Source organism: Carassius auratus, chromosome 5 (assembly GCF_003368295.1).
Source record: "Carassius auratus strain Wakin chromosome 5, ASM336829v1, whole genome shotgun sequence".
In the NCBI taxonomy this organism is placed as follows: domain Eukaryota; kingdom Metazoa; phylum Chordata; class Actinopteri; order Cypriniformes; family Cyprinidae; genus Carassius; species Carassius auratus.
The window spans coordinates 6,110,725-6,399,082 of record NC_039247.1 but is presented as its reverse complement, the minus strand read 5'-3'; the positions used below and the strand labels follow the sequence as shown (position 1 = coordinate 6,399,082).

At 35.3% G+C, this 288,358-nt stretch overlaps 1 protein-coding gene and 2 long non-coding RNA genes across 4 annotated transcripts; 2 read left to right on the top strand and 1 right to left on the bottom strand.

Moving 5' to 3' along the window:
• The first annotated feature begins 53,524 nt into the window (after positions 1-53,524).
• Positions 53,525-64,043, top strand: LOC113072503 (uncharacterized). Its single transcript, XR_003280304.1, has 3 exons — positions 53,525-53,554; positions 53,670-53,746; positions 64,007-64,043. It is a non-coding gene; the product is annotated as an uncharacterized LOC113072503 (long non-coding RNA).
• Positions 64,044-91,743: 27,700 nt separating this feature from the next.
• LOC113072484 (uncharacterized) lies at positions 91,744-146,391 on the top strand. Of its 2 annotated transcripts, none has more exons than XR_003280301.1 (4): positions 91,744-92,083; positions 92,874-92,967; positions 95,292-95,379; positions 145,977-146,391. It is a non-coding gene; the product is annotated as an uncharacterized LOC113072484 (long non-coding RNA). The 2 variants fall into 2 exon arrangements; XR_003280300.1 differs by lacking the exon at positions 145,977-146,391 and adding an exon at positions 102,700-102,749.
• A 643-nt stretch (positions 146,392-147,034) lies between these two features.
• On the bottom strand, positions 147,035-232,735 carry rtn4r (reticulon 4 receptor). The gene is made up of 2 exons (XM_026245469.1): positions 232,276-232,735; positions 147,035-149,174 (listed from the first exon to the last, which is right to left on the bottom strand). The coding sequence occupies exons 1-2, from the start codon at positions 232,295-232,297 to the stop codon at positions 147,757-147,759; spliced, it is 1,440 nt and encodes a 479-aa protein (XP_026101254.1). The 5' UTR covers positions 232,298-232,735; the 3' UTR covers positions 147,035-147,756.
• Between the last annotated feature and the right edge of the window lie 55,623 nt (positions 232,736-288,358).

The following is a 288,358-nucleotide window of genomic DNA, read 5'->3' as shown; positions in this document are numbered from 1 at the left end:
GTCAAATGGACACTGGTGTGTGTCATAGAGGAGCTGCTGAACGTTTCTGTAGGTGTCTATTGGAGAATATTGTGATAGTGTTTTTTTTTTTTTCTCTTGTTTTGTTGAAAGTTGAAACCTTTGTCCCTCTACTGACCTGACAGGTGATGTGGCTAACAGAGGTCTGATTACCAGCCTTTTCACCTCTTGTTTTAAACATTTAGATTCTTATTATTGTAACATCAGCAACAATCAGTGTTACTGCTTTACATGGCATACATTATAAACCACATTTTTACTGTAGATCAGTGGATCTCAAACCTCTTCATAAAGTACCCCCAGCACTGCACATTTTGTATGTCTCCCTATATCTGACACACAGTGTTGAATCAGGGGTGATAACTAAGAGAGACATCCAAAATGTGCAGGGCTGGGGTTACTCCATGCAGGACAGGTTTGAGAACCACTGCTGTACATCATCTAATTCCATTTGGGAAGTGTCAGCTGGGGAACTTCTAATAGAGTATTATTTCTCTCAAACAAATTTGTTTCCATTTGATTTGTTTGCTACTTATATTTTAATCAAATGCTTTTATTCATGAGGCCCCTGATATAGATATTTTCCCAGTGTGCCTCCCTCAGCTGAAATGAAGTTTTAATTTAAAATAAATAAATGAATCCATAACACTGCACTAATTTTAAGTTTCCCAGCTTATTTCACCCCAGTTCAGACACTGGTTGTGATCACAGCATTAGGGAAACAGCTCCTACTGTGATTTGTGTCATTTTTGACATTTTAAATGGTTAAATGACATGCAATCTGAAATGAAGTTGCGTAATGTCTTTAATAAATTAATAATTTGTTAATTAAATGTAAGAAATGCATTTGAAGCAACACATTGGCCCTGTACTATAAACCCTTGAGCTGCTTAAACTGCAATCTGAGATGGCAGACAAAGTGAGAGGAAATTTGATTGCAAATAGAGGATGATGTACATCCAGCAAAATAATCACAAAAATATCAAACTATTTATTTGAGTTAAAATATTTGATTGGCTAATTAAATGCAAAACCTTTTGTTCTCTCAATTCAGAAATTATAGCCTACCGTTCAGAGTGTTTTTTTTTCTTTCTCAGCATTAGAAATTAAGAATTGCAACATATGAACTTGTGAGATATAAACAGAATATATAAAGTTGATATAAACGTGCAATTCAAAAAAAAAAAAAAAAAAAAAAAGTCAGAACAGAGCTTGTTTTATAAATTTTTCAAATCTAAACAAAATTTGACTAATGTGATATTTGTGAAGGCTGTGTGCATTTTCAATATTTTTTTTTTTTCAGGCATCACTGAGGTTTGACACCATATTGAATTCAACACCGATGAAAGCAAGGCTGCGAGGGAAAGATTTACAGTATTTATGTTGGCGCTCACTGAAGGTCCTAGATCATGTAATTTTCACAACCCAACTTTTGTATGGAGTTACTGTCTGCTGAAAGTAGTTTTTTTGTAAAGGCTTTCATCAGCTGAACACTTAAACCACAATACAATCCATTGAATGGAACTGTAATTCTATCTCTCTCAGCCTTGTTTTCATTCCTGTCTAAAATTCAATATGGTGCTATTTAAGGTCTAGAGCACTTTGTGTGAGGAACGCAATTTGGATGATTCACAGAGTCGTTGCCTATGTAAAGTGATCCAACTCATTCACATTTGAGGTTCAGTTCTGAAAGAATCTCATTGAAATTCAATTGATGTTGTTTTCATTTGAAACACTGCAGATACAATAAATCCTGTTAAGTGAACTGTCCGTAAAACTTGCTTTACCTCGAGTTCAAGTTCTGATATTTCTAAGTACAGTCATAATCCCATGAGGCTGAAGTGTCTTCGGACCGGTAAAGTGTTCAATTCAAGTTTTATTATAGGCGAGTTTATATTAGCATCAGGACAGTCAATACAATCACTCTCTTCTCATATGGCCATATCTCACTCTGCAAACTCAGTCAGACAGTGCGAGTCTTTTCATCTTCGGCGTCAGGATTTTTCATTTGACTTTCTGAAGGGGAATAATTTTCCTGTGTGAGAAGCAATAAAAGTGCAATCGCATTAGAAAGCCAGAGCAATCAATATATCATATTGACTGCTGAACTTGAAATCACAGGGCTGAACTATTGTGCTCTCCACTGTCACAATACAAGTATTGTTTGCCGTGAGGTTTACTATCGCTATTAAACATGTTTTAGACCATTAGCCAAATACATGCTTGTCTCTTGCAACTCTGGATTTTAACATACATAATTTAATATCAGTTTTAGAGCTCATCTGCATCACTCTTTTGCATTATTGATATAATATTATATGAAGCAAAATAAACATGGAAAACCACTCTTGATACAGTAATATGCACAAAAGACAACTGCACCCAAAAGTTTGTCATGTGTATGTGAACCGATAACTAGCATTAGAAGCAACGAAGCAACTCAATCCACTTCATTCAATTCATACAATCATGGATGCACATTAAAAAAGTTAACAGCTTAAGTCATTTGTGGATTAATGTGGATTGGATACGCGAACAGTTTAAAACGATTCAGTTCGATTTGGTGAACTGAATGATTCGTTCACGAACCAGATATCACAAACTGCTTTGTTTTGAACTCGCTCACAACAGACACGGAAGAGAAGACAATGCTGAATAAAGTCGTAGTTTTTGCTATTTTTGGAACAAAATGTATTTTCGATGCTTCAAAATATTCTAACTGACATAATTTTCATTTTTGGGTGAACCAACCCTTTAAGGTTTTATGCCGTGATTGCTGGTTCAGAAAGTATCCGTTAAAGTTGTTTAATGCTGTATTTTTACATACAGATTTTTATGTATTTATTAATTTATTTTTGACTATTACGTTTTGACCAAACACAATCAGCATTTAACTTTTAAGTGCGTAAAAAAATAAAATAAAATAAAATAATTGTGCTGATTTAATTGACCTATTTGACATTTTTTTAATGGACAAATAAATGCCACTGTACTATTTATTTCATTTTGTAAGTTTCATTAGCCATTGCTTAAATGTAATACAGAACACAATATCAGCAGTTTCCAGAGATGCAGCATGTATTCACTTTCTAGCACTACGCTGACACAGAAGCGTGCATTTTTGTAGTTCCACTTCTTGAGGAAACACCTGTGTACAAAGGAAAGGAAATATCTGTGAAAAATGCATGCATTATTCTGCCACTCTTGGGTTTATTCTTGTGTATTAGTCTTGCATTTTAAGTGGTAAGACAAGCACAAGTAAACATAAGAGCAGATATAGAGTATAGAGCATGAGGAAAAGAAATGATGAATGAAGTTACAAGGTTTTACCATTTTATTTCACCAGTAAATTCAGGTGATAAATTATATTTAAAGGAAGCAATTTAATAATTAGGGAAATCTTGCAATGAATGCCCTCCTATCTTGTTTTGCGCTTAACTCTACTGTGGAGAAATGAGTTCAATATGTACATTTGATATCAGATTATATGTTAATGTAAACTACAACAATGATAACTGGTCAGATACATGTTTGTGACCTGACTTTATATTTGTAGATGTTTCTCTTCCATAAACAACAGTGTTGAGGAGGAAGCTGCAGTAATTAAACTAATCAACTCTTTTAAAAAGTAGTGAACTACTAAAAAAGTGACTAACCTTTTTTTTAAGGGAGTTAAATCATGATCTGATATATTTTTTTTTTTACTGTACTTCAACACGGCTTCCCGTTAGCAAGCTGAAGGGGTTTCAATCCCCAGTTCAAGCTTTGAGGAGTCTTAAACGGGCAAAACAAACAGACACACAGACAGACAGGAGCCTCAATATGGCAGCGGTCGGATTTTTCTCTGCTCGAGCCCTGCAGGACATGCACATATCAAGTGTATCAGATCAGCAGCTGATAATTTGAATTTCAGATGCTCTCTGTCTTTGACATTGCGACCGATGGTGCGAATAAACCATTCCATGTGTGAAATTTGAATCTTTTCAGAAATGTGGTTCTGTCAAGGTGGTCTTATATGGGTGAATTTATTCCTGTTTTGGAAAAATGAAACTCAAAGCCAAAAGATTAGATCTGTTTTTGATAAGTGCGCTTTATAAACAATTTACATTAATGCCTCAAAATCTGACCTATGATTGAATTTAATGGAACTCTCATGTCGTTCCAGACTCATAGGACTTGCTTTCTTCTGTGGAACATGAAAGATGTTTTAAGGAATGTTCAATGCTATTTTCCCTTTGTCAAAAAAAAAAAGAAAAAAAAAAGACTCATATAACCCCCCCCCCCTCTCTCTCTCTCTCTCTCTCTCTCTCTCTCTCTCTCTCTCTCTCTCTCTCTCTCTCTCTCTCTCTCTCTCTCTCTATATATATATATATATATATATATATATTCAAAACATCTTAATTTAATGTTGAGAACAATATTTGACTTTAATTAATGCTGCCACTGTAAGTTATACAGATACTGAATTAATAATTCACAGGAATTTATATGGATATCAATTAGAGAGTTTGTCCTCTTGAAAACAAATATATGAAATTCAACATCAGTTGTCAGAGTATTTGAAAACTGCTGTGAAGGGGAAAATTTTCAGCCAAGTGACTTAAATTTCATTGCTCATACAAAGCTTATGCTATGATTCCAGGAGGCTAGGACTACAGTATATCACTTTGAAGCCTGTAGACATATTTTAACCTTACACTTTTTTATGATTATAGGGGAAAAACACTTTAAGTGTATTTTGACACCGATTCCTCTATATTATCAAATCTGTCATGCACACCATTTTTCACAGTCAAAGGCTTATGTATTTCAGCAGCACATAAATGTCCTGAGCACCGGGTATGAATCCCTCTGGTGCACATGGCCCTTTGTCTTCAAGAGGATACACTCTCTAGAGCAATAGACATCAATATATCAATGCTAAGAATTAATAAATATAGTATCTGTATAGCTTACAACGGAACCATAAGTTACAGTAGAGACATTTTCCCCTAGATTTAAGGGAAATATTTATTTTCATTAGATATTTATTAGATAAATATTTAATAAAACATTTAATTGGATGTTTCTATGAACTACTGCACTGTTGCCACTACAAAACATTACTACTTTACAGGTTCTATTTTTATTTAAACATGTTGTAAATGTATATAAAGCTGAGAAAATGGCTACACGTGTTTATTGGGCTTACAAATGTTGGCTATAGTGCATGGTAACGGGGCCCTGCAGAAGGTAAGATGTCTCTTTCTCTCTTTCTCTCCTTCTCTCCTTCTCTCCTCAGCCCGTCTGGCTCTAATACTGGCTCCCACCACTCAGGGGAGATGCTGACATTTAACAGCACAAGTCAGTCCGTTTCCATATGTCCTTGCTGTTGTTTGGGTTCTCGTGATGTTTTGTGAAAGCTTACAATCATACAGATATTAATAGATCAGAAACTAATTGGGTCTTATCACAAGAAATAAATATTTCTACTGTAATGTTTTACCTTCCTCAAAGCTTTCTTTCCAGTGGAATGATTTCTGAATGATCATGTGACACTGAAGACAGGGGTAATGGTGCTGAAAATTCAGCTTTGCATTGCAGGAATAAATTACATTTTAAAATATATTAAAAAAAGAAAACAGTTATTTTAAATTGTAATAAAAAATATGTCACTGTTGTTTTTACTGCATTTTTTAATTAATAAATATATATAATAAATTCAGCTTTTGTGAGCATGATAGACTTTTAAGACATTAAAATATTAAATCCAAACTCTTTATATGATGCCTTTAACATCAAGTCTGTTCAAATGCTGAATGCATCCAAGGGTCTGTCTTTTGTAACTTTCTTCTACAGTGTCTCCTTCTCTCTCCTTTACCTCCCCTATGGTTTTAGGCAGTACCGGTTGTTTGCTAATGATGCCTCTAGTATTGTTTCAGCAAGTTAATTCACAAATGCAGAGACATACTGCATATGAGAAACATTTTGTAAGGAAAAGAAGTGTGTGTTGTACAAAGTATAGGCACAAGGAACATTCAAATACACTTTTACCTACAGTACAGTTTGACATACAGATTTGAAATTACAGGCAAATACATAACTACAGGATATTCATTTCATTTGATTCTTTTAAATCATTTTATGCAATTCAAAAATGCAATATGAAATTATAAATATTAAAGGTGCCATAGAATGCACAAATAACCTTTATATGGTGTTTGAACTTAGTTGTGTGAGCGCAGTGTGTAAAAACAACTAGCCTATAATGGTAAAAATCCATTCACTCATTGTTTTATAATTCCTAAACAATCAGTTTCTCTACACAAGCAGTTCCAGACTATGACGACAGAGTCGGTGAAAGTCCCGCCCATTTGTGATGCTCTCTGCCTTATTAGCCTATTCACAGCCCTGAGTGAGAAGCTGCGGTCCACCATTACTGTTCTCTTGCTGTAGCTGCTGGAGATGCAATGTCAGCACCAAAGAGCCATTAAAAGTGACGTGTTGGGGATGCACCAACGAACATAGGAGTCTCCATTGACCGCTGAAGACACGTTAGTTATCTTTCATTTTTTCGAAGGAAATGTCCTGGGGAAAACCCCCCCGGAAAAGTCCTATTCTTTGTGCTTACATTTTACACAGGACTCACAAACAAGGGTCAGTTCAGTGTTGGAGTTGTGCAAAGATTGCTTCTGATAGAAGGATCGATACCAGCGCTTCATGCGCAAACATCCAGACTCCAGACAAAGTAAGCATCACGCATCATATTTTGTTTTCCAAAAGAGATCCTTGGCTCTCTGTAAGGCTAATGTTGCTAAAGCTACCATTGTCTCTTCCTGTTTTCAATAATGCTGCCTTCATGTGCTACCAGAATGATCGTAAATAGTAATGTTGTAGTTAAAAAATAGCAATTGGAAGCATTGTGTGAGGTCAGTAATGTGGTCATGTAACACCGTTAGGCCCGCAAGCATGAGCTCTTGAAGCTCTGCACTCTTCTGAGAAAGGAGCAGGGTTGCCAGGTTTTCGCAAACAAATCACTACCCCAGACATGAAAAGTAACCTGCGGCAGCACTGGACTTGGCAACACTGGAAGGGAGGCGGGAGCACCAGCTCATTTTCATTTAAAGGAGACATACACATAAACAGAGCGTTTTGGCTCATACCCCAAAAGTGGCAATTTCAAAAAGCTATAAAAATCATAGGGATCTGGGGACATCAGAGAACAATTTAAAATATTGTACAACAATTTGCATGCAGTGTCCACAAAATGTCTCCTATCTCCTACTCTCTACCCTAACAATGAAACAGCATCTATTGATTTTTTTTTTTAGCTCAAGGACAGAGAGTTCTGACATATGTCAACAATTTCTGTTTTCATGAGTAATTTTCCAACCAGCATTGCCCAGAAGTTCACAAGGCGACCTCGTTTTCTGAAGAGAAAAATTCTCCATATCTGAAGCAGCATACCTTGCCTTTCTTCCCCTCGATGTGATGTTGTGGTCCTGTTGTAAACTGTAAATAAAAATGCATTCTTGTGATGTTTTCCTCAAGGCAAGCCTTGTTGCTGCTGGCCTGCTGCAGAAGTTTGCAAAAAAAATTAATAAAAAAAAGCCCTTGACCGAAGATCTCCCTTTATGGGAAACCATGCTGTCAAGGTCTGTCTCTATTGAGAACACAATAAAAAGATCTCAATGAAGCAGGAAACGGTTCACATGCACTGCGATTGAGAATGGATGCTTTCAATAAATACCCAAATGTTGTTTTTTTCCAGTGTCAGTGGGTCAAATTATTGAAATGAATATGAATGAAAGCCATGGATTGGAGTCATATTTTATACTCATTGAATAAAACAACAGAAAAAATCTCAAAAGCATGATGTGAAGGAATAGACAGTGGTTTTTCCCTATGGGAGATAATTATGGACTTACAGTCTAACAAATGAGCTCCGGACGAATGCTCCCTGCAGACTCCGAAAAGCTCCAGGGGGAAAAAGTTACAACTAATAACATTAGCTAATAATAATAAAACGCAGCAGGGATTCTTAATATCACAGCATCTGCCAATCACTAATACAGACAGTGAGATGCAAACCGTGTCCAAGGATTAGGATTAGGATAATGTTATTTTTATATTTCCAAGAAGTGGATTTCATGGAAAGTCATTGTCTTTTTTTGCTATTTAAAAACAAAAACAATAAAACAATTATAAGATCTGATGGTGCTACGGCAAAAAAAAAAACTAACAAATTTAACAACAGCTGGACGGAAGAATAACATTTCTTATTGACTATATGTTTGCTGAGTCACTAAAAAGAACCTGTTCATAAGAGTCAATTGTTCATGAATCCACCCTGTATGCATATCTATTATGGCCCTGTCCCAAATGGAACACTTCATGTGCACTTGTGGCCTTACGGACTTACAATGGCTGCTACGTACGTGTGTCTGTCAAGTCCCATGAGAACGTAGGGTGTCCCATTTGTATTTTAGTGTTCAGAAGTGTGCTCCCAAGCGCCCCCTTTGCCGCCGTTATGATCCACCCGCACTGGTCACAATGTTCTTGATTCAGTGAAAAAAGAACTGACTCATAAAATCAGACCACATTGATCATGTCGTATATTTGCGTGGAGCTCCAACGTTTAGGATTTTTTATATTGTATCAAACTCAACAGACAGCAAACATACATTAAGAACTGAGATAAAATGTCATTTATTTTGCCGTGGTGTAGTCTAGGCAGCTACAGTACTTCTCAGAGGACATTCTGGCACAGCTATTGAGATTAATGGGAATGCTGGCTGTTGCTAATGAACACCAGTTGTGCATAACTTAATCCGTTTTTATAATGATTTTAATCTCTTTAACTATATAATTATCATAGCTAATGACGTTTTAATGACATACTTTAAAACAAACTTCAATGTAAATGCTTTTTAACGTTTACCTTTCAACTTTATTATAATACCATCAAACAAATTGACTGTATAACAACGACAGAAATAGTCAAACACTTTACTGTCAAATACATTTTGTGAGGAACAAGATTACACATTTAACAGACGTTTTCTGCACCTGTGAGAACATTCTGACAGCTTATTTTTGGTGCAAAGCATAATTTTTTTCTTCTTGAAATGAGCAACGTGTACATTTCTTCTATTCTTTTGGCTTAGGGATATTTTGTTAATTGAGAAAAGGAGTCTGTTGCTACGTGCTTCATTAAGGGAACTTCTTATTCTAATTCTTCTTATCTCAGCTCCTAATCAGTGACATAGTACTCTTATGTTGGTTATTGCATATGGAGATAATCCCCTCCAGACGATCAGGATAATTAGAGAGGCCAATTCTAATCACCAACTCATTACAGATATTAATTGCCACTGTACAGACCAGAACAAGTAAATTATGGTTGCTTAATTATCAATAGGCTGTAATGAGACAGGACCTGTATACAGCATCAGCTGGTTTGGAAATAGACATTGTCAAAGATGATGACAGAGAACACGAGTACAGTAGATGCATTTGTTTAGTATTTGGAGCACAGAAGATATAAATCTGAGGTACTAAACCAGTGTGGTTGTCAGTCAGCAGCAGAAGGTCCAGCAGTGTAAGACCAGACGGTCATCGTCTCATCGTCTCATTTGTCACTCCATATCTGGGTTCTTAGAAGCAATCGGTCTTCCATGCAGACGTGCGTCATCATGAGTTGGCAGGAGTTTTCATTGTTGCACTTGTTGTGTTCACGGCCACCTGCTGCGTTCATAAGTCAGGAGCTTGACTGGAAATATAGAGCCTTAATTAGAAATAAGCCTGTAATACTTTCCGTGACGTGCAAGGTAATTTTCAAGTCACTAATAAAAAGTATGTTGAGTTAGTTCCTAAATCTGCTTTCCAGTTAAATCATGTGCTTCTAAATCAAGTGTGCTTTTTATTGAAATTTTTTTATTTGTGTCTTGTGAGTATTTTGGCTCATTTGTTTGTTTTACACTCTCAGGAGGATACATTTACATGACAATGATATACTAAAACAGAAAAGTTTTTCCTTTGTGTTTCACATATGGAAGACAGTAATCTCAAAATGATCCCTGTTCACATGGAGCCATGAGAACAACTAAAATCTGATGTATTATTGACAAGCCAGTACTATGCCAGGCCAGGAGTTGGTGATTTCATTTTGTAAAGAAACACGCATCTGTGCACAAACACATTCCTGTAGATTGAACGCAAATCACACTTTTTTGGTTTACACAGAGAGGATAATGGCATTGTTTTCAAAAACTTGCACTTTGAAACCTGTTTTTAAAAGTTTCCATTTACTGGCCCCCAAAATGATGTAGTGTAAATAAACATCCAAAATACCCAATACATTTCAATTTTTAGTTGGAAACAGTGTTGTGTAACCTCAGAAAAAGGGTTCAAAGATGTCACTGAGACAGTATCCTAAATAGGGCTTTAAAATCGATTAATCGCAAATAATCACGATTATAAAATTTGTATATAAAATTACACACACATACATGTATATATTTAAGTTTTTTTTTTATTTTATAGTTTTATCTTTGACAAATATTGTCCCATCCTAACCATACATCAAAGAAAAGCTTATTTATTCAGCTTTCAGATGATATATAAATCTAAATTTTTAAGAAATTGGCCCTTATGACTTGTTTTGTGGTCTAGGGTCACACACACACACACACACACACACACACACACACACACACACACATATATATATATATATATGTATATATTATATGTAAATATATATGTAAAAAATTTAATAATGTGTGTGTATATATATATATATATATATATATATATATATATATATATATATATATATATATATATATATATATATATATATATATATATATATATATATATATAAATATACACAGTACACACACATGTATTATGTAAACACTTACTTTTAGTTTGGAAGCCATTCATTGATTTTACAACCTCGGTAGTAAGATATAAAAGCTAAAAGTACACCTTACTTAAGTACTTAGTACTGTACCTTACTTAACCCTGAATGTTACATACTATATCAACTACTTTACTTTATTTCAATACCTTTTATGAAGGCACCGGGTCAGTGACAGTTTTTGACTATTTTTTATTTACTAAAGCGCATGATTTTCACCACTGAACTTTAGCTTGCATTTCTTCATAATGCACATGCATAATGCAGCCTGAGTCAACTGAGCTGTGTGCTGTATTTGTGTTTTCATTTGGTCTGTCGCTGTTTGTCTATTCTGTTTCAATATTATTTTCTCATGCCTTGTTTGTTATCATTGCTTTTTTATTTGTATGTAAAGTGGACTGTATATTACTTTATCGGTTCCCCGTCACCTTTGAGGTACAAATAAAAAAATGGAAACTGCAAAATTGATGATGATGAAGCCCAGCTGTTGAGAGGACATTGTATCTGTATTTTAATGTGCTCTGTATGCTGTGGTATTTCATATCTAATCGCTGGAATGAAATGATGTTAGTCTATTTCAGAATGCACTTTTGTTAAGTAACTTATATTAAGCTGTACCTATGTTTTAATTAAACATTTTTTCTCTATCTAGTACTTGTATTTTGAATGTAGGACATAATTAGGGCGCCCATTTTGAGTCTCTTCCTGAGCTTTTCATTTTATTTTATGTTTTTGGTTCTTTACTGTGTGGTATATGGCCTACATAAAGAAATTCTGCTGTGAACTGCTGTACTGTGATATAAAGCAAAAGATTGGTCTGTTCATTTGGTCTGTTCCTCACACAATGCTATCATAGCTATCACAAGACTTGCAGTGCATGTATTATCATTTTTATGGTAATTTATGCAGATGTATTTTTTATTTTTTTAACCTTTATAATGGGGGGAAATAAATGAAAACCATTATTAATAATACAATGAGTAATACAATTAATAAAATAAATAATATAATAATGAAATACAAGACAACTGACAAACCATATTCACAAATTACCTGCTGGTTTTTACAAAATTATTTAATAAACAATTCTGCATTTTAAATTTAGCATGTAATGTTTATAATTTAGCATATATATTTGTAGTGTTCTTGGTTATATTAAGGTAAATACCTTATAATAAGGTCCTATTTGTTAACATTAGTAAATGTATTTGTTTATGCATTTTTTTTTAATAAAAGCATATATTTTCCTTACTTTGGTAATGTTGGAATATATATTAATTCATGTTAAACAACTTTTGATTTTACATCCATTTAATCACTAAGCTAAGTGGTCTAAATGGATTTATATGTATTTATATCTTCTGTGAATGTTGTAGGACCATAAAATGTTCGAGCAACATCTAAAGACTGTGATAGGCTGATCAACCTGCCTGTCAATGTCATCAGCATGTTCCATTACACTTTTGCAGACTAAGCGAGAATGGGAGGCATTTTTATTTTAATATTATCCGTTTGTACTGTAATGTTTTCTTTGTTGTTGTTTGGTTTTAATGGCATATTTACTTTTGCAGACAGTCTAGAATCTAAATCTAGGTTATAATGAACATTTCACGAGTTCACATCTACGTATATTAATATCGTAAGTTTATGCGTATTTGGCGTGCTGTCCGGGTGGAGGGCTCCGAGCTCGGGATGTGGCCCGAACCCAGAGTACTCTCCCCGGTTGTGGTAAGAGTAGATGGATCTATAAGTGAGGAGAAATGGGGTGGAGGAGGGATGCTGAAAACTGTCAATGAACAGAGGTAGGTTCTGCTGTTATTTATACCTTGTCATGAGTTGATTACTGATTGGTCTCCACTTGTGTTAACCAGGTTAATGAACTGCGACTGTTCCTCCCGAACTTTGTTATAAAACAGCATTTCTTGCTGGATGTTTTGAGTTAGTCACAGTGCATTCTGGGATTGATTGGAATGCATCTGTGATATATTGAAAGGCAGCTCAGTGTTTGGTACAAAGCCATTATTTCACTGCGTCGCTCTTGCTCTCTTTCATTAACCTAATATATTCAAAATGAATGGCAAAAAAAGAGAGTTGTCTGAGACAGACTGTGGCCTTGATGTGGCTAAATTCAGACGGTGTGACCTGGATCTCCATTCAGCCAAGATTCTCATCATTTGTATTCTCATGTGAGCATGAGAATCTAACACTGGAGTTTTAATACAACACTGAACAGAGGCCGCTGGAACCGGTAATAAAGGGTCCTTTATCAAAGACATGCTACCACTGCTTATCTTGTAACTGGGAGAAGAACACTAACCTGATTCATGAAGCATGTCTCTTGAATATAAATTTGCTGTGTCACACTTAATTGTTTTTAGGGCTTTTTCCATTTTATTAGAAAAATACCTTGCAACTCAAAAGAGATACTTCACCCCAAATTGAAAATGTTGTCATTAATCACTTACCCCCATGTGGTTCCAACCCGTAAAAGCTTTATTCATCTTCGGAACACAATTTTAGGTATTTTTAATGATATCCGGGAGGCTTGCGATTGTCCCATTGACTGGCAAGTAAATTGAACTATCAAGGTCCAGAGAAGCATGAAAGACATCTTCAGAATAGTCCATCTCCCATCAGTAGCTGTGTTTACATGGACCCTACTGCTCTGATTGTAATAGGACTAGAAGCAGAATCAGAATATAAAAGTCACACGTAAACAGGTAAATCAGATTGAATTGGCCAGATCCAACTAAAATTTCAATCGAATTGTAATGTGTGGTTTATTCCTTTTCTAATCCGAGTGAGAGGATATGGAAACACTTGACTGCGCATGTGCAGTGACGTAAATATAGCGTAATGGCGTATGACGCGCAGAACAAGTTGTTCTTCCTTGTGAATAATTAGTGTTTAATCATCATAAAACTCTTTCACTCTGGTTTTGGGTGCAGGAAGGGGTGCTTTTACTGTTTTATAAAGTAAGCAGTACGGCACAACAGTTCATGTGCTGGTCGTCACCTAATTAGAACAATCTCTTGGTGAATAAAGAAGATCTGTAAAGTTGCAAAGACTAAAGTCTCAAATCCGAAGAGATATTCTTTATAAAAGTTAACACTCGTCCACGCCCCCCTGAAATGGCTCATTCTAACATGCCCCCACATATCTATGTCAGTATGTGGGACAATTTGCATAACGCTGCACAGATGTTCACACAAAGAAAGAAGGCGTCCCTTTTATTCTCATTGTAGTATTGTTGTTGCCACCACCGCCATGTCATATAGACGCTGTGTGTTTCATTGTGAAAGCGAAATTACTTTGTTCGGCCTTCCAAAAGAGGATGATATCAGCTTCATCATGGCTGGAGATGATCCATGCTGGTCGCTGAGGAAATACATCAACTTTGCAATGTGGATCGCCGAATTGGCCGCGTCTCACTCTAGGCCTCCGGCCTCTGCTCACTCAAGGCTGGGGTGTCACATTGTCCTGTTGAGAAATCGAAACTACTTTGTTTTTGCCTTCCAAAAGAGAACACGACTAGAAATCATGTTTATATCACGTTTATAATGGGTTTTATGTTTTTGGCTCGTCACTCCGGCCGGACAAGTCTTCACATTATGTTAACTCTGCATATTAATGCAGTGTGCGCATATCAGAAGATAAAATCCAATCCGAAGCTTGTAAGATATAAATGCTTATATCAACCCGATGTCTTTATTTAGTGTTCATGTAAACACTATCTTTGGATTCGTCAATCAGAATGAATTCCTAGTGGTTCAATCTGAGTTTTATGAAGTGACTAGAATACTTTTTGTACGCGAAGAAGACTAAAATAATCGCTTTATTCAACAGTTTGTCTCCTCTGTTTCTGTCCACATCAGTGTAGCGCCATTTTGGAGAATATGAGCTGAATGGCGCTATAATAATAATAATAATAATAATAATAATAATAATAATAAATTGTGCTATAATAATAATATTAATAATATTAATATAATAATAATAATAATAATAATAATAATAATAATAATAATAATAATAATAATACATTGAAAAAATGAATAGATTATGAAAATTGAAACAATTATGTAATAAAATAAAATAAAACAATGCAATAAAAACAGTCAATAATGCCATCTCAGGGATGTCTTTTTGTGAATTTCTTGAAAACCATAAAGAATATGTTGAGATCACATTTCACTTTATAGATAGATAGATAACTGGCTGACTGACAACAGACTGATTCACAAGCACGACTGCAGAGGAAACACAAAAGCTTCACTGTTTAATAATTCAGGACATGAATGAATGCATTTAACCTGCAGTTACAAATATAGACATACTGTTTTGATATATAAGAGAAAAAAGTGTTGAATACTTTGTTAATAATAAAAAAAAATATCAAAAGATACTTTACATTTGAAATTAAAACTAGTCAGCAAGTCATTGTTAATAAGTGAGTAGGTGTGATTGAACTAAATCATTCAAACGGTTGATTCATTCAGGATCGAAACACTGTCTTTGCTCAGAGATGCAAAACTGTGCTCTGGTGGCTGTGTGTTTGGAATAATCTTTGTCAAAACAGAGTAATATAAATATATACATTTCTGCCCCTATATCTTAAAATGTTTGTGTTCATTCTAAATGCATTTTAACAGACTGAATCACACAGTGAAAGAACACACTCTAAATGCGGGCGCAGTCTAATCTACTAGACGGCACTCTGTAGTAGTGTTTTGTTTGTTTTTTGGCAAAATACTGATAATGTCAAATCGCACATTGTTAAAACAACAATTATGATAACATCGCAGACGATATATATCACACAACGTGCACCACTGTCTTTTTAGTAATTTGTGCAAAACCTTTTGATAAACTGTCAAAGCTTTTTTTAACCACCAATGCAACAATGCAGGTATTTAGCTTACCTCTACATTCTCGCCATGATTGATTTTGCTAGTATGGTTTCCCTAGGCGAACACAGCTTACACTGCATAATAGAGTATAAATATGGCCAGGGCTTTGCTCCCCTGCCTATTATTTACTGCAATAGTTTCCAGGGAGTGATTTTTTTATTAATGCGTTTTAAAATGTTGACTTCAAACTAGTCAAAATATACTAGTGCTGCAACAACGCGGCGACGTCATCGATTACGTCGACTACAAAAATACGTCAACGTACGTGAAATGCGTCGACGCGTCACACTGTTTGTTTACATCTCACGTAATGGCATACTGGGAATGGAGAAAGTTGCATTCTATCACAAAAACAGAGACCACTGTTATCAAAAGTATGGGAATACTTTAAACAGAGGACAAATAAAATGGCCCTTTGTTCCCTTTGCATAACCGATATGGTTTACCACGGCAGCACAACTGCGATGCGCGAGCACCTCAGAGGAAAACATCTTGGCGCTCACCGGTTACGGTTTAACTGGCTACCGTGTGATCTGGTGACCAACTTCCTGGTTCAGGTCTGATATTCTTGCGCTTGCGGCATTCTGAAAAGTTGAGATGTTTTTAACTCGATGCGGTGCGGACGCCCTTGGAAAAAAGAGTGCTAAAGAGAAGCTAAACCATAGCAGAACCCTGACTACATTTTATGGTTTGTGATGCTAAAGAACATTTCATGACGTCTCAGACTACTGTAAATTTATGGCTACTGTGGTTTAATTATAAACGCTATCATAAACTCATATTTACCATAGTAAAATCATTTTATTTGCCTCTTTATTATTTTATACTGTAAAAACTTCAACCACATTGGTTGAAAATGAATAAAGGTTAAATATTATATTAGAAGTTGTACTTATATTTTTTTCGTAAAGTTCTCCAAAGCACTCATTAGCTAATTAAAAAAAGAACATTAGATTAATTATTTATTGTAATAAAAATAATCGTTAGATTAGTCGACTAATCGAAAAAATAATCGTTAGATTAGTCGACAGAAAAAATAATCGTTAGTTGCAGCTCTAAAATATATTTAAAGTTAAAACTACAGATTTTAAAAAATACTTTAAAAAGTAGATGTACACAAAAAAGCTGCTCAATTAAAGTAACGGGAGTAAAGGTAATTAGTTACTTTGTACCTCTGCTTAACAATTGCTTAACAATTGTATTACTTTATTTCGTTTGTAGGCCACTGAAGAAATGGCTTATGTAAACTGTTGTTCTTCATCTCAGACTGTTTGTTAGTCTGGTATGTAGTCAAACTGAAGAGAATATTTGTAGGTGGCAGACTGACTATTGCAGTATGTTTTATGAAAGCATATGGAAATGTGCAAGGCCAGTGTGGTTTAGATAAGATGGACATCATTCTTGAATTATAAATTGTGAATAAAATAAGCTCTGTTCAATGGAAAAGCGTTCAAGAAATCCTCTGGAAAATATAGAAACAACATCCACTGCTCACATTTAATTCATGTTAGTACAAAATACAATGCAGAAGAGGAAATAATGCAGAACATATATAGAAAGACTGCATTTGCAATCTAATATGACTTGTATGACCTGTGTGTCTGTTTATTTTTTTTAATGAGTGGTTTGTAGCTCGTTCACAATAAAACACACATGGCATTTCTGTTGGTGTGGATTTGGTGCTCACTAGCATGATCTGGGCTCGATTTCTGGTGAGGGAATGTGCAATAATAAATTGCCCCTCTGGGGTCAAAAATATCAACTATAATGCCATTTGAGGCATGTCTTTGGTTGACATTCACAATAATAATTAAGAATAAATTATAATAAAGAATAGATATATAAAACTTAATACACAAAATAAAATACTGTATAATTAATATTTTATTTTTAGTATTTTAGATCAAGTAAAAACTTTCTAAGTCCATCTCAAAAAAAGGCAAAAATTAAATAGTTATTTTAGTGTTTTATTGTAATACAGGAAAAAGAGACTAATGCAGTAACTTGAAGCACTATTTGAATTTTAAAAATAATATATTAAATAGAAAATATCAAGGTGCTGTAATGAGAGTCACCAAAATGGAAATTAAATAATGTTGTTAATTGAAAGATGTCACAATGCAAATGATGCACAAAAGCACAACAATATTCTTCAGAATGATTATATATATATATATATATATATATATATATATATATATATATATATATATATATATATATATATATATATATATATATATTTTTTTTTTTTTTTTTTTTTCTTTAAAAGTGAAGAGCAGACTGAGAGAAATTGTCATATGGCAATGATTTCAGATGTATGGAGAGTTAATTGGCTAGCTGTTTGCTCTTTGTGGAAGCATGGCAGTCCTGTGGGAGATTACACATTACATGTTCAGCGTCTTATAATATTAGAAGCATGCAATTAAGTGGACAGAAAATATGTCAGCCAACATCAAGACACTTTTTGATTTGGAACATTGATTTGATGCAGAAAATGCAGCTTTGCTATGAAGACATAATTGCTTCTCAATAGACCTTAATTTTAAATCCTGACTTGTTCTTTGAATGTCTTTCAGCCTCTGCACCACTTCAAAGTCAGCATAAATTGGGTTATATTTGTCAGGGAGAGAATCCCTCCACTTCCAGGAAATGTATTCAAAGTAGGAGTACACACATTATTTCAAAAATTGAACCGTACACCCTTCAGGAATAGCAAGTTATTTTGTTTACAAAATCCTCGCCTGAATCTCAGGTCACCGGGACGACTTAATCTTTGCCTGCTTTATTGTTCATTTTAAACTCGCAGGCAGACGGCTGATACCAAGCATAGATCAAACCGAGAGAGATTATAAACGAAAATCTGCCAGCTGTTGGTTGCAGTGTCCTAAGGGACTACTTTCAGTCAGATGATATTATAGCTCCAGGAAGGCTTTGCATGGGTTGTGTAGATGTCAACCTGTGAGGTACATTGTGAAATAATAAACTGATTTTTCCCCCCTTCTGTGTTTAGCGTGTGATCCAGCACCAGTAATGTAAAACGATGCCTCCCATAGGAAATACAAATCCTGAATGAGCTTTCTTCTAGACAACATTTAGATTAAATGGAGAGCAAATGGAGAATTCCTCTTGCTTTGCAGATTTTTCACCGAAAACAAAAGAGATCTTAAAAATAAACCAGAAGTTTGCAGTCAATTAAGAGACCTTGGTTTGTACACTTCACATCACTTTTATCCAAAAGATCTCAACTGATACCCACATTATTTTTTATAGATTTATACTTTTAATGTTTGTCAAAAGCAAACATCCAGTCAGTTTTCACACTGTAAATAAAGCTATTAAAACTTTTCATGAAAATTGTAGATTCACACTGAAGGCATCCAAACTATGAATTAACACATGTGGAATTATATATGGAATTATATTCATAACAAAAAAGTGTGAAACAACTGAAAATATGTCATATTCTAGGTTCTTCAAAGTAGCCACCTTTTGCTTTGATTACTGCTTTGCACACTCTTGGCATTCTCTTGATGAGCTTCAAGAGGTATTCACCTGAAATGGTCTTCCAACAGTCTTGAAGGAGTTCCCCGAGAGATGCTTAGCACTTGTTGGCCCTTTTGCCTTCTGTCTGCGGTCCAGCTCACCCCTAAACCATCTGGATTGGGTTCAGGTCCGGTGACTGTGGAGGCCAGGTCATCTGGCGCAGCACCCCATCACTCTCCTTCTTGTTCAAATAGCCCTTGAAGCCTTCAGTGTGACTCTACAAGTTTCATAGTCATGAAAATAAAGAAAACTCTTTGAATGAGAAGGTGTGTCCAAACTTTTGGTCTGTACTGCATATATATATATATATATATATATATATATATATATATATATATATATATATATATATATATATATATATATATATATATATATATATATATATATATATATATATATACTACAGTGTAATAATATAGAAATAATACTAAAATAACACTGAATTTAAGCCCCATTAAGTCTCATGAATTTTCAGAATAAAAAAAATTACAAAATCACAATGGTTAAAATAATCAAGTAAAACTGCATTTATTCTGTATATACATAACTGATTTTTTTTTTTTTTTTTTAGATTTAATATTCAACAGTTCTTTTAACTTTTGGCCAAAAAACCTTTAGGAAAAGCATAACAAAGAAATAAGCGAGTGAAAAGTGTTCCTCGAATAGAAGTACCGCATGAGGACTTTCTCTTGTGATTCAATATTTACTTTGTATGCAAAGCTCGCAAACATTACTGAAACACCTGCTCAGAACTTTTGAACCTCCCTAGAGTGAGCGGAGCAATATTATTGACAAATGTATATAAGCAGAGCTCAGATGTAAGCGTAGTTGTGTTCAGATGGCTGCAGATGTAGTGTTGCTGGAGTCGCTAGGAGGTTTTTGTGGCCCTGTCGTTCAGCGACTGTAGGCTCTTTCCCTAGGTGCTGCACAAGTCAGCAAAGTAAATAATTCATCTTTCATGGCCCCTGTTCCTATTGCAAAAGATGAGACATCATGTATTCTGCTCCACAGGATGTGTTTTGAGATGGAAACAAATAGATGCTTGTGCAGTGGCATGCTTAAAGTATACTCAAGGCTAAGTGACAGTTGCATAGGACAGCGCTCCCTAATAGACTGCAGAGCTGACAATAACACAATGGGTCAGAATACTAAATGGGTATTGAGAGGGATAGTGCATTTTCAAAAATGTCTGTCATGATGCATCGCTAATAGATATAATTGTGTCGATAGAAGTTGCATGACAGTTGTTGAACTGTAGCAATTAAATTTCACCAAACATAAAATTCTGATATTTTCTTCTTATTTTCTAACATAAAGGAATAGTTCAAAGAAAAATGAACATTTGCTAAAAATGTACTCACCCTCAGGCCATGCACGTTGTAGATGAGTTTGGACTCTCATTATGAAGCGGTGGACTGGACTGGATGAAGAGGAGGACTGGCTGCTGTCAGACTCCTTGTGCATACAAAAATCTCACTGGATTATTACAATTTATGGAAAAAGTTATGTTTGGATATGTAAATTGATATTTCCTACTGGCACACTAAAGCAAAAGATAAAGAACTGTCTTTAAAACATTTTTTGGTTGGTGAAAATACCAATAGTCTACTGCACCAATAGTACTGTATGTCAACTTCTTTCTTAAGAAGATGTTCATGAAACTGGCCACAGAGCTGTAGTTCATTCAATCTTACCTCATGCAGTCTTTTCCCCGACTGACACCTGTCAAATAGAGGAGCTTGGACTCTCCAGTCTGGATGTGACTGTCCTTCATAGCAGAGCCAAAACTTGGTTACCCCCCATCTTTTGAGGAACATCATTGACATGATTACGAAGTCCAGAGTGTCTCCATAGAGTCCTGACCAGACCAAAAGAATAACCAGTGGTGGAAAAAGCAGAGGTGAAAAAAAGTCTGAATAATGAGAAAATCAGACTCCAGGGAGGGTGTTTTTGATGCAAGGTATTAAAATCGACAAATACCTGAAGTTTTCCCTTTTAGAAGTGTTCCATTAACAAAAAGATAGGGTGGAAACACCTCTGCAGTTTTACTCTATGACGAGACTTCATGCAACCGTAGAGGGGTCATAACCTTGATATGACCGATGAGTCGTGTACTTGTGCTTAGTCCACAGTGACTCCTCACAATTTATTTATTTATTTATTTTTTTACAAATCTCTTTCTTTCTTGTGGAAACACTGACACATTGTTTTCCAGGAATCTTCAATGAATTGAAAGTTGAATAGAATAGCATTTGTGTTGCGTAATGAAGTATTAAAGTCTGTGCTGAATAAACATGTTTTAAATAGTGTTTCTTATTGATTAAAAGTATTAATTTCATTTTAAAACTCAAAACTTCTTATTCAAATTTTAATAAATAAAAAAGAGCAAAAGGCTTTCTGAATCCAGTTCCCTGTAACATTCTGCATTATACTGTGACAGTTTCACAAATAATCAGAGCTGAATTGTGCTACTTAAGATGTTAAGATCAGGCTGAAATGATCTAAAATAAAGCCAGTTCTTTGTTTTTAATATTAAGATCCTTTGGAAGGAGCTACAGAGCACCAGGTGCCCCACAAAGCCAGAAAAAGCTCAAGGTTTGGCTGATTTCCCCCACTAGTTTTACTCTCATCATAAGTTCTGAAGATATCCATCCAGATTCCTCTGTATCACCTCAGCGTGACTGTATGGGCCAAGTTTCTGAACACCGTAAGCATCATTAACCTGTAAATGTGTTGATGCATTCACCTGCCTGTCCTCAGAAAGCTGCAGAATGAGTTCACACAAAGTTGTTTTTGAACAAGTTTCAATACATTTTCAACTGGAAATGACGTTTTGAGTTCTGAACATTAAAGCATGTTTTCATACTACAATAAATTTTCAAAAAGGTCAAGAAAATGTCCCCTTTTGAGTACTTTTTAAGGTCCTTCAGCTTTCAGTCTCCTGTCTGATAAACATCTATCATCCACCAAACTGGCTCTGAAGCTCAAGCCTTTACACATACCTTTATTTTTAGTCTGACGTTTTTGTGAACATACCTTGAAACCACTCCAAGCATGAATAGCCATCTGGATCACTGAATAACAGCTCTGGCTTTAAACACCCCATCTCGCCGTGTGGAAACGAACCTGCAGGGTTACGACTAAATCAAGGACTGTGTTACCTTTGATTCTTCACTTCTGTCTCGCGGTGACTGAGCAATATGAGAGACTGTGTTCAGAGAAGCTGTTGTTGTAATGAGAAAGAAATCACTCTGCCCTGCACAATTTGGAGCACAGCGTTTTAACAGACAACAGTCAATCAGTCAAACAGTCAATTCCCAATACATTGTTGGGAATGAAATGTATCTCGTGCAAAGATGTTAAACAAACTGCTCTTCACACCATTCCCTTTTACCTACTATTAATTATTGATCTGATAAAAAGGAGCACAAAGGGAATTGCGAGTCAATATTTAATCAAGAGCGCCTGAGATGGGTGCGGAGAAGGGCATCATTATAACACAAAGCAGTCCAGCATCTATGATGGGATTTCATCATACTGTTCCTTTGGTCAAACAACTTTTCAGCGTTGTACACGGGCAGCATTACAAATGGGTGTCCCCAACAGCATGTCCTCATTACTCACTCTGCCTTTTCATAATGAAGAAGGGGTGAACAAATTCTGAAATGAGATAAGGTCTTCCAGGATGGAAACTGTTGACCTTGTGTTGAATATGATTGGCTTCAGATGGCGTAATTTGGTACAATGTAGCCCCTATCTTCTGTGTAACAAGCTAGAAAAGAGACAAATAAATGTGATTCGGCCAAAGAATGAGATTGTTTTAAGGAAAGGTGGCAGAAACAACGGCTCACTAAGTGTGGAGTGCATGCTGCATACTTTCTATTATTCAAAGAATCATAAAAAAAAGTATCACGGTTGCCACAAATATATTAAGAATGTTTTCAAAATTGATAAAAATAGGTAATTTTTAATAACGATTTCTAAAAGATCACGTGATACTGAAGACTGAATAATGATGCTAAAAACTCTGCTTTGCATCACAGGAATAAATTACATTTTAAAATAAATTCAAATAAAAAACAGTTATTTTAAATTGTATTTCATAGTATTATTATTTTACTGACTTCTTGCTCGAACAAATTGGAGAATTGAGAATATGAGAAATAGGAATTGGAACTATTATCCATGTTTCTTTCTATTTTTTTTAGAATGATATAATTACAAATGTTATTGATGTGTGTACATTTCATAGTTAATTTTGCTAATTTAACCTTTGATTTTAAAGTAAGTATGATTATTAAAAGTTAAGATTTTTTGCTAATTGCTTTCAGTCTTTTTTCCCCCATAAATTATTATATTTTTACTGTTCCACTATATTTAATATTATATTATAAGTCTGTTTTGAGCTGTTGCTATCGTGCTACGATCATGAACCAAAATAAATAGCTTTTTAATGGGTGTTTATACCTTGTTCTCGTGATTTAAATTGCTTTATGACAGAGAAAGTAGAAAATTTCCACTCAATGAGTTTGTTTTCTTCTTAAATGATGGAGTTGTCCTACATATTGATTCTGGTAGTAATGTCAGCATAACAATTTTGGTGCTGGGCAAATTAAATGTGCTCATCATGCCAACTTTATGGAGAATAGCAACTGGATCATCAGCCTCAGTCTTCAGATCATTACATTAGTAATCAGCTGGCCAGGCATTCCAGTGAGCTTCCCAAATCATATTCTTCCAGAAAGCTGAAGTAAATGCTGTCCAGGTCTTGATCTAGGACAGAAACTGTGGTTAATCCTTAAACACAAATCAATACCAATACCTTCTGTGCTTCATTCATTCAGGGTATATTTTCAAAGTTGTAGTGTGAATTATTTAAGAATTGTGTTTTTTTGTAGATCGTCGATTAATGTTGCAAGCTGTTGAAGAAATGCTTCTCTCAAAAAACTGAAAATTTGATGAAAAACTATTTCTTTAAGCTTGAATATTCGTGAGCAATACATGGCAGCACCAAAATATTTGGCTTAATTACACTTAAAAATGTCTGAATCTCTTTGCATTGATTTAATAAACAATGGCATTCATACACTGAAAAATCATTGGTGTATGTACAATTTTCATTTAGAAATTGCTGGTACATTTAAAAAATAATTACAGAGAAACCAGACTTAACACATTTAATTAAACAAGAAATCTTGAAGTGGAAAGACTGAAATAAGATTTTCTTGTAAAACCTCCTCCAATAATATTTGATGTAAAGCTGTGAAAAATCATTTTTACAGTGCATTTTTAAATGTCCAGTGCCCTTTTTTGGGGCCACTGATTACATCAGTAAACAAGTAGAGTGAGTATAGATTCCCAACAGACTGAAAAAAGCACATCAACAACAGATAGACAAGATCAGAGAGACACAACAAAAGAGAATGTGGCCTATAACAGGAGTCCTAGAGAGAAAAACAGCTGCAGTTTTTTGTAGGCAGTCTCTCGCTGGGGTGGGAGCACGAAGGACAGTCAAATTCAGATGAGATGTCAGGATGAAAGAGTGCCGCAGGTGACGGGCCAAAAGGTTAGGAGAGTTGAGGAATAGGGAAATAATGCTAGGGGGTGCCAAGGCAAATGCCAAGTGCTGCAGGTGCAACAGCCATAACCACATCTGGCTCAGAGATAAAGAGAACAAGAGGAAGTAGCAGAAGAGCGGCGAGAGAAGTAGAGAGAGAGAGATCAGGGCAGATGAGGATACTGAAGGAGGACAGGGAAGGGCAGGGTCATCATTTCCTGATGTGAGGAAATATAATGCTGAACAAAACTTATTACACACATTACTATACCTGTGCAACTATACTGGCAAATAAAAGACGCTAGATGAGAAAAGATCAGATTCTTTCAGTCACCTGCATTGGTGGAAATGAATAACATAACACCTCAAATATCAAATGAAATTTCAGTAAAGGACCAGGTTATGCTGTGAACTGGAGATTTACCTTGTTGAAATAGATCTGCCTTGATGCAGATGCCAAGTGTGCAACAGCAACAACTTATATTACATTTTACATGGCAAGGTGTTCAGTTGATTAAAAAAGATCTAAAAGAAGTTAATCAAAAGTGACATTCATTAATAACTTAAAAAATAAAATAAAATAAAAATATCTTATTGAAATATATCTAATATATCTTTTTTTTTGTAGATGCGGTTTTGCAATGACAGATAACTTATAATAAATTAGTAAAAAAAAAAAAATTTTTTAGTAGATTATTCTTTTTCATTAATTTAAAACAGTTGTTTGTGTTGAAATACAGCATGAATTGACATCTTTAAACAATAAAAAAATGTGTGTGTGTATATATATATATATATATATATATATATATATATATATATATATATATATATATATATATATATATATATATATATATATATATATATATATTTGTTTCAATTAATTAAATCAATTGGGAAAAAAATGTATTCAATTAAACATTTAGAAAAATTATGCAAATAAAAAAAAATGTAATAAAAATACTATACTCGAACACTACATTGTAATAAAAAAGTAAGTAAAACAAAAATTATTGCAATACATTTTAAATACTGTTTCAGTCTTTCTAGTTCAAAATTAATATTTTTTTAAAGGCCTGATGTTTAAATTGACTGAATTTATATAGCGCTTTCAACAGACCACATGGCCATCCAAAGCGCTTTGTAGTAGTAGTATGTGTAGTAGCCTCACATTCACCCATTCACACACACATTCACACACCGACTGCGGTGTCAGCCAATCAAGGTGCCATCCAGCTCGTCAGGAGCAGCTGAGGTTAGGTGTCTTGCTCAAGGAAACCTCGACACTTGGTCAGGTGGAGCTGGGGATTGAACCACCAACCTACATAAACCACTGAGCTTATAATCTAATTGGAATGATAGTGATGGACTCATTCACACTTTCACACACTCTCAAAAAATAAAGTACATAATTGTACCTTTAGGCGTACAATGGTACAATGGCATAGGGTACAAATTTGTAGATTTGTACCTTAAGAGACCAGTTTTGTACCTGTGGTGACAATTTTATACCTTAATTTAACAGTACAAAAATTGACCCTTCAAAAAGGGTACAAAATTTACTTTGACAGGGTACAAATGTTGACTATGATGATATATATATATTACACACACACATGCTGAATTAAAATCTGAATTTATTAAATCCTTATCATTTTCACATTTTACAACATTTCATTTTAAACACAATGTCTAACTGTGACATATAAACTATCATTAACTGAGTAAGTGTCACTTGTCTGTAAGTCCATTTCATCTGGACATCGGTTCCTTCTATGCCTGCTTCTGATATTTATTGAAGGACCTCCACAGTTGAAAGCCCTGTAAGAACCATGAGTAACCTGCTATGACTTTGTCTCTGCCAAAAGAAAGACCACGAACTGGACGTTCTTTTAAATTGAGATTTAAGCAGCCAGTCAGGGCTGGCTTTACATATGTGACACATGGCATAGCAAAGGCTGTCTCTTGACATTGTACCTTAACCTTTAAAAGAAACGGTACATATATATACATTTTAATGCTTGGGAACATATATGTATCTTTTTGACACTCAAAAGGGTACATACATATACCTTGAGGTCCAATAATAAGCCCTATGTGGTGCGTTAGTGTAGATTGTACCTTGGGGGACAGAAATGGACTCCTACTGTACCCCTATTTCTGACAGTGTGTGTGTGTTTTGTCAGGATCAGGAAACAGTGAATTAAGTCAATTAAGCTTTTAGCAATTACACAAAATGTATGTCAGTTCCAAAACTTTTAGCCATGACTGAACAGAGACACACACAAGCTGTTTAACGGGATGTGTTTTTGCAAACGTTCTTTTACTCTTCCATTTGTCCTATTGTAGTCAGATGTTTTTGGTGCCTGGTTAAATAAACACTTTGTTTATAAGGAGACTGACATTTAAATCTATGAATCTTGTAGGAGGTACAAAAAACTCAAAAATGTGTTTTCTCATATCATTGACCCATTTGAAAGAAAATGTCCCACCAGAAAATTTATGAGTACCTTTTACAATTTTCCACAGAGCTTTAAAAAAAAAAATTTTATCGTATGTAACCACAGTGTAAGTACTGTATGCATTGGTACATAGTATCTACAGCTGTAATGTCTGTGTAACAACACACACGTACTGTTACAACCCACTGAATGGTATATGGAAGTACAAATGTGTAAAAGGACATTGGTAACAACACTTTTTGGTAATGAAATTACAAATGTGTAACAGGACTAACAGCACTTTTTGTTAAAGAAAATTTTACACTCTATATTAGATTTATCATGTAATTACTTTGATGTTACACAGCAGCGGCCAATAAGTTAGGCTTTACATACAAATTGGGGTTGGTGTCCAGAATGTTACACTTCATATTAAGTGGACAGTTCCTGAGGAGTTATCATGTAAGTACACTGGTATTACAGTGGTGCAACAACTCCAACTCGAAATACAACTCATCCAACTTTACATATCCCTAAACCTACCCATCTCCACCTCCTGGATCAAATGGTTCCAATTACTATAATACATATTGTTGGTAAAATAATTATTGTTACACGAAGTGGAAAAAAAAGTGAAGTGGAAAAAAGTGTTGTTTCCAAAATCTTGTTACACAACCGTCCTGAGGGTAGTTACATGTGTGTAGTTACATACTACATGCACATTCAGTTCCTATGTAAGTACACAGGTATTAGGGACACTTAATGCCAGGTTAAACCATAAGGGCCTGATTTGCACAGGCTGTAAGTGGTCACCTTAAACATGGCTCAGCTTGAATCTGTTAATATCACCAACAGACCCTAGAGAAAATCAAACATCTGTGCCTTACTATATTTAAACATACCACTAAAGCATCTCTTTACCACCAACAGACAAGGAAAGGATGAACAAGTGAGAATGAAAGTAGGACATTCACAACCCTACAGCATTTCTATTCCAGAAAGAAAGACGGCACGAGAAGAGAATGTTCTGGTGTTCATGTAAGATGCTCTCTCAACAGAACAAGCTGCTGATATCAGAAAGTGCTAAGTAGATACGATGGTTTTACCAACCGTGACATATCTAAAGCCAGTTTTTGGCAAATTTGCTCAGCTGAGACTACTTCTTTTGATAATCTTCATTTAAGGCCTTTTTCTACCAATATTATCAACACTGAATGTAATTAATAAAAAAAAAAAAAAAAACTGCTTAACAACCATTTCAACATTGAACTTTTTCCTAGCACACCTCAATAAATCAAGCACTTTCATACAGAATCCCCTCCAGCTAGTTGGAAAGTTTGTCAGCGTTGTTTTTGTTAATTAAAACTATTAAAAAACATGTTAAAAAATGTTGCCTAGAATGTCAGCAGAAATAAGTAATACATCAATTAATAAATAATGCTAATAAATAGGTTTAAGCTGAAGTACTTAAATTACTTAAAAAACTAAAACAAATAAATAAGAGTGAATGAAAATGTAAAAAAATAAACCTTTAAAAATAAATATTGCAAGAAAACGAAAACTAATAAAAATTACAAAAGCACATAAAATTACTAAAACTCAAACTTATTATTATTATTATTTTAAATATGTCTATATGTTTTTATATAAGTTAAGCTTTAGCATATAATTCTAGGTATTTTAGTACTTTAACTTAAACTAAATGAAAATGTTAAATATTTTTAATTTACATTTGTCATGTTTTTTTTTGTTTTTTTTTTGAATCCAGTAAAAGTTATATAAATTTATAATTTTATTTACATTTTTTCATTTTTGTATTTGGAGCATGACAGCTTATAGTGACTTGATGCCTTTATCGTAAAATAGTAGCGTAAAAAAATGCCTTATTTATGCGTTCCACAGAAGAGGTTTGGAACAACATTAGGGTGATTAAACTATAACACAATGTTCATTTTTGTGTAAACTAACCCTTTAAAGGTCACATTTTAAGAATAATGAACCATGCAAAGGCTGTAATAATGATCCACTAAAGACTGGCTCATTACACTGCCCTCGCTCTCCTTCTCCCTTACTTAAGTGGGCCTGAAGTGCCCATATTTAGCTTCATTAAACTTGTGCCACTGGACTGACTGCTTTGGACACTCTGTTATGCTATAACCTGCTTGACAAACTGACCCAGTGTGAATGGCATCCTTCACAGTTGCCATGACTTCAGCTGGGATTGATTTCTCAGTGTTGTCTCTGACAGCTTCGCTGAACATTGAAAAGGCAGAAGTGCTCGGACCTTCACCCTGTTTATGAGATGGCATATTCTTCACAGTTAAAGATGCTCTTTCGCTTGCTTATGCACTGAGGCTTAAACTATCTTCAGATTTGTGCTTTTGTGCTAAATCACTACCTGGAAACCTTGAGCAAGCAACTACAGAGCCGACAACCTCACTTTCATGGTTCTTTTACACCTCACAGAATGAGTGATATTTCTTCATTACAATTAGTTTCTTTAAAGAAATGGTTACTAAAAATTGGTCGCAATTGAAATCTATTTGATCCTTTATTCGCAATAAAAACCACTTCTATAATTCCACTATTTCATTCCACAGAAGTCACTTAGGTTTGGAATGACATAAGCTTGACAATTTTTCTTTCCTGGTTAAACTCTTTAAGTAGACCAATTTATTATTTTTTTATTAAAAATCAGAAATCACAAATTCGTCAAGGTAATTTGGTGATTCTTTTTATCCATTCAAGCTTTTCTCAATGAGAATGCTTCTAAAATTGAATGATTTTGTTCCAAAAAAGAAAGTTGAACAGGTTTGGAATGACAAGAGATTAAATCTCTTTAAGGGGACCAAATATGTTTTCAATACAATTAGAATTTATACACAAAAAATATTATTATATATATATATATATTTTTTTTTTTTTACAAATTTGCTAATACAGGACAGTCCATCAGCGGTTGTGTGCATGGCTATGATGTCATACTGCTCAGAAAATTAAAAAAGCTTGATTATTGATTTTCTTTGGTGATAATAAAAAGAGTGAATGGATTTTTATCATTGTATGTTGGTTGTGTTCACACACTGTTAAGACACATTTATATGCAAACACCATGTAAAAGTGAATTTTGCATTCAATGTCAAATTTAATCTCATTGAGAAACACTTATAAAGTTTGCCATACAGGTTTGGAACAACATGAGATTGAGGCTGTAGACCAAACTAGGACAGGCAGATAATGAAATTTTACACATGATAAACACACAGCTTACAACAGGAGATTGGGACAACATGTGCGGATGATGAGTCACTGAGAAAATGGCATGTTCAAACATATTAACTGCTAGCGCAGCTCCACTCCTGAACAGTAGGGGGCAGAGCAGGAGAGGCTGTCCCTTGGTTCTCTATTTCAGCATGTTGATTCGGTGGAGACTCTGGGGATTAGAGCTGAGACAAGGCTGAGAGTGGCTCAGTGCCTGCATTGTTTTTACTTTTTTCCCTTCCTTTCTTCCATCGCTTTACATATTTCTACCAAGAAACAGGGGAAGTTTTCGTGGAGAGGAAGCACGTTTAATTGCTCAGAGGAGTTCACATGCATAAATACATGTCTACATTGAGAAGATGAGTCCCAGATGCCTGTTTTTTCCTGTTTTAAGCCCCCTCTGCACCATTATGCTGTGATTCACTGTACATCTGATATAAATAATGTTGGTTAGAGCTTGTGAACCTGCCAAGATGGGCATCCCACATCGAGGCTTTTTTTGCCACTACTGGCAGTTTACCGATTCAATAGGAAGTGTTTAAACAACATGATGCTTTCTCATTTTCTCAGTTGTGTAACAGTGAGTCAGATTCCTTCGACGCCTGACCTCACTGCTCCTCCAACATCTTTTGGAAAGCCTGACCAGAAGTTTGGAGATGTTACAGCTCACTAATGCGGGGATTAAAGGGTTAGTTCACCCAAAAATGAAAATGATGTCATTAATGACTCACCCTCATGTCGTTCCAAACCCGTAAGGAACACAGTTTAAGATATTTTAGATTTAGTCTGAGAGCTTTCTGTCCCTCCATTGAAACTGTACGGTCTACTGTCCATGTCCAGAAAGGTAAGAAAAACATCATCAAAGTAGTCCATGTGACATCAGAGGGTCAGTTAGAATTTGTTGAAGCATCAAAAATACATTTTGGTCCAAAAATAACATAAATTAAGACTTTATTCAGCAAAAACTTTTGAACAAAAGTGTGTAATCATTGAAATTAATACTTAGCACCAGATTATCATATCAATTATGATAATTAACCATAACACTTGAGCATAGTGGTAGTAGAAATGTTGCTGAATTGCTCTCTGCTATCTTAAGATTTCTTAACGTGTATCTGTTTTTAATTAGGAACACATGACTGAGCGCACAGTTGTACTGGCTGAAACAATTGTTATTAACAAATGACATCATAGCTCAATCAAACAAAACAGACTTATCTATCCTTTGATAGCCAATGACAGTTAATTCATTAAAGCTAAAGGAATGCAAGTAGAAATCCCACTATGTCAATAAATGTCTATTGAAATCCGGGACGTTTTAAGGGTCAGGAAAAATGACAAGTTGACTAATCCCAAACACCAACATGAATTTTATTCATGACTTCACCGTGAGGTGTCTCTTGAGGATAGCAGGTGCCGAGGTTTCAGCGGGTATTAACCGCAGCCCTTCAGCTGCATCCAAGTTTAATTAATGCTGGGAAGCGGAGCGAAGAACCGGTGGCAGTGAGCGGCAGGAGGGCGTAAGGGTAGATAGCAGCCACTGTGTAGACAAGCCAAGTGCCCTCAGGTTAGTGCCACCTCCATTCCAGGGCTGAGGTTGGGCACGGTGCCACCTTGAAACAGCAGCTATGCTCGCTAGCCAGGAGTCTAAACACACAAAGCAGGACAAGAAACAGCTTTATAATCAAAGAGAACAGAAACACAATCTTGGTCTCACGATTAGCCAGTTTGCCATGAGGATATATACAGTTTAATTTGACTCCAGCATCAGATACAACAGACATCGATGTTGTTTTTGATGTTGGACTTCACAATGTTAGCCAAATGATTAACAATCTGGACCGTTAATGCAAATGTTGCCGGGATGGTCTCAATTACTCTGCACCTGCAAAGCCAATTATATTGATAAAACATAATGGAATAACACTTAATGGATAAAACTTAAAGAGATTGATTAAGTAATGTTCACTTTGTGTTTTGGTTTACATTTCAATTTAATTAATCATGTAATGTAATTAAAGTATGTCACTTAAAAAGACCTACAACATAGATATTGTGATGCATTTTTAATATGTATTTTGAACTATTTAGCCTTTTTGCTGGCCAGGTTTAAACCCCACTCTTGCCAAAAGCAAATTATTATTAAAGGTGCACTCAGCAATTTTAGTTTGATTCACTGGTTTTGGACTTTATCCTGACACATTCTGGCCTGGATGCATTATGTTTTGAGTAGTAGTAAAAACTTTAACACTTTCTAATTCAGGTAGTCTCACGCTAACATCTTTTTCATCATATCTGCCAAAAGTGCTATTAATTCTTAATGTACAAACCTCTATTTTCTTTTTCAGCTTGATGGTTTTAAGTTTTATCGGCTTTTATAGTTTGAAAAAAAAGACAGCTTGAATTCTTCAAAATATCTTCTTTTGTATTCTGCAGAAGAAAGTAAGTCTTGCAAGTTTTAAACAACTTTAGCTTGAGTAAATGGTTACCTAGTATTATTAGTCAAGTCACCTTTATTTATATAGCGCTTTAAACAAAACAGATTGTGTCAAAGCACCTGAACAACATTAATTACGAAAACAGTGTGTCAATAATGCAAAATTACAGTTAAAGGCAGTTCATCATTTAATTTAGTGATGTCATCTCAGTTCAATTTAAATAGTATCTGTGCAATAATTTACAATCAAGTCAACGATATCGCTGTAAATGAAGTGTCCCCAACTAAGCAAGCCAGAGGCGACAGCGGCAAGGAACCGAAACTCCATCGGTGACAGAATGGAGAAAAAAACCTTGGTAGAAACCAGGCTCAGTCGGGGGCCAGGTGTCCTCTGACCAGATGAAACCAGTAGTTCAATTCCAGGCTGTAGTCAAAGTCACATTGTGCAGAGGACTCAACTGATTCCTGTGGTCTTGTCCCAGTGGCCGTCTGAGACAAGGTCTGTACAGGGGATCTGTATCTGGGGCTCTAGTTGTCCTGGTCTCCGCTGTCTTTCAGGGCTGTAGATGTCAATTCTAGGTACTGAAAATGTATAAGTTCATGAAAGTGAGATTTGCTGCAAAGCACACTGGTAAAAGTATAGTAGAATTGCAGCCTACTGTTAACAGTTTGGCTTAATGAAGCCGTCACATGACCAGATCAACCGTGTGACTTTATCGACCTGCTGTCCTGTAAATGTGCACTAAAAAACTATATTACCAGAACAATGATGCGGCAAAATATGTGGAATAAAACAATGGTTTGAGGACCTTCGATCCCAGTGTTGTTAGAGAATGTCATTTTAGCTTGTGTTAATCACTGGTGGTCCTGAGGCGAGATCGTACATGTGGTGCACGGAAAAAAGTTAACCACTCGTTTGCAAATCATTTTCAATGAGGGTGGCAATGGAACAATGCGCAAGCGTGTTCCCTTGATAGTGCTGCAAATGAGTGAGGAGAAGTGCGCGTTGGAGAGCTGTGAGTGAGAATCCCTTTTCTAAAGTGAACCCTAAAATTACAATTTTGTCATTAATCACTTACCCCCATGTCGATCCAAACCCATAAAAGCTCAGTTCATCTTCGGAACACAATTTAAGATATTTTGGATGAAAACCTGGAGGCTTGAGACTGTTCCATAGACTGTCAAGTAAATAACAGTGTCAAGGTCAATAAAAGATATGAAAAGTCATCGTCACAATACTCCATCTGCCATTAGACGTGCAATCTGGGTTATATGAAGTGACGGGAACAGTTTTTTTTTTTTGTAAGTGTAAAAAACAAAAACAAACAAACAAACAAAAACGACTTAATTCAATAATTCCTTTGTCAACGGTCTCCTCTGTGTCACTCCATATCACTGTGCTGCTTATGCTCTTTTGTGTCCTCCGCAAAACAAAGAAGCAATTTTTTATTTCAAATCAAAGCTAAATAAACATAGAAACAGTGCATCCTTGTGGTGCGGATGACACAGAAGAGCACACGCAGCACGGTTATATGGATTGACACAGAGGAGAGGAATTGTTGACCAATTTCATGCATACTTGCTGAAAAAAAATATTGATTTCTTAAAAAAAAAAAAATGATCACAGACTTTAGAACAGTAGTGTAAATGGAAATTATTATAAATAAAATTATTAATATTATTAATAGAGAGACACGCACAAGCACCAAAAATGCATGAAAATGTGTAAATATTAATGATGTGTGCAGTATAAAAAGAATAAGAAAAAAGAAAAAATCCTGAGTTGCACCTTTAAAAATAATATGCTTTTAACCAGTAAGACAGTGGTTTAAATCTGGCCTGCAAAGGTAAAAAAATAAAATAAAATGTACAACATCAATAATATCATCAAATAAGCTGTTTCAATCACAATCTGTGTATGCCCCAAAATGATTGAAATCCGTGGCTTTATTAAACTTAGTGTAATGAATAAATGAGAGCTCTAGCTGTAAAATTAGCAAGTTCTCTTCTGGTGTAAAGGAACTGGGCCAAGTGATGTACCAGAAGCCAAATGCCTGGAGTATATTTCCTCCTGTACGGGTTTACACCCTTCCTAATTTAGCATCAGTGATCCACACCCCATCCCTCTAGCTGGCAAAAATAGTTTTACTTCAGCTGCAGAAGACAGCTAGAGATAGAAAGACAGAAATGTGTTCATACTCCTCCTTTCCTGTATAAAAGACAAGGCGAATATGCATAAAGTCTCAAATTATGAAAGACAGACTATATGTTTGGAATGTAATACTGGCAAACTGCCTCTGTGTACTACAAATTGTTGACTATTATGAAAAATAGCATGTTAAATCGAATACATTATGCAATAACAACATTTTCAACAGTATTGTGTGACATTGTTTGGCCACATCAATTGGGCAGTGGTTAAACGTCTTCTAGAATACAGAAATAATAATATAAATATATATTATATAAGTATTTCTTCTACTTCAAAATGTGATGTTTAATTCAAAGTCGACTTGTGAAATTTACTAAGAAAAAAACGTTTCTACACTAAATTTTTCTTTTACAAAAATGTCAATTTTGTCAGAAATAAACATCTACAAATGATCTCTCATTGAAAATGTGCCTTCAGAAATAGTAAGTGGGATGGTAGTATGAGATCCTGTAAATGGCTGTATAGTTTCTGGCACATATTGTCATGCTTGATCAAAGAGTTATTCTGAATCCAAAGCCCTGGGAATAATAATTGAATGCTGCTATAGATTCACAATTAAACACACTGTTATGTCCCAGAATGACCAATTACTCATTAACCAAACTGAAGCTTATTCTAATGTATTCACCAGATGCTCACATTATAATTGTAGTCTAACAATCTGATTTGAGCTTGTTAGCAAACTAATTCATCCATTACAATGGACCAGAGCGGACAGACGCCATATCTACAACCACAGCACACTACTTATTGATAGATTACATACAATAGACTGTCAGGGATTTAAGTACAAGCTCATACAGAGTAAAGAACAACGTTATGCATCTGTACAGATAAGATCACACCGACTCAACTTTGACATGAAAAGCAAAGTCGCCTGATGCTTTTAGCATATGCACTTAACAAATCTGTGGATACCACTCAGTTTAAAAGGTTCTTGTTATTTCCCAAGCCCTCCTTAAGTGCATGTCTGACAGGTCAGATGTTATCCTCCTATCTTCTCCTATAATACTTTTTTTTTCCTCAAACAAAACCTTTTCCTATTTATTATTTGTATTATATTGACAGACATCAAAGCTACGGATTCTATTTCATATCAAGGCTTTTTGAACATTTTCTACTCTTTTGGACTTTCTATTCATGAAAATTCATATTATGCACAACTGTTTTCAACACTGATAATAATCAGAAATGTTTCTTCAGCAGCAAATCAGCATATTAGAATGATTTCTGAATGGTTGTGATCCCGAAGACTGGATTAATGATGCTGTAAATTCAGCTTTAATCACAGAAATAAATTACAAACCAAAATATATTTAAATAGAAATAAGTCATTTGAAATACTAATAATAGTTCACAATGTTATTATTATTATTATTATTATTACACAGCCTTGATGATAAAGATTTCCTTAAGGAACAGAAATAAAAGTCCACTGACCCCACAGTTACAGAATTGCAGGGCAAAAAAAAAAAAAAAAAACATGATTAATTTGATTAGACCTTTTATATTTTCATTGATTCGATCATGAAAAATTGGGCAATACTTGCCAGAACTTGGGCGGTTGGGTTCATAGAGGAAAAATAAGAGAGCTTATATATATATATATATATATATATATATATATATATATATATATATATATATATATATATATTTTTTTTTTTTTTTTTTTTGAATAAGTGATTAATTTGTGACTTAAAAAAAGTACAGTTTACATAGTATGAATGCAATCCAGATGTATTACATCAACGTGTCCATTGTATATGCACGTACAAATCTTTATATTTTAAGTTATCCTGGCAATACAGTAAATATAGATATATATATGAAATATAAAAAAAAATTAAGCTTTACAAAAAATCCAAAAATACATATTTGTTAATCATCTAGTAGTAATCTCTAGTAGACTATTCTATCAACATTTACATTTAGCCTAAATGTAGGCTACTTTAAGATTAGAAATGGATTTTTCCACCGAAATACATTTTAAAATATATTTTGAATATGAAGGCTAAAAACAAAATGTATTTTCTATTTCAAACTCTTTATTTTGTTGAGCTTAACTGTTTAAACATATATTTTAAGCATATGTTTTAAATATATTTTTTCAACAAAAACATATTTTTTTTCATGCCGCATGGGGGTACATTTGCCTATAGTGTTTTAAGAATCCTGTGAATTCAGACACACAACTCTTTTCTCATATAGTTTTTTACCTTTATAGTAGGGAAATATTCAGTTTCAGAAGTTTTTGGCACTATTGAAACATTCATTATAACACTGGAACCCTCCTCCTCTCTGCCATTGGTCAAAACATGCATAATCCTGTCCCAAAATCATGCTATGTTGCCAGAAACATACTCACTTCCTTACTGCTGTCTCTTCCTGTTCAGCTAGTGTGAAAAAAAAATAAAAAATACAACACTTCAGCTTTACGATGAAATCTCTTTTTTGCTAAGAGCATAAATCTGAAAATAATTTCAAAAGCAAGGGTAATGTCCTTCACTTTCAGGGCTACTGCCATCCGCCACCACATGCTGTGCAGCCCTCAGCAGACCACGAGAAATGTTTTGAACAATATGGTGTCAAAAAGTATTCTGTTTCCCTCTACTGTCGGAATGAATATGAAATATGTGGGAAAAATAAATAACGTCTGCACAGTGCCAACCCAGGGCAGCACAAGAGAGTGATTGTGCTTCAAAGCCACAGTAATATACAGTATTAACAACAGTGATATTGCAACACCTCCATTACAGACCACATTACATGAATCATTACTGCCAGTGACTTTTGATTTTCCATAAAATCCATCACAGAAGATTCAGAGAATAAAAACGCATTGCATGAACATTCATAGTCAGGGGGCCGTTGCTTTACCCCTTGAGTTTCCTGGTGCTCCTTTAATCAAGCCTGACTTTCTACGCTGCCAAGGGGATGCAGGGGATTCAAAATGTCATTATTCTGCAGGGATATGCTCAACAAACCTTGTTGACCCAAGTTTGAGGCTACATAGTGCTGGGAAAGTATACGGTATACAGATAAGCTTTTAAAATAGAAAAGTTACCAGACAGTGGATGACTTTGAGATTTTGAATGCGCTCAATAGGTATTATCAGTTATGTCTGCTTTCGAGACAAGACGACTGCATTAAAGCCCTTGACTCCATCTGCTTCACTACCCTGTCTTTATTAGTTATTATAAAACCATCAGACATTTCTTATAATCGCACAAATGTGCATTTAATTTAAATGGCTGAACCAGAAATAAGGCTTATAAAGGAGTTACAATATGGAGGAGTCCAAGGTCAGATCTCTGCCTTCAGACGTCTGCCAAGGTTCTGCTGAATAGATTCGAAGGTCTTTGAAGTGACTTCTGGGTTGTTCAGGTTTCATGTCTCCGCTAAGGGCTTGTGAGCACATGCTGTCTGCGGCAAAAAAGCCTGTCTGGAGAAGTGAAAGAATGACACTGGCCTCTGCTTTGTATCTCAAAGTCTGTCTGTGCTGTTTAGAAACAACCGATGACCAACATGAAATCTTTTGAAATGCATGTTTGGAAAGGAAAATATTTGAGCAGAAGGGAACACATGTGGTTTTATAATATCATTCTGAAAAAAAATCCTGATAATTTACTCATTCCCATGTCATCCAAGATGTTCATGTCTTTCTTTAATCAGTCGCAAAGAAATTAAGGATTTTAAGGACTACATTCCAGGATTTTTCTCAATATAATGGACTTCAGTATTGGCCAATGGGCTGAATGTCCAAATTACAACTTCAAAGTGCTCGATATGAACCCAGCAAGGAATAGCAAGGAATAGGGATCTTATCTAGCAAAATGATTAATGGGGAAGAATTAGTTCATTATTAGACATTTTTGTGCTTTAAAGTTGTCATGAAATGGAGAATCAAAGTGTTCTTGATAGTTATATGTACACTGTTAGAGGTTACTCTACTAACTGCTGAGTGTAAAATATGATTTCCCCCCCCCTAACCTTCTGAAATGTCCAGTCACCCTCCACTTGATCCAAACCTGAATGATTTTCTGAGAGTCAATGATGACAGAATCATTGAAATACATGTGAAATAAAATACTGAATTAATATTTTCTTGCAAATGCACTCCAGTAATCTTTATATGTACAACTTCAAAAAATGTTTTACATTGTATGAACGTTATTAAAATACAAAATTTATTTTGTTCTGCAATTGCAAATTGGTGATATCTAGATCCGTTTGTAATAACTTCACTCACTTGTTTAGAACATGGTTGGTTTTGACCTAGTCATTGTTGTAACCAAAAACCATCTTGACCACCATAAGCTAGTATGACCAAGATGTTAGAAAGCAGTTAGGATGACCCAAAAATGTAAAACCAAAACCAACATGAGCCTATTTTTCCAGTAGAGACAAATCAGCATGCATTTAGCAGCATTTTAGTGCACTAAAGTACAAGTATGCATTGAAAATGAGCTATTGCATTAGTTCTGCTGCTGGGGGCTAACTAACAGTGCTCACCATAATAAGCTAACAAAATACCTTGTCTGGGATGTAAAAAATCATTTGAATTAAATTCTCATGATCTGTTGATATCAATTAATTAATTTTTTTTAGCTTTATTACCAGCTTTTTATTGACATGGGAAGAAACTACAAAAGGGTTCTTCGTACGTCGCTTATTACATCCAAGATGAAATGTCACATACAAGATGATATCTTTGCACTTATCTAGATCTGGCTAATTTCTGTTCTTCGAACGCACCTGTTGTTGATGATTATTATGGCTGGATTGAGTTACCTGAGATAATTTTGGGTTCACGGGTTGGTTTAAAAGGGGTTATGTATCGATACTTTAAACCACTCAGCAGTGCAGCAATTGGCTGGTGGCAAGACAGCAACATAATGACATCATATAATTAAAAAAGAAACCTAACGAAAAACTTGACACATTTCTGGACTTTTATAAAGAAACAACCAAAAGAACAAAACTACATACATTTATAATAGAAAAATGAAATGTGCACTGTTTTTATTTCATTGAAATTTTATGTAGTAGCATTTATGTAATTGGGATTTAGTCAAAATGGACTTGGGTAGTGTAGGCCTATGTTTTTGAGTTTTATAGCAGTCAAATTTCCTTGGTAAAACACACACACACACACACACACAAGCATGATGCAAGAAAATTCTTACCACTTCCATGCATCAATCCATGATTCACAGTCATGCTCACCATTCATTTTCATTGTATAGAAAAGCTAAGTTTTGACATTCTGCTATAAAGAACTCGATTTGTGTTCCTACAAAACAAAAATATAAACAAATATGACAGAATTTAAATTTTTGATTGAGCCATTCCCTTAAGAATAGAAAAATGCTCTTGTTTGACTTAATTTGCACTTGAGAAAAAAGTTATGTAAGCTTCAACAGTTTCTATAGACTCAGTTACTGTGTGATTGATTCTTACATTAGAGTGATGTGACAGCATTACCTGAGGAGGTCTTACACATCTGCAGTCTTATACAGCAGCTCACATCTACTGTAATTGTACTCACATACTCATAAATAATCTTGATTAGACAGCGATGGGGGCGTAAGGGCACCCCTAACAAATTCATTATGTGTGGATCGACAGGTAAGATGAAAACCCTATTTAGGACTAAAATGAATCAAGCAAATGCACAAAATTAAAACACGGTGATTACATTTTAGAAAAGAGAGAAAGACTAAATATGGATAACGTGCATGAAAATTGGTCTATGTGCTCCACTGGGAAGAATTATGTTCAATGACAGATGAAAGGAAAGCTTGAGAAGTTAAATTAGCTTGCTGGAAAATGGCTCAAAAGATGTAATAGTGATGATTTTGACTTCACAACTACAAGTTCTAGACATGGCTGAAATTTAACTAGACTAGTTTATAGACATAGCAGTATAAAAAGAGAAAAAAAAAACCTTTCTATTTGTTTGCATCTCAATGTTATCTCTCACTAATATTCAAACAGTGCAGTGTAGTTAGCACACATATGCTGGTCATAGACAGACTTGACAGGATTTATTGCTCATGATCTTAAAAACCTTTTGATCTAAACTCATTTTCTTAATACTTGAAATGAGTTTTGTGGACATGAATTGTGCACACATATGAAAAATGAAAAAAATCTTTTTTTATGGAAAAAAAAAATCTTTGCAAATTTTGCAATAAAAATGCTTAAAAAACTACACATTTTGAACAAAAAAGCAGTCAGTTAGTGCAAAGGTAATTTTTTAAGTCCTGTTGAAATGTTGAATATCTCCATTTCTAAATTCATGCTGCTTGCATTATTATCAACTCCGACAAAAATAAAAAAATAAAGTCACATCTCACTTATAGTTTGTCAGTCTGTACAGTTTGTGCTTTGTGAACGCAGAGCACTCCAGGTTCACCTTATTTCCACTTTTACTTAATTCTAGATACAGTATATGTTTATTTGGCTGCTATAGGTTACTATTTAAAACTGAGGGTCCCCTGTCTCAGCCTCCAGCCCTCGTGTCCCTGACTCCACCTAGGCCCTCCAACCCATTGGCTCTGCCTAGGCTCCTTGCTTCCTCATCTCCACCATGGTCCGTCATTCCGGGCTCCACCAAGCTCCCTCATCCCTCCGGCTCCACTTTGGCCTTCTGGACCTCGTGTTTCACTCTGACTCTCTGTATGCTTCAATCTAAAAAATGCTGGGTGGTTTCAACCCAACTTTGGGTCAAATATGGCCTAACCCAGCTGTTGGGTTAAATTTTGTAATCACATTTTTAACCCAAAAGTTGGGCTAGTCCATATTTGACCCAAAGTTTGGTTGAAACAACCCAGCATTTTTTAGAGTGTTGGCTCCACCTGAGTCTCCTCATCTGGTGGCTCCGTCTCTGTTGGTCGTCCCCAAGGTGTTGTCTGCCAAGTTTCCACCATGGTTCCTCCCTCCCTGAACTCCGCTCTTGGGCCTCATTCTGGTTGGTCTCTGGACCAACATTGGGCTCTTCCCACCCTCAACTAACATGTACTCATTTTTCAAACTTGCTTTGGTCTTGCTCCTCCCTTGCTCCACGCTCTCCTCCAGAGCCCCCACCCTCCCTCCTCACTTGGTCTATGTACGGCGTGAGACCTTCCCGGGAAGGGGCGCACTGCTGTATGCTATGTTTTCCCTGTGACTTTGTTTCCTTAGTTGTCTGATTAGTTATCCTGTTCACCCGATGCCTCCATAATAAACTCATCAGCTCCTTTGTTTGCTTTCTGTATTTATACCTTTATCTGTTATTTTGTCAATTTCCATTATCGTTGATTGTCATCTTATTGCAAATGTTTGGTATTTTTTCTTTGTTTGTTATTAAAATCTATTTCCAGTTTTATTATTCTTCGTTGTGCAAGTATTGTACTACTTACACATAAAATTAATTATATTTTATTTTAGGTTTAATCATTTTAGTGCCTAGTCAAATTGAATGAAAATGAGAAATGGTCCTTTAAGATTATATATATATATATATATATATATATATATATATATATATATATATATATATATATAATGTTTTTATGGTTTTAATTTTAGTTAATGATGATAACCTCACTGTAAAAAACAAACAAAAATACTTTTTTATACTGTACTAAGTGCGGTTTATGAATTTAAAATGTACTAATTAATCACATTTTTTCTTAAATTAATTTTGATTAATCCCACCTAACATTAACATTTTAAATATATTTGATCTTCAAATTAATATAAACAACTAAGACCATATGTTTTAACATTTATTTAATGGCATTTTTTTTATGAGTGGAGGTACTAATGTTACTACTGATGTCTCTTGGAATTTTCTATTTTATTAATTTTTGGTCCTAATATTTAATAATTGACTATAGCCATTAAACATTATAGTATAATTAAGAGCTATTAATTTGAACATGTATTATACTTTAAAAAATAATTAACTTCACAATCTTTACATAACCCTATAATAAATATCATATTTGGCTACCTGGGGCCTCCAGCAAGTAGGAAATATACAGAAATTGAAGTTATCATCCACTAAATTCTATATATAACGTATCCTTAAAGCTCAATTTCCTCATTTTTCTTTTGTTATTTGATTAACAGACATCACAGCAGCTGGTTATTAGCTCAGCTGAACATGATGCAAATCTGACACGCATCATATTTCATGACAACTCTTTTCATGGTAACTCACTTCAGGTCTTAAAATTAGTGTGTTAGATTAGGGAGACAGTGCTGCTCCAGGATAGTTTTGAAAACCACTGCATTCCATAGACATGTTCTTAAATGTGACTCTTTTATAACAAATACTCACATGCATGCATGTTTTAAATAATTTTATTTCATATTAAAGTGCGCACCACTGCATTTGTGTGTGCAATTCAAGAGCATGTGCTACGAGCACTATATAATGGCTGACAAGAAAGGAAAATAAATTTTTACTTACATGGCCTGACAACATGTGGCTTCCTTGTTACCTACCTTTTCCATGCTTTCCTATAACACCCAATATACTTGTAAGAAGTATGACATCTGTGCTAATATGAGTTTTGTTCTTATTCCAAGGTCACTGTAGCCACCCAGGTCCAGTCCTTATCCAGATCGATGGGTCAGTGCAGTCACCTGGATCCTGCAAAGGTGACTTGACTTTGACTAGCGCCTGCTGCTGAGGTGAAGCTCTGAAAAGTCCACCGTTTGATGAGGTCGTAAGAGAAAGAAAGAGAGACAGAAGCAGCAGTTGTGACTGGGGTGGCCAACACTAGCTGCGCCCATGCATTAATTGTATTAAATATTTTTAATGCATTAAACTGAAATATAATTATTGCCTTAATTTTGACAGCACTATATATGTATATATATATATATATATATATATATATATATATATATATATATATATATATATATATATATATATATATATATGTTTTTTTTTTTTTTTTTTTTTAATTTCTGTCTGTGTGAAGTAAATTTGAAAGGCAAATGCAAACATTACACAGTCAACCTTTGTTACTGATCTTTGCAGTGCCTTGGGATGAAACACAGAATGGAGAACATTTGTCTTCTGTTAAAAGGCTGTTACTGAGTAACTGTGAGGGTTCCAACTGTTGTCTTGGCAGGGTGGTACTGCAGCCCCTCTTAAAGATGCATCATATTGATGGATGGCAGGTCATTTGCAACAACAAAGGACGGACTGCGAAGGAGAGAGAAACTAGTTTACTCTATGCGGCTCGCAGATCATTCTAGAAGATCTGCCAAGAATACATGCGCTCCATCATTAGCTCAGGACGGATGAGAAGCGCAGATGGTAAAGCCGTGCTACCATATGTCCTTCCAGGGTACCCACCTGTCTGGACATACAGTGACACTGGGGCTTTAGATTACACTCAGATTAGCCATTTAGAGCATTTTCAGTTTCAGACAGAGGTCTATTGTGCATCAGTAATTGTGCTTTGTAATTTTATAAAGTATACTGAATTCATAATCCATCCTTTTGAATATGTAATCCAAGCTGTTATGTACCGAACTGTTTGTACAACAATAAAAATGTGATTACATTTGAATTTTAAATGGGATGCATTTTGCTGCAAAGACGGAAAGACAACAAAGAGAACAATAAAAGATGAACTCTGACAGGATTTTCCACATTATCACATAGATAGTATGTAGCTGTTTCACATTTGTAATTTATTTGCTTTTTAGCAGATGACAGGAATATAAAATGAAAACTATTAGCTCAAACAAAAGAAGAGAGGCTATATATATATATATATATATATATATATATATATATATATATATATATATATATATATATATATATATATATATATATATATATATATATATATATATATCAAGCAGTCACATTGGTGCAATCACTCTCATGCTTAAGAAATTGATTGTGTCCCACAAAGGATGTGAATAGATGTCTGAGCAATAGATGTCTGTAATGATACTGTCACAAATATATGCTCAATACACAGTAATCCTGCGGCGATTGATCGCACTGTTGCTTCGGTAATTGTAGACTCTGACTGCGCATTATCAAGTTTTCAGTCTTTTCGGCCTCAAACTGTCTGCACATTATTAAGTATTCAGTATTTTGCTCATGGAATTGCTATTATTATGCCGAATACTGCAATTATTTTCAGTGTAACTATTACGTGTGAGATTACAGTGCAGACACAAAGTAAAACTGTCCTTCCTCAGATTCTACATTTCATGATACAGCTTTCACAGCTCATTATCATTTCTCAGACAAACATACTGTTGAAAAGTTTGGGGTAGGCAAGAGTTTTTATCACTTTTGGAAAAAGAAAAAAAAAAAACCTTATGATGACCCATTATTTGATTATAAATACAGTAAAAGCAGTAATATTGTGAAATACAGTATTATTACAATTAAAACAACTGATTTATATTCTAGTATATTTGAAAATCAAACAAGAAACATTCCTATTATTATCATTATTGAAAACAGTTGTGCTGCTTCATATGTTTGTGAAAACTGATTTGCTTATTATTATTATTTTCAGGATTGCATGCATCCTTGCTGAATAAAAGTTTTGATTTATCATTCAATCAAACAATAAATCAATTTTACTGACCCTGTATAGGTACCAGAAATGAGAATATATCTAGTTGTTTCTTACTATTGGTCCTGTAAATGAAATTTGACTCACTATATTATTCCAAGCCAGCCAGGCTTTCTCTCTTCTGTGGAACCCAAAAAATAAGATATTTTGAAAACAGAACACAACAAAAGTGACCAATCAGAGTCAATCACAGCATGCATATCGTTTTAAACCCAAGCAGAATTTCCACTTAATGTTCTGCTTGTTTTGTAGATGTGCACTCAACTTTAAAAAAGTAAACTTTTGGGCATCCATCCAAACACAGTTTGTTTTTCTGAAATGTTCAAAATCACAACTCCAAACATCATTTTTAAAGTGATCGGGAGCCGTTTGGAGCCATTTAGAGATTTCTTTGTCATGTTTATTTATTTCTGCTTTCAATTGCACTTGAATTACTCCTTAAAGCTTGTGTACTACATCTGGGTCCTTCTCACACGGATGCAAGCTTAGCACCAAAGCCTCCACCACTTACTCTGGATCTGCAAAGATGACTAAATTGTCCCCTTAAAAAGGACTCTATAATACACTCAATCCCCTCTGACACATTCCTTTGCTGAAATGGAGTGACTTGTTTTCAAATTGACTGTCACTCTGACGTTCAGTGGATGGAGGTAATTGTTTCATTTGCTAGTTTCTATAAGCTACTAAATCTGCGGAACCTGTCTTCTCCATTTTCATGACTGCTCTTCTTCTGAGTTTGACAGGTGGAACTTTGCAGTGCCTTCTGTGCCAAGATTCAATTGAATCTTTGAAACACACTTTAAACCATGAAAATGTCATGCAATTTTCACAAAATATAGGCTCTGTTCTCAAACCTATGAGCTGCCTTACAACATCCTGACTCATAAGTAGCTGATTTGGAATTCTCTACATCAGCTCAGTCTGACTGAAAGATGGTGAAAACAATATTTGAATAAAGCAACTTTAAAAATTAGATGACATTCAGAGCAACATTATAGTTACTGGTGTAAAAAATAAATAAACTTGATTCAAAAGGAAAACTTGAACGTCCTGGAGAAGTTTAGCATCACTTACTCTTCATTGAATGGGTGCCATTAATAACAAGCTGATAACAACATCACAAAATCCACAAGTAATTCACACGATTCCAGTCCATTTTTGCCCTCTTTTTTCTAGAGTATAAACTCACTTGATTTCAACAAAGTTAACATAAAACAAGACTTGTCTTATGTAATTTTTGATTTGTAAATGTTTTGATTTAAGAATGTTAAAAATATTGCCAGAAAACACTTGTAAGGAAAGCAAAAAAGAAATCAACCTTCTATTTTTGTTAAATTAATAATAATGGACGGTATTTGAGACCTAATTGCCACATGGCTTCCAGGTGGATGAACATGTTTTCTTCACCAATATAATACCTGTGTTTGTCAAACCAATGTTGATTGCTGGATGTATGGCAGCAGAAGAAATTATTGTAGCCTTTCTGGGTTGGGGACTGTAAACATTAAAGCAGCTCTGTAATACATGAGTCAAATACACATCTGCGTATCGGTAAAATCAGACCAGTACCATTCATAAGCATATGCTAAGCTATATTAATGGTCACAGTGGAGGGGATTGGATAACATCAGTATCTCACTACCAGGGACATTTCTTTGGTCTATCCACTTATCCTTACTTCCATCCACACATCCATTAAATTATATACTATTCCCATGATGCGCATAAATCTAAATGATTCAACGGACATAAGGCCTGTGTATTAGCAGCCCATCTCGAGGTAGCAGATGAGTAGGCGCCATTTGCCTCAGCGGCTGTCTCTCTAGAGCCTCCTCTATAAAGCATTTTTTGAACATTTTTGATCACTCATCCATCTTGCAGGTGCAATGAGGACTAGTGATTTCACCATTGATTACCTCTGGGGTTAGGTTTGATTGCTTAATGTTGAGTAAATAGCATGTGCTGTCTGACAAGATTATAACTAACGGCTTTTCAGGACAATGTAAATAGAAGAATAATTACTATGGGGGAAGATATGAGCCAGAGCTACTGGAGCCAAAATAAACCTCTTAACTGCAAAAAAAGAAAAATAAATAAGAAATACGTGTTATTTATTTATTTATTTATTTATTTTTTGAGAAATGGTCTGCTCTAGAGACACTCAAGGTCACACATAACTCTAACATATTAAGGGTGACTGCATATGTCAATGTATAGATTTGAATAGAACCACAGCAGTGGTTTGGGAGTGATCTGAAAAGTTAAAATAGGAAAAAAATATTATGACATCATCTCTAGCCAAAGGACATTAGTCATTATCATACTGTAATTAATGTACATTTAATTTCTGAAATACAGTAGGTCACCTTATCTTTAATAGATCTAGAAAGGCTATTTTAAAATAGAGAAGACTGTGTATAACAAAGAAATAAAGTTTGAAAAGAAATAGGCTTTGCAAATCATCAGTCATCATTTAGATTTCACAGAAACCCCTTTAGATACCACATGACAACTTGACAGTGCTTGATGTAACGTTAAAGAATGTATAGAGGGCCCAATAATAAGCACAATTATTATAGGCAAAATGGACTACTTTTGATTCTAAATGTCTTTTGAATTTTCTTTGAAGTAAATAATTCCCTGCATAAAACACAGTGGTTGGCACAAACCATATTAATTCTTAAATATCCTCTCTATATATATGTACATACATATATATATATATACAGTATATATGCAATTGTATTACACTGTAAACCCAGCAGGGTTAGCAGAACTGAAACTAAACTGAGCTTAAAAAAAGATAGAGAAGTAAATGATTAAGTTAACAAACTCAACTATTACGTTATAAGATCTTTACATTTTGATTTTTCTTTACACGAGGATGTTAATTGCAATTAAATTGAAGCATTGATTAAGCTAATATATACAGTTTGATAGCATACATATCATATTAGCTCAAATATTCTGCTGTTAACTGCTAGCTAGCAATGGCACACTTGCATGGGCTAATATAACTAGCAGAAAGAGTGTCTTCCGCTATATTTACATGTTAGTCTTAAGGTTTATTTATTAAAGTTATTTTATTCTCCTTATATATGACACAGTACATGTCAGGAATTACAAATCTGCTGCTCATTTACTTTAAATTAAACATAAATACTGTTGAGTTTACGTAAATTTTGTCTATGAAGTACAATGCAGTTTCAATAAAATGAACTCATTTAGTTTATTAAATGTGAATGTTTGGTTCTACAGTTGAAACTATGTGTGATTACTATGGTTTGTTGCATTAAGAATTGTTTTGTCCATCCTATCAGAAAAGATTTGTAAACCATTTTTAGGTCACGACCCAGTTGAGAACCCGCTGATCCAACTCATCTTGTACATCCCACAGCGACAAAATAATCTGATTCAGCAGAAGTAATTTATTTAGTGTTTTTTTTTTTTCTTCAACAAAACGGCACATCTCATAATGACTCACCACTGCACATCGACACACTCTCACAACATCTCATTTCCCCCAGTGGGGATCCAAGGCCCATGCTAATAGCTGCTCCCCTCTCAAGGTTTCAGCTGTAGTGACAAGGCAACCGAAAGCCTGCTGGGCACAGGGCCTATACCCAATGTGTATCGCATCAGATTCCACGCGAACACAATACCAACAAGTTGTCAACAGGGGATATTTACACTTTCGCTCAAACATTATTCATATTCCGAAGTGTCCTTGGAGGCAAGATATCGTATCTTCAGAGGGGAAGGGAGTAGAGAGAGAGTAACTGAATTTGCCAGTGAAGAAAAAAGAAAGGGAACACACTGTCATCACACTGTAAAAAAAAAAAATAATAATAATAATAAAATCTGTGGCTTTTATAAAACAGTTTTGGTAGCTGTGGTTGCCAGAATCATTTTATAAAAAACTACAGAAAAAAAGTGTCAATTATACAGTATTAAACTATAATTTAAAAACAAGAAAAGAGTGTGAACTGGTCAATTCAACAATGCACACTGCTACAAAAGTATCTTTGTATCTTAAAAAAAACAACAACTGACAGACACCATAATAATGCAGGAGGTAAAAAACAAACAAAAACCTTCATCACAAGTAGCTTTTGCACAAACGATGGATAAATATATGAAATATGGCCTTTATTTTACAAAAGCTCAGTTTATTTTCATGTTTTATTCTACAACATTAAATACATCCGTAACACCCCCTTGTCAATTTTCCCTTCAAATGAATAATTCACACACAAAAAAAGAAAGAAATTCTGAATAGCATTTCATCACTTGCTCACCAATGGATCCTCTGCAGTGAATTTTGCCATCATAATGAGAGTAAAAACAAATTAAAAATATCACAAGGAATCCACATGACTCCAGTCCATCAATTAACATTTTGTAAAATGGAAAGTAATACAATTTCAGATTTATTCCTCTAAAACTTTTACTTGAGGCTGCTAACGTGTTTAAATGGGAAGGACATTCTGTCAACTCATCTACTCGGCTTTTACAGCCTAATTGCGTTTATTATAGCACTCTTGCAAACTGTTCTAACTCAAACTTTCAGGGAACACATTTAAAAAAAAAGAAGTATAGTGATAGTAACATCTTGCGACAGTCTATTTACTTTTTACTTCTGCTGATGGATATTTAGACTTAAAACATATATAAAATTTATACAAGTTTTCTTTAGTTGTGAAGATTATCATGATAACATTAGTAATAGAGCTAACAGACCTCATGGTCTGCAAAAATCCAAAAGGAAATCAATATTTCTATTGGGCTTTTGTCAAGAGAACCATTTGATATATTCCTGAAATATATTTTTCCAGAGGAAAAATAAGGTTTCAATGTGACAGCGAAGATCCAAAACACCCCAGTGTTTGTGTGAGTTCTCTTCCATATTAATGCAGACTTTAGCATCCTTGTGTGAAATAATGTTGAACATACAGCAAGAGATACAGCATTTTATAATATTTAAATATTTTTTTCTGGGTTATTTCCCAATTAAATGTCTTAATGCCACTTTCTATGGCATGTAGTTGATTAGCATAGACAATAACCCTGATTTCTCAGTGTGCAAACAAACACAAAACACATTTAAAGTAACACATTGCAATGAATCCCTAGCATGCAATGAAAAAAAAAAAGATGAAAAGAAGATGTCAAAGTACTGGAAATAATTATTTTAAAATAATCTTTGTTATTCAAGCTGTAAATTTGTCTGATTGTTCTTTAGAAATGGGAATATTTTTTTCAAGTGGAGGAACGTCTGGTTTTGAGTTGCTGATATAATTTCTATAGGTGGAGTGTAATAAGTGCTTTATTAGATCAGAGGATCTTTCTCAGGGCTGACAAATCTGTGGCTAAGTAACATGATGGGATCTTAACAGGGAGACTGGAGGCTGTTCTATATGATTAGAAGTCAATGGAGAAAATACCTTATTACCTTGAGTAAACTGCTTTTGTGTGCAGACAGTTTGTCACATAATAATTGATTGCCTTGCCTGTTAATCTACAGCATATTTGCCAAGACATGCTCATTTTGGAGTGAGCTTTTAAATGTCCATAAAAAACAACAACAACAACAACAACAACAACAATAATAATAATAATAATAAAAACAGCTTTTTGTAAGTTAAATAAATTCGTCATGAGTAAACAGTAAAGCAGGGCTATTCAATTACTTTTATTTGAGGGCTGGATTATCAAACTAAAAATTTGAAGGAGGCTAAGGCCAATTATTGTATAATTTATATATTTATAATATAAATAATAAAATTATATTGGTAACACTTTACAGTGAGGTTCATTAGTTAACATTAGTTAACTACTTTAGTTAACATGAACTAAGAATAAACAATACTTCTAGCATTTATTAATTCTAATAAAAGTTAATTTCAACATTTACTAATGTATTATTAAAATAAAATTAAAATTGTGCTTGTTAACATTAGTTAATGCACTGTGAACTAACTAACGTCAACTAACAATGAAAAAATGTGCTTTCATTAACTAACATTAACAAAGATTAATAAATAATGCAATAAATAAATTTTTCAGTCTGTGGACTTGAACCCTGGTCTCTTACACCAAAGGCATGTGTCTTATCCACTGTGCCAACACCACCCATATTACCTTCAGTATTAAAATTAACTAATATTACCAACCATATCATCATCTATGAAAGATAGGCTATACATTAGAGCTGGAAATTGATTAAAAAAAAACACATCCCCTAAACCCAATTACACACTTTTCTGTAATTAATTGTAAATTACTATAATTATATTGTCGTATTTTCACATTGAACATCCAAATTAATGTAGAAAAAACATAAACATATAGGCTATATTTTTAATATGTGTTTAATGGCATCTTTTTACTAGTAGCTTAATGAAGGCCAGTATTATTGATAGCAATACTGCTTCAGATGTCACTATTAAATGCATTTTCCCTCAATTTTAGCCATTAATTATAGCCATTTAACGTAACAGTATAGTAGCTATAAATTGAAACTCTCTGTACTGACTGCGTGTTCTGTAATATGTAAATATATTTATATGAAGAGTTCAGATGCAAAAGTGCCTCTGAGTGCCATCTGAAATTTTCATCTAAAATTAGGATTTTTTATCAATCTCCTATGCTTAGGTTGAGTCATTTTACTTTAATGGCAATGTGCAGGTCCTTTTCCTGACTATTAAAGTGAAATAACTGAACATAAATATAGGAGCCTGATAAAAATCCTACCTGTAGATGAAAATTTCAGATGGCACTTAGAGGCTTTTGCATCTGAACTCTTCATATATATATATATATATATATATATATATATATATATATATATATATATATATATATATATATATATATATATATATATATATATATATATATATATATTATGATACAATAATAATATTTCAATGTTTATTCAATATATATATTTTAAAACAGATATTTCTAAAAGCACAGACAAAAAAACAAAACAAAAAACAAGTGGCCTAGTAGTAAATCTCCACTTCAATAGCCCAGGGTCCAATCTCAGTATTTAATGCAAATCGCTGCCCTTTTCAAATAGTCAAAACTACCACCAATTTAGCAAATTCAGTCTACCATATACAGATAATTTTCTATCATATAAAAATGTCCACTTGACTGCACTGTAAAAAATAATTCAGTGGCTTAGTAAATTTCACAAAAATAAAGAGCTATATTAACTTAATAAAATCTTTTGAAATCATTTAAGTGATATTTTGAGTGGGTCAGGTTAAAAAGAATAATTAAAAATCCAACAAATAATTTCTCTAAAATTAACATATATTATTTAAGTTTATGAAATGAAAATAAATAAGTATTTAACTAACTAATTATATCTTTAATATACCCTCAATATTTCTGGTGAATTCTAATAGAAATATTTGATAATTATTTACTTGTACTGATCTGTTTTAGAAACTAAAATTATTAAGTATTTCCTATCAATTTTCCTAAATAAAGTTCCAGCTTAATAAATGACAGTTTAAATAAATTGAGTAAATTTCGCGGCTGAAGTGATCACGTGTGCAGCTCGGCAGGAAAAAAAAAAAATCTGCTTTCCTCAGCAGCGACGTCGACTAGCCATACTCCTCACAACTCCTGGTATGTAACGTTAGTCAGCTAATCCTACTTACGTTTGTAACACTTTATTAAAAAGTTAATAATTATTAAGCATTTCCTAACAATTGTCTTTGTATTTTACGTCATATTCAACAAGTTTCGTAGCTTAATCGAAGTCACCTGAAGGACGGCTTTCCTCAGCAACGGCAAAGCCCGCACTCCTCGCATATCCTGGTACGTTATGTAATTTAGCCAGCTAATACTAATTATGTTTGTAATGTTTAATTCAGAAGTTAATTAATAAGGATTTCCTAATGTAACGAGTATTTAACCCGTCTTGTAGGGGAAAATGTATTAGTGCTGCCACGGAAGACTGAATAACGAAAAGATCTTAGTCCCCGCTTCCAGTGCTTTTAATCTCATTACACACTAATTGTATGTATGTTGTGTCTACTTTATTGGAATGTACAGACCGACGAGGGTAGGCTTCAGCTTAAGTAATGTCACTGGCTTCCTGAAGTAAAAGTAGGGGTGTGAGAAAAATCTAATATCCTCCTGAGACCCAGCCCCTTGACTTATGTCCACTGTAGTGGACATTTGAGTTTCATCCCTCTCCTTGGAATCTTTTGTGCAAGTCTCTTAATTCCTGCTGTACTGTACAGAGGACATCCTGGGCTTTTCAGGGATATGTTATTTGATTGGCTGGGAGGCCGGGAACCCCCTCAAACTTTCAATCCAAAATGGCCGGCATAGGAATAAGCACATTTTATGGAAAGATAAAAGGTGAGTAAAATATTGTTTGTCTATGGTTTTGTTTCTATGATAATCATATATTTTCTTGTTCATTAAGGTGTTAGGAATCATATATTTAGTTCTGATAGCAAATACATTATGTATCTTTTGAAAAATTAGCAATTTTATGAATGTCAATTATAGAGGACATCAGGACTATCTTCATGTAAATAATGACTCCACATTGTTATAGGAAATAGAACTGAAGCAGAAAGAATTCTTTACAAAATAGTCGAGGGAGATTCAGATTTAGAGTTGTCAGATGACGAGAGAGATGAGGATGAGTTTCAACCAGTGAGAGAAGACAGTGATGAAGAAGAGGAAGATGATGCAGAAGGCTCAGGTGAAGGGACAGATGCAGACACAGACAGGGATGAGCAGGAAACTCAACGCCCTCTGTGGGCTCGGAGTAATATGTATGTTTTATGCAGTTCCACAATTTTAAATGCAGCTGCATTGAGTATTTAAACTGTTATTATTTATTATTTATCATTTATTATTCTTTTTTTCCTTCATATCAGATTTGCACGTGTAACCTGGGCTTCCAGTGTGTCAAGATGACCCTACAACACATGCAGACTGGAGTCCAATTGAATATTTTTGGATACCAAGCATGCAGAAAGATGCAGAAATAAGGGCTCCAAGAGCAAGACGTACATGAGATGTACCAAATGCAAGATGTTCCTCTGCATTACCAAAAAGAGAAATTGCTTCCTGGACTATCACAACTAACAAAAACATACTAAGAATAAAATGAAAAGTGAAGGAAAAACTAGATTGGATTCAGTTTGACAGAAGGAAAAAAAATCCCCCTCCAAAAGTTTCACATTAGTTCTATGTTCATTGTTCGAATAACACTAAAAGGATTCAAGGGGACCAATAAAAGGATACGGACATAACAAAGTGTTAAGCTCTAATAGTAAAGATATACTTGCAAAATGTAAGGAAAAGGATTCAAGAATGATAATTGTTTATATAATCAAAATGTCTGTATTGGATAATAATCAATTTAAAGCCCAAAATGTATTCTTAGTTAAAAAAAAAAAAGTATAATCTGGTAAAATTGTTATCTACCAAATGTGTTTGTTTTCGTACTAAAATGATCCTGTTGTCCACTACAGTGGACATGCTGTAAAACAAAAATAAAAAATAAAAATAAAAATGTCTAAATTGTAGGATGTTTTTTAAACCCTAAACAGGTATGGAATCACAAAAAAATAGGATTAGGGAAAAAAATATTTTCCTTGGTTCTCAGGAGGATATACTCCTCCCTCCTCTGGTCTAATAAAGTAGCTGAGATGCCCCTACTCCTTGACAGCTCTAAACAAAAAGAAATACAATGAGGTAAGTATGAAAATTAAACAATATTTATTATCTGTGTCTTTTCTTCTTTCTTGTAATCAAGTGTTAATTAAGGGTTACTAAAATAAAATAGAGTAAATAAAATAAAAATAAAAAAATGCATGGACTTTGTGTTTTCTTTCAAACTCACTACAACCCAGTCACTTTCAATGTAAAAACTCTAAACTTTTCACTTGTACAAAGATAAACCTCACTTCAAAATTAAATAAAAAAACACTTTTGTAAACACCACTTATGATGAATTTTAAGTTTTCAAAATGATCAACTTCAAATGATCAGACAATTACATTTGAGGAGAAAAAAACAACATCAATATATACGATGCAATTTCACATCTGGAAGAGCACTCACTCAGTTCACTTTAAGTTCTGTGATTCAACCGAACTCTCACAGTTCAAAGTTCCTCGGATCAAAAAAATATATATAAAAAAAAATAAGGAATTGAGATGAGCTGTCTTGACGTAGCGTGCGTTGAAATTATCTTGAGATTTCGTAGGAATGTCACCCAAGCTCAATGAAATGTCCCACAATAAAAAAAATTATAAAAAATGAGTCGAAAGCGAATGAATCAAACTGAGGTGAATCAAAATGAAATGAACCAACAGGGATGTATTAAACTGCGATACACCACTGAGATGTCAAACTAAGATGTCGTTGGATGGCAGGGTAACACAAAATAGTCTTAAACTCAAATCTTCTGAGGAAAAAACCCCCCGATGTTTAGCACCAACTGCAGACAGAAATTTGCATCTCACGTCCGATAACACGTACCGAACACTAAAATGCGCGTGACCAAACTTCCTGAAACGTTAGTTTGTACGAGCGTTTCATGATGGAAGAAGTCCAAAACTTTAACAAAAATGTGGAGAAAAAAATAAAATCTCTTCAATCGTCACTAATCAAGCTGAACTTGTGCTTTAAATACACTCACAGTTCTTATAGCCTTCACAAACATTACTGCGTCGCTCCAGCAGTCCAACGCAATGCGATTCACAGATCGAACTCACAAAAAAAACTACGTGACGCGAGGCACAGCTCACAAAAATTACTTGATGTTGTCCTTTATTCGATCTAAGCCCCGATTAACTTTCGTTTAAGTCACTTTATCGGACGAGCTTCTCAAATACAACACTCACTTTTTCTGTGCGTCACCATACAACCCCGTTCTTCCTCTCCTCTCTCACTCTCAACCCCCGAAAACCAATCCACCCTTCAAAATAAAAGTCCCCCAAAATTATAATGATTTTTTAGATAATATATACCCGTTACATTCCCCCCTGCTAAACCCTGCCATGCCATCGACATCTCCAGCAGGCTCATCTCTGAAACACAAAAAAACATATTAGGAAGACATCACATTGTACATGACTTTTTCTCCCATACTTTAAAAGTTACAGAACTTTCTAGACTCTTATTTCAGAATGTAATCATCCTTATACCTTGCAGGCAATCTACCCTGGGTTTCCCTCTTCGAACGTCTAAGATCGGGTACCCCACTAGTGTCAGCCTCTGAAATATCAGAGTCTTCAGATTCCCCATCTTGACCTGTGTCTACTCTCTCACTCCCAGCTACATTACCCTCTTCACATACCACTCCACCCTCAGCTTCCCCAGGTAAGCATGTGTTTGGTAAGTGTGTAGTATATGGGATGTAAACAATGTCTTGTGAGTCTGAGTCTGACAATTCTTTTTCTCTTCTTGCATGTGTAACCTGCCTTGTGGGTGAGGGGAAAGTACAGTGTCTCAACTGATCTCTGTGAACGACCTTTGTGGAACCTCCCTGCTCAGGACGTACAGTAAAGACTGGTAAACCTGCATGATTTTGCTGCATTACCAAATATGGTACAGACTCCCACTTATCTTGAATTTTGTTACGTCCTCTAAACTTGTGGTTACGCAACAATACTCTGTCACCAGGTCTAATGAGCGCTCCTGAGGCCTTGCGGTCATAGACCCTCTTCCTTCTCCTGGAAGCTTCTTGAGCAGTTACCTTCGCCGTCTCCACTGCAGTTCTCAGGCGTTCATGGTGATTCTTTACCCACTCATCAAGATCATCCGCCTCATCATCAGATAGGTCTTTTCCTCCGAGAACATCCATGGGCAGTCTTGCGTCCCGTCCGAACATTAAATAAAATGGGGAGTAACCGGTCGATGAATGAACATGGCTATTATAGGCCATCACAAGTTCAGGCAGGTGAGTTTTCCAATCCTTCTTCTTTTCCCCAGGTAATGTTCGCAGCATATCATGCATCGTGCGATTGAACCTTTCGCACTGCGCGTTCCCCTGCGGATGATAAGGACTGGTGCGACTCTTGCTGATTCCATACAATTTACAGAGCTCCTTTATTACGCTTGCCTCGAAACATCTGCCTTGATCCGAGTGCAATCGGGCAGGACACCCATAGCAGACAAACCAGTGTCGTACAAGGGCTTTGGCGGTGGTAAGTGCTGTCTGATTTTTCGTGGGGACTGCCACAGTAAATCTTGTAAACATGTCTGTAAGCACTAGAACATTCTCGTAACCCCCTGCTGATCTCTCCAGCACAGTGTAATCCATGGCAAGTACTTCAAGGGGTGCGGTTATGTTGGTGCAGGTCATAGGAGCACGAATCCTGGTGAATACATCCTTAGCTAGAGTACATCTTCGACACTGAGTTACCCATGTCTGTACGTCATTAGCCATTGTGGGCCAATAATAACTTTTTCGCATCTGCTCTAATGTACTCCTGCTGCCAAAATGTCCTCCATGTTCATGAACTCCTTTAAACACTTTCTCCCGTAAAGACTCAGGCACTACCAACTGCCAAATTTCTTCTCCGTCTCTTGGGTCCGTAATCACTCGGAACAGCACTTCATGTCTTAATTTCAAACGCTCCGACTGTCTAGCTAACTTCCTTTGCTGGGTTTCCATATCCCGGAAGGTACGTGTCATTATCCTCCTGTTCTCGAGTACAGCATTGTACACAGGTTCTATACAAGGATCCTTCCTCTGTTGCTCTTTAATGGATGGCCAGCTATAACCATCAACACCCTTCCTTATGGCCGCTTGTTTGGCAACTCGAACAACAGACTTGTCAACTCCTTCTTTTTTACTTGGCCACAGGCATGCCCGAACCTCGTCTGATGTCAGCCGAATGAAGTCTTTTCCATTGTCATCCTCCTCAGGTTCCATACTCCAGGGAATCCTCGAAAGAACGTCAGCATTGACGTTCTGTCTGCCGGGCTTGTAACACACCTCAAAGTTGAACTCTGCTAACTGTGCAGACCAACGCTGTTCCACTGCTCCGAGGTTTGCTGTCTCCAGGTAGCGAAGAGGGTTGTGATCAGTAATAACCTGAAATTTAGCAAATATCAGGTATTCCTTAAATTTCTCCGTTACTGCCCATTTAAGGGCAAGCAACTCCAACTTGAAGGCACTGTAATACCTGTCATTTCTTTCAGATCCCTTTAGACCTCTGCTCGCGTAAGCAATGACACGTTCAACGCCCCCCTGCTTTTGACTGAGTATTGCTCCAAGTCCATTGAGGCTCCCATCCGTCGTGAGTATGAACGGACACTGAAAATCAGGGTAAGCCAGAATCGGAGGCGACATGAGACAACTCTTTAGCTTGCTGAATGCGGACTGACACTCATCACTCCAGATAAACGGTTCTGCTGACTTGCCTTGGTGACCTTTTCCCACCAGGGCATGTAGGGGCTTTGCCAGCTGTGCGAATCTTGGGACAAACCGACGATAGTAACTCATAAATCCCAGCAGCTGTCTGACCTCTCTAACATTCTTCGGTGAAGGCCACGCATCCAAGCACTGAACCTTGTCCTTGTCCACTTGAACTCCTTTTGACGAAATGATGTGTCCCAAGAACCGGACCTCTGGTCTCAGAAGGAAACATTTACTTGGTTTCAGCTTCAGTCCGTGCTGACGCAACCTTGAAAACACAAGCTCCATCTTCTCACAATGGCTCTTGAAATCCACAGAGAACACAATAATATCGTCAAGATAGATCAAGAGAACGTCAAAGGCCAGATCACCTAATGCTGCACTCATTAATCGCTGAAAGGTGGCCGGAGCGTTGCATAAACCAAACGGCATCCGTGTCCACTCAAACAACCCGAACGGAGTTGTGACAGCAGTCTTCTCCCGATCTGATTCATTTACCGCCACTTGAAAATATCCTGCCGTGAGATCCAGTGTGGAAAACAACTGTGCATTCCCCAAAGCATCTAAGGATTCTTCCACACGCGGAAGGGGGTAGGCATCCTTAAATGTGACTTGGTTGAGTCTCCTGTAGTCGCAGCAGAAACGAACACCTCCGTCTTTTTTTATCACAATGACGGCAGGTGAGGCCCACGGACTGCGACTCTCGTTCAGTACACCTTGACTGACAAGATCCTGCACATGTCTCTTAAACTCTTGAAAAACGTGAGGTGGGACTCGTCGATGGCGTTGTTTTATTGGCTGAGCATCTCCAGTAGGTATGCTATGTGTCACTGTTGTTGTGTATCCATAATCTGTGTCAGTCTTGGAGAAAATATCACTGTAACGTCTCAGTAGGGCATTTAGCTCCTCCCGTTGCATCTCAGACAGTCCGTCCTGATTCATCTGAACTGGAATTGACAATTGTTCAGGCTGGCTCTCACTCTTAATGCTGCACTGTACATGTCGTTTAACGCGCAACTCATCATCATCCTCTTCAAATTCCACCATTTGCTTTGGAACTACTTTTTGAGGCCTAGACACAACTGCAATCCTGGATCTCGGCATTAACCTGACGGTTTCTTGACAGAGATTTAACACCCGCACCGGAACTTTCCCCTTTTCTGGGCTTGCAAGCACATTGGCTACTAACAATCCTTTTGGAAGGGTAACAGAGCCTGTGCACTCCACCAATACTTGATGCTTTACTTGATGAGGTATACTGCAGTGGCCTTCCACAATTTTCTCACTTAAGGGTGGGATTATCACAACTTGCTTCCCAGACACCTTAACGAATCCTATCCTTCCCTCTGGGCCCACGAGTCCTTCATCTTTCTTCACTTTGGCTATCACTCGTCTGACATTAGCATCTGCACGTTGGCTCACTTTGCTCTCCTTATCCAAATCCTTTCCAGACAGCAAAAGGGTTTTCAATTCACTAAGCACATTCATCCCCACAATTCCAGCCAATCCCTTCATCTCCTTCACTTCGGGGTTCGAGTCTGTTAGCACGAAAACACACTTCCCTGGAAGTAGCTTTCCCATGCACTCTATGTCTGCCTGTAGACATCCAAGGACAGGAATGTCTAATCCGTTTGCAGCAGTGAGGCGCACCCAGTTAGCAGATGCCAGCTGTATCTCTTGCCCTCCGAAATGATGTTTAAAGTGAGACTCTGAGATGGTGGTAACCTCTGAACCGGTGTCCAACAAGCATTTGGTGAGCACCCCTGCTATTTTCACATCCACTGTCAAACAGTCTCCAAAAGCGCTACCCCTTAGTGTTTCTGGCGCTATATCTGAATTCCAGTCAGCTGTATGGCTCCGGATTACGGAAGGCCCACTGGTGCTTGGATTGTCACCTGACGAAGCTCCTCTTAACACCTCAGATACTTCCGCCATTGATGATGACGCAGTGCCCCGGTTACCCAGCTCCTTAAACTGCCTACAACGTCGACTGGTGTGACCTGGTTGACCACATGTGTAACAGATATATTGCCCTTCACTGTTTCTCAGAGGCGGTCTTCTCATAACATCAGACTGGGGATCAACTCTCCCTTGACTATGGACAATTCTGTACAATTCTTCCTGTCGTGCAGCTATTTTCTCTATTGCCTCGTGCAACTTTTCTAGTGTCAGTGAGGATGGATTGTCACCAGTCGCAACTGTAGTGTGAACTGCTACTCTCGCACGCACAGGGGTCTTCAGGTTACCTTCAGATTGTGCTTCCTCTTCCTCAGACCATGTGATGGCGTCCTGCATCAGCTGTGCAAAAGTCAACCGTTGCTCTTCCTTGACCCTCCGTTTCATCTCTCTTCTCAGGAAATCATCTCTCAATCCAAGGACTAACTGCTCTTTCAAAACACTCTCTTCGTCTGGAACTCGTTTGGGCTCTCTGCGTTTCACTTTGTTGAGTTTTTCTCGTAAATCGTAAGCATAGGCACGTATGGTCTCATTCGGTGCTTGTTTTCGATCATAAAAGTCTTTCAACCTTGTGCCAATAGGTACCTTGTCTCCATAGGTTTCCTGAAGCAGCTGAAAAATGGACTCCACACAGTCATCCACTTCTTCCATCATGAACCTCACAGTATCTTTAGCCTCCCCCTTTAAGTGCTGCTTTATCAGCTCCACCTGATCTTCTTCTGGCACCTTCATGACTCGAAAGGCTGATTTCATAGAGACAATCCACTCTTCCACACTTCCTTCTCCAGGTTTTGTGGTTCCAGTGAAATCTGTAAGCTTATGATCTCTTGGAATATAGATCGTTGCTGGGGTTGCACGAGTGGATGCTTGCTGTTCCATTACTGCTCTGGCCAGTGACAAGGCTTCTCTTTGTTCCGTTCTGGCATGATCCAATGCCCCAGCTTGCTCCGCTAACCTCTTCTGCATTTCAGCAAACTCCTTCTTCAGTTCTTCCAGTTCTGCCATTTCCCTCTTGCTCACAGACCTGGGACAGAATACTACAACAACCACAAAAATTAGGCTAAGTATGGATCCTGTTCGTGACGCCACTTATGTAACGAGTATTTAACCCGTCTTGTAGGGGAAAATGTATTAGTGCTGCCACGGAAGACTGAATAACGAAAAGATCTTAGTCCCCGCTTCCAGTGCTTTTAATCTCATTACACACTAATTGTATGTATGTTGTGTCTACTTTATTGGAATGTACAGACCGACGAGGGTAGGCTTCAGCTTAAGTAATGTCACTGGCTTCCTGAAGTAAAAGTAGGGGTGTGAGAAAAATCTAATATACTCCTCCCTCCTCTGGTCTAATAAAGTAGCTGAGATGCCCCTACTCCTTGACAGCTCTAAACAAAAAGAAATACAATGAGGTAAGTATGAAAATTAAACAATATTTATTATCTGTGTCTTTTCTTCTTTCTTGTAATCAAGTGTTAATTAAGGGTTACTAAAATAAAATAGAGTAAATAAAATAAAAATAAAAAAATGCATGGACTTTGTGTTTTCTTTCAAACTCACTACAACCCAGTCACTTTCAATGTAAAAACTCTAAACTTTTCACTTGTACAAAGATAAACCTCACTTCAAAATTAAATAAAAAAACACTTTTGTAAACACCACTTATGATGAATTTTAAGTTTTCAAAATGATCAACTTCAAATGATCAGACAATTACATTTGAGGAGAAAAAAACAACATCAATATATACGATGCAATTTCACATCTGGAAGAGCACTCACTCAGTTCACTTTAAGTTCTGTGATTCAACCGAACTCTCACAGTTCAAAGTTCCTCGGATCAAAAAAATATATATATAAAAAAATAAGGAATTGAGATGAGCTGTCTTGACGTAGCGTGCGTTGAAATTATCTTGAGATTTCGTAGGAATGTCACCCAAGCTCAATGAAATGTCCCACAATAAAAAACATTATAAAAAATGAGTCGAAAGCGAATGAATCAAACTGAGGTGAATCAAAATGAAATGAACCAACAGGGATGTATTAAACTGCGATACACCACTGAGATGTCAAACTAAGATGTCGTTGGATGGCAGGGTAACACAAAATAGTCTTAAACTCAAATCTTCTGAGGAAAAAACCCCCCGATGTTTAGCACCAACTGCAGACAGAAATTTGCATCTCACGTCCGATAACACGTACCGAACACTAAAATGCGCGTGACCAAACTTCCTGAAACGTTAGTTTGTACGAGCGTTTCATGATGGAAGAAGTCCAAAACTTTAACAAAAATGTGGAGAAAAAAATAAAATCTCTTCAATCGTCACTAATCAAGCTGAACTTGTGCTTTAAATACACTCACAGTTCTTATAGCCTTCACAAACATTACTGCGTCGCTCCAGCAGTCCAACGCAATGCGATTCACAGATCGAACTCACAAAAAAAACTACGTGACGCGAGGCACAGCTCACAAAAATTACTTGATGTTGTCCTTTATTCGATCTAAGCCCCGATTAACTTTCGTTTAAGTCACTTTATCGGACGAGCTTCTCAAATACAACACTCACTTTTTCTGTGCGTCACCATACAACCCCGTTCTTCCTCTCCTCTCTCACTCTCAACCCCCGAAAACCAATCCACCCTTCAAAATAAAAGTCCCCCAAAATTATAATGATTTTTTAGATAATATATACCCGTTACATTAACAATTGTGTTTTGCGTCATCTTAAGAAGTTTAACAAGTTTCGCGGCTCAAGCAAGAGGCACCTGTCACTGAAGGACTGCTTTTCTCAGCAACGACGTGAACAGCATCACTCGAATTTCCTGTAAGTAACGTTAGTCATTTTATAACTATGTATATTTGCAATACTTTATTCAAAAGTTGATTAAACATTGACCGTGTGTACGTGTACATAACAGTGTAGTTTTCTAAGTTCGTTAGTGGGGCAGCCATATGTATGTAAGGTTTTTTTTTTTTTTTTTTTGGAGTGGGTTAACGTTCGTACTATTTGGATCACTGTTTATTTCAACCGCCATTTGAAAGTATAACGATAAGTGTAACCGTGGTCCAGCAACTATAACTATACATGCCCAATGGAAAACGATTTTGTACAGGTTCCCCTTTGGGGTCAGTGGCTTGTCAAAAGGGAACACATCATTTATGAACTTTCAAATGACATTCTGTCTTGTAAAAAGCTGTCATGTTTTTGTAAAACATCATAATTACTACATGAACTCAAGTATGAGCTCTTAAATCACCACTACAAATACGCCATGCAAAAGTATTTAAAATGGCGTGGACATAACATAGACTGGTGCGTTTTAATCAGCTCCCACTATAGGGAGTCGGCCGGTTTAAGGCCTGCTCCGTTGTAAAATCATTCTAGTGCACTATTATATCGCCAAACTGATATATATATATATATATTTTAAAGCTGAATTTTCATTCCATTACTCCAGTCACCGCAGCTGTTCTACAACAAATCCAGACCTGGTGGGTATTGAAGGACAGAGGAGGCTGGGGGAGGGGTACATTGTTTTAATTGAGTAAACTTACTAAATTTCTTAAGAGTGTTTAAATATATTCATTTTGATTTGAATTAAGTAATACTTTTGTTCCCTGAAACAGATCAGTTTAATTTACCATCCTTAAATAGTTTGATAGAAATTTCACAAATATATTATGTGTATTATAAATAAACAATTTGTTAGTCAAATACTAAATTGTTTTAGTAGAAAAAATAAAATAAAATATAACTGTACATTTTAGATAAAATTAACTGTTGTATTTTTAGTCAGTTAATATGTTTACATTTATGCATTTGGCAGACACTTTTATCCAAAGCAACTTACATTGCATTTCAGGGTACACATTTACAATCTTATAAATTTTTGCTAGCGTCGACGCTCTACTGTTTGAGCTACAGGAAAGCCATCTTTTGTATAATCAAGTAAACGATATTCGAGATTTTATTAAGTTAAGTTAAATATTACTGTAATATTTACTAAGCCACATAATTATTTAGAGGGTTAAGGGTTGAGTGTGAGGGTTAATGCAATGCATATTTTTTTTCAAGTAGTGCAATTAAACAAGTCATTTTACTTAAATATTAAACATGTTTATAAAGAAATTGGTTGAAATAATGCGGACCTCAATGAAAGCCTATAGCATTGATTTACAGCATAGAAGCTCGCAGTTGGTCTCTTTTCATTTTTCTTTTAGGTTTATTGTTAAAAATAAATGTCCCTATGTAGAAAATTAACCTGTCTTGTTGTTAAGAAGAATGCTGTTAATTTTTGCAACTCCTCCCCCTAGTAAACTTTGTTTGAGATTTTACCTATCATATGGTCCAACAGAATGTTTGCTTCTTCAGGTGCTAATTGTTTTGTGTATTTGTCACTTTCTTGTAACATTCAGGTTTGAATGTTAGCTCTAACCAGTTATCTTTAAAATATGCCTGTAGGGTTCAGCTGATCTACCCGTTTTCGTACAAGCAGAGTTGTCAGAAGAGGTCATAAAAATCGACATCCTTCGGAGCAACGATGGGGCAGTCAGCGATGTAATCTTGGGAATCTCAGCAGATTCTGCTGCTATCCTTTGGGAGTCACATTGGATTTGAGATATCCCAAGACCCACAAATACAGGTCCTTCTCAAAAAATTAGCATATTGTGATAGTTCATTATTTTCCATAATGTAATGATAAAAATGAAACTTTCATATATTTTTGATTCATTGCACACCAACTGAAATATTTCAGGTCTTTTATTGTTTTAATACTGATGATTTTGGCATACAGCTCATGAAAACCCAAAATTCCTGTCTCAAAAAATTAGCTTATTTCATCTGACCAATAAAAGAAAAGTGTTTTTAATACAAAAAAAGTCAACCTTCAAATAATTATGTTCAGTCATGCACTCAATACTTGTTCGGGAATCCTTTTGCAGAAATGCCTGCTTCAATGCAGCGTGGCATGGAGGCAATCAGCCTGTGGCACTGCTGAGGTGTTATGGAGGCCCAGGATGCTTCGATAGCGGTCTTGCGGCTCTCAACTTTCTCTTCACAATATCCCACAGATTCTCTATGGGGTTCAGGTCAGGAGAGTTGGCAGGCTAATTGAGCACAGTAATACCATGGTCAGTAAACCATTTACCAGTGGTTTTGGCACTGTGAGCAGGTGCCAGGTCGTGCTGAAAAACGAAATCTTCATCTCCATAAAGCTTTTCAGCAGATGGAAGCATGAAGTGCTCCAAAATCTCCTGATAACTAGCTGCATTGACCCTGCCCTTGATAAAACACAGTGGACCAACACCAGCAGCTGACATGGCACCCCAGACCATCACTGACTGTGGGTACTTGACACTGGACTTCAGGCATTTTGGCATTTCCTTCTCCCCAGTCTTCCTCCAGACTCTGGCACCTTGATTTCCGAATGACATGCAAAATTTGCTTTCATCCGAAAAAAGTACTTTGGACACTGAGCAACAGTCCAGTGCTGCTTCCCTGACGCCTGTGCACGGTGGCTCTGGATGTTTCTACTCCAGACTCAGTCCACTGCTTCCGCAGGTTCCCCAAGGTCTGGAATTGGTCCTTCTCCACAATCTTCCTCAGGGTCCGGTCACCTCTTCTCGTTGTGCAGCGTTTTTTGCCACACTTTTTCCTTCCCACAGACTTCCCACTGAGGTGGCTTGATACAGCACTCTGGGAACAGCCTATTCGTTCAGAAATTTCTTTCTGTGTCTTACCCTCTCGCTTGAGGGTGTCAATGATGGCCTTCTGGACAGCAGTCAGGTCGGCAGTCTTACCCATGATTGCGGTTTTGAGTAATGAACCAGGCTGGGAGTTTTTAAAAGCCTCAGGAATCTTTTGCAGGTGTTTAGAGTTAATTAGTTGATTCAGATGATTAGGTTAATAGCTCGTTTAGAGAACCTTTTCATGATATGCTAATTTTTTAGATAGGAATTTTGGGTTTTCATGAGCTGTATGCCAAAATCATCAGTATTAATACAATAAAAGACCTGAAATATTTCAGTTGGTGTGCAATGAATCTAAAATATATGAAAATTTAATTTTTATCATTACATTATGGAAAATAATGAACTTTATCACAATATGCTAATTTTTTGAGAAGGAACTGTACTCACTTGAGTTGTTCCAAAAACTGTTTCTTGAGCTGGATCCTCCAAAACTCTGTTAATGTAAAAAATTATCTTCTTGTATAGTAGTGGTTCATGATCATCCCACAGAATGGGTATTCCTGATGGAAGTGTCTCTGTTATCAGATTAATTCTGTTGAAGGGATAGTTCACCCAAAAACTTGATGTTGTCATAATGTACTCTCCCTCAATTTGTCCCAAACTTGTACGAGTTTCTTTCTTCTGTTGAACAAAAAAGATATTTTAAGTGAAGTGACGTAACATTCAGCCAAGTATTAAAGAGTGTTTGTTAATGCAGTTAAAGGTTGCCATTGACTTTGCATAGTATACTTTTTTTTTTTTTTTTCCTACCATGGAAGTCAATGGCAGCTTTCAACTATCTATTAACCAACATTCATTAAAATATCTTTTGTGTTCAACAGAAGAAAGAAACTCGTACAGATTTGGGACAACTTGAGGGCGAGTACATTATGACAACAACATCTTTTTGGGTGAACTATCCCTTTAATATTGAAGTGTTGCTTTTATTTTTTTTTATGGTTTAATGTTGAGTGTGACTGCAAATGGCTGGTATGCACCAGGAACAAAGTAAGATGTCATTTCTCTTACGGCTATCGTATTTTACATGTAATCAACTTGAATACTAAGATGGATGAAATGTTTCATAAGGTTTAATCATTTCCCTTATGGCTACTTTACAGCTTTTAATTTGTGCAATCTACTGGAATATTAAAATGGATAAAATGTTTCAAAGGTTGATTTTAGACTTTGTCTAATGTTTAATTGACAAATTTTCAATAAAAAATGTGTTTCTTTCTTTATTTGGTTTTATTATATTAATTATAAAGGGTAAATAGTGTAAAAAAAAAAAAAAAGTGAATGCAACATTTTGATAATTTATAGTCCAATATTAAGTTAAATTAACTTTTACATCTAGTAAACATAGCACATTTGTTTGGTTAAATTTCATCCAATATTTCAATTATATCTACTCAATATTTTTTGTTTATTTTACATAGAATTACAGTTGTGGTGTTTTATAATTTTGATTATATCTAATTAATTTTATTTCTCATATAAAGTAATTGAGTTATTCAGATTTACTTAATTTTTTTACTGACAATTACTCAATTTAAACCGTATATTTCATTGATTTCACAGCTTTAAAATTTACTCAATTTTTTTGAGTGTAAAAATGTTTCACCAAAAAAATTGAGTAAATAATAGTTAAACTTTTTACAGTGTGCCCTTTTCTTTATGTCCACATTATAATACAGGATGTTACGTTTGCTGTTAAGCTGACATTATCGCCCAGTGTCAAAGGAAGAGGTGAAATATGGGTCTTGTCGGTGATAACAGCCGTTATGTGAGATACTCTGTGACTCTCCAGTGACTTCGATTTTCACCTGTTTGTAAATCAGAGCTGTCACTTATGACAGGAGTCAGCTTGTGTGATAAGCTTCATTAACCTAACCACACAAAAGCTAAGTTTCGGGCACTATATTTAATTTGCCAAATGGGTGGTAAAAAACCTGGCGCCACATGGACAAGGACATGCAAAAAAAAAAAAAAAAAAAAAATAATAATAATAATTAAATAATAATAATAATATTAATTAAATAAATAAATCTCACAGATGTCAAACATGTACTAAAAAGTGAAAAGTAAAAAAAAAAAAAAAAAATGCTGATCTAATCTTTAAAAATCCCTTTGCTGTGTGAATTGTCATGTGCGAATCTGATTTAGTCACATTAAAGCATAGATGTATCCTTCACTGTCTTTGATATCCCACAATTCTGAGTTATGTTCCCTGATGGTTGAGCTAATAAAAAAAAAGATGGCATCTGAAGGTTGCGTTTGGTGTTCAGTTTGTGTGTAAATGTATATTTCTTACTAACATTTTTTACTTTATTCGCATAACTCAATTTTTGATAGTTTGGTTCAAAAACACTATAGCATTTACTATAGTACTATTTCATGTGGAAGGCGCCGGACGATTCCGTAGTTCTCACTTTCACACATTCAAATTTACTGCGTTGACGATAAAAAAACGTGAGGTTTGTGTTCCGTTTTTCTGTATCTGTACCACGGTATCAAACTTAAAGCATTCTATGACAGATTCAAATAGGTCATCTTGAGAGAGTTACAGCTTTTATTTCGGTATGTTTTTCACAAAGATCCATCTGTCTTCTGAAAATTGCTGGAATAATGATTTTATTTGCATTTTGGTAAGTATATTATAGGATTCAAATTTTTCATATTGATACTATTTTGATGACTTTTTGAACATTTATTTCGACATTGCATATTAATATAATCAAAATGGTGCATGTGTTTTGTGCCATACAGAGAAGTAGTAAAACTACTATATTAAGGTAACTGTTTGGCTACTATGTATTAATGATAATAACCTTTAAATAAATACTGTAGTTCTGCCAACAAGAAATATCCAATGTATCCAGTCAGAAATGTGTTTGACTTTAATTGGCAGTTTTAAATCTACCATATAAAGCATATTTTCACAATGTTCAATTCTGATGCGTAACCCGATTTATGTTTCACTTTATAAATGTTAAATGAATTGAGCAAAACAGGAAAGTGGAAGCTTTTGTCATTTGGGTTGATTGGACAAGGCTACATGAGTTAATGTGCATGACCTTTAATTTCTCACACATTAACATTTGGTGTCTTTTGAAATGTTTGTCTCCTCTTCGGTGTGTCTTATATTTTGTAGTCATTGTTGATTTTAATCACTACAAATGCCAAGTCTTCACAACAATCCTTCCAGCTCCGTAGAGGACACATTATACACCACTGAGCCACTCTAAACACCCCCTTTTTTACTTGCTTCTCATTTGTGGACTCTTGAAGGTGTCTGCTCAATGTTACCCGAGGAAGGAGTGGTCAGCCCTGGCAGACTAGCCTCAGGCCAAAACAAGGCCTGCTAGGGTGAGCGACTCACTCAGAATAGAATATGCTGCTCACTCAGCTTAATGCTTGCTCGCACCTGGACTTCTGAGCATTCCTCTTGGAACACAAGAGGAGTGAAATACAGATTCCATATGGAATAGTGTGTCTAAATTTAGCCTATGATTTTTCTGCTGGGAAAATTCACTATTTTGGCACATGGTGAAAATGATTTTTTTAGACTGTGGATATGCGTTAAAATGCAGCCTAATGCCTTTTAGAGAGGGCATGGAGTATTATCAGACAATCAAGATTATTCTAAGACATTATGAAACGATGCATTCGTTTAAATCAACAAAATAGATTGTATATTGCAGTGTAAGACATTACAGAGTTGCAATGGTCACAGAAAACTGGGAAATTAGATTTTCAGGCCGGAAGAAAGAGTAGAGATTATGAAACAGAAATGAAAAAGCCATTTAGACCAACATACATTTCACAGACTCGTATTTGCTAGTTACATTTTAAGTCTAACTGGTGAAGCAGCATTGTCAAGCATGCCCATTGAGACTTTTTAATAGAAATGTCAAGGAAATTTCTATACACTCAAAAAAAAAAATGCTAGATTAAAAACAACCCAAAACGTTTAAACCGGATTTGTTGGAAATTAACATTTATTTATAAGCTGAATAAATAGCATTTATTTATTTATTTATTTATTTATTTTTATTATTATATATAAATCTTCACCTTTTGATTATCGCTGACGCTTACAGCAATTTTGTGATGGATTTTTAATTTACAACCTATTTTTGGTTCATTTAAAGCAATCCGTATAAAACTACCCAGAAGGTTTGGTTAAACATTTAACCCAACCGCTGGGTCAAAAGAATCCAGTTGCTGGGTTTGTCCATATTTCACCCAGCATTTTTTGGAGCATATTCAATATTAATTTATGTAGTGGTTCGGTTATTTAACTGAATGGAAATTGCTTTCTGTGAAAAATCTCTGTTAAGGGATTTCTAAGAAATAATATCCATTAGTCAAGAAAACTCATGGAAATGAATGTGAAACCCTGTAGGTTGTCACATAAAATGTACTTTGGTAACCACAGTTAACAAAATGCCATATTACTGTTTCCTATTAATGTATTTCTTTTTTCTTTTCTTTTATTCCAGTGTAGCTATCACAGTGGTAATGCCTATACCAGTTTTCATAGTTTTATTTTATGAACAAAAACCATTTACTGTGGCATTTCTGTGGAAACTATGATACCATAGTAAATCTCTGCGAGAAGTAGCATTAGAAAGTCATCATTAATTGATTCTTATTTATTGCCTAAAATAAAGCCACTTATTGACATTTTAATAGGATTTGTGATGGTATCCTCATGCAGAATTTGCAGATGTTTGACCATATTGAAGATAAAAACCACATGTCTTGTGATTATTTATGAAAAGGAGAATGAGCCTTAATAACAATCTAAATACTCAATTAGTTATGCAAATTGATAACTTGATTGTTGAATAGAACTTAATAAGCCGCCAAAACAAAGAACTAATGAAAGTTCTCATTTCTCCAATATAAAGAAAGAATAAAGCCTTTCAGTGTCTATGAATGCAGTCAGTGAAAAAAAAAATGATTTAAACATAATTCTCTGAGACACCCATTATGTGTTTTTGAATTTCAAAGTCAGTAATGCCTTTCCAGTAAATTAACTATAATATAAAAATATATCATTCTGTATACAAAGAGACTGAAAGAAAGAAATAGCACAATTGTATTAAACTGAGATGTGCCAATTAGAAGAACAGAATTAAATTGATTTGGAATCATTAATAGACATAATTTCAAAGCTAATTATTGTAAATCATACACACTCAGTCAATCAAACAAATGAACTGTTGATTTGGAAATTGTCTGAATAATGTTCTGTCTCTACAGTTTACTGCTGAATAAAAGTCAGATAGAAAGCCAGATGTATCCAACGACATACATGCTTCTATTTCTATTTCTGCTTTTGTTTTAATAATTGATTATTGATTGCTATCATATTGAATACAGCCTGAATGATCTTTCTAATTATTGTAATTGACCCTTCGCTGGGAGTTTGGTTGACAGGTAATCAAACAAACATGTTCCAAGCAAACCAGACAGGAGAGTAGATTACCGTCGCTGGACTTGAACTTGAAAAATGGTGTATATTGTTGTCTTTCTGTGGTTGAAATAAGATACCTTCTGATGTTTAATAATCATATTTATTTCATGCTAGTAAAGAGTTAAAGATGATCGGTTTACGTGCCGCTTGAAATGTAAAAACACATTTAGGAGCCACAAAAACATATTTGTTGTTTGAATTTCTAAAAACCATTGCTCCACAATGTGTTTGTCACTGCGTGATAACATTAATACATTAAGTATTGCATGAGAGTGTCATGGCTTGTTGGACGTAGCAACAGTAACTAAGAGGTGTGGGTCTTTGTGAAGGGTCAATTGCTAAGGCATTTGCATTTGAACAACTCCCAAATATTAAACGTCTGTCTGTAACTCCACACCGGTTGTGCTACAGCTGTGAATGAGACCAAAATCATTGAGGAGATAGGCCTATGTACTTTCTAAGTGATCAGATAGACAGTACCGCCTCAAGGGTGATAAAACTGATTAGGAAATTGGTGGAACCAAAGTCATATAGACCAGCATATTATAGAAGTGGACTCTTTTAACTTGGGCCAATATGCAACCTCCAACATACTATGGCATTGTGTTGGCACACATAGCAAGCAGTCTAGTAAATATTATGTAATGCATCCTTATTATTGTGCCAGAGCTGCTATTGTTTTATTTGTTGCAATACACTCATGCTCATTCATGCATTTATACACTCACACTCATGCTAGGCGACTCACGGTTTTGTGTTCTGTGCTTGTGCTTCCTGTAGCCCTGTGGAGCCATCGCTGCACTACTCAGAGCTAGAGCAAGAAGGAGAATTATTTATTTAGCACACACCTCTCCTGTCATAGTTCATCTGCAGATAGCAACATAAGTACAGCCCAGAGGCCTTTGCATCTCTGCACATTAAGAACAACACTGGAACCCTCCCCAAAAGGCAGGACATTCACAATCATTGTATGCTGTGTTAGTGAAACTGTAGGCTTTTTCTTTAACTACTTATTTTTCATGACTTAATATAATATTTTATAGTGTGTGTTTTGGTTGTTTTTGCCACACAAAAATAAAATAAAAATAAAATAATCTTGCAGTTCTGCAGTTGACTTTTTTTTTTTCTTTCTTTTTTTCATTGTGGAATTCAAAAATGTACATCTCTCAATTCTTAACTTGTTTTCTCACAATTACAATTTCTGAGTTTATACTCTATTTCACAATTCCTTTTTTCTTTTCTTTTTTTTTGCAATTCTGAGAAAAAAAAATCTTTCAATTGTGAAATGTCATGTGTGTTTTTTTTTTAAATTCCATTGTAGAAACTAACTTCTTTATACACTGAGCATAACTATAAATGCAACACTTTTGTTTTTGCCCCCATTTTTCATGAGCTGAATTCAAAGATCTTAAAAAAAATTCTATTTACACAAAAGTCCTATTTCTCTCAAATATTATTCACAAATTTGTCTAAATCTGTGTTAGTGAGCACCTCCTTTGCCAAGATCATCCATCCACCTCACAGGTGTGGCATTACATCTAACCGGCCTCACTACCGCAGGCGTAGTAAGGTATAATAGTAAGGTCTATAAATATGAACGCAGCACATAGTACATTCAATATACTGCAACAATAGTGGTATGCTATTCTGAAAATAAACTATGAGTACTCACATTTTTCGGATTTCCAGATTAGCTTCCCCAGGTTGTAAGGAGTCAATTAACATCTGAATAATATGTATTCAATTTAATCAGGGTGCAATGGCATAGAGAAAGAGAGTCTTGTGTCTGTTTTTATGCAAATTAAATAAAAAATCTGTTCAAGCACATAAGATAATAAGAACTTCTATGGATCATTGCATTATGTCTGTTCATTAAAATAAAACAATCAATTATATTTGATCATTACATCTGGTGTTTTCTCAGGTAATGTTTTTTTAGTGTGTTGAACTCCTTTAGATCTTTGTCTGTATTTTAAAATATTTAAACTAAATTTTCTGGTCAAAAAGTAGTTTTCTGATTATTCTTATTTACACTACAATTCAAAAAGTCGGGGTCAGGAAATTATTATTTCCACACATGAATGTTAAATTGATCAAAAGTAAAAGACGTGTAATGTTACAAAATAAATGTTTTGCTTTGCATCACAGGAATAAATTACATAAAAAAATATATTGAAGAAGAAAGTTTCCACAATATTGCGTTTTTACTGTACTTTTGATCAAATAAATGCTGCCCCGGTGAGCATAATAAACTTCTTTCAAACATTAAACAACTTTATGTAATCAGAATCTTTTTAACTATACAGCATGTGTTTTCCCCTGCCATGTTCTAATGCACATAAACTTCTGGAATATTCTTAGGTGTGAAAACAAGTTTCTCCATGTGAGATTTTGTAATTTGTGTTATCAACTATGTCTATTAATACACTGCTTGACTTCTCAGATTTCCATCAAATTATGGAAGAAAATGTTAGTATTAACATCTAATTTTCCTAACTGGCAGGTACCCCCATATGTGTGTGAGATCTCAACAACCCAATTAGAGAACACATCTGTTCCATCAGAGAATCTAGACATCATCCATCAAATGTGTCATATTCATCTCACTTCCTCTTTCCACATACTCATGCTACATATTACGCTCAACAAGATTGGCAATTCGCTTCAACTATGTTTTAGTTCAGTCCCATTTTAGAGGAGGGTTGGAAATTGGAATTGAAAGGATTTATTCCTACCATCTCTGATACACACAAGTTATATGGACTACTTTATTTTATTTATTAATTATTTGTGTGTGTGTGATTTTTGGTCTCGATTTTGCCATGACAGTCCCTAATCCCCATCTACTTTGTTGTAAAGAAGCATCAAAAAAAAAAAAAAAAAAAAAAAATATATATATATATATTTTTTTATTTTTTATTTTTTTTTTGTTCAAATGAAAAGCACTCTGCACTTGACTGGGATGTATTTATATTTTGAAAGTTTGAATTAATAGACAAAGTTTTGTTCTCCCTTATGTAGACTACAATAGAACAAGTTAAATAGTTTAATTCCACACTACAAATGGTAATCCATTAGCATGCACCGTAAATGTTCATTTCACACATTTACGGAAATCGAAATTCCTAGCAAGACAAATTGTAAAGACTTCCATAAAGTGTTGAGGCCTGGCCTTTATAGTTCGGAGAAAGCACCTGATGGGATAAGTACTTGGCCGGAGTCAGCTGTCTGAAGACTACTTTCACAACCTTGAGGTCAGCTGATTATTCGCTTTCAACTTTGAGTGCCATTATGGAAAAGGCTGGTCTTACCGTATATCATTCTCTTACCAGAGGTTCATCTGCCGTGCTGTTTTACATTTCTTTACAGGAAGATGACTTCTAAAATAAAATGGTAAACCACACAAGAAACTTCCTTTATTACGAAATCAAAATAGCTCAATTTGGGAATGTTTATTTATTTATTTTTATTCTCTCTGTCTCTCTCTCTTTCTCTCTCTGATCAGTGGCTTTTTCATGACATTAACCCTCCTGTTACCCTAAAATCTGGCAACATCTTTTCCCTACTGGGGCCAATTTCAACATACAGGCAAAAAAAAAAAAAAAAAAAGTATAGCCTGAATGCATTGTAAGTCACTTTGGATAAAAGCGTAGTATAAATGTAAATTTGACCCCAGCAATTTTAACCTCCAGAATATGTTATTTTTTTACTTAAAGGTTTCTGTCGGGTAATGTATGTCTTTGTTGACTACTTAAATGCAATCAGATGCATGCAGCATGTTTGAGGGACGCTGGATTTTATCAAGATGTTTTCAGTGACCTCTATAATGAGCACATTCTTCATTGCATCAAGAAACATAAACGTAAATACTATATTTACAATGATGAATGTGCATAAAGTAGCAGTATTTTTTTATTTATTGTCATTTAGATGTTCCACACTCTTGCCACAGTGCAGTGTGCCAAAGAGTCATTGCCATTGCTATGTTTTTAAAAGGTAGGAGCAGCCACACCAGTGGTGAAAATATTCACATGGGTGTACAGTACTTGGCACACAATGGCCTTTTTAGACATGCTGAACTTTGTGACTGACTGGCGTCCACAGCTTTTAGCGGGGTTTGCAATTTCTGTGTTGGCTTGGTGATGGGTTCATACTAGCAGTAAAGTGATTTAACATTGATTTAACATTGTTTACAATTGGCTTTACCATAAACGATGTTTGATGAATACATACAGAGCAGTATACATTCTTATTTCAGTTTTAGTGTTAGAACTTTAAGAGCTTAAACTTATTTATTTCATTTACAGTTAGTATACCAATAAGTCTATACACAGGGTGACAGCCGACACAGTCTAAACTAGAGCCCGACCGATATATCGTTTTGCCGATATTATTGGCCGATATGAGCCTGTCGCCGTTTCGGCGAACATGCCACCGATATTAAAAATCTCTTTTACCAGAACATATAATGCAGATAAAATGCTTTAAATTATGTAATTACTTAGTCTGTCCAGCAAAGCGAGCTCCATTGTTTGCTACTGGCGAACTTTATAAAACGTTTTAAAGCTTAAGTCTATGGAAAACCATACAGCTTTATCTCTGTAATGGCTTGGCGAATCCGCACCTAATTTGGGGATCCCTTCAGCTCGAGGAACCATCTTGAACGTGAATAAAGTTTACATCTAAAGGCCTTCTTTTGAATGAGAAATGGTTAAATTCGCCGATCTTACTGATCTAGTGATTCAAGCATTGTCTCATTCGATCTTAAGTGGCCTGCGAAGTGGACTTAACATAAAATTCTGCCATAATTCCAGTTCCACAGGAATCTATATGTTACATTCAAAGGGCATTTTGTAAGTCGCTTTGGATAAAAGCCTCTGCTAAATGATTAAATGTAAATGTAATGTAAATATAGTATCCGTCAAATATTAGAACACACAAATGGGAAAGTGTCCAAACTTTTGACTGGTAGTTTACTATTATATACACAAATAATATCGGTTGATATATCGATATATCAGCATTTTTTTTTTTTACTCCCTAGTATCGATATCGGCCACAAAAATAGACTTTTGCAATGAGTGAACAGTTCAACGAAAACAATTAGCAAAGCATTGCGATAATTAAAGTTGCTCATTTTAAATTTGACATCTCATTTTACAAAACAGGTCCATAACATGAAGCCTTATGAAACTCAGGGACTTCACATCAGGCTTTTTCTGCATCTAAACACCCTATAATCTAGGCTTTAAAAGTATAAGAGATTTCAAATAAATGGTCACTCAACTTAATTCCATCTGAAGATAGGAACCGGTAAACACCAGCGATGGTTCAACCCTCTGTGTATTCTGTTTTGCTTGGGCAACTGTGCAACATGTTTAAATATAACACCACAGTTTCCTTCCATCCCCAAACTATGAGCAGCCTTTTCTCAACTACAGCACATGCCTAAAATCCAATGATTCACTTGAATGGCAACCAGGTTTTTTTTTTTTTTTTTTTTTTCAACACCTCTATGACTGCCCCTCCCCCCATTTTTGTTTCTTCTCTTTCTCTCTTTCACACATGCACAAACACTCATACACTGGAGCCTTTTTAGGACTTGATCTTTAAAGCTTGTCCAGATGAACTGAATGACTCAGTCCAAAACATGGCTTGCTTTATTGACTGCTTATCAACCGCTTTGGTGGGATTTCTCAACACTGAGCTTCTGTATCTTGATGACACTGCTGTTGATGTCAGAGACATTTCCAGTAAGTCCATAAGCAGTATTTTCCCTGCTGAGTGATGATCAGAGCACAGTAGTCAGTGTATCTCTGACAAATAGAGATGGGAATCATAGAGAATGAAGCTGGTTCTGACTCAGCTCTTGCTTTATGATGAGTTGGACACAGTAAAAGTGAAGATGGTGGCCAGTGTGATTCAGTAAGCAAGTCTAGAATACATTTTTGAGTCATTATATTCAAAGGGAAAACTGAAGAGAGCAAGAGATATTTGAACCTTAATTAAAAATTCTAATTCATTTATATAATATATTTAGGGCTGTCTATATTTAGGGCTAACTATTATTTTGGTAATCAAGTGTCTTTTGATTATTCTGATGGTTAACTGAGTAATCCAATATTTTTTTTTTTGTTTGTGTTTTAGTAAAAATAGACCCTAGCTAACAATAGACTTTTAGTTCAAATGTCCACTTAATCTTTGGCCAATTCTTTATGATAGAATTGCTACAGCCACTGTCATTTCTTGAACGAGATCATGTGGACATGAACACATACAAACTGTGCGAGTGTTTAAATTTATTTTGAAGTCAAGATGACTCAGTTAGCTTTTATAAATAAAAGTATTTATTTTCCTGTGTTGGTGAAGGTTTATAAATGATTTACTTTATAAATCTGATAGAACGATGCACATTGTTCCCAGATGAATGTTATAAACGACTCACAGCGTATGCAAAGATCGAGCTGAGACAATCCTGACAAACTGTTTGTGTGGAGCAACATTTACCATTCCTACGTAACCTACAGTACATGTATTGAAATAAAGAGCATATTAAAACTGTAGCACATATATTTATTTAATTGAATTACAGCCTTTGTGAATTCACAGTAGCTTTATTATGATTTTTAAATGGTTTTAACATTTTGTGCAGTTTTAGAAAACAGTCTAATGATGCTTTTCACAGATTTTCATCAATGGAATGTGCCACTTCCGGTATTTTGCTGGTAATTGATGCAGGGAAAATGCAATCAAGGATATTTTATAATTGAGTACTCAAATTTAATCAAGCAATTGTGACAGCGCTTAATTTCTTCATGCCTTATCACATTTCACAGATTAGAACCTCAACTATAAAGGCAATCAAGCCATTGGGATAAGTTGCATGTACTATATGTATTTATAGTGCTGTGCAGTGATATAGTTTATATATCACACTACATGAGTGTTCTGTATATATGTGGATATAAATGGATATGCTTATATATACAAATTTATATAGATAGCTCGGAGACAATATAATAAGTCATTTGTTCATGATTCATCAAATTGATTGAGTTGTGTTTGTTTAGCCGGGATGATGCAAAGAAAAGAAGTGTTTCTTTTTTTTTTCTGTCTCATCACATCAGTTCAAATTGCCGTGTGTGTAAACAAAAGAAAACACTCATCTTTTCAGTAATAAAACAAACCATCCATACTCAAGTCCTTTCATTATAATCTAAGCCAATTGCAAAATTGAAATTTCTAAATGATGTTCATCACGATGTAAACTGAAGAGACACAAAAATATCACTTGAGCAAGATTTCCAACGTCTTAATTAAGAAGCACACCTTATCAAGCATTTAACAATGTAACATAAAATATTGATCCAGAGTAGTGGATGTTTGCTTCAGTATGGCAAGGTCTCCTCTCCTTCTCCCAGCATTGTTTTAACAAGGATCCAGGCGAACGCAGCAGTCAGGCTTCAGGGACTAGAGAGACAGATAATATGCAGCGTGAATTCAAGATGAATTCAAATACGAAAGAGACCAGAAACCTGCAATGCGGTAGAAATCAAATCTCTCCTCCCTCAGTCTGTCCTCCGCTCTTGTCCGTCTTCCGTACGTGCAATAGGGAGTCAATAATTTACGGTGTTAGTATAATGAGCATACACAAATTTCTTCTTATACAAGGATGCATATACTCTGAGGTATTCCTGTCAGGTGGGATTATGGATGGGGCATCACAAGATGCCAAATACAAAGGTAATTAGGCCCTGCTTGCCGATATGAAGCAATTGTGGGCAATGAATATAGACAACAGATCAGATCAAAAAGGAAATGGAAAATTCTGATGAAATGGGTTCAAAGGTTTGCATTGTTGCCCAAGATGTATCTCTACCATGGGGCAATTATGTAAAGAGCCAACGTCGACTGAATTTCAGTTAAAAACATGCCACTACCAAGATAAGCTACGTGCAGAACTCCTTTTTAATGGACAGGTGCAAGCTAAAGGTTGATTTAGAAGCGCATGAACCATAATTGAGCTTTGTGCTTGTTCCGACAAGGGTATAAGGATGACATTCATCCACCCACTGAGGGTTGTTTTTTAATGTCTTTTCCACCATTGCAGAATCGGGTGTTATGAGTGCAATGATAATCCGCTTAATTCATGAATATGGAACACCTTAGTCATGACATTTCTGAAGTTGTTTGGGTTTTATGTCCTATCATGGCAAAGCTAATTTACATGTTATTTTGTGGGGAAATAGATTTAAATCAGGATTTGGTGTGCTCTAATAATTCTGCGTTGACAGGTACTGTGCTTGATGAAGTCAACTATGATTTTTATCCCCATAAGCCACACTGCCTCTAACTGGAGATTTGTTTTACTCTAATTTGTTCAAAGGGAAAAAAATAGTGTCTATCATTGAATCGAAAACAATCAAAACTCCGGAGAGAGAGCCAAACTGTTATGTTGAGTCATTCCTACGAGGCAGTACATTTTCATGTCCATCATTTTTCTTAATATATCAGATACAGTATTATAAGCAATGTTTAAATTGGATCACAATATAACTACTTGTAATATTTGAATACTTGTTGAGTTATCATTTTGTCATGTCTGAAGCTGTCTATTAGCATGAACATGTATGCATTGTGTTCCTGAGGTGGTAAAGCATTGTGTTGGCAGTGCAAAAGGTTGTGGGTTCAGTTCCCGGGGAACATGCATACAAAAAAAAAAAAAAAAAAAAAAACTTTTGGTTGTGATATTTTTCGTTTCTTAGTCCGTATCACATTAACAGTTGTTTTTAGGAAGCCAAACCATTTGGATATAATAATATAATAATCTAAAATAATAATCATTTTTATGACAAATATATTTATATTGTATTTCATCTGCACTGTAAAACAATGAATATTGTTAATTGTTCTATTTTACTTTTTTTTAGTAATATTACAATACTTTTGTCTTAATCTCCTCACTTGTAAGGGTTAAAACCCGGGACTTTTATTTTGGTGGTAAAACTGCACAAACACTTCTCATTAGAGATCCAGTTAAACTTACCTAATTAAATCACAGCCTTTTGCAATTAGACAAACACACTAACCTATATTATGATTTGGATTTTAATTCGATTGACAGGTACTTTGCCAAAGCAATGGTGCAAAACACAATGATAAAGATTTTTATGTTTTCATTAAGTTTTGCATTCCTTTTGTAAAATGTAAAAGCCTTTTACTTAATGACAGCGCCCTCTGGGAAATGACAGTTCACACATAAGTAAGTACTGGCACTTAATTTCCTTAATTACCTTAATTTAATTCTAAGGTGTTTGTTTTGTGGTACTAATTAGTTTGCTTTATGAATGAATCCACCATCCAATCAAACCATTCAGGATCCGGCTTTTCTCATATCACTAGGCCAGCTATAATTATGTCAGAAAAGAAATTCATTTGTCATTTGATGGTTTAATTCATTATCTGTATCTCAGCCTGTTCATTCATTCCACTTGATTCTGGAGGATTTCTTGTCTGTGTGCCCAAAAGGGAGGTATATTTACAGAATATGATCTAAAGCCCTCCATATTGTGTCACATATCAATGTGAGAATCATAGACAATGTTCAACTCATACATCAATTCTTTGTTTATGGCTTTGATTTCGAAGAATCCCTCTGCCAGAAGGCATTCAAAAATGAAGCATTGTTATTTTCCCCCCTGGCCAGATAAACAATGCACATCGCTTCTGCAATCATTCAAAATGCAGGGAGTTACATTAAATACATAAGCTTAAAACACTCGCTTGCTCACCAGCTACAATCACCACCTGTTAGCAGCGCTGCCAGATAAAGCCATTCAGGGTAACAACAAAGCACATCAATGTGTCATGGCACTGCTCCGGCTCAGAGCTAAAGCCATCTCCACCTGCAAAATGCTAATTTGACCCGGGTGAGTGTCCACACAGCGGGAATGCTGATGAGCTTACTCAATAACTGTCTGGCAAACAAAACCTATGTCTGAAAAGCAAGATTTTATTAATTTGTTTTACTCGTATGGCTCTCTCTGTGGTGAGTGTGGATATCAGATTATGAAGCACTTTGAGGCTTTATTAGTGACTTGATACTGCATGTAAACACAGAATATGGAAAATACATTCATAAACCTCAATGAGACACTTTTTAAATACATAACCAGTGGGAGTCACATGTGTTATGTAATCAGATTTTTAAAAGAAATGTGATGCAAAACTTGAATTAACACTGTAATAAAAATGTATATGCAACGAGTTACTTTTGAACTTTTCCAAACTATGTTTTTATTTTTATATATCATTATAGTTCAGTAATAGTAATATCAACTTGGAATGTTCATTTCACATATTTTCTCATTTAGCTGACCTTTGCCATCAACTAATGTTCACTTAAAGTTAATCCTGAAAAACACTTATAACTGAAATTTAAATTAAAATGTTGTTGTGGCACTAAAATTCGGAATTGAAAACCATTTTTTATTTTTATTTGTATTTATCTGTATAATTCAATATGTATTTTCCTTGATAATATTATATATATATATATATATATATATATATATATATATATATTGCACTTAATAAAATATGTAAATGCACTCAAGGATGTGATCATAAATGACCCATATTTCTACTTACTACATTGAACACTTTAACTTCAAAAGGGCAAAGACAATCCTGTTTTCCATGTTACAACCTCTCTGAACTGCAGAAGACATATTATGCAAGTGATTTGACGTCTGTTGAGACTGGAGTCGACATGGCACTCTGGGTTCTTCTCTGTCCCTATGATTAGCCCATCCAATCAAAAGAACTACAAGGACTATTGGCACAGGCCATTTCCTTGAAGCTCCCTTTAGAATTGGTGGGTTCTTATCAGCACTCTTATCCTGTGTAATTAGCATGCAGATCTGCCCTCCACTGTGATTAGGAGGTTGGAGTTAAATGAATTAATTTAAAAGTGCAGGCTGAAAATTAAATTCAGTAGTAGGATTACTCTCCATGACCTTATCCAGCACTGAGCACACATGCATCCTCCTCAGCTAAACCAACGAGCAGTGTCATGGGGCGGCAAGCACAAAGCTGAGGATTTTTGCTAATTGATGTGATTTTCACCATATCCCTCGTAGGGTTGAGAATGAGGGGCAGGATCCTGTAGCGGTATGGTGAGTAAGCAATCCCTGTGAAGTGTACAGATGGGTTAAAATGTGAGACCACAGCAGCAGCACTCTGCACATCAGGAGAAAGTACTCTGATACGCATACTGAAGACTAGAAACAATTCATGTTGGAAACATGTCAGCACTGGATCTATCTGTTCAAGTACCCACTTTTTGGTGAATTTTTTAAATCAATATAATGATATACACTACTGATAGATTTGATTAGATTACTTTTGTTACATTTTTCAAAATTGAGATTTATGCATCTGAAAGGTAAATAAATAAGCTTTCAATTGATGCATGGTTTATTGGGATCGGACAATATTTGTTGATACTGGGAAAATCGCCTTTCAAGTTGTCCAAATGAATTCTAAGCAATGCATATTACTAATCAAAAATTAAGTTTGGACATATTTACGGTAGGACATTTACAAAATATCTTTATTGCCCTTGAGCAAGGCACTGAACCCCCAGTTGCTCCCCGGGTGCTGGATATATAGCAGGTGTGTGTTCATGGTGTGTTCACTTCTCACTGCTGTGTGTGTGCACTTGGATGGGTTAAATGCAAAACACCAATTCCGAGTATGGGTTATTTTTAGTGGTTAGGGAGTATGACTCTAACCCTAAGGTTGTGGGTTTGAGTCTCGACCCAGCAATACCATGACTTAGGTGGCCCTGAGCAAGGCACCGAAGCCCCTACTGCTCCCCGGGGGTCGCAGCATAAATGGCACGAATTCTGAGTATGTGTCACCATACTTGGCTGTATGTCAAGTTACTTTCACTCATCTAGCTTAACAAGTAAGACTTGATCAAGAAGTTTCACAAAAAATACCATACTTTTCATTCTGAATGTCTCAATGATGTTCTTGTTATGCATATTTCATTGTCTTGCTTTTTTTTTCTGTATGCTTCAGAAGATTTATCATAAAGTGCATAGTTATATAGGTTAATTGTTTGGTGCTTTTTATCTTTTTTCTTTTGCCCTTTTTAGAGTTTGTCAGATGCAGTCACTTGTCATATGGAAAGAACAATACAAAAGATAAAAAGTTCTCCTTGTGTTTCATGGACAAAAGAAGGTCATACAAGTTCGGAACAACATGAGGGTGTGTAAATAATGACACAAATCATTTTTGGGTGAACAGTTCTCTGAAGTTTTGTTGGCTTTGTCGGACCACCATCTTGATTAGCACCGAATTAATGGAAATTAAATTCCTTTTAAGCAGAATTTGGATGACAGATGGCCTGGAAATACAGGAACAAAGGTTGAATTACCAGAATCCTATCTTTCCTCATGTCAGTGGCTCACTTTCATTATGCAAAATCAGATCCTGCCGTGTGTGTGTGTGTGTAGTGAAATTTAAATTTTTACAGAGGTTATCTGATACGGAAGACTCTGATTCTAACCATACCTGGTTAAACAAATCAATTTTCAGCATAAAAAAAACTGATTGTCAGATTGTCTGTTGCATGACTATGGGTGAAGTCCAACATTAATATCAACATTACACAGCTCTGTGCTCATTAAAATTCTTCCACGTTTGGAATTTATTCAACTATTTTCCCTGGCAGCTCAGCTCAGAACACAATGTCTAGACGCCGCTGTACAATTTGAGAAAAAAAAATCCAGGATTTGCTTTGCAGAAAATAATAAAAAAATATGGGGTGTCTTGACATTGTTATTTTGCAGCTCTGAGAATATTTATTCAGTTAGGGAGAAGGGAGATGGTGATATGTTTTTTAAGGCAGTTCATTTCTACGCTTCACTGCACAAAAACCAAGTGCCTCTTTTATTCAGGCATTCTGAAGTTGGTGGTGATCTACACATCCAAAACTAAATTTCATGACATTTCACTATCCCAGGGGAGAATTCTTTGATATAGGAAAACAACCCAATATTCCTTGCATTTATTTCTACTTGATGTTCTTTGCATTGCTCGATCAAAGGCCTCACGCAGTTCTCGATGCGCCGCCCAATCAACAGTGTTCTTTAGCAATTTTTCTCAAGGATAGCTCCATTTCCTGTTTTCGTGAGTACCTTGCTTTCAAAGCAGTTCTTACCTACCATCTATTAGCCTGTTCTCCTTGAACTAGAATGTCAGTCTTCTGAAGGATTCCTTTGTGTACGTACTAGAACATATTTTAGATTTACTAGACCTCACATCCAATTTCCAACCAGTCCATCCATTAATGTTGCATTATTATTATTATTATTATTTTTATTAAATAGGGTTTAAATCTGAATGATGATGGGTGTTGGCTAGGTGTCCTTGATATCTTGTTGGGGTTTCAATTTCTTAAATTATTTCAAATGTGAAGTTGTAAACACACATTGTATTGAAAGTACTGTGAAAGCTTGAAAGGTCATTGTCGGCTTTTCATATTCGTTCAGTTTTTGGGAGTTGGATACAGATGGCACGTCTAATAAATACAGCAAGAGTAATATTGTCAGCTTCTTGGCTGACATAAATGTTTATCACAGCACGTGAAATCATGAGAGCTTAATTATAAATTTAAAACAGAAATAGACCTCTATCAGTATGGGCCCAATTGAAATGGGAGCAAGTCATATGTAGTAAGCAGACTAAACATGAAACTCAGTGAGCTGAGAAAGACCCTGGGTAAAACCCAATGGGGATGAACATGCTCAATTATTCAAATGTTTTTAATTGCTTCAAATTATCAATGAGACAGTGTCTAAGGGAGAGAGTAAAATACAGCTCAGAAATGTTCAGAATTAAGAATGCCGTTTAAATTCTAGATTTTTTTTTTGTTTTGTTGTTTCTTTGTGAATGATACAAATATGTTTTGTCTTTATTTTCGACATCAATACTCCAGTCTTCAGTGTCACATGTTACTTCAGAAATCATTCTAATGTACAGATTTGCTGCTCAAGAAAGACTTCTGATTATTATCAGTGTTCAAAATCAGTTGTGCTGCTTTATAATTTTGCAATAAAATCTTATTTTCAGGATTCTGCAATTAAGATGGTTCAACAGAACAGCATGTATCTGAAACAGATAAATATATATATATATATTTAAATTACTTTTACATCACTTTTTTTAATCAATTTAATGCATGCTTGCTATATGGGGTGTTTAATGAAACATTAGATATTAATAATCAAATGTTTATAAAGCATTAGAAAGCATATAAATTAGTCTTTAATTAGTTTATATTTTAACAAATTAACCTTACTTTTATGAACCATTGTGGGAGAACACTTAATTTCCCAGAATACTCTAGTTTAATAAAGACCCGTGCACACCAAGAATTATATAATAATTACAATAAATCTAACTGTAACTGCATTAGCATACATACACATAACATTCTGTTTACTTTAAGGCATTGCTGCAGTTTTTTTCATCATTATAATTATTATTATTATTATATTTATTGTCCTTAGTGTGAACAGGCATTTTAAGGGATAGTTTACCCCTACAAATGAATATTCTGTCATCATTTTCTTATCAATAAATTTGTTGAGCACAAAAGAAGATATTTTGAAGAATGTAGGTAACCAAACAGTCGAATAGTATTCTGTGGAACTTATTGGCTGTCAGTCAACTCTTTGGTTACCTATATCCTTCTGATGATGGAATTTTCATTTTTGGGGAAACTATCCCTTTAATTCTTCAAAACGGAGCCAACGAATATCAAAGTTGTTTGAACACAATGCAGTGGACATTTTGTTGCACTGTATAGCAAAATCATCTTTTTTCTTTTTTTTTTTTAACAGTATTGAACCTTCAAGTCATTTTGAGTACTTTTGAACATAGCCGATGTTCCTTTTCTTAGGCAAGTTTTATACTGGAGACCAGTGTGTATGCAGAGTGACAGCAGCACACATCCATTGCACACTGGCAGCATTTCTAACTTCTGCTGAACTTGTAGTGCTCCTGTCACTGTCAGCCTGTCACATCCCTGCCATAGGCTGCCGAGATGTGACAGTTTCCCCTCCCACACACACACACACACCATATAACCATATTAGATATTGAACCATATAACATCCTGTGTAGTGTAGTGCTTTATATGGTGAATCTTCAGCTTATAGAGGATAGCTCCACAAAATATTTTGTCGTCATTTACTCACCCTCGAGTTGTTTCAAACCTGTATGACTTACTTTCTTCTGCTGAATAGAAAATTACTTTCATATAGTATGGGAATAATGTCTCTTATTGTCACCAAGGCTGTATAAATAATGTAAAGAGTAATATTAGTATTTAATCCATCTATTCCTGTGATGCAAAGCTGAATTTTCAGCATCATCTTCAGTGTCACATGATGCTTCAGAAATCATTCTAATATGCTGAATTGATGCTAAAGAAATGTGACCCTGGACCACAAAACCAGTCTTAACCCTCTGGCCCTCATTGGTAATATTTGAACGAAAACATTTGCAACATTTGCAATATGAACACAAGAAAATCATGGACATAATTTGTGTATGTTAAAATAAGAATAAAAAATAGTCACACTTGACTTCTTCGCGGTCAAAAATGACCGACATAGGAAATTAATGGGAAATACGTAAAATTTGAAAACTAAGGTAGGCTAATCTATCTTTTGGTGGTACAAACTACAAATCAGCCACTGGTCAGAAAAAAGTGTGCAGCAATCAAGGGTCGACTCTGTAGAATATCCAAAATAGACACTTAACCAAAATTATCTAAACCTTGACAAAATGTAGTCTTTTATAATGTCTAGATGTATATCTAAATGCAAAACCTTAAAATAAAGAAATGATGTCTAAAAAACAATGGCAATCTAACAGCTTCTGTATATATCTATTCATGGTGCTAATACAAGATGTTACACAACATTGCACAAGATTATATTTTTAATTTCTAAAAATAGGTATAATAAGTAAAAATAATAGCTGAATAAATTAACTTTCCATTGATGTGTGGTTTGTTAGGATAGGACAACATTTGGCTGAGATATATCTAGTTGAAAATCTGGAATCTGAGTGTGCAAAAAAGAGATATTGAGAAAATCCCTGTAATACTATTAAAACTCCATACTCATCGGGAAGGAGGCGGGAACCGGCGCACAATCAAAATGAAACTTTAATAATTCAAAATAAACACAAAACAGCGCACCAGCCCCTCACGGACGACTGGTGCGCACGAAATAAAAAGCAAACATAAAATATGGCCCAGGCCTGGTCCTCTCTCGTCCTTCACGGTCGTTGCTCCAGTTTTATATCCTTCCATCTCCTATGTGGGACTCGAGACAGGTGGTGGGAGGCAGGTGCAGCTCATCTCCAATCACTACACATGTTAAAGTTCAAAACGGTGCGCAACGTTTTGCTACGGTTTCCGTTCTGAACGTCACGTTTCCTGGAAACGGCGTGCACCGGTGTGCAACGGGGTTTGAGATGCGTTTTCTCTTGTTTGGTGGGTGTGTCAGAACTGCAGTCCAATCAGCAGCAACATGTATATAAAGCACGCGGTATTAAAGTGAACTGGCACAATGTCTTCAAGGAAAATAATGTAAAAATGTTGCAGCTCGGTATATGCAACAACTGAGGATGTTAGAAGACATGTTTGTCGTAAGTTTTATTGTAAAAATATAGGATATCAACATAATGATGTAGTTTATATTTTTAGCTTCATTGCAAGTGTATGACATTTGGTATAGAAATAAACAATGGTAATTAAGTGCTTTTCCTACAAATGAGAAAGAAAATACAGGGTATTAAAACCGTTTGAACTACAAATAAAGTCAGTATGTGAGGCTAAATAGATGGCTCCGAAAATTCTTCACAAAGAACACAAATAATGGCCTTCTCAGCTGCCATAGTTGCAACACTTGCGTCATCAGAACAGTGTGTTCAACGCATCACCGTTTCTGTTTATAAAATGTTGTGCAACGTTTTGTCGAGGCTGAACGCAGCCCAGGCCTCACTCCTTGTTCCCACGTCTCTCTGCCCCGCCCCACTCGTCACAACCCCCTTTAAAGTTGTCCAAATGAAGTTCTTAGCAAGTTCTTAGCAATGCATATTACTAACAAAAAATCAAGTTTTAATATATTTACAGTAGGGAATTTCCAAAAATCTTTCATGGAACATGATCTTTACTTAATATCCTAATAATTTTGGCATAAAAGAAAAATCGATAATTTTGACCAAAATAATGTTTTTTTTGGATATTGCTAAAAATCTACCCCAGCACCTTAAGACTGGTCTTGTGGTCCAGGGTCACAAATGTTTCTTATTTTCAGTGAAGAAAAGAGCTTATTTTTGGAAGCTGAGATGTAACAAGGAATCTTAAAGAGGTGGTTGCGATTTAACTTTTTTTAATGTTAGTTTATAATGTTGCTGTTTGAGCATAAACAATATCTGCAAAGTTGCAGCTCTTAAAGTTCAATGCACACAGAGAAATCCTTTAAAATTCTGTCAGTTCTAAACCTACAAAAACGGCTGGTAAGGGACTACAACGAGTGTCTTCCCGGGTCCGTTACGTCACCCAGATAAACGCCGCCCCCGGGGACACACAACAAAGGGAGCAAGGCCATGTTCTGCTGCTTTAGAGAAGAGGAAGAGAAAACTAGGGGTGCACGTAAGCCTGTTCATATATATTATCAATCACAATTCTGATTTCTAATGATTCTAATTGATTCACAAGTTTCAAAACCAATGTTCTAAAGCAGCTATTCTCAATCCTATCCCTCCCTTCACCCTGTTCTCTCTCTCTCTCTCTCTCTCTCTCTCTCTCAGATTGTCAGATCAACACCAACAAATAGTTCCATTTATACACTTATTTTCACATAGCAATGAGAAGCTTTATACATGTAGGGTTGCTGTGCTGCATTAAAGCTTTAATCAGAATAAAACAGTATATTAAAAACTAACAGAAGCAGAAGCATTTACAAACAACAGTGCATCTAAAAGTATGAGACAGCAACAAACAAAAATCCCATTAAGAGCCATGCTTGCACAGATTCTGTTCGATCCTCTTCATTAATATTCTCTGCGTCTCAATAGGGCTCAAATTGATAAACATTATAAAGGACATCATTGTTTACAATACAACCGGAGCACATTCTGAGCTTGAAGGGCGGGATGTTCATGCTCGAGGCGGTTTAACACACCGAGCCTGCTGACCAATCTCAGCCCATCACATATTTCTGTGGGAGGGGCTACATAATAACAGGAAACAAATTGAGCCTTTTCTCAGAGAAGGGACATTAGTGTGGAATAAAGGTAAATTATGTGAAATGTAATGCGTAAAAACAAAACAAAAACAAAAATAAAGTATAAACACGTTAGACTGCACCCCATAAACACAACCAAGCCTAGACAAAAAAGAAAGAAAGAAAGAAAAAAACAACATTCATCATTTATCAATATATGCCTTAAAAGTTAGGGTTAGGACACAAGCATATAGAAGAATGCAAATCTAAAACAAACTAAAAGCCACTAAACACCAGTGTTGGTTTAAAAATGTTTAGCCTCTTCTTCAATCAGAGTTGTCTTCAGAAGACTTTGAATGTAGCACAAAAAAATAATTAAATAAATAAATAGTTTTCATTTTCATTTTTGTTTGATCAATTCCTTTAACTGATATCTGAACCAGAAACAGCTTTGCAAAGATGTGTGTGTCTTTTTCTCAAACTAAATTAACAGTGAGCTGTGGTACCAATTATCTCACACATAACTATGTTGTGTCATAACATAATGATGTGCAAGATGGGTAATACAGAGCGCGCCATGATGTAACCTGCAAAAAAGTAACACACAGAGCTTATTTAATTGGATGGCTGGCAAAGTAGAATTCATTTTTTTTATTTGATTTTAGAAACTGATCTAACTTTTTTAACAGACTGTCATGTGCTTAAAAATCTGGCGGCAACTATAATTACAATACATAAAATGTTATTCATTTATTTGGGCTCAGGCAGCTGTAGATCATTTTGTTGACTAGTTAATGTAAAGGTTATAATATAACTTTTTTTTCATTATTCCTATTAGAATTACACTGCAATAATTGCTAACCTGCAATGGCTACATTAAAAGAGCTTTTTTTGTACCTGATTGTGGCAAGGTGGGCGTGGTTTAGCGAAGTCTGCAGCGGGAGAGAAAGACAGGAGATGAACGGTGAGTGAGTGTGTTAAACGAAATAACCAACACCTGTCTCTTGTTTCAGTAATTGGCGTGGAGAGAGTATATAATGCCAGGAGAAACAGGAACAGGTGAGAAAGTAGAACTCCTGACGGATGATTGGGCCTCGTAGAAGAAAACCCGGAAGCGATTGCGATATTGTGTTTATGTTGGTGTAGTTTTACACTGTGTGTGAGCCGTTAAAAGTGAATTATAGAAATAAAGTACTGTCAGTAATCAATCCATCCGACCCCTCCGTCCTGTTCCTTTCCACTCACGAACACATTACACTGATTTAACCAAAGTAAGTTTCAATAAGTTTTTTATGTGTGTGTGTGTGTGTGTGTGTGTGTGTGTGTGTATTGAAGTCTCTTATGGTCACAAAGGCTGAATTTAAAAGTAATTGTGAGATATTATTACAACTTAAAATAACCGTTTTCTGTTTGAATGTATTGGGGAAATGTATTCATGTGATGCCATTTTCAGCATCATTACCCCAGTCTTCTGTGTCACGTGATCCTTCAGAAATCATTCTTATATGCTTATTTGCTGCTTAAAACGTTTCTTATAATCAATGTTGAAAACCGCTTTTGCTGCTTAATAAGGAATACATCAAATTTCTAAATCTATTCAAATTCGAAAGTTACTTTTAAAATGCAGTAAATTCACAATCTTACATTTGATCAAATAAATGAAGCTTTGGTGAACATAAGAGTCTTTTAAAATAAAAATACCATAATTATTCCATTGATTCAGTGATGTATCATAATTTTGCTCAAAACCATTTAATATAGACGTTACCAAATTATTATTTTTTTACACCCACCCCTATCTGCTCTGACTCACTCACTGTATGCTGTTTCTTATTTGGTAAACAACGGAACCGTTTATAGGGACATCTGTCACACATCCTCAGTCTAAACCCCTGTTATTTATTTAGTTTCACAAACCATCCTAGCCATACAACAATACCCCATCTGCAAGCCTGTGGTTACTTAACACCTCCCCTGAGCGATAGCCCTTTTGGGAGAGACGAGAGTGTTAGTTTGTGCCATCTGCATTCTTACTACAAGGAAGATCTCTCCCTTTCACAGAAGCAGCCATTACCTCCAGGTGCCCTCCATTAGTGAAGAGTGAAGTCCGAGGTAGAGCAAACAGTTGGACTCTCTTCACCATGATGAAAGAAAGGTATGCCACAGACTCGGGGATGGAATAATAGCGGTGTTGTTCTAGAGAGGTTTTGGGGTCAGAAGAAGCCGAGGAGGAAGTGGTTCTAAAAAAGAGAATATTTGAATGTATAAGGAGGAAAACATCCTTGATGCACTCTGGATGTGTTTCAAATTGTGAAGCTGGAGATAAACGTGATTAATTTTAGAATCCAATTTAAATTAGAGCTGGGTATCAGTTTAAAGTTTAGAACTTTAAAAAAAGGGTTTAGTTATATTTGATACATATGGCTGATATACTATGATATAGTTAGAATATGGAGTTCCTACTCAGGTGAAAAAATACCTCAAATCTATGTGATTTGTTGCAGTTGATGATATTTGTCTGGCCAAAAAGAAAGATAAAATCCTGAGAGCTCGTACTATAAATCAATCAGATTTTTATAACATGACAGCAGTCTATTTGCATAAAATGCATTTAAATATCAGCGGTCACTCTATATCTGCCAATAATATGTCTTCGTGAGACGATATTTAAATTCTTAGTTTTATGATCAAAGCTCTGTAGTTTCTTAACATATAGTGTAATGTTGTGGAACAAATAAACATATCTCAAAATACTGATGATCGTATTTGATAATCCCAATTAAAAACATGATTTATCTCACATAAGCCTAGGTGCTTCAGTCCAGTAATTGTGCATCTTGAAAAACTACTAAAACATAAAGAGTAAAGATTTCAAAGACTTGTGAAGCACAGGCCCTATCAATATTTATGTATATAAAATATGATGCAGTTGAGTTACAGTAAAGGCTAAGCTTAAATGCCTGCTATATATATGTATATGTGTGTGTAATAAGTACTGTTAATAAATGGTTTTTCAGATTTATTTTCAATTAAAATAAGGGTTGACATCACAATTTCTGTGATTTTCTCACAACATATGATATAAGAATGTAGCAAAAACGAATCCCCGGGAAATTACCCCAGAAGGACGTGTATTTGAAACTAGTGAAAGATGTGTAGTAAGAAGTGCAGGTCAGTGAAGCTGACGCTCCGTGTGGTTGTGGCCGCTGGCATTGTGCCCAGTCGTGGCATGCAGGTGTGCTGGAGAGAGAACAGTGGAAAACACAGAGCAGGAGGAGGGATGGTCGTGGGATTGTGGGCTGCTTAGTTCATTTGCCCTCTGCACAAGCAGGGGAATGAAAAATTGGCATTAACTGTTCTCCTCTGGTTACTTTCCCATGCTAGCCTAGTAATAACTGAGACACTTGAGCTCATCACAATGAATAGCTTCAGTAGACATCCTTGTCTTTCATGATGCATATGCTAAAGAAAGGCCTAAATGTCCATCCATTTAGATTACACCGTTTTAACTAATACTAATAACTTCAATGTGATGCTTATTTATCAGTCATAAGTAAATAAAACGGGCACGATTTCTGTAATAGTGCTAATAAACAGAACACAAAATTACCTGGTTTATATATTTTTAATCAATAAATCCAATTTGTTTCAATCCCACACATCTTAAATAACTGAACACTGCTTGTTCCATAGCTAGCCATATTATTTTTACAATTAGCAAAATTGTTGATTCTAAGCATATCTGAATAAATGTATTTTTTTTTTTTTAATAAAATAGATCCAGATTGTGTGTGTGTGTGTCTGTCTTACAAAAATACATAATTTAACAACTTTGTGGATGGAAACATTATTTTTATTACACATTTTATTTGTATTTATCAATTCAAATACATAAATCTTAAATTTGGCATTTTGTATAGTGATCCATGTATTCTATGCATACAGAAAATGCATAATGTGCATTAAATACATATTGCTGATATTTGGTAGAATTTATACATATGTTATTCAGCTACACCAACAATTTCTTCAAAACTACTGCACAAATAAGCATGTAATTTAATAATCTGCCAGCTCTCTCTTTTACATTTTAATGAAATCATAATCAACATTGTTAGCAAAGCTTAGATTATCTGTGTAAACTTACATCTCAGTGGTGTAATAAAATTGAGAAGCACTGGGGTGAACAATTCCAGGATCCTCCACTTAAAAAGTTCAGGGATTTCTGTGGATGTCGTCTTACTGATGATGGGGGACAGGATTGGGGTTGTGACACTATTTAAAAGCTACTTACAAAGCTGTTAACATCCATAGCCCAATGGTTTTACCCTAATTCACATTCGTCCAGAGGAGACACAGAGCAAAATGGCACTTAACCTCTACATGGCTTTCTAATGCTGTCATCTCTTTATTTGAATACTTGGATCTAGCATTATCAGCTTGATCAATTGTTTGTCTCTCTTTCCTCCTTTCTTTCAGATCTCCCTCTCTACGTTGTGGATGAACCAGACACCATACAACATTCCCTCAAAGATGATGATGATCTAAAAATCTTCAGTCTAAACAGGTGTTTCTTTAGTTTTATTCTTATACTTTATACTAATTAGATTTAGTTTTATATTTTCAATTAGAAAAGATATATATATATATATATATATATATATATATATATATATATATATATATATATATTTTTTTCACTTCATTATTAAATATTTTTAAACAAAAGTCATTTACATTTTTCAGTTTATTTTCAAAAAAATATTTTCAAATAATTTGAAAAAAAAAAGTTGTTTTAATTGTCAGGTTTTTTTTTTTTCAATGGCTTGTGAAGGCAACATTTCATTTTAATTTAGTTTATCAAATCATATTTTAATTTTGATTCACATATTTATATATACACCCACGCAGAGAGAAATTCCAAATAAATGGTAAATCCTATATATATATATATATATATATATATATATGACATATAATATTAGACGTATAGAAAATGTCTTAAAGCACTTATTAAGTCTTTGCATGCCTACCATCAACCACAAGAGTTTCAGTTGAGAAATAAAAAGACCGGTCCACTGGACAATGCTGTGTGATGAATCCCTTAAAATGTAAATGTTAGAAGCTCACCAAGAGCGTAGACTTGAAATTTAAGTAGCACACCTTCCCTTTGTTTTGATGGGACCTGACAATGATTGCACAACAGGAGTCAGACTGTGATACTCTACCGGTGTGTTGCTTTAGGAAATCGATTGACACTCTGCATAAAGTTTACGGCAGCACCCGTTTCTTCCTCAGCATGAAATCAACAGCCGCGGCAAACTAATGCATCGGAGACCCAGTGTTTACTGCATGCCCCGCGGCTACTCGGAGTTACAAACGCACACATATACTAGCACACACACAATCAAACACATAAAGCAATTGCTGTTTATTGCAGAGGTGTGTTAGAGGCCAAAGAGCTAATTTCCCTCTACAATCCTTGCAGGTGAAATGCAGTTGAAATGAATTTGGTTCTTCATCAGATAAAAGAGGGCAACTACTCAAACTGTCTGAACTTCTAGAAAAAGTTTAAGAACAGGAGATGACAGGATACTAATGCCATGCTGAATTATGGATGATGGCCTTTTATCTTCCCATCATTAATTAGAGGAGCTACTTCACTTTCAAGTTCGTCTTTACATACCAGGCTGTTCATTTAACACACACAAACCACTAAGACGTCAATCCCGTCAACAAATTAATGCATATGCTTTAGGAAAAACTAAAAACACAAAGATGGCATAATAAATGCATATTTCATTAAAATCTAACACTAAATATAATATTAAAGACATATTACGGGGATAACCTTTTTTGGATAGCCTTTTTGTCTTTGATATTAAAGAGCCACACAGATGGGAAATCAGAAATTACCTGTATTACAGTGTATGATGTAGCTGTCCTTCAGTGTAAACAATGTGCAAAGTAATTTAACCAAAAAGTACACCATTTATAAAGTTATTGGCATCTAAAGCAAGGAGTCGACTCTGAATCGCTGAAACGAGTCGTTATAGATTTCAAATCTTTTGCCCATCTCTATGTACGTCACTAGGAACACTTTGCATAATAATCTCCGCCTACCGTGTTGGGAGAAACGGAACTCTGACCTGCCCCACCCCCCCCCACACACACAGACGCTGGTTGGTGTGATAGCATCATGTCGAGGAGACGGTGTTTTTTTTAATTGTAAAGGCAAGTTTGTTTTATTTTCACTGCCAAAGAATGAAGATCAGAAGAAACAATGGCTAAAATTCATTTTTACCACAATACCAGAGCAGTACAACAAATCCCTTTTAATGTGTTCACAACATTTCACTGATGACTGCTTTTCTAATCTTATCAGTATGTCGCGCTAGCACTATATGTTAATGCTAACGCATTGTTTACCGTGAAGCACAGTAGTTTTGCGAGATATTTCAAATGGTTGCGAGTGAATGTTCAAGTTTTGTGAGTGAACGCAACATTTCTTGGGGAGAAACAATAGTTTTGCAAGCGATCGCAAATGTTTTCTGTCTGAACGCAATGTTTCTTGGGGGAAAAATAGTTCCGCAAGATATTGCAAACGGTTGCAAGCAAATGTCAATGTTTTGTGAGTGAATTCAAAGTTTTTTGGGTGAGCTATGGGCGTTTCGTTTTACAACACGTACATGCGGAACAACCAATCAAAACTGACTATGTCAGTTGACCAATCAGAACACAGTATGCTACCGAAAGGTGGGGTTTAAGGAAACTGAATCTTTTGAACAGCTTCACGCGAACCGTTTGGGGATCTCCTGAGAATTGAGGTAATTTTAAAATGATATTTTGACAAAATGACTGTTTCTTTGTTTCTTTTTAACCTTGCATGGATTGTTGTACAGGACTTATAAACAGTGATAGGAAGCTTAGAATTTTCATCTTACTGGCTCTTTAAGATTATTTAAATTACATTTTATAATAGCAGATTGTTTGGGAACCTGCTTGAAAATATTAGTCACTAGTTTTGCAATTCCATTTGGTGTTGCTAGTGACACACACAAAATTTATGACACAGAGTGGTCATTGTTTGCATGTGACAACATCAAAAATTCTTCACCAGCATGGCTTGTATGGGAGGGTCACAAAAAAGCCAATCCTCAGAAAAGACCACAGATAGTCACTACTAAGCTTTGCCAAAACACACCTTGAAGATGAGACTAAAACTGAATTATCTGGCCGCAAAACCAAATTATATTTCTAGCAAAAATCCAAAACAGCAAAATATATAATATCAAAATAATAGTATTCCTACAGTAAAGCATGGAGGTGGTGAAATGCTGTTATAAGTTTCTCTGCAGCAGGGACTGGAGCACTTGTCGGGATAGAAGGAAAAATGGATGGGGCCAAATACTGTAAAATTCTTGAAGAAAATCTGCTGCCCTCTGCCAGAAAGTTGTCAATGGGAAGAAGGTTTACCTTCCAACATGACAATGACCCAAAGCACACAGCACAACGGACACACAGTGGTTGAAGGAGAAAAAGGTGAATGTCCTTGCGTGGCCTCATCAGATCCCAGACTTAAACCCCACTGAAAATCTGTGGAATGACCTAAAGACTGCAGTCCACAAACGCTCACCATCAAATTGAACTGAACTTGAGCAGTTCTGCGAAGAACAGAGAGCAAATATGGCAAAATTATTAGAGACATTTCCCAACAGACTAAAGGCTATAATTAAAGCAAAATGTGGTTTACCAAAATACTGACAAGAGGGTGATAATTTTTCCAACTCTGTGATTCTGTTTTTTTTTTTACTCCATGTTGGTGTTATGTTTCAATTAAATACAGCTAAAAAAACCCCCAAAACACTGTACCCACTGTATGTGCGTTTGTGTGAGTTTATATATGTATGCACATTGTGCTTGTCATTGTGCTGCATACAAATCTATGGCTCTATAAAATATATTGTACTATAAATATTTACATTATAAATAAAAATGCTTCAACACATTTTATCATATACAATCTATAGCCTTTTTTTTCCATTTTTGCAGCATTTTCATATAATTCATGTTTTACTTACAATATAAATTAAAATATTAATGTATTATGTTACAGAACCTTAAAGTTTTTTAGCAGACCAGTCAGGCACTGATAGCAAAAAGAAAAAGTCAGTGTACGAGGAGGTCTTCGTATCTCATGGAGTGGGGCCAATTAGCAGTCCTAATTAAGGGTCTGTGACATCTGAATCAGCAGAGCTGTTACAATTGGCTGATTGGTGTTATATTGCGCTTTCTCTAGTGCTCTGGGAAACTCTCGGAGAAAATACTAGAGAACAGACGAGTCACGACTCCAGCTGAACACCCACCACATTCTCATTAGAGGAAGCCTCTGCCGCCCACACTGGGGGGTGATTATCCAGCTCTTCTTCCTCAGAGCTTCCTCTCTTCTTGTACTCTTTTCAAATAGCTTTCTTTCTGTCATTTTCCTCCTCCTAGATCCTCTCATACATTCAATTCATCTCTTTTTTTTTTTTTTGTGGTCGAGTTACTTTTGGTTTCCCTCGCTGTATCCTAAAGGGAGCAGTTAGGCGAGAAATTTCAGAGCTTGATCATTTTCATCTTATGGTCTTTATGTACCAATTTATATATCACTTGCAAACATTAAATAGCTGCTAGAAAAAAAAAAAAAAAAAAAAAACCCTTAGCACGAAAAACTGAATTAACAGATATTAGCAATCCTCTCTGTGAGAATAGCATTGGCCTAAATAGAGTCCTGTGGGAGAAAGAGGAATGCCTTTTATAAAAAAATCAGTCAAATGAATCAGTCAAAAGAAGAGAAAACACCAGCCTCACATCAAATCTTGTACATCCAATCAAACTATTTCTTGAGAACAAATTTCACTGTCAAATCAAGGATGGAAAACAAAAAAGGCAGGTACCGACATTAAGAATGAGAGCATGAACAAAACCATCTATTATAAAGGAGAATATGGCCCAAACTGCAATAAATGCAGGTTATGTTGTATGACTTTGATGTCCAATGTAAAATCTGAGCCCTGAAGCAATACCAGTTGAAAACCCATTTTAATAACTATACTTTCTCCCTAGGATGACACAAATAAAGATATGTGTCCTTCTATAACAGGAAAGCCAAGGAAAGAAAACCTGAGCCCTGAGGTAATCAGACAGTTTTATTATAAAAAGTGTCATCATCTTGATTTATACTAAAGCAAAAACAAAAGCTTCTTTGGTAAGCTGCCAAAGTCCTGATGAATTATGTTCTTTTTTCTTTTCTTTCTTTTTTTTTTAATTTAAGATGACATTAGATCGATTCACTGGGGTGTTGACATTGGAATCTTGTCCCCCAACATGTCTCCCACCAAACAAACCCAATTTCTTTCTCAGGACAGAGCAAGGTCAGGTTAAAAAAAAATATACATGTGTGTGTGTATATATATATATATATATATATATATATATATATATATATATATATATATATATATATATAGCCATCTGGGTCATGGTTCAGGTAATTTTTGACAGCATGCATTGTATTATTTTGATCACATTTTTGTACATTACTATTGCCTCTTGACCTTATTAACTCTGATTTCACATTTTAATGAGCACTACTCCACATACAGTGTCCACTCTATAGTACGTGGTGTGAATGAGAGTTGCTGGTAGTGTTGTGATTCTAACCTATGGTAGTCAGTGACTCTGGCCAATGTTTCACAATCGGGAAAGACACCAGGAACAAGAACAACAACAAACTATATGAGACAGCAAAAAAACAGATGCCCACAATGAACGATTGTGTGAGTGTATTAAAATTACTAAAACTCTAGTTTAAGCGAGCACAAAGATATGTTTATCACTCATAACATTTGGAGAGAAAAAGCACAGAAATGGGACAAGGATGAATCTTTCTACTGTGCATGTTGAGTGCCTGTGTGCATGCACACTATCAAATGGAGTATATTTTAAAAGGCAGTGCATTCAGCTGTGTGAATGCTAACATGTGTGTAAACATGCACACTGTATATATACCTATATATATAAGCTCCTTTAGATCAGTAATAGAGAGACATCTCTTTTTCAAACACTGGCCCACTCAATTCTCAGAAGACATACAGTAGAGGGAAAAAAACAACAACAAAGAGAAGCACTTTTCCACCCTCCTGTCCTTCTTTCTTCTTTTCTCATCATTCTTATTCCCCACAATCAAACATGTCTTCTTCACTCTCTTGGACTGCCACAAACTGAACATCTTTGAACATCTTAGGCATCTTTGTGACCTTTAACACCTGTGTCTACTAATTAGTCCAACCCACATCAGTTACACCATAAGCGGGTTGCATGCAAGAAGCCTGTAATACTTGGAGAAAGTGTTCTGTTCGATTTTGAAACTGTTCTACTAATTGTGCCATGCTAACCATCCAAAACCTGAGCCCTTTGTTCTATATACTTATTTAGTAGAAAAATCTTAAAGCATTGCATTGCAATTATAGTCACTAATAGTGCAGTTCACACTCTCCCCCCCCCCTCAAGTATGTCTAGATTTGTCTTGTGTTTTTTAAGTACAAACCAATTGCAGTAGGTACTTTTAATGTGTTGTGAAAAAGGTCTTTGAGAACAAGATAAGATGAACACTTCACAGATCCCCGGAGGGAAATTGAGACGTTACAGTGTGCAGGTTACTCAGACTACAGCGATAAAGCAAAAACATCAGCTTCAGAATGTACTTGGATACTGTAGTAACACTTATATACTATCAAGCAAATCACAAATGCTTGATTGCTTGTATTGTTGCAAAGTGTAATTATATTATCATCAAGACCTAATCTGCAAATTGCGACTGTAAGGCATGAAGATATTAAGTTACAAACAATAACATCATGATTTTCTTTTTTTTTTTTTTTCACTGCTTTGAAACAATGTTCATTGTGAAAAACCCATTACTTGTGGCTTGAATTACATGACTTATGTGGCTTATTTTTCCGGTCTGAAGCAAAGAATTGGAGGTTCTTGAAACACACAACTGCGGTCTCAATGGCGTCCTGTGTCTAGTTATTTTTTATTTATTTATTTATTTTATGTATTTTTTGCATCGACAGTGAGAATTTATTGAAATTACACTGTGATGGCTGGAATGGAATACTCATCTGCTCCCAGCCAAATCTCTCATTACAGAAAGCAGATACAATCAAGCATTTGCCATCCCTAAAACTGGCTATAGCAGATTTTATTTGTGCCTCTCAGCATTGTAATTAATGGTTCCATTTCCCAGGCCTTTGTTAGAGAGTGTAATTACTTTAGGACATCTCTTTATAGTGAAGGCGGTCCCATATGATTGTCTGTCTCTCTGTCTGCCTCAGAAGTACTGGAACCTATTTAGGCACGTATTTTGCATCACTTAACAGCTTTAAAGGAAGAGATCACCCCAAAATAAACATTTGCTGGAAATGTACTCACCCTCAGGCCATCCAAGATGTAGATGAGTTTGTTTCTTCATCAGAACAGATTTAGAGAGATGTAGCATTGCTTTACTTGCTCACCAATGGATCAACTGTAGTCAGTGGGTGCCGTCTGAACGAGAGTCAAAATAGCTGATAAAAAAAAAAACAAAAAAAAAACATTTAAATTATTCACAAGTTAATCAACATAACCAACAAAATATGTTTTGAACTGTTTTAGACTGTTTTCACTCATAAACAATGCTTGATGTATCAATATTTATCTCCTGATTCAGACAAGATTTTTTTTTTTTTCACTGGATAAAGCAATATTCTGAATTGAGGACATATTTGGATTTGTTATAAACACCTTGATGGATTTGTTTATTCCAAACATCATACGGGTTTTTTTGTTTGTTTTTTTTCAGCTTTTTGGACTCTCATTCTGATGATGGCACCCATTCACTGAAGAAGATCCATTGGTGAGTCAGTGATGTAAGACAAAATTTTTCCAAATCTGTTCTGATGAAGAATCAAACTCATTTACATCTGAATGGCCATTGAGGGCAAGTCATTTTTCAGCAAATTTTCATTTTGGGTGAACTAATGCTTTAAATATGGTGGTTTTCAAATAAAAGCCCTCAAAGGAAAAAGACAAATCCTTCTCAGGAAGCTTGCATTGCATTTTTGCTAATGACATGCATGGCACATCTATTAGAAGGGTGAATGGGAAAGAAAACATTATTTGCACAGCGTTTCTATGCTTTATTTGGCTTGCTGGCTGCTTGCATTCGAAGTCTGTTTCTCATACCGCCCGTGGTGTTGTAGCGGGACCCCAGAGAATCTGACGGCAGTCACATGAGCAGCTTCTCTCCTCCCTGGAGGTCCAATTACTGCTGGCTTTAGAGCAGTGGTCAGGCTGGAGAGAGGCTGAGTGCTCCGGGTCTGCTGCAGCTCTGATTAGTCAAAGACTGCCCGAGAATTAGAACATGATCTAGAACACGGTGATCTTTCAGACAGTCTTTGGTGACTTCAAGGATGAACATTTAAGAAGAAATGAGCAAACTCTGAATAGTGAATGAGGCCATGCGCTTAGAAATTAAATATAAAATACATGTGAAAATATGATATTAATGTCCCTACTGTGAATTTGGTAAATGTGCCAAGTATTTGGAAAAATATGATATTGACATCCTTATTACTTTGAAATTTATTTTACTGTGAAAATTATATTTAAACAATTATGGAAGGACTGATAGATAGATATATTGATAGATTGATTGATTTAACTCTGTGCTAAAAAAAAGAGCACAGCTATTCACCAGTAGCTCCAAAATCTGTTCGGATTTTGATATAAGCCAAGAGGACACTGGTTTTCAATTGCAGTAAACAAAACTTGTTTCTTGCGAGACTAGCATATTCTCACCAGAGCGTATGGAGATTTTATAATGGATGGGTGCATTTGTTTTGGACTTCAAATTTCGGGCTACCATCCACTCCCATTATAAAGCATTGATTAGCCTGGACATTATTTAATAAAACTCTGATTGTATTCATCTGAAATAAGAATGTCATATACACCTAGGATGGCATGGGTATGAGTAACTCAGGTGGTAATTTACATTTTTGGGTGAACTATCCCTTTAAATTGTGCTTGCGCTATCATCCATCAATGCCATTTGGTTTGTCATTTTGTGATTTAACGCAGTGATATTCATAGATTTTTTTAGTGCCTTGTTTGAATGTCAATTTTATTTTATTTTTGGCTGAAAAGCAAATTGTACACCTTGACCCGCACTAAAACAATCTTGTCCAGCCAAGACATACATTTACATTAATTCTGCTCTTTGCTGGATCTGTTCTAATGTGTTTAATTTATGTAAACCTATGCCTTCTTTTGTGCTGAGCTGTACTAGTACATTTGCCGAGAGTCTGAAAGACTCACATGTGTTCATATATTACATTGTGAACATCAGGTGTAAAGGTCAGTATCTGAAGGTGCTGGATCTTTGAATGCAGTCCATCAGCTTTTCTGTCATTCTGACATTAGCTCATAACATCCATCAAAGCTGCTCCAAAGGCCACTGCACAAGATCTCACTGACTTTTAATGTCCTCAAGAAGGGCAGGATAAGACTGTCTGCAGCATTGCAATGGAAAAGGATTAATCTATCCTACAGTCTTGCAGACCTTTGACTAACATTATACAGTCTAGTTAATTTACTACTTTTTTTTTTCTTTTTTTTTTTTTGCCTGAATAGACAAAGGTGTTGTTTCGATGCCACCAACGCAGTTCTTTTTTTGCAATGTTACAGTCGGAATAAATCTGCATGATTAGAACGCTTTCAGCAAAGTGCTAACTCATTTAAATAATGACAAAGCAGTCTCTGTAAACATACACAAACAATACAGAAGGAATTACTGGAAATGTAATATTAAGGTCAGTATTAAATTCAAAGCTAACCAATATTTGTTGTTTAGTAACATATAAACACTATTTGTAAACATTTAATTTATAGACATTTATTATAGACATATTGCATCATGGGACTGCTTTTTTGTTTTACAAAAAAATAAAATAAAACGCTTTCTCAGTATTTTTGTCTTGTTTTCCGGTACAAATCCCTAAACATTCTCAAAACAAGATACATTTGCATGAGAAGTACAGTACAAAAGGAGGATTTGTAAAGAAGAATGTCGTAGGATTTCGATATAAGCCAAGAGAAGACTGGTTTTCCTTTGCTAAAGTAAGGAAATTTTGCTTCCTTTGCTTCTGTTAACAAATGTTGGTTTTCACGAGACTCACCGGTCACTCACAACGCAGACCTCATACATCATCCACCCGGAGCTGCTTCCGTGTACAAGTGTTTGTGTAAGCTAAATTAAAGTGATTATTATGTTTGAAATATGGACATTTTTCTAACAAAAATGCATCGATTTGCTACAGGAAGACTTTGTTCACCCCCTTAGCCTTGTGAGAAACTTCTGTTTTGTGGAATACCGCTTTTTATTTAACTTCTTTTGGACTTATGCATGCAACACACGCTGAGTGCCATTACAGCTTGGAAGACCAAAGACAATTTTTTTTATATAACTCCGACTGGATTCGTATGAAAGAATTAAGTCATATACACCTAGGATGCCTTTAGGGTGAGTAATTTATGAAATAATTTTATTAAAATTTATATGAGTTATTATAAAGTGTTGTAGAATTGCCCTGCAATTTCAAATGAACATTGAATATTGGATATTAAATTGTAGGTCACATCTCACTTTTCTTTTCTGCTTCACAGTCTACATGTCTTCAGTCAGGTTTGTTTTTGTGTTTCCATGTTATTTTGGCTTTCAATATGAAGAGTTGGGACAAAATTAACAGCAAGGCATTTTAATTATTCAAAATGAAATGGTATTTATGCTTAAAAGGACGTTTTATTTCTCCTTCAAGTCATCCATCTTCCTTCTAACTGGCTTTTGCCTGAACCACTGAGGGTAACCAGCCATACATCCAGCAGGAACCATCTTTTCAAGGGAAGTTCACAGTTGCTTAGTCCTTTCACACATGCATGTCCATAAATAACATTATACAAGCCCGTAATCTTGCAAACGCAACACTACATGTTACCTATCATGCAAGCATTTTAAAAGCAGTATTAAATATTCATGTGAGAAAATGATTACTACTGTTTTTCAAATTTATATTTTGCAATAAATTATGGCACTTGACTCCACAGTTCTTTAGATGTCTGATAGGGGTATTTGGTAAGAATGATATGCACCTGCTGTTGTTTTAGCATCAGATTCCCTAAAGAAATTATGCAAAAACATGGCCAACTGGTTTGAACAGCACAATTTCCCATGTGTCAGGTTGATGAGCTACTGAAGGTTGAATACCTGCTTTCCCTAGTCAGGTGTTTTAAGAATAATAACATTAAAAACTCAAGATGCATCACCATTCAAGGACATTTAGTGCCTGGTTACATTAAATTGCCAGAGCTGTAAGATGCAGGTTTTTGCATTAAATGTTGTGCAACTTTTGATATTCCATTTTTAGGGTTTGTTTACACCAGGCAGGTTTGAATGAATTATATCCTGTTCCTGGAGGGCCACTATCTTAGAGAGTTTAGGTACAACCAGCTCCAAAATACTTGCCTGGAAGTTTTGTTGAGTCTGAAGTCCTTGATTACTTTAGTTCAGATGTGTGACAATGAATTAAAACAAACTCTAGTGTAATTGCTCTGGTGTGCCATCTGAACCTGCCGCACAAAATGGGCAAAGGGAGGAATCCTGTGAGGCAACAGATGTCTCTGTGCCTGACTGAATAATTTCAATCAGGTGGACTGCTTGGGGATGGAGCCTCCACTCATCCCTGAGATAGACTTGTCGCAGGATTGATTCTGCTGAACAAATGAGGTCACCCAGAATGTGAGTGGTTAGCAGAAATCAAAGTTCCTGCTGGCTCCATGAGGAGATGACAGGCGAGTTGTGGCATACAACAGGAGGGTCTACTGCCCTGGTGCCTGCCCTCATTGTGCTGTCCATCCGGATTAGCACGTGCATGTCCAGGTCTCTAAGGCTACACGCCTTTACATGAAGCTTCTTAAACCATCTTGTAAGCATCCGGTGTTAGTGCTTTTGGATACTGATCTAGAGGCCCACCCACCCATAGAAACAGAGGTCCTGCCAAGGATTGGAACAGGACAGAACCTCATGTGAATGCCATGTGGCACAAGCCACAGTACCATGCTCATCACAGAACTCTGTCATACAGGCAGTGCTGAAGCATCCCCGTCAGATTGAGCCACATGTTGCTAATGTGGACATTGCGATCCCCAGAGGCTGTGTCGTGACCCTCCATAGCCTAGAGGGCAAAGTTAGTCGTCGGACACGGTTCCTGCATGCTCCAGGTTAGGACTACCTTTGTGCAGACCCTGGCATAAACACCTGAAGGACAGCCATGATGTGCAGAGCGGACACAGCTTGTCAGTATAAGCTCTCTCCCAAAGGGATGAGGCAACTTAGGTGCTCTGGACGGGAGTCTTGGATGGCCCGACCAGGTGGCTGTGTTTTGTGCGTTTTGTGCACTGTAATCGCTCTCTCCGTTGGGGGGACCACTGTATATCCCTTTGCTGGACCTCGTCAAGGGTGGTGAGAATGCATGGACCAATGTATTGTGTTATGGCAGAAAGGTTCCTTCCATGATCTCTTCAGCTACTCATACACTTCCGGGAAGAAAGGAACTGGAACGGGATTTCTAGCACCAACCAACCCTAGAGAGTGCAGGAATGGACTGAGTAGTCCACTAAAGCCTATCACTCTCTCCTGCCTGTGTAAGCATGGCTTCCATCTCAACATCAGGCTGACACTCAGCACCCAGATGTGCTGGTTCAGTAGAGTCAATCATTTGTTCAGTCAGACCCATCCTCCGATACTGCCATCCACAAAAATTGCTTCAGATTATGCGCAGCCCAAACAATGAGCAGCGATCATGCCTGTCAGAGGGTGAGATGTACAAACTGCAATCAGAAGGGCACAGATGAAAAGGCATGTTGTAAATACACAAACTCACCTGTGAAGCTCTTTTAGATAAACTGCTCTTTTAGGAGAAAACTTTCTCTCAAAGATTGCTGTTGAAATACCCTGGGGTACTTTCACTACACTTATTGGTGTATGAACAAGGGAGAGACCACTGCGTGTGCCATCCAACGACGAGGACATTGAGAGGTGAATGAAGTGCTGCATCTCCAACAGACACTGCATAGGCTCCGAAGAACAGAAAGAGTGAGCAAATGCCTCGCTGGCTTATTTATACCTGGATATCCAGGGGCGTGGCCAGCTATGCAACTTTTGCTCGCCAATTTCATTCCCATTTTCTCAATGATGTTAGAGCTGTTTGGGCTCCCAAATGCAACCCTAGTGTCGGACCTTCAACACAACATCAAAGTAACTGACTGAAAGTAAACCTGCTTTCCATGGTCAGAAATAAATGCAATATTGATTGCATCATGCAAATTGCACTGAGTTTTATGAATAATGCATAAAATCATGGTGCATTGCTATTACAGAACATTTTGTGTTTGGTTACACTGAGTTGTAAGAGCTGTAATATGCAGGTTTTTACTGTAAAATTGTGCAAAATTTTACTGAACTTTTGTTTCCCTCTATTAAGTTGTTTAAAGTTGGCAGGTTTGGTTTGATTTTTTTTGGTTAATTTGAATATGTATAAATGCTGAACCCTGGTGCCCACCAAACAAGTGGATTGGGACACCCTGAAAAGCTTCCAAATAAACTCTGGTGTGGTTCAGCTGATGTATGAATGCAACAAGGACAAAAAAACATCTAAACAAACCATTTCCCTCGAATATAGCGGACATAACCAAATTTAGATCAAATGATACAATAACGTAATCTTGTCATCTTGCTCCAGCATAAAATATCTGTCAGCTACTATTTTATCTTGGCATTTGCAACAATTTTTCCACAAGAAAAATTAAGGAATGCCAAATTACCCTTGCCAGTATGCAATCAATTGAGCAGATTCAGTCATTTCCAGTTTTCCTTTGTTATACATTATGCATTTTCATTCATTTTTATTTCATCAGGTGTGTGCAGGTTCCATCTGTAGCCAATTGGATGTTTAGTGTGGAGTAGTTTACCGTTACTCATTAGGGAATCACATTATAATTGGATCTTGTTGAAGATAACATAAAACAATATTCACAACAGGAGTGGGAAACAATCAGAATTGAAGAGCTGGCTCACATTCAAATCATGAGCTGAAATGACAAGAAGAACAATTTACTGAATTATATTCAAATAAATTCAAAACAGGAGTTCATCAGTCGAACAGAACAATATGAGCCAAAATTAACTTGATTAAAATCATGTGCTCTTTCATTAAATATAATTTAATTATATTCACACTACCATTCAAAATGCTTGCAGTGGTACTAAGATTTTCTAAAAGTTTATTTATTTATTTTTTTCTTACTAGCACTACCAGTCTACTACCATGACTTTGACCCATACAATTTGTTTTTGGGCTATTGCTAAAAATATAACCCAGCGATTTAAGACTGGTTTTGTGATCCAGGGTCACATTTCAAAATGTAATTTATACCAGTCTTCAGTGTGGCATGATCCTTCAGAAATCATTATAATGAATTCTGATTTGCCGCTTAAGAAACATTTCTAATTATCAATGTTGAGTAGTTAAATAGTTCTTGCTGCTTAATATTTTGATACATTTTGGGGGGGGTCATTTAATGAACATAAAGTTTAAAATGACATTTATTTAAAATAAAAATCTTTTGTAACATTCTTTACTTATATCAGGTTAGGTTTCCAAAGACTAAAAACATTTAGTTCAGAATAACATGTACTGTTGAATTGTGTACAAAAAGACAAGGAATATGTATTAATCTAAATAAAGGCAATATTTAATTTCATGTTGACTTTCAAAAGGATATTCTGAACTTTTCCAGCATGAGCTATTGTAAGTTTGTCCATCTTTCTCTTCAAATCTTCAAATACTTGTTACATCTTCTAGCCAAAAAACATGCACAGAGGGTTGAGAATAAATTATCTTTTTATAATGAATTCTGATTCCTTGAGAAATGCGTTGAGCATGCTCTTGGGCTTGTAATGCATGCAATCATATCTTAAAACAGCTGGAAGGTTTTTTTTTTGTTTTGTTTTTTTTTACCTTGAAATGTAAGTTTCAAAATCATTTTGGTACACTGACTTTTAATAAGTCAAATGGCTTCTGTTTCATTCCCATGCTTCTCTCCAAACGTCTGTTCTGAGAGTTTGAAAGTTTGGTGAGCAGATAAAAAATTCAGCGAAAAGGGCAGATTGTTTTATGGCAGCAATAAATGCACACATACAGCAAACTACTGTAATTACTACAGTGAATTCCACTCGTTTAACTGAAGGGGGCTCTAAAGTCGTAAAAATACACAAAACTATATACAGTTCCTATAAAGGAGACGCACTGTAGTTTCTGCACTGTTGGTATCACTAAACAGAAATGTAAAACTTGCTGTTTTTAAAAAGCTTTCCCCAACACTTATAATGGCATCTAAAAGTCCAGCCTCCAAATTCAAACCATTAGTTGATCTTATTGTTCCTGTGTTGAACAAGTCCAATTAAGGGGTGTTTACATGACGTGACTTACATGAAAAACTGAAACATTTTAATAAATTTTGCTGTTCTTAACCCAATAACATAATTCTATTGGCCTAAAACTACAAACCTTTGAAAATGGGTTTAAAAAGTTTTTGAAAATGATAGTTATCATCTCTACGTAAACTACACAAACATAAATTTGTGACATCATGCAATGTGTATTTCATGTTCACGCTATAGGACTGCATATGTGTGTAGAAACAAACTGTTACTTTATAAAGTGACAATGCTGACTACTGGGCTGACATGTGTAATACAGCATTTTTATTCATTTTTGCAGATCTACATGAATGGGGATTCTCAAAACATTCTCAAAATGTTGTTTCACAAATCTTTTAAAAAACGCAAAGTAAAAACTAATTTTTTGTAAAATTGCTTTCATGTAAACTTCCCTTTTTTGGTAAACCTGCTGGTAGAAACTAGAATTGCACCATTTGGAACCAACAAACATTTTTTCTTTTGATAGTCATTTAACGGAGCTGTAAATCATATCTGTTATAGTCATTTTTAAAGACTCTTGTGGACTTATATTTGAAGTAACACTCCCTGTAATAATACTCCTTGCTTGTTTTTGTAGGGCCATCAGCCAATAAGCATCATGATGTCACGTTCGTTATTTAGAGCCATTAATTATTTAGCGTTTTAACAGAAAAAAATACATTCATTGTGAATATTTTTACACAGATTAGGGTTTAACAGGGTAATGCTTGATCTTGAATCATTGACTACCCTAACTCCACCTTAATTTGGCTTCATGCTATGAATATATTCTCTCTCTCTGCGGTCTACGGTGGACTGTCGCCATCTAAAAGAATCATCCTCACCTCAGAGATAGACAAAACCTTTCCTCAATCATCTGAGACCTGTCAGAGGCTAAAACGGCTCATTAATAGCTAAATGAATCACATAGTAAACCACTTCATGCACCGCTATATGTTCACATCATCTTTATTGATCCAGCTCCTGAGGGTTGATATACAGCACCAATCTAATTGTGTTCAGTGAAGAGTTTATGGTGTTTGCAAGGGAGAGGCATCTATTAAAGGCTCCTTGGCTAGAAAGCCACGTGACGACCTGTCAACAAATCCCTGAGATGAAATGGTGCTTCTGTCATTAAAAATAATAGCGATAGAAGACTCAAAACAGGTGGGAAAATCCAGCTTGCAAGTTAAAGAACAGAGAATATAGAGATAGACAAGGGTAGGGATGAGAAAAGACACCAGAAGACACAGCCACAAAGTGCTAATTAGAAAAATCGAACCCCTTTTCAGGAGCCACTTTTGAGTACAAGACTAATTTTAATGGAATCTCTCATTCCCACTTTGTCACTCCCAGAATGCACTAGCATTGGAAATGCATGGCAACACATTTCCGACGAAGGTGTTTGCCAACTGTGTGAACAATGTCAGTACTGCAAGGTGGCAATGGAGCCACACTTCAGTTTTTTTTTGCTTCTGTCACATTGTTGAGACTTCTTGTTCAACAAATAGTACAGAATGTCTTACTGTAGATTTTTATACCTATTTGCAGGTACACTCAAGAATAGGGCTAAGAATGAATCGTATGGGAAAACAAATAGAAAACATAAATACAGTTCTAATGACAAATGATTAGTCCTATTTGATAACATAGTAAACAAATTCTAATAAATTACGTAGTTTTTAATGTTGCTTTACAGTGCAAATTCTTCTTCTTCTCTTTCTTCCTTTAAAAAAAATAGCCTACTACTGACATGATGTGCATCTTCAACTACACATTGTCATATGAATAACAAGTAAGTGAGTATCACAAACCTTAAGTACGACAGTACGACTGTCAGGAACAGGGCCGTCGCTAGTGGTGTGAAAAGTGGTGATGATTATAGGGGCCCACGGGTGAGGGGGGGTCCCCCGGCGATCTCAACCGTCTGGCTGAGGCCAGCCTAAAAAGACGTTTAGGACAGTTTACGGTAGTGATTCTTTTTGAACGAATCTTTTAGGTGAACGAATCGTTGTCGTTCACCCAATCCACTGACTCTTATTTCTCGTTCACTGAAGTTCCTCCCTCCACAGCAGTGTGGCGCTATTAGCAGCGATATTAGCAACCCTTCTTGGAAAGTATGTTCGAAAAAACTGTCGGTTAGCCTTAAGTGAAAGTAAACAGTTGAGAAAAACATGGGATGTGTATTATATTGGATACATTTATTGTCAGTGACCATGCCTAATTTTGCTAATAGCTGCTATAATGTTAATCCAAGAAAATTAAAGAAAGAAAATCACTCATTGCTCTTGACTGAATTACTTTGTAGTATTAACAATAATTAATGCACCGTCAAACCAACAATTATTCAGACGCCAGATACACTGTTTGATTTTGATAGAACACTATAATTCATTTATGCAAGTGCGTATAGCAAAAAAAAAGCAAACTGTGACATATTATACCCAAATTTTGTTACAGTGGACTACTAGTGTAATGGATTTTAAAAAATAAATAAAATAAATCTGAAACTTTGACCTGACCATGTTTTGCTTAAGTGTTTTTTTTTTTTTTCCTGAATTGCTAATTGTAATGATAAATCTCCATACTCATCGGGAAGGAGGAGGCGGGAACCGGTGCACAATCAAAACGAAACTTTAATAATCACAAAATAAACAAAACAGCGCATCAGCCCTTCACGGACAACTGATGCGCGTAAATCAAAACCAAAACATAAAATAAGGCCCAGGCCTGGTCCTCTCTCGTCCCTCACTATCGTCGCTCCAGTTTTATATCCTTCCATCTCCTACGCGGGACTCAAGACCGGCGGTGGGGCGCAGGTGTCGCTGATTTCCCAATCATTCCGCCGGCCTCACTCCTTGTTCCCACGTCTCTCAGCCCCGCCCCACTCGCCACACTAATGTTACCTTTTCACAACACAGACTGAACAAAATTAAGTATTGCTTGATAATTGTTCAAAAGCTTACACAAGACACCAATGCCCTGCACCCTTCAAATAACACACTTCAAGGTCTTTGGCCTTCAAAGGGAGTAGGGCATAGGGATGCTCACTTCGGTGTGGAATTCACCCAGAGTGTCACTCAGCTCTGACTAAAATTCAATGACGCCAAAGCTGTAATGTGATTGGTTATTAAGCCACACGTGATCCAAGGTAACCGTTTCACTTTCTCAAATAGTAATACAGACCCTCTCATATCCCAATTGTACATCACTTTCTGGTTTGCAAAGGCTAACCAGCTAAACTTTGACCTCCAGGATACAGCAGACAGGAGGTAAGCCGATTTTTACCCCACACTGCCCATAAAAGCATCATAGAGAATATCAAAATACAAACCATGTCCCTAAAGAGATAAACAATGGTACAAGAACAGTTTATTTGAATCTTGAAAACTCATAATTGCTAGTAGACGGGAAATCTGTTATTTATATGAATTATTCATGAATTAATTACATTTGAACTTTGTCTGTGTAGCAATTATTGTAAACTACTGGCCTAAAACATAGATATTTAGAGTATACATACTATAAAAGCTTCACATAGATTGTGTAGTCCTATTTATGCATGATTATTAAGAGTGTCTCTGTGGAGGTCATCAGAGAAGCAATTAGAAGTTTCCCTGAGGAAAGTCAGCAGGAGAGACAAAGACTTATTGAGAGAGTTAGAAAGATCCAGTCAGGTTTGTGCTTCATTCGCCATGGTGACCTGGAAGAGAAATTATTTACTTTATTAAAGTCGTTAAAAACCTTCCCCAGCCTGCCAATAAGTATGTCAAGCATAAGGGAGATTTAGATGACCTTGTATTTTCCTGGAAAGGTACTGAATTGTGAGGTATTGGAGCATCTTATTTAATTGGAGTAGGATCAGAACTGACATTGCAAACTTGCCTTGATAAGAAAAGGAAATCTAACTAAATAAATCCACCGCATCCATTTCCCCAGCAGCATCTATGGCGACATTAACCATTAAATTCAAGTCAATTTGGTCAACGGCCAACAGATGGGCGACTGAAGGTGGTAATTATCTTTCATGACAAGTTTGCATATTTCCCTGCAAGCTCTAACAAGGTGCTAAAGCTCTTTTTGCTCAGAGGCTCACTGAGGCAAGTTCACACTAACATCACATTAATTGGACATTACATTGGCTCATCATGACTGACTACTCAGGGTGTGTTTTATTTCACACATCTATTGTGTTGATGAAACTCGCAGTAGCCAAGCAAACCCTGAAGTATTTTAATGTTTTCGAGGCTTTAGAATGTATCGTGATTAAATAGATGCTGATCATCGGCATTATAGCATGTTAAGTTCAGAAAGGAATTGTGTGATTATTATTTACCATCTGCGTTACTCTGGAATGAAAAAAAAAGAAGAAAATTCTAAATTTTTCAATGGGCCTAATTGAATTTCAAAAATTCAATTCGCACTAATTCAATTTGGCCAATTGAAACATTTATATGTGATCACTTTTTTTTCTCTTTTGTATGGCAGTCATTCAAGACAGATGGTTTTCGTTCACTGTTCCCATCACTTAGCTCATGCCCCAGCTGCGTTGAGTTCATTGCACAAGAGGAATGTTGAAAAATGTTTGAAATCATTTGAGTTTATTGTAGGGTCTTTACTGTGATGGCAGAATACCACGTCAGCTGAATAGTTGGCCATTGTGCATGTGAGAGGAAAATGTTTTCTGATTGGATGTAATTTACTGTGACATGGATGGCTTGACGCAAGTTGGAAACAGAACAACAATAAATGCAAGTGTCTGCTACAGCCTTATCTACTCAAAAGACCATTAGGATGACGTTTGCATAAATAGAACACTTTAAAAAGAAAATGAATATGATTGTTTTCATTATTCAAAAAACAATGAAGAAATTGTCAGTGATCACTATTCAGGTCAGATAAGGATGAAATAGAATAGATATTCCTAGACTAGAAGAACCAAGAATGAAAAAGTAAAATCAGACAAATTTTGTAATGCTCCTTCCAGGCTGTGTTGCACCTGCCACTCTCACAACGAGAGGCTGAAGTTTATTTTTAACCAGGTCTGTGATCACTTCAGTTTGATCTTAACAGTTTGAGCAACACATTTAATCACATATTTTTTTGTGATTCTGTCATGCTAAGTAATGCAGCTTTGCAAAATGGCTGTTATTGAATCCCGGTGTGAAGCAAAATTATATTATACAACAGCAAACTTGCTTCAGTGAGCAAAGTTTCTTAATTCATATGTATGGAGGTTGCTGTAAAGGCGAAAGAGTAAAAAATTAATTGGCAGTTTAATTAGTGTGAGAATGTAAAATAGTAACGGAAAACTAAATTACAAGTGTTTTGGTAAAAAAAATTAAAAAAAATAAAAACATGTACATTTATATTTAATCATTTAGCAGACACTTTTATCCAAAGTGACGTACAAATGAGAACAACAGAAGCAGTCAGACCAACAAGAGAACAACAACAGTATACAAGTGCCATAACAAGTCTCAGTTAGTCTAGTACAGAACACATAGCCAGGTTTTTTTTTTTTTTTTAATAAACGAAAATACAAGAAAAGGAGGAGAAGGAAAAGTGCTAGTATTAGTTGGTGCTGGCGAAGTCTTTAGATGTTTCTTGAAAATAAGTAAAGACTAAGGTAAAAGTAAAAAGTTAAAAGTAAAAGTAAAGGTCCGTGAGAGTGATTTTGAACTTCTTTAGGTTGGCACCACAAAGCGTCGTTCACTTTTATATGTAAGCTAAGCTTAGGAGAAAAATGCATTATATGACCCCTTTTAAGAAAAAGAGCTATGGTTTAACACTTTTTATCCTTTCATCTGCTTTGTATTTACAGGTAGACACCTTATATGACATCTGAAATAGAATACAGCTGTGTAGAAAAGTTGAGAGGAAAAAGAAAGGAGACAAGCCCTGAGATACCACCATACCAAGTTGGGAAAAAATGTATTATCCCTTTCAAATGAATTTGTCGTACCTTATGTGTCAGCAGCGCATTATATTGGAGAGAGCAGCTGTCAGAATGAGGCTCTATTGGGAAGAAAGTGGCAAAGATTGAATTACTTTTCTCTCTGAAGGCTGACTAAGAACATACCAACAGAAAAAAAGGTAGTTTTGATATGACAGTGTGAGATAACTGTGAAGCAGCCTTTCTGATACAGATATCTCATCCAACTGTGAAACTTTCTGGATATTAACTAAAATAATTTGTAAGTAGACTGAAATTCTTTCTTTTTTAAAGAGGTTTTATTTTATTGGTAACGGGGCATAACTGTTCAATTAATTAAGGATACAGTTTCATGTTTCCTGTGCCACTAGTATCAACAAATGTGAAAATGATTGTTTTCAGACAGGTTTCTTCAATTTACTATGTAGATAGCTCTACCAATACTCACATTTTGATTGCATTTAAAAAGTATTTTATTTAGTGATGCACCAAAATGTATTTTTTTTTCTTTCTGAAAACCAAGACCAAAATTAGACTTCATTTGGCTAAATTCTAAAATGGAAAATACATACATTACTTAATAATCAGTTAATTTATCACATTTAATAATCAACACTATTATTACACTATTATAACAAACAGTATATAAACATTTATATTATACATAAGGAAGTTTTCTTATAAAAAAACAAAAAAAACAAAACATGAATAATACAGATAAGACAATATATCGTGCAGTTCTAAGTTCAGAAATGATTGCACAGTCCACTTACAGTTACTGTACAGTGACAGTCAATGTAAAAGGTACTGAGGCTTTGTATAATGCTTAACAACACTTCTTTATCATTGTAAAATCACTGTAACCCACCCTGTTATTGCAGTTTATGTTGAGGTTTCTCAGTGTCAGGTTATTTAGTAATCTGCATTTAAGTAATCAGAAATGTTTCAAAGAAACTGACTAGACATAAGTGAGGTTGTTGATTAGCGCAATTGCTTTCACTTGCTGATATCACTGGTGTAAGGAGCACTGGCAATGAAATAGCGATTAATGTTATCAAATGTTGTTGTCGTCAAGCAGAAATAAAAAACCTTAAAGATAACAGATAAGCAATGTTATTGGTCATGCAAATTTTTCTTACAATGACATCTCTGGATCTGCATCAGTACCATTAATCGTCTCCTCTGATCTTCGGGTAACGATGTTTGTGAATATGTAGGCGTGACAGAGAGATGAAAGCCTGGAGAGGAAGATTCAAAATGATGTTGAGTATAATATTCATCTGATACATATTTATTTTAAAGGAAGGTATGGAGAGAAACTATAGTATTTCTGTTCAGTAGGGCTCTGAACATCTGTACTAGAAACACTCCTTAGATCGCTGAATGTTTTTTTCTGTGTGAAGGGAACACTGCAGCTGCAGATTTTTTTTTTGTAAATATGTTGAAACATTCATAGTTATGGCTTAAATAATGGAAACGCAGATAGATGCACTTGAGCCATTATGTTTTGTGTTTGGTGGGCTGGGAACCTATGCAGTTACTGTTATGTCCATATGTTTTGACACAGACAAAGTTTATTTTATTTTTTATGCTGTTGACCAAAACATATTCAAGTTACGGTTATATTATGAATACGGATTAAAGTGCACACTCTGAGCTTTAATTTGAGGGTATTCACATCAAAATTGGGGGAAAGGTTAAGGAATTATAGCTCTTGAATATGTACCACCCCCCTTTTTTTAAGGGACCATAAGTAATTGGACAGCTGACTCAAAAGCTGTTTCATGGACAGGTGTGGACTATTCTTTCATCATTGCTCATGATCCAAAGGATACAACAGCATCTGTGAAGCAAGATGAATTCTGAAGTGTATAGGAACACACCGTCTGCCCAGATTCAACCAAATGCAGCAAAGTTGATTGGACTGTGTTTCACAATTGTACAAATGGACAATGTCGCAAAAAGTATAGCAAAAGCAACCCAGGAGTTTTTGAAGGTAAAAAAAAGTGGAATATTCTGCCATGGCCACTTCAATCTCCTGATCACAGCCCGACTGAGCATGGATTTTACCTGCTTAAGGTATTATTAAACTATATGTATAATATGATCAGATTCAGCCTTAAGCTTCTAGTTACTAGACTATGAATATCTGGGAATAGACTTCAGACAGAGTTAATTAATCTTTTATGGTATCTTGAGAATATCTGAGCCATTTTGCGAATATTGTTTGACAGATATTACCTGTTCGTGCAGATCTCAGATAAGTTATAGTGAGCCATCCGCTGAGGAAAGCCAGCCCTGAATCAGCAGAACAGGGCAACTCAACCAGACCATGTTCAGGGGAGCGATGCAATCAGCTACAAAAGTAATGACCTAGTCAGAAGAAAGAAAGAAGGAAAGAAAGAGAGAAAGAAAAACACGCATTATGTGGAAATATGTTCTATAAAGTGCAGGATCTTCAAATCACACCAATTCCATTTCACACAGCGTACGATAGCCATCATGAATAAAAGATGCACAAAGATTGAAGTAATCAGATTCCATGCACCAGCGTGTCTTTTGTGTGGCAACTTGTTGGAGTCTTTCTGCGTGAGGTGAATCCTCAGTGCATAGTTTAACACTCGTTTTATCAAGATAATGAGGGCATTTTACATCGAACACCCACATTACTGCAGTCATTAAGCTAATATAGGCTATACCATAGACTGTTTTCTTTGCCCTGCAGTATTAAGACTTATGTTCTGGAGATTTGATGAGTCTATTATGTCACAGAATCATGTATATTGGATACTTTGGGGCAAATTCACTAAAAGAACAATTTAAATTGTTATTCCAATTTATTTCAGTAGAAATACAGCTCAAGTCAATGTAAATTATAGGCTTAATATAGAATGTGCCTTATGACTCCAAAAAAACTGCACTTTTTCTTGGTGCAAATAATGTTGTGCTACTGTATTATAACCCACGGAAATCAGGCAAAGCATATTTGTTGTGCATTATCTCTTAATCTATATAGCAGTAATTCATCAAATAATGAGTAATAACCAATTAGTGTGTGTGTGTGTGTGTGTGTGTGTGTATATATATATTACAATCAACCAATTATATTTTATATGTATAGCAATTGTATTAATATTTTATGTATTTATTGCAAAAATAACAACAAATCCTGTTACTTCATACAATATATCTCAAATATAGAAAAATAAATGTTAAAATGTTCAACAGTTAATGTCTTTTATGTCACAGTCAAATGAGAAATATGTAGCATAATGAATATTTTAATAACAACAAAGCACTTTACTAGTTTTTTTTTTTTTTCTCAGACAATTTTAATACAGATTTTTCGCTGTTTTTAAAGTCTATTTACAAAAAAGTAAGCATTTTTCAGAATATGTGACAACATGAATTTACTTTTCCATAACACCACAAAGACCAATTCTACTTTTCCTAACTAAATCAATTAATAAACTAAAGTATCAAAAGCTTATCATTACTGATCAGAGTTTCAATGAAATTTATTTGTCTTACAATTTCCAGTGAAGTTCTAAATGCTTTACAGGATTTTTTGGGAAACTTCTGGAAAGTCTCCAGAAATTTCCCACCACTTTGCAACCCTATTACTGATCACAGGTCATTGTGTATGTAAGGAATGGTCCTCATTTTAAAAAGGGAATTTATACTTATATATATATGTTTATATATGGTTAGGGTGAGCGGTGAAATGATTTCCCTGTGCTAGCCATTTACACATTACAACAATTAGTGCTATAAAGGGGTTTGTGTGATGCACGGAATTCCCAGAAGTCATTTATAATATTGATTTGCCAATCAGATCATGCTGAAAACAGGTGTAATATTGGCAACAAAAACAAAGAGATGGCCTTTCATAAGGCAGTGTGAAATTGATTAGTAATTGTCGAACTGTGTACCTCACATTCAACACCACACAAGATCAAAAGCTAATACTGGAGAGCCCTGCTGCCAGTTTCACAGCTCGCATGTTTTATAATATCACGTTGGACATGAGTGGATTCCTGAGGAATGTTCAATCCACCCTATAGCGCCGATACAATCTTAAGTCAAATAGTTAGCAATTTTGTATTAAAACGATTGTAATAAATAACAAAGTATCCTCTCTGCCATTAAAGATGAAGTAAGTTTTTAAACTAACAAAATGAACCAGGTGAGAATTGTACAGCAAAATAATATATGATCATGATCAATAGTAATTATGATGCTTACCTTAAGCAACACTAAACTCTATAAAGAATGACTATAGGAAAGTATGAAAGATTGTTTCTTCCACGGGAGAAAAAAAAGACAATTACTTATCATTATTTATTCCTCAGAATTTTTAGTTTAGATCTCACAGTTCAGACTTTGTTTCTAGCAATTCTTACTTTTTTTCTAAGAATTTCAAATTTACATCTTGCAATGTTTTTTTCTCAGAATTTTGAGTTTACCCCCCCCCCCCTAACTTTTCTAACTTTTCAGATTTGTCTTCTTAATATTGCAAGAAATAGTTAGACATAGACTCAGAATTCCAAAAAAAGACTCCAAATCATAAGATACAGATTCACAATTACCTTGTTCCACAATTTTTTGTTCCATGGTGGAAATTGACTTCCGTAAGAAATTGCCTTGGTTGTAGACACAGCAAATGTAGTCATAGGATAAGGATATTTATTAGGTCAATTTTGCCTCTGTTACTGTATATGGATAAAATATGCAGATAAACTCACAACCAGCAGTTCTTGCATAGCGAAAGCAGAACTTATTACATCTGTTTTATGAAAACAGTAAAGGCCTGAGCTTTACATTACACCAAGATTACAACATTTTTTAAAAATCTATTTATTGTATTAAACTTTATTTAACCAGGAAGATACCATTAAGATACTATAACCTCTTCTTCCAGGGAGACTTGGTCAAGACGGCTGGACAGAAAGTTTCATGATATATATATATATATATATACACACACACACACACACACACACACACACACACACACACACATATATATATACACATATATATAAATACATATATACACATATACATATATAAATATTTAATATATATATATACACACACACATATATACATACACACATATATATATATATATATATATATATATATATATATATATATATATATATATATACACATATATATAAATACACATATATATGAATACATATATACACATATACATATATAAATATTTAATATATATATATACACACGCATATATATATATATACATATATACATATATATATATATATATATATATATATATATATATATATATATATATATATATATATACACATATATATAAATACATATATATACATATATAAATATTTAATATATAAATATACATATATATACGCATATATATACACGTGTATGTATATGTATGTATATATATATATGTATATATATGTATATGTGTGTCTGTGTGTGTGTGTATATATAACAGGATCCAGTTTCCTTAACAAAGACAAAGCTGCATGCATTTAAACAAGATCACAATTATCACAAATAGATGAAAAAAAGTACTCTACTAGTTTCTTTCTTGCTTCAAAGGGAAAGCAATTGTAACGGAGGCCAGCGAGTAGTGCTGTGCAGGTAAACCTCACTCCCCGATCTCAAGAGACGCACTAGCGACAGACGCTAGTGGCTGTAGCCATTTATCCTCCTTGTTAGTGCGTCCCGCCTCCCATGGCGGAAGACCCGGGTTCGAGCCCCGCTCGGCGCGAGTGCGAGGAGCGTCAGGGTGAGAGGGGTTACACAATATTTTAAGCAATAAAGGAACCCCAATTTTGACCTAAAATTCTTCAGCAAGTTGTCTATGGGGATGTTAAAAGCTAGATTTTCATCCAAACATCCAAATATTTATTAGAACTGACTCTTTCGATTTGAGTGCCATTTAAAGTTGGAATTGCCAAACCTGTGTCCTTAGAATGAGTAATCTTTAAATCATTTAAAACCATATGGCTTGTGTTTTGAGCTCTATGCATAAAAAGCAGCTTTAAAGCTGAGGCTTATCCCCAATAATATGTTTGATCCTCTACGTATGGTCCAAGCAGATTCATAATTCCCCATTTCATCTCCCTGGATGATAGACAAAGCACAATCACTATCCTCTCTACTTATGTCAGTATCATAGATCAGATCATATGACATCTAAGACTGATCTGACAGAACTGAAATCTGTTTAGTATGGGGAAAAGTACTGTGCAATGTGAAATGTTTTCGAGTGCTTTCATGCATAATAACTATAAAGTAATTGAGTTATGCAGATGCTTTCTGACATGGACATTTCATTATAAAAATAAACATACAAACTCATTTGGTCCCTGAAGCAGAAATAGGAATATGTTTTTAATGAATGCATCATCTACAGCGTGGCTTTGTCACTAATCTGATGAGGTGCCTTCAGAGACTACAAAAAGAGTTTGGAGAAGACCGGTTTGTGCCGCTGTGAGCTTCCGTACGAGGTAAAAATAAATAAATAAAGGTAATTTAGTTGCTGTGTCATTTTGTTTCACATTTAGATCACTTTCTTAAATTCTAATTTAAGGATGACATGATTTTTGTGCCATGCCAAATGTGCATTACAAACAACATGATTAAATAATAAATCTTCTTTGTAATCTTCTCAAGTTTAATCTTGGTTAGTTATTTCTTATGATCCGATAAATCTAGGTCAAGTACAAGAAATGGGCTTATCCTGAGTTTTTGCAAAGACAGCAAAGATAAGCAAGAATAAATAAATATATAAATAAATAAATAGCAACTGCTCCATACATACAGGGTGATTACTATACTTCAACTAATACAAACGTATAGTTAAAGCAAATTAAACTTGCACTTATATTTGAATTATTAGTAAAATAGGAAATAAAATAATAAATTTCTGTAAAAAAAAAAAAAAAAAAAAAAACGGGGCAAGTAAAGAAAAAAAATACAATAAATACATACATACATACTATATATATATATATATATATATATATATATATATATATATATATATATATATATATATATATAAAATATACAAAAATAATTATTTCCCTTACAAATAATCTTGGCATAATATATTATAATAATAATTGAATATAGTATCATTTGATTACCAATGAAAGGTCTGAACATATTTACTTATTTTGTATGATTACTATTTCAAAAAGAGTAAAGACTGTTTAAAAAAAAAATTGATTGAATGCTACAGTAGTACCCCCAAACCTTTCTATTGCATAGACAGCTGAGGGTTTATGTGCATTTTGCCAGGGTTTAAGGTGGACCTACATACACTACAGCAGTGACCTTTTCAATACATGCGGCATGAAAATGAAGGGTCAATTCAGCAGTAAACAGCAGTGTGAGCAGTAAACACATTGAACCCTCGAATCAGAGCAGCAAACAAAGCGCAAACATTGCACCTGTCATCTCATTAGAGGAAGAATGGCTGACCGTCGGATACATGCTTTCTGTTATCAGCAGCCAAAGTAAATAGGATGCCCTTCTACCAGATTCACTGAGCTGTCAAAGAGTAACCGCTGCCATTATGGGGCTAAATCCTCTAACAGGGATTTAACTCATTAAATAAGAGCGGTATTGATTCGGAACAGCAGGGGTTTACAGGAAACCGGGATCATGGACGTTTGAACTGGGAAATCCTTTGAAAAGAGGGGGTGTAATGAGAAGGATGTCAGAACATTTGTAAGCAAAACACTCACGCTAAGAAAGATCATCGCACTTGAAACACAACAAACTCCAAATATGGGGACAGTGACAAAATTACAGCATTATACCCACAAGGCTTATATTAATAATGCATACAAATGTAAACTATACAAAGATAAAAGTTAAATTACGATTACAATTTTAAAATGCCTTTAAATGTACAAGCTTTATTCATAACTTCATTATTAAAAGGCAATAAAATAAATGTATTTAAATTTATATATATATATATATATATATATATATATATATATATATATATATATATATATATATATATATATATATATATATATTAGACACTATATGTAGTAAAAACATATTGTATACAGTATATTTCATTACTGACATATATTATAAAATAAATAAACAATAATAAATAAACAGCAAATATATATTTTTAAAAATGTTCTTCAAGTAATGCCCTTCATTCATTCATTCATCCATTCATTCATTCATTCATTCTTTCTTTCTTTCTTTTTTTCTTTCTTTTCCAATAAGGCAAGTGTCACAAGAAAAGTACCATGGACAATCAAATTTGGACAAATCTCTGCTAAACGTGTTAAAATTTACATAATTGTGTGTATTTATGGAACATTAAATGTTAATTATGCAATCAATCAAAGGAGTCAGCCATTATATTCCAAATATGTCTGAAATTGTATTTCCATCACGGGATGAAACAAACCAGCTACATGTTGGCTAATGTTGGTAGACAAATTAAATAAACTATCAAGGATGTGAAATTACGTGTTACTTTCTAAATTAAAGTTGAAGAAACACCCCATAAAACCAGCTAAATGTCTCATGTTAGTTTTATTGAATATTCAAATTATTTATAAAGCAGGACATCTAGTTCATGCATTGCTTCATACCACTCTGGATTCAAAAGAGAAACACCACATCAACAAATGTTAATAAATGAATAATAGTAATAATGAGGTGACACAAGTATTTAATTTGAAATGTTTGTTTTTTGTTTGTTTGAAAGCTGTCAGAGTAAGCGTTCTTCAGTTCTAGCCTTTTTCATAAACCAATGTAAATATGCACAAGCATTACCATACAAAATGACTTTCATAGCTTGAATCTGTCACAACTTTTTTTGAAATCTTTTTTTTTTCTTTAGACATCATTGTATGGCCTCATGAACTTCTGAAGACAAATAAACATATTCAGTAGGAAAACCAACACTGTAGCATAGCTGAAGGACAAAAGCATATCTGCATTTCTGCAGAAACAAAGTGTTTAGTTTCCCATATGTTCCTTTCTTGTAGTCCACAATGCCTCAAAGTAGGCTATCTTATGGGTTTAATCAGTTTAATGATTAATAATGTTTTTTTTACTCTGAACCCTCAAGCTATAAGCTCTTATTATGGCTATTTGTCAGACTGCTTAACTCTTCACCTGACGTCATCTATATTAAAAACACAATCTGAATGTCCTTTCGGAAGCCTAATTTCCAGCTCTTTGCTTAGCTGCTTTTACATTAAGCAAAATAGCATATAGGCACTTGTCACTCTCTGCACATGTTCAGCATTATCAAAAATAATGCAATAATAAAAAAAAAACTTTAATAATTTCATATAATCAATTTATATTTGCCTATAAAATTATTTTTAAGCATTTAATTATCAGCCTTTATATCGAAAATTATTGTTATTATTTTTTTTTATTCTATAAGAAACAAAAATATGTAAAAAAATTAATAAATAATAATAACCTTTCACTGGACATGGTATGACAATAGGAGCGATTTGAAAAATGGATGCAATAAAAATAAAATTTAAATAAATTACAAAAAGTGACCAAACAATTTATATTATTTTAATTAAGCATTTTATAACATTTTAATAAAATAAAATAAAATGCGACTTAATATTAATAGGAGATATTAAATGTGACACCATAGTGATTTGAAAAAATTGATGCAAAAAAAGATAAAAATAAATATGAAATTTTTTACACTATATATGACCAGTGTGAAGAATGAATGCAAAAATAAATAAATTAAATTAATAAAAAAAAAAAAAAAAAACATTTTCCATTACAGACTTGATTCCAGTGCAGTTTCTAATCACTCTTATAGAGCTGGGAGGCCAGAATTTTAACTTTAACTTTCTTACCAAAGGACATCGTTTTATCAAGATAAGATGACCCTGACAGCTTCCATCTTCCCATCACTTTCTTTTTGGCAGACTGATTGAAAACTATTTCTGATTTCGAAGGCAAGCCAGAGGGTCTAGGCAGTGGAGAAAGATTGAAGCTGTTGTGTTCTGGAACACCTATTGGTTTTTTTATGAGAAGAGAGTTTAGGTGTTTGCCCACAGGCATAACAGCAGAAGCTTTTACTTGGATTTAGACCGGCACACGGTCATCTGTAACACACGGTCACACTCTGCATGACAAACTGACTAACTTGTCATCAAAGTCTTGTATTTATTACAATTTAAACAAGAATGAAAAGGCATACATCACAGCATCTGTCTCACATATTAAATACAGAGGTTTAATGTTTTTGTAATTAAATATAACAATGAAAGACAAACGACTGACAAATGATTGCACTGTTTACTTATTCCACTAAGCCTTCTGCATCTTTGTAATGCATAGCCAGCCAAGATGCGGAATGCCTAAAAATTATATATATATATATATATATATATATATATATATATATATATATATATATATATATATATATATATATATATACATATATATACATATATATATATATATACATATATATGTATGTAAAAAATGTAAATGCAAATCTGACATATTTGACTTGGTTACTGTCTCTTAGTTCCAGGGCAAATTTGCATTCATACAGCTCTACAAAATATGTTTGATCTCTCTTATCTGGCAAACAAAGTGATTTGCATTGAATTGTGTGGCGGTATTTGACAGACAGTTAAGCAGAAAAAGTGTGTGTGCGCTTGTGTGTGTTACGGGATGTTTGCCACATAAGGAAAATGACTCTTAGTGGGGTATATTTTATGCTCTTTTGATTTATGACTGCACATTGTCTCTTTTTGCAGCATATTGACAATTCTTCTGCAATAATTGAAGTAAATGAAGTTGTTCTCTTCTTCTACAATAAAATTATAATGTTGGACACAGCCTTAATATAATTAATGTCATCTACAAAGTCCACACAGAGATACAAGAACAACACATTTCACTATATAATTCTTACAATTCAAGTCATTTTTATTTATTTATTTACTTTTGCATCCAACACTGTTAAGTATTTAACCAACACCTTAATATAAAAGCTCAAAGATATTCAGATTCATTTGGTGATCATAGTACATAACCGTTTTTTTTTTTCACGCATAATTTCTTTTATAGCCATGTATACAGTAGAGGTCGGCCGATATATCGGTCGGCTGATATATCCGGACGATATTTGCCCTTTTTATATATATATATATATATATATATTGGCATTGGCCGATAGCCGTGTTTAGTAGCGCCGATTTAAAGTCAGGCACGTCGGCAGGCAGCCCCGTGTTATTGGTGTGGTGGAAATTGCTGCTGTCGCATGTGAAGGACCCCATCCAAAACTTTTGGAAGATTCAACAACAGTCCTGTGAGATAAAGGTAGTCAGAGAATTTCACTCTGTAAATGGGATGGAGAAGTTGGCAGCTTTCACAAACACTGCAGCGTGGTTGAGGGCTCCGTTACTCTGCCCCGCTCAGTGGAACGGGAGCTTCGTGCCCTGGATGTGCATCCCACAAATCTCCATCAACTGCAAGATGCTATCCTGTCAATATGGGCCAATATTTCTAATGAATGCTTTCAGCACCTTGTTGAATCAATGCCACGTAGAATTAAGGCAGTTCTGAAGGCGAAAGGGGGTTAAACACAGTATTAGTATAGTGTCCCTAATAATCCTTTAGGTGATTCTGTTTTATATATTTAATACTTGGTCAGTTTATTGATTTGTTTGGTTAACTTTGGATACATTATTTATTTTAAAACCGTGCAGTGCACAAAATTAAGATTCGAGAGATGGTTCTACTCAGTGCTCAATAAATGATGATAAGTATAGAAATGTTGTGCATCCACTTATTATTAGTGTGACATTTTAGCGTGCAAATGAAGGGGAAAACTTAAAGATATCGGCCCTAAAAATCGGCAGCACATATTGGCCACCGGCTGACCCTGACCTCTAAACATCGGCATCGGATATAGAAAAAACCATATCGGTTGATCTCTAGTATAAAGTCAAATCATACAAAACAGTGAAATTGCTCTGTAACTCTGTCCCGTCTTGCCTCCACTCAAGACGGTGAAGTTTGAGCGCCACTGCCCGATTCCTCACTCCCATTAGTTGTTGCTCAAATAATTAACTGTTAATTTGCACAAAGTTAAACTGTTCTTAACTTGTGTTGCGTGATTCTTATCACTTGACAAGCTCACATCCTGTCGACAGTGTTCACTGTCACTCGTGTTGCCAAAAGTCACAAGCTGTCCATTGAAAATGAACGGGTGTTAGCGGGGCTTAAGGCTGGTTTTGGGGGACACACGTCTCAGTGCTTCTGTGATTAGCCAGTGTTCAGTGTGGCAAGACGAACTACCCATAAGGCACTGCTTCTTATTTGGCAACCCCCAAGCTTGTAAATGTGTGATAACAGTTATGAACATCAATCACAACATTTTTCCCTCAAAAACCTTCAGGGCAGTTTCTGATATTGAAAGTGTGTGTGTGTGTACGGTTGTGTACTATAAACCATAAAGATGATGTCCTGACTACTAGAGTTCCGCCTGGAGTATAATCACACGCTCGTTGCTCACTTGAAGGTACGAAACAAAATTGCTTGGTGATTTTCAAATGCTGTATGACAGCAAGAGTGTGTCGGCAAAGGAAAGACTCTCTATGTGCTCCGATATAATGTCTTCACTGAATGAAAATGATGCTCTTTTTTAGAAAACTGTTCAGGGATTCAAAATAGAGCCATTGTAGTCTCACAAAATAAGCAACAGGAAATTAAATAATAGTGCATGCTAAGTGCACATAAATGCCATCTCAAATCATGTCGCATACTGAACAGATGTGTGTTATGACTTCTCTAAGAAAAAAAAAAAGTTGTACAATTTTAGCTTGACTTATGATAAAACACAAGAACAAAAATCTTTTGAAGAAGGAATCCATATAGAAACTAGACTCTATTGACATGGACCGATAAACAAATACCCAGAACAACTAAGCAATCATATCTACGATATCCATAAAACTAGCAGTGAATTTTTGCATGAGGAAAACACCACTCACATATACTTCAGACAAAAAAATAAGTTAAAAAAGTAATTATATATATATATATATATATATATATATATATATATATATATATATATATATATATATATATATATATATATATATTACAGACTGTGTAGAGAACATTAGCATTTTCTTCAATTAAGAAATAAATATAGAACCATTAAAAAAATATATATATTATCTATAAACATACTGTAAAAAAACAACAAATATACGAAAATGAATAAATAATTGTATTAACAAATCTGACAGTAATAGTGACAGTACGACTTGAGGGCGGAGAGAAGACACTGCTATTATCACAGCTTTACTAAAGCTGCTCAGGTAAAAACTGAACCAACCTCCAAGGCTTTCCACAATTCTCTGCAAATTGTTGTAGATGTCAGATTATATAGGGGCTTTAACCTTCTTTATTCCTGCCTCCAGCTGTTATTCACAGTACAAGATTATATTATCACATGACAGCAGACTCTCCCAGAGGACCAGCCTGTTCTCATCAATGCTGTTGTATGAAAATTTATGCATAGAAATTTTTATAAGTAGCTTTAAAGATAGCTCTAATGATGCAGAAATTAGCATAATTAGAAGATGCATCTTAATATGGATATACACTACTGCATACTAAATACAAAACTATTTTGGAATAGCTGAACACACACATGCACACAAATTATTGGATTGTGGCAAAGCAATATAAAAATATATATATATATATATATATATATATATGTATATATATATATATATATATATATATATATATATATATATTTTTTTTTTTTTAAATATACATTTCTAAAGGAAATGTCAATGCTTGAAAGGCAAAGGAATAATAATGATACTAATAAATAAATGTTCATATATAATGTGTATTTGTAAATGTATATGGTTAAATAGATACATTCTACCCTAAGCAATATCAAAAATACACATTTCTATTAAAATATATATAAAAATATATACTGTGTGTGCATATATATATATATATATATATATATATATATATATATATATATATATATATATATATATATATATATATATGCGCACACACAGTATATATTATATTTTATCATATTATAGCCTAACCTATTATAAACAGTAACCTAATATTCTGTTTTCAAATAGATGAAAGAAATAAAACCAATTGGAATTCAGTATCCAAATATATCGATGACATCGTTGTTATATTCTGAATGCTGAGTGTTCTACTGATGTCAAAGTCAATGTGAGATTTTTTTAACTTTAAAAAGAATATTTGAGCAATATTAATATAGCATTGCCTCACAAAAACTGAAAAAAAAAAAAAAATCTGTGATGTGCAGAACGGTTGAGCTGAGATGTGAAACATGCCATGTTTATGTTAACTACACATTTGAGCAGCACTCTAGCACTAATGTTAATTGCAGTACAGAGATGTTCACCTCAATTTGAGCACGAGATAAGCATGCATTTATCTCAAAGTAAATTGTAATTCAAATTGACCCTTGTGTATTATTCTCCAGCTTGATTAAGACAGATCAGCTATGCATCTTGACAGAGGAATTCTATTGAGAAACACATAAAGAGAATAAAACTCATAATGTGCATCCATATCTTAAACACAAGCTTTTGAACAAATGACCGAAACCTTCAATATACACAACTGAACTTGGCTTACAGACCTACAACACACAATTCTAACCAAGGTAAGGACAACAAACAAGCCTGCATACTCAGATACATAAAAAAACAGTTATGCATGTGTGGTTAGTTTCTGCTTTATAGTAAAATAACATAGTGCACAATATAGGGACCAAGAAGAGATTTCTCCCAATATAATCAATGCATTTGCCAGTGTTGGAGCTCCTGATGTGTTTAAAGGAATATTTCACTCAAAAATGAAAACTTGCTGCAAATGTACTCATCCTAAGGTGATTAAAAAAAATAAAAATAAAAATAAAAATAAAAAAACTAAATAAATAAAAAACTTCACTGGTGGATTATCTGGAGTGAATGGATGCCATCAAAAAGTCCAAACCATAATCCATAATATTGATGTCTCTAGTGAAAAAGTAATCTTGTCTGAATCAGGAGATAAATATGCACAAATCAAGCACTGTTCTCAATCAAAGACAGTTCTAAACAAATTTGATGTGAGAAGACAACAGGGGATGGTTTTTGACCAGAGGAAGCATTATTATGCATTATGAACACACAGTGCTCTATATAGTGGCCAATATGTAATTTCTCAATTCAGTTGCCTGCATTGGAGATCCGGTTGTGTTTACAAGAATAGTTAACCCAATAATGACAATTTCATGCAAATGTTCTCACCCTCAGGCCACCCAAGATGTAGATAAGTTTGTTTTTTCATCAGAAAAGATTTGGAGAAATTTACATCACTTGCTCACCAATGGATCTTCAGCAGTGAATGGGTGCTGTCAGAATGAGAGTCCAAACAGCTGATAAAAAATATCACAATAAGACACACAACTCCAGTCCATCAATTAATGTCTTGTGAAGTTAAAAGCTGCATGTTTGTAAAAAAAAAAAAAAAAAAAAAAAAAAAAAAAAAAACATTTTTAAGGCGTTTCAATTTAACTGTCACATTTGGCCAAAATACGACTCCATAATCCATAATAATGCTTCCTCCAGTGAAAAGGTCACTTCTCCATTGTCCTCTCAAATCCCAATCCACCAACATATTTGTTTAGAACTGTTCTTGCTTGTAAACAGTACTTGATCTGTGCATATTTCTCTCCTGATTCAGATGAGACGATGTTTTCCACTGGAGAAAACAATGTTATTTACACAGACTTTTTAGCGGCATTATAGGTGGAAAGTTCAAAATCTTTTGATGGATGAGAAGCTCACCTACATTTTGAATGACCTGAGGGCAAGTACCTTTTAAGCAAATTGTAATTTTGCTCTGAACTATTCCTTTCATTTTATTAAATATTTTGTGTGAATTGATTGGCATGTATTTTTATAGTCTTTCGATATAAAATGACTGTCCGTCTGGACTCTGGAACTGCTACCTGACTGATCTGCAAGGAGAAAAATCACAGTTCTCAAGAAACACAAATGACAAGCATCATTACTCCACTAAATGTGCAGAACAGAATGCATCGCTCAGCTCTGAAAGTGTCTGTTCATGCATCAGTAGTCTCAATATGTGCCAATAACTGCTTATAGATTAAATTCAAGGTTGTAAAAACACCATTCATCTGACCCCTGACAGAGACCAACACCTGCTAACAGCCCCCAAGAAATTTGAGATCGAGACCTTTGCTTTAAAGGTTTGAGATATGCATGAACAGAAGGAAGAGACCTGCTTCGACACAAATGTTTATTATGTACAAACATTAATATGATCGGTTGTGCCTCATAGATGCAAACAGCATTAATAAGTCCATGGGGACGAGAGGCCGCCCCAGAATTCCACAGGTAATTGGCTGCCTAATCTATGATACATTATTCTGCATGTGTTTATATGATGTGACAGACTGTTCATTTAATTTGTTTAATTAATATTCATTAACTTAATGAAAGCATAGCATTGACCTGATTGGTTGCCTTGTGTGGTTTTCAGTGGTGGTGAAAAAAATAAATAATAATAACTGTACCTTTATTCAAAGGAGATGTTTTTGTTGGATAGTATTGGTATCTGAAATTAACATTTTAATTAAGGGCCAATGTTTTATGCCTGGAAACCGAAATTCATAAACAATATGACACAATCTTGCATTTACCTCAGGAAAGTCATTTAATGTTTATAGCTTGCAAGTTAGCTGGAAAAATTTACTCTAGAGATAAGCATTTTGCTAAAAAGGATGCAATATATTACATTTTCATAAAATTTTAAATTAACCTGTTGTCTTCGTAATTTAATGTTTGAATAAATATGTCATGAAGTAATTATAAACCATTTAAATGTTTACTCCGAATTAAATGGACTTTGATTACTTTCCTGTGGTCTGTGTGTATGCAGTTATCATATTGTAGCACCTCTGTGTGTAGCCTCTGAAATTTCATTGCATTCTGATGCAATGACAATAAAAGCTTGAAACTGAAATTGAGACACAAAGTTCAGTAGCTGTTTATGATTGCCATATTCATATAGTATTCAGCTGATGTGTGGTCACAGGTGTTCATAATTTACAGTGGCTTTGAAAGCGGCTGACCTTATACAGACTGAGCGGGAACCATCCGTTTTATGCATATCGACAATAGGAAAAAGCAGGGCAGCATATTGACCGCACGTATGCTGAACATAATGAGGTTTTTTAAAGGGAATCCACCTGGAAATTCAGGAGTTTTGTGTACTTCTAAATAACTGATGGCGAGTCACATTCATTGGCACGACCTGGTGTATGCTAGCTAACCTTCTGGTTCACACACTGTATGACGAATATGAACATGATGAACAGAATATATATATATATATATATATATATATATATATATATATATATATATAAATATATATATATATATATATATATATATATATATATATATAAATTCATTTTAATCTGACAGCATTAAAATTAACATTTTAACGAAATTCTTCTCTGTGCAAAAGCCACTGATGCAGTGTTTCTATTTGGTGTGTACAATTGCACCATGACTAACGTGTTACTCAGTGATGAATTGTTAAAAAGTTAAAAATATTTGGATATGAATCCAAATCATTCTTTTTCTACTTGTTCTCCCTCATTTTAAACCAGATTCATAAAAAGTACATGATTGTATTAATAAAAGTCCACAAATAGAAAGAAAAACAGTTCAGTTTAATAAAAAGAAAGCAAAATATGCCGGCATGATTATTTATTGTTATCTAATAGCAATCATGCTTTCTCTCATATTCATAGATAGATTCTGGATAAAGTGTAAGATACATCAGTCTGCATTAATGGTTTTAGCTTTAATTTAGGGGGATCTCATTCGTATACAAGTGTGCAAATATGTTTGTATGAGTACTGAATGTACCAGATCAATGTATTGACATCATTTAAAATTGGAAGACTTTTTTTGCATGCAACTTTAGAAATGTACAAATCATTGAAATCATGTATCACCGAAATTGTAAAAAAATTGTGGTGTTCAATGCTCCGAAACAGTTGCATGACATGACTGGAGACATTTCCAAGAAATACCTTTGTGTTATTTTATTATTATTCATATACTCTTATAGCATTTATGCATATTTTTTATTCACTTTCACTATTATATTTTTAGTGTTCTTGCAAATTTTTGTTTTAGTATTTTTTTGTGCTTTTGTCAGTTTTATTATTATTTTGTTATATTTCTATTTAGCAGTAATGCATTATTTTAATTAAAAATAATAATAAAGTACTTAAACTCACAATTTATTTAGTTGTTGCCAAGACAACATTTCTAATGGTCAGTTATTGAGTTATTTTATTTTATGTTATTTTTGAATTAAACTCTCACCAGTGTAAGAAATGAATATGTCCATGCATAAATATGATTATTTTTTAAATGCCTTTTAATACGCTGATGTTAAACTTTTCAGTGCCTAATTGAACAATACAAAACTACATCTGAATACTAACAAGCTGATGGCATTTTCATATATAAAGGCTGCTCACATAAATGTTGCAGTTTCAGCTCCAAATGGAAAATAATCCGATCCAGCTCACCTTTATGAAAGACATCTAACCCCAGATTTTTCTAGGGTCGCTACAAAATTAGTAAGTGAAGTTGTTCCTCGGCTTGTGGATAACAAAGAAATGAACACTATAGTTGCTGTATACACATGGCTTTATAATGATTGCTCCCAATTAGTGGCAGCTGTGTTACTATAATGCCAAGGTTTTAAAAGTCAATTGGACATTCAGACAGTTGAGGAATTATAATATACCTGGAAGAAGCTGTCTGTTTTCATTCCCATTAATTTCAGTGGCAGCTGCTTGGCTGGTGGAATTTCACAGCCTGCATGTTGCCATCTTTGCTGCAGTTGGAAAGTCCACTCACCAGGGCCCAGTTACACCAGCAATCTATGAGTTTCAATGCATCCTAGTACTGCTAATCAATATTTAAGAGCTGCACCATTTAATGGCAGATATTTATAAATCAATAACACTTTACAATTAGACTACTTTAGTTAAAATTAGTTAATGCATGCATTAAAAAAAGAGTAATACATTCATTACAGCATTATTAGTTCATTATCTATTTGGTCCATTAAATAATATATACAGATACAACTTTTGATGTTTTAGTAAATACTGAAATTAATTTGTACTAAGATTAATAAATGCTTTATAAGTATTTATCTTTTTTAGTTTGTTAACTAGTTTTGTTAACTAATGTTTGCAAATCAAAAAAGAGACTTGTTGTATGGTGTTACCATATATCAATGCACTTGTGTTTCATCTAACAGACGGTATGCCTTTCATACAATGTTACTGATATTTGCACTTGATTGTGTTTTTATGAGAGAGTAAATAAAGGACTTATTTGAGCTTATGTGGCCTGAAACCAAAATGATACTCTACAAGTCTAATCAATGCACTTTTTCATGCATCACACTGTCACTTGCAATAAAAAATATTAATAAAACTACATATCAGAGACTTTTTTTTATTATTCATTTTGTTTTAGTATTTGTATTGCCTTTCAGTCATTTTAAATACAGCTCATGAAAATGTATGTATTTCCTTAAATAAAATAGAATATCTAATGGAACTAATATTGTTTCAGAGCTGAGCTGAGGGCAGAGGGCAAAATCTCATTATATTTTTATGTTACTTTTATTTTATGTAACATTTTTAATGGCTTTTGATGTTTATTAAATATAAATTTTAAATACAAATATTTTATATAAATAATATTAATAAGACCTAAGGCATAGCATAATTCCCTGTGGCCATACATACCTGTACAACGACAATATTCCTGAATGATAAACCTACATATACCTAAACAAAGTGCATGATGCACTATTAAATAAAATTCAGAGGGAACAGCATTAAATATAAAAACATGACATACCTTGCCTATGCAGTTTTTATTGCATACGTGGGAAGTATGCAAGGCTAGTTTCCTTTCGTTTCTTTTCTTTTGTGACCCTGTCGGTCTGAGCGTGGGTCAGAACACTTGAAAATGAAATGCACCTGTTATTTTGTGTGTGTGTTAAACTGTATTGTGTAGGTGCATGGTCAGGACACATCCCAAAATAAAGGTTTTATCTTATTTAATCATGTTAAACCAGCTCATTACTTATACCCTTTAGTAATGCCCAATCTAGTTAAGAAGAATCCCTCAATCCAGCTGGATAGCAGCTGGATACCTGACCTACAAACTAAAAATCCTGACAACCTTCATTTTTGTGCTTCATGATATTTCACTACTTGGACTTTAAAGCGTTAAAGTCAGAGAAAGGCTAAATGGATCTGGATGTTGCCTTCATATCGATGCAGTCAGGATTATTACACAGCTCACATGAATACTTGATTCTGATTGGACAGTCATACATTTTAATATTTATATATGAAATTTCATAGTATTGTATGCTATCTTTCTGTGTTAAAATAATTTGAACTCAACTCATATTTTTGTTATTATTATTTCTTTATGAAGTAGTGGTGCAATAAATGGAATAATATAATAGTCATTATAGCAACACAAACCCAAAATGAAAGTACACAGGAATATACATGTTTTATAATGTACATGCAGTATGTTGTTTTACTCTTACCGCATGGAGGTGTCTGTCTGAAGTTCTCTATATAACTCACTCACCATGTGCGTCTGAACTGAGATAAATGGAACATAAATTTTGTCTGGCTTGACAGAAAACAGCAAATTGGGATTGATAGAAATATATGACAGCACAAGTGGAGCCAGGTGATCGATTCCAGCCAATTTTCAGGTCTGTCTCACTGTCCTCACCTCTGTCTCTGAGGAGAAAAAAATAGTGTTAAATAGCTAAATAGTGTGTTTGCATTCTAGTGTGGTTTAGCGCCTGTAGTGTCTGATTTAAATGAATGTTTTTGATATGCCCACTATATAAATGTTACCTTTTCTTTAGTTTACTGACAAAAAGCTAATGCCTATTGAGTTGACAGATGGATTCCCTGTCTTTTTTTTTTGTCTGTACACTCAGTGAAGGTTAATGGCGTTTGGTGGCATGATGATCCCGAGGCGTTCATCCCTCTAGCTCTCTAGGTGTCTGCGTTCGCCTGCTTCCTCATGCTCCGCTCCACAGTTACGAGGTGACATTGATGAACCATCTGTTAGGTTCATGTGACCCCAGCAGTGGCTGTGATGGGCATCAAGACGAGGTGCTTTCTGACACTCGTGAGCTCCTGTACTGCCTGCTCAGCTACTTTAAGTCCCAAAATAATCACCCCCGACCGGCAGCAACTCATCAGTCTGTCCTCTGAGACGCACAGGAGGGTTTGAGTAGAAGCAGAACACGGGATACGGATGAGTCTGACTTAGAGGAGCAAAGGGGAAATCTCACAAAACCCGTCAAGCACATTACCAAGAGTCATTTTTTCAAACCAAAATCATAAAGAAATTGATTCTTTACTTAAGGCCTGTTTTAGGACTAGTAAGATTTCTTTGCATTGCATCATTAGTATTTTATTTATTTATATATATTTTTTATGGACATAAAATATGATTAATATTATTTATGCAAAAAATAATAGTAACAACAACAACAACAATTAATTATTAAGTGTATATATATATATATATATATATATATATATATATATATATATATATATATATATACAATTATGTATAATTATGTATATCATTTATTATTAGTTGTATTATTATTCTTATAGTCAGTTCTTTAGTTTTTGAGAAAAAAATCAGAGATGCATTTTAATAGTTGCATAACTATTTATACGTTTACTTTTTTAAGAAAGCAGGTAGTAATTAAATGTCAACATAAACTTAATTATTTACAATTATTTTAACTTATAATTGTAATTGAACAATAATTATAATAATTATAAATTACAATTATGCATTTAATTAATATTTACATCTAATTAATAATAATTATAACCAAATGTATACAACATTAAATTAAATTTAAATATTAATTTAGAATTGCCATTTAAGAATAATGATTCTTATTCTTATTTTTATTCTTATTCTTATATATGTTTTTGAAAGAAGATTATTTTGTTCACCCAGACTGCATTTATGTAATCAAAAATGTATGGTATTATTTTACAGATGTAGATTTTGGGCTAAAATGTGACCCGGAGATTCACCTGCAGAGGCTTTGTAGATGTCAGAATTATTTGTGTGTTCAGCTATGCCATTAAATATAACTTTTACATGCATGAACAGTAAGGACTGTGTAATTGTGCATCTAAAAAGAGAAATGTGAGCCTATCCAGGTTGTGAGTGGGCGTTCTGGCTTTCTTGAAACACTGGAGTTCAAATGCACATCTCTCTCAGCTGGCCTACACAATCATGCTGGATGCACGGCTATATGAACCATTTGGCTGGTATGTAGTTCTGTAGGAGTTGTGCTGTTTCTAATTTTATTTTTGGATCAAAAGCAATGAGAGGAGGAACAGATTCAACCTCCACACATGGGCGTACGGTTTCAGAGGGCCATGAACCTTAAGAACTGAGTCATTTCTGTTTGCTTCTTAGACGCATCACTTCCGCATCTCGTGTCCGCACCTTGTTCCGTGCAAGATCATGGAAAACCGAATCAACCTCTTTCAGTTGGTTTTCTTGATGAACACATTGCACTGCATGAAATCAAGTAAATGGATGAACTTTAATCTTCATTAAACACAAGCTGAAGGAATAATTGGCTCAAAAATAAATATTGTTTCATTGTTCGCTCACCCTCATGTTGTTCCAAAGTTATTTATTTATTTAGCAAAATATAGAAGTAGAAATTTAAGAGTTGTTTAAAGCAAAAAAAAAAAAAAAAGGTTTACAGGGACCATAGGCTCCACAAAAGATCCTGAACAGCATCTTTAAAGGTCAATGAGTGAAACTGAAGATGGAGGAGACACGGTGTACTCTGTGGAAAATGCAGTCTAATTGTCCTTTCTAAAATATGTTTGATGAGCTCAATCATGCATGCAGAACGTGTAGATTAACTTTCTGAGAGAGATCGATGCAGTTCCAAATAAAATGCATGACACTTTCTTACATTTGGGATTTCAAAAGATTAAAGATAAATAAATAAAGACAATTATAGTACGGATAATTTGAGGCCACTTAAGTCTAGAACAGGACGTGTAAGTCTGGTGATTTGAATCAGTGATGTGCTGATATGCTGTGACGGCTTTTCTCTTTTGTATTTTGTTCTAGTGCACTGAAGAAACTTTTGCTAAAATCAAATCAGATACCTGAGGAAAAACAATGAATAAGGGTGAATGAATACGATGAATGAATAAGAGTATTTTTTGCAGCTATTTTGCAAATTATTCGAAAACTCATCTTGACTAGTTCTTCACAATGCAATGCATTGTGGGATAGTGTTTAACACCAGGTGCTGTGTTGTATACTGCACGCTTTTAAAACTGAAGTAAGACAGGTTTATAAGTAAATGCATGTATATTTATGTTTTAATTCAATTTCTTAAGTTTTCATATGTTTTTGAAAGACTGCATTCGACCAAGGCTGCATTTATTTGATCTAAAGAAGCAGTGTTTATTTTAGTATCATCGATAAACTATTATTTTTTAGAAAGTAATGTTTTTATTATTTTTTTAAGTCTCTATGCTATAATAGTTCTTATTAATTTGTATTGCATTTTTAGTTTGAGCTAACATAAAGTACTTAACTAAAATAAAACAAGAAAGAATGCCCTGACAGCTAGTGAAAACAAAATGTTTAAGATTTTCATGTTATATTTTAATTTATTTCAAGTAACAAAAATTTGTTTTAGTTTCAATTTGTTTTAATTAACTACAATAACTCTACAGTGCAAGCAAAAACAGTATTATTGTTATTTTATTCACAGTTTAAAATAAACTTTTTTTTTTGTATATTAATATATTTTAATATATAATTTATATAATTAATATATAATTTATTCCAAAGTTGAATTTTCGGCATCATTGCTCTAGACTTCAGTTTGATATGATCCTTCAGAAATCATTCTAAAATGCTGATTTTGTGTTCAGAAACAGTTATTATTATGACCAATGTTGAATTAAAGTAGTAATTTCAGTCAAAGAGAAAGAAAAGTAATAAGACTTACAGTCTTTCAGAATCAGAGAAACAAAAAGGATGTACTTTACATCTCAGTCTGTGCATAAAAGTGCAGCTGATCATGTAAGAAAGTACTTTTTTTTCCAGAAATTTCAATTTTAGAAGAACACTTGCAATTATTAGTGAACAAGAGCCATTTTCTTTTCTCACTCTCTCTCTCTCTCTCTTTCTGTGTGTGCATATAACATTCAATACTCACACATTCCTCTTCTTGGCTTGGCTCCTGTAATCTTTGGAGGTTTGCTTTGCCATTTGGCACAATCATTTAGTTGATAAACTTCAGTTCAAATGGCCCTCAGTGGTCATGTGCTCTTACGGCCACAAGCTAAAAGCATGTGAAATGTGTTTGCCGCCTTTAGCCAGATGGCCATATGCTTCCCATGCTGAATGAATTCAGTGCTAATCTGCAGCCTGGACATATACAAATACAAAAAAAGAAAAAAAAGAATCACGTTCAAGAGAAGGAACCTTCAAGTTTTTTTTTTATTTTTATATAATTGTCAAAGTCTACAATAATAGATCAATATTTCAGTAAGGAGGTAAGAGCAAAATCAATTAATGCTTTGTATGTGGAGTAAACCAATTTACTGATAATCATCTTGGCCTGTTCAAGTCAAGTCAATCTGAATCAGACCTTTTCAGTGAATTCAATGAGTTTATTCACAAAATTGGTCAAAATGGTTTGTTCTTGAGTTGAGACATTTGTAATAACGTTTCTTAAATATCAGTCGTATTTGTTATATTTTTTACTACCATATTTTGCCAACGAGTAATAATTGTGAAGCCTGCTATATAGCTGATGCCTTTAAAAATAATAATATAAGTCACCTTTATTTATATAGTGCTTTATACAATACAGACTGCGTCAAACCAGCTTTACAGTGTTAAACAGGAAAAACGTGTGCTGATAATGCAAGAGTTTATTGTTTATTGTCATGTGAAGTCAGCGTCCAGCTCTGTTCAAAAGTCTTAAAAGTATTTAAAAGTATTTAACTGTGAGACAAAATGTGCTAAAAATCGATTTAAATGAGCATTTTAGAGCCAAATCATCCAGTTTGTGTACTTGACATGTCAGCAGCATTTATATAAATCCCTGGAGTCACATTCTTTAAGAATAGTGAGATGCTGTGTCGCTGCCAAATTGCCAGTTTGTGGTGGAATGAGTCTGTGCTGCAGATGGGTGGGTGATATAATTAGGACTCATTTTCTGTTCTTTTGAGAATAGGGGAAACCACAGACTCTCACAACCCAGTCCCAGTGTAACAGAATGACTTCAGAATGGTGCAGGACGCCTACAGATTTTCATAGATGCAGAGATTGTTCTTTCAGGCAAGTACAAATAGAGAACTCCAAATGGCTGTGGAGAAATTGGTCATTTTGTACTGAAACTCTGCACCCCTCTGCAAACTAACGTCTTTACCCCAGTCTCTCACATTCAGAGGAGGAGGGATGTTCTCTGGTTTTGTAACTGTTCACTTATTTCCAGTCTCTTGACCTCAGCTGCAGATCAGTGTCTTTTAAGCGTTCCCTCAAGCTATTCTGTTGGTGAAGGTTATTCGAAAACAATGGCTAGCTGCCATTTAATCACCTTTTTCGCTGTGAGAGAAACTCTGGAAATTCCAAAAGATCTTGTGTTAATTTGTGCAGATTATCTACAGTGGATGATTCCCGCCAGCAAATATACAGCCACAGCTTGTTGTTAGTGGCTTGAGCATTTGTGTGTCTAACAGCCAGATCTAGAAGTTGGAGGCCAAGGTAAAAGGGTACAAAAAAGTAAACATTTTAATAAAGTAAAAAGTTTTATTTAACATTGATAATGGCCTCAATCTTTTAAACAACTGAGAAGATAATGATCAAACTACATTTTAACAGATTTATTCTCATGTTTGTTATGTTTGAGGTACAATAAAGTATTTGAGTAAGTAATTATACTGTACTTGAGTATCTTTTTGGATACTCTGTAGTTTAACTGAATATCAAAGCTATTAGCTCTATAATTAACTATATTTTCTACAAAGTATCTGAACTTCTCACTCCTCTACATTTGTCATGAGATTTCCAGTTACACATTTCATTTTCGCATGGCACCTTGCTTTTTCGGCAGCAGTTTATTTCTGCTACAAAAGAAGTAATATCACCAACTACAGGGCACTGAAAGTACTATAACTTGAGTGTTTAGCCCTTACTCACCCAAACTTGTCAGCAAGGCTACTTTATGTGAACGTAAGCTCCTTAGCAAGCTGTTGTGAATCACAGGTGTTTTATACAGTATATAATGATGAGGACATGACTGCAACTGGCAATGAATATGAAACCAGCACATCTAGTTCAAGAAGGCTTTTTCATTTTACTTAACATTATTGAGTTATCCATAATACTGAAGACACCATTTTGAAGGATATATTATTATTATTATTATTATTATTTATAATTTTGAGGTGTTCAGTTTTATTTTGGTTTTAGAAAATAAACGTGATTGCTCTCCTTACAAACCAATTATTGTTTTTCACTGGCATGTCTGCATTTTTGAGCCTATATTTAGTACGAGTAAAATGCTTAAACACTGTTAAAATCAGATCCTCTAAGTACTCAAGTTGTTTTGTAACTGGTGACTTGTAACTGTAATGGAGTCATTTTGACTTTAAGGTATCCGTACTTTCTCTCAGGTATGGTTTTCAGGTACTCTTTACACCTCTGCATTACACTCTCTGACAGACAGCATGTTGATTTGCTCAGGCTGCCATTTTCTCCTTCTCAGAAAGCGATGATGCAGTCAAAACATCCGATGTGTGGGGTTTTGAGGTAATGTGTGTACTCCCTGGACCTCTGTAGGCTTCTGGTACATGCTACTGTGAATTGTGCATGTTTTTTGACAGACAGAATATTGTCTGTCTCAAATTCGTTGACGTTCGATGACTGAAAATCAAGTTTTTTTTTTCTTACTTTCTTTATTTTCCTTTTAGTTTTTTAACCAGTGAAGAATAGGTTTTGGTGATGCCAAGTTTTTATTTTCTTATAATAAAAATCCTTTATTTAAACCCATGAAAATGCAGATCCTGTTGTAAATAATAGTAAAAGAAAATAACTTCTTAAAACTGTTGTTCCAATTTTACCCCTTATTTGTATGTGTATAGGTGTGTGTGTGTGTGTGTGTGTTATATATACTCAGTCTGTTTGCAATTTCATTTGTTGTCTCTGTTGCCCCTAACCTTGCCCCAAACACTTTTCCATTAGGCTACAAATATTTTTAATTTTCTTAGAAACATTGCATTAATTAGCAAAAAGTACAATACTTTTTGTAAGAGAATGCAAAGTTTCTTGAGGGAATAAAAACAATTTGAGAAAAAACACAATGTTTCTTGAGAATGCATAACTGTTACAGGTAAAACAGTTTCTTGGGGGAGAGCAAAAGTTTCCTGAGCATGATTTTTTTCTCCCATTGCATTTTTGTCCATCATCATGTCCCCTGAGGAGCTCTGTGTAATGCAAATAAGTTACAATTAAAATATTTCTTCCTTTTTTACTTTAATGCAATAACAATCTCCCAAAAGTCTTCTTCCATAAGAGAGCACAAGTGTTGTCCACAGGCTTCACACGCTACAGCAGTTTCCATTCTTAAGTTTGAAAAGCAGGTTAACAGCTGAAGTCGATTAAAAGACATCAAATGACCATCATTTACATCAAAATCCAATCTAAACACATCTGATTGTTGGACTCTCATCAGCCCGCCGTGTGTGTGATTTTCCTGCAGAGAATCGTGATGAGTGATATTCTGCGTTACTAAGAGTGGGCGGTGTAAATAAACTCAATTTCATACTCTCACAAGGCTGCGGCAGATGCCTTGGGCAGATGATGTAAATACAGCAGCTCCTCGGCATGTCGACGAGCTCGACTTGGCGCCCGGAGAGAGTAAGACTGATAATTACCACTGCACATTATGACAGTGACACTTCCCTCTCCACGTTGTCATCACTTACCGCTTTCCTCCTTATCACGCTGTGTAGACGGCCATCATAAACCTCACATACAGTATTCAACACATCATTTTTCCCGCACCGGTAAAGGTTAAATGTGGACTTTGATGTCATTTCTGAAGACCCAGAAACCTTGCAGGAAGATGTGAATTCTCTGTAGAGACAGTGCAGCCATTATCTCCCCAATCACCCACCCACCTTTTTTTTTTTTTTTTTTTTTTTTTTTTTTTTTGGATAAGGGATGGATGGTTTTTACCCTGGGATTTCATTTATAGCCAAAAAGCCATGAAAATCTTTCAATGTCAGATGGACTGAACAGGTGACTGCAAAACCAGTGACCTTTACTCTTAAAAAAGAATAGAGGAAACACATCAAATGAGGCCTCATACTGTTCCCAAGACAGCCCTCGCTCAACGTAAGTCGATGCGTCTTTAAGACATCTTAAGACTGTGTTTTTTGCTTTAACCTGTGGAGTTCGTGTCAGGGGTTTCTCACGTTGTTTAAGTTAAGAGAAAGTGCTGTAGCTTCTCTTAAACATCAGCGTTTTAGGATTGAGTTTCAGATAATGCTCTCTGAGTGGATGCACTTTGTAAAGAACATCATGTGTAATGGTTCACTTTAACGTTAATACATTGACTACTTTAACCTTATTATCTAGCATTCAGCGTTAAATGTATTATCACGATAATTCACTCTCCTTCGTACATCCCTGGTCAGTATTTTCTTTAAATCAAAATTAGAATAAGGTCTTCAATTTACTGTGAATATGAATTCAAGTTTGCTTATATGTAGGTACACTATTGTAAATGATTAATCAATGTGTTTTATTCTATATAGATATAATAAAAGCGTGTGTTGAAGGAATAAAATGACAAAATTAAAGATAAATAAAGCTAAATAGAATTTTACACAAATAAAAATAACTGAAAGTTGAACAAAAAATAAAATGAAAACTGAAAATATACTAAATTGTATATATGTGTTTATGTGTGTGATGTCACACACACTTAAGGTTCTTGTTTTTTTTTTGTAATAGTTTTTTTTGGTAAGTAAAATGGGTTATGTAATACTGTTGACCTTTTAAACCTCAAGTGTTGTCATAATTACACACCATCTACATTTCATGTGTGCAGCACAGCAATCTAAGAACTCTGTCATTATAACCTATGATGGTTCATCATTGAATGGATATTGTGCATGCTACAGACAGCTTCACTGATTATAATGTGTACGTTAGTTGCTAGGAGTGTATCCGGGGCGTAAGTAAGCTGACAAGACTGTGTTTAGTGTAACATACGACTGCTGGCTAAACCTGTCCCTACTGAAGTGTGCTTCGCTCTCTTATGCCAGACTCCTGCAGCGCACGAGTAGTTGAAGGCAGTGGCCGAGGACTTGAGCGCCGGCCAGATTTGACAAAGCAATGGGTCATCATCCGCAAACAATCCCAGCATGGGCTGCCATCTGTTTATGGGAGAGGACAGAACATGGATTCCTATAGTTTGCTTGATCATACAACATTTCCAGTCTAAATTGGGAATAAACAGTGACATGTTTCTATTTTAATTGAACAATTATGTTGGGATATCCTGTTAAGGAGGCAAATGTTTTATTTTTGCAGGTTTTTTATAATGATAAAGTACCAGCCAATCTGATATATTTCAGTTCTGTTAAGAGTAATTATGAGATATCAGAAAATGGGGTTCTTGTGGTGTTGGACTTGAAAAAACACTGTAGCATGCTTTAAACATCAGTATTTTAGGATGCACTGTTTATATGATTTGGTCACGTTAATATAAACTATTTTGACATTATGTTATTCAAATGGCATTTAATCTTCATCCATTATGCTAATTATTTATGTATTATAAAATATATTATTTTCTTTAAATAAAAATTTGAATGAGATTTCCAGTTTACTATTTATTAGTTTCTCTTTTGTAAGTCACTTTAGATGAAAGTGTGTGCTAAATACAAAAATGTAAAATGTGAATGTAAGTTTGCATAAATAAATATAAAGATTTAGGAGAAAGTTATTAAAATGCACGTCATTGCATTGATATAGTTATTTCAAATAATTGCATTGTATTTGCCGATTGTCTATCCCAAACAAAGAAACCTGGTGGTCTCAGTAGTAGTCTCAAATTCAGTGTCACATTCATTAATTTGGTTATGAAAGATGTTGTTTTGGCAAGCTTGAAGCTGTGAATTTCTGAGCTTCACACATGGATGAATCATTATTGATTATGTTAAAGTTCATTAATGAGGAGAGATGTGTGCCTTTGAGGTTTCAATCTTATTAGAATATAAATACATTTTTGAATTTGTTTGAAAAATAATGCATTATACCTATAATATTACATGTAATATAGTCTATGCTAGGTTCTTCAGTCACATGAGAAGCCAGCTGTAAAAAAAAAAAAAAAAGAGATATTTTATTTGTCATATATTTATGCTTGTACACCAGCAAAATAAAATGCATTTCTATGATTCCATCGCAATTTCAGTGAACAAATAGACAGCATTCCTTCCCAAGATGCCACCTGTAGTGTGTGTCATGACGCGAACATAGCACATATTTGGGGAGAGTTAAACATTTGTCTTTACTGAAATACTTAGAAACATAAAAAACAGCATAGAACAAATGTATCACTTTTAAAAGAAAAAAAATATTGAAAAAAACAAAAACAAAGCAAAATTAACAAAAACGTCACTTTCCTTCGATTTCTTCTCTGCAACATTCCTGGGTGCTTTCGGCACTCTGGTTTAGTTTATTCATCGTTTAAGGAATTTTTTCCCCCTCTTAATTAGTGGTTCATATACAATAGTCACTTTCTGATCAATGTTTTTTGGAGGTGAGTTGGGAATAGGGAACTCGCTGCAGTGTTGCTTAAACACAGCACATTAAAAGTACATAGAACAAACATTTGGGCACCGAGTTTTATATACATTGGATCTCATGTATTCTGTAAAGGCATCCATTTCTTTTAATGCGTCTTTAGCATTACGACTTATTCTCATCCATGCGGGGCAACATCGTAACCCCCTATTCGCCGTCTTTTGCCTGTCCACGTAGGCTACTGCAGGTAATTTGTGTCATTGTCAAGAGCAAACTGATGGATGAGAGTATGAACTAGGACAATGCCAGAGACAGCCATAACAAGGGGAGAAAGAGAACGGCCAATACTTGAACAGTGGATCCATGAGCCTTTAGACAATGCTGGTCTGATTTGGGCTTTTTGGAGCACTTTTTTTTCTTTCTGGTTGGTGCTATAGAAGGTTCCATATTGTCCAGCAGATCTGAGTCGATTTTGTCCAAGCTCTGGTCGAGGTTGTTGGACATGGTTCCCAAAGGGCCGTCATTTAGACTCTGCTTATTACGAGTGTCGTTTTTCGCTCGCTCCACCTCCCGAATCTTGGTCTTGGAGATGTTCTCCTTCTCTTTCAGGGGATTGTTGGTGATCTGTCGGCTGTTGTACGATGAAGGATCCGGGAGGGAATTACTGGAGATAATGGAGGATTTGTCGTTATCCGAAAGACAACACCTGGGAATGCTTTCGCCAAGAGGATCATCGAGCGAGTGGAACTTTCCAGAGCGTGCCTTGGTGTTGAAGATACTGGTTTGAACCTGTGACGGGGAGTCCACGCATCCCTCCAAATCGTCACTTTTCAGTCGCTTAAGGTCCTTTCCGGTTAGAGAGGTCGGAAGGTGGCACTCCAGCTCGGAGCTGGACCCTTTGAAGTGCTTAAACCAGTCCCACAATGGCCTGGCACGACAGTCACAAATCCATTGGTTTCCATTGAGCCTCAGGTACTGGAGGGACACCAGTGGGTTCATGGCCTCTCCTGTCAACATTGTGAGGTTGTTGAAAAAGAGAAACAAGGTGGTCAGCTTGCCCAGGTCATTGAAAGCCCGTTGTTGCACATGTATGATGCGGTTCTGGTGCAGGAGCAAACGGTCAAGGTTGGTGAGACCTCTCAGCATGTGATCGGTCACCACCTTGATCTTGTTGTTATGTAAGAATAGGTGGGTTAGGTTGGCCAGGTCCAGGAAAGTGTCTTCGTGCAGCGCCAGAAGGTTATTATCCTGCAGGTAGAGATACTGAAGCGAGAAGAGTCCTCTGAAAACTCCCACCGGAAGCTCTGACAGCCCGCACCTGTGCAGGTGAAGGGTATGCAGCTTGGTCAGTCCCCGAAACGCAGTGGGACTGATGATGCGAAGGTTGCTGTTGTCGCCAATGTCTAATTCTTCCAGTTTTTCCAACCCGTAAAAGGCTCCCGCCTCAATATGGCTGATGTTATTCGAGTACATCCACAAGACGGTGAGGTTATGCACTGAACTAAAGCTGGTGGATCGGACCACTGTCAGTTTGTTGCTCTGGAGGAATATTCGCTGGCTTCGGACAGGGATCTCTGTGGGAATGGAAAACAGACCCTGCTGTTGACAGGCCACAGTTGGCCTCGGCTCACTGTAGCACACACACTTTGCTGGGCAGCCGTTCATCATCGGCACCAGGTTAAGCCATAACACCAGGCAGAGGAGGCGACCACCTGTTGAGAAGAGACAAAAGGCCAAGGGTCAGTTCAAGGTCAAGTCATCAACTACTTAATTTGTCAGGAGACATAATTTCATGTTTGCTGTTAAATCTGTTGATCTGCTGAACAAATTTTCATGAGCTGGAAAATGGGAATGTTTAACTGTGATCATGTAACACATTTTTTAAACACTTCTAATCAGCATGAGTGCATTAAATTGCTCAAGCGACAGTAATTAACAATGTTTAAAAAATATATAAAAAAATAAACAATTAATCAGTTAAACAGTCTAACTTTCTATTTTCCAAAGACAAAGAATAATAATAATAAAAAAAAAAAAAAAAACATCAGTTTCCACAAAAATTAACAATTTTTAAGCAGCACAACTGATTTCTACATCGATAAGAAATTATTAGTATATAGTTATATATATTTGATTTCTGTATTACAGATTCTGTATTATAGATATAAACATACTCATTTCTGAAAGACCAAATGACAATATGACCCTAAACACTGGAGTACTTGCTGCTGAAAATTCAGATGTCATCAAAAGAATAAATTGCATTCGAAATAAAACATATATCTTAAATTGCAATAATATTTCACAATATTATTTATATATATATAATAAATAAATGCAGCCTTGAAAAGCACAAGAGACGTCATTTTAAAAACATTAATAAATCTTAACTTTTCCAGTTGCTTTGGAATGATACATATTACAAAATTAAATAAACAAATAAATGAATAAATAAATGTATCAATTTACAAATCAATTTAAATAAAAAATGTCTTAAAGCTAATAATAAAAAGTAAATATAATGTATAATGTGCTTTGCTTTTAGTGACAACACAAAATTCATTTTTATAAATAATAATTCTTATTTTTAGTACATTAATTACAGTACATTTAATTTACATTTAATAATCAATTATATATATATATATATATATATAAACATCTGGGGAAAAAGATGCACATTGTAAATCTCTCCAGGAAATTACTTCACCTATAAAAAAAAAAGACAGCATATATTTAATTCAGACACCACAACAAAATGTGCTCTTCTATACATCAAACAGCTCTAAAATGCCAGCTTGCACGACCTGTCTGTACTTGTGCCTACATGAATGCTACCAGCAAAAATGTGTGCCGCGGGATCCATTCCCATCCATCAGCCAACACAAGCGAGGAAAGCCAATTGTGAGGGCCGATAGATGAAACATTGGAGGGAGCCTTGAACAAAATTAGCTATTGCTAATAGCAACGATGGAGCTAATCACATTCCTGCTTGGTGTAAGGGTTGACATTCAGTCAGTCCAGAGGAAGATAAGTGTGCTGTGGGTGTTTGGTGCGTGGTTGGGTGAGACGGGGCCAGCGGGAGGACTTAGGATCTGAGTTTCACGGGAGTATGGTGAGTGTGAACATGCTTGAAGTGGTTCTGGTATGTTACAGATAAGATGGCCTCCTCTCATCTCTGATCTAAAGCTCAGTGGTGTGTGTGCGGATGGATGTTGCACAGATGTGTCTGAGGGTGGTTTTATCCACGTGAGGCACTCAGATAAGAGATGCTGTTTTTTTCAGTCATTCTTGAGGCCAGCCATTATGCAGGAGACCAGATGATAAAACACAGCCATCTATGAGATCTCTATCACACATCACTGAGGGATTGATGCAGGTAAATATTTATCTCTGGACAATTTGAGCTTCACATGTCAACAGTCCTCAACATATGACACTTCTGAAGACCTATGAGAATATCAACAAGAAAGATATATAGATTTAAATACAGAGAGAGAGAGAGAGAGCGAGAGATGATGATGATGATGAAACTACGGTCTGCTGGACCATAACCGATGATTTGTATTCTATAATATATAATTTGTAATAAATTAGATTTTAATATATATTAAAATAGAAAAACATTATTTTACATCATAATAATATTTCACAATATAAAATGTGTTCCTGTATTTTTATCAAATAAACACAGCCTTGATGAGCATAAGAAACTCCTTTAAAAAACATAAAAAATCATCCTGATCCCAAACTTTGAACAGTAGTCTGTGTGTGTGTGTGTGTGTGTGTGAAAAACAAATTAAGAGCTGAATTAACATTGCTTTATATCCTTAAATGTAAAATAAATTAAATTAATATAAAACAAATCTGTAAATGCACCAGTGTGCAGGGATTTTTTGTGTTTTGTATACATATGATAACATACAGTAAGACCACGGACACAGAAACAAACTGACAAATACAGTAAAACAAAGATACAAATGAAAGGAGCAGTGCTTTATTTTATTTTTTTTCATGAAGGTCTATTAACATTATTGATCAGGTTAATAATAGCCTACAAAAGAAATCTAATAAAGTAATCAAATGTAAATGAACACTCCATAGTTTTCACTGTATGAATTGATAGATTAATTCTTGTCAAAGCTAACGTTATTTAGATTGAGATCTGTTAGTGATTTTCTCTTTGCGTTTTTCGCTGTTTGATTAACATTGATGGCCCAAATGCCAGTGCTGTCACTTTAAGACAAAATATACATGCATCGGATTTTCTCCCAACTGTTGACAGTTCCACTTAAGACATAACTGTGTTTGATTGTTTGGATGTGCACCCCAAGCCCAAAGGCTAATTTGCATGTCTAGTTGGCGGTCAGTATGGTTCGTGCACAAACATTTCAGCCTGGGGGACAGTGTCTCTTGTGCGCATTATTGTGTTTTCATTTTTTTTTATTATCAAACATGTCCCACAATTTAGTAACAGTGAAGACAGCATTTTACAACAATCACCGATTGTGATGATCATGACGTTTAGTTTGGGTTTTAGGGAGGAACAAATGCGCACCACTGTTAAGGGAAGGAAGTTGCATATATATATATATATATATATATATATATAAGTTATATATATATATGAGGGGCGGAGAGGGGGAGGGGTGTCAGAATCACGCTCAGAATAAATCAGCAGCAAGATAATGGTAAAAGGAGGGGATAGCACTCTTTAATCACTGGATGTTCAGACATCATTTAATTTTTAAAGAAAGACACGGGGAAATGTCACTATTCAGTTGCTGTCCATGGAATTCTTTGACCTATCAAAGTTATTGCTGGGAATTACATGTCCTTTAATATATTTTATAGTAATGTTTATTTATCTTTATTGTTACTAACGTTACCTTATGCACTTAAGTGTTTTGAGATGGAATATTTGACCTGGAAATGGACTCTATATATTAGCCAGGGCTTGACATTTAACACTTGTACGGGACAAGTGGATTTTGTGAAAGGGCAAGTGAAAGAGAATTGTACTTGCCCGACCGGACAAGTAACCTGATCAAACTTTTAATAACAAAAAATAACTAGGGCATCACCGAAACTTTTATGAGAATGATTCTGGTTTTATTACTTTCAGTGTAAACGGTGACTAATAACAGATAATGTATTGACAGTATCAAGGTCGCCTCAGTTGAGGCTCGTGCAGTCTGTCATACTCGCTGAGAAATCATCACTATAAGAACAGCACACACACAAAAAACACAAGTTTTTACAAGTAACTTTTTCATGTAAAAGCTTTTTTTTCTCTTTTTTTCTCAATGTTACTAGCAAACTCTAACAGCAAGGTAAATTAGTGTTAGTATTGTGTAAGTCTTAACTCTCCATATATTGCACTTGAAAAATAATATTGTGGCTCTTCTTGCTGAATTAAATATACTATACTATATATATATATATATATATATATAAATTTTGCAAAAAAGTTCAAGATCAGGCTAACTGAATATATGTGATACCAAATAAGGGTTAGCACAAATGTAATCTAAATGTAATCCAAAAGTAATCAGATTACGTTACCAAAAATGTGTAATCTAAGGGATTATATTATATATAATTTTTTTCATGTAATCTGTAATCAGTAACTGATTACAATTCATAAGTAATCTACCCAGCTCTGTGTGTGTGTGTATATATATATATATATATATAATACCCATTTAATACCAGCCCATTTAATACCGGGTTTCTTGCAGCTCATTGTGAGCTTTCTGAAGGCCAATTAACTGCAGAATTACAGTACCAATTAATATCGAGTGCCAAGTTTAGATGTAGAGAGAAGGAGAAAAAAAAATGTGATCGAGACTTTTTGTTAACTGTTGACGTACAGCACTAGACAGCACATTTGAGTGAAATGAGCAATTGGAGTGAATACCTGGATAAAGATTTTATTACTTTTATTCATATCAGAATTTATGCTACTTTCATTTCTAATGTTGAAGAAAGAGGTCCACTTATAAGGTTAATCAAAATATCTAATGAAAAATATAAATTTGCCTAATATTCAACTTAATCTGTGTTTTTGTCACATTTAATCTTGTTTTCTAGAATAAAAGCTTTACATTAACTTGAGAATCAAAATGACAGAGCTATTTTAAAAAATGTATCTTGAATACATTAGCTCTTATAATTTTTTTTTCTTAGTTTCAAAAAACAAACAAACTTTAGTGAGGTTGACATGTTTACTTGAAAAACATAATTATAATATTATTATTATTACACAAAAGTAAATATGTGTTGTTCAGACATTTTTACTCAGATAGAAAGCCACCCCCCCCCCCAAAAAAAGAAAGAATTAAGAACAGTCATAGTCATAGACATGAAACGTCATCACGCTAAACAGTTAAACTCATTTTAATTTGTGAATTATCATGATGAACAAAATGTGTAAGAGTCATAAACTTTTGTTGGCCAGAGAGTTAATTTTCTACAATAATCCAAAATAATAAATCCTATTGGGTTTTTGTCAAGGGAACCAGTGTGATGCAAAGTTCATAGTTGGCCTAAAAAATATTAGATATGACATGATTATACAAACTGTGATTTTGAACTTCCCAAAGAAGTTCAAAATCACTCTCACGGACCTTTTCCTGGACTGTGCCCAGCTGGTGGAATGACCTCCCAATCTCAATTCGTACAGCTGAGTCTTTACTCATTCTCATTTAATACCAGCCCATTTAATACCGGGTTTCGTTATCTATCCCTAGTAATAACTGGTTTTCTTTGTCCAAAATGAGGATTTCCTGGCAAGTCAAAAGTTATTACTACTTCTCTGAGTAGTCTTTCTATCTATCTATCTATCTATCTTGATGATGGACTGACAAAAGCTCATTATTTTGTGAACATTCAGCAACTGTTTCATTGACCGCCACGTTAACATAGTCAGACCCATGTGTGAGATTTTCCACATACACATACAGAAGGCAGAGGAGCCTGTGGACGCTCCTGCACTGCTCCCTGAATTCTTCTCCATCCCTCAATCTTGCAGCTTGTTAAATGGAGCTTGCTTGAGGCTTGACAGCATCCCTGTGTTACACTTTCCCTCAAATATCCTCCCTCTCCCTCTCCCGCTCCTGTCATCTTCCACCAGTGAGCCGTCAGCCTTCCTCTCTGTCTTTCTGCTTCACAGTGCTTTTCTTTCACCCTCTCTGACGCTAGAAATATTCCTTTGCTGCGCTTTGAAACGTTAGGCTTCATGAATCTAGCAGACCTCCTGTTTTATCTTCTAGTCATTAGCGGACTATCCCCACCCACACAATGCATTGCGGAGACCCGCTTTCAAAGCTCCCTTTTTTTCATCTGTAGCCGACCGTGCTAACCTTGTGGTTCCTCGATGTCTTTCATCTGTTTAGTGCCGAGTAAAGCTACTCAAAATGTCATACACCATCCTCCAATTATTTCAGTGCATTGTCTCGTCCCCTGGACAGTCACAGCCATGTCCTTTATTGCCGGGCACCCTTCACTGTGAAGGCCATTTGGCAAACATGGACTAAACACGAGCACTCAATGGTTTTCTACCTTGTCTCCATCAGTATGCAGGTCATGCCTCTCCTTTCTCTAATCCCAGTAAGGAGCCCCGCTTTGCCTTTTTATATTTCTGTTTTTCTCCTTCTCTGTCCAGGGGATGCGAGTATCCTGTCATGCCATCGAAACAACAGCCCATTTCATAACAAGTTATTGGATTGCAGCCTGCAGTCTATATAGTCGCATTCTCAAAATGTTTACCGACCTATTAGTTTGGCATTAGCTCTGGTATTTTTCTAAACTCAATAGAATTGCTCCTAATAGCGGCAGCGCTCCAGCCGACCACTTACTCATTTTGCAGAGAAGCCAAGCTGCATTCTCAGATGACGAGCTTATTAGCAGTGCACCGTTCAACGTGCTGAGGACCACCCTCTTACTTACCTGACAAGCCGAATGGTGTTTTCAGCTTTGCATAAAATGCACTGATTGCTGCTAGTCTCTACACTTGTGTGAAAAGCTCTGATATAAAAGACGCCACGGGATAGCGAATAAACCATTGATAATCAGGGAGGTGAAATCAAGGATACTTCTCTGCTGTCTAATTTAATTATTTGTATGGAAAACAAAAAGAATACTGAATACTGAACAAGGATTGAGATAATTGTGCACAGAGAGAGAGAGAGAGAGAGAGAGAGAGAGAGAGAGAGTGGCAGGGGGGACAAGTGGCAATCCCTGACTTTTGCAGATTTGCATATGGAGAGCATGTAAACGACATTTACACTATTTTTATCTCAAACGTAAGTGGTTTTCACAAGTAATAGCAGCCACTTTCTTGAGACCAATGGGGTGTTTTGGACATGGTGGATGGATTTAAACAAACTACTAACTCCCAATTTGTTAGCTTTAATGCAATATAGCTCATCCTGCATGTTATTATACTTAACAAAAAATATTATATATACATATTTTATGTATATTGTATTATATATATATATATATATATATATATATATATATATATATATATGTATATATATATATATATATATATATATATATATATATATATATATATATATATATGTATATATATATATATATATATATATATATATATATATATATATATATATATGTATATATATATATATATATATATATATATATATATATATATATATATATATATATATATATATAACAACATCTTCATAAAAACTACATTTTGCACACACAAAAAAAGATAATAATAATAAAATAAATAAATGAATACTATGGAAGTCAGTGGCTAACATCAGCTGTTTAGCTGATTACTTCTTTGTCTTCAGCAGAAGAAAGAAACTAAACTCAAGGCTGAGTAAATGATAACAATTTTCATTTTTGGATGATCCTATCCCTTTCAATAACATTAGTCCATAACATTAGATTTTATTACTGACATAAATAATCACTCAAATCATGTGACTTCAATGTGACCTGTATTTTTTTCTTTCTGTTTTTTTCATTAAAAAAAAATAATAAAATAAAAAAATCCTTAAAACAAGATAATTTGGTTTAAGTATGGTACATCCTAATTACTAATTATAAGTACTAGTTGTAATTTGGGATTTTTAATCATTGTAATATTTTTGTGTATGACTTGTGGGTGGGCAAGCATTCACTCAGAACTCCCTGGCAATGCCATGACAACCACCCTGTAAACCTCACCAACTGTATAAAAATGCTTTGGCAACCAGCCGCACTAGGACTGCATTGACAGGTTTTGTGGGCATTTGAGTTGCCACCAATTCATCCCCTGTCAGTGCCATTCTCTGCATCACATGAATGTATAGCCTTACTCATTTCCATATAGTTGACATTAATTAGACTCATTACCTCTGAATAAACAAATGAGCAAAAGTGCCAACATCTTAATCACGGAGCTAAATATAAAAATAAATTCACCACATTTCAAGCCTCTTTAGCACCCACTGGTTCCGCTTCATTGTGAGCTTTCTGAAGGCCAATTAACTGTAGAATTAAAGTACCAATTAATATCGAGTGCCAAGTTTAGATGTAGAGAGAAGGAGAAAAAAAATGTGATCGAGACTTTTTGTTAACTGTTGACGTACAGCACTAGACAGCACATTTGAGTGAAATGAGCAATTTTAGAGATTGGAGTGAATACCTGGATAAAGATTTTATTATTTTTATTAATTAAAAATAGCTATACATTTGATACAAATTGATGTTACTTTCATTTCTAATGTTGAAAATATCAAAGAACAAGACTTATAAGGTAAATCAAAATGTCATCCAATGAAAAAATATAAATTTGCCTAACATTCAACTTAATCTCTATTTTTGCCATATATAATCTAGTTTTCTAGAAAAAAAGCTTTACATTAACTTGAGAATCAAAATGACAGAGCTATTTTCAAAAATGTATCTTGAATACATTAGCTCTTATAATTTTTTGTTCTTAGTTTCAAAAAAACAAACAAACTTTAGTGAGGTTGACATGTTTACTTGAAAACCATATTTCTAATGAGGTAAGACAATAACTTATATATTATTATTACACACAAGTAAATATGTGTTGTGTAGATATTTTTACTCAGATAGAAAGCCACCCCCCCACCCCCCAAAAAAGAAAAAAAGAAATAAGAACAGAAGTCATAGACATGAAACGTCATCACGCTAAACAGTTAAACTCATTTTAATTTGTGAAATTATCATGATGAACAAAATGTGTAAGAGTCATAAACTTTTGTTGGTCAGAGAGTTTATTTTCTACAATAATCCAAAATAATGTATCCTATTGGGTTTTTGTCAAGGGAACCAGTGTGATGCAAAGTTCATAGTTGGCCTAAAAAATATTAGATATGACATGATTATACAAACTGTTCAGAGCAGATACAGAGCTACACACACAGAAACAGCACTGGTGGGACGAACAGTTCAGGAATAACAGTACCTATCCAGCAGTCTCCTCAGTGTGAATGGATGGACCAAGTTTCGAAAGACCCGGTAGGCATTATTGACCTGTAACCCCAGACGGTCATGAGTTCAAACGGTTCCTCTACATCTGATCATGAACAGCAGCAGCAGTGTTGGTGTGGATGTTGGTGTTGTAGCTGATGGCAGGCTCTTTTCTCTCAGCTCTTCTCAATACTTTTGCTAATTGCTACTTTTTCCTCCTTGCGGCAAAATCCATCATATAATCTCACCTCCTTTGTCTGCTTTTCCCTTTTCTCATTTGACTTTGTTCTGAATTCATCTAGACTCTTTTCTGAGGTCATTGCGACCTTTGTGAGTGACTATTACATCAGTCATAGAACTTATCAGTCTGGTGCAAGAAAGCCACAGAGGTTGAGAAGTAGATTTCTTTTGTTTTGAGCAACATAAAAAAAAGCCTAAAAGACAGCTGCTTCAAGCTCATATGAAATATTACAATTTAAAATAACTGCTTTATATTGTCATATATACTGTATTAAAATGTTCTTTATTACTGTGATGCAAAGCTGAATATTTATATATATTTATATACACACATCCTCTGGACATAAAAGATTAGGACACCAGAAAAAAGATTAAGGACAGAGGAGATATTGGGTGAGAGTAAAGGTGACAGAGATGAAAGGTGTTGGGACAGGAACGTGAAGATGCATGGTCAAGGAGAACAGATGCCCGAGCTTTCTGCAGGAACATTGAGCATGAGCTGTGGAATGCAGATGATTTTATTGATGCTGGAGCAAAGCGAAGCAGATCAGGACTTATTTGTGTCTGCCGTCTGTACCACATGCTCTAAGTTTGCCAGATGGTTCATGAATAACAGAGAATCGAGCAGGTTGCGTAAAAATAAATAAAGGAACACACACAGACCCTTTGGTTTACTATTGAAGCCGGAAACATACTTTTGGAAGCATTAAATCTTTGGCCAACACAATCCCATTAAACAAAAGTAAAAATACTTTTTTTCTAAAAGCAGCTTAGAGATCTAAAAATAAGCCATTTTAGGTTGATTTTCCTTATCATTTTCCAAGCCATTTTCTATTTGAATATAATTTAAAATCTAATTTATTCCTATGATGCAAAACTGCATTTTCAGCATCATTAGTCTTCGGTGTCACATGATCCTTCAGTTATCATCATAATATGCTGTTTTGCTGCTCAAGAAACATTTGTTATTGTCTTTTAAAAAAGTTGTGTCTTATATGCCTCTGGATTTTTTTAGGATTCTTAAATATAAAGTTTAAAAGAACAGCATTTATTTGAAACATTTTTGGTAATATTATACAGTAAATGTTTCTACTATCACTTTTGATTAATTTAATATGTCCTTGCTAAATATAAATATTAATTTCTATAGCATTATGACACATTTAAAAACAAACAATCGTTAATTTGAGCTCAGTAGCTAATATTTGTTCACATACCAGACTGTGTTTCAGAGCGGAGACTGCTTTATTTAAGTGATGGATTTTCATTGAAGGCAAAGTGAGTGAGTGAGGTTTCAGGTCCATAACACTTGACCCAATCTGATTAGTATATCAAACATATTAATAGTCTGAATATATATGATAACACTTTCTAGCTCTCTCCTTTTCTCATCCTCCCACCCATGCGATGCACATCTCTTGCTAACAATTATGATTTCCCAGCCCATTTCTCACAAGCCCACATGCTCCACCTGGAATATAAGCCAAAATAAACACAAACACAACTATAATCATATTATATTCAAAACTGTTCCCAAAGCTTCAAGTCAGCATAGTCATAACTAATAGTTTTAATACTCAGAGATTAGTATTGTACCTGAGAGAGCCTATATTACATGCAATCTGCATCTCTGCAGAATCAGAGCCATAAAGCATTAATAGCTCCTTGCTACTGCTAGCTGTTGTTTTACTACTATTTTTGTAGTATTATAGTTATTTAGTAATATTTTGAAATAGCTTTTGCTTATACTTTGTTATAATTTTAAATTTTTGTTATGTGCTTTTGTCATTTTTATAAGTTAGTAGTTAATTAGGTTACATTTATTTCTATTTCAGTTTTAATTAAATTTTAGTAGTTGTAGTGCTTCAACGAAGTGCTAAACGAAAATTAGAAATGTTGCTTTGGCAACTAACTGAGACAAGTTTTTAATCTCATATTTACATTTTATTTTATTTCAGCATTATTACAGTTAACAAAAAAAAACAAAAAACAAAACAAAAAACATTTGAATAGTTTTAACAAAGGTAGCCATAATATCCCTGATTTCTATTCAGAAGAAGGTAGTTCGTTATCATTCTAAACATAATTGTATTATAAAAGATATGCCATGAATATTTTTGGAAAGTTTTCCTAGAAGAAAAGATTATACATTTCTAACATTGTTAACTTTTATATATCACTACCACAGTTTTATTTTAGTATTATTTATGTACTATTATATTATTTATTATACTATTTATTTATTATATCTATTTTTTATACTAATTTTAGTATTTACTTTTTTATATAAATTTCTATTTATTTATTTATTTATTTGTTTGTTTCTTTATCCATTCATTTATCTATTAAGCAACTTATTTTGTGTGTGTGTGTATATATATATATATATATCATATATCAATAATCTAGTACTCTTAACTCTTTTTAAATACATTTTATCATGCATGCCTAAATCTATTATGCTGAACATATTTTTACTCAAATCAGTATCAGATTCTGTCTGGAGCAAATGTTTCCATGCTGAAGCAGAAAGTGGGTTTTCAGGCATATGAGTTTTGATTTTTGGTTTCAAATCAAATGTATTCATCTTTAACGTCATGCTATATTAGTACATAAACCAGAGCGGGTTGGTGAGCCATACCTTTCAGATACCTCAGATCCAGCATATTTACTCCACTACAAAGACACATTTAGTTTCAGATAGCTAACCCTGTGGACAGATCTGTCAAAATAAAAACACTCTCTTTCTTCTGCGCTCCCATGAAAAAAACATTCAGTGGCGTTCCAGACCCGCCGCTTTCATCACAATGTAAACTATTTATTTTCTGTGAGTCGAGACGCGCTGGAAATCCCCCAACTTAGGCGAGACTGACAGTGGCATCTTTTAGGTGCCTAACTTAATGAGATCCTGGACTGGCGGGTAAACATGCTAATTCAGTTTTGGGTGGCAAAGTGATTCGAAATGCAGTCTAGAGTAAAAACATCTGCGAGTTTAAACAGTTGCACATTGGAAGCAAATTGAAAATTGGCTCAGCGGACAAAGTGCTGTCATTCATTCAGGCTTTTCTCACCCAATATATAAATATGCACATGTTCGTGCTGGAAGTGATTTGCGCACCATTCATTATAATGGAAAAATTTTCAATGCAACAAAATTTGACACTACTAGAAGGCAGGGTGTTTCTCTGAGGATTTATTCATGATTAGATAACGGAGGACAGGCTGTGATCTAAAGAGGGCCATCAACTGGCCATTATCTTGAGTACACACACAACACTTTGATCCAAATAAATGGCTGAAAATGGAGGACAGGACAGAGAAATTAAGTTAAATTGTTTGCTTGTTAGGCTCATTTTAATAAATATATATGTTCATTTTATTCTGTAGTAAGCAATAATCCCTGTCCTCGTCTCCCACACAGAGTATTCCTTGTTAGTACATTTATTATTGAGATCATAACCCACAGTTCATATAGTAACAGGCCCTGTGGTGTAGCTTCTACCTAGAGACCAGTAAAACCTATTAAACAGGCCCTTTTTTACACTCTTGTAGCATTCAGTTTTTAATGAGTCAAGGTTTCTTGCCGCAAACACAGTCATTTTTGTCTTGTTTTTTTCACATGCCAGGAACTTATTATGAATCGTTATCAAATTATTTTTATTATTTTTATAGTTTTTTTGCATTTAAAATGAGTAATGATGTTAATCCCTCCCTCCGAACCACCTTCCATTTAGACATTTTTTAACTCTTTTTAATTCCTGATGACATTCTTGTATTCCTTGTTGAATATCTTTTCTATGGAAGCTTATTTCTGCCATGGAATAAAAATATAAGAAAAGGCAACTGCAAGTTTCTGAGTTTTGCAGTTGTGAGTTATTGTGCATTTTAACTCTGAATTTGTATCTAGAAATTCTGATTTTTTTCTTCATCATAATTCTGCATGTGAATACATTATGATCAGGTGTCAAAACCTTTAGGAGAAGTAAACTCAGAATTCTGAGGGGAAAAAAAGTCAGAATTGTGAGAGATAAACACAGAATTGTAAAATGAAAGTCAGAATTATGAGACACAAACTCAACATTTTTGAGTTGTGAGATATAAACTCTGAAATTCTGAAACAAAAAAAAAAAAAAAGTCAGAATTTCTCTTGTAAATATGTCACATAATGTATATACAATATTGCAAATGTTCACTTTAATGTGACATCAATGTGAGTGTTACACTGAAGATGTTAGATTATGTCTATATAGTACATCACACCCTATTTCAAAAGCGCTAATCTCGTTTCCTATTATTAATTCCCATTAACTTTCCCCGTCATTAGATGCTCTTCCACTGGATGCAGCAAACGAACAGTGCTTGGTCACACATGTACTATATAAAACATATTTCACCTCATTACCCTTTTTAACCTTCTTTTCATCCTGTACTAGAATGTTAATGACCACAGTGCTAAGATTTCACTCGCTGTGTCCACCCGTAGCAGTCAGACTAACACAAGACTCAACGACCTCTCACATTTCAATGAACTCATGGATAAAAACAGCTGAATGGCACCGTGGAGCTGTCAACTGTCAATATTGAGCTCCTGAGATTAAGTGTTTGAATGGGAGCGTCTCGCTGTCTCGCTCTGTGGTCAGCCGTAGGTCAGACGATACGGCTCAGATTCTTCACAGACACAACACCGTACAGATGTGCAATACAAGCTTGCCTTTCTACAGTGAAAAGCATCAGTTCTGGAGATACAAGTGTCTCTTCAGAAAACGCTACTGTTGTTCTTTTGTGTCTAATTGTGGTGCTTTAAAACATGACAGTTTATTTTGTGTCCTTGCGATAAAACAATGCATTTGTCCCTTGTTCTACGTGCTCAAAATCAACCGCACCATGTAAATGTGTGACCAAAACCGGTTTACATTTCTCCAGCATTTTAAAAATAGCTTGCATCACAGTCGTGCTAAGATACACAAACAACAAAGGCTTTTCTTAAAGCCATGCTGGCATTTTATCATTCTGTCAGTTTTTAACATGGTGCGTACATTATGTAACTCATGCGACTGGATAATCCATATTCTGCCAGCGGAGACCCAGTTTCTCTGCTCTCTGTAGGAGGAGGTGGGGTGCATGACTTTTCCACGACTTTGCATGTAATGACACGTCTGGCCGGTCTATGTTAAGTGTCTCTGCTCAGGCTGTATTTCATAAGAGGAGCTAGAAAATAAAAGATAAACACTGGGAATCCAGAATGACACCTAAAAGCTGATAGAAAATGATAGAGAGAGAAAATCTTGTCTCAAATGCAGTGGTTTGCATTATCATCTTTTCAAAAATCATTTATATATGTTCGAAAGCATGAAAGGATCTAAGGTTTGTTTTTCCTCTTAACAGAAAATGCCAACCCATATGAAAGAGAAATCATGAATGAGATCTATTTAATATTTCAGCTGTTTCTCCTAGCCGTCAATGAGATGAAATTGAGAGCAAATGTTTTTTTTTTCTCCTGATAAAAAAGTAATCTCATGTCTTCTTTAAAACAGTCTGAGATCACAAGATATCAATCTGAACTCAAACATTTCTCAAATTCATCCATAACTAATTAATCTAAACTACACCACACCAAACAATTCTACAGCTCTATACTCTGATACATCTGAGCAATAAAATTGCCTTCTTAAAAACCTATAAAATCATAAACATAAATATATATATATATATATATATATATATATATATATATATATATATATATATATATATATTAGGGGTGTAACAGTATGCAAAAATCACGGTTCGATACTTACCTCGGTTATAAAGTTAAGGTTCGGTTCATTTTCGGTACAGTAAGGGAAATAAATGCAAACATTAAACTGCAGGTTGTTTATTACTATAAACTTTTTTTAAACAATTTGTTTACACTTTTTTAAAATAGTTTTTAATAATATATATATAAACTAAAAAAAGAATAAGAAATAAAATTCTGCTGCAAAGTTCCCCACTAAATAAAATACTCTCAGTCTCAAACCAATATCATATAATAAAATATAATGAAAAATATAAATTAATAACTATGATTACAGTGCAGCATTACCAATCCCAGCTTGTAGGCCTGCTCATATTTTAAAAATATATATATAACTTTTCCATAGTGTAAAGTGCAGCATCAGCAGTTTCAGTTTTTAGGCCTGCTCAGATTTCTTATTGCGATCGGAATTAAGAGCAAAGGTCTGTTTAAATGCCGACAGGAGCTGCGTTTGAATTACAGTCGTTTTTTCCCTAGTTGTAGTGATGTTCACACTCGCGTGATGCCTTTTGAAAACCTTATTGCATCTGTCAAACATATTCTATTTTGCCGTCTGTGTCCTTTATCAGTAGGCTTTATATTTATGCTCAACATGAAGTATAGATATTGTTGTCGTGAAGACAAGATCCTGGTCTGTCGGCGGCCTCCCTCTATGTCACCTACAGTAGTAGCACCAGCACGATTCTGGTGTAAAAACAGAAAACGCGAAGCAGCCATCACGCAACTGACACGCTGCAGAAATTAAAATTACATTTCTAATCTTAAAATGTATTATGGGTAAATGCAAATGATTTGGACAATATAAGTATGTTTAGACTCACAATATATAAAAACATATTTGTGGCAATTATTATTATTATTTTTTTATTTTGCAAATATTTATTTATATATGTAGATTCTATATGGGATGCTACTTCTTGTGTGTAAACACACCAAAACCTGTGAAACATTTATTGTATTAAAGTTTACTGAAGAATAAGCCTTTAACTATTTAACCAACATTATATACTGACACAAAATTTTCAGAAAAGTCATAGGAGTTTACAGTAAGTAGAGAGCATTAATCACATATGCAGCGTGTTTAAAAGCACATTCATTGCATATGTTCAGCGTTATTTAACAGCAGAGGAGTATATTCATTGCATGTCTCTCATAATGAAAATTTGGATGGCTTAAGACCTGCGGTTGCACACATCTACTAAATATTTCATATTCAGACATTGACTTGTCAGGAACTGTCTCATCAGTTTAACATTTTGCTCCCTCGTGTTGACACGCTCTGAGGATTTGTAGCTGCCTCGAACTTCATATTTGCCAGGATTAAAGGTTTTTTTTCATTCAAGATGTACTTTGTTAATTTAATTCTTTGTTTGGAGGGCTGCAAAATGTAATGATGATTTTGCATTGTTTTCATGCTCTATTTATAGCATTCCACATTAAAAAAAAAAAAAAAAAAAAAAAAAATTCTGCAGAGTATTGCAAATATATACTGTGCATGGTATGCATGTAATGCCCAGATGACCTTCTACATTTCCTAAAGTGTGCAGTCTACAACACAGCACACTGTATCCCATAATGCAATGCACACAACCTGACCTTGCACATTCAGTGTAATAAATGATCTGAAAGTAATACCATCCATTATTTTTGAGGGACAAGTCTTGTTAGCGTCAAAAGTGCGCCCCTGCTGGTAGATGTAGCTGTTACTACAACAATAAATTAAGTTTTTTTTTTTTTTTTTTTTTTTTTTACTGTTCTAATTTTAAATTTGCAGCAAGTAAACCTTTATGTATACAATATACAATTGTTTAAAGGTTTGTGGTTAGGTTTTTATTTTTATTTTTATAAATTCATATTTGTATTCAGAAAAGATTCATTAAATGTATAAAAAGTGACGGTAAATACATTTAGAATGTTACCAAAGATTTGTACTTCAAATAAATGCTGGTCTTTTGAACTTTCTATTCATAAAATAATAATAATAATAATAATAATAATAATAATAATAATAATAATAATAATAATAATAATAATAAAATACTTTTTCTATATTGAACCGAACAACTGTTTTCAACATTAATAAGAAGTATCAAATCAACATATTAGAATGATTTCTGAAGGATCATGTGACACTGAAGACTGATGTAATGATGCTGACAGGAATAAATTACATTTGAAAATAAATACAAATAGAAAACAGTTATTTAAAATTATAATAATATTCCACAATATTAGAGCTTTTACTGCTTGTTTATCTAATAAATTCAGCTTTGGTAGGCCTAGTACTTTCAAAAATGTAAATTAAAATCTTTGTGACCACAGACGTTTGAACAATGCCTCCTGGTACAGTGCTTGGAAAACAAAGCTGCACAAAATCATGCAAGTAATAAGTAAAGAATATATATATAGTTTAGGGCCGGGACTTTAACGCGTTAATTGAGATTAATTAATTACACAAAAAATAACGCGTTAACTAAGATTAATTAATTACAGAAAAAAAAATTCCCGCATTTTTTATAACTTATTTTTGCACCGCGGAACGTTTCTCACAGGATGAGTTTCGGCGACCGATTATACTGGAACACCAACTAGCGTTCGCATATCACCGCAGCAGCACATCGAGCTTCAAGTATCACCTAAACGCAAAACATGTAGCAGCTAGCGTGGACTTTACATTTTATGTTGAACTATGTATTATTTTGTTGGTGCAACAGTTTATGTTGAACTCTTTAATGTTTTGGCCAAGGTTTGTATACTTAGTATGTTATGGCCTCTGAAGCTACAGAGAGATGTTTTCTAATAGTCAGTGTTTCCAATGTTCTGAATGTAATTGACATTATTGTGTTTTACTTAAAAAAAAAAAAAAAAAAAAAAAAAAAAAAAACACTTTACAGAAGGTTCCAGCACCTATAAGCTTCCTGAATTTCTGAAATGTACTATTTCTAAATTGTTTCTAAATATGCTTTTGCTACACGTCATGGCAAAAATTGCACTGGTCTGCTATACTTGGTTGAACAAAAATAAACTATTTTGTTGCTTAAGCTTATGTATTCAGTCATTATTCAATGGTATACTATAAATCCATGTGAAATAAAATTACTTCTCACTGTTCTCAGGTCAAATATTTATATGCGATTAAAATGCGATTAATTTCGATTAATTAATTACAAAGCCTCTAATTAATTAGATTATTTTTTTTAATCGAGTCCCGGCCCTAATAAATAAATCCCGCAGTGCCCTTCAAAGTCACAAAAATGCCACCTGTCTTTGCTCAAAGCCCTCCCATTGTGTATTCAATCTGATGGGAGGCTCTCTGTGAGATCATCCCTTAATTACATGGCAAATGAGCCATGACAATGCCATTAAAATTATGTTATTTTTCTCTTGCATTGACTAACTGTCTCCCCCGCCCCTTTTCACAGAGCTTTTACTAGCAATAAAATTCAATTTCCAGGTTTCCAGCCTAAGGGGTTAAAAATGCATTACCCCAGACTGAGGGAAAGTGGGAGCTAATGATTCAGCTGCATACAATCCAAGAGGCTTTCCATCATCACTGCTGAGTTATTGGCCCGATGCTTACAGTATCGTCCTTTGTGTGGATGTGCGTGAATGTGCGGATATCTATGAAATGAGAGTGCAGATGACTGAGCAGAACAAGTTTGAGAATGTGTGTCTGTGCTGTTTTCAGTAAGATTAATTGGTTACCATCTACAGCAGATACAGCATGAGAGACCGACCCAAACGTGTTATGTTTCATTCTGTTTCAACACTTACAATGGATAGCAAGTTTAAAGGTGCTTTAGGGAACTTGTGTAAAAAAAATATTTTTTACATATTACATGTGGGATCTCCTAATCTGACCACCTGAAACATTGCCAAAACACCTCTGAGACAAGCTACAGATATCAGTCGAACCAGCTTGGTCAAGCTGGGAGAACTTAACTTAGTTAGAGAGCTAGGGATGTAACGATTACCGGTTTGATGATAAATCATGATAAAATTCCCCATGGTTAGTATTACCGTTTCATCTTTTTATTATCATTAATCCGAATTAGATTACCGTGATTTGAACAACTGGCGATAAATGAATACTGTTCAGCATAAAGCACAGTTTTCAGCACCGCTCCATCACGAGCACAAATTATGCCAACTCCAGCATTAAACATAATTAGGGACAAATGTGCGAGGTTAAAGCATGTTGTACATTTTACATTTACATTTATTCATTTAGCAGACGCTTTTATCTGAAGCGACTTACAAATGAGAATAATAGAAGCAATTAGACCAACAAAAGAACAGCAACAGTATACAAGTGCCATGACAAGTCTTAGTTAGTCTAGTACAGAACGCATTGCCAGGTTTTTTTTTTTTTTTCAAGAATATTATAAACAAGAAAAGAAAAGGTAAGTGCTAGTATTAGTTGGTTAAATGCTGGCAAAAAATATGAGTCTTTAGATGTTTTTTGAAAATGAGTAAAGACTCGTTGGCCACAGTCCAGGCAAAGGTCTGTGAGAGTGATTTTGAACCTCTTTGGGATGGCAGCACAAGACGCCGTTCACTTGCAGAACGCAAACTTCTGGAGTAAGTTCTACAGTTTGTTAATCTCCGCTCGAATCTAATTTGCTGCTACATTGCTGCACATTGACGGAGCACACAAGTTTGCACATAATGTGGCCTACAGATCACTCGCATACATTCAGGAAAGAAAAGAAAAGTTACAACATATTCTCTCTGTTTCTGAAGTGACTACCTTCAGCTTTGCCATAGTAGAGAGAGACATTTTTGAGACCAGGCAATTGATAATTTAATATGGACTTGGTCTAATTGTAGTGTTCCAATAAACCATGTTAAAACTATTCTTCTAGTATTATGCATGTATTTTTTGTTTAATATAATTTAGCTGTGGAGCTAGGAGCGGGAAATGTTGAACCAGGAGCGGAGTGATTTTTGAATGCTTGGAGCGCAGAGGGGAAATTGTTGCCTCTCCACTCCGCTCAAATACTGAATGAATGTTCCGAAGTGATACGAAATAGTGATTTAATAATCGTGATTTAATAATCGTGATAAGAAATTTTCATACGGTTACATCTCTACAGAGAGTGAATCAATCTTGGGATGTTTTAAATCGACTTAATGTGCATTTGGGAGCACGACATGTGTAAACCATTGTCATGAGAAGCACTTCAACAAAAGATAAACTTTAAAGGCTTCCTCTGGTTTTCTGTCAAAATAACATTTTTACAGTAAAAAATTTATACATATTAGCCATACATATTAGTACTGTAATTTTACTGTAATTTTACAGTTAAAATGTAAAGTAACATTATTATTATTATTATTATTATATTTTTCCAATTAAGTTTTTTTTTTACTGTAAAATATTACAAAAATTATGTTTCTTATATTTATTAATTATTATTAGTATTAATTTAAAATTTTTATCAACATTTTTAAAATATTTAGCAATAGACATTTTTAAACATTTTTAATTTTAAAGAAGGATAAAGACATTAAAAATTACTTTTATATTATAATAAAATAATATAAAAGTGAATTTTAATGTCTTTATCCTTCTTTAAGAGGTTTTAACACTTCTGCCAAAGCTATGAATTGATGCAGAGAGCAGATGAAGCCGTAATGTTTGAGCATGAATAAAGTTAGGACATACAATTGTAAAGAAGCTGACACAATTACTCCACTCACTGACTTGAAGGCCTGTGCGACACGGGTATCCAAAATCTATTGTCTTGATTTAATTAGCAAACATAAACCATATTACGGACATTGCGGATTCAGCACAAACGTGCCCCCACATTTTTGAGCTGTTAGAACAGGGCTCTCACTCAGGGTCATATGGCGTTGCTAAAAAGAGTTGTTGCTCCTCTATGCCCCGCCTTTCTGAAATATGTAGATTTTTACAAAGCTCAACGTTCTGAAAAGTGCTGTGTGCTCTGATTGGCCAGCTATCCAGTGCGTTGTGATTGGCCGTATACCTCAAGCGTGTGACGGAAATGTTACGCCCCTTACCGGGTTCAGGAAACTCCTCCGTAAAATGCGCCGCACAAACACGAATATTTGAGCTGTACTATTCTGTAACAGTGTTGTAAATAAAACTTAACCACCGATTTCTAATTGTGTCCTCTTTTGGAAGGCAAAACAAAGTAGTTTTGCTCTTGCAATTAAACACATATGGCGGTGGCAACAATAGGCTTGTTTGAGATGCATCGCTGCTGCATAGTTTATGATACCTTTCAGTTTATGACAAAGTATCGCAAGAGCAATTCAAAAGCTTTAAAAGCCGTCTGCTCTCCAATCAGTTTCATGGTATTTTGATGTCATATGCTGATCGGTCTGCGTAGTGCCGATGCACCTCTATCAAGCCTACTACCAAACTAGAAGGCAAGCGTGCAACCTTTAGCCAAAAAAGTGTAAAGGCTAATGCTGATGCTTCCAGTTTGCCGGTACGTGGGAAAGGAGACCAGAGAGCGTTTTTTTTTTTTTAACATTTATTTTTGAATGGAAGAGAGGCTTCACTAAGCTGAATAAACTTTTTAGAGGGAACAGTTTATCATTTAATGAATCAACAGACTATCAGCAAATCTCCAAGATGTTTTACACTAAGCAATACTTTTGGATTTAACAATTTTTTGAGTTTACACCAAAAAGCTTACAACGTTTCTCATTCATTACTATGGTATCCGTAAATGGCGACTGAGTGTTGCACAATGTGAAAGTTGTCAAGCGAACCCGGATGCACAACTTTTTTCATCCGAAAGTTAGATTTTTTTATTTTTGATCTGAAAGAAATTTGACACAGTCTAGATTTTTGATTACCTCTTTTGTGTATGTAATTTGTTTAAATTATTCAAGTGCACTAATTGGAGAGGCTTGTTGTTCAATGAATGTTTAATTTAAGCAATTTTCTGTATTACTTCTTAATACTGAATACTTACAACTGATAGATTTTATGAGATGAAAGAAAAAAATTCAACATTGACCAGAGAAAAACCCATATCAGTCGACCTCTAAGAGAGATGAAGGGATCAAAATGTAAAGAAACTAAATGATAGAGAAGACTGCATGGGTTAGAGAATAAAAATATGAATCAGTAGTGATGTCAAAAGCCCTTTGGTACTAATTAAGCAATAAAAACGAACAGATCTGTAAAGAAACTAGTCTTTCTACAGTTTTGGTAATAAGTCATTTGGGCATTAGAATGTTCATGGTGGTCAAGTCATCCATGATGAAAATACTGGAGTCTGCCTGTTAGGAAAATTACAGCTCTCCATGAAGATGGCACTTAGCAGGCTTTTTCTTTTCTCCCTCTCTCTCCTTGAGTTTGTCCTTTTAAACACAAGTGGCTGCCATTTTTCTGCTTTTACTGTAATTTATTAGAAGCATGTAACCATAACAGTCAAAGATGATTAATGTAACGTACTTACTTTTTTGTATGTAATATAAGTACTTTTTTATATTAAGTAAACAATATTTTTATTATAATTTTTTTTTACTACTAACCATTTCCATTTACCAATTACTGAATAAATATATTAAGCAAACATATTTATTTATTTACTACTTATCATTTCCATTTACCAATTACTTAAAACTTACTTGGAAAAAAAAATAAAAATAACCCAAACACTATATTCACTTAATTCAGAGACATTGACCGTGAAGGCTGCATGCCAATGTTTTTATTTTACTGAATAATATTTGTATTATTTTAACTGGTTTTGAGAGTAACACACTTAATCCACAATCTAAATTATCAAATGAAATTATTCAATATATTGCATATTACAAGAGTTAAACGTGTTAACGGTGTCAAAAACAAACAAACAAAAAAACTAAAAAAACACAACTAGACCAGCTATTAGCCTGGTCTAACCAACTTCAATCTTAGGTTAGATAAATGTGCAATGGACTTTCCAGTTGTCTTTTAACTGTCCTCCACATGAGAATCAAAATTTTTGGTAGTTGGCAGCACAAAAAAAGTGTGCCAAATCCCATCCAAAACCAGTCAACAACCTGGTCTGAGCAGCTTAAACCATCTTAGGCTGTTTAAATGTGTTACTGAGGCTGTTTCCGGTTGTCTTTTAAATTTCCTCTACATGAGAATCCAAATTGTGGTTGGTTCACCCTCATGAGCTTGCATTAAAAACTCTAGTCCAGAAGTAAACAAACCCACACTCAAAAACAACCTTCAGTTCATATGTTTCACTTGTAATCATCTCGCCAGAAATTGTTCTCTCTAATTTGTAACCAAGCCTCCTTTGAGGTTTAACACATCAATAAGTTTGTTTGGACTATGGAGGAAAGGTCCAGAAGAAAAGGTCTCAAATCTCAGTTATATTAGAGAGACATACCATGACATTTACCTACAATGCAGAGCCTCACTGGAAACAAGTCAGGTGGAAAAAATTCAATCCGTGGACTTCCTGATGGTTGACTTTGTACATAATAGAAAGTCTGTTTTCAAAAGGGGATTAAAATGTTGGATCACCCGAGCAAACATCTCTGTTCTTGTCTGTAGATACGAACAAATTCAAATGAAAAACATGATAGGTCGTTGCTCATATTGAAATATGATCTAGAGCAGGACTGCACACACGGCTGACTCAGATGCCCTTGAGCGAAGCATGTGTTTAAATTCGTGTTCTCAATCAACATATCTGGTATGAAAAACTAATTTTTGCCTAAAATCTAAATTACGATTCCTTCTTCCAATTTGTACACTTAGCCTAATTATGATGAGAGGAAGCATAAGCAATGCTAGAACAGCGTGACACATGGCTTCTAGCAATACCTAGACATGGTGTCAGCTTTCCCATAAATTAAGCCTGAGATTCCTAATTATCATACAGGGAATTAGATTCTGGTTAGGGTTTCATTTCACAGTGCTCTCTCCACCCTCGATACCACAACTGAGGTGCCGTTGAGCAAGGCACCAAACCCCAACTGCTGCCCGGGTGTCGCAGCATAAATGGCTGCGCACTGCTCTGGGTGTGTGTTCACAGTGTTTGTGTGTGGTCACTGCTGTGTGTGTGCACTTTGGATGAGTTAAATGCAGAGCACGTTTTCGAGTATGGGTCACCATACTTGGCTGTATGTGACATCACTTGTTTTAAGTTTCAACATCATCTCAGACGCTTCTCCTAAAAGGCCTTTGGAATAGTTCATGCTTTGAGATCTTCTCTAAAGGAGACACATATTAGACTTCATCACAGTAGTAAAATCTAAAACGATTTAAGCAAAAGTCTCCATTTAAGCTCACTGCCATTTATGAGAAACAATCTAATTTGTGATTTTTCTAAGTTGAAGGCCCTTAATATGTCATAAACCAAGATTTTCCCTTTTTTTATCAGCTGTTTTAAAAGAGCAACATCTCCAACTTGTCAAAACTCTTCAGTGGAAGGCTTACCATTATCTCATGTTTCCTAAAAAAGGTTCTTTATCGGCATCAATGCCTACATGAAGAACATTTAACATCCATTGATCCTTTCCATTGGATGAAAGAGGTTTTTTTTATATAGAAAGAAAGTTCTTTAGATTATTATAATGTTCCTCACAATATGAAAACAAGGTTCTTTTAAGAACTGTTTATTCAAAGGTTCTCTGGAGAACCCAAAAGTGTTCTTCTGTGCAACTCCTTTTTAGAACCTTTATTTTTAGGAGTTATCCATGTAACCAAATATGCAAGCACACATCATTGATGGGGGGCTCTTCAGCACACTGCAACAGAAATAGAAACTATGTGACCTATAAAACTTTTCTGATTAGAGCAAAAACTACATCAGCATGCAAGAAATGTGTCACTTTGTCACTTCACAGCACCTGGTTAACACCCGGTTAGACACAATGTAAGACTGCTCAAAAAAATAATTGTAAGAGAAAAGAATGTGAAACAAATTGGCACAACTAAAAACCAAGGCAACAGTTGTGAAGCACAGCTAGTCATAGAGATCTGTATTAGTAGTGAACTGGTTGCATGGTGAGGATGTTGCAGTGCTGACACTGATGCACAGATAAGCCAACCACTGCTATCATCCATATCTTCTAGCTCAGCCCTCGCTGATCTATTTCGCTTTACAAGGCGTAAACACCCTGGAGGCAAATTGACCTGAAAAAAAAAAAAAAAAAAACTCTTTCATCTCTTCTCAGTTTTCTGCACAGGCTGCAGTACATTAAGTCCAGGCCGGGCTTTTCTGCACTATTTTGCTGTAGTTGCAGTGCCCCAAAGTTGAATTGTTATGATTGGAGCCTTACTGTGTGATATTTCAAATGCATTTGTCTGCTTGCTGGGATTATTATGGTGTTTGCTAAGGCAAGACTGAGCCCTGGACCTTAAAGTTTTAAAAGTTCAAAATTCTTCCAGAGACTTGTGTGAATATGTAATCATGTATTCAATAAAAAAAGTAAATGTGTATGTGTGTGGCACTTTCCCTGGGGGAAATATATATGTAATGTAAATATAAAACAAAGCAGGCTTATTGAAAGTACAAATTTACTCTCTGCCAGCAGGAGGCACTTTAAGAGTGGCAGAAATAGTGGTTTCCCAGGTAACGGCTGTAATCAAAGCAGCACTGCTATGAACTCTACTTATAATACTCAGGTATTATAGGAAAGATGAACTGAAAATGACATAATTAACTTTAATAGTCTAATCAAGATGGGCATGGACAAATATGGATGCTTTATTTAAATATATATATATATACATTTTTTTTTTTTTATTTTTTTTTTATTAGCAGCCTACTTTGAAATGTGCAGCACTCAAATTTATTCAATGAAATCATTGCCTTTTGAAGTTTAATCTTACATAAAACCATATTGCAATGGAATTTCTTGAAAAGTCTTAAAAGATCTTAAATTTAGTTGCATCAAATTTGAAGCCATATAAAGTCTTAAATGGTACAACAAAATCGTAATTATGATTTCAAGGGGTCTGAAATTTGGGGAGGGAAAGACAAGAATTGCAATATGGCTTAATGTGATTATTAAACATCAAAACATGATGATTGCATTGAATAAATAGGAGCACTTCTCATTTCAAAGTCAGCTACTGCGCTATTTGTTTACAGTCTGTTTGTTACAGCCTTTCCGTCAGTGCCATTTGCTGACAGAGAATGAATTTACATTTACAATAAGTCTATCTGCTGTTTTTGTTTAGACCAATGCTAAAATCGACCCATATTGTTACTCAGCAAATGTGCAGTTATAAATGTGAACTGGTAGATCCGTAAGAAGATAATGCTTTATAAAAATATTAAGCAATTCAGTGAAATATAGTAATATGTTATTTAATTAATATAATAATTAATTGATAATAATTGGTTCAATTAAAGGTGCTGTAGGGAACTTTTGTAAAAAAATATTTTTTACATATTAATTAAGCCTGTCATTATGTCCTGACAGTAGAATATGAGACAGATAATCTGTGAAAAAAATCATGCTCCTCTGGCTCCTCCCAGTGGTCCTATTGCCATTTGCAGAAAGTCATGCGCTCCCGGTAAAAAATAACCAATCAGAGCTGCGGTCCGTAACTTTGTTTGTGTTCAAAATGTAGAAAAATGAACATAATAAGCGAGTACACCATGAATCCATTTTCCAAACCGTGTTTTTGGCTTGTCCTGAATCACTAGGGTGCACCTATAATAAGTGTTTATATTCGTAATATTTTAGATTGCTTCGGGGGTACCGCGGCGGAGTAACCCAGTACCTTTGTGATTCTTCATAGACATAAACAGAGAGAAGTAGCTCCGGCTACGATGTTCTTCCACAAGACGCAAGCAGTTCTGTTTATTAACCGCTAGAGCGTCAAAAGTTCCCTACTGCAGCTTTAATATAATAATTTATACTTTTGACTTTTGGTTCAATTTCTTAAAAATAGTATTAAAAACTTTTTTGTTTTTGTAAAAACCTGTATCTGAATTATTTATGCTTCATGTTGAGTATGGGTTCACTAATAATAAACATATATTTGCATAAAGCATCCATATTTGTCCATGCCCATGTTGATTAGAGTATTAAAAACTTGAAAAGTATTAATTTAATGTACATTTATAACAGATAAAAATATGCAATTAAGCTGCTAATCATGAGTTAACATATGATAATCATGCGATTTAATCGTGATTAAATATTTTAACCGATTAGCAGCCCTAATATATGGATAGGATAAAGAGCTAAAGAGCAGAAAAGCCAAATGATAGAGAGAGAGACGGTGAGGGAGAACGAGGGAAACAGTGAGAGGAAGGGAGTAACAAATGGCCGTGTGAAAATATCCTACTTCCTCTGCTGGAATATAGCATGGAGGCAGCAGGCAGGCTTAGAGTCCCAACACTTGAATTCAATCAGCCTGTGTGCTGAATCCCTTCCAGAGAGGGATGTGAGAGGCACAACCATCTGTCTCTGCTCTGATGTTTCTGTCGTCCACGCAGTAAGCCAGCAATTACAAGGCAAAGCGGCAAGCTGGCCTGGGCCGACATAGGAACATGGACCAGCCGCCCCCACCCAACTTCTCTTACCCTTTAACAGGCCTCTCAACCATTCCATAAAACACACTTGGAGTTAAGAAATCCCAGGAAGAAAACATTTGTATGTGACTCAGTCTGGCATCTCTATCATTTCGATTGTGTATGCCAAGCTAAAAAATGCAAACTGTAGTCATACACTACTGTTTAAAAATTTGGGGCAAGTAAAATTAGAAAATGTTTTAAAAATAAGTCCCTTATGCTCACAAAAGCTGCATTTATTAGATCAAAAATGCAGTTAAAACTGTAAAATTTTAAAATACTGCTATGTGTTGTCTATTTGAGTAGATTTGAAAATGTTATTTATTCCTGTGATGCATTATGTAAAAAAAAAATAAAAAAATTATATATATATATATATATATATATATATATATATATATATATATATATATATTAAAATATGTGAAAAAAATAATATGTACTCACAATTAAATTATATATAAAAATATTAAATATTAAAATCCTGGCCGGGACGTGTCCCATATGAACGGCGCATGTGGCCACCCTATCTATTATTCTTCTTACCTATTTGAGAAATAGTTTTCTTGTGAACGGCGCATATGGTCACCCTAATAATAGATTACTAACTTAATTTAAGATTCATCCTTTAAAAACAAGTCCTTACAGAATTGCATAATTCTGCTTCTTATGTAAATGTATATTGTTTAAAGATCTTCAGACTGGAAATACTGATTAAGAAGCTACTAAACTCAGCTGCGGATTGAAGTATGAAAGCAATCTGGCCAACCGCATGGAAGTGAACTGCTGCTGATCACACCACAATTTGCATCTTTGTACGCTCCCAGTCACACTTATTATAGTATAATTTATTTCTCATAACTCTTCGTCTCCAAATAAATTACCTTCTGAGAGCAGCTCATATTCTTCACATCTCATGCAATGCCTCTGCAAATCTTGTTCTTTGCAAACTTCTCAATTCCAAAGGGACTTATACTTGAATAACAGAGTGAAAATGGCGTCTTCTCCTCCTGAGTCGTGACTTATCTACAGTGGTAAACAGCTGTCGCTAGTACTTGCGCTGGTACTCGTGTTGATGCAAAGTACCGTGGTTTGGACGCAAAGGTACAATGTGAAAAGAGTCCTGTGGGTGCAAAGAGTGGAACAGAGCTCTGTTTCAGACCAACACGAGCAAAAAACATCAAGTTGAGTAGCTGTGTTGCTTTCCTTTCTCCTCGTTTAACGCACAGTCTCATCTCGTGGGATTGTTTTCATCTTTGAGTTGGGACGAGTTTCTGACTAAACCCCCAAAAACAAGGACAGAAATTCTCACTTTTGTAATAAGGGCACTTTAGAGAGGCTGTGTCGAGGCTGAGTGTGTGAATGCCTCTGCGAAAAAAAACAAACAAACAAAAAAAAAACACATATGCATTATTTACTACCTGCTTGTGTTCTTATGCTCTTTACAGCTCAGACAAAACTCAAGACCCACAGCAGAGGATTGAGTTTGATGAGAAAGAGATGATGAGCCAGGCCTCTTCCGAAACTCTGTTTCTTCCTAATACTATTTTTAATATATGCAAGTCAGTCCAGTCGGCTGCCATCTAGCTGGTACTACTGGGCAGCTATTTAGAGTAATTCAAGTACTGTTCCTGTGGCTAAAAGTACAAAATCTTTCAAAATTCTTTGCTAAGTTATGTATCAATATCACATGTCAAGTCACCAATTTAAAACACACCCAAAAACTATCCAATCATGAAAACAAATTAGTTTTGAATTTTACCTTTCCTTAAAAAAAAGATGGACAGCAATAAGTATAGCAATATTTTCAACTTTGAAACAATGTACATTTTGTAAAGCAATATATACACAAATTACTTTGTATTATAATTACAATAATAAAATTGTAAAAAAATAATACTAATAATAAAAATAATAATAATAAAACTACTAACCAACATCATATCCCCTGCTGGCTGGCTCCTACTAAGTGATATCTTAAATAAGTTAAATATTATTATTATTATTATTATTATTATTATTATTATTATTATTATTATTATTATTATTATTATTATTATTATCATTTATTTATTTATTTATTATTTTATTTTATTTTTTTAAATGTATTAACTTTTATTTTATTTTAAGAAAAAAGTGAGGCCTTTTTTGAACCCATTTGTGGAAGTGCCTTAAATCTGATTATGAACTGATTACGATTTGTAATCAAACATTGAAATGTCGACCATCTCAAGCGCAGGAACGTCAAGACAGAATTTCTACAGTGATTTCACTCTTTTATATGATTGGTCTGTGAACAAATACAGTACTGTCCAAAAGTCTAAGGCCATTCATATTTTCACCATACCAAAAAAAAAAAAAAAAAGCACTTTCAAAAATAATGTAATAAATAGATTTTATTTATCGATTCATGTCTATTAACTAAACACAATCACTATTTGGTGTGACCAACTTTTGCTTTCGTCCTAGATACACTTTTTTAGGTAGCTTTGCTGTAAGCTTTCTTCAAGCGTCTTAGAAGCGTTGCCAGTTTTTCTGGATTTAGTCTGCCTCAGTGTGTTCTGTTTCTTCATGTAACCACAGACGATGATGTTGAGATCACATCTCTGTGTGCAGCACTGGCTGTTGTCAGACAATTATTACAATTAATGGCAAAAGGAATGTTTGGAACTGATATTTCCTGCTGACAAACTGCAGCAAATGAAAGAAATAACTATTTTTTTGTTGTTGAAAATACTAATGGCCTAATACTTTTTCAGAGTAGTGTACATGGATATAATAAAATGAAGCATGGAAAAGAAACTGTCTTGAGTTTGGTTCATACTGTACATTGATGGTTCTCTTTGACTATATGATGCAATGAGCAATGACGCAGTTCATATTAAAAGTTTCCTCTGCATAATGTTTATTATTAGAGACAGGAAAACTGATCATTTGTCAAATTCAAAAAACATTTAGATATTTTTGGCAGCATAAGTAAGTTTCAATTGTATTTCGATAGACTGCTCATCCGGTTAATGATTTAATGCACTAGAACTGCTGTAGTTCACGTAACAGCATCTCCAAAAGCAGAATGTAACTTACGAGTCAAATTCGATATCTCACTTTTACCAACTTCATGGAAAGTACAGAGAATTTAGACATGCAGTGACAATGTCACTGGCGGTGTAAACAAGGCGAGAACCTTTTTTAGCTGCAGTTTGCTTGATCAACCTCCAGGTGTTTACTTTAACAATCAAGCCTTGTTCAGTGAAAGAGCGACTGGAAGTAATTCATTTTCAATGAGAGCAGAATGGAAGTGTAACTTTATGCACATGAGATCGGCTTGTCTCACATGATTCGTCTCCTGTGAGTCAAAGTGCAAGGAAGATGTTAATGTTACTGTAATCAACTTTACTGTTCAATATGATCTGTCTCTGCCCGATGCAGATTAAAAAAAATCATCATCATTCTGGAGTGACTGCATTAATGATCATTCATCTTAATCATGATATGATACATTACACACTGCAGCAATTTAACTACAAGCAATTCCCCCTGTAGAATGTTAAAGGTTAAAGAGATACTTCAACACAAGTTAAGCTCAAACCCCACCTCACTGGCTGTGCCACTTATTTTCTAAAAAAAAAAAACAAGTATGTGAACTTAGCATGTTTCCTAAACATCTGCAAGAATATAATGGTATTTTATGTTTTAGTAAAGACAAAGAAATGACATACAGCACCATTTACATTTACAACTTTGCTTTATTCATCTCCATTTGAAGTGCTATATAACCTCGATTTTTGCTTCTTTTATGAAAACAAAGGAAGAGTTTAAGCGTTTCTCTCTCTCTCTCTCTCTCTCTCTCTCTCTCTGTGTGTGTGTGTGCTCTTGTTTTTGTGACATATCAGGACACAACTCTGTATAATGACATGGGTATGACACAGGTATTATAAGGAGTGTGTGTGTGTATGTGTGTGTGTGTGTGTGTGTGTGTGTGTGTGTGTGTGTGTGTGTGTTTTAATCAATGTTCTGTAGGTACAAGCTTAACTTGTATTGCACCTGGATTATTCTTTTCATCTTTAGCATCAAGGAAACAGATTCCTCCCCAAATTACACATCTTATTTTTACCCACTATATATCTCACCACACCAATTGCATTGCAATTTCCCCCATTAATTTTCTCAACGAGTGGCCCGTCTCCTTTTATAAAGAGTTGCTGATCCCCCTCCACTCTCCTCCACATCTGTCTCTTAAATCTCCAGCTCCCCTCTCTAAACAATCTCAGCTTGCGCTTGTTTCTCAAACTAGTGCCCTTCTCCCAAGCATATTTCCTCCTCCTCTTCTCTCTTTGTATCTCTTTTTCCCTGATGAAGTGGTCATCCTCTATCAGTCTTCTCAATGGATCACTCACCCTTTTCTCTTAAAGGTCATATCTGTGGCATGGAAAGCTGATAAGCTGTGTGTTTGTCTCAGCCGTGACAGTGAAACAGAGGTGGAGACTGATGTGCTCTCTGATAGGACCATGCGGTGAGGGATGAGCACAATCCAGGGGGTGGGGGTCGAAGGGGACTGCATTACGGGGGTGGCCATTAGATAAGCGGCATGATAAACTAGTGAGTCAGGCTGGTTAGGGATATAAGCATTTGGGAACTATTACGGCTTGCTTGACTCTCTGCACTCTGTCTTTAGTAGGGATGGTAAGATTCACCGATTCGCATCAGTGCATTGGCATAAAAATTAACGATGCAAAGTTTCCACTTGTATCGCAATGCATCATTTCTAACATATTTGCATCTGTAAAAAAATAATTTATTTATACATAATTATTAGTAGATGTGCTATACTTTTATTATGTAGAATGTGATCAATAATTTGTCACCAGTATTTTATATATAGATTGCTTTTTCCTCTCTAAACTCTTTCTAAAGCGTGTTTTCATCACCACTGCTATGTGAATATGATGTATCACAACACTAAGAAGATTGAGGTCTGTCCTGAGAGTCACAAAGAATATAGATTAATATGGCAGAGGTAGAACTGCATCTTCCACCAAATAATGACAATGAACCAAAAAAAAAAAAACTATCTCTACCATATTGAATTGCATAGCATCATATTTTATTTCCATTGCATAATATTGCCTTGAATCATATTGTGTTAAAATAAATCAGAATCTTATCACACTGCATCAAAGGCTGCTTCATAAGTATCTTAAATGTATTGTATCGTTGGATATGCATCGAGATGCACATCACATCTGCCTCAGTTATGGAGATGCACATCCCTAGTTTGTAGAATTTCCAAAGCAAGCTGTGAAAAAAAAGAAAGAAATGTGGTGCAACATCGCATAAGCTGTGTTGCTCTTTCAGGTGCTGTGGGTTCAGGTTTAAACTTCTTGTAAAACTTTGCAATTTTACTTACCTTTTTTAAAAAAATTTATAGCATTTTAATCAAATAATAAAAGAGAAAAAAAGAAAGATAAATAATCTTTGCCTTCTTTACAATTTACTTCTGTTAAATTGTATTTTTTGCTTAAAAATGTCAACAAAAATTAAAATCTTTATTAGGATATAAAGATTTTAGGGTTGTTTCATCCTGAAGGGCTTTGATTTGTGATACTGACCAGATGACTGCATATGATCCCAATTATTACGCCACTACATACCAAATAAATTAATAAATAAATAAAATGGAAAAGAAACATTGTAAATGTCAAATTGTCTTATGTAAGAAGAAAGACACCAGTAATTGTTTTGAGAGTTAAATTCCTTGTACGTTTAGTTTGCAGAATTTTATTCTGATTCAATTCATCTATCCTAAATTTCAGAAAAGAAGTGAGCAATGTCAAGGTGATGCGAAAGGCTAGCTGTCCAGTTCTGATTCAGCTCTCACTGTTTGGCTTCACTAGTGTAGACTTCAGCTCTCTGTGACCCATGGACAATCACTCTGCCCTCAGCCATACGCACAAATTCAATGTGATTTTCAATCCAAAATAATCTTGTTGTCAGGCAGAAGTAGCAATTTCAGTCCATCTAAGAGCTGTAAAAACAAAGCTGAACATGTCAGTTTCTTATTAATATTCACTGCTAATTAAGTATTTACTATTTGCTATTTAAAACGGGTAAATTATCCTTGATAGTGTTCCCATAGCTTTCTCACCTCTGAATCTTTTAATTTGCCAGCAAAACAATATTATACACGGTTATACAGCCCTATAAAATGTATCAAGGTAAGTATAGTCTCTGCCAAAATTAAATAAATTAACAGCAGTTATTACTACTAATACTATAAATCCAGATTGGGTTAATATGATAGGGCTAGTCACACAAAAAAACATAAATTACAGCCAAAACCAGAGGATTTTGCCGCTTTGGTGGAATGGGTGCTGGAAAGAAATGGGCTGTATTTCTGCAAAGGAGGACATCTCCAGCCCTACTTATGAACCGGAGACCAGCCAGCTGTTATCCCGCTGCATGGAGTTACTGGCTGAGCCCACTTGCAGAGCATCGACACAGAGCCTGAGATCCGATCAGCGTCTGACCAAGTGTGTGAGCTGGCAACACCTCGGTCCTTCAACCGATCAGCTCCGCTCAGGCTCATAGCTCCCTTGTCTCCACCATGGTCTGTCATCCCACCAGCTCCACTGGGCTCCCTCGCCCCTCTGGCTCTGCCTTGGTCAGTTGTCTACCATCCACCGCCCCGGGACTCCACTCCTCTGGCTTCACCTCACTCCATCTCTGGTTCTGTCAGGCTCCTCCTTCCCACCGGCTCCGCCTCCATCCTCAGTTGCTTTTCTGTGACTCCCTTTCTCCTGCCTTGTTTGTTTCTATATGTTTTTTTTATTTATTAATTTGCTCATTAGTCATCATCAGTTAACTCCCTACACCTGTTTTTTACTCATCAGCTGCCTTACGTAAAGTCTTCTTTCTGTTCAGTATTTGGTCAGTTTATGTTGCATGTTATGAGCGTTACGAAGCGTTACTCTTGTGGTTTATTATATAAAAGACCTTTTATTTGTAGATTATCTTCGTCATCGCCTTCCTCTGTGAGACAGTAACAACAATACTATATATATTTATAATGTCATCAGTGGATAATAAATAAATAATGCATGAATAAATGAATGATTTTTTTTTTTTTTTTGCAATTCTGTTTTTCCAACGTTATATATTTTAATGAAGTTCAATTAAATTAATTTAGTTTTCTACGTTTTTTGTTTATTTTTCTTTTTCTTTTTGTCAGAAGTGCCTAAAACTGCAGTGTGTAGAAACAACAGCTTTTTTCATACAAACTATGGTAATTATGGTACTCATCCAAATACAGCAATCAACTGTTTATCTGCCAATTACTAATAAGACTGAGGGAATATGGAAATAGTCTCATTCTGTCAGGAAAGGTTTGTTCCTTTTCTCGCCTTGTCACACTTTTATGTGTTTATGCAGTACCTGTTTTACTAATAAACCACATGGCTGAGGTTTTCTGCCCTAAAGTCTTGCTAATGAGTAGCTCAGCCCATGAGAAAAACAATCTTCCATGTTTTGTCCAGCATCTCCAAGTTGTTTCCTCTCTTGGGAAAGGTGTGAGCTATTAAGGTGCAGTGCTGTACATTAAAACTTCTTTTCACTTGCTAATTCTAACGAGCCTGACAGCATCAGGGAATTAAACCGACATGCAAATTAGCACCAAAAAAGACAGACTCTGTCCACTTTTGCAGCTTTCATTAGCATGCACTACTCTGCTGAGTGATGTTAGGTGTAGTGTACTGTAGCTACTAATAGCAATGAACATCAGTGGAAAGTGTAGGCTTTGTTTGATTTATGCTAACTAATATGGACGCTTGTTTGACCCAGAATTTGATATTGGAAAGTCAATTTGCTGCACAGTCCTGACAAACACAACAGTTATGTACTGTATTACAGCCCGATGACAAAGAAAATCTGTGTAATGGGGCTTCTAAAGAATCCACAGAGCAATATTCTGATATGAAGAACTTAATGTAACCTTAAAAACTGTTTTCATCTCCAAAGAAACATTAAGCTAACTCATAAACTGCTGGACAATCGAGTTTGATGCTAGATGTGTTTTGTAACAGCGTAGTTGGTTTTTAGCTGTTTTATGCTAGTCTTTAGCTGGTCAACAAGCTAAATGTTGCATGCAAAACTAGCTTAAGTTAAAAAAAATTTGCTGCTCCAAGATGATCTAGCAGTTTTCACCAGAAAGCTAGAAACTATCTACCATGTTACAACCGTTTTTTGCAAAATGTTATTTATTGTTTATTATTTATGTAATGAATCATGAGTGACACTCCTGCTGTCATGTTGCGTCATTGACCTTTAATTCTGAGGCCAAAATCCTCTGTCAAAGAAACTCTTCTGCAGGAGATGCGTTAATGTGCGCTTGTATGTGTGAAAGCCTAGAGTTTATGAAGTGCGGAGGGAATATTACTGTACTCTTTAATGATGGTTGCAAACTCGCGCTGTGCCACAATTCAATGTTTTGACTAAAAAGATGGCCAACTGCCTTTTGTCATATACTGTTTTCTTGTGCATTTAATGAATTTACTTTTTAAAAGTTACGTATCAGTATATACATTTTTTATATTAATATTGTGTGATATCCATTTTATAAAAAACAATAAGGTACTTGAGGCGTGCTGTATTGTGTATAAATCACGGCAAGGGGGGTTGCAGCCATTCAGCCATGTTGTTGTTATTATTATTATTATTATTATTATTATTATTATTATTATTATTATTATTATTATTATTATTATTATTATTTATGGCTTAACAGGGTTAAGCTGCAGTATATTTACTTGCATGGAAAGTGAAAAAGTACCACTTTAAATGTATTTAGTGTTCTTCCTGTCATTCAGATCAGCTACAGTGAAAGCAATCAAGCCACAAATAAAGACAAGGACTTTGGTTTAAATATTCCATACTGTTATTTATAGGTAATTGCGTTCAGTGATTAGTGGAAAGGTTAGATATTTGCTTTGTTATTTTGTGTTGGAGTCAGTTCCCCAAATCTTCGGAACCATTAAAATGTAGTTGAGCTTCCCCCGTGTCTCTAGTGTGGACGACTCCTGTGACTCAGTTTAATGAACCTGCGTTCAATGCTGTGCAACACTCTGGGTGACTAAATTAGGACTATTTGCTTTAAAGTTTACATTTCTCTGCACTTAAATAGCCCAATTACACCCAGCCAGGCCAGGATAACCATCTTGCCAGATAATCCCAATCAAAACTGAACAATCTACTCTGAGGGGTGAAAGTAATATTTGTCTTAAGGTAAAGAAAGACTTAATGTTTTTAAAAGAAGTCTCTTTTGTTCAAAAATAATGCATTTATTTAATCAAAAATGTAGTAAAAACAGTAATATTTTGAGATATTTTTACAAATTAAAATAAACATTTTCTATTTTAATATCTAAGTATATAATTTATTCCTGTGATGCAAAACTGAATTTTCAGACTCATTACTCCAGTCTTCAGTGTCACATGATCCTTCAGAAATCATTCTGATTTGGTGCACATAAAATATTTCTTCATATTATTAATATAGAAAACAGTTGTGCTTAATATTTTTATCGAAACTGTGATTTATTTTTAATCTCGCTTTTGGTCAGTAATGTGTCCTTGCTGAATAAAAGTATTAATTTCTTCCAAAAAACAAACAAACAAACTATAATATAATATATTAAATATACATATACACACCCACAATATGGTGATATGATTTCCTTAATATATATACACATTAGTGGTGGGCCGTTATTGGGCGATAAAAAAATATTGCCGTTAATCTATTCTCAAAGTTGGGTTGGGAGCTGGGTCTATACTAAGCAAGCTATGAGGACTTTCAGCTTGATATTTTATATAACCGACTGTCTGAGGCCAGCCTAACGGACGGCGACACTGAACCGAGCTCTCTTCTGCGAAGTTCTCCTCAAAGTCCCTCCTGCACCGGAACGAACAAATACAAATCGCAGTTTGAAACAAACAGCAAGATGTGAAAGAGCCCGATTCAGTACTCGCAGTGTTCTGGTGTTCAGGGCTCACGCAGAGAAAGGCGTCTCAAGACACTAAAAATAAGCATTTTCAAGTGTTTTGATCAAAACACTTGAACATCGAACTTGCTTATTTTTGCTCTAGTGCCGACAAATACATACGAAATATGTCAAAATATCCACCTTGGAAATATTATGCTCGAAAAAACTGTCAGTTATTTCTTAAGTGAAAGTAAACAGTTGAGGAAAGAAATGGATGTGTATTATATTGGATGCGTTCATCGTCTCTTAAAGTGACCGCGCCTAATTTAGCTACTGGCTGCTGTAATGATAATCCAAGAAAATCAAATTGAAAATCACATACTGCTCTTGACTGAATTACTTTGTAGTTTTTACAGTCAAACCAAAAATTATTCAGACACCAGATATATGTTTTGATATAGCAAAACTGTAATAATGTGAGAAATGTTGAAGGTGTCTGAATAAATGTAGGTTTCATTGTATATTTCATTTTTACATTGAAGACTATCCAGTGCTTTTTAACATTTGATTATTTAGTTTCTGTACCTTGACACCTACAAACTTGAAAAAAACTTAAACATTGTGTAAATAGCACAAATAAATAAAAATAAACGAACATACAAATTAGACAATTTCAAACAGGGCCCACTGGTGCAACCTTCACCGGGTCCCCGCTTGTGCAATGTGGAATTAGTTTACAGCTTTTTCAAGCAGTTTGTGATGCATTTTGGAAACAGGAGATGTACATTTCTAATGCACCATCTAGCTTGATAAAACCCTTCTCAAATTTTATTTGGGTAACACACATATTCTGAATGCCGTCGAATGAGCCATTTTAATATAGATTAATCTAGATTAATTTCAAGATCACAGCGAGATTAATCTAGATAAAAAAAAATAATCTATGCCCACCTCTTATATATATATATATATATATATATATATATATATATATATATATATATATATATATATATATATATATATATATATTTTTTATTATTAATTTAAAGTTGTATGAAATCAATACTGTAGGCCATGTTATATTGAGAAAATATTTTCTGAAAGGTTGCATATACTCCACTGCATCTTTTATATTCACAGTACAGCACAAACTTTAATACCATATTGTTTATTTGAATTCCCAAAGCCTGAAAGCAGACAGAATTTGATAACGAGCAGAGCAGTAATAAATGAGAAAACAAATTGAATGTGACCTTTTGAACCATTTGCGTTCTCCATTCTCACACCCGAGTACCTTTGTGGTACAAAAACACTGAAATCCCTCAAACGCAAAGAATCATAGGTTATAGGTGAGATGCACAGGTACAAGAGTAGTTCAAATGTGAAGAGTGTGTTTTCCGTGTGCATTATTCCCAAGTTTAATATGAGTCAACTATAAGTAAGTAATTAATAGGTGTCTATACTAGCCTGAAAAAGCAACACTGACTCAACCTGACCTACAGCAAAAGTACTTGGGCAACCTGTCTGAAAACAATTATTTTTGCAAATCCGCAACACTAGGGGCATAGAAATGACAGAGAATGCAGTAGATGAGGTCTGTTTTGAAGTTTTGATGGTTTTGAACAGAACCCTGAGCTGACATGGCACTTCCAAGATGAATGCAAATGAAATCAGGCAGTACAAACGCAGACCTTTCAGTCAGGCTTCAACCGTTATGCATTTATAATGCAGAGGAGTGAAATCCAAGTGACTTCTCTCAGAGCGCTAGAGTTACACATAAACTGCCGAGAAAGACCCCTACTGAGAACATGGGGAAGACCGGAAGAAGCATAACACAGAAAGAGGTTATGAATGTGAATCTATAGCAGGTAAAGCCCCTAATTAAACAAAGTGTGAGGCAGTGGGCAAGGACAGCCAGCATGTGAGAGATGTCTCTAAGTGGCTTCTCCATTTTTTTATTTTTTTTTTTGCTGCTGTTTTAATTATGAGCATGAAGCTCAAGTTTGCCCCCTAGTGTTCATGCTATTCCCAAGAGGACTTCATTTCAAATATAAATGACCCCCTTCCCCCTCAATGCAATATCCTGCAGATAACTTTCCCTCCCCTCAACATGCCTGATCATATGATTTTGTGCTTATGAATAATGTAACACCTTTGAGTTGATGAGTTAGTGTTTAATATGCAGTCACTCTATCCCTTTACATCAGCCCTTTACTGAATCTAAGGCACTTAATGCAAGACGTTGCTTGAGGAAAACTCATGAATCCAGTTGGCCGAGAGTTGATATGCAAAGAATGACAAACAAATTCAGCTTAAGTATGATTCTTACAAAATCGGACTTAATATCTCTTCCTACTTATAACAATTATCGCACCTTAACCACACCGAGCCTCATAATACTAATAAATAAATTGAGTAACAGTTAAAATATAAGTTATTATAAACTAACAATGAATTTTCAAGAAAGTATTTAAAATCTTAATACATAAATATGCTTTTGTTCATTATTAATTCATGTTCGTTCATAATATATACTTTTGTTCATTGTTAGTTAATGTTAAGGAATTGCATTAATTATTGCTCACATTTAGAATCTTATCGTAAATTATTTCCAAAAATAATAAATAAAACTCGTTGCACACATAGGTGCAGTGTGGGTAATTTTTCTCAGAGTTGCTGCAGGACTGCTGTGTTGAGCAGCAGGAGCTGGAAGTGGTTAGGAACTCCAGTAAATGTGTAGCAAGATGGACTAGAGCTCATTATCAAGCCCATATGGAATCTACCTCCACAGAACTCTGCAGATTTCCAGCAGTTATGCATATTTATACCATGTCTAAATACCTGATTCTGATTGGCTGGAATATGTGCTTTAAAACTGTTTAATAGACGTGTTCCAGTCAGTTTAATTTCTATATTAATGCACTGCCTTTATTGAAGTGCACACACACCCAAACACGGTGATATAGATTGTTAAAGGTTTTCCAAAAAAAAAAAAAAAAAACGTTTTTTTTTTTTTTTTTTTTTTTTAAGCCTTTTGAATAACCTGGACACAGGAATCTATACATCTATCTATCTCTAGTATTTTTATATGCAGCATGATTCTTCATTTCTATTAAACGACAGAAGATAACTAACAGCACATCCCTCTGCAGACCTTACATTCACATATTTAAGATGTGCTCTGTACATATCTTGATGCAATTAGATGCAGTGTGAAAATCACACCCATCACACTTCTGACACATTCTGCAGAGTGAGCTGAAGCTTATGGATTTTATCTGCACTTCCTCTGTTTTTCTATTGGCGAGATGGTGTCAAGGGAAGCAGAAAGGCCTACAGTGGATGACGGATCCATTTTTGACTCTTCTGTCTTGCTTATTAATGTCTTTTTCAACCAGTTGCAAACCCTGTAAGTTTTTAACATAGCTATTCTCAAAGCTTGTGACTGTCAGGTTCAGAGTTTAACTAGGAGTATTCTCAACCCCTCAGTCTGTTCACTGACCGTCTGATGCATTTTGCACACAGAAATGGCAAGAACTGGTAGAAAATCAATAGTTCCTATCTGACTGGCTGGTGCTATACAACTTCTGGTAGTCAGAAATCATTCTAATATGCTGATTTGCGCCTCAAGCTTCTATTATTAAGGTTGAAAACAGTTGTGCTACATAAAATATATATATGAACTCCCTGCTAGGTTTGGTCATTTCTAGCCAGTGTTTCCCAATGTCTGTCAGCCATCGTCGATAATTCATGCTGAATAAAATTAATCGTATTAACCGCAAACTTTTGAATGGTGTATTGTGCATACTGTACATAACTTACACACAGACAAAAATGTGATTACCATCATAAATTTCCATCAATTTCTTGCTGTGCACTTTTGAAATGAGATCACAGCCTTTTAGTGTGACATTGATTATTTCAGATGAACCCGCACCTAAATGTCTGACAAAAAGAAACTATAATGACTCATTTCTACTGAGCAGTATGGTTTAGTACAGTACAGTATGGTACAGTACTCAGATATTTCCGTTTCCACTGTCAGAAGTTGTGAATGCTATCAAAATATCGAACCGTACCGTACCACTTTTTTGGTACCCTTCCGTTGGGGTACCTAGCACAGCAAAGGTAACCAAAAGGTTAAAGCTAAACTCATCGCAGAACATTGATTGGTTGGTTGACTCTAGAATTTTCTTGTCTATAACTAGCCCTGTGTCTGAAATCGCCCCCATACCCATTTAGGGCACTATTTTAGGGGACAGCCATTTTTAGTGGTGTCTGAAACCTTGACACTATTGTGTGCACTCATTCAATCCCACAATGCACAGCAATAACGAGTGTACAACTAGAGGTTGCTCATAAAAAGAGAATGCACAGCAATCCTGTTTATAATGTGAAAGCTGCAGTCTCATTCCTGCCACGCTAATTATAATGATGACTCCATATCTATCACTGAGGCTTAACTGAGTCATGCCCTGACTCAGCCGTTAAAAAACAAAAAGCCCAAAGCCCACTAATGCTCATGTCACATACTTTAGGACCAGTGTCTGTGCTGGAGGCATCCAGCTAATGACTGGTGTCGTTATTAGCCAGGAGGGCCACGACAACACATCCATTCCTGGCCCATTTATCATTACACACTGCCGCTGGCTTTGATCTAGAGGTAATAAACACCTTGCTTTATGGTTTATTCATTAGAGCGAGGCCTCACGTTCCAGGGCAACTTGTGGGTCAGTGGTTCGGTCAGAAAGAGGTGTGTGCACTGGAGAAAGGGTCTGTTGTTGCATGTCGGTTGTTTTGTCTGTGCTTAAAGACCCGTAACAGCCTTAGTTTCACAAGGCAATAAACAAACATGTAAACCAGACTTGTCTACGTTAAAACTGAATTTTTGACCTGACAAAGTGACAATAATCACATTTCTTAGAAGAATCCGGCCACGAGTGATACAATAGATTCTTATGCAAACTTACACATAGATGTACCATTCATTTTCCACCTAATATGAAGTTCCATGCACTAAAATTAAGCATAAATTGTCTTTAGCTTGCCGGACTACTCTTTGAGCTGTCAAAATCTTTGTAATAAGGAGATGAATGTGGCTGGCTGTTAGTTTCTTTTGTGAACACTTGTACCCTAATATATTAAAGGAATCCAAAAGATATGACTAAAATGCAAAGAAAATGAGTTCTATTATAAATTATTATACATTTCTAAAGAGATATATTGTGAGGATGAGCCCTTTTTTTCAACAATGAGCGATTCAGTGGAGTAGTACATCACCTAGCAAATGTTCTAAGTCAATAATTCATAATTTCTTTGTGAATCAGTCCTGAAAACTCAGTCTGTACTATGAATATGAATGTCCCTGGAAAATTGTACTTTGCCTGTAATTGTACTTTGAACAGTAGGATGCTGTTGCTTTTTCATGGACCGCTTCATCTGTTCCACCTTTGTCTTTCATAAGTTGAGAAACAGTTCTACTGTCCCTATAGAATGACACTCAGAATCCCATAAACAGGGCAGGAAAAACACAATCTTCCCAAAAGTCCTTTCTGAAAAATTACAAAGAATTTCACAAATATGAATACATTGCCACCTATTTACACAGAAAAAGACCACCTGATTCTCATTTGGGTTTTCAAATCTGAAATAGATTACACAACAATAACGGACTTTATTTTATTTTATTATTTTCTTTTTGACTATTATATACTATATATATATTAGGGCCGGGACTTTAACGCATTAATTGAGATTAATTACTCAAAAAATAACGCGTTAACTAAGATTAATTAATTACAGAAAAAAAATTCCCGCATTTTTAATAACTTATTTTTTGCACCGCAGAACGTTTCTCACTGAATGAGTTTCGGCGGACCGATTATACTGGAGCACCAACTAGCGTTCGTATATCACTGCAGCACATCGAGCCTCAAGGATCACCTCAACGTAAAACATATAGCAGCTAGCATGGACTTTACACTTTATGTTGAACTATGTATTATTTTGTTGGTGCAACAGTTTATGTTGAACTCTTTATTGTTTTGGCCAAGGTTATTGAGATTTGGACTTAGTATGTTATGGCCTCTGAAGCAACAGAGAGATGTTTTCTAATAGTCAGTGTTTCCAATGTTATATATATATATATATATATATATATATATATATATATATATATATATATATATATATATATATAAGCTTCCTGAATTTCTGAAATGTACTATTTCTAAATTGTTTCTAAATATGCTATTACTACACTTCATGGCAAAAATTACACTGGTCTGCTAGACTTGGTTGAACAAAAATAAACAATATTTTTTTGTTTAAGCTTATGTATTCAGTCATTATTCAATGGTATACTATAAATCCATGTGAAAAAAAAATTACTTCTCACTGTTCTCAGGTCAAATATTTATATGCGATTAAAATGCGATTAATTTAGATTAATTAATTACAAAGCCTCTAATTAGATTATTTTTTTTAATCGAGTCCCGGCCCTAATATATATATATATACTTTTTTTTTTTTTTTTTTTTTTTAAGTGGAGAAAAAAAATTGACTCTGCGGTGAGAATTTCTGTCTTTCCAAATTAATTTTCATAATAATAAAAATGCATTTATAAAAATATATGTAAATGCACAAATATGTACAAAATAATGAAACTACTTACACAACAATAACAACAATAAAAAAAATATGGGGAAAAAAACAACACATTTTATAGACTTTGTATTTAGACTTTATGTCTCTAATAATAATAATAATAATAATAATAATAATAATAATAATAATGACAATGTTCTATAATCTAGTTTAATAATAACAATAATAATAATGTATTATTGTTATTATTATTATTATTAATAATAATAATAATAATAATAATAATAATAATAATAATAAACAATATGAAAAATATAAAAACGTGTAAAAGTAAAAAAGAAAAAATAATAGTACAGGTTAGTTCATAGACATATCTAAGAAAATGTAAATATACACTTCTGCTCATGGATATCTTGTTTACTTGCTAACTAATGTTACAGCTTGCCCCAAACAAAAATGAACAAAAATAAACAAAAATAAAAAAGTTTTTCACCTATGCCCCTGGTATAAGTTTCTAACGGTCACTGTGAACTTTCTGAAAATATCATATTGTCCAAGTTGGTCTTTTCTGTACTATTTATAATGTACAAAGCAAAAATGTTGGCCTTTTTACAGGTTTGAGATGCTCTTTCGATTGTATTAGGGTTAGGGTTGGGTTTGTAATTCGATTTGAAATGCTTGCCAAACTTGGCTGTTTTTAAGTATCCTCCACGACGACATGAGTGATTTTTGATCATCGGTTATTGATGGACCCTCAGCTTTCATTCTCCTTCTCTAGCCCTCATCACCTTCTTCTCATTAGGACTCAATAAAGCATAGCAAACAAAGGCTGAGATTTGTGATACCTAAACCTATTATCTCAGCATCTCAGCTGTGACAAATTGGTTCAGCTAAAAAACAAAGGGAAAAGATCGGCTATAGTTTAGAAATGAGCATCAAATAATGCACATCTGGTCAACAAGGCTTCAGCAATCTTCAGTCTTCAAACTATTTAATTAAACTGAATTTAATTCAAAGGTCATTTAATCCAGAGAAATCATGCAAATCACCATCAATCCCATTTGATAAACTTGAATGGCAAAATCATAGACAATTGAAAGTCACACTATAGTCTTTTCTTTTCCTTTTCTTTGATGCTAAATGAACGCTGCACAACTGCGGAACACTGGCATTGATCAGAGTCCATCCTGTGCTTTAATTAATCTCACACATTAAGGCTCAAGCCACTTTCATGCAAGACTTGCCATCTGTTTGAACGGGAACTAAATCCAGTTCACAAAATTAACATGATTACCTGCCCTTTCACAGATTTCAGAAGGCCATTTAGGCTATTAGGTCAAGTTACAATTCACGTCTGAGCACAACTAATCTTTACAGTGCACATCGGAAACGAAAGGAGCCAACCTGATAATCCACAAAACAATTGCATGATTTGTGAAAGTGCAGCCGAGAGATAAACAGACCTATTTGTTTGCTCTACTGCAGGTGCATGCGTGTGTACGACAAGGGATTTGCATCATTCTGGTATGTTGCTTGCAAAGACACCAGGTGGACCAGAGATAGATGGAAAATACAGGGAGTGATGCTTAGGGCTGCAAAATATCTCAAAATGTCCAAGATATATTCAGTGATTTGGCTAGCAAAGAAAATTTTTTACATCGTAAACATTGTGATGGCTTGTGATTATAATCATGAAAAATTATAAAATACATATCACGCATATTATTTTATTATAAAAAACATAATTCTCTGCATGTTTAGTAAAAAAATTAGCATGAAATATTTTTTATTAACATACGCTAATACCCCCCCCCCCACACACACATACACATAATTCAAATATAACAAATATATAAGTATACATATTATAATATAATTAGGACTCGACAATAAGGATTGTCTGATGCCCCTGGCCAGCGTGAAAGACGCTTGGGAGAGTTGATCATTTGTCACTGTTGTCATCATGAAAGTTTATCATTTGCAAGTGTTTTAATTAAGCCTTTCTAATAAAAAAAAATAAAAAAATAAAATGACACATGTTCTGTGTGTACAGTACACGTTCTTTTGATTTAATGAACACATACATACAAAAGTATGTCCAAATACCCGTCTTGGCGAGAAACTTTGTAGCTTTAACAATGACTAATCTATATTTTATTTACACAGTGGGATACAGATGCATGGTCGACTGGCTATTCTTTTGTTTATTCCTGTTCCGGGCTTGCACACAAACTGCACTACAATCATTTTCCAAAATGTCATTTGTGTGGAAATATGAAGTGTTTAAGCAGTCGTTAAAAGAGACGAGAGATGCTGAAGATGATGAGACGTAAAGATGAGAAAATACTATAGCAAGCAGAGCAGCTCACTGTTCCCAATGTGCGGAATTTAGAAATCCTAAATTAGAGTTGGGTCCGAGTCCACCTTTGTCGAGTACGAGTCAAGACCAAGTCCACAAACATCGAGTCCAAGTCCGAGTCCGAGTCCAAAAGGGGCCGAGTTGGACTCAAGTCGGAGTTCTTAAAGGCCGAGTCCGAGTCGAGTCCGCCCGAGTCCAGAAAGTAATTAAATTAAAAAAGATTATAAATTGGTATTGTACATTTTTACATTCTATAAATATTTTAACCTTTCAACCCATTAAACCAATGGCAATATAAAAATGTTATAAAAAAAAATACCACTGTTACATCTAGTCATTGCCATTGAACATTTTTATTTTATGTCAACTAGGGATGTCAAATTTCGATTATTTCCATGATCGATCATCGTTTAAATTAACGATCAATTAATCGATTAATCGTTAACCATAATACTGCAAAATGCGTCTATTGTAGGCACGCAGTCAGCGGTATGACAGGATGTGCAAAAGCCACACACACACACAAAACGCTTTCTCACTTGAATTAAAGAGGTTTTAGTCTGAATAAAATGCTAGTAGCAGGATTATAAAATGAATAGATGCAATTATGATCATTTGATAAAATGAAGAGAGCGCGCCATACTTTTGAGGTCATTTTACTTTGTTGACAGTTTCCAATCCCGCACGGAGAACGCTGAACGCGCCTCTTTAAATGGTTTTGTGGTGCTCGTTGTTGTATTTTAAAGCACAATTGCAATGTTTTCAACTGACATTATTGTATTTAAAATAAAATTATCCGAAATGTGGAGCGCGTGTGACTGCGCTGCACATTAAGTGAACTACATCGGCGCTGCTGCACCAAAACACACTGTTGCTCACATTAATTTGATCCTGCTGGATTCTGTCCTAGAAAATGTCAGATTTTTAAAAATCCGGCATACAGCGCATTAGATCGTGACAGTGCATGCGTGCAGACGAGGATGAGCGAGCGCGGCTTTGGCTAAATTTATTTGGAGGTTATTGCTCATGTCTCATTCGGCACAAATCGAAATGTTTCCATATTCGCAATGTATTTGAATGTTAAACTATTATTTATAATGTAAACTAGGCTTGTACTTAACACGCATTCGCATATAGACGGAAAAGATGATCCTCTTCATATGAGCAAAAACATCCTTGGAACAGCAGAGTGGACCGGTATACTACGGTCTATTTAAACTGACCAGTGTAACCTTTTAATGTTTAGTTGACTATTTTATTTTGATAATGAACAGACTGCGATGTAAGTTTGAATCGCTAGAATATACGTGTGCAGCAGGCTCCAGCGCGATCTAAACAGCTGAGACAGAAGAAAAATATATATATTTTCCGCAAAAGTGTTTACTTTCATTTGTGCACACTCACAATAAAAACAGAAGATTTGTGCTCTTGTAAAATAAAGCAAACAAACAGAATGCGTTGTCATCCTTTTTGTTTTGTTTTTTTGTGAACTTATGGAGCGCCCACACTTCTGCTTTAAATCCGTTAATCTTAATTATTTAAGTCGGATATATTTCGCATAGCCTATTTAAAAAAAAAAAAAAATAATGAAAACAAATTGTTATTTTTATGTTGGGCCTATTACTTAGTAGGCTATAAATTTTCCTTAAAGCATCCCATTTTGTCCCAGGGCTTAGAACCTGTGCCCTAGTCAGATCCATGCAGAAACTTGTGAACGATGCTCGGCGTCACCGTTTAGTGACAGCAGTGAATGCTCCAGGAATGTGTCGGTCACAGCGCCTATTAATCGCTGTTTTGAATCCAGCAATTATTTATTTAGAAATGATAAGATCTGATTATGACAAGTGTGGTATAAAAGCTTTGTTTATTAGAGGAATAATAGGTTAACTGGAAAATGTTAGCTCGCGACCATGCTTTTGGACCCCATAGTCTTCATTTACGCGGCTTTGTTCTGGTTTGCCGGTTGGTCACGAATTTCCACAAATTCAGTATATTTAGGCATTGTTTCTTTTCCTAAATCTTCATAGTCTAACCCTCTAATTTCCAAGGTTTATTTTATTATCTTTCGCTTTTAATAACTGTTTTCGCATCTCTTACTGTGGTAAACATGGGAAGGGAAATTAAAGATTTCATGAATTAAGAATTCGTTCGATTTATTAATTTGTTCCCTCATTTCACTTAAATCATGGGTTATTTAGGGAACAAAATTAATGAAACATGGACAATTGCCACATTAATAATTCGTAGGAATGAATTAACAAGTTGTAGGAATGAATAGACTACCTGTCCTGTCACTGTGTCCCGCAGCCCTGCAAAGCGCACGATATAAAACAGTTATCTGATGAAATGATTAGTAACTACATTTCTATTGCTTTTAATGTTGAAGAACTTTTATGTTGTTTCTATTTTAATGTACTTTAAAGTTTAAATCATATTAAAAGCTTAATTTGTACATTGTGAATGAATGATGATGCTTTTATATATCGTCACCGTCACTCACAGCCGCTCGCACGTGTTGAGTGCGCATGAGCCGCACGCAGCCCAACATTGAATCGGTTAACCGACCATCGATAGCCTTAATCGATTGCATCTCTTATCGACAATTAATCGATCATCGATTAATCGTTGACATCCCTAATGTCAACAGAACTAGTTTCCTATCAAAAAAGGTTTCAAAGGTTTTATTGTATTACAAGTGCATGAAAATACAAATGAACCTATTTTATTATTGTATCACACTATATTGTCCTCCAGTTAAAGATGACATTTCAGTTATTTAATGCCTCTCCCCCACATTTGACAGAGGTAAAGTGCAGCCAATGAGGAGATCCTTAATGATGACATTATGAATTTCTTGTTGTCTTGGAGAACTTGCATCATAAAGTTGCATTGCTTGTTTGGTCAGGTCTGGTCTTGCAAATCGTGCAATGCTGAGCTGTGCAGCATCTGTTGGTTGCTGCTGCTGTCTTTGGCAGTCGGTTGCATCGGTTTTCAGATCACCAGTACACTGAACCAAAAACCGTTTCTTTCGGAGGCGTCCGATTTGAGAACCGATGAACTGATGATACTGCGCATGCGTGTAATTTTTCAAGTATTTTGTTAAACATCGGAAAGTGTGATAAAACTATAAAAAATAAAAATAAATAAATATATATTTACATTTTTTGTTAAAATAGGGGCTACATGTTTCTAATCTGTATATTGTAGATTATGTATGGGCCAAAGGGGTTTTCAGAGAAGTTGGACAATAATTAAGACTCTAAAGACTGCATGTTTAATATGAATAAGGGATGATTTATGAAATATCTGTACTGTATTTATAGTTAATGATGACAGATTCACAAACTGAGTTTGTAGTAAACAGAACATGAACACGAGTAGAGCAGCTGATGATACTGAACTGCAGCACGTGCCGGTGTCCTGACATTTTATCCTACCGTCAGATTTTCCTTCCCGGGTTTTGAGCGATTCTCGTTCTCGTGCAAGAACCGGTTGTATCAGTTTTCAGATCATCAGTACACTGAACCGAAAACCGTTTCTTTCGGACGCGTCCGATTCGAGAACCGAGGAGCTGATGATACTGCACATTCGTGATTCAGCATGAAGCCGACTGACTCACAGCGCGTCTGAACCGAACTGATTCTTTTGGTGATTGATTCTGAACTGATTCTCTGCTAATGTTATGAGTGCGGGTAAACCAAGGGCTTGAATGAAGGGCAATCTGACGAAACGTAAGTTCATTTAATAACTAATACATCGCAACGGATTATGTATCCGGTGAACTGTTTTTTTTTTTTTTCAACTGGTTTATTGAATCAAACCGTCCAAAAGAACCGGTTCGCGGAAAAGAATCGAACTTACCATCACTAATCCACATTGATATCGAGTGAGTGGTGCGTGTGTTTCGTCTGCAAGCATGAGACTTCTGCCTGCCGGTGTGGTGCAGTAAAATGACAGAAGGGGAGACATTCATTAATTTATCATTTAAATTTTATGCTGGTTTTATTGTTACACATGACGTGGACTCGACTGTACTCGGAATATTTTCCGAGTCCAAAATGTTCAAGTCCGTGTCAAGTCCGAGTACAAATTCACCCGAGTGCGTGACAAGTCCGAGTTCATTCAAAATTGGACTCGAGTCCGGACTCGAGTCAGAGTCCAAGTTCGAGTACCCCAACTCTATCCTAAATAATGAATGTCTCTGACTGGAACTTACTGTCTTCAGAAAGGTTTATATAGAGTGTTCTTTTCATCTTGCATCTGTATAATGTACTTAGTGTTGATAAGTTAACAATTATTAATCTATTTGGTAACACTTTAGAATAAGGTTCCATTAGTTATGTTAGTTAACTACTTTCGTTAACATGAACTAAGCAAGAACAATCCTTCTACAGCATTTATAAGTCTTAGTTCATGTTAATTTCAACATTTACTAATGCATTATTTAAATCAAAAGTTGTGCTTGTTAACATTAGTTAATGCACTGTGAAGTACCATGAACTAACAATGAATAACTGTATTTTCCTTAACTAACATTAACGAAGATGAATAAATACAGTAATAAATGTATTATTCATTGTTTGTTCATGTTAATTAATACATTAACTAACATTAACTAATGGAACCTTATTGTAAAGTGTTACCATTTATTTATTTAATTTAATAAGCCAGCACTGCTTTGTTTACAGTGGTAACCAAGGAAACGCTGTATCGCTGCTGTTCCTTTAGCACCACCTGCTGTCAGAGAGTGAATTTGCATTTTCATTCAGCCTGTCTGCTGTTTTTCATGAACCATTATTTCATTTGCATCTTTGTTCTATATATTTAGTTGTGCAATTTTTATATATATTTTTTATTTATTTAATAATTTGCTATTATTTACTGACTGTTCCCTTGTCTTTACTATTGTTTGAACTTTATATTTGTTCGGCTAGAAGTTTTTGCTGTGGTATCGAAATTGGAAACGAGAATTGTCTAACTGAATTGGAATTCTAAAAAGTTGATGTCATATAATCTTATTTATTAAAACAAGAGTTAACATTGGTCAAAAACAATGATACCAGAAACTGACATATGTCACAATTCTGAATCCCCCCCCCCCCCCCCCCCTGAGAAGAAAGTTCTGAGAAGAAAGGTCTGAATTGTGAGATATACATTTACAATTTAAATAATTTAAAGAATAAAAGTCAAAAATTTAACTTTAAAACACTGAGATTTAAAAGTTTTAGCTGTATTGTCCAGTCTACTTCTTCTCTTAGATTTGTCTCTATTCCTCTGCCCATTTCTGTGTTGTAAACAAGATTAGATCCTGTTACTGTGAAATTTTTAGCTATCTGTTGGGTAACATCAGAGCTTTGGGCCAGAACAAACCCTCTTTAAATGACTGAGATGCTATCAGATGCTAAACCCTTCTTATCGTCGCCACCTTAAGTGTACAAATCAGCCTCTGAAGATTAAAGGGAAGGAGGTGTGTGTCCAGCCCTGTTCGTTGCATACCTGCCAGAAAAACTGTATAATAGAGAGTTTACACTGACAAAAAATTTCAGCAACAAAGCAACTGACTGTCTTTGTTTTCAATCAGTGTTGAAGGAGATTCAAGGTGACATGAGCAACAATAACTGCTGGCGATGTGACAAAGACAAGCTGAATTTAACTTTATGCAAATGACCTCACCTGATCCACCTCCAGTCAACTAATCATATATAAAAGTGAGAATACTTGCAAGCAACTGGTAATTAAATCCCTGTTGGAGTGCACAGCCATAAGAAAATTACTAATTTCTCCATATCCTCTATATTCCAATAGGGACAGCAGAGGGGAACATTACCACACAAAAATTTGGGGTCAGTAAAAATAAACAAATTAATAAAAAAATTGGGGTAAGGTTTTTTTTTTTTATTATTTAGTCATTAAAACAATAATTTATACAGCAAGTATATACTAAATTAATCAAACGTTCAAGTAAATACTTTTATATTGTTACAAAAAAACAAAACAAAAAAAAACACTACAAATTGAACAAAAAATTAAAATAAAATTAATTAAAAAATTAAAATAAAAAATAGACTAATGTTTTTTTTGTACCATAATGTGTTTAATTTTTGCGCAGTGAATGTCTGCCTATATATTAAAATATTTAGAATGAAATTTGAATTGAATGAAATTAATAGAATTAAATTTTTAACATGTTGTTTTTGTGCAATTCATGGTAATAGCATATGTCTGAGTCTGAAAGATATTTTTTACCATACGTTTTCTGCTATCATGAAACATCTTTGGAGACAGAAAACAACTCTACTTCTCGGAAAGACTCAGGTCATTTAATGTGTGCATCAGCCCCAAATAGATTATATATTTGTTTGCAATAGCCAGCATACTTTTGTATAGTGCAGAGAGAGCAACACTAGTTCAGTCGATTCTGAGTATCCGAACAAAGCAATAAAGAAGGCCGGTTGTGTTATCAGACATCACCTGGACTCTCCTAAAGCAGCAGAACAGAAGATGAAGCTGGTGAAATCAGAGTCCATCCAGAAAATACTCTCCCCGTCCTACCCATAGCACTCATCCTGGAGGACTTTTAGCCACTGGCTTGTTCGACAACAGTGTTATAAAAAGCATTACTGCGGAAGTTTTTTGCTGGTTGCCATCAGACAATACTTCACTTACTTATCTCCCAGTTGTGCCCGCCTTCACGTTACTGTGAGCTGTCAACTGGGCCTGAAGTAACATCACACGTGTCTCTTTTATCTCACTCTGATGTCTTGCACAAGAAGGAAGACTGATCTGTGTATTTTGCATTTGATGTTTTCCGCTATTTTGGTCTGAATTTCCCATCAGGGATCAATAATGCACATCCATTTCTTTCAAACTTTTCACACTTTCACAGAAAAAAAGGCCATTTGGCAAGAGAGGGTTGCAGGGTGGCAAGATATTACCATCCTATGTGCCCAGAAGCTTTGATAGCGACGAATAAGAGAGCGGCTCAGGGAAATTCAGTTAGCAATTTAGAATCTCTAATTGAAGAATAGTAGAAACTGCAGAACAGTGCTTCTCCATACAGGCAGCTCTGCCACATTGATCTGGGCCAAATTAAGATTTTCTTTTTCCTAAAGGGAATTAATTCTGGCATTGGTGGAATAGTTTAAATCAATTTCACTTGTTAAAGTGGCCTGTAATACAGCTTCTCATGAGAGATAGTTCTTGTAGCTCAACTGATAAAGCATGACGTTGGCAACACTGATGCCATAGGTTTGATTCCCAAGGAACATAAAAACTGATGCGATGGCTCAGTTGACATACAGTACACACACAAATAATTTGTGTCTAAAAATGGGGGTGGGGGGGTTGTGTAGAGATAACAGACAAGAGCATGCTGGAATATAGATCCTGAGCTCGTTGACAAATATCCTATTTTGTAAAATGTGCTTCTTTTACACAGAGTGGGTGTGATTGTGAAAATCATATGCAATTATATACTCCACATATTGAGAGCGGCTCCCTGATGTACAAAAATTCGAAGCGATGTTAGAATGTTCACGGGAGTGGGCGAGACCGGACACAAAAATCTCGGGAGCAGAACATGAACGTTGCTGGAGAGGTGTTCAATGAGGGGGTACATAATCTGGCAGGGGTACAGAATTCAGCACAACAACTGGAAAATAAAGATGTATGGTCACCCTATCTATTCTATTAACCTGTTAAATGTCACCCCGTCCCGTATACGGGACGCCTAGGTTGACTATACTATATTACAAACAAATCTAATCTAATCTTGACAAACTATATATCGTTGGAAAGGTCTAAGACTCCCAAATATATATTTTACCAATATTTTTTGTTAAAAATTATGTAGGAAAAGTAATAGATGAATTTATGATAAGAGTGCACCCTCAGAAATCTACATTATAAAAGGAGCTTTGACCTTTGTTTAAAAAATCTCTTTCTTCAAAAACGTGAGTGACAGTTAACAGGTTAAAAGAAATATGAGGTAAATATGGGATTACTTAATTTGCGCACTTTTGGAGTGAAAGCTTGTATGTTGTGTAGCGAAGCACTAATCAAAAATTATTGGAAGAGTGCGTTGAGCTTATAGCTGACTGAAGACACCTGGATGGAGCAGAACGATGTTGTCGCTCTGCTCCGAAGTGAAAAGCTTGTATGCATTGCACCTGCTGCCTTATTATCTTCATGCTGTGATCAGGGGCAGCTGGATGCAATAATTGCATGCCAATGTGCATTGGCTCGTTTAGTTAAAACTCGAAGTAGATTGGTCTATCGAAGCGATATCCCAATGCGTCTGTCACCAACGTGACGTCAAGAGCGACCGACTGAAAGGGAACTATTAGTGTTATTGTATCTAAGGATTTTCATAAATAGTGGTCAAATACCGAAGCTATGTAATATCAAGGACAAATTAGAATATTTATTCTAAAATATTTCTGTAACAGCTGCCACAAATAATCTATATATTTATAGCTCTACTGTGATTTGTGATATATTTTCAAGGGGGAAAGAAAAAGAAGAAAAATTAGAAACAAAATTTTAATTAAAGGGGGGGTGAAATGCTCATTTTCACTCAATATCCTGTTAATCTTGAGGACCTATAGAGTAGTACTGCATCCTTCATAACTCCAAAAAGTCTTTAGTTTTATTATATTCATAAGAGAAAGACAGTCTGTACCGATTTTTCCCGGAAAAACACAACCGGCTGGAGTCGTGACGTGTGGGCGGAGCTAAAGAATCACGAGCGCCAGTAGGCTTTTGCGTTGAGAGCGTTTGGAAGCTGTGACACAGATCCAGAGGCTGAAATTGAACAAGAGCAGCATCAGCAACGAGGTCTCTATGTGGTATGTATTGAAACTGTATATATTTGCTTAGCGGTTTTGGAAAATGATTAAGTTCCACTTTATGTCGTCTTTTTTTTTTTTTTTTTTTTTTTTTTGCAGTTTGATGACAACATCGCATGTTGTTTACTTGATGTGCTTACGCGCTGATTGCTAAGTTAACAACACAGAGATATTTGAAGCAGTTTTACTCACCGCCTGCGGTTCCAACACACGATTGTGACCCATTTTCGTTGGGACTGCATTATCCTTAAGAAATAAACGATATCCAAATCCGGCGTCAAACTGGGCCTTGTTTGTAAAACAAGCATCTTAGAAATGCAGGGAACAAACAAAAACACTTGCACAACTCCGTTGATGCTCTGTAAAAATAAACTCCATCCACTGGTCCCTTAATGCTGGGGTTTTTTTTGGTAATCTGTGCAGGGTTGTCTTGCCCTGGCAACCAAAAAACACACTTCTTTTGTGACATTTCGCGACGCTCTCGCTCTGATCAGTGAATGTCTCTGCTGTGCTCTGCTATACGGGAGCGTGCGCTCTTCCGGGAGAAGTGGAGAAGTGCCCTTTGGACCCATATAAGGAAATTCCGCTCCATCTAATGTCACACAGACCCATACTCGAAAAAAAGTTTCCGAAACTTGTGACAAACCGGAAGAGGTTTTTTTGGAATAAAAATACTCATTCAAACGTACAACTTAATTTTTGAAACTTTGTCCATGTTTAGCATGGGAATCCAACTCTTTAACAGTGTAAAAAAATAGCATTTCACCCCCCCCCCCCTTTAAATTATTAATATACATTTTATACATACACATACGTATATACGATTACTTGTCTTTTTAGGGGCACAGTCAAAAAATTCAGGAGCACCTGCTGATCAATAATTAAGATAATCATAAATCAGAACTGAGCAGTTGCACTACACAGTGTAGACAGTCAATAAATTAAATCAGTTTCCAATCGGATATGAATAAAAATCAGATTTAGACTGACAGTCTTGACACTATGATCCCAGCCCAGTCCATCTGTTCCTAATCATCAAGCTCCATTCACCACCAGATTACTTCACCACCATTACTTTCACATTAAACCAGCACACCGAAGAAAGACCAGTTCACAACATTAAGTTCTCACAACTCAATTAAAAATGCTTAGAATTAAATCCAGTGAATTTGATGTTACAACGGAACCCATTATGACATCGTCAGTAAAGTGCATCAGCCAAAGCAGTAAGGAGATGCACAGTCTCGACTAATGGTGAATATCCTGAACCTTCCAGCATATCTGACTCCTGACGTTAATCTAATGTACTGGGTCGTTTATTGTAGAAAGCTAAAACTTCAACTCTGCACTCTTTAGTAAGCAAAACTGCTGCCTCTGAATACTTTTGCCTTGAACAAGGATGCTTTTCCCTTTTAATAATTCTGCTGCTTGATGGATAAACAATGGGTTCTGTGCTCATGCATTCACAACATTCATTATGCAAAGGCACTCTCAAGGAATTTCAAATTGATCCAGATCTGTATTACAGTTATAACTGGGACTTTTGCATCAAGGAACAACAAATAAACTCTTAGATCCCTGATAAAAGGGATTAATGCCGCTTTCTCAGTTGCATTTTCTGTGCATTTATGGTCCCCTTTTGAGTTACAGGCTAAATAGATCAGTAATTAGCCAGACAGCGGCTTTCTCTGTATGTTTGCTGCAGTGGTGCATGGTGCGTGCGAGTTGTAATGGTGGTTTAGACTGCATGGTATCAATAGATGGATAAGACTTTTAAAGGTGCTGTTCAGAGAGAGAGGGTGAGATAAAAGCCGAGTCTTGCATGAAGGAGTGGGACATCAATATTCAATGGTCTCTGAAGAATCCGCTTTTGAGAGTTTCTCCTCTGGACCTGAGCACACACTCACACACATATACATACACACACACCTGTTTGTCCTCTCCTTCTTTTTTCTTGTCTCTCTCCCATTTCAGAGTTCCTCATACAATCTTTCTAGCTCCCAAGCACTACAAAAACTTATTTTGATTTTTTTTTTTTTTATCATGATAATGATAATACCATGGTTTTATTTGAAATACTATGAAATAACAAGACTATTTTGACAGTTGCCATGGTAAAATCATGATATTATTAGAAAAATACTTTCCCAAAACATTTACTATAGCAATACTACCGTATTATTTGAAGTACCTTGAGGAATCAAGGTTTTTTTTTTTACCACACCAATATTATGCTATTATTTGAATCATCTGGGAATAAGAATAGTTTGCCAGCTAACATGGTTAAATCAAGATATTATTTGAAAAACACAGGATAACCATGTTTTTGGACTTGGTATTTTTGAAGCACCTTAAAATAAGAAGGCCATTTTGATAGTTACCATGGTAAAAAAATCATGTATTATTTAAAGTACCTTAAAACAATCTTTTGAACACATTTTTTAAACACATACTATAGTGATACCACAATATGAAGTATCTTGAAGAACAATGTTTATTAGACATTTGCAACTGTAATACTATAATGTTATTTTAAGTACCTTGGTAAACCATGTTTTTTGAACATTTACTGTGTTAATACCATTGTCTTTCATATAGTTTCTTTACATAAGACCACATTTTTAGGACATTTACCATGATAATACTATGGTATTTCCAGTCTTCAACATCCTGATTGTCAATTCTTTATTTCAAAGTACCATTCTATCTGAAACATCACTTTACCATGCCACTGTATTTTTGCAAGGTATTTTGGATGACAATAATTATGTCTCTGCTCTTTTGTCAATCAAGGATATTTGTCTAATGATTAAATGATCATCATATGCACAACTGCAATATGTAACATCTGAATAGTCTGTGATACAAACATAAATAAACCACATACCGTCTTCATTAAAATCTAAATGCGAAAAGGTGTCTAGTATGCAGGGCCAAAGCTATACAATAGGAGCCCATAGAATTTGTTGACAAGTGTACTAGACTGCTGAAACGAAAACATATGTACATGCATGCAATGTCAAAGAAAGAATGAGTCAAAGGTCAAAATAGTCTAATACAACAGTCTAACTTAAAAGAAAAGCTGTTATAAAATATGAATGCGTGTTTGAAAATGCAGGCTGTCTCTGAGTGCAGCTGGTATTTGGGTTATGTTGTGGCTGTTACACAACAGTGCATGGCATAAACAGACTTCACTAAAATAGAATATTACTTTTCTCTAAAACACAGTCTATACAGAAAGTGAGCAACATGACAAAACTAGAACAGTCATTATAATTGGTAAAGTTGTCGACTTTGTATCACTTAGTTTTAAGTAGATATCCAGTAAGACTATAGTAGTGTTTTATGCTGCATACATATGAAGCAAAATAATCATCCTAAGAAATTCTGATCACACACATTCTACAAACAGTTCTGCATCTATTCAATGAGCACCCAGTACTACACAGACAACTATTTTTAAAAGTGTCTTTCAAAATATCTGATAGCACCGACTTTGCCAAATCTAGTAACTAGGTAGGTCTCACATGTCCTTAAAAGTTGGAGCAAAACTGACAATTTTAGCTTTGAGCTTTTTTTGGGGGGGGGGGGGGGGGGTTCCATCAGAGGCTGAATCTACATTGACTAATGTTATGTCCTTTCTTCTCTTAGACGTTTTTTTAGCACTGAGTAGCCTTACTCCTGCGCTCTGAACTTTTAATGAACATAATCCACCCCGATCTCCATTGGCCGTGAACCGCGATCCCACTAATGCCGAATCCCACCTGCCATTTCCACTCTGACTGTGGCCGGGTCCTAATAAAGCAGGCCTCATTAAGAGCACGTTTGCTTCCTGTGCACCATGGGCTGCCTGTCCTCGACCTGCTTTCCTACTCTCTCTCTTTCCATATATTTTTAGTCTTGTTTCACACTCGCTGTGTTTTAATTTCAGCTGGCATCCTTGAAATTAGAGGAGAGATAAAAGGGATCCAGCGCTATGTTAATATCTCTTTGAAGATGAGTCGAGTTGGCCGTAGATTCCCTGGCTTTTCTCTTCCTGAGCGGAATACTGAATGAGTTGATCCTGCCTCGTCAGCTCCGTCAAGGTGTGATCATGAAAACATCTTGCACCATCCATCATGTGGGTATTATTCTCCTTTATTTATTTACCCTTGCTCTCAACTTTTTCAACAGAGGTGGCTCTCTTTCTACCTGCCTGCTTCAATTCAAAATCTTCCCTGTCCTTGCGTGTCAATCGGGTCGGTATGCGATGTGATCGTTTACAATCTTAAGCCATTTTACTTCTTAATGGCCGTGCGATATCTGAAAATAAACCCTGCAGCCAGATCTCTGCACTTCCCTGGCAAATAGGCCAACACGTACTGGACTTTAACAAGACATGCATGAATATTCACACTGCTACGGTCTTTGATCAGCTTCCTGACATCCCGTTCTCCTCCACCCTTCCTTTCTATCCATTTCTCCGTTCGTCTCAAATGCACAATCGCTCATTTATTCTCTATCTCTCCTTCTGACACTCTTGATCTATTCCAAATTTTGTGAGCAGCCTCACTGTCTGCATCCTAACTAGAAAGACACCTCATAAGCAAGTGTTTTGGATCGCTCTAGGCAACGAATCAGCACGCCGTATATATACTCCTCACGCAATGCCCACAAGAGACTCCACTCACAATTGATTTCTGTGGAGTTTGACATTGGCATGCTACTAAACTAACAATGCAGTTGTGTAATAAGCATGATAATATATAACATTTCGATTTGGAATATGATTTTGAATTCTCTCACCTTGTTCATCAAGCTAAGGGCACTGTATTTTTGGGATTATCTTCTACATCTGGTATTCTTAAACTTTTTTGTTAGCTAAACTACTTTTGATCTTATTAATTATTTTATGTGGACAAGTCACACTTAAGTTTAGGGACCAGTTTTCACTTATAACTAGTAAAGTTAAGATAGATACATGTTTGAAATGAAACCTATAGAAATATGTATTTAGTTTATATTTAATAACATTTGTAGACCCGAGATAAAGAATACACCATTTCCTGGAAAGCATTGCCTGTGTCAAATTTCTTTGCATTGCAATTCCTCTTCTTGTCATTGCAATTCATTTCAAATTCTCAATTATTGATTAAACAGGGGCCAATTCAATTATGATATTTACTTGATCCGGGTATGCACCATTTGGAACAGCCATTTGGATGTCAGCAGCATGCCTAAAAAAGCTGTCTAGATAAGCAGACAAGCGTTTGGAAAAGAGCTTCTGTGTGCAATTACTAATCCTGACTTATCAGATCTGCTTGTTTATCACTGCGCCTCTGTATCGCTCCCTCCTGATGAACAGTTTGACACGAGGACATCAGCGTGAGACGAGAAGGCGTACAGCATCTCAACATTTAACATGACAGAAGCATGTGTGGCATCAATATTTGACAGTCTATTTCTAAGACATGAGATAAAACCACTCCCTGGGGTTGGCACATTCAATTTAATTTCTCATCTGTGTGGCTTCATTTATGTCATTTAACCTGGTATTTTAGACTGGCTGGGGGATGTGTGATAATGACCATGATCACATATGCGCAACTTTATATCATAGCTTAGCCTATATATATTGTAAAATATCTCATTAGAATTATGCACCCTGTGCCGTATGCACAAATACACACTGAAACACAAAGCCAACACACCACCAGCATGCATGTGGCATGAACATACATGCACAAACACACACACACATACACACACACCCTCCATCTCCCTGTCGGTTTCCTCTGAAGCACTAGGCTGAGGGTGTAATCGCCAGTTAATTATTCTGCTCTTGACCTGTGAGCGAAATGAGTCGCTTTGGTGCTGCTATCTGTATAAAATGCATTCGTTCAAGCTTTCTTTAATTGCTTTAATTAGTCATGAAGGAAGGCCTGATCTGCTGCTAATTGATAATGATTTAAATAGAACAGCAAATGGTTGGAAAAGAATGAGATTTTCTGACAAATTTGGTGAAATACAACAAATTACTTGGATATCTATCTATCTATCTATCTATCTATCTATCTATCTATCTATCTATCTATCTATCTATCTATCACAGTATTTTTGTTGTACAGTGTTTGAGAATTGTTCACCATAAAGAAAAAGGTACTTTTTTTTTTACACACCTCATTTGAGGATAAACAGCAAGAGAAATAAACTGCAGAGTACAAGGAAGGCTGGAAAAAGGGAAATGTGTGATGACTAAGAACATCAGAGCTTCACGGTCGTAGGTGTTCTTGTTTGCATATACAATATCTCTCATCTCATTTTCCACTCATATCTCTCCCTTTTTCTCGGTAGCAAGGTCTCTGGGGAAAGGGAGGTGTGTGTGTGTTTGTGAGCCAGATGAGCTCTCTGCACAATCTAACTTTGCTGCAGCATGGATCAACCTGCTGGTTCGTCTGGACGGAGGAGAACTAGCCCCCTGACTGAGCCTGGATTCTCACAACATTTTTTTTTCTCCATTCTGTCACCGATGGAGTTTTGGTTCCTTGCCACTGTCACCTCTGGCTTGTTTAGTTGGGGACCATTAAAGGAGTCATATGATGTGATTTCAAGTTCTCCTTTCTCTTTGGTTACAAGCTGTCCCCAAAGTTGCAAAGACTAAAGTCTCAAACAAAAAGACATATTCCTTATAAAAATTAAGGCTCGTCCATGCCCTCCCAAAACGCCTCGTTTATAAACGCCTACGTGTAAACATGTCTACATCACAATGTGAGATGATTTGCATAACACCACCCAAAGGTTTAGACAAAGAAATAAGGTGCTGAGATGCTGTGTTTTTCTTTGTGAAAGCAAAACTACTTTGTTTGGCCTTCCAAAAGAGGACACAACTAGAAATCAGTGTTAAGTTGTAATTACAACACTGTTCCAGAACAGTTTAACCCAAATATTTGTGTGTGTGCAGCACATTTTAGGAAGGACTGTTTCCTAAGAGAGTAGCCTAAAATGACGTCTGTTTCTATAAAGTGGGCCAATTCCAGCTTTGCAAGGACTTTGCAGCCTGTAAGTTTTCATATTTAAAGAATTTGCCACTGATGATGCAAACGTGAGTTTTGAGCAGTGTAGAGTAGTGCTTGTTGTTTCTCCGATCACAAATGCAGACATGGTTTTATGTTTATGCTAGGCGATATGCAACACGACACGTAAAAAGACAGTAAGTCATTATGATCAATTATTATGTCCCCAACTCGACCTTAGGCTATGAGTAAAATATGTGATGTACAGTATGCCGTTAAAGGGATAGTTCACCCAAATAGAAAAATTATGTCATTAATAACTTCCAAACCCGTAAGACCTCTGTTTATCTTTGGAACACAGTTTAATATATTAGATTAATATTTAGATTATTTATTTAGATTTAGATTTAGATTTAGTCCGAGAGCTCTCAGTCCCTCCATTGAAGCTGTGTGTAGGGTATACTGTCCATGTCCAGAAAGGTAAGAAAAACATAATCAAAGTAGTCCATGTGACATCAGAGGGTCAGTTAGAATTTTTTGAAGCATCAAAAATAAATTTTGGTCAAACAATTGCACATTTATTTACTACCAAGTGTCTGCACAATCTAACTTTGCTGCAGCATAGATCAACCTGCTGGTTGATCTATGAAAAATCTAGTCAAGCACAAAGCCATTCAAGATGCATTTAAGACACATAGCAATCTGGCTAATGTAGCCAAATCTAAATGAAATATGCATATCTAATCAGTCAGAAATTTGACTTATTAAAATGCATTAAATAAGCATAAACATCTCAGATGTGGCTTAAATATCTTGCACACAGTTCAGTGCCACAGCAAATGCCCTATAGATATTATGATAAAGATGTAGATTTCCAAAATGTAGCAGGTTTCACAATAGGCAAAACAATAAAACGATTGATTCATCTTTCTCTAAATGGTGACACTTTATCTGTTGGCCCAGGATGAAGTTGTTAAATAATAATAGCTGCCTGAGAAATTATGCTATATATATATATATATATATATATATATATATATATATATATATATATATATATATATATATATATATACGTATATATATAATCCATCCACAAAGCTGTTTAGATGTGGAGAATTAAATGGATTCTTTCTAGAATGATTCTACTTTGAATAACAATGGCAAGTTGTCCACACACGGAAAATGAGGTGCTGGCAGTGGACATGTGTCTCATTCTCTATTGTTGATTATTGAAATAAGTATGTTTCCTTGAGACCTGAACTGACGATTAGATGTAAAATGAAACAACCTTTCCTTTTGTTAGTATATTTAAAAGAATGGATGACCTTCAAGCTCAAAAACACACTGAATAAACAAACATAAGCATATTGCGAAGCTCAAATGTTTGGACCAGCTTCTTTTTGTGGAGTGTGGACAAACAATGTAATTTACTGTTGGAAAATCCATAATAATGTACCAATGCCAAGTTTTCAGAGACAGATCCATATCCTGTCCTGCCGCCACCTCTCGCCTGCCCTTGTGAGATGTGAGCGATTAGAGATAACATTATAATAGACAATTCAGCAGAAAGAGTTTGCTCACATTTAATTTGCTATGCTCTGGTATATATAAAAAAAATAATCTGCACCTGCCACAGCCAAACCCCTCAATATGGTTACACAGACACACATACACACAAACACCTAAGACCTTAAAAAAATTATAATTGCAACCCATACTTCCATAATGTGATGAGTAAAACAGGATAAAAAAGAAATATATGCAGGACATTTATGTACGTATGTATTCATTCATTTATTTGTCTGGTTGTGAAATGCACACTACAAAACATTTAATATATAGATTCTATAAGTTATTTAATATTTTTACATACCAATTAAAGTGCATATTATTAATATTATTAAATATATGATATAAAATTGTAAGACATACAACATTAATATAAAATGTCAAAGGCCGAGTTGGAGATGATCATTCATGCTTTTATTTCGTCTCGTTTAGACTATTGTAACAGTCTTTTTATTTGCCTTAATAAGAAGGATCTTTGTTGTCTCCAGACTGTCCAATATTCTGCTGCTAGGCTTTTAACCCACATGAGTAAAAGGGCACATATTACTCCAATTTTAGCTTCTCTTCATTGGCTACCAGTGAAATTTAGAATGCACTTTAAAATTTTGGTTCTAACTTTTAGAGCCTTACAAGGACAGGCGCCCCCATACATCTCTGACCTGATACAGCTGCCTACGTCCTCACGTAGTCTGAGATCAACAAGCCAGAGATTTTTAGTTGCCCCCCTTACACATTTTAAAACTGTGGCACCTCGGTTGTGGAACGCTTTGCCTCCTTCCATACGCTGCTTGGATTGTGAGGAAATTTTTAAAACCCAGTTGAAAACTCTTCTTTTTAAAGAGGCTTTTAACTAGACTGTAGGTTGGCCTTATGTGTACTTCTGTTTATTTTGATTATGTGCTGTAATGTATTTATGAGTGTTGTGTATTCTAACTATTGCTGTGAAGCACTTTGTGATTTTTTTATCTGTGAAATGTGCTATACAAATAAATTTGACTTACTTACTTACAACATTAATATATAATATGTAATACTAGAGCCCGACCAATTTTTGGGGGATTTTTTTTTAGGTCCAATGCCGATACCGATATTAGAGGCAAAAAAAAAACTATCATTATATCTGCCGATATACTTTATGTGTACTTTATAGTACAGTACCAGTCAAAAGTTTGGAAACTTTCCCATTCAGGTGTCCAAACTTGATGGACATGGATTGAATCAAAGATGAAACTTATTAGAGTAATGTGAAGTGTGACATAATATTTGAATGTAACATGTACACTTCCTTTGAACCGCAATCATGGCTTAATATCCAGTGAAGTCCACTTCACAGGTCACTTACGGTCAAATAGAACAAACCTCTGATGTGATAAGAGGAACATACAAAATATGTGGAGTGGAACAGGATTAAGAACCGCTGCTTAATAGCACTGCGTCTCACCAACTAGGTGACAACGTAGTGCTAAATCACCATCCAACAGTCTCAAGCCACCATAGTAAATATATATAAATATATAAAACTATATATACATACACACACAACAAATAAAAGAAAATCAAATATTGGATTTTTTTATATATATATTTTATTTTAAGAATGATAAACACACATATATACATATTTATATATATATATATATATATATATATATATATATATATATATATATATATATATATACAAACATACTAATTTATGAGAGTTGTAATAAATAACACTAATAAATTAAAAACCAACATAAAAATACTAATATTTGATGTTTTTATATGTATTTATTTTTAAGAACTGTTTAAGACACACACACACACACACACACACACACACACACACACATTAGATTGTTTTTGCAGTGTGCCACTCTTTTCTTACATCATTAATCATGACTCAGTTTGGCTGCACACATTCATTGAAATAACATGCACTCAATGAAACATTCAAATTACCATCAGGAACATGTCATAAGAAAGTCAATGGTCAATTTTGATTTCATGTTGACTTTAACATCCATACCCTTATCAAGTACTTTATCTGCCCCTACATCTCCCCCTTTCACCCGCTTGAAATGGATTTGAAAGCCCAGCACTGGATTTATCCAGCAGTTTTTGACCACATTTGACCCGGAGCAATTTCACCTCCCCTCATTGGCTATGTGGATATAATCTCCAAATTACTGGAGTCTACGTGATGTTCTTCAACACTGCAATTATCTGGCTGTTTTAGTGAGTTTGTGTGTATGTAGGTGCACGTCTGTGTTTCATTAAAAAGGATTTATGAAGTAGCATCTGATGGTGTGTTGAGACAGTTTGTTAATGGAATAAAACAAGCCAGCGCTTCATTAGATGTTTTTCATGTTCATGCTTAATGGTACTTTTGTAAATGAGCTGTGTTCTGTCTTTTCACACAAATGCACCTGTCTCACTCTCTTAAGAATCAAGCCTCACTTGTTTTTTTTTTTGTTTTTTTTAGCCTGGACTTATAACTCAACTCTTATAACTCAATAACAATTTAGTGTGGATGCACCGATGTATCAGCCAATAAACACCGTTCACTGTTTTCCCTTCACCAAACATTACAATGTCCATCCCATCCAATAATCCCAAAGGGTTGTGTGCTTTGTTACTTCTGATACGAAACAAATAAGAAACAAAGTATCAGCTTTCTAATGTTGTAGATATTATTACAAAAATCAAACAATAAATGCTGATTTGATGCTCTTAAATTTGTTGTGGCAGATCACTATAGCCCAGTGGTTCTCATTAGCCGCATTTCAACTGTCGGGCCAAAAGCGGGCGTGCTAGTGCATGCCAGGGCCAGTCACATTTCCACTGTCACTTCCGGTAAGTTATCAGGACCCCCCATAAACCCCCCCCCCCCCACAAACAAAAACCTTGGGCCAAAGTGGGCCAGCCGGGGCTAGGGGAGTGGTTATGAACAAAGGGGGAGTTTCTCCGCATCTGGAGAGCTTCTGCTCTGCGGATCATTTTAGAAAGCTAACAGTTATAACACCAGCATTAAAAACTTTTAAAAATATGTTGAGCTCAAAACTCAATTTCAGTCAGCAGCGAGTGTTTGAAATAATTTGACCGGATCCGATGTGGATTATAATCACCATAAAAGGCAGACATATTTATAAGCGATGCAAAAGACTATGCATGCTAGCCATTAACATTACTATAGTAAACATGGTAATTATGACCGCTTGAAGAAATCAGAAGTCAGCTTCTTATTCTCTATAAAAATCGTGTAGTAACATATTTTATCCGTCATAAGTCTTGTCTTGAGAGTTTAGCTCCACTTAGCCTATGTCATAAAAATATAATAATGTTTTTTTTGTTTTGGAGCTTTTATAAAAATAGAGAAATTATCATTCATTCTAAATGTGATGTATGTGACTTCAGATAAACAGAAACAGTCTCGAATGAATAAGCAGGCCATTTTCATAATGCTTAAGTGTTAAAAATAAATAAATAAAATAGAAATACATTTATTTCTGTGTGACTAATTTTCAATCCTGATTAATTAATTATGCTCAATGTATCAATTATAGTAAAACATCGATGCTTTTGAATTTAAATATTTAACAAAGCATGCATACAAACGGACGCTTTTATCATGCTCGTTTTGTGATTGCGCTAGTTCCAGTGATTTATTTCTTATTAGCTTTTCTGATAACTTTGTTGGTGAAATGATGAAACATGTCATTGTTCTGAGAGGCGTGTTTCAGTGAAGTGGCTATTTCCAGTCCTGGGGTACCCTGCACATTTTCTGCACCTGATTCAGATCATCAGCTCTTTAAGAGGGTGGTCCATGAACTGAACCAAGGGCATCAGATAAGAGAGACATTCAAAATGTGCAGAGCAGTGGTACCCCAGGACTGGAATTGAGGACCACTGCAGCAACTTCAGTTCTAAAAGCAAAATATGTAGCGCGAGTCTCTTCAACGTTAATACAAGTTACAGTGCGAAGTAAACATGAATGAACATCAGAAGTTCTTAAAAGATACATTACAACTTACCAAAATTTATCATGGTCTCAGGTAATCACTCAATCAGCATTTCAACCAAAAGACAGATGTCACAGAAAGAAAAAAATGCCATTTAAAGTTGCATTTAACTCAGGAAAGTCATCAACTGCTCACAGTTATTTAGTTAACTATAAAAACACTACAGATAGTTACAACAGTATTAACTGTTAATAATATATTTAAATAAATCTATCATGAAGACACGTTTTTATAAAAACCACCATATGTGCAATTGCGTTGTATACAACTTTTTTATATTGTGTGTGATTGTTATATCTGAAAAGAAAAGCCCTAAATATAAAAATTTTAACCTCTAATATTCTGTAACAAATGAGGGCCTCCTGTATTTACAGCATTAGTTGGGAGAGATTTTTATTTTTTTTTTTCTTAAAGGTTTAGTTCACCCAAAAATAAAAATAAGGCTGCGTTTTACTCACCCCGAGGCATCCTTGGTGTATATGACTTTCTTTTTTCAGACGACTCGGAGTCGGAGTAACATAAAAAACTCTCTTTGCTCTTGCATGGCACTCAATTCCTTGAGTTTGTTGTATTCCTTCAGTTCAAAAGATGTGAAATAAAAGGTGCCTTTACGTATTAAAAAGTGTCTCACACGGGTCCAGGGGGTGAACAAAGGCATCCCGTAGCGAATCAATGTTTTTTTTTTTTTTTTTTTTTACAGAAAAATGTCTATATTCAAAACGTAATAATCACTTTAATCTAGCTTGCACTCACTATTGTAAACCAAGCAGTTTTGGGAACATGTAGTATAGGGTCAGCATTGCTTATTCACCAGTGAGTCTCGTGAAATCCCACATTTGTGTACATGATCAAAAGAAGCAAGGTTTCCTTACTTTAGCCAAGGAAAACCAGTCTGCTCTTGGCTTATGTCAAAATCCTCCGACATTGTTCTGTACAAATCCTCGTTTATTACTTCTAATTATTGACAGTTGTTTTGTTTTGATTTCTCCGCTGCGTTTCCACGTGCGTAACTTCTGAGCGGCGCATGCGCAAAGCTGAACGCATAATTAATTCCCCCGAACTGCTTAGTTTACAACAGTGAGCGCAAGCTAGATTAAAGTGTTTATTTCTTTTTCATTAAGGATATTTTTCTTACAAAAACTTTTTTTTCTTTTTTAATGGAAGGACACTTTGTATTTTAACTTTCGGACTGAAGGAATGCAACACCCTTTGAGTCCCATGAAACAATTTTTATTATAACTCTGACTGGATGTGTCTGAAAGAAGAAAGTCATACACTTAGGATTCCACAGGGGTGAGTAAAACAGTCTAATTTAAATTTTTGGGTGAACTAACCCTTTAAGATGACCAAACTATCAATATTGATATCGGTATTCTTAATCATTGGCTATCAGTATAAGCAGTATCGGTGCATCGCTACAATATACAGTACAATTTACAAACATTAGACAGTATTTAAGAGAAGAAAATACCAATGATATCTGCTGAATATCTCAAATGTTTTTCTTATAAAAAAAAAAAAAAAAAAATCATGAATTCAAAAAGGAACATCACAAGTTTACATTTTAATATTTAGTAAATATTTCTTATTCAATATTTTAAAGACCAAATAAGTATAGTGAGTTTATTAATTTTGTAGTTTACTTCACAAACCAGGTCAGATCTATGAATCAAAGTGTATTTTATCTAATATGCAGGTCACTTTCAGCATGACATTTTTGTCTCGCTGGTTACCCTTTCCTCTGTAAGTCAGATTTCACATTCAAATCTAGCAGACATATGGGTTTCTGAGGTTCTGTACAAACCAGAAAACATTGTGTATTTAATTTGTGTGCGGTTAGGGCTTAAGGTCAGAAAGTCTAGCTCTGTTTCTACCTCATTTTGTGTGCAGTAAAGAGCACAGGCTGTCTGACTCTGTCTGTATCTGTCTGTCTCTGCAGCGAGGCCCTGTTCGTAGAGTCTGTACGCTGTCAAGGCTTCTCTGGGTTCAAGGCTGCTGACAGAAGGCAGCTTCTCCACTGTGCATTCTCTATTTAGTCAAAGGCACTCTAGATGACTGTACTGTACTGAATTTTCATCCAGGTTGGTTTTATTGGTTCTAGAAAGTAACCACTCAAACAGCCTAGCAACAGCATACCAACACTAGCCACTACCCAGAATCCTGTAACATTTACATAGCAATAGGGCTGCACAAATCATAATTGTCTATTATTCCCTTGAAATTGTAATTACGATTATTAATTATGATTATCACAATTTATATTGAATGATGTTTGTACCATTGTTTGATGCAACAGCATGCCATATTTTTATATGAAAAAAAACACTCTAAAAACTTTTATTGCTTTTCTATAGTATTAAGCCTCAAATGTCAACTATGCATCAGATTGGTTTCTTCTTTAAATTATAAAAAGTAAAAAGTGATTAGGTATTATAATGTTATACTAAAACTAAAATTAAAATAATGAAAAAAAAAAAACCTCAAGATAACATCTAGAAAGAAAAAAGCACACCGAATAACATAAGTGGACTTTGAAAAATGTATTGCCACTTAAAACAATTACGTAATTGTGCCATCCATACTTGTAATCGCTATTAGAAATTTGATTAATTGTGTAGCCCTACATAGCAACCACCTGGATAATCCTGGCAACAGCATAGCAGCTCAATCAACCACCTAAAAAACACTAACAATAACCCAGAATACCCTAACAACTACCTAACAAAAACCCAGAACACCCTAGTAACACCATACTATCTTTATTAACCACCCAAAACACCCTAACAATCATATAGCAATCTGACAACCACCCAGAATATAACAACATCTACCTACTTTAGGAACCACCCAGAACATTCTAGCAATAGCATATCAGCTCTATCATATTCCTAAAACACAATATCAATAACTATAGAATACCCAAACAACTACTTAGCAGCCACTCAGAACATCCTAGCGATAGCATATCAGCTCTATCAAGCATCCAAAACCTATAGAGCATGTAAAACAGTTACTGTAAGCCGAGTTCAGACTGCATGATTTTAGCCCCGATTTTAGCTAGCCGACAGGTTTTGAGAAATCCCCGACAAATGCCCGAAATCACAGGCAAGTCAGTGCTCGTTCACACGAGTGACAATCACACAGTGTGAATGAGCAAAGACGCGATCTGAGAGAACCGCCGATTCAAAATCCTGCTGTGTGAAAAGTGTTCTGACAGAAAACTACATCAGCGATGACCGACAGCCAATGAGAGAGCAAGATACAGAGCAGCAAGGAGTTTGGGGTGGAATTATAGACCACAGTATCCTTCCATCTCCCCAACCATTTCCTCCTCTTTCTTGTTTTCGCTGCAAATCAGCGCACAGGCAATTTGTATTGCAAGCTTCTTGCAGGCTAGTCGGTAATACCAGACTCTGCTACTTCACTTTGCTTCGTAGACAGAGTCTGGAATGGCATTATAGAGAAGTGTTTTCTCTCTCGCTAGGGGGCGCTTGTCTGAAGTTTAAAATCATTGGTTACCCGTAAGCCAATCAGATACGTTTAGTTATGACGTATGTTATGCGCCTGTACAGCCGCATCGAAGCACAGACATCATGCATCGAACTCAAATCTATGATTGAACTTCCACTGTAAACCTGTTGTTAAACACTCTTCTTGTTCTGGCTTCAGTTTGAAAAAGAGTTGAATGTTCTCCATAAGAGAGCGAATTGCATCCCGTGTCTCGTTTCCCATTTCCGTGGTCGTTTCGGTTTTCGATTTCTCTAACCTACAATTTAAAACTCGGTGCTTAGCATCTACGTCACGCTGTTCGTTGATTGGCCCGGCTGTTTTCAGACCGGTGGCAAACAGAAAGCTTTGACGCTGTATCAGACTGAGTACAAAAGCGAAATGAAATTGAGCGGAAGTAGGAAGTCTGACGTAGTCAGGCTACTTGCAGGCTATCAATTTTAATAATAATCTTAGTCTCACGTAAGAACTCCGGTCTTGCACGTGTTGTTTCCTTGTCATATCTCGTGTGTGTTTGGTTGTGATACGTAGTTTGCATGCCAGACAGAGTTGTCGGCAATTCTTCCTATTGTAAAGTTATGGAGTGTGAAACCTTCTGCCGCCCATCCATTGTGCAGTGTGAACATAGCAGCGAATGAATGCTGGCCAAGATAGTCAAGCAGTGTAAAAAGAACAGTGACCCGACTACTTTGAGAATCGTGCAGTCTGAACTCGGCTTTACATGCACCTAGCGAACACTCAGAGCACCCTAGAAACCATCCATCTGCACTAACAACCACCCACAAGAGCCTAGCATTACGGCAGAGAGTTTTGCAGGGGACTTTTGAAAGTACTGTTCTTTATAAATTTTAGAATTGTAGTTCTCTGACTGAGATCTTTCTCTGACTGTTTGTTATGACTGTTATGATTTTTCATTCTGCTTATGCTTGGACTGATAGCCTAGATCTGGAATGGCCCAGAAAACTCCATCATCATGCACCAGAACATCTGCATTTAGTTCACCTCATTCACTCCCATAAACACCTTGTCACTATGTGCACATAGTGGCAACAATCCCCAAAGCAATAATGCCATAATTCTATCAAGGTGGGTGTGTTTAAGTAATTTGCTCAGGTCCAGTGAAACATCCATGTTGTTTCTCTCTGTCAGACATTGCTTTCTCTTCTGCCATACCTCATTCCTTTCCAAGCAGATGAATGATGGTCTAAATATCTTTTTTCCACCCAGCCCTGACTCCTAATGTAGATAAATTGCTTGTTTCAAAGTATACTTATGATGAAAAACACAATCTTTTGTCTTCTATTCAGTTTCACGCTTTGTTTCATTTTATTATAGTGTTTGTTTTTTTTCTCTGGTGGGTATATCAACCATTCACTTTGTGCCTTTGTTTCTCTGTCTAGCTATCTGTCTGTCTCTCTCTGTCGATCTGTCTGATACTTACTCATTCTTTTCTCAAAGGAAAAAAAAAATGTCTAAAATGAGCAACGCTTGTACTTCTGAATTTTATTTAGAAGTTGTGTAAAAGGAATCAGTATTTTGTTGTTTATAAGGCCTGTTTCTCCAAAGAAGTTTTGGAGAATGTTTTATTCCCCATCATAGAGAAATACTCATTTAAAGCCAGAAGAAAGAAGTAAAAAAGATAAAACACAGTTCTTATACACACCATTTGTCCATATTTGATTAAATTCTCAGTCTTATTCAGCAGTATCAGTTAACAGAAGAGCAATCAATATCAGTGTAATATGCTAAGGTTTTGTGTGATATCTCAAGTGTACTTGTTTATCTATAATCTTGAAACATATAGTCTCAGATCCAAACAAAAGTGAGTTTTTTTTTAGCAAGGATAGTCTACTGTAAAATGATAAGTGTTTAATAGTGCCTTATTAGCCATGCACCCTTGAGGATTAATTATCACAAGAAATCATGTGAAAACATGTCCAGGTTTATGACCAGACATGTTCTTGAGAGATTTGTAAAACCTATTTAAACTCTGTTGTAAAAACTGTAAGAAGGTTCATATTATGTTATACCCGTTATCTTTAATTGGAGTTATTTCCCAAGTTAGTTTTGTTTTGACCAGAAAGAAAGAAAAATAAAAGAGAGAAAATTAGCAAAAACTGCTTTTGTCCAATTCTATTTGATGTAACAACAAAGCTTTAAAGAAGAAGAATAAATCTATATCTAAATCTATATAGACCTTGTATCAGAGTCTGAATCCAAAGCCTTGTACTAGCTCTCACACTCCATTTGTGCTGATTTCTAAAAGAGATGCTAAAAGATTGTCACTAATGGATCTGTGGTGTTAAAGGTGTGATGAATCACGGCTGCCTGAGTGATAACGGAAGCGAAAAAGTGACAGCGAGCAGAGAGAAACAGAGAGTAAAGGTGGCTGGAGAGGTCCAAACAAAGACACGCAAAGAGAAAAATGGTGAAACGGCACAGAAAAGGAGGAACGACACTGACTTATGGTCCAGACAAAGGCTCAAGTCAAGCACCTAATTTAAGGTCGTCTTGTGCTCTGTCTAATTAACTATTTACCAGCTCATCCATCACCAGCTCCTCACAGAGTTCAGCTACTTACCTCTCCTCTCCAGATTAAAGGATAAATGTTTCATTACCATGGGCGTGTGTTCGGCTAAAAATGGTTGTTAGCTGAAGCATTTATATTTGAGTATTGTAATGAGGAAAAAATGAAGCTGAATCACCATTAATTAATCTTTGATTCAGAAGACAGAATGGCTGCCGCGGCTTGAAAGAGGAGCACGGGCTCACTTGTTAGCTTGGAGCTCTCCGTGTTTGCTTTGAAAGGGAGAAAGTGGTGTTTGTCTGGAGACAGAGTTGGAGCTAATCCTCAGAGGGACGCTTTACTGCATGTCCACCTCTTGTCAATTACGCTGCCAGTTCTAAGTTCCGTGTTCGCTGCAATTAGATCCTGCTTCAGGCACTATCTAAAATTAATTAACATATGATCGCTTATGCAGAATTTAATGCAGACAAAAGTTTTTGATCAAATGTACCTGCCCGGGAGGAGGGCTAATTAACACAGAAGTATAACACTGTGCAGAATAGAGCTGGACCGCATGATGTATAAAGCATGCAACGGAGGAAACATGCCAGGTTTGCTTTGACATTTACTGTATACTGTGGCAGATATATTTTTGAGGTTATCAGTGTGCAGGAGTTTAAATAACATTATATATTTATATATATACACACATACTACCAGTCAAAAGTTTGGTAAAATTAAGATTTGTTTTATGTTTTTGAAATAATTATTTTATGCTCAACCAAGGCTGTATTTTTTTGATTAAATAAATTAAGTAAAAACAGCAATAAATATTATATATTGTAACAATTTAAATTAAATTTAAATTTAACTTATTATTATTATTATGTAAAAGCTGTCAAAGCTGGATTTTCAACAGTAATTTCAAGCAGTTGATCAATTTGCAGCCAACAGTATTCAACATTAATAATAAGAAGCAGTAAGTCAGCAGATTAGTATGTTTTCTGAAGGATTATATGACATTGGAGTCAGAAGAAATCACAGGAATATATAAACTGTAATGATGTGTTTTCCTTTATTTAACCTTGGTGCACATAAATGTCTTTCAAAAAACATTAAAAAATATATTAAAATATATTTATATTTTAAAAATATGTAATGCATTTGGTGGTTGCCTCTGCAGAGTGCATTAAAGTAGTTTAATGCACTGAAAGCCGTGCATTATCCTGCTTATACCACATTCATTTGCCAGCACTGACAACTGATTGCAGCACAATATTTGACCAGAAGAGTAAAGACGATGGTTATTTTCGACAGTTACGGCTCATTAGTTCTAGCATTCTGGCTGCTTTAAATCAGATACAGAGATTAAATATTGTGGTAAAACCACATTTTTTTGAATGAATTATCAACTGAGAGAGACGACTGCTGTGTGTGTGAGTTACCTTCGTCTGTGTGACTCTCTGTCTACAAGCTGTTTAGTTACATCAAAAACAGCGATTTTACCACATAATTGCTGAGGAATATAATGTAGCGATCTAGTATCTAGGCTATTTTATTAATAAAAGTTGCAGTGCAGCGCTGACAATAAGTTTTGTGCACAGCGTGATCTGTGATTTCCAACATCTCTTTCTCTTGACGTGTTTATGTGTGAGTGTGCATAGATTAATATAACTGACTTGGCACTACCTGTGCAAAAAACCTATGGTTTTAATGCATACTGTACCTGCCAGCCAATCAGAATCGGGTATTCAGAGATACCATGGTGTACATAGACACACTGTGATTTTGGTTATACCTCGCTTTCCTAGAGTAGGAAATATTTTTACATAGAATAATAATCTGTGAAACTCTAAAATGAAAAAATAATATAAAATGAAATAAATTGCAGAATGCATTAAGAAAAAAATGGTGGCATAATGATCCAACACCATCATGGCTGGTGATTGAATTTCTCAAATCTCTCAAAGATGAAATTTCTCCCCAATTTCAAATCGAAAGTTGTTCTAGTTTCATTCCATGCTATAGCTCAAAGCCTTTTAATAGTCAAAAGCTGCCATGAGTACAGCTGTTAACACCATTTCATACCTTTAAGCATGACAGCTAAGCTTATTTTGCCAAGAATAACTTCAAATTTAACAATATCATCCTTTTTCATACACAACACATCCCATGTCAGCGAAAGATTGCAAAGCATCATTACACTGCATCTGTAAAGGTCATCTGATTGATGCGGTTTGGTCATTCTGCTGAACAGAGAGCTCATCTGATGCAACAGTATGTGAGATTGCCTGAATAAATGAAGCTACTGCAGTGGATTCAGTTCATTCAGTGGGATTTGATGAGCTTCTGTTGAGTTTCTTACCACACCTGCAATACTTTTCACACTATATGCAATGGATATTTTTTTTTTTTTTTAGGCCAAAACTGAATCCGCAAATGTTGCAAAACACAGCATTAGCCACATACAGCTTTGACAGTTTGAAGCCCCCAAGATACAGAAAGCTGACAATTTCAGTATCCTTTTTTTTTCTTCTCACCATTCTGGAATCCATAAAATTACATAATTTGTCAAAGATAAAACCCCCACACCCAATAGTGTTTCTGTTTCATAGCTTATCAGACTTAAGTAACATATTTAGAAAAAAATCATATTATCAGCCCTCTTAAAATCCTAAGAATAAATCAAATTGACACAGATAAGTCTACTGTTAATTCATGTTCATGTTGAAATCTCATAAAATCAGCTATGATTTTGAGACATTGTTGAGATCTACTGAGAAACTTGCTCAAACTTTCAAAAACATAAAAAAAAAAAAAAAAATCTGAGACACAGGAGCAAAAATCTTTTTTATCTTAGTAATGAACAACTTTCAGGAATGAAAAGTGAAATGCATGTATTAGTGTTTAGTGTTTGGGGTTTTATGTTTGGTGATATTAACATATTATTATATATTCTTATAGATGTTATTGTTCTATACAATCAGTTTACTCTCCATTCTTTAAATCCTCAGGGACTCGTTCATGCTTCCCATCTACTGAATGAGGTACTGTAGGGGTTTCCTGTCTCCTCTTGTTGATTGTTGATAATGCTGCCATCTGAGCAACTGACTCCGAGCAAACAGGATTTACACTTACAGGAGCGATAATAATTAGAAGTGATCTCTCTAATAATGGCCTCCTTTATATTGCTGTCAAAAGCCAAGAGGATGATTTGATTTGATTTACTTACAGCACTCCGAAGTCAAATAATGCCACAGAATCATTCTTGATTATACCTGCATCTCGCCTCAGTTGTTTCTACACGTTAAATGCAATATTTAGCAGTCAGTTTGAGGTCACCCATCACTCAGAATGCTATTTGGCAGAAAGATGGAAGGACCATTGACCTTGATAACTTCACTCTCCCACTCTCTGCCTTGCAAACTCTCTTGAAAAAATCAGTTACTTATATATATATATATATATATATATATATATATATATATATATATATATATATATATATATATATATATATAAAAAACGAATTAGTTAATATACTGTATGCATGCATCGTATAGATACATATCGTACATAGTACTATTTTATAATTTTTTTCTTCTGTTAAATGTATAATTATTATTATTTTATTTTATATATATTTGAAACAAAATATACAAGATGTACACATTTTAAATATTTTAAATTAAATTAAATATATAACTAGGGGTGCATCGATCCGATACTCGGGTATGGTATCGGCTCTGATACTGCAATTTTCTGCTGATCGGGTATCGTACAGACGAAAGGCACAACACCATTATTAGGCACATAAACATTTTTGTTGACATATTTCAAGTGTTCTGAAGCTGTTCCATAGATCAATGTGCGATACACATTAATATTGAAGTAATTAAATTCAAGTTCACATAAACTCTTCAGCTGTGGCTGTCTGTCCTCCTCCATTCAGCAATCAAACTGTGTGTTGTGTTCAGTTACAGTAAAAACGATGAAACTATCTTCAAGATCGCACAATAACTGTGGTTTAAAACTGTTAAAAGAGAAGGCTCAATAAACTAACGCACACATTTAATACAGTATGTATAAATACCTCTTCCCTTTGTACTAATGATGTCCGGTTTGTGAATGAATCATTCAATTTAACCGGTTCTTCTTAGTGAACCAGTTGAACCAGTTCACCACATCAAACTGAATCATTTAAAGGGGGGGGGGTGAAATGCTCGTTTTCACTCAATAACCTGTTAATCTTGAGTACCTATAGAGTAGTACTGCATCCTTCATAACTCCAAAAAGTCTTTAGTTTTATTATATTCAGAAGAGAAAGATAGTCTGTACCGATTTTTCCCAGAAAAACACGACCGGCTGGAGGCGTGACGTGTGGGCGGAGCTAAAGAATCACAAGCGCGAGTAAGCTTTTGCGTTTAGAGCATGTGACAGCTGTGATGGCTGAAACTGAACGAGAGCAGCAGCAGCAACGACTCGCTCCGAGCGGGGCTCGAACCCAGGTCTCCAGCATGGGAGGCGGACGCAATAACAAGGAGGCAGAGATATTTTAAGCAGTTTTACTCACCGCAAGCGGTTCCAACACACGATCGTGACCCTTTTTCGTTGGGACTGCATTATCCTTAAGAAATAAACAATACGCAAATCCGTCGTCAAACTGGGCCTTGTTTGTAAAACAAGCATCTTCGAAATGCAGGGAACAAACACTTGCACAACTCCGTTGATGCTCTGTAAAAATAAACTCCATCCACTGGTCCCTTAATGCTGTTTTTTTTGGTAATCTGTGCAGGGTTGTCTTGCTCTGGCAACCAAAAACACACTTCTTTTGTGACATTTCGCGACGCTCTCGCTCTGATCAGTGATTGTCTGTGCTCAGCCTCTCAGTGCTCTGCTATACGGGAGCGCGCGCTCTTCCGGCAGAAGTGCCCTTATAAGGAAATTCCGCTCCATCTAACGTCACACAGAGCCATACTCTAAAAAAAACTTTCCGAAACTTGTGACAAACTGGAAGGAGTATTTTTGGAACAAAAATACTCCTTCAAACGTACAACTTAATTTTTTGAAACTTTGTCCATGTTTAGCATGGGAATCCAACTCTTTAACAGTGTAAAAAACTCAGTATGCATGAAATAGCATCCCCCCCCTCCCCCTTTAAAACTAATTTCTCCAGGAAGCATTAATCCGCAAATTACTTAAGTTATTTACTTTTTTAACATGGCTAACACTCCCTCTGAGTCGAAAATAAACCAGTATCCTGGAGTAATTGATTTATTCAAACAGTACACCAGCTGAAGTGCTGTGAAGAGAGAACTGAAGATGACCACGAGCAGTGCAGCTTGTGTGTTGTGCTAACTTTTCTATGCAGACTCGGAGGGCTGCGCAGCCTGCACACTGTGACACTGTATTGTTTCAAGTTCGTTCTTCTGCGCACGGGATGCGCATAATCGGTCTGTGCTGGTCTGTATTGGCACCTTTAGTATTATAATACTTTTATGCACAGTCAAAGATTATTAAAAGTCCTTTTTGTTATGTCCTATCTATCACATGTTGTTGCCATTATTACTGTTCTATACATTTAAAATAAATGTCTTTTAGATTTCTATATAAATGTATATACTTGTTTTTTCATGAATGTATTTTACAATATTAAAAAAAGTAGTGTAACATTTTACCAGATTTTATACTTACTCACTTTTATTTGTGAATAAATTAGTTTATAATAGTATTTTAGTCATAGAATATGATTACATTTTTATTTTTCATTTGCTATTTTTCATTAAAATTGAAAAAAAAAAAGTTGTGTTGTGTGATTAACACAAAAGAGTAATGATCAGGTCAACACAGAGAAGTATGGAAATTCTGTATTTATAAAAAAAAAAATGCACTGGTAATGGATTAGATCGGTATCAGCAGATACTCAGAATTTTCGGTATCGGATCAGTTCTGAAAAAAAAATGGTATCGTTGCATCCCTATATATAACTCAGATTCAAATTACAAAACAAAAAGGAAAACAAAATTACTTGTAAATCCACTGGAATATCAGGCAGACTTGTTTTGTTGACTGTGATGCTCTTAACATTAAAGCTCTCAACAAACAGACTGCACACGTCATTGCACACAATTGGAAAAATATCACCAAGTCCTACTATGATCTTTGAAATCCTAGCACTTTCCAGACCACAGCTAGTCTGATTCATCCTACGTCAACCAATTCGACTTCATAACAGCTGATACCCTTTGTTCCACACCTGCGAGTAGCAGATTAAGCTCTGTATCAGAGAGACCTCTCAGCAGAATGAGCCTCCCTCCAAAAGAGCCTTTCTGTGAGTCTGCTGCTCCCTGCCATGTATCCTGATCATCCACATTATTTGGTTGATAACAGGAGACTGGAGTGCAAATGCCTTGTTTGCTGTCTGTGTAAATATGGGTGGTTATGAAGAGGGTCTTCTTGAGAGTGACAGAATGAGTGAAAGTTATAAGACAAAGCTTTACACTAAAAGCTCACCACAGTGAATTAGCTCTCCGTGTTGAAGAGCTGCAGGCTGGGATATTTTCAGCACTTTTAATAAATTTTTCGACCGTCAGGAAGGAAAAGTAATCTTTACAGCTGCCTGCCTGAAACAGAGACTAAAACCCTTTTGGAGAAAAATGCTCTTCAGACTTCAAACACAAGCAAAACTGCAGACCCAATAGCTACAAGCTTAAAACACAAATGTCTTTCTGTTAACAATGCTTTCTGACTGAAATACTTCTAAACTCACTGTCCTTTCTAAACTCACTGCCCAGGTTTCAGATTTCATATTGCATGTTGATTTATGCTTAATGTTACCTATACTATATAGTAAGATTATAACCTAAGAGATACACATTCATCAAACTTGCACCAAAGGCATTGGTGTTAATAATGTCAAACTTGGTTGGTTATACCTAAAGGAGCCATATTTGAATGTGCAAGCAAGTGCAAATGAATATTGTGAGCTTTAGCAGATGGGAAGACTTCCAGTGGATGAATATACTGCTCATGTTCTGTTCACATCTGCATAAGTCAGATGGCTGGCAGTTCTTTTTTTCGCAAGTAATTACAAAGAAACAGCAAGTAACAATAAACTAACCTTGAAATGTTTAAGTAGAAGGACTGAAATACTATTTTCTCGTAAAGCATACTTTATTAATCTTTTTTACAGTGTGAGTAAATTGTAATGACTGCCCCCCCCCCCTTTTAAACACAGAGGTCATGTAAATTTCATGCTACTGTTCACTCATTTTGAAATGAATCAGATTGTTTTATGGTTGACTACTGCTTATGAGGGCCAAAAGTGAGTGAGTGGACAAACAAAGAAAATAAGAGTAAAAGCTTTCTGAGTGGGCTATCCTTCGTCTTGCTCTAGCTTTAATTACAGGATCCACAGCTAAAACAAAAATATGCATCATTTATCATCCAAATACCAATACCTCCACACATCACATTACAGAAATGAAGACTTCTTATTCATTCTCCTCTCCTCCTCACATTCCCTCTCTCCACCCCCGGCAGATCCATCTGCATGACTACACTACCCCTCTTTCTCATCCTTAACGCTCTCCGTCTCACTATGATGGAATATTTAATGTGTTTTCAGCTCAATCAGGTTAGCTCTGCGAGGCGGGGTCACAGATACAGAATGGGTCCAAACAGTGAGAAGAATATGTCCATCTGGCATCCTAAACAACATAACTACCCCTGTGAGAAAGCGCACCGCGAGGAGACACACAAGTTGGTCATGCATGAAACACTACATAACCTTTTTTTTTTTTTTTTTACTTAAATCTCTGCAATACATTTTGCACTAATCTAAAATACCCTTTTAGACTAATCTAGAGTGCATTGAGCTTGCTGGATGAAAGTTGTGCAGTGAGATGCTTCCGTTCTTAGAAATGTATGGATTCAGTCACTGCTGTATAGGGTGGAGCACTGCTGCTTTTCACCACCTCCCAAAGCTTCTTGTGATCGTGTGATGTGATCTTTAGTTAGATCTGCTGACGAGCTCACAAGTATAATTAAAACAAACATTGTCAATGCTTTGTTAAAGCCTAATTAGGCCAGGTATAATGCAGTACAAATGTGCTTCGACCATTTTTTAACAGTGCCGTAATCTCTGCTGTCCTCTTTGGGTTGAAAACAGCAAAACAGGAAGCTGAGACTTTGTTGTTGATTTCAGCACCATGGACAGCACCTTTCTGAATTTGCCTGATTTAGAAAGCAAAACCAAATGTTAGACTGAATTTTTATATTATAAAACTTTATAGATAAAGTCTTCCTTGACCTATTTATCTATAAACACCAGGGAAAACCAGAGAATTTTATACTGTATTTGTTTTTTTATTTATTTATTTTTATTTTGCATGTATTTAGAGGAGAATACTCTGAAAATACTCCTTTTTAGTTACATATGCTTAATTCTAATGACTAAAGTTAGGATATTCGATAAGGTCCTTTTCTTCAGATACTGGTACTGTAAGAAAATAAATGCTCAAATATATTTCACATTTGAACATTGTATAAAAATAAATCAAATAAAACACTAGCATTAATCACAAAACTGCATGGACAGTACTGCACGCGCAACTATAAGTTATCAACAAAAACTATTTACAATCTTTATAAACCCCCATTCATTGTCCAGGCCTTTGTAATTAAATATTCTGATTTAAAAGCCAATGGCCACTCCCCCAAACACCATATGCAAATGAGCAGACCCCATATGAAACTACTCAGATTTACCCAAACGTCTTGAACAACACACAGGATGTATTTGAAACCTCCCAATTATTACTGTCTAAAATTAGAAGCAAATTTCAAATTGATTTAAAAAAGAAAAAATATAAATATTACAAAATAATTTTATTTTCAATTTTCTCACTGCATCAACAACGGGAAGAGTGTCGTCTGCGGTAGGAAACTGCTAACCAACCTCGACCGTGAGCAAACTACCCTGCGTAAACCTATTCAGATACTCAAGCTCGCGCACCCCTTCATGGACGCGCATTAACTAGTTGAGACATAGGTTTATGCTCGTGTCAATCCAAAGCAACTTTGACTTTTCCCGACAGACTGTCTGTTTGCGACGCGTCAAACTAGAACGCGTTTTTAACGAAGCGTCGTGTTCGTAGTGTAACATTCGCGTCGCGTACGATAGTACAAAATGACCGTATTTTTATTTACGGAGAGTTCTGAATATATGAGCACACCCATTCAGTGTTTGCAATAGGTACCGGGAGTAAAGCACATAATACCCTTCTTTTCCGTGAAAGACATTTGAGAATGCGCGTGGCGTATAGATGCGGCGGTTAAACTGTGTATAATAAATCAAAACAGCGAATTCAGCAAATATAACTTAATAAATAAATAATAATAATGTCCATGACTTACCCTCAACAATTAAAGCCTTCATGTTTTACGAATAAATCCAGTAAATTAGTAATCCCAGAAAGATGTCCCCTTTGGTCTGCAGAAGATGGTGTTTTCCTCGCTGTGGTAAATTGTAATAATTTGCAAACCTCACGGAAGATGAACCACTATCATCCCTGCCGCTCAAACTTTAGCCGACGGTCGCCGTAGAGGCGCGGGACGGAGAGCAGCGTCTCCCGGTGGTTCCTTTCTCAGTCATTTGGACAGAGACACAATCACAGTAACATCCAAACTCAAAGATCTGCTGCTCACTGCCGACACGGAGCTGCCCCGGAGGACTGCCGAGAGCTGGGGAAAGTCACACTGGAAGGGGGATAAACTACTGGCGGGATGAATCCATATAGGCTGTATGTCACATTTCCGGTGAAAGCAGAAGTATTCCAAAGATCCGAGCGTCCGTGCAGCCGCGCGGGAGGAACGGAAATAGGCTGTGGCGCCGTGCGCGCCCGCGAGAGAGGGGGAGAGAGAGAGAGAGAGAGAGAGAGAGAGAGTTGGCGGGGCGGGTTAGAGATTAATATACGGGTAATTATTATTATTATTTATTTTTTTCAGACAATTATTTTAAACAATTTTAAAACACATCAACACAGTTATGCAAAAACTATATGATTTTTTTTTAAATAATAATAATATGAATGTCTCCAGCTTGTGTCAACCTTAGTAATACACTAGTAATAAATAATTCAATAAATAAACAAACACATACATAAATACATACATAGGCTACATATAATAATGACACCAAGAGGTCCTCATCAAGCATAAGTCATCTTTTTCATACTTTGTATAATGTTAAAATGTCTCAGTTTAGCTTGAAATGGCACAATGCAGTCGAATAACATGCATTACTTTACAATGAATAAAAATCACTAACTGGAAAAGGCACCTGTTTCATAGAATGATATTTTTTTCTGTATTTGGTGTAATGCAATGTGATCATGTGGTTTAAGGTAAAAATATAAATACAATTATTTAAGCCCCGCCTTTCTGAAAGGCGTAGATTTTTACAAAGCTCATCATTCTGAAAAATGAGTTGTGCGCTAATTGGCCAGCTATCCAGTGCATTGTGACTTGCCGAATAACTCAAGCATGTGATGTTGCGCCCCTTACCATACTGTGATGCCGTTTGATGAGACAAAAGCAATAAAACCCATTACAAATGAGGCAATTGTTGCATCCAGTGGGGACATAATTACTGATTATAATGACTTATACTGTATTTTTATGCGTTGCATTTCTCCGCATAAACCTAAAACCATGTCTGCATTTGTGATTAAAGACACAATAAGTGCTACTCTACACTGCGTAAAACTCGCATTTGAATCATCAGTGGCAAATTCTTTAAATATGAAAAAGTACTTACAGGCTGTTTTAGTAGGACATGGACGAGTCTTAACTTTTATAAATAATATATTTTTGGGTTTGAGACTTTAATCTTTGCAACTTTAGGGATCTTATGCATGAACAGCTTGTAACACTCCAAAGAGAAAAGAAAACTTGAAATTTTAACATATGTCCCTTTTAAAATCTTAAGATTCTAACATTTTCTTCATCTTTCTGTATCTTTTATTATTATTATTATTATTATTATTATTATTATTATTATTATTATTATTAATCTAGTATTGTTATTTTCTGTGCATTGTTTACATATTTGATTTCTCTTAAACTGTACTATCAAATTACTGTACCCCAATAGTCATGCAAATGAAGCATAACTGAACTGAATATAAACAAACAAAGACAAAAAGGGAAAGAGAAAGGGTATTGTGGGGTTGCTTTGTGAAAGAGAGAGAGACAGAAAGAGGGAGAGATTAATGTTTTATAGCACAGGAGCAGGAATAGAGCACTAATGAATCTTTTATAGATTTCAGATGCTTTGGCGTGGAGAGAATTCATTTGTATAAAACTAAGGCATTCCTGCATATATATATATATATATATATATATATATATATATATATATATATATATATATATATATATATATATATATATATATATATATATATATATATATATATATATATATATATATATATATACAATTATAAACAAAAGGGCCCGAGGACATGTAAACTTTTAGAAATTGCAGCTGAATTCATTTGACATACCCATCTTTGTCAGATGACTTATAAAGTCCATAATAACAGCTAAAGAACCAATAAAACAAATTCCCTTGTCTGCATTTAACACATTGCTCCATGAATCAACTGTCTCTGTTGGAAAAATGTACAGGTAGGATAATTGTTTCTGTGAAAATAGAGAAAGATGACATTCAGGTTTGATGACTTTGAAGACCTCTCATGTTACAATTACAAAAAGATCCATCCATATCCATCTGGCTTCTCTCCTCACAGACTAATGATGTGAATATCCACTGATTAGACATGAAACAATGTAAATCAACATGTCACATTTGCAAAAGAATGAAAACTATTGCTTAAGATTCATCCAAAAGTTTTACCTATTTGCCTTTCTACCAAAGCATTGTAAACATATGGTTTATATAAGTCATTTTTATAATATATAACAACAATTCAAGATTTAAAAAAGAAAATAAATAAATAATAATAAACACTTATGATTTTAAGTACTTTAGTTTCAGGCAAATTTTTCTTTTAACAGTGCACAAAGAGTTGCATTCAAATGGCAGTTGTTTAACATTTCTATGCATTCATTCATATGTTGCTCCCATCATGCAATAATGCAGTATCCAACTAATTTGGTCTATACTCATTACCTTGAGGATATGCATTTGAGATAGCCTGCTTTAATACTGAGCCTGTGACTACCAACCACAATTAATGCCGGAGTGTAATATGCAGTCATAGATCGTGGATGAAACACAGTGTGGAAACTTGAACATTAGATTAAATGAGCATGTTAATTCACACACACAGTTATCAGGGATATTTTTTTGGCATACATATATACTGAAAAAAATGGTGGTGAAACAATTTTCATAGTGAAATTAGTAGTATATATATATATATATATATATATATATATATATATATATATATATATAATAAATAAATTTTATAGAAGACTAAAATAGTAAAAAAAAAAAAAGAAAAAAAATACTGTAAAACTTAACTCCTATAATTTTTGTTTTATTCAAAACTTCAAATACATATTTTTTACAGTGTATATTTAAAAGAAGAAAAAACATTTATGAAAGCGTTGACAAAATAATATACAAAATATGAAACTGTACACAATGAATCATATACAATTGCAACATAAGTTGCATGAGACAACCTGCACCAGTTTCATATTTAAGAAAAAAAAGAAAAAAATAATTAAATTTTTATATACCTTGTCCTGAGAACAAAGAACGAAGTTCAAACTCTTCTGCAGTCTTCCTTCATTATTTATTTGACTCTTGTCTGTATGTCATTATGGCTGTGATATATTCACTTATTTACTCACTAGAAAATGATTATAATCTTGAAATTGTAAATTAGACATGACTTGCTGTTTTAAATTAAGTGATGATTATAATTATGAAAACTTCCTATTGTGACAACTAGCCAGGTCTCTCCTTGAGAGAGTAACTGAACTTTCAGACTGCAGGAAGCGAAGAGCATCAAATATGCACTGCTTGCTAAATGACTTCTTAAAAATTGTTTTAAGCGCAAATTTAAATAATTTAGGATGGCCACAATTTCAAACTAATCCCTTCTCAAGTCTTAAAGAGTTGAAGTGATAAAGCAGTTTTAATAGGACAGAGAGAGAGAGAGAGATCTTTTACGCTAGGGAGCTGTTTTTAACCATTTCCATCACCCACATACAGAGCTTCCTGCAGGTTTATAGTTTTATTTCAAATCACGATTCAATTGTATTAGTTTGAGATCCGCCTATGTGCCGGCATGTGAAGGAATCAAAGTCGGTCAATATTTGCTCTGTGAATCATGTTTTTTTGAGTGCATCTGAAGCTCTCATCCTACCGCAAATTCTCCATTTATCCAGTCATGCTGCTTTCGTAGCCTTTTTTCAATTTTGAAGCATATCACATTGCACACAGTAATATCAAAAATAAAAAAAATTACACAAGACTAAACTTCAGGTATTACACAGAACAAAATAGAACAAAATAATGGTGATAGAACAAAGGAAGGACAGTTTATGGTTGCTAAACAGTTGATTACATGGTCACAGATTTGGATTCATTCTCTTTTTTAGAGCATTCACAGACAAACCACTAACACCCCTATCAAACACAGTCAAAAAAAAACAAAAAATCCAAACATACATTCACAGATTTACAGATGGACACAAAACAGCACAGACAAATATGTGAAAGCAAATGGCCATCTAAAAGTATGCTTACTCATAGACAGTTTAGAGTTTATCCTCACAATGGAGATGGTGTAAGTCTGGCTCTGCATCCTCTAAAAAAATCCAAAACCCAAAATTTATTTGGTTTTGATAAAAAAAAAAAAAAAAAACTTAGGCTGTAAAATTATGAGTAAAAAATTAAGACAATTATCAAATCAAAAGCATACATAACCAAACAATGCAAATTTACACCATCAATATTTTGGAATTAAAATGAACCCAGAACAAACCTCTGATTGGTTATTGCATTCAAACATGTATTCAAACTCTTGTACACTCATATACAGTATAAACACACACACCACTCATTGTACATATTGCTGAACTATTGTTTTTCCAGACCTGAACAACAGATAGACAGATTGATAGAATGAAAGAATGACAGACAGACAGAATGAAAGACAGCGAGAATGCTAGGACGTCAGAACAAGAAACAATGATAAAATTATATAATGACAGACAGAATGATAGAATGACATACAGATACAGACCGTCAGAATGACAGACAAACAGATGGAAAGATGGGTTTATGGATGAATGGACTGATAGGATAGGCAGATTGTGTTTTATTGTTCTTTTTGTTGGCCACTCAGCCCGCTGTCAGTAATACCTCTGATTCTGTAATGCTGACTCTGACGTATTTTAAGCTGGCCGTCCTTTAAACAGCTCCTACAACAACACACACTCACACGACAGGAAACACTGGATCAATCGTGACTGTTTTTATTACAGGCTTTGTTCATCCACTGCAATCCCATTCATGTAACAAGCATTTCCACACAATGAGATGAGACAATCCTTTCCCCCATCATTTGTCTACATCTCACAGATCCGCACGCAAAGCTTACTGTGTGCTGTGACCTCTACTCCAAGTCCATGCCCACATACACATCCTCCTGCACAGCGACACTCGCTGTTAAGAGCCTGTGACAGCTCATTCTCCTCAGTGGCCTAGAACGACAATATCCATGATGGAACTGCCCCCTGTCGCTGTCCAAAACTCATTAACACATTGGAATAAAGACAATGTAGGCTTGTTCACATTAAGTTGAAATTACATCGCCCCTGTCTTCCTCCCTCTCTCTCTCTCTCTGTCTCTCCTTTTAATTTTGTCTTTTTAATTAGATTTTCAATTGCTTCTGTATAAATTAGCTTACCTTGAGAAAAAAGCCCTGCCTTAGTCCACTGCATGCTTCAAAAGTTCTGTTATAATGAACTCAGTATCAAACAGATTGGACAATTTGTATTCTTCATATACGCACTACACACTCCAGGGGCTGACTGCACCAGTAAGTTACAACCTAACTTAGTTGTAAGCTAAAAAAAAAAGGGCCGCTATGTTACAACTTACGCACTATTAAATATTAAACTTAGTTTAAATGTAACTACATATGAACTAAATATTTATGTAGGCATCCAACAAGGAGTAATGGTTAGTATAAAAGAAAAAGAAAAAGACTTAAGACATATACAATGATATTGACTTTTACGCTCATGTGCATTTTAAGAGAGAGAACATGGGAATCAATGACTTATTTGGGGCTTTTCAACATGAATTTGATCTAAACAAAGCAAACGTGCATCTCTCCATGATGCGTATGTCAAATGAAATCGATCATAATAAATATAAAAATAATAAATAAAAAATATTTGTTGTTTCATGATCAATGGAAACTTAATTTTACTGATGTAGGGCAAATACTGTTAAAATCCACGTTAACGGTATAAACAACTGAAATGCATATTGTTTCAACAAAACTTTTAATTTTAAAAGCATCAAACAAATTTAAAAGTCAGCCAGTGGATTATTAAAGGTAAAATACAGCCACATGCTGCCTTAAGAAAAAGTGCAAACAAAATATGTAAAGAGTTAAACGAGCCAGCAGTGTTGACTTTCCATTCCAATATAATTATATATAAATTATTGATATCTGATTGGACTGATGCTTGAAATTATAAGAAGATCATGATTAATTTCCTCCAATTCAAACAGAATACATACATATGTATAAGTATTATTATTATTATTATTATTATTATTATTATTATTATTATTATTATTATTATTATTATTATTATTAATTAATTAATAATTTATAGGAATATAAATAAAATAACAATTATACTAATAATATTGAAAATAAATATATATAAATATATATTAGAATAAAAAATACAGAGAATTTAGTTTCAAATCATTTTTGTCAATAATTATATACTTTACATCACTGCTTAAAACATAACAAAAAGCATAGTACTTTCATAGTCACAAAGTATTCAATGAATAGAGTATAACAAGTTCATTTTGTTTATTACGCCAAGAAATTGCTGCCTCGCTGTAATAGTATCACATACAGATTTCCTAGAATTAGTGCATAAATCTCCTGACCGAGAAAAGGATCTTTTTTAAAGGTAAAATAGGGTCTAGTTTTCCATCTGGGATTATTCTGGCATCTCAGGACTAAAGTGTAATTGAGGACGACCCCCCCCACCACCCACTCCCTCCCTTGCTCCCTCCCTCCCTTCCTCCAACTACCTTCTGTCTTGTTTACTCATCCTTTCCTTTCTCCTTATCTTCACAGATTTTTCTTTTCTCCAGTATTCCCCTTAGAAACATAAAAATAATTTGAAAAATAATTTGATTCATTTGAATGTTTACTAGGGCTGTCACATTAATTTTAATTAATTATACAAAAAATGCTATTAAAAAAATTAGTGCAATTAATCATGTCCCCTGACCTGTACATAAATTCTGTAATAAGGCATTTTCTTACCATAGAAGCAATTAAAGCTTGAATGCAATGACCAAAGACCAACTAGACTACACTGACTAAAAATTATGTAAACCAGCCCTAATTTTCACTGTTGTACTGCCTCCTGTTTTTGCAAACAGAAAACACAGCAACATGTCGCGATTCAGTCATAAGGAATATGTGGTGACACTGATGTGGAAGTGCAAAAGATATTCTTAGCAAATCCTTTCCATCAAAGAAACATTTTGTATTTGGGGCATGTGGAAAATTATAGCTTTATACACCAGACCACAACATAAAGCAGTCAAATTATGGTTTCAGCTGCCATGCATCATTAAATACACAGCAATGCAAACACAGAAAGCATATGTACAAAATATGCACAACAAAAAATGTTTCTGCAGTCTGAAAAAAAATTATAATGAAATGAAAGATATGTGATATAACTACAAAACACAAATGTTTCTTTCATAATACTTGTTTGTGCAGTGTGCAATTTCTGAGCCATTAGGGGCACCAAACAATGACTGTTTGGTCAAAATAATGACTGTTTCCAAACAGGTCCCATAAGCAGAGCAGTTCCCACTGAGATGAAGGAAATGCTAAGTAAGTGCTGGGTTAGTTTTCTCCAGGTCATATACCTCCTTGACTGAACCAATAAAACATACGAAGCAATGATAAAAGCACCACAGCCTCAATTTTTATACCTTCCAGGAAAAAAAAAATTCTCTGTGCATTAAGCAAAGAGACAATGAGTAAAAATAAATTACACTGAGGTCAGAGTTTTTAAAATTGTTACCTATTTTATGTGATATATGATCTACCCATATTTCTTCATTCATATTGTATTTTCCAGTGGATAAAGTTTCTTGGAGTCGCTGTTGGTCTAGATAAAGGACAAGATGAATGAAACAACAATGTACACACTGTTTCCTTCATTGTGATTAATGTATTTTGGCGCAGTCTATGAATATGGCACACATTTGTGTCTCATTGCTTATTTTTAAGCATATAAACGTAACATAAATTGTTTTTTCTTGTAAGACCTATTAGACACGTTTGCTAAACTATAATCTAATGCACAGTTAAGATAGTATTAAACATAGATAGTTTTAAACATATTAAATGACTGCTTCACTGCTTAAAATTATGATTTTTGGCGTGTCTTGATATTTTTCAATGCATAAAAAATTCAAAATCCTTTATCGATCTTTTTATTATTGTTGTTGTTGTTGTTTATTTAATTGATATTCAGTTCACTGCAGTACAAACAATTAAAATTGTTAACCAATCTTCATTAACAAAAGGATTTAGATATTCATTCATTGCTGCCCCACAAAGTAGTCCGTCAGGTTTTGCATACACGTTTGTGTTTTTTAAAGTTCTTGGATGTCACTGTCCCGCTGGGTGACCCATGACAAACCTAATGCTTTAAATTGGTTTTGTATTCGTCTGATTTCACGATAGCATGCACACACTCGTGTCATCCAGTGCCAGAGGCAGTACAACAATCCAAAGACATCAGTGAACTTCCCTCCTCGTTGGCACGAGGGAAACTGTTCTTTTCTAGCTTTCCTTTGGCTACAATCTTGTGACTCCCTCAGATAATTCTGTTTTCTGTTCTCTTTTTTCACTGTTTATTCCTGGACACACAGTGACACATGACAAGAAAATGACTTCACTTTTCTTTGGACTGGGTTGAATGAGTCAGAGAGAATTACAGCGACTAAAGAGGAGTTGAGTTCTAAAAGTAAAGCTCAATAACACACTTGAAATCTGCACATTTCTGTCTGACTCTTAAAGAAGCCAGTGTCATTGAATCACATGCTTTTGTCATTTTTTTCCGATTTCTTTTATGTGTGTATTTAAACAAATAAAGAAAAATGAAGAAAAAAGCATTTAAAATATCTAGTACCATTTAAAAAATAAAATGGGAAATGAAAGCAAAAATAAATTTTTAAATCAAAATATTAATAAATAATACAGAAATCATACTTAAATAACACTTACACATTTTTTGCAGATAATGAGAGATATCAGTTTTATTTGTAGAAATGTTTGCACAAACATACCAAAATTTGTTTTATTTATAAAAGATTTATATAAATGTAAAAATATTTTAAAATAAAACAAAAAAATATAATTTTATTTGTACAAATATATTTTTTTTAATATAAAATATTATTTTACACTAGCAACCGCTTAGCAACAACATCAACACCATAGCATTCTCGCAGCAACTGCTAGAATCAAACCACACCCATTTTTTATTTCAGTTTATTTCAGTTTATTTCTTATGTTTCACAGAAGAGGTCAAGCCAGCCAGCCATACATCTGAAAATCAATGGAGAATAAACAAAAACAAAGACAACCATTGTTGTGCAAAAACACACAGGCCTGATTTTCTTCTCCATAACTGCAATTTAACTCTCCAAATCATGACAATCCTATTGCCAGTCAATCATCTTTGAGTAAGAGGCCCTGTTTATCCTTACATGCCCAAATGCCAGTTGGCTTTTCAAGAACATAATGTACTGTAGCGCAAATCATATTTACACACACACTGTGCTTCCGACATGTGCGGTGCTATTACTGATTGTTATATAACTCTTTTGTTTTCCGGCTCCATCTTCCAGCACTAAACCCTAAAGCTTCTTAGCATGTCATACAAAGCGTGTATGAATATATACAGTAATTGGGGAGCTAAGCTGATGTTTAGATTACATCAGGACACTTAAACGTGAAATTCGTACATGCTAAAACCCATCTAATTCTATGAAAATGATGTTGTGGTCAGAGAAGCTCTTGTCTTTCTTTCCACAGCTTTATATAAGATGTTGATGTGATGTCACCCGGGGATTGCTTAAGGATTTTATGATTACATCTAAGAACAACAGGCAGAGAGCTGAGGAACACAGCATGTGTGTTTACATGGAGACAGCGCAATCTGTACTAAGCCTCTTATAACAGGCAAAGGGCTGAGTGAAAATGTGAGTGTAATGTCAAGTGTCAAATTGAAATAATATCTAAATATCCGTCTCAGCAGAAGCTCAACAATGCAAATTCAATAAAGTATATTGTCCAGAGAGATGTACCAATTGAGACTGTACCAAAAGTAATTGAAGTTTTCAAGACAATATGCTGACTGAGTGATATAGTCATATAAAGAAGACAGATATACAGATATAGCCGTATTAATCAGCTTTTTCTCATAGCAATATTGCAAGACAAAAAATAAATAAATAAATAAATAAATAAATAAATAAAAATAAACAATCACAAACAAACAAACATTTTTTTTTTTAAATATGACATTTTAAAATTTCTGTAGCATTAAGATGGGTGGCCCCGCCCACTCTGAAATCCCATTGGTTCAACATCATTAGATATTTCTAAGTCTAATTTAATTAATATATTACATTATTTTTTGTGATTATTACAAATCTATCCAAATCATGTTCAATTAATATTTTACAAAAATAGATTATATTTGTTATAAAGCCTTTCAAAAGGCATTGCATAAAAATATAATACACAAAAATATAAAAATGTATTGTTGCTATAAAAATGATATATTTGTTTAAAATAATAATAATAATAATAATTGCAAATTGTAAGTTATCGTTGTAAGATATATAAATAATTGTAACTTTGCAATATTGAGGTCATTAAATCATTATTGATTATTGATTATGAATTATGAGATTTCTTAACACACACACACACACACACAATGAATAATAAATAAATAAATAAATAAATAAATACATATTTGAATACATTATGGTAATGAGAATGAGGGTAATAAAAAAAATTATTGTCACTGTGTGTCACAATACAAAATATAACAGCTAATTTGTTTATTTTTTCTTTTGATTTTCGGATAAAATGTGTTCTAAGCAAGTTCTTCTGAGTTCCGCCCAGTTTGAGTTCATAAAACTTTCAGGATTTTTTTTTTTTTTTTTTACTCTTCATTTTTATTTTGTGTCTTACTCTTGGGTACAAAGCTAGTGGTCAGCTGAAGTGTCCCAGGATAAATATAAGCCGGGATTTTCTTATCTGGAAGCTACCTACCCCAAAAATGACTTAAACTGTGCGACTGCAGACACTGTACCCCTGTGCTCATGTAATCTAAACCCCACTGATAGTAAAACTCAAAAAAAACAAAAAAAACAAAGATAACTGACACCAACAGTCAGCATTAGGGCTCAGAGAGATGCTCCACTGCTTTCACCACAGAGCGCTTCTGTGTCTGACTCACAGCAGAGGAAGATGGACCTGCCTGAGGATAACCTCTTTAAAGTGTCCATTAAGATGCCTCCATTAATCTCTAAGAAGCCAGTGATGACCGGTGCGCGGGTGTGACAGCGGTGCCCTTCACTCTGCCCACTGTCATATATTTCTCTTTCAGCCCAGTGCAGAGAAACACGACCGCATGACAGAAAATGTTGCCACTTCCTGTTCTGTATTCACCATAGAATCATTGGTATATATTCTACTTTGACCTTTCATGGGAAATATATATATATAGGTTAGTCACACACACATACACACGTATACTGTATATATAAAAAGCATCAGGCAATCAAGCATTTTATTAAATGATAAGAAATGGTTGACTATTTTTTTGCATGACAGAAATAATATCTGAATTTGTCAGGTGCTTGCTTTATTATATAATATATTTTATGATGCTTTTATTATTTATTAGATATTGGAAATGCCCTTTTAAGAGCCATTTAATGATTACTTGTTTTCATCCCTCTGCTAAACCCTATGAATCTCAAATCTCAAAATATTAGCCAATCATAACATAAAAAAATAAAAATAAAATGTAAGTCTTGTAATTCAGTTCAGAAAAAATTAGGAAAACGGTCATGTAAAACTATTTATGATTATTTATGAGTCAAAAATTGAAAGTGCTCACTGACCAGCGGCGCAAAAGTCTTTCTGGACCCCTCGCAGACTCCTCGTCAAACCCTCTTCTTGTTTCTTGCTTAATTGCCTGGGGTGTGTATCTCAGTGAGCTCCATGGGACTGATCCGTACGGAATCCTCCAAAGGTCAATCCAAGCCCCACAGACTTGTAAGAGTCCAATTAATACTAGCTCTGTGGAGCTACATTATTTATTTAGCACTGAAGAGGAGGAGGAGAGAAAGAGAAGAAGATCAATGAAGGTTTGGAACTTAATTACCACTTTCCCTCAACAGGCCTCTTTCAAAGTGGCATAATCCCTCTACTGTCTGCGGTGGGTCTGAACTCACTTAAACCGCTATGAAGAAGATTATACAGATCACGCTCAAGAGTGTGTTTGGCATATTTAACTAACATTCATGCTACTTAGTCAGATTACAAAATAATAGTACACCTTATTTGAAGACAGCAGGTCTTTATGTACACTGCAAAAAAATAAAATAATAATAATTCTTACAGTTCTTTGAAAAACAGGTTTTATTTAACTTAAAACATTATTTATTACTTCAAAAAGTAACATTAATTATTGCAACCACAATTATATTACATTATGATTTTAGAAAAAAAAATACTTTTTTAAGGTATTATAATGCATGATGTAAAACGCATTTTATATCATTATACATAAAAAATGCTGTACTTCAGTACATGAAAAGAGCATTTTCCTAATTATTTTATAATAAGCATATATATTAATTGATAGGCTCTATGAATAACTGAAATAAATAAATAAATAAACATTTATCACACCCCAGAACCATTTAACCTGTTAACTGTCACCTGTCCCGTACTGCATATTACAATTAAATCTAATCTAATCTTGACAAACTGTATATCATTGGAAAGGTCTAAGACTCCCAAATATATATTTTTTTACCAATATTTTTTTGTTAAAAATTATATGGGAAAAGTAATAGATTAATCTATGACAAGAGTTGCACCCTCAAAAATCTACATAATAACAGGAGTTCTGACCTTTGCCTTTTAGAAATCATCAGAAAATATATATCAACTGAAAACTTAAAATCTCAAAAATCTTCCTTTAAAACCCATTTTAAAATCAGACATTGCATTACAATGTAAATGGTATGAGCACACTTGGCCCATGAAACTAATTTGATTCTGATTCTGCAGATTTCAGTGGAAGGGAGATGAGACTGCTCCACTTTTATTGCTGGTTAACATATATATATATTTTTTTAATCAAATTGATTAACACCAAGATGCTTCTATGAATGTGCAGAATACTGTAAATGGGATATTTGGATATTTGTGTTCAGATTCAGTGTGGGCCTGAAAAACATTTGACATTTTTTTCATGTTTTTAGAAGTCTCTTATGCTCACCAAGACAATTATTTGACCAAAAAATGGCATTATTGCAAAATATTATTAAAACTTCAAATAATTATTTTATATTTTAATATATTTGAAAATGTAATGTATTACTCCAGTCTTCAGTGTGTCATGATCCTGCAGAAATCATTCTAATATGCAAATTTGCTGCTCAGTTATTATCAATTATTAATGGTGCTCAGTTACTAATAATAGTTTATTATCAATGATGAAAGCAGATTTTGCTGCCTATTATTTTTGTGGAAACCATGATACTTCATCAATTGAATGCTTACTCTAAACTTTGAAAGGTAATACTGTATCATGATTTCCACAAAAATATGAAGCAGCACAACTGTTGTCAGCAGTTATAACATAATAAATGTTTCTTGAGCAGCAAATCAGCATATTAGAATGATTTCAAAAGGATCACGTGACAATGAAGACTAAAGTTATGCAAAAAAAAAAAAAAAAAAAAATTGCAGCTTTGCATCACAGGAATACATTGATTTTCAAATAGAAAAGAGTTACACACTATAACTGTTTTTACTGTATTTTTGGTTCTATATTTATAATTGAGTTACCAAGCATTGATATCTCATCTACTTTCACATCATAAGAACAAATGAAAGTATACCGTGAGGGTGAGAAGAGTGTTTGTTCAGGTTTCTGCAGCAATCACTGCTCTCAGACTCTCTCATCTAAAGGGTTTAGATATGAATGTGAGGAACACACTGACCAACAATAGGTCTTCTGTTGTTAAGCATTACTGTGGCACTCCGGAGCTAAATCACATTGAAGAGCTGACCAAAAAGCAATACATTTTCCTTCTCTGTATGTTTTAAAACAATTCATGAAAGATCACAGCAATGAGCGGAAGTGTTTTTTCGAGGCTAGCAAGGATGAGACATTCAAAAGTGTTATTTCCCAGTAATGGGACACATCTGCACCTGGGCTCTCTGTAACCTGACGTGTCAAAGTATCGCTGCCTGTAATTGGACGAGCTGATGAAGAACCTGAGAGAAGCCGAGTCATTATGATATGACTCAGTATGTGTCACAGCAGTGGATGCATTGAAATATTTACAGCTTAAACATTGTATCTGTCACACTGCAAGACAGAAGCAAAACAGGAATGATAGCCCAATATTTACTGAGTGCTTTAAGGCTCTTCCTGTTTAAACATTTACAATAAACAGCCAGATGGCAATGCAAATTCTGCTCAGTTGTATATCAATCCGTTTGTTTGTTTGACTTTCTGACTGATTGTTTAATGAACACACATTCACTGAAGAACAATAATGAAATCTGTGAATCGTAATAAAAGTAGAGCTGCTAACTTTTTATGGTAATACCGTGTATACAGTATGTTTAAGAGCACTTAAAGTCAGCATGAAATGTAATCCACAGGGTTAGTTTAGTATTATTTAGAAAATATACTTAAGTGTTAAGTTTTTGAGTGAAGTTTATTACTTTCCAATTAAAATAACAAATTTTTTATCATACTGTATACACACACACACACACACACACACACACACACACACACACACACACATATATATATATATATATATATATATATATATATATATTTTTTTTTTCAAACTGTCTCTCTTTTTTGCAGAATGTGATAGATACACTCAACCAATCACAGCACATCATTCTACACACTGTAAATGGTAACAAACAATCACAGTGCAACATTCCATGCACTCTAGACAGTAATGGTGGCGCTCTGAATACACCCGGCATCCTAGTTTTCCTCATCTACTTTGTACTTTGTGCTCAACAAACAAGGGTTGCACGATAAATCACATGTGACTGTCATGTGCATCTCATCAGTAAAGCCATTTCTGTGATTAATAGTACCGGTAAATCTCCATAACGTGCTTTCAGATGGATTAAGATGCATTTAATACACGCTATACGCTATATCGTCTTCATTAGATGAATCGTATTTGATTATGAACGTGATATTCCATAGCTAGTCAGTGTTAGTGTTTTTATGAATGCGATTTTCTGTTTTTGTTAATAAAGCACATAGCACGAGTCAACTAAATAAATGTAACATGGCAAAGATGAATTAACTTTTGGAAGTTGAATGTAAAGGAAATGTCATTTTGGAATTTTTGTGGTCTAATGTGACATTGTTGTACAAGTTCTTGTTCATGATAAAATTAAATTTTATTGCTGTAATTAATTTATAGCATGATAAACCTTTGAAAATCAAAATCTGGATTCTAATTTTTAATGTTATTATAACTAAAAGATACTATGTGAAAGTTTGAAACAGAGAATAGTGGTTTTCATCTTGCCACATTCTTGGTAAAGAAAAAACATTTATACTTAAATTAGTGTTTTGGAACCAAACTCTTCATATATATATATATATATACATACACATAAAATTTATTATGAAGTTAATCACACATAATTTATTAATTGTGAGCGTACTGCTCAGCGTTATCAGGCTGTATGTGAGCAGGTGTTCATATATGATTCTAATGAATTCCTCAGTCATCTGGGTGAGAGTTAACATGATAAAATGCAGGCATATATCACAAAAGATGCTCACATAAGCTCACATTGAGTGATTGGTAAAAATAAAGAGTAAGAGTTTCAGAATAATAAAGTCCATGTCTTTTAATGTTACAAGAACCACAGGGTCACTTCAAATTTGAGTCCCTGCATACAAAAGTGCATTTATGATTTAGTGCCATTCCTTGCTTATACTGTATAGACTTTAACGTTCATGCATCTGGCATGTAGTTTTATCTAAAGTGACATACAGTGCATTATAGCACGTGGCTCTGGGAACTAAATAAATATGCAAAGCAAAACAGATGTTTTGTAGTAGACTTATGGATGAATTATGCCATGAAATGATCTGAGACAAGCATGTATATTTTATGATCATCATATATCATTTTTGGAAATACAACAAATATAAACATATTTATACATACAACCATATGTTGCCCTCAGAGGGTGCCCATAATAGTTCATGATCTATAGATATACACACAAAGCAAAGCAAACCATCTGTGTGGCTGCACTGAGTTAGTGCATTAGACTCAAACACGAAGAAACAAAAGGTAGATATAATACCTGAACAGTAGCCATATCTCTGTTTCAGATGTGGTGCAAAATGCAAAAGTTATTGTAAATTAAATTGGCCTTGACTCAGTCTGTTAGATAGGAAGATTCAACATAATGACCCCAGTGAAAGCTATTCAGCAATGTGATTTAACACAGCGAAACAGACTGTACTAAGTGCTTCAGAATGTGTGGTAAGAGCATCTCGTTATGAATAGGAAGATACTGATTGAAATCCTACATTCACTAAAACCTCACAAAAAGCTCTCACCTTCTCTATTCACATTAAAATGTATTTTTCATTTCATAATAGTAATACATGTTACTGGCCTATGCATTTGTGCAAAAAAATAAAAAAATAAATTTAGTTATTCATTCATTTTGTTAATAATAAAATGAATTTAATTGTCAGCTAAACCAAAATTTATAAATAAAATAATAATAATACATGCAATTTAAAATAATAACTAAAAAATAAATTACTTTTTACTATAATTAAATATATTTATTTATATATCATCTAAACTGCATATGACGCATAATTGAATGGAATGCAAAAAATAAATACATGAATAAATAAAACAAACAATTATTATTGTTGTTGTTGTTGTTATTATTATTTATATTTAACAATGATATTATATGATTACATTTGTAATCTAAACCGCAAATGGTGTATAATTATGTATGTATGCATTTATTAATTTATACATTTTCAGTTAAATGCATAGTTGCAAACAAATAAATAAACACTGTAAATAACAACATTATTTAGTGCCTAAACTACAAATGGCACATAATTTGCATTGTAAAAAACATTAAACATAATGCATGTATTGTAATAATAATAATAAATATTAAAAAATGATAAATAAATAAAGTGTATTTATTTAAAATAAAAAAATATTTTATTATTATTATTATTATTATTTATATAAGATAATACCTAATTACTGATTTCTTCTTTTTTAACCATGTAATGCAAATGCCATGATGCAACTAATCAATCGGGAAACAAATTAAGTTACATATGTATATCAGAAAAATAGCAAAGGTACATTTTAAGACAGATTTGGAGAGGATCGCCTACAGTGCATGCTTCTGGTGATGAACTGATGAGTTTTGGTGACTTTGCAAACACAGAGCTGTTGGAAGATCTGCGACATGATTGGTTTACTATAAATAATGCAAGCGTACAAATATTGATATTGATCTAAATTGATAGTTTGGAGAAGATAGATTTTTGGAATGCAGAAGCACGGCTAATGAACTTCACTTGATCTGAGGTTTAATCATTTCTGATGGGTTTTGAAGACAATTTGATTACCCCCACAGACCATTTCCCCCGACAGTTTTCTCTTCCTTCATTTTAACAGGCACTCATCAGCTTTGCTGCTCAATCTCAACCGTACAAAATAATCAAACCAATCACTTTGTTTTTGAAACCAAACAGTAATAAAAAAAACAAAAACACATAAACCGCTGAAGTTTTCAGCTGTCAAGCTTGCTTTAAGCCTGGATTTTCAAATCTTTGAAATAAATAAATAAATAAATGGCATAAGCCGTGAATCTTGGTGTGGTGGGTCTCAATAATCTGGTGGAACATATGCCATTAGTCCCTCATTCCCCTGAAACGGCTTTTAATGGACCACTTTACTCACACAAATCCAGCAGAGCATTCTCAACAAGTGATTGGAAAACTTTGTGGCAACTTATCTCTGAAAAATTACATAATTTTTGCCATGATAACATTATGCAACAAGTACACAGATGCAGATCAATTCCATGCATTGCACTTTGCACTATTTTCACATCAGCTAGTTGTGCAGTCATTTCCCAGAAATGTGTTTCTAAACTGTTACACTATTTTATTCATCATTATTATTTATTTATTTGGAAAAGCTGCATCGTAATATGATGTAATATAAAAAGGATAAGATTATGGGCAAAAGTCTGCCGACTGACTGAAATGTTTTCCAAAAGACTGCTGATAATACATTTTAAATTAATTTCCCCTTTATGTTTAGGACACTTTGTTTCATCTTTTACCCAAACACACCTCTGTCATGAATATTAATGCTTTGTGACTTTTGCTGGAAAGTTAGATATTTAAAACCTTTACTTAACATTTGTTACCATATTTCATGTCACTTCACTTAAACTGCATTATTCCTCTGATGTGATTTATGACTCATAAATACGTTATAAATAAATATGTTTTAAAGTAAATACTGCCATCATGTTCTTTCGGCTTCAGCCGGATTGACTCTAGCCTGACTGTGATCTGAATCTAATTTGGGACAAGAGGGTTGAGTAAGATTCAGAATTTAAGAATTAGCTGCCTTTCCATTTACATTCATAATATATTCATAATCCTGATACGCAGGAAACATGACAGGGATACATCTCTATAAACATTTAATTCTGTCAAAACAATTAACAAAGAAATTGTTACTTTTATTCAGCATGGATGTGTTAAACTGATTAAAAGTGATTAAATTATAATGTTTGAAAATATTTATTTTCTTTTTTTGAGCAAATGCTGCTCTTTTTAACTATTTATTCATCAAATCTTGAATCACAGACACACACACACACACACACACACACACACACACACACACACACACACACACACATATATATATATATATATATATATATATATATATATATATATATATATATATATATATACGTATATATATATATATATATATATATATATATATATATATATATATATATATATATATATATATATATAGAACATCAAACAACCCTGTAGAACAGTAACTAGTCTTCAGCAACCTTTATCCTGAACAAATCATCCCAGCACACACCTGAAACAGCGCTCCAACATCAATATCACAGACACTATGTGCTCTTAGAGACATGACTCCTGTAGGTTACTGAGAATGATGGAGGAACAGGACAAAAAGCACACAATCAGCAAACACAATGCATTGAATCCACCTGACACAAATACTGTATTGGCAAAACACAAGCGTATTGTGTAGATAGACTTTTGTTAACAGCCCACACCACATCCATCTATCTCGACAAGAGCAAAAAATGACACGTTGGAGCAGATGAAGTGTCCTCTATCATAGTTATCACTTTCATGGCCAGATAGATAGAAGCATAAACCTGCAATCATGGTCTGAGGCAAAACATACCAACAAAAACAGTAACCTATTGTACACTTCTGAGAGGTCAGAGAGATTGAAAACTGTATTCTATACTAAGGCATGATGGAGTTCAGGAAACTGCTTTGGATCATCCATAGAGAGCAGGCTGAGGTAGAAGTCAAAGAGGCCATACAATAAAGCATAAGCAAAGAAAGAAGAAGAAGAAAAAAGGCTTAACCTTCAGATGTTGTTCATTCACCTCAGGAGGTCAAACGCAATATTAAATGAGCTGCTTTATTTTAGATGAGGAATGCAGTTCTGCAACCCTGTAACATTTGGGACATAAGTACAGTTTAAAGCTCAGCTTTTTGTGATTTTGCTATGTTCAAGCATTATAAATATATATGGGTAAATTAGCCAGAAGACTGAACTTACAGTAGTAGCGGCTAGTTAATTGGGCTTGTTATTATTGATGGATCATCTACAATGTAATATTAGTGATATATAAATTGTATGCTGCTTGGAATTTCATCAGAATATGGCAGTATTTTGCAATAATTCAAATATTACTATAGTTAATATTAACAGTTGTAAAAATTTTATTTTATAATATCTTATGTTTAGTAATTTTGCCAAGTGTTTTTTTTTTTTTTTTCAGCATTTTTGTCTGGTTTTATTCATTTTTTATTTCAGTTTTAATTGGAGTTATTTTAATAACTCAAGTTAAACTGCATTTAGAAAAGAAAAATGTTGCATTGGCACCTAGCTGACATAAAAAGTTGATTATATTTTATTTTATTTCAGTTAACATTTATTTTATTCCAAGTAACAGTTTTTTTATCGTTTTATTTTAGTTTTGTTAACTTTAATAACCTTAATTGAAATTTTGCATTTTGAAAGGTTGAAATCATGGACTGCAATACACTACACAAAATAATCTGAACTGATTTTAAATTACTAGGTGTCATACATTTGCAGATTTTGCAGTTATTTTTTGAGAATAGTTACAGAGAAAAACCTGGGCATCATTCTCTAAAGGACTGGTGATCACATGTTAACAGACTATCAAGACATTCTGATCAAAACAAACCCACACAGAATCAAGTTTGATATCCTTTCATTGGATGTAATCATAGTCTGACGCTAAAATGCCAATTTTACACTACGTGATTTTCTGTGAAATCGCTCAACTATGACTGCCCCAACATTTGCAGATGAGCAATGACTTTCAGCAACTAGCATCAATTTGACCAGACTGCAAATCAAGGTAAAATCTCTATACAAAGGTTGTTTCCAACCTTAAGAAAGATCGCTTTTAGAAGCAAATGGTGAAGTTTTCTACTAGCAAGATCATGTCACTAGGACAAACCTTGATCACATTACCAAAATGTAAATGCCAGAGAACAATTTGTCTTTGTAAATAATAATAATTATAATTATAATTATAATTATAATTATATTAATAAATAAATATGGAACACCATTTTGTACTTTATTAAAAGAAAGTTCCACTTAAAACATTAATGGGAGCTGTATCTTGTCTTTCAAGAGCAGAGAAACATCAAATTCGATGTTCAAATAAAACAGGAATATGCAACTACAGTACATTGTATGTACATTATAAACAGTAATAACTGAGCACATGGAGAGCAAAGACTTGTAAATATTAACATAATTCCTATATTCAGATGGGTTTATCAAGGGCTGCCAAGGCTGTTTGTGTGAATGAGAGACATGATATGCGTGTATAATTGATTTATCTGGCCTTCTTTGTACAAAATTTTAAAAATATGTTTCATTGCATTGGAATTAAAGTTGGGTAATCAGGGGACACTTTTCATGCAGCAAAAATTCAACCGTCAGATCAGGCAACTTTTCTAGCTCCCCTGCTTTCCGTTAGACGAGTTAAAACAACAGATTAAACAAAGGTCATTTTAAAAACAACTGAGCATAACTGAAGCCATGAAACAAGAATGCACTGCAAATAAAAATAAATAAATAAATAATAATAATCATTTACTTGTTTTATAATCCGATAGTGTAATCTATATAACATCTGGTATATACACTGTACTGGTTTTATAATCCTAAATATCACTACATGATGAATTAATAACTAAAATTAATAAATACATTAATAACATCCAAATGAATAACTACAATCAATCTTGGCTGCGTGATTGTTATATCGCAAAATATAAACTATAAGATATTATCGCCCAGCTCTAATCTGCTAAATGTGCAGCATGAAGATTTTTAAAATAGTGTAAACATTAACATCACCATTTTTTGTAACGCAGCTTTGAAACAATGTACAGTATATTATAAAAAGCGCCATACAAATAAATTTGACTGGACAATTTTTGCGGTTTGCCAAAAAGTAAATCAAAACAAAACACACAAATAAGATACATTTTAAGAAGTTGCTATGTAAAGACTAGAATTAACATAAAATACTGATTATTATTATTATTTTATTATTATAATTTTTTTTTTTTTTTTTTTTTTTTTTTTGTGCAGTTGAGTCAGTATCTAAAGCAATCACAGCACTCAGTTAGTTTAGCAATAGGGAACTCTAAGATTACTGGTAAGTCACAAACATAATTTAAACAAATACATCTAAATATGTTCTCCTTTAAAATAAGAAAGTCTAAATTCTTAACTGTGAAAGTGCAGTAATACATGAAAACGTGATCTCAGTGATCGGGGTGTGATTTTAATTAATAACCACTATACACTATCTGTTATAAAATATTTTCAAATTATAATTAAATGTAAATGTTTAAACATGGTCAGTAAAACAATTACTGGGGTAACAAGAAAATATTATTTAAGTTTGTGTACTTCAAAATTTCACATTTAATTCAAGGTGTTACTTGCTGCTTCTGTGAAATTACTTGTGGAATTTACTAGCAATTTTTAAATGAAAATTGTTTCTACAAAAAAAAGGACTGAATGAATGAAAGACATTTTAAATTTTTAAAGTCTCCACTCTGAAATTTATATGTATATATATATATATATATATATATATATATATATATATATATATATATATATATATATATTAATCCTCAGTACCCCCTGGAAATAACAGTTATTTCTCCATTCCATTGCCCAATAATGTCCAGACATAAGACAAAAGTGTGTCTTTGTACCCATGTGCCCGAGTCTTTATCTTATGACTCTTAGATGAAAAACAGCCTTGTGCGTGACCCATGAGGCTGAAGTGTGGATTTAGAGAGGCAACCCGGTCTTTGACAGCGAGCTGCGGCATCGACCGTGGTAAAGGGGAGAGCAAGAGGACGACAGTCAATACACCCAGACCCAATTAAGGCAGCCTCTGAATGTAGTCAATGCTGTAACTGCAGCGCCTTTCAGAAGTCATTTGATATAGTTAACCAAATATACATGAAATGCTCTTCTCACATGACAGTGTGTAGGCAGAGATTATTATTAGGTTTTTTTTTAAAGGTATACTGCGGCAGAATAACCCAGACCAGATCTTAGTACACAAATTTGTCGAAAAACCAAATTTTACATTGACTTTCTATTATTTGTTTTAGGGAAATTAAACTGTCGTTCATGTGACTCTGGAAAGCTACACTTCTAAAATAATAATAATAATAATTTGCAGAATACATTAGTGTTTCTTTACACTAGTTATTTTATAATTTATGTAAAATAAAAAAGTATGCATATCTTAGACTTCAATGTTAAAAAAAAACTACTGTTAGCATATATTTTTGTATAATAAAAAATATTTTACTTCCCTTCAGAAATGCTGAAAGCACAGTCACTGAAAGGCAGCACTCATTCAGACACACAAATCACTGAATGATGACAGAAAAACATAATTTGTAAGTTATTACACTTAATGCTTAAGCTATGTGACATTTATTACAACATATTTACACGATGCGTGGCATACGTTTATTTAAATAAAAAAGTGTTAAAAGATTAATCATGTTCTGTAATTATAACAAATTATAAACAAAAAGGTACATCTGACCATTTGCAGCAGGCCTATTAAAGGACAAAATAAAATGTGTACTGTTAAATGACTATAATGCTGTAAATTAATTTAAATTATAAAATGTGATATCTAATATTGATAATGGTGGTGATAAGGTGTGTAATTTATATGCTCCTTTTGTGTGGCGTGGAGGCGATCAGCCTGTGGCACTGCTGAGGCGTTATGGAAGGGTTGCTTTTATAGTAGCCTTCAGCTCCTCTGTGTCATTAGTCAGATGTTTCTTATCTCCCTCTCCACAATACGCCATAGATTCTCTGTGAGGTTCAGGTCAGGCATGTTGGCTGGCCAATCAAGCACAGTAATATCATGGTCAGCAAACCACTTGGAAGTGGCTTTGGCACTGTGGGCAGGTGCTAAAGTCCTGCTGCAAAATGAAATCAGCATCTCAATAAAGCTTGTCAGCAGATGGAAGCATAAAGTGCTCCAAAATCCCCTGGTAGATGGCTGCATTGAGTTTGGATTTGATAAAACACAATGGAACACCAGCACCAGCTGGGCTTAACGGGAGATCGGGAGCCTCTTTGGGGCTTAACGAGAGATCTGGAGTCTTCCCTGGGCTTAACAGGGGTTCATGAGTCACTTCTGGGCATGACGGGAGATCGGGAGCCCATCCTGGGCTTAACTAGGGAGATACCGGAGGAAGATCTATGGACGGGACCAGAGGCTCTTGACGTATTTGTTGGTCGGTGTCAGAAGAGTCATCTACAGGATCCCCAAACACTTCCTTAACATGGCTAATGAAACTTTGTAATCAAGAGGTGATCGCAGTCTCATGAAACCATAGCATTTCAGCCTGTCTTAACGCGGCTCCGGATAACTGTAGGATGATAAATTCTTGGATCTTTCCATAGGATATTGGTGAGTGTGTTGTTCGAGAGCGAGTGAACATTGTTGCCGAAACCTATTGCAATCTTCTGCCTGGCCAGAGAAGGGCACTGGTCGAGAGACGGTGTTAGTGACGTACACCGATATGGGAGCTGTGTTTATGAAAGCACTGTCTTTGCACTGTGTTGGATTCATAGCGGTTTGCGTCAAGCCTTATCTCAGGACATAGACGAGATTCAGAGGTAGCTGAATCCAAGCACAGTTCTTTATTTACAAAATAGTGAGAGTCTGGTAAGTAGACAGTGTTTTTCAGGTGCAGGTTCGGTGCAGATCACACAGTGTGAAGTGAAGGAAGGTGAGTAAGTCTTTTGCATTCAACCACCAGTTACCAACAAGAGGAGATGTGTATTCTTACCACTGTAACTTACCACTATATATATATATATATATATATGTTTGTGTGTGTGTATGTATGTATGTATATACTGTATACATTTTCCATGTGTTGATAAAAAACAAAACAAAAAAAAAAACATGCATTTTCAATATGTGCAGTTAAAAAAATACATTTTACACTGTTGCAGTTGGACAGGTTTTGTTTCACAAATTTCGATATGTGGAGAGGCTTAATAATTAGAATGGGTTAGAATGGGCATGACTTATTTGGTTTTTAAATTGCTTAATCCCCTTCAAGGTCATGGCAGGTGTGAGATGTTGATGATCCCAAAGTTAAAAGATATTAACCCATGATAAAGTGTAATGCGAGTTTTAGAAAGTTTAGAAACTCTGAAAGTTTGTAGTACACTTACCCCACCACCCCCCCACCCCAACCCCACACAACCCCACACACCTCTCTTCCATTCTCTCTAGTGTCTCATTTGTCTTTATCTCTCGTCTCTACTTACCTTGAATGTGGAAAAGGTCACCCCACTCCTCTGAGCGTGTTGCAGGCCACGTTCACAGGAAATTAATGGTTTGTGCCAGTGATAGGTGCTGCTCGCTCCCCAGCGTAATTTTTTTGGGTTACCTAAAGGACACATTTATTGAAGAAATATATAAATATGGATTCCTGAAAGGCACTTAGTTTGATGCATTTGTATATCAGGCCCTTTTTTGGCTTCATTGCTCAAGTGAAGTATTTCAGAGGCAACACATGTATAATAGACAAAGAGCTTTAGCTTTCAGCATGGTAAGCGTGCCTTGTGATCTGCTGGGTGCATTTCTGAGCACTGACTGATGTCCTGTTGCTCATAATGGGGGCCGCTGAGGGAAATCATCGGTGCATCCTTGCTGGCTGTATACACTCATACAACTCTTAGATTAATGTTGAAATGATTCGCCTAGCCACAACAGTGACTAGCACAAATAATCCACTCAGCATATCCTTTCAATGACCTGAACAACATATAATATTTCACATATGACAGTGTGGTCAAACATACTGTTATGGACCATTAGTCTTAATTTCTTTAAACTGAAGTGTCAAAACTGATTCTGAAAATTAAATTCTAGCCCCACAGTATGTTCTATATCACGATGACAATTGTTTTGCATTTTAGCCCATGTTAGCTCATGATTCATTACCATCTGCTCAATATGGCCTTGACTGTCCGATTGTTACATTAGAACCCCACAGTCACCTCACCTGGCTCTATTAATCAAACTGACTGCTCTGGAACCCCTTAAACATTTATAATTTGTGATTTAGCGCAGATTAAAAAACACAGTCTGGTTACAAGCTGTTGCAGAGAGAAAAGCATAGCATTGTTTGTTTAAACCCCCATCGGAAATACTAAAATTTGACATTTTATTTGACAGAACGCATTTAAAATGAGTTGTTATTTATTCACCTCTGTGATCTGATGTGCTACTCCATGTTCAGTGAGAATCCAAAAGTTTCATTCTAACAAATGCAAAAGGTTTAAAGACGAATTTGGCTTCACTAAAATGACTGTGAGTGTTTTTAATACCTCTTAGAGCTCCTTCAGATTTTCAGATGTGTTATTTTTATGCCATGTGCCTGACAGACTTCGGGACAAAAGGCAGAGACAGTTCTCTGAAGCACCCCACACACATACACACACTCCTGTCCTTGCCGAACACTATTCTTACAAATGTGATGTGGCCAGAATAGCTCTAATGAATTGACCAAATAATTCACAACATGACATGAGACACTGCTGTGCTCTCTACCTAATTCTCTGCTCTCATCTAAATGTCCCTGACATTTCTATCCAACCACTTGGATGTACTGTTTACCACACTGACAGCGCAATATAGCTCCAGAGAAGCCAAATGAATTGAAGGGGTGTTGATCAGTAAATCATGTCTCTCTGATGTCCGAATACTGTTTATCTGACACGAAGAACCTGATGATTCAATCTCACCAGTCCTGCTAGTGAGGCAGATTCAGAACCTGCAAATGCTGTTTACTTGACTGTTTCAGTTTGTCACTTACTACATAGGACTCCAGTAGGTTGTATATTAAATATTCACAGTATATATATTTACAACAGTTCATTCTGGTCCTCAAATCTGATTGTTTGAGAACTGTGAGATATTTTACTGGTAGGAAATGATATCATACTTGCCTTTTAAATAAAATCATTAACAATAGGTTGCAAAAACAAAGCCATGGAGAAACAGACGAAGATGGGTTTTCTGGCTTATACTGATTTTGTATTTATTGGGTTTATTGATTTGGTAATTTGATATAGTGACCTACTCATGCTACCCTTCTAGCAGAATGGAAAAAGTAATGAACAGATTTAATGTAGATGAATTTGTTTGAACAGACTTAAAATAGACTTTCAAAAGTAGCCATTATGGAGAGGATTTGAGGGTGAAGAGGTTGTTGATGTGTGTAGGTCTACTTAAAAGTGCATTAATGTTGATGTTACACTTCAACATTTAATACTTGAATACTGTGGCAATCTCCCAGGCTCAGTTTATCATTAGCATCCGATTTTCTCAGTTTTTAGTTGTATGAATGCAGTGTACTGTCATTAATCTTTAAATGCGTGTAAGAATACACTTCCCACGCCCATCAGAAAATGCATAGTTCATGGTCTAGCTATTTTATGGGTCAGTGTTAATGGAACCGCTGGCAGAATCGCATACAGATCCATGAGTCACGTGGCCACTCTGAACAAACATGTTTACGGCTTCGTTGGCGCTTTCAGTTCACACTAATGCTCCCGTTTGTGCTCCAGGTTTGATGTCACTCGGGGAGCGTGTCTCAGTTTGAGAGATGGTGTAATTGAAATGTGATTGTTTCTGTCCTTTTTTCTCTCCTAAATCTCTACGTACCGAGTTGTAAAGCTCGCTCTGCGTGTTGCCCGGTTTCACAGCTCTGAATATAATCAATGCTAATGTGACTACCGATGTGGCTCGCAGGCTGTGATGAGTCACAAAGGACAGGAAAAATAAAAAATAAAGACCAGGCCTGTTCACGCAGAGGTTTTAGGTGCCTTTCACATTAGCATCTAACCGGTATTCCGACTCCTTTAAAGTGGCAACAGGGCTGTTTCAATATACAATTGAGTTAAGTCATATAAACTGGTGTCAAAAAGTGGCTCAATTTACCCGCATTTATATTTTCTGTTGCATTATTATAAATGTTGACACTTATCTCTACTCAGGAGTGAAATTTCCATACATGAGATATAATTTAAACCTTAGCACACATTTAAATTTATATACCTACTGATTTTAGTTTCTTGTCAGTTTTCATGAGACGTCCTCATTAATTCTGCCCAGAGTGTGTTGGTTACTTCGAAGGACTTTTTTTCCAGATATAATTTAGTTTAAAAGAGAGACCACACTGGATCAATATAGGCTGAGTCAATGATGGATGGTACGCCATTTATTAATTTCTCTTCTAGACAAATTAAAACCACACTGGGTTCTTAAACATGGTGCATATGAGACGAACTAGCTGGCTGGGTTTTGACTTTGCATATAATCTCGTTTATTTTGTAGGTTGGATCAGAGTTTATGTTTATTTATCTATTGTCACTCACTTTCACGGCTCAGCTTATAATTCATTCATTATATGCTTAAAATGTGATGTTAAATTCACCATCATTTTTTATAGGTTTTTTCTACAGTCTCCTATTAAATGGAATTATACCAAACATAACTAATAAATTCAATATAATTTTTTCCATTTTCAATGGAATTGTAATTAAATTACCGTAATTACATCCAGTACTCGTTTTTGGGGTTTGTAAGATTTTTTTTTATGTTTATGAAAGTATTTTATGCTCACCAATGCTGCATTTATTTGATTAAAAGTACAGTAAAACAAAAAAAGTAATGGGGATCTTCACGGCTCTGTTTATATTTAACATACCTTGGTTTAAAACTAACAGGATACAACATTCACCACTGATGCACTGACAAACTTTTTACAGAGAGAGAGAGAGAGAGAGAGAGAGAGAGCAATAATAATAAAAAAAAAAGTAAGCCGAGAGTTTGATTTCATGTTGACATACCTGTATTTACAGCAAGAATAAACTACTGAGACAAATGGGGAAAACCCATGTGGCACCAAATAAGAAGCAAAGACCTACTGCTTTGCTTTTAAGTATTGATTATCTTGCAAAGTGAGACAGACAGACAGAGACAGCCCAGGAGACGGGGACAGAGTTGATGGATGCTGAGGTGCATAAGTAGGGTAGGTCAAACTTGAAGCCGAGGACATGTCCAACTTTCCCGGGCCCTGCCGCTCAGATGAACTCATTAGAAGTTAATTAATCACATGCATCGATCCATTGTCACTTTCCTCTGCGGCTGCCTGAGAGAGAGACGGGGCTCAGGTTCTGCAGAAAAAGCTCTCTAGTGTCAACATCCACATCCTTTAGGAGCAGTTTCTGCTGAGGCGCCAAATCCACACCAGAAATATGAGCAGGTTATTGGCTTAACAGGTTGGAATATGTCCTCTTTATACTTACGATCGCTATAGATCTATCTTCATGCGTGCAGATAATACACACACTTATGCTTCCCTCCTCCATCTAAAATCAATTCATCTGAAGTATATAAATGTGACAGTACTGAAACTCTGCAAAACTTAGGACTGTATTTTATGATTACAGGTTGCTCTAAACATTGTGCAGTTTAATGATCTAGTGTTGCAGCTCGTGATGAAGGGAAATGTTTGATGTCGTTTTAACCTTTCATGTGTTTGTGAATGGTCATCTTGTGAATAGATCCATTTATAAAAAAATGAATACTTGAAATACATTCATTTTCACTTACTTCTGCAGCACTGGATATAATAAAAATAACAGCTGTGTTCAACTTCCCACTGGATGGGATTAAGAAGGTCTATAATGTCTGGAGAGAGATTCCTGGTCATCTCAATGCTGTCCTGACCTTTGACCTCTGGGTGGGAAGTTACAATAACAAACTAGTGTTTTGTATGTGTCACAGAACCACATATACTGATGCAAATTATGGGACTGTACTGTATGCACACAAAATGTACATAGAAAAAATGTAGAAGATTGGTTGCTGTACAATTTTTCTGTTAAGAAGACATGCACAGAAACTAAGAAGGAAACATAATAGCTGTGTCCCAATACAGAAGCTGCATCCTTCAAAAACTGCATTTTAAGACCAAATACGTCACATCAGCGTGACAGAAGCTGTCACAGTTCGAAGGCTGCTTCAAAACGTGTCTTTCATTTCACGGGCCATAAAGAATCGTCTCGGTTATGTATGGTAACCCTCGTTCCCTGAAGGAGGGAACAGAGACGCCACGTCGGATGACCGACGAATATGGGATATCGCTTCGATAGACCAATCTACTTCGAGTGTAAACTAAACGAGCCAATGCACATTGGCATGCAATTATTGCATCCAGCTGCCGCTGATCACTGCGTGAGTATAAGAGGGCAGCAGGTGCAATGCATACCAGTTTTTCGCTGAGGAGCCGAGCCGGGAACCCGGCAGCTCAGCGGCGGTACAGCAACCATGGCGACGGGACGTAGCGTCTCCGTTCCCTCCTTCAGGGAACGAGGGTTACCATACGTAACCGAGACGTTCCCTTTCAGTCGGTCACTCTCGACGCCACGTCGGATGACCGACGAATATGGGATCCCTATCAAAGCGCCATGGGTGCTGCCCCTTCCAGTGCCCTGTGCGAGCCGCCTGCGCCCCTATTAGGTGTAGGCCGGGGCTCAGAACAAGTAGCTCCACTCACCATTGTCAAAGCACTACCTCACTGGGTGAGATTGGATAACACTGGGAAAACGTACCCGGTCCGCTTGGAGCCGGGACGCGGCGGAAGCCCCATCCTTCCCGAAGGAGGTCTCGGAGGCAAATACACATATAGCATCTGTTTAGGAGTATACGGAGAAATTTGAGGTGATTAAAACCCTCTTGGGAAGGCAGAAGTCTGCCGGGGAAACACGGGCTCTAAGGCTATACCGTGGACTATACACATACGAGTACCGCTTGGGTCTCAATATGGAGCCCAGCCTTCCATGGTTCTCACGGATTCATCATGAAGGCCTGGCGCCGGACGTTCCGCCGCGTCCAGCTGCCTAGGGTGATGGAGGATCTCAACAGGGTCTACAGTACGGACACTCTGGAGCAGTTTTAGCAAGCCGACACTAACCGGGGCCTCTCAGTGCCACTACCCGTTTGAGGTGAGAACACAGGAGGATACCGGCTCTACACGAAGGCTATAGAACCTAGCGAACGTGTTAGGGGTCGCCCAGCCCGCAGCTCTACAAATATCTGTCAGCGAGGCACCACGAGCCAGCGCCCAGGAGGAAGCAACACTTCTAGTTGAGTGAGCTCGCAACCTGAACGGGCAGGGCACATCCTGAGCCTGATAAGCCAGGGTTATGGCATCCACAATCCAGTGGGCCATCCTCTGCTTAGAGACGGCATTCCCCTTCTGCCGGCCTCCGTAACAGACAAAGAGCTGGTCTGAGGTCCTGAAGCTTTGCGTCCGGTCCACGTAGCACCTTAATGCTCGAACAGGACAAAGCAAAGCCAGGGCTGGGTCTGCCTCCTCCAGGGGCAGCGCTTGCAGGTTCACCACTTGGTCTTTGAAGGGTGTAGTGGGAACCTTGGGCACGTAGCCAGGCCGGGGCCTCAGGATTACCTGGGAGTCAGCCGGCCCGAACTCTAGGCACGAATTGTCGACCGAGAATGCATGCAGGTCCCCTACCCTCTTGATGGAGGCCAGTGCAAGCAGGAGCACAGTTTTCAATGAAAGAAACTTTAGCTCAACTGAATGCAAAGGCTCGAATGGGGCCTGCTGTAGTGATTTAAGCACTAGAGACAGGTCCCAAGAAGGTATACAGGGGGGCCGGGATGGATTTAACCTCCTGGCCCCTCTAAGGAACCTGATGATGAGGTCATGCTTACCCAAAGACTTCCCATTCACAGGGTCATGGTACGCAGCAATAGCGGGACTTTGAGGGTGGAGGGAGACAGCCTTCGCTCCAACCCTTGCTGCAGAAAGGATAGCACGACCGCAATCGGGCATCTTCGGGGGTCTTCTCGGCGAGAAGAACACCACTCAATGAACAGGTTCCACTTCAAGGCATAGGCGTGTCTCGTAGACGGTGCTCTTGCCGAAGTGATGGTGTTAACTACCTCTTGGGGTAGGCCACCTAGAACCTCCGCGTCCTGTCCAGGGACCAAACATGGAGTTTCCAAAGGTCTGGACGAGGGTGCCAAATGGTGCCCCATCTCTGAGTCAGTAAATCCCTCCTCAGAGGAACTGGCCAAGGAGGGGCTGTCAAGAGGAGCACTAGTTTGGGGAACCAGGTCCGAGTAGGCCAATATGGCACTACTAGCAAGACTTGCTCCTCGTCCTCCCGGACTTTGCACAATGTCTGTGCGAGAAGGCTCACTGGGGGAAACGCATACTTGCGTTGGCCCCGCGGCCAGCTGTGTGCCAGTGCGACCGTGCCGAGAGTTCCCTCGGTCAGGGAGTCGAAAACCTGACAGTGAGAGGTCTCTGGAGCAGCAAACAGGTCTACCTGATCGGCTCTGAACCGCCTCCAAATCAGCTGGACCGTCAGGGGATGGAGTCGCCATTCTCCCGGGAGCATTGCTCAAGACAGCTCGTCGGCTGTACGACTGAGCAGGCCTGGAATGTGAATGGCACGAAGTGACCTCAGAACCTTCTGACTCCAAAGGAGGAGGTGGCGGGCGAGTTGCGACGAGGGCGCAGACCACCTTGGCGGTTGATGTACGCAATAGTCGCAGTGTTGTCCAATCGGACCAGCACCGGCTTGCCTCGTAAGAAACCTTTGAGACGGTTCAAGGCAAGGTGCGTTGCTAACAACTCTAGGCAATTGATGTGCCACTGCAGCTGCGGGCCCGTCCAAAACCCTGAGACTGCATGCCCGTTGTACGTGGCCCCCCCGGCGGTGGTGGAGGCATGCGTGTAAACCACAGCATGCCTGGAGATCTGCTCTAGGGGCACCCCTGCCCAAAGGAATGTCAGATCTGACCACGGAGTGAGGGTTTGGCGACAGGCCGGTGTAACTTGGACCCGGTGAGTGCCGCGCTTCCACGCCCACCTCAGGACTCGGCCATAAAGCCAGTGCTGGAGCGGTCTCATATGTAATAGGCCGAGCGGTGTAAGTGCCGCTGTGGCCACCATATGCCCCAGGAGCCTCTGAAAGAGTTTCAGTGGGACCGCTGTCCTGCTCTTGAATGTATTCAAGCAGGCTAGCACCGACCGCGCACGTTCCTCTGTGAGGCGTGCTGTCTGTTCGACCGAATCCAACTCCATACCGAGAAAAGAGATCCTCTGCAATGGTGAGAGTTTGCTCTTTTCCCAGCTGACCTGAAGGCCCAACAGGCTCAGGTGCCAGAGCACCACATCCCTGTGCTTGCACAACTGATCTCGAGACTGTGCTAGTATCAGCCAATCGTCTAAGTAGTTGAGAATGTGAACACTCTGCTCTCTGAGAGGAACGAAAGCTGCCTCCGTGACTTCCGTGAAGACACAGGGAGACTGGGACAGCCGGAAGGGCAGGACCTTGTACTGATATGCTAGTCCTTCGAACGCAAACCGCAGAAAAGGTCTGTGGCGCGGAAGTATGGACACATGAAAGTACACGTCCTTCAGGTCGATCGCTGCAAACCAATCTTGGGGACGGACGCACCTGAAAATGCGTTTCTGTGTCAACATTTTGAACTGTAGCCGATGGAGGGCCTGATTCAAAACTCGCAGATCCAAGATCGGTCGTAACCCACCGCTTTTCTTGGGTACAATGAGGTACGGGCTGTAGAGCCCCATCCTCATATCGGCTGGAGGACTGCGATCTCCTTCCGCAAGACAGGGGCATCGGACGCTTTCACAGTAGTGTAGCGGACACCACAGAGCTTGGGGGGAAGCCGGGCGATCTGAATCGCATAGCCGAGGCTGATGGTTCGCAGAAGCCAGCGAGACGGGCTGGGTAGCGCTGACCAGGCGCCTAAGAACCATACCAGCGGGACCAGCGGAACCACAGCCGTACCCGCAGTGGGGCAGCGCGGTGGAACACAGGGACCCAACTCGGGCGGCTTGTGAGCAGGCCGGAGTGTGGTGCGAGTGTGGGGTGCAGGGCTCACCTGGTTCCACAGGTTGGCAGAAGGTGCGTGAGTAGGGCCTTTGTTGACGCTCTCGAACCGCCCGCTGCTGCCATCTGGCGAAGGAGGAGGATGAGTGAGGTCCGGTGCTTGGCCGTCCGCAACTCTCCGTGCCCTCCTGGGACCCAGAGAGGGAGGAAACTACTCTCCTGTCGAGATTTCCAGATTCTCCGCCTGGCCCTCCTCCAGGGGAGGGAGAGGTGCCTTGACCATCCCCCAGAAAGCAGCTACCTCTCTCTGGGTCACCCGTCCCAGGGCCTCTTGCTCTTCTGCTCACCGCCAAGTTTGACGGGGGCCAGGACGGGAGGGGCAGCCTGCCTGCGCCCAGCTCAATGGCACCACTTGGAGGCTGTCCACTGGTACGCTCCTTGAAGAGGGCCCAGCGCGTTCCGTGGGTTGCTCCACTGGATCGGAGGTGCTAGAGGAGTGGTGGTCCCCAGAGGGTTGGTTCCCTGCGGGGTTTGCCACCACTTTGACCCTCAAACCACTCGCGCTACTGCCGGAAGTGGTTCTCGTCTGTCGGCCGCCAGAACGAGTCCCAGATCGCGGCCGCGGCAACGGGACTCCGCCCCCCTGAAGGTAGCGGAGCCTGGTTTGCAGCTCCGAGATGGTCATATTCCCGCAGTGAGAACATGACTCATCCACGAAAGCCACCTCAGCGTGCTCGACGCCCAGACACGTGAGGCAGCGATCGTGACCATCACCCGTTGCCAGGTAACGACCGCACCCAGAAACGCACGGGTGAAACGACATCCTTATAAGGACGATCCGTCGTCTTTATAAAGACGCACCCGTGAAGCTCTTTTAGAGAAATTTGCTCTTTTAGGAAATGCTCTTTTAGTGCTGAGGCGCACAGGGGAATTGGCCGCTTGCAACACGACAGGGGTAGTGCAACCTGAAGTGTGCAATCCACTCGACACAGGAACGACCGCCGCTGAAGCGCCGTCTCGCCAACACACGAAGCTTCCGAGAGCGTGCTGAACTCGTAGTTCACAGCAGACACAGTTGAGCAGAGCGATACTAACGCTCGGCTCCGAAGCGAAAAGCTGGTATGCATTGCACCTGCTGCCCTCTTATACTCACGCAGTGATCAGCGGCAGCTGGATGCAATAATTGCATGCCAATGTGCATTGGCTCGTTTAGTTTACACTCGAAGTAGATTGGTCTATCGAAGCGATATCCCATATTCGTCGGTCATCCGACGTGGCTGAAAGGGAACGAACAGATCCTTTCCCCTGATTCATTGTGCGCTGGTGATCTTTTTATATTTATTTATTTATTGAGAGAGAGAGAAAATGTCACTTTTTAATGTAAGTATTGGGTTTCAACTTTCTCAAATATCTAATGTTAGAAAATAAATAAAAAAATAATGCACATCAGGTCCCTGGAGAAGCTTTAAAAAAACAGACTTTTAGCTAATATAGCATACCATACATAGATATACACACACCTATAAAAGGTCACTAAAGACATATAAACTATATTTCCAATCCTACCATCGCATACTGCAGGTAAACAATTAAAACAATTATTTAAGAAATGTAAATATGTGTACAGCTGTGAATTGTTTCAAGCCAGTGCTTAACCATCATTATAAAATACTTTATGTACTGCTTAAATTTCAATTGGTAACATGTTTCAGAGTTGAACGCCCTTTACTGAAGAAAGTCTTTGTCCTTGTGTGGTTCTGCAAAAGTCAGTTCTACTGAACCTTTTGGTTTGACTATTATCATCATGTTTCTTTATCAGGTTAGAACCAGTTGTACCTTATTGTGCAAACATTTAAATATCAGTTTTATAAATTACAAAAAAATAATGTTCACTAAGCTTACTGAGATGTGATTTTATAAATAGGTTATACTTTTTATCATGTAAAACTTAACTAGGGTGAACATATTTGTAAAAGTCACATGACTTTGTCTCATGTGACTGAATAATTAGCTCAGAGAAGAAGATAGCATCCGAGTAATATCATTCCATTCTCAATTGTTCCTCTGGTGATTCTGAAACGCCAAAGCTTTTCTGGCAGCTGTTTACACATTTTTCAGGATAATATATTCGAATGGTTTACTCATATATTTGCATATTCAGCTGGGGAAAAAGAAAGTGTTTTAACATTGGGAAAAAAATGTCACACTTCAGCTTTAAACACTTAAAATTTGCTGACTTAAGTTTTTTTTTTTTTTTTTCTTCTTTTTTTTTTTTTTAAGAAATAGGCCAGGATTCATTATGCCTCAGGAGTGTTCTGTAACATTTGTGAAAAGTATGCTTTATTTTAGTAGCTGTGGAATCGATGTGGCAACACAGGTGTCAAATATGCAAAGTTTGAGCATGTGCAATCTTTACCTCAGCCTGCGGCAGATACCATTTCACCCAGGACTGAAACCTGAGTGGTTGTTATTTTTGAGACATTCAACCAGATTGTTGTCAGTGAGATTCTTACTTCAGGTGTCATCTGTGTAAAGCTATTTTTCACCATATCACCACTGGAGGTCTAAAATGCTTTGTTTACACTCACACTTCTGAAGAACATGCTCAAAGGTTATGCTGTTTGAAAAGTATAGCGAATGTAAACAATTTAAAATAAAGTATCTTGCATTAAACTCATTATCACCCTTACACATTGTTTTTTTAACACCAAATACACATAAAATGTCTCATAACTGTCAAAAAGAATCTGTCAACTCATTCTATAAGCATTCTGTTCTTTTTGGCATGTTCATTCCTTTGTTGTATTTTTTGTCTTTGTGTATTTTAAATGGGAAGTCAGCATCAAATGAATAGTAGCCACAGTAAGTTTTTGAATATTTGAGTCATATTTAAGAACGTCTGAATGGATTTTGTTATAAAATACAAAGGCATTAATACGTTTTAAGTGTAGCTTATGCGTCCAAATACTATTTCAGACGTAGTAGACGGCCATAGAGTGTGTTTGTGTTGGTAATCAAATACAGTGGCCATGTGTAATGAAATTCTGAAGAGTACAGTAAACATACTGCATGATGACAAATGCTCTCTGTTCAAACTGAGGGAAAAAATGAAGCCAATAAAGCCTGTAATTTAGGTTTATCACATAAAAAACAGCACCACGTAAATTCAGAAGTCTGTGTTTAAGAGTTAGTTGTGAATCAATATATTGATTTTGGCCCAGACACCACATTGTAGTGTGACTGCATTTGTTGCAGTAAAGATACTGGCTGGTCACAGATTGACTTAAATACATTACACTATATTATATGATCAATGTACTGAAATTGTCACGGCTTCACTACTGTGATGGAGACAAGGGAACACGAAACCAAGGGAATTAACATCAACAGTCTTTATTCATCCAAATAACACGGAATACAGGCAGGAACACACACACACACACACACACACACACACACACACACATAGACCGACGGGTTGATGAACAATACTGGACACTAGACATGGAAACACACATGTCTTAAATTATGTGTCTAATCATGAAAAATAAATGGACACATCTGGAACTAACGAGGGAACACCTGAAATCAAAGAACCCAATCAACACAAGGGATAAACTAGTGAAGCAGGTGAGGGAGGAAAACACAATACTGACAGTAATGGGGAAGTTTATTATTATTATTATTATTATTATTATTATTATTACTATTTTAATTTTAAGTATTTGTTTATTTAATTATTTTTGTAACAAACAAATAATTCACACATAGTACAAGTTATTTTGTACTTTCTATTCATCAGGAAATCTTGAAAATTCTAAGCAGCAAAAACTTTTCATAAAAGTGATGATGATGATGATAATAATAATAATAATAATAATAATAATAATAATAATAATAATAATAATAATAACTGAGCACAAATTATAATTAGATACTACTAGTACTAGTACTACTACTACTACTACTACTACTACTACTACTAATAATAATATTATTATAATTATAAATATAATAACTAATATAATCCTGATAATATATATATTTGGACACACCTTCTCATTGAAAGAGTTTTCTTTATTTTCATGACTTTCAAAATTGTAGATTCACACTGAAGGCATCAAAACTATGAATTAACATGTGGAATTATAAATGGAATTATATGCATAACAAAAAAGTGTGAAACAACTGAAAATATGTCATATTCTAGGTTCTTCAAAGTAGCCACCTTTTCCAGGTCATCTGGCGCAGCACCCCATCACTCTCCTTCTTGCTCAAATAGCCCCCGATGCCTTCAGTGTGACTCTACAATTATCATAGTCATGAAAATAAAGAAAACTCTTCGAATAACAAAACAATTCCAGAAATTTTAGTTAGTTTCAAGGAAAATTATTATTTAAAAATAAATAAATAAATAAATAATAAAAAATAATAATAATAATACTAATTTTCCTTGAGACTAACTAAAATTTCTGGAATTGTTTTGTTCAAAATGAATAATGGAAAATCCAATACTAGGAAATTAATATAAAAAATTTCAAGGACTAAAATCAGATCTTACTTATAAATCAACATAGTTATTATTTTTAAAATTATAATAAATAAACTAATTATACAAAATGGAACAAATAAATTGCAGCACATGCAAAGAAGGCAATGACTTTGACAACTTTAACATTTGAAAGGGTACTATGGCAAAGTTATCACTTTCCTTATTCATACTGATTTTTTTTATGAATATATAAATGACCTGAAGAATGAAAGATATGTTATACACTTTGAAAATTATGAGCTTTATCATGCTCATAGACACTAGGGGTGTGACAATACACTTAATGTAGCTCACAAGGTGAGACAAAATGCAGAAACTTGGTTCACTAAAACAAGACAATGTTTTAATACTTTAAGAATTTATATTGCATATTTAGAAATACGTTGATGTATTCCCCTGTGTTGGCATAGGTTTAAATGATTTATGTTACAAATCAAGTGAGTTTTCCCAGATGAACGTTAAGCAACCCAAACTCACTGCATATGCAGAACGAGAGTTTAGCCCCTTTGACACATACCGCCTTTACCGGTAAATTACTGTTAATAAATCATGTGTGATCAGGACCTTTTAAAAATCCTGGTAAATTTGTTTTGGCAATCATATCATTCTTATGGAGATGACGTGATTATTCTGAGCGGTTTACAAAACTCCACTGCATTTTAAATAGCTTCTCTATGTAAATATGATGCTAAATGGAAATCTTTGACCACTGATCCTGGCAGAGTTTTTAATGTGTTGCGCTCAAGACCCAGGCTTCCTTTACATTCATCAGCTAATGCGAGTCTAATGTTTTTAAGAGCAAAAACTTCTGATTGGCTAGTAATGTTAGTTTTGTTGAGACTGAAAGTATTACTCTCATACACTGGTAGGCGTACCAATGAACTCGAACGTGGTATCAACAAGTGTTTTTAAATGTAGGCTGACTTTTGTTGCCGCAGCTGAACGCCGCACAATGGAGATCCGGCACAGTGCCAGAGAACTTTAAGCCCTGCATATATTATGTACATGCATTATGTTGAATGCGATAAATCGTGATTAATATTTTGACAGCAATAATATATATATATATATATATATAATTACTTTTCTTTGGCACTATATTTGATTATAACAAATCAAAAATTTGTTCAAATAGTTTCCAATCATAATTATTAATAATAAATGATGAATTACTTACTTTGCCTTGCCATCACAAGGATAAATTACATTTTAAATTATATTAAAACAGAAAATAATTATTTAAAATGGTATAGTATTTCTTAAATTATTTTTTCTTTTAAAGTCTTAGTTCTTTCAATAATATTAACATAATATATAATTATATATTAATAATAACAACTTATTATTTTAATATTCAGCCATGTCTTTTTTTTTTCACTACATTTGATTATAACGTATCAAAAATTAATCTACAGAAAAGTTTCTTTTTAGTTTAAATGAGGCCCATCAGCCATTCAGATTCTAGAGATGAAAGAGTCTCACTAAAACTTCACCATCACAGGAAAAGTGCCTGTGTATCAGCCTTCCGTTCAATCGGCAAATCCCTCATTCCCATGGCTGATGCTTTAGGAATAAGCTAAAAGCCTTTTACTTCACTCGCTGAAGTCCCTCCTGCATATGCTGAAGTATATTAACAGTAGATTAATGTAGCTACGTTATAAAGACCTTGGATTTGTGCACTTGTGTGCGTGTATGAGCATACATCAACAGAGGTCAGGCAGTTCTAGACCACAGTAACTAGAGGGGCCAAGCAGGGGCCACTTGCGCTTTTAGGGGGCACACTTTTTAAATTCACTTTAACCTACTTTCAGTATTAATCATTCAGACATTTGTCATCACTGCAATCTCTAGAAGTAAGCTACCTATAACAATTTAAACTGTAAAAAAAATAATTTTCATTATATTTCATTTCTCTGACAAATAATTTTGTATTATAGTGTCAGTGGAGTCATGCTTGTCATGTGACACACAGCAGCCATAATAGCACGGTATAACTGATATAGGCTTATGTTTTATTTTTTTGTTCCTTTTTATTCAAAATATTCCCAAACCTGTTAAATATATCACAAAATATCTTGATTCTCAAATAGTAAATGCATGTTACACCTTTTTTTTTGAGTTAATTTATAATGCTCAATGTAATAATTTTCACTTAAGTACCAGATATGGGATTCATGAATAAAATATTTTAAATAAACTTTGTACTTAATGTGAATTTAATAAAAACATTATAAATTTCAAATTATAACACTTTTATGGTAAAGAAAGAGAGCAAAGCACATATACATTATGAAAAACAATATCACTGACTTTAGTTCAGCCAGAGTTCAAGCACTTCCATAACTCACTCAGAGAAAATTCGTCAGAGAGCAGAATTCAGTCAGCGAGCACGCTGTATTTGTAAGCTCAACAGAATCATGTGTGATTGATTGTTGTACAGTGCTTAAAAAAAAAAAAAAAACTTTGGCTCTGCACCAGTAACAGCTGGTGAGGTTTTATTTTGTTATCTTTCGTTACTGACATCCACAGAACAAACTGCACATTACACCCAAAATTGTTTTGTGTGATACAATTCCAAACTTAGGGTGGGCCAGAGCAGCGGCCAAGCTAGTTGACACAGGGGCACTGACCCCCTCTGCTCCACCGTATAACCACCCCTGGGTCAGACCTGCCATTATACCAAATTATACATATTTTGTCAACTATGTCAGTGGGGGCTTGGCAAGAAAAGAGCAAAACATAAGGATAAAGGGAGAGAGTCTCTCTGTTTACCCATTACAGCTCTGCTCTCCACACATACAGTACACTAGCTGTTCCCTTCTAAGGCAGCATCTTTGGCACTAGTAGAGGTCCTGGCTTACTTAGATATATATACAAATAATTGAAAAGACAAATCATACATTAATAATCAAAATAATATTTTATACACTTTTTGCTGCTTAATATTTTTGTGATGAAACAGTACCATTTAAAGGTAAACCTCAGTCCCTGATCTCAAAAGTTGCACTAGCGAATGATGCTAGACGCTGTGGTCTTTAGTCTTGTTGCTAGTGTGCCCACCTCCCATTCTGGCGAGCCGGTTCGAGTCCCATTTGCAGTGGCTGTAAGTGGCCACATCAACTGCCTCCCCCTAATTATCATCATCATCCCGTCCCTTAAAGGGGTCATATGATGCTATTTAAAATGTTCCTTTCTCTTTGGAGTGTTACAAGCTCTTGGTGCATAAAGGAGATCTGTGAAGTTGCAAGGACTAAAGTCTCTAATCCAAATAGAGATTCTTTATAAAAGTTAAGAGTCATCCACGCCCTCCTTAAATTGCTCATTCTAACAGGCCACCACATGTCTATGTCACAGTTTGACAAAAAGCTGTGTTTTGTTGTGAAAGCGAAACTACTTTGTTTGGCCTTCCAAAAGAGGACAATAGAAATCAGTGGTTATGTTGTATTTACAACACTGTTCCAGAACAGATCAAACCAAATATTCGGATGTGTGCAGTGTATTTTACGGAGGATGAGGACTGTTTCCTGAACCAGCAGCGTTCAGTGCTTCTTTGCACAAAGGTTGTTTCTATAGCAGAGATGCTCACAAGTCTCTGAGCTAGAGTCCAAGTCAAGTCTCAAGCCTCTGAGCTAGAGTCCAAGTCAAGTCTCAAGTCTCTGAGCTAGAGTCCAAGTCAAGTCTCAAGTCTCTTTATTATATTAAGTCTCTGGTTATAATAAATGTTGCATCACGTACAGCGACCCATCCAAGCTGCTTAGAACACTGCATAGCTATATATAAGGAATTCAAAGCATGTAATATGTTATTATGACAACTCTATTTATTAGCATACAATATCAACTTTGATTTTGGTATATAATCAGTGTAAACAGGCTATTGCAACATGACAAAAACACCAAGAATGCTTTACTTTTAAGTTAATATCTGTATTTTGCATTTATGGATTCAGTAATGGCCTTCTGTCTGTCCTGGCTGTATAGCTGCACACCTCTTGTCTGGCTTAAGAATGAACAAAGCTACGCTGACTTATGTTATTCATACAATACCTACTCACAAATAAACATCAAAAACAAAGCCGGCTGCAATGAATTTCTGTGCAAAACAGCTTTTACTACAAACACTTCCACACAAGAACATTGTTATCACACAAGAACATTTTGATAGAGAACCAAAAATATTTAAAGTAGATAAAATCAGAATAAATAAAATGGAAATGTCTACATACTATTACTACTGTAAACTTTGCAAATAGGACATCAGCCCCTTCAAGTCAATGAACAATAACAAAGTGGGCTGCAATGAATATCTGTGCAAAAGGTCATGGCTCCGCTCCTACCCAATGACAGAGGCACGCAGGTTTTTTTCCAATGGAGTACTCACGTGAAGGATGCGTGCACAACTAATAACTAATATCATCACGCTATAAAGGGTTGGCCTGCGCTGGGTGCGCCCCTCCCCCTATAACTGTTCTGTCTCGCGGAGGAGCTCATTTGTGTGCATCTGTATGAAACACGCGCTCTGAAACAAGCATAGGGAAAAAGAGCGACAGAAAGAACGGCTCCCCTCCAGCCGTGACTCGGCTCCCATCGTTCATGTTTATGAGCCGTTCAAAAGAATCGGTTCGTTCGCCAACGTCACAACTCTAACAGCGAGCTCATCTGACGTTTACTAAAAATTAACATTGTTCACGAGTCCCGGAGCTCGAGTCCGAGTCGAGTCTGAAGTCTTTCGAGGACGAGTCTCAAGTCGAGTCTGAAGTCACTGTTTGTGCGACTTAAGTCGCACTCGAGTCCGAGTCTCAAACTCGAGTCCCCATCTCTGTTCTATAGTGAGACCATTCCAACTTTGCAAGGACAATCTGGCACTTCTGACTCACACTCTGTAAGTACGTTTTACATATTTAAATGATTTGCCACTGATGATTCAAACAGGAGGTTTGAGAAGTGTAGAGTAGTGCTTGTTGTTTGATATTTTTCCGATCACAAATGCAGACATGGTTTTATGTTTACAAAGCACAATACGCACATAAACACGTAAAAAGACAGTATAAGTCATTATAATCAGTAATTATGTCCCCACTGGATGCAACAAATGGCTAGTTTGTAATGGGTTTTATTGGTTTTAACTGCTCTTGCCAGGGGACGGCATTCAGCCAATCACAACCCACTGGATAGCTGGCCAATCAGAGCACACCTCACTTTTCAGAACGAGCTTTTCAAAAATGTATGTGTTTCAGAAAGGCAGGGCATAGAGGAGAAACAATAATGTACAGTATGTGGAAAATAATGTGGTTTTTGAAACTTAACATTTTAAAAACTGCATAAACACATTGCATTATCATCGTATGACACCTTTACATAGCCATTTAAATATACAATTAAAAAATCTTGAATACACAAACACACACACACACACACACACACACACACACACACACCAGTTTTCAACACTGATAATAACCAATTAGAAAAAAAGCAGCAAATCAGCATATTATAATTATTCCTGAAGGATCATGTGAAGACTGGAGTGATGATACTGAAAATTCAGCTTTGCATCACAGGAATAAATATACAGTATTAATATAGAAAACGGTTATTTTGCCAATGTAATAACAATTGTAAGTTTTTTTTGTGCTATTTTTAAATAAACACAGCCTTGCCAAGCAACTTCCAAAAATATAATAATAATAGTAAAAATTGTATATATTAAATATTATAGTAAATCTAACATTTTATTACAAATATTTATAACATTATAATATTTTAATAGTATAACATTCTATTTTTTTTTTTAATTAATAAAATGCAGAAATAAGAAGCAAGCCCAATTATGAATTCTTCAACATCTCTCCTTTTTTGTTCCTGAGGTGTAAAAAAAAAATAAAAATAGTTTTGAGGAAGATGAGAGTGGTTAATGTAAATGCTGACAGGATGAAGTATGGCTTTACCACAAAGAATGCATGCTATGCTGCTTTAGAATCTGGCTGAAATTAGAGATCTTAGAAGGAGGCATAATTATTCTGCCTACATTTTGGAACAGCCTACATTCAAGACTCCAGTCCATAATATGGGAGTGGGAGTTCTTTCTAACATGACATGACTCGCTCTTCCTCCTTCAGCAGCTGCACCAGAACAACTCATCTAACCACATCAGAGCAAAGTCTCCTGTGATTAATGCCTGATGAGATTAGAGTACAGCTGAACTGTTTAGTACCACAATAAGGCTGACATCAACAAAGTCACAAACGGTTGAATTGTGGTGAAGTGCACGGTTGGTATAGGGTAATGACATTTTTAAGGTTGATGATTCTTGGAAATCATGGACTTAATGGGCATACAATTCAAATAGCAGCATCACAGAGCTGGTAAAAGTAAGAATACATCTTCTGTTCAAATGAGAAAATAACCCAGTCACTTCAAAAGCCACCAGTGAGAGTGAATCAAAACCGGTGTCCTTTTATGTTACTACATGCAGATGTTACAATAATACAACTAAATAAATAATAAAATAAAGAGCCTTTGATTGTCTAAAAATGAAGGTATTATTTACAATTTATACCTAACAATCTCCTCCTGAATGCCACTCTAAAACCATGATCTCCTGAAGTTTTCTCAGGTCACTGGAGGAAAGAAAAGTCCCACTTTAAAAGCTCATCTACTGTTAGGCTGCATATTAAATCAAGGACATCCATTTATGCTACCAGCTCTTGAGAGCCGCTCACTTTAATTCACATCTGACGCATGCTTGAATGTACAGAGCTGTAACCGGCTTCGAAACCTGTCATCTTGGCCCGACCTCTGTCCTTTTACAACGGCACACATGTAAAAATCACATTTTCCCCAACAAGTAATGCAATTAACCTCGCCAGCTGGGAACATGCTCTACACATTTGTAAAAGGAATTAAGCGGCACTTGTACATGAAAGCCACACAGGCTTGAATCGTGTCATATAGACCTTGCGAAAAAGTGGAGAAGTCATGGTGGCTTTGAATGCTTTTGTGCTAAAAAAAAAAAAAAAAAAAAAAAAACACACACACATTTACCAGCCTTCAACCATGACTTGGCTTTCATCGTGAAAATGTTTCTCTGCAGGGTTTTGTTTATGTGATTATATTCCTGTTGCGTTCCATCCAAATATGGGGACACTTCCTGAAAAATAGGCAATTTTTTTATATTTCCGAAGATGGATTTCTAAAATTGTACTAAACATCGGGTTATTTCATTTGGTGGGAAAGCATAAAAATAAATATTTGCTTTCCATGGCAGGGGTGTTAGAATCCTAATTAATTTGATATGTTGTTTCAAGAATAATTGCCAGGATCTTCAAGGTCATTAACTAAATGCTGTCAAATGCCAGTATCTTTGTTTGAAACCAACTCATGAATTATTATAGTCTGATATTAATTCCTAATATAGTGCATTAGTTCCACCCATTTTTTTTAGTGGCCTTGGTTTTGAGTGTGTTTTTCCCATTCATTTTTCCCCATAGAGATTTTAAGAAAAGAGTTATAAGCCATCAAACTATCCAGCTGCAAGGTGAACCTCAACATTACAAATATTGATTTAAAGCAAAAAAAAAAAAAAAGAAAAAAAAAAAGGATTTGAAAACTGGACAATAAGACAAATGTACAAGAGCGTGTACCTAACAGCTTTAATGAGGACAATAACTAAGGGCCAGAGTTGTTTTTTTGTTTTTGTTTGTTTTTTGGTGTGAAAAATTAGCACTGAAATTACCTTGTTGCATTTGAATTTGTTAGAGTTATCCTTTCAGATTAAAACTTCATGGGAGGAATGCATTTAAATGAATCATGCAATGAGATTTGGGTTTATGCAAGTCAGTTTATTGGTATTCTTCCCATAATAATAAATAAAAAATAAATAAATAAAAAAAAAACACTTGCCTTGAACCAGATGCTCCTCTTGCTAGATTGCAGTGGTCATCATGGAAATAATCTGGCTGCATCTGTGTTCTTTAATGTATGCATTGTTAGTTGATATATCACAGAACTTTCCACTCCCATTGGTGCTTTTATGGGATTACGCTCTTTCTAATTTGCACTGTTTAGTAAATTTGGATCTACATTGTGAGTGACATGAATTAAAAACAATGGAAATATAAAACAATTGATTTAGAAATGTTGACAATATATTTCACATTTATTGCAGAATACTAGATCATTTGGAGAGAGTTGGGAAACTTGAGCAGATGCTAAAATATTGTTTTGGTGCAACTTGGTGGTGATTGTGCTTGCAGAATCATGGGTAATGTAGTTTTCCACCCTGAGTTTAGCTGTCTAGCTGTCTGATTATTTAAAAATACGGTAAAATAGTGCAGGCTGATGGTCTATAATTTTTTTTATTTTTTTTTAAAGAACCCCTGCGATTCATTCACAATCCCCAGTTTGAAAAAAAAAAAAATTAAATGGTCTATGTTTAATGCACTTCACGAAATTGATACTTTTTTATTATTATTATTTATCATTATTATTGTTTATTTATTTTTTTATGCATCAGGCCAAAAGAAATAAAAAAGTAATCAAAAAGTATTCATAATACTTTACTTAATATGTGTAATCCAATTGATAATGCTACTAACTAACATTTCATTTGTAATCTAATGGACTACAATTTGTAAGTATCCTACCCAGGTAATCTGGCTGCTGATGCCAAACCCTCATTTCAAGTCTTCTCTAACCACCATTCAACCCTGAGACAAGAGAGGAAGGATAAATTTACACGATGGCATTTACTTCTAGTTCTCAATGAACAGGTGTTATTGATCACCTGTCAGCTCTCTGACATTCAGTAAGTGTAAAGTGAGTGAAGGAGAAAGTGTGTGTGTGTGTGTGTGTGTGTGTGTGTGGATCTACGGAATTCTATCATCTTTTTTATTTTGTATACAAATAGTACCGTAAGAATTAATAAAGCACACACTCTTTATGAAACCCTACCTTCCAAAGAAATTACAGCCAATCCAATGTCGGCAATCTCAAAGTGAATAATGATTGATGGACAGAGAGCATCTGTTAAGGTCAGAGAGCTTCTGTTAAGGTCACATATACCGTTGCAGTGGGAAAAGTACATTGCAATTGGAATCCACACGATCGAGAGTTGATTCCTATTTGCTCGTTTTAAAATAAGTCTTAGTAAATTAGTGAATTTTCTGCACTGAACAACAGCCCAGCTGACATGAAACCTCCACACAACTTTGGAAAAATTTTGTAAGAACATTTTACCCATGCTGCTCTTAAAAATTGTGTTACGTCACCTCTGATCAATCAATCAATCACCTTTATTTATATAGTGCTTTAAACAAAATACATTGCGCCAAAGCACTGAACAACATTCATTTGGAAAACAGTGTCTCAATAATGCAAAATGATAGTTAAAGGCAGTTCATCATTGAATTCAGTTATGTAATCTCTGTTCAGTTGAAATAGTGTCTGTTTTAATTTGCAATCAAGTCAATGATATTTCTGTAGATGAAGTGACCCCAACTAAGCAAGCCAGAGGCGATAGAGTGATACAATGATTTCTACAGCACCGCAGATATATGCAGTTACAAAGGTAATAAACTGTGTATTAGCACTTGGTTGTGCTACAAATTTACCTATATGCAAGTGAATAGTGGCATGATGCAGAAACTACATTCTGTTGTATTGTAAACTCACTAAAACATAAGTGCTGTTAATCAAACAGACCAAAATAGATCAATAACAATCTATAGTTTAGTGGAAATAAATTCCTCACAAATTCCACTAGTTCACACAGTGGACATTCTCATTTTTCCCTTACGAAAGGAAAATATATTTACCAATATATTTCATAAAATATATTGTGATATATTGTAATATATTATTTTCCCTTTTTGTTTTCTAATATATTATATATTTGAATACATTGAATAATATATTGATGATACATATATTATATAATATATTGGAAAATATACAAATGATTGCCGCTTTCAATATATTGCAAAAATAATATTAAATATTAAATCCCATATATAAGAATATATGCCTAATATATTACACGATATTTTCTAATATACTGCAATATATTTTTGTTTCATAAGGGTTATCAAAGTTTGTCAATTCTTGCCAGGTATTGTACCTTGACTTATTATGCCAAATGTTGACTCACTCAAGCGAATTTAACATATTTATCATAGGCCTATTTCTTCTTTGTTTCTGTCCTTATAAAATAGCAGCAGTTTACCTGCAGTACAAGTGTGTTAAACTGTACACAGTACACTGAAATTGCAATTCAGCTGCATCTAAATTAGGCCAATATGTACAGAAGATGTACAGATAAAATGACATGCTACAACATTTTTACAGACATGCAAAAGGTGTCATACAGTAAACTTCATAGTGGTGTCTTAAAAAAAAATAAATAAATAAATAAAACATTTCATTAGACTAAGACGCAATAAAATAATTTATAAAATTTTGAGATTTTAAATGTATGTGATTTTGTACCTTTATACTTACCTTTGTACTTTGAACAGTACCAAACGCTATCCCTCACAGCCTTGCTTTCATCCATGTAAAATTCAATATGGCATCTATTAGCTACTTAAAGGTATAGTTCACCTTCAGTTGCTATGCAAGTCAATGGAGAGCAGCAACTGAAGGTGAGCTATCCCTTTAACTGCAACTGGATTTAGTTCAAAGTTTGGTCGAACTTGCAAATGAAATGCTACTTCATAAATGACAAAAATCCAAGAAACCAAACCTGTCAGGCGTTTCTCAAATGGACGTAATGTGATGTGACTGACCGCTTGAGTTCTATACAGCGACCAACCTCCGCTGAGAAACTCTCTGGCTTTATTTTCATCCCTCAGGGTATGGATCAGTTCTCCACAGGGGCGTTATGTGCTCGCCCCACCATGTCTGGGTTGGCTGGCTTTTACGAGGAAATCCTGTTGGCTTTAAGGAGCAGATAGAAAGAGCAGACAGCTGTTTAATAGGATAACAGACAGCTATGGACAAGCAGCTAAAAGAGTGTGGCCAAGGGGTGGAGAGCTCTCATAACAGCCCATAGCAAGGGAATCTCTGATGGCGGTGAGGAGAAACTTGATCTTTAACTGTGTGTGTGCTAATGCTGTAATAATGCCCACACTGTTATTGGTTTACAGAAGCATTGGGTGGAGAGCAAGTCTGGTCTAATGGAAGGACGGTCAAACAATATCTCTGTTTGTTATTTCATTCTCAATCTATCCCTTTCTCACTCTGTCATTGAACCCGTGTTATGCATCTATATTTCTCTTTCTTTGTATTTTCTCACACACGCATATATATATACACACACTTGCTTAGATGCAGGAATCGCAGAAATCAGGTTATATTTCAGCCAAAATAAAAGGAAGGTTTATGTTTTATTTTGTTTTTTGCAGTAATTATGCACTTATTGGCCAAACCAGCAGTCAACATCATCCTGTTCCCTCCTTTACATTGGCTTTTGGATTGTTGCAAAAAAATAAACTCTCTAACCAACAAAAGTTTATGATTATTTCATATTTTGTTCATCATAAAATTTTGTTCATCATGATTAATCTTCAAAAACGAACACCTCATTACTGAATTTTGAAGAACTGAAAAGCTAAACCTACGCAGCTTTTCTTTTCAATATCTATCTACTGTACAGTATTTTTTTCTAGACTCCTAAAATAATTATATTGTATATATATATATATATATATATATATATATATATATATATATATATATATATATATATATATATATATAATTATATTATAACTAAGAAATTAAGCCTATTTTAGGATAATTTAAGCCAAGGTGTTTTAATTTCTCCTCTTAACTGGTCTCCTTTTCCAAAGTTTATTCAGAGACTATGGGCCCTATAATACACCTGGCGCAATGCAAAGCTGTTCGCATTTTCCCGTCCAGTGCAACGTTGTTTAATTAGCAAATGCATTTGCGCTCATTTGTGCAATATGTAAATAGCAAATCCGTCATGGCACGAGCACAACTGCCTCTTAAAGGGAATGGAAGATGAGACTCTGATTGGTTTATTGAATGTTACACCCAAAAAACACCCATTACTCATTAAGAGAATAGGGACAACCCATTTAGACTATGCGCCTGGGTGCGCCAACCATTTTTCCGTCGTTAAAATAGCAAAAGTGGATTTGGACACAACCTGAGTGCACCTGTGCCGTGCGCTTTACACTTTGCATTTAGATTGTTAAAATAGCGCGCTATAAGTCAAAAATGTACATTTGTGTTCAGCCAATAGCATGAGGGGTGGGACTATTTGTTTGTCTGACCAATGGCATGGAGTGAGTGTTAAGGGAAAAACTGCATTTAATAATTGTGCAGAAATTTCACATGTTCTTGTTTAACTTTTTTACAGTTTACTAACTTGCGCTCTTATTTTGAAGTTTTTTTTTTTTTTTGAACACCTGTTTTATTTCCCTTGTGTGATGCAGGGCATAAATCTACCTTTTCCCGCAACATCAACAACTCTTCACTGACCTACATGGAGGCCCAGACCAGTGCTAGAGAAACACAGAGGAATCATGAGGCATTATGAACGAGCTTGGAAATTGGAGTGCGGAGAGGCAGCGAGGGTGAGGAGGGCACATTTTACCAAAGCGCTGCGTGAAAGGTTTTCTGAGGTCACTGATCAAACAGTTTTCTGAAAATGAATAGGAACTTCCTGTCACTTTTTGGATCAATGGAAGTTGATTGATCCTCATCCTAATGCTGAGGGCGGCTTTGAGGAGACCTGAAAAGTCAGCCTGAAAAGAAAATGATGAATCAAAGCGGCTAAACAACTGACAGGCCTGCAGACACCAAATAATACTAGTTAATAGTTATTTTTACCCGGTTTAATGGGAAGCCTGTAATGAACTGACACTGGTCTTCAGATTAAAACTCAAAATAATTGGTGATTCATTACTTTAGGAGTCTCATTTACTGTGCTCAGCTTTATTTCATGCACACTGTTTGACAGTTCAGTGACTTGTAATTATCTTATTTGGCCTTAAACTGTGTCTAGAGTGTCAAGTAAATATTTTTTTGTCCTCCCTATAAGCAAAGAACATTTATTGTTCAATACACACGTCTAGTTGGAGCACAATTTTAAACCAAACATATTTTAGTGTGGGCTGCATTGAAATGCACTGAAAATAAAAAATAAAAACCGGCAAACTAAACGTTCCACAGATCACCTATGTCACAATGAAACGTTAAATATTAAGAGACCTTTTCAGTATTGTGACATACGTCCAATGGATTATTCAGACAAAAAAAAAGTAGGGCAAGGACTTCAATGTTCAATGCAATGGTTGTTGATTTGATTTTGAGTTGTGAGCATTGGAGAAGCCTGTCATTTTCACTGAAAGGTCCAGTTACGACATTTTGATTGCAGATTACGAGGTCAAAAAATAAAAGATGCATAGATCAACTGTTCACAGTAAGATCTAACATGCATTTAGAAAAAATAATGAATTAATATTTTTAAAACTTTTTTCGCTTCTCAAGGCAACAATTCATACAATAGGACAAACTGCTTGTGATGTTCCTCAATTATAAGTCAATTTGAACTAATGAATAAATATAAATTCACAAAAAAAATAAAAAAAATAAAATCACAACTAATTACTAATTATACAACTAATTTTTAAGACTATTTTTAAGACTTTGTTTTATTTACAACAACTTTTTTTATATATATATAGTGCAGCTTCTAAATCAAAACCTTTTTACTTAATGTACAACTTCAGACTTTATTTTAATGATCGTATCTTAATTATTTTTATTTGCAATTCAAATCTTGATTTTGTAATTGTAAAGTTGCAAATATGTATGAAGACATCCAGTTGTGATACAGTAACTATGTGATCTAGAAACACGTTATGAGAGCAAAGCAAAAGAAACAACAACAAAAAACAAAACAAAGGATAACTCCTAAAATCATGAACTCTAACTATGTAAAAATAATAATAAGTAAAAAATAAAAATAAATAAAATAATTCCTCCCATGTGTTTTCATGTTCAGATCAGCTGCAAATACACAAAAACATTTCCTTTTTTTTTCCCAACCCTATTTGCACATTTGGATGCCAAAGCCTTCAGTATAAATATTATCTAACATTATTTGTACTTATCATTTTTATGTTGGGTTCTCAAATGCTTGTGGGTGTAAAATAGTTTTTCTCAGACTTATTTTCAGTGCTCCAACTGGCAAGTAACAATTTTGTATTTGTGGGGCAATTAAGGCAATTTTTTTTTTCATTTTTAGGTGAACAATTTCTTTAAACAGATTTACAATCAGATTTTAAATCCTTAAGGTTCCAGATTTGTTTGAATATCTAACCTCTTTGAGCACCTGTAATAGTGACACCTGTCTTGGCAAACACCACATAAGAACAGGCTCAAGCATGCAACTTCAAAATAAGTGTTCTGCCATTTATCTGACTGGCAGAAACATGTTCTCTCCTGGTATCTTTCTGATCATTAGCACTCCCTATCTTCAGATGTGTCCTCTCTTTGCAAACTGCTTTCCTCATTTTCCTCTCTGTCTCTTGGTTTCGGCCTGTAGACATGGGTTCTGTCTCCTGCTCTGTGCCGGTAATAAATGAGGGCACTGCTCAAGCCACTGGCACTCACAGAGAGGCTAGATTAGCACCATTGATTGTCCGCCTTCGACATCCTGACAAAAGACTTGATCACTCATCTTATTAAAAGAGGATTACTGTGATGTTTGCATCTTGTTACGCCCATAGAGATCTCTTTATTTTCTCGTTGCACTATCATTCTTGTTCTTTCACTCATTTAAAGCATGAAATGGTTTCTCTAAACCGTAATTATTGTAATCACGCTGTTTAGAGCAGCTCTTTCATAGACGACGCTGTCAGGAGCATCTTTGCCCGAGCAAGCCATAGTTATCTGTTTGGTGTCATATTTTTTTTAATTGCACTTTCAGTGCTACCCAAAATGTCAATTGTGGCTTGCATCCTAGCTCTCTCTCACAACTCAAACCACATCTCTCCTCCCACATAACTTTACTTATCCCACAAACTCATAAACAAAAGCAAAGTAGAGCTTTTTTACAAATTAAACTCAAGTTAATCTGGATTCTCAGTAAATACATGAGACGCGCAGCACCACGCACGCCATCAGCCGTGTCAGCTGGTGAGCCAAAACTGAGGATATCTGGAGCACCTCCCATGCCTTCTCTCTGATTCTAATCCCCGGACATCCTGTTAGCTTTCAGCGTGTGTCGTAACAAAAACCGTTGTCTCTGAACGTCCATGAGAGAGGCTCAAAACGGAAAGGATTAATACATAACAGGCATTATGGAGGGCAAACACCTCATTCTGTAGTGCAGTAATGCTATCTCTGTCTCCACAGAGGTTAGGCAGGCCTCAGCAGACTCTCAATAGCTGTTTTTAGCTGATTCAGGATGTGCCTGCATTCAAAAAATGCTCTTATTGTCATGTGTTAATTCATTGTGAATCTCATATAATTGGCACTTTTTATGCAGTAATATGTTACATATATTTTTTGTTTAAACAAATATGCTTTTTTTCTGCAATTGTCATACATTTTAAATTAATGTAAGTGTACAAAAAAGTATAAGCAACACCAATACATTTTTTAATTGTAGATAGAAATATACTAGCTGAGTTTCAGCATAATTACCTCAGAATTCAGAGTTGCACAAGCCAAGAAACACTCAAGATAGATTTATTATTATGAATGTTAAAACTAATTGTGCTGCTTAATATTTTTGTGAAAACTATGATACTTTTTTTTCAGCATTATTAAATGAACAAAGATCAAAATAACATTATTTACTTGAAATGTCTTTATACTGTTGCTTTTGTTCAAATAAATGTATCCTTTATGAATAAAAGCTTGCCAACTCCAAACAGTATTGTACATGATTTTTTTTAAATACAATGCCTAGTAATATCAAGACCATATTAATATTTTATATAAATTTAGTGACATAATTTTAGATTTCTGTTTATGTTTAGCATCTATTAAGAACTACAGAGCATAATTAATTTTTTAAAAACTTTTTAAGAAAACACACACATGTGTATATATATATATATATATATATATATATATATATATATATATATATATATATATATATATATATATATATATACATATACATATATATATATATATATATATATATATATATATATATATATATATATATATATATATATATAATGAATGTCACATTTACATGTATTATTTATGATTAGTAAGTGCTGTGAATAGTCATATTTCTTTATAATTTGTTTTCATGCTGAAGCTTAATTTATGCTGTAATTTTCATGCTAAATAAATAATAAAGTCACTTGAGACAAAAAAAAGAACATTTTAAATCAATATTTTAAAGTCAGGATTTATCCTCTTGATTCATTATCAAAGGAATCAATACTTCAAGATCAGTCTGTCCGTTACTTAGCATCATTTTTAGTATGGGAATTTGAAGAAAATCCCTAACCTTAATTATGAAACTCATCTGCCTCATTCTATGCTGGAGAGTTGTGCTCTTATATTTCCAAGTAATCTGGTGGATGATAAAATTGGCGCATCTGCACATTTTCTAGATAAATTTATTTCATCATGTCCAAACCAAAGGGAACATGAAAAACATTAAGTGATTTTTTTTCTCTCTCATTGGAATATGCAAATTGATTATATGTCTGTTGTTGTTGTTGTTTGTGTTTTATTCTGAATGGGTGTTATGAGGTTATTTGTTTAATGTAAAAAAAAATATTAAAACAATTTGATAATAAAAATAAAAATGATAATAATAATAAAAAAACATTAAGTGATAAAATATCTCTCTTAATCAGCCACAATGTTACATTTTGATATTTGCCAGGGATACTTTTTTGCAATGATATGCCAAGTAGCTCCGCCCACATCAGAAACGCATTGGATGAAATTCAAATTTGGTTCAATTTCTTTCTTTTTCTTTTAAATTATAGACAATCCTTTTTGAAGCCATGTAAGTTATGCTGTTCAGCTGCAATGGATTGTGAGTGATTGGCTGTGATTTTGTTGCATGTCATTTTCCTCTTTTAGTGTGGACAGACTAACTGCTTGTCAAATCAAGTCTGGTGAGGACATGCTACTATGAGTTCACTCTCAAGGCCTGCTAGCCTGTTCTTCAACCAAATTTTGAGGTGTTTCGATCCTTCCTAACTGTCCGTCTCTGGAACAGTGGGGTGCTATACTGGTTCAGGATAACATCATTTACTGAGAGGAAGAGACAAGAGATAGAGAGATAGATAGATAGATAGATAGATAGATAGATAGATAGATAGATAGATAGATAGATAGATAGATAGATAGATAGATAGATAGATAGATAGATAGATAGATAGATAGATAGATAGATAGATAGATAGATAGATAGATAGATAGACAGACAAAGAGCAGGATAGA

Bases quoted from the DNA above. Each gene is read 5' to 3' on its own strand.
- rtn4r (XM_026245469.1), bottom strand. From the start codon at position 232,297: ATGAAGGCTTTAATTGTTGAGG. The intron at 149,175-232,275 runs GTAAGTCATGGA...TCTTCTCAACAG, and splicing joins GAAGGCTTTAATTGTTGAGG to GTGGTCGCCTCCTCTGCCTG.